Source organism: Anthonomus grandis, chromosome 4 (genome assembly GCF_022605725.1).
Source record: "Anthonomus grandis grandis chromosome 4, icAntGran1.3, whole genome shotgun sequence".
Taxonomy (NCBI): Eukaryota; Metazoa; Arthropoda; class Insecta; order Coleoptera; family Curculionidae; genus Anthonomus; species Anthonomus grandis.
The window spans coordinates 36,182,418-36,395,913 of NC_065549.1; the positions used below are offsets into that span (position 1 = coordinate 36,182,418).

At 33.3% G+C, this 213,496-nt stretch overlaps 2 protein-coding genes and 1 long non-coding RNA gene across 3 annotated transcripts; all 3 read right to left on the minus strand.

Annotated features, from left to right (window-relative positions):
- Positions 1-23,778: 23,778 nt before the first annotated feature.
- On the minus strand, positions 23,779-144,079 carry LOC126735789 (mitogen-activated protein kinase kinase kinase 7). The gene is made up of 8 exons (XM_050439895.1): positions 143,830-144,079; positions 128,055-128,351; positions 126,806-126,985; positions 114,953-115,192; positions 109,809-110,015; positions 102,272-102,359; positions 41,468-41,652; positions 23,779-24,413 (listed from the first exon to the last, which is right to left on the minus strand). The coding sequence occupies exons 1-8, from the start codon at positions 143,908-143,910 to the stop codon at positions 24,177-24,179; spliced, it is 1,515 nt and encodes a 504-aa protein (XP_050295852.1). The 5' UTR covers positions 143,911-144,079; the 3' UTR covers positions 23,779-24,176.
- Positions 144,080-159,297: 15,218 nt separating this feature from the next.
- On the minus strand, positions 159,298-188,498 carry LOC126735589 (uncharacterized). The gene is made up of 5 exons (XM_050439626.1): positions 188,331-188,498; positions 183,596-183,697; positions 168,001-168,223; positions 163,793-163,984; positions 159,298-159,586 (listed from the first exon to the last, which is right to left on the minus strand). The coding sequence occupies exons 1-5, from the start codon at positions 188,446-188,448 to the stop codon at positions 159,454-159,456; spliced, it is 768 nt and encodes a 255-aa protein (XP_050295583.1). The 5' UTR covers positions 188,449-188,498; the 3' UTR covers positions 159,298-159,453.
- A 7,705-nt stretch (positions 188,499-196,203) lies between these two features.
- Positions 196,204-197,785, minus strand: LOC126735520 (uncharacterized). Its single transcript, XR_007660426.1, has 3 exons — positions 197,637-197,785; positions 196,436-196,653; positions 196,204-196,354 (listed from the first exon to the last, which is right to left on the minus strand). It is a non-coding gene; the product is annotated as an uncharacterized LOC126735520 (long non-coding RNA).
- Between the last annotated feature and the right edge of the window lie 15,711 nt (positions 197,786-213,496).

Sequence of the window (213,496 nt, forward strand, 5' to 3'; positions counted from 1 at the left end):
TGCATAAATTTGAAGCTATCGGATCTGTGCAAGATATCAAAACAAAAGCTCGCTCGATTGAGAATATTTCAGCTGTTCGTGAATGTGTAGCTGAAAATTCACAAATGTCTGTTGAAAGGCATTCGCAAAATTTGGGTATTAGGAGAACTTCAACGTGGTGAATTTCGAAAAAAGACTAAGGTCTACATCTTTACAAGATTGAACTTACGCAGGAGCTAAAGCCAGCTTGAAGGGTGGATTACCTCAAGGAATGGGAAAGTAAACTGGCCAGAAAATCAAAGGATTTGACACCACTGGATTATTTTTTGTGAGGCTATATAAAAAGCAAAGCTTACGAAAACAATCCACAAACGGTTCAGCAAGTGAAGGAAGAAATGAGACAAGAATGGGCTATGATAAAACAAAGCTCCAGCAAAAACAGTTTAACGCTGTTCTATCTGAAGTACGTGGCAGAGAACAAGAAGGAGAGACTGATTTAATTATTAAATTCATAAATGGTTCTCCATCAATTACCAAAAAGCGACTACCAAGAAACCAAACACATTAACCTCCATATCTATTTATTTTCAGAATCAGGGTGGTATTGGTACTAAATTTAATCAACTTCGTGGTGCAATATTGCAATGTGAATATGATGTCATTATTTTGATTGAGACTTGGCTAAATCAACATTACTTAGACAATAAATTAGCTAATTCTGAATATCAGATTTTTAGGCTAGATCGCAATTCCTTAACTAGTACTAAACAACGGGGTGGCGGAGTATTAATATTAGTACACAATAAATTTAAAGCCAAACAACTCAAGACTGATATCTTAAATATGGAGCACATTTTTGTTTAAGTGGATTATAGTGAGCTATCTAATATTTTGGGTTGTGTTTACATTCCTCCAAATTCTTCAGAAGAAATCTACCGTGCTCATTGCTCAGCAGTTGAAAGTATTAAGGACAATTTTCCCAATATACCTGTATTTACATTTGGAGATTACAATTTACCCTTAGCCACTTGGAATAACTCAATTAAAGAGGGTCTGTTAGTTCAGTGAGCACTGACCTATCCAGCCAAAATAGTTTGTGAATCATTTTCTTATCTAAATATGTGACACTCTAGCATTATTCCAAACAATCATGGTGTATTTCTGGATCTGATTTTTAACAGTATTAACGAGTGCCATAAAATATCTGTTCAACAAGCTTTAGACAATCTTCTTCCAAACAACTTTCACCACTTAGCAACAATTTGTGATATTAGGGTTAGTGATATGATTAAAAGGTTGGATTATAGTACAACTTATTTTGATTTTAAAAATGCTGATTTTGTCAAAAATTCTGATCCGGACTGGATCAGAATTTTTGATGATTCAGACATTGATAATCCAGTGAATAACATTTATGAAGTAGTTTTATATGCAATCTCACTCTATGTACCCCAAAAAATATATAAACCTTCCAGGTTTCCTCGCTGGTTTTCCCCAGAATTAAGAAATCTCATTTTATTAAAAAAGACTGCTTATGCTAAATTCAAAAGTACTAACTTAGCTAAAGATTATATCATGTTTGCTAACCTACGTACTCAATATAAAGTTCATACTGAGCAGTGCTATAGATCTTACATTGCTACCTTAAATAAGTCAATTCAATCTGACGTCACACAATTTTGGAATCCTATTAACTCCCTTAATAAAAGTCATGGTATCCCAAATGCTATGCATTTAAATAATATTTCAGCAAATTCGGGGGAGGATATTGCAAACTTATTTTCTACCTATTTTTCTAGTGTTTATGACTCTGATGAAGTTGATCTCACTAACTTTAATTTTCCAGGAGCAAATTCTGTCAACATGCCTTTTATCCAGTTCACCCTGTCTGAGGTTTTTAAATCTATATTTTGTCTTAAGGACAAACTGAGTTATGGTCCTGATAATGTTCCTACCTATTTCCTAAAAAGATGTGTTTATAGTTTGTCTAGACCTTTGTGAACATTATTTAATTTGTCTTTAAAATTACAAACTTTCCCTGAGAAATGGCGTGACAGCTTTATAACTCCTGTATTCAAAAATGGTGACAGGGATGAAACGAAAAATTACAGGCCCATTGTTATGTTATCTGCTATCCCTAAGCTTTTTGAGCTTATCTTGAACAAATATCTTACTTGGCATTGTAGAGGTCTCTTGATCAGCGAGCAACATGGGTTTAGGCAGGGTAAATCTACTTCTACAACCTTGTATTATATCATGACTTCATTGTCAGGGTTTTCGAGAAGAGTCATCAGGTCGACTCCATCTATACTGATTTTTCAAAGGCCTTTGACACAGTCATCCACTCATTGCTCATTTTTAAATTAAGATGCTATGGTTTCCCTAAGTGGTTTCTTTCTTGGCTAAATAGTTACCTACATAAAAGGATACAATTTGTTAATGTAAGGGGTTCTTTTTCAGTTCCTATTTTGGTTTCTTCAGGGGTGCCTCAGGAGTCACATTTGGGGCCTCTACTCTTTAATTTATTTATTAACGATATTTTTAGTATTCTCAAATTTTGCCAATTCCTATTATTTGCAGATGATCTGAACCTATTTTTACATATTTTAAACTTGTCTGATTGCCTGATGATACAATCAGACATAGATTCTGTATATAATTGTTCTCTCTCTAATGGCTTACATCTTAATAAGGATAAGTGTTTTATCATTTCTTTTACTAAATCTAGAAAAGTTGTCCCATTTGACTACCACATAAATGGTAATATACTTTCAAGAGTATCGCTAATTAAAGATTTGGGGGTGTTGTTTGACAGTTCCCTGACTTTCATACCCCATATAGATAGTTTGTCTAGTAAAGCCCTTCGTACTCTTGGTTTTATAACTAGAAATACTCAAAACTTTTCAGTAGCTGCCTTCAGAGTTTTATATGATACACTTATTCGTAGTGTCATATCTTATTCTTCCATAGTCTGGTCCTCTTATTATGCTAACCATATTTACGGTCTTGATAAGGTCCAAAGTAAATTTCTCAGGACTTGTGCCTGGAGATTAAATGTACGAGATGAGTCTTTATTGGAACTTAAGTCAAGGGTAAATATAACTTCTCTTGAGGACTATCGAACTAGGTGTGATATGATATTTCTTCACAAGTTAATTAATAATGCTATTGATTGTCCTGAATTGTTATCGCGGATAAACTTTAGGTGCAATACCAGAGTCCTTAGAGGAGCCCTTTTTCTAGTTGAATGTCACCATATAAACAATGGTAAATTTTCTCCAATTAATCGACTCCACATGTTGGGAAATAGATTTAATCAGGCTTTTGACTTAGTGGATTTAAAGCCTTCAAAACTTAAAAGGTGTCTGAGTGAGTTTACTCGTTGAGTACTATATGTTAAGTATCAAATAAATTTGATTACTTTTACTTTTCTTATTTAGATTATTTTAATGGTATGTTTTTACTTGCTTTATATATATATATATATTTTTTACTCAACTGGGGAAAACTATAAATTGTCGTATTCATTTTTTTTGGCCAAGGTTAGTTTGTGCTTAAATTTTTCTGGAAGTTTTATCTTATTTGTATATCTTGGGCTGCTACATATTAATATACATTTAGATAGATATATTGTTGATTTATAGAAAATTTGGATATTTAATAGATTAGGTTCATTATATATCTTATTAATATATTTGTTGATGGCAGAATAATTATATACATTTAGGGTTAGGATATAATTTATTTTTTAATTTTGTTAGAATGGGGACATCCCGTAAATAAATAAATAAATAAATAATTCGTGACATAACTCCCGAAATGACTTTAGAAGTAATGGAAAATTTCAAGAAATAAAATTGTGCGCTGCCGAAGAAATCGTGGTGGCTATTTGGCAGATATTGTGTTCTATCTATTATCCACTATCCAGCTAGACACTGCCCTAAATATCTTGCAGGTATAACTTGAAGGCGTTATAAAACATTTATTTTATTCGTTATCAACATCCAAAATCAGAACTCCCTTTATTATATTATTTCGTTTTTTTTTTCATTATTCTTTTTAGGTTTAAAAACCCTTCGATTTGTTTTGTTTATAGCTAGTTAAGTAGAATAGCATTTATTTTCTAGACTTTGCTAGCCTTGAATATTTAGAATAATTGAATACTTTTTTCTTTCATTAATATTAAATGTTTGTGTTGTATGAATAAAGACCTTATTATTCTTTTAATTTTTAATATAAGCAAACCAATATCCTCATAAATAAAGTTTCGGTGTTTGTTTACTCCGCTACATAAAACAAAATAATAAAATCCGCCTACGGCACTGTGTAGATTCTTTATAGAGCCTCCGGGGTGCATTTGTGCCCCTTGTTAACTCCGGTTTGTTACACTGGAAAATTTCAGGACTTTGTAACTTACACTGACTCCTACGTGATTAGGATTTAAAGGACTTTGGGACATATGTGTTAAAATGGGTGTCGGGCGGCTTTCCTTTGAGGGGAAATAAGAACATATTTTCTCTTTGTTACGCATTTAATTCGAGTTTATCGATTACCAAAATCTCTTAAGCCTTGAGAGTAAATATTATTTATTAAATATTACCAAAGTCTATATATTTCAAAATATTCATATCTATATCTCTATATCTTTATATCTATATATCTTTCAATATCTCAACTTTTGAAATAAATAGACTTTAATATTACTATAAGAGACAACCTATTGTGATGAATGATTATATTTATTTAAAAAAATTATTGACCTGGACGAGGCGGAAATAGAGATTACTTCTATTAGTTTCTGGGGAAACTGCTCAGAGGAAACTATCTTAGAGAAAGGCTTTAGACGACCAAAAATAACAACAGAGCGAGAAAAGCTGCGCCTCAGATTATACGCATTTATAGTTTTACTTCAAGATCAATAGGAAAGGTTTTTTTGTACGACTATTACGAAAAATATGAATTTCGAAACTTTTTTCATACAGTAATAGTTTTATTCCTAAATCAGTGCGAAGCTGAATATTCTCCTACTTATTTTGGCATGAGTACTGGTGGTGCCATTTACGCTTTACGCCTCAAAACATTAATTAGAATCACTGAATTAAAAAAGCGAAACCATTCATATAAATAATGTGTCCGGCTTTTGCTGTTATACCTTAAAATAAGGTATCTGAACCCCATAAAGGTAAACTATTGACATAAATATTAATGAATACAAATCCAAGTTGATAGTAACGAAATATATGCAAACCAATGTTTTCAATAAAGAATTATCTTTATTCGTAAACAGTTTGAGAATGTTTACTCTTTTATTCATTTTAGAAACCTGGAGATATCTAAAAAACATGATTTAAATTATGTCTAATAAACCCAATTTGATGAACTTGGTTTCGTTTAAGAAAAGAAGGCTTCATAGATAAAAGGACATACTCGCTACATCACATTGATTTCCGTAGTCTTTTCTTGAGGCTGTTTGAAAATTTTACTTTTGGGTAGTACCTGGAGTCTGTCTCCTAAGATTCTTTACTAGACCTACTCATCTATTGCTATTAACTTCCGCTCATATACAATTTGGAAAAATGAATGACATTTTTTTACATGAGAACTGTGTACAAGCATGATCTTGATAAACTACGAGCGGGTGGGACTGGCCATCCTATAATGTGGTTCCAAGCCATACAGAAATTCTTTTAAGAAGGAAGTTTCTATATGGCATCTCCGATAGTATATAAGGTTAAGGTGACCCATATAATAGACAGAAAAGATAAAACAAAATTCTAATAGGTCTTTACAAATAAAGTCTGGTAGTGCAAAACAGTTTGATATAGCGACTTAAAAGGTGAGCTCTAAGCTTGAACTAAAGTGTGTAAAGGTACTAGAGGAACTGGCGAACAAAAGTTGCAAAGTTTAGTTTGTCTAGGCACTCAGGTCATGATATTAACGGAGCGGTCTCCCTTGTTAGACTGGGAGTCGCAAAACCCTATAATCGGTATAGCCAAAGGGGTGGCTGTCACGTCACTAAAGAATCCGCTCAACATTAAGATACTTCAAAGATGTACGAAAGCACTAGGCATGAGACAGTCTAATGCACAAAAGCTTTCTTCGTGTCTTACCAGATAATTACGACATCAAAAATAAAAAAAAAATGCAAAATCGCGCTGGAGTGTAAGTCTTTTAACTGCACATTGGCACTTGATTTTCCATCTCCACAAGTTACGCGAAATGCATAGACGTTAGGCGTGAGTGCTCAGTATTGTGTATGTTCAAATACTGGGCAATACTTTTACTTTGATAGATCGCTTCATTGGGTTTTCCAAAGCTATTGGCCTTCGGTAACACTCGGTGAGGCACAAGATATCGATCAACAGCACCTATATTCAGCTTCCTTGGCGAGTGTGTCCAAATCTAATTCAACGTAAAAGATTAAATTTTATATATTCATTAGTTTCGTAGGTATAGTGAAATGACATTCGTAGGTATATGAAGTCAGTTTTGCCAGAATTTAGGTTCAGGCTATTGGCATTGCACCAGTTTTGCATTGCACTTGCCACCAGTGTACAGGATTCTAAAAGACTATCAAGAGATGGCAGCATATGTCTCATCTGCATACTGACACACATCACCCCCCGGAAGGGTATCGGAAAGTCCATTAACATACAGTAGGAACAGCAGTGGTCCTAAGATGGAGCCCTAAGGAGAAATGTGATTTTCCTTTATATGCCACACAGACCACCATAAAGACAGGTTGTGTTACCTCTAATCCCAAATAAGAGCAGCCTCTCAATATTCAGCTGATGATCTATGGTGTCGAAAGCCTTTGACATATCGAAGTACAAACCAGAAACCTTTTGCTTATTGTCAATCTGCTCTGTTATGTATCTCACTGCATTAAAACTAGCCAGCTCAGTTGACTTCTTGGGTACAAAACCATATTGATGGGTGGCTAAAACATTATGTGTACCTATGAAATTCATTACCCGAATGTAAATTGCCTTCTCATTTACTATTTATACATTATTAACCGTTAACAAAAGCAATTGTTTTCCACGATCAAGCAGGCCCTATAAAATAAAAAACAATATTACATTTTTCTAAAATAGTTGCATGGTTTATTTACTGTTTTATATTTATTTTTTTTAAAATTGTAAATACTAGAACGATATTGTAAACACCGAGAAATTAGCTAATTCCCCGTTATTCCGGAATGACACAATTGGCATACCGCACGTCGTCTCGAAGGTTAGCGAGAATCTTCCGGAACAGCGTTCTGCCGAATATATAAGGCGCCGCATCGCCGACCGTTGTCAGTTTAGTGAAGTAAAGTTCGAAATATATGTAAGTATGTAAATAAATTAGTTGACTATTTTCGATTGTTTTAGTTTACGCCTAATAAACAAAAAAAAAATGGTACCTGTGGTACGCTACAAACAGTGGCTAGAATTGAGGATACGGATCTCATTGAGACAGACATAGTAGATATCCAGGGCTTCAAGTTAAACTTTAAGCAGGAAGTCCCAAAGATAAACGATGAGGAAGTTGTTTTTCATCGTGAGTTGTTTATCATCATTCACAGTGTTCGAGAGCTACTTTCGGAGAAAGGTTTAATACCAAAACGGAGCGAGATTATTCTGGAGCAAGACCATGGAGGGTGAAGTAGAATGTTTGAACCTGTAATGCATGACGAGGCTGTTGGTCGAGGCATAGCAGTCGGAAAGACTATTGTATGTACAGGCTAAAAGGAGTATTCCTGTGAGGGTAATTAATATGAATCATGATCCTGTACTGTTAAAGAAAAGCACGGAGTACACTGCTCTGTAGTTTCAGCAATACTTCGACAAGTTGCGGCTGTAGACATCAACCGAAAAGCCATTCCGACAAAATTAGAAGAGCTGGTAGCGTCGTCGAGCCCGGTCTAAGTCCGGACCAAAGAAGGAGGCTAAGGCATTTGGTCCATAGATATCAAGACGTTTTTGATACTGAAAAGAAAGGAAGGATTAACAAATGACATTCCCAACCCAACCCAACCCAACCCAACCCAACCCAACCCAACCCAACCCAAAATCAACAGGAAATGCTCATCCCATTCGGCAGACAGCTGGAAGACTACCATTAGTCAAGAGAGAGGATCTAGCAGTCTATGGTCTGCATCTTTTCCATGTAAAACTTGAAAAGTGGATACTGGCAAGTTGAGTTGGCTTCTGAGGATAGGTAAAAGACGGATTTCCCGATGGGTGTTGGATTATGGCAACTTAACGTAATGCATTTGGACTGTACAATTCTCCTGTCACTTTCGAACGGCTGATTCAAACGATTTTAAGAGGACGGTTCTGGAAAACTTGCCTGGTTTACCTTGACATTACTGTGATATTATGGAAAATCGTTTAAGGAACACATGAATTTATTTTTCGATTAAAGTTGAGCCCAAAGAAAGTTGGGCTGTTATGTTTCAAAGAGCTATGCAGTATCTGGGTCACGTCGTTTCCACTCAAGGAGTTGCGATTGACAAGGCAAAAGTTCAGACTGTCAAAAATTGGCTAAACAACTGTCAAAAAAAAGCTCTGACTAGCGCACCTATCCTAAGCTATCCCCTACGTGAATGAAAATTTGTACTGGACACTTCCGCTAGCAATGTGGTCATAGGAGCCGTGTTATTCCAAATTCGGGATGGCGGAGAAGAAAAGACATTAAGCATTTTAGTAAGACGCTGTCACTCGCCAGTAGTTGGTAGCTGTTCTTAAAACGATGGAGCACTTTTATAAGTACCTCTATGGGAGGAAGTTTCTGCTGCGAACTGACTATGCAGCTTTAAAATGGCTCTTTCAGTTTAAAAATCCGGAGGGTCAAGTGGCAAGCTGGATGGGACTAAACACCGAGCAGGGAAAATCCATGAAATACAGACGTGAGTGATCGTATTTTCGTAGTTTAAATGTGTAAATAAATTAGTTGACTATTTTCTATTGTTATTAATAATTAACACTTTGTTAATTAATAATTCACACCTAACGAACAAAAAAAACGCTGCAATACTTTTATCTATAGTCTTTACCTTACTCTCTCCTCTGCTCTAATTTGACATTCTATAGCAAAAACTAAAAAAATTATTTTTTTTTTACATTTTCTTGAATTTAGCAATTTTGTCCTCTAGCGACAAAGTTTAGAACTTAAATTATTTCCAGAACTTTATTTTGGATATTTTTAATAACCCATTTTTAGACTAAAGGTCTTGGATTATTTAGTGCCAAAATGAGGTACTTCGTTATTTTTGGAAATATAAAGAAATTTGAAGCTTTTTTTTAAATAATCTCATTTTTATGCAAAAGATTCTTTTTCTTTTGGGTAATTGAGTATGGTTAGTTTATAATTTAATTTGAAAACGGTTAATATAACATAACTGACGAAGAATTTTGTTAAAGTAGATTTCTTATAATTAAATGCATACAGATATTTAGATTTAAAATTCTATTATAATACTAATTTTATAATGTAAACTAAAATTTCTAAATCTAAATTACTTGCATCAAATATATGAGAATATTATACAAAACTCAAAATGAAATTTATTCAACAAAAATATATATACAAAACATTTACTATCTTAGTATACCATAAAGCGTGTATATGGCTACGTTAATTAAAGTAAAATATACATTCCTTTACTTCATCTATAAAGAAATAAATAAAGATAATGTTAAATTAGTGCAAACATTGAAAAACCTTCGACTACTTTATACATATGTTATATTCATAATGATGAGTGGTTTGTTTTTTTTTAATAATAAATATAGTTTAAATATCATATAATCCATATTTGATTCTAATACCACGAAGCAACATTTGTTAGATATAAAAATGCGGAGTGCCTTTAACATGAAGAAATGCCGCGCCGCACCGTGCCTAAAAGAAAAAGTGGCTTCTCATAAAATATTCCGTTTGTTTCCTTACTGCATCCCGGCATATTTATTTTATTTAAAATGTAGAGTCGTGGAGTTAAAATGAAAAATAGTATGGCACTACCAACGACGACTCTTGAATATTTGATGGTGCAGGCGTATGTGCGCACCTTTTTTAAATTTAATAAAATGATAATAAAATGCTAAAAGCCATTAGTAACACCGTAAAAAATAATGCGAGTTTAATGTACTCTTCAGAGCAGTCTCTTTATAATATTTTATATACAAAAAAATACATACGTATCTTAAAGTTAAGTAATTTATTTTAACTCATTAAAAGAAATTAATATACCAATAGTTACTAATATAAGTATTGCATTTTAAACAATAATATAAAGTATTTAAATGTTCTGGAAAATATAACAGTATTTTTGGGTGACATCAATATGCATATACTAAGACAAGATAAAGAAATTACAAAATATTTAAATATTTTACTAACGCATGGTTTAAATAGTCTAATAGATAAACCGACTAGAGTCAAGGAAGGACAGCAACCATCTTGTATTGATCATTTTGTCAAAAATTTATCAAAACAGAGAGGTATTTTCAAAAATTGTTTACAGTGGTATATCTGACCACTATCCTGTTTTGTTAAATATAGCTTTTAATCTTAATGGAAATACTATACCAAAAAAAACGATGTAATAAAAAAAGTCAATTATGCAAAACTAAACATATTTTTAAAAAACGAAAGTTGGCAAGAATTACATCAAATACGCGAGGTGCATACTTGTGCTGAACTTTTTGTCGATACCTTAAAAATAATATACTTACTGATGAAGCCACTGACACAATAAAAATAAAAAGCAAATTTCGTAAATTAAAACCATGGATAGTCCAAGGTTTGGTAGCTTCAATAAGAAAACGAGATCAACTTAAAAAGCCAAGTGTTTTATCTAACTCAGTAGAAAACATCCAAAAGTTTAGAAAGTACCGAAATTGTTTGAGTGAATTAATAAAAGTAGCAAAGAATAAATACTGCTCACAAGAACTTAAAGCCAATCCTAAATAAACCTGGAAAATTCTAAAGCAGGCAACTAATGAAATAGATAGAAAGAAAAATAACATTAATACAATTATTGGTGAAAATGGAACAGAATTAAAATCAGATATTGAAAAGTAATAACATGCTAACAAATTTATTTGAACTTTGATCCCTTGACAAAGTTCAAATAAATTTGTTAAAAAGAGGGATGCATCTCTGAAATATAGCAAATCTAGAAACCAAAATTCCAAATGCGTTTTCTACTATACGTCGTGCACAATTAAGTCGATAATTAAAAATTCGCTGCTCAGCTGTTAATCCGTTTTAAGTGTAAGGTTTCATAAAATTTTCTGTCATTGCAAATGCATCATCCACCACAAAGACAAATGGAATTTACCATTGCCATCAGTACGATACTAAAGAAGTGTTTATAATTATAAAAATATGACCCTGAATTAGGAGGTTTTTTAATCAAAACCACTGCTCCCAAACAGTTTGGAAAATTCCATTGATTAAATCCTTCTGTAATAACTTCCCATTTAGTTTGTGTTTTTGGAATCTGCAAAAGAACCTAACTTTAAAAGTAAGAGCGAAATAAATATCTAATTGTAAAGAGTATATCAGTTTTATGCTATAGAATAATAATATTAATTTTCTAAGGCTTCAGCGGCTGCCAAATGATTACCAAAAAATCTGTTGTGCATGGGCTATTAAGAAACTGCAACTTTTACAACAACTGTTTTAAAAATTGCATTGTGCAAAAAAGCAATAAACGACATTCTATTTGAATGTGCACTACCTCAAAATTTAGTGCAAATTAATGCTTATTTGACTACCTCTCGCACATCTACTCCGATCACACGTACATGCGTACTTCGTTCAGCCCTCAGAATTCCAGTATATGCCAGTACAATCTACCACATCACGACATGCAACCGCCTACAGTCTCTACAGTAATTAATGCCACTCAGCAAGTATATTCTAGCGAATACAATACTGAACAAGCCACTACACTAGCTAATACACAGACATTTATATCACAATTTCAGTAAAAAATAGTAAATAAACATATTATTTAAATAAAAAACTATTATCGTTATTTTACTCTGCTAGATTTATACTCACCTTTATATAATGCTTGAGGCTTTTTATTATAGCTGTCGAAGTTTCCATAACAATTATGCCAATGGACTGTAAAGATATAGATAGCACTTAAAATACTAAGATCCTCAAAAGTGTTTCCCGTAGCTAGATAACACAAGGTAATTGACAAACGCTGACTTGCAGGAATCGCATCTCGCAAATAAGTATTCTTTTTCTCAATAGCAGAAGTTTCAACAGTTAATTATTCAAATTAGTTAAAATTACAGAAATCTTTTGGCTCGGATATTTTTAGATCAGTTAATAAATGTTCATACGTGTACCTATCTCTTTTTTTATACTACTCATTTATCCACCTGCCATTTTTCTTTTTCTGAAAGCATAAAGTTACGAACTTAATAAATATACCTGGACTGCCAATTCAATGAAAAGTAAATGACCACTACTAGGTGGCCGCCATTTTGCGTGATTGTGGCCTTTCGATGTTGGTCACTCTGACAAATTGCAGTTGTGCCAATTGTAAGGAAACAAAACAATTAAAATTTTTGGGAGGTTATATTTACAAAAACAAAATAGAAAGTTACATTTAGTTAAGAATTTAGGATAGTTGCGTTAGATCTGAGTTTTTCTTGTACTTCTTTAAGAATTTCGTTAAAATTTATGAAAGAAAGTAATCCTCAGCTAAAATGAGACAAAGTTTCAATTAACTTAGGATAGATGCATGCACTTTAAAATATTTGTTTTATTATTCTAATAAACTTGAATCTTATAAATCCTAATAACATGAAAATAATTATCTTCATTTAAATTTTTGATTGTGTTTACGTAACAAATTTAGTTAAAAACACTATTTTCTTTATATTTTTACTTTACGACTTTTACTTTTCCTTCTATGTAGACTGTTTCCACATAAACAGGTACAACCATCTATAAAAATCAAAATATGGATGATTTTATGAGGGTTTGTAATTAGCAAGGGTTTATATAGTAAAAATAAACTTCAGAGCCGACCAAGGTCCAATGCACTCAAAAAATACCTAAAAATACTACACCTAAATCTAAGATCTAAAATAGAGGAATTGCAAGGTTTCTTAGAAGTTCCTAAAAGCAAGGAATACAACATCCCGTGTCTGACAGGATGACAACACCTACAGACTTACTCCTCTAACAGAAGGAGAAATAGTGATGCTGAAAATAAATTACTTTAAGTAATTAATTAACTAAGTTCTTTCTATGGTAGAACTTGGTCTCCCCATGGTGGCACCATAATTTTAACAAAGCCATCTTTGAATTGCTCAGGCATGGACCATTTAATTAAATTCTCAATAGATTCTGAGTTTGAATTGTCAGCAATTGCTGACAAAAATAATCAAAGAATAATCAAAGACTGTAAGACTATTCTCTTACCTGTATATAGGTCTCCTAATTCAAATTTTAATGTATTATTTATGTTTTAGAGATAATTGACAGAGATCTAAATAACATTGAGTATGTTATTTTAAATGGTAATAGTCAACGCAAAGTGAACCTTCTCGATTTATTTACGAGCTATAACTTGGAGAGACAGATTTTTGACAGGACTAATAACATCGATTGTGTTGACAATGTTTTTATAAACTTCGGTGGAGTTTTACCTTGCACTGCCACTGTTTTTAACCCCGGACTATCTGACTATTGTGCTGTTGATACTGTAATCTCATTTAAAAATCATGTAGAAAAACCTAAATAGCGTAAAACCTAAATAGAGTGTTCTAAATAGTGACCTGTTACAAGGGTAGGAATATTTAACCTTATTAAAAGATTGGATGATCAGAGCTGGGAGTTTCTGACCTCCCATTTAAACCAGGTAGATACGGCTTTTGGTATGTTTTTAAATAACTTACAATCCAATATAAATATAATAGCTCTGCTCTTAGTAAAAAAACAGGTAGGAATAAACAAAATAAATTGCATCAAATGGTTTGACAAGAAATGTCAAACTATGAGGGAAACTCTAAAATTTCTTTATGAGCTTTATGAGTTAAGACCCTATGTAAATTTGAAACAAGACATTAATAATTTTAAAACATCCTACAAAAAATAACTTTTGTTTTTTAAAAAGGCAGCGCATACAAAGTACATTGTAAATTCGGGTAACATAATTAAATCTTCATGGAATGTCATTAACTCACACCGACCAAGTACTGCCACCTTAAGTGATAGTTCACTTAAAGCTCAAAAACTTAATACCTTTTTTGCAGGAGTGGCCGAGCAGGTACTTTCACTTCTACCAACTGCTGGTGATACTTACCTAGATTTCCTTTCTGGTGTCCATGTAGAGTCAACATTTACCTTTAGGAAGGTGAGCCAGGTACAAGTGAGAGATGTCATAAATATTTTAAAGGACAAAACGAGTCATGATATCTGTGACATGAACATACCACTAATTAAGCAATTCAAAAATCAGCTTGTGTCCCCTTTAACAAAATTCTTAAAAAACACTAGTATTAGAAATGGTATTTTTTCCCTCTGCATTAAAATACGCCAAGGTAGTCCCTATTTTCAAGAAGGCCTCTCACAAAGATCCCGCCAATTACAGGCCTATTTCCCAGATACCTGCTTTGAACTGGTATTAAAAGTAGTGTAAAACCAACTCTATGATTATTTTTAAAAAAATGATCTCCTTTCAGACGATCAATTTGGGTTTAGAGTGAAGAGATCTACCACAGGTGCAGTCATGAGCATGCTCAATTGCCTTGCGGGGGCGTTTGAGGATGGGGAATATATGTGTGCCTTTCTCTGTGACCTCTCTAAGGTTTTCGATTGTGTATCACATGACATTCTCTTACAAAAACTTAAGCACTATGGGGTGGATAGGCTTGGCCTATGTTTATTGTCCAGCTACTTAAGGGGCAGGGGCCAGAAGACTTTTTACAATAGACTTTAATCTGACTTGGTCAAGGTAAAGCATGATATTCCCCAGGGATTCATACTGGGACCACTTCTGTTCCTTATCTATGTCAATGACCTTCATAGGGTGGCTCACCATTTTAAAATGTGGGGTTTTACTGATGACACAACCATAGCCAGGAATGGAAAGAATCTTGAGAGCCTGTTATCGTCTGCTCAGCAGGAATAGGGTCGGCTTCAAGAGTGGTTTGGTGCAAACAGACTATCATTGAATAGTAATGATTAAGACTGATAAGTTATGACTGTTTTGGGTTTTTTTTTGGTCTCAGACGAGTGCCTGAAGCAAATCCAGAGGAAGTTAAATTTCTAGGAGTCCACCTGGACCCAAAGTTGACTTTTGAGGTGGATGTTGATAAAACGGCTGTAAAAACTGTCTAGAAATATATACCTTTTGCGAAATTTAGTAAAAATTCTTCCTCGTCATATATTAGTTCAATTATATCATGCTATATTCCAATCAATAGCAATCAATAGCAACCACATGCTATACTAACATGTGTACACTCCTGCCATGTAGCCCTCATATTTTCTCTACAGAGAAGGGCCGTTAGAGTTATTGCTGGTAAGGGATACCGGGAGAATATTAAACTAAATTTTCGTGACTTAAACATTCTATCGATTCCATCAAGGTATATATATGAATGTCTTATTTATCCGCATAAAAATCAGCAACAACACATCCTGAACAACACATGTCATAGTCATGATACAAGGCGCGGAGGTGGGATTAGAATTGGGTTCCTAAAGCTTCAGAGATCACGATTTTCATTTAACTATTATGCGCCTTTGTTTTATAATAAACTACCTGCGAAAATTAGGGATCTCGCCTCTCCATGTTATGGCTCAAGAGTCAGAAATTTTTTGCTCAGAAATAGCTTCTAATATTAATGAATTTTTAGATTTTAATGTTAGTATAGGACTATTTTAGGTTTAAGATTTAAATTATATCTAAACATTTAATTTATTGAAGTTTATTTTGTGATAAATTTTATATGCATATATTTTAAATGTTTATGTTGTGTGTTAATGATAACTGGTTTTACTGACTTTTATGCTTGATTTTATGTATTATACACTGACTTGAGCAATAATTTGTAAAATTAATTAAGCGTAATATATGTATTTGAATTACAATTGATTAAGAGCTTTATACCCCGCTTAAAATATCAAAAATAAGTTTAAACACGGAAAATAATAATGCGTTAATTTTTAAAGCACACATGCAATATGGAAAAATTATAAGTTTTTTGGTTCATTGACACAGCGAGCTAATGGAAAAGCCCCCACTGCTATTACCATAGTTGGTATTAAGAAAGAAAAAAATTACAGTATATCTCTATTTACTGAATTTATAAAACATTATTAATGACAGATAATAAGTTTCCATAATGTCTTTTTCAGTTTAAACGAGGTACGTATTTATATCGCAGCTATAAGGATTTTTATTAATCTTTCTGAGCGTCACCCGTTTAGCCGCCGTTATCCAAACTAAAAGGGGCGAAACAAGACAGAAGCCTGGGGTGAGATATTATGTGACAAATTGCACATCATTGAAATGACGAAAATTCCCAGTAGACCTTTAGCATAAAAGGGGTGGGAGAGTGGAGATTAAGGGGGTGTCTTTAAGAAAAGAGGTGTAAAACGGCGTATTTAGAGGGAATAAAAGGGGTTTTCAAGTTTTCACTCACTCGAGTGACTTAAACTCATTTGCCTAAAGGGGTGATTGTTTTAGTTGCTCGTTCTTCAGGGTCGATTAAAGGATTGAAATGTGGTAGGGTGGTATACTCGGATGGCGCGAGTTGTCATAATAATTAAATATTTTCGGTGGCAGATTATTAAATAAAATAATGTCAGTCGAGTGCGATATCAACTGGCGAACAGAAAGATATGAAGTAGTTACCTCTAATAGTACAATATATATACAGTGTATATTCCATAAATAGTTACCGAGTATTTCCTTGTAGGAATATTTTAAAATGTCGGTAAACATTCCAGGAATATTTAGAGAGTAACGTGGGTCAGTCCTTAAATGTTCCCATTTGAACATTAATAATTAACATTAGAGCTTCACTAAATGCAATTTTAATGTCAATTCTATATTCGGATCTGATACCCGCCATCCACTCTCTATTAATTTATGAATATAAAAATTTTTCAAATTTCTGATAAGGCTATTAATAAATTAAAAAATGCTTTTTTTCCTTTGCTCTTGTTTTTTCTTATTTAATCTATTTAAACCTTGTGGCTATTTTTGATGGAATTTTTCCGGAACGATAAGTTAGGATGAAAAATAATAATTATTATACATATCATGCAAAACGAATTGAGGGAAACATTCACTTATCACAGATATAGATAGCAAAAGGATTAGGCACCGTGGGGACTCTTTCATTATTAATGGACCTTTCTAAAATATGTATTTTGAACAGATCTAGATACAACTTTACTTAATACTCGTAATAGGATACATATAAACACATCGGAAAAGTCAAGGGATATTTTTATAAATTGACCTTATTTTTTTTCAAATTATTCTGGATAAATAATAGCCAAATTATAGTAATTAAGACTCTTTTACTATACTAAAAAAATAACCAAAATTACAAAAATAAAGAACTGCCTATAACTAAAATTTAAAAAAAAGTCTACAATTTCTTTAAAAATTTATTGTTTTGTATAATGAAAAAAAAATGTTTTTTAAATTAGATACAAAAAAAATCTTTATAAAAAACGCAAATTAGTACAAAGTATGACCTCCACGCTGGTTTATGACGGCTCGACATCTATTGTTCATAGACAAAACGTTATTTTGTCGATGTTTTGTTGGGGTAAGTTTGCCCATTCCGCTATCAGTCGCTCCCGGAAACGAAAGGCAGTGTAAATGTCACCTATCTGTAGAGTCATTCTTCGTTGGAGCATATCCCATACATGCTCAATTGGATTAAGGTCAGGAGATTGTGTTGGCCATGGCAAAACATCAATCCCCTCATTCTCCAACCAGTATCTCATTACGCGTGCGACATGTGGACGCGCATTATCATGCATTAGGTGAAAGTTTCGGCCAACAGCGCCAGCAAACGAACGAACAACAGGTTGAAGAATGGTATCGATGTACTGCTGAGCTGTAAGGAAGCGATCTGGAAAAACGAGGTCGGTTCTACCGCCTATCATTATTCCAGCCCATACCATAATTGTACACCCTCTGTATGTATACACTTCCTGGACATGTCTTAACCGTTCTGCATTTCCAGATCGTCTCCATACTCTCACTCGACGTGAATCTGGATGAAATCCAAATCTGGATTCGTCGGTGAATAAAACTGTAGCCCAATCATGTTCATTCCATTTTGATATTCTTGGCACCATTCTAATCTCGCAGCGCGATTGCCTCTGGAAAGAGGTGGACATCTAAGTGGCCTTCGATTGTTGAGGTTGGCTTCATGGAGACGATTTCTTATAGTATCACGGCCTACGGTAATATTGTGTGCTCTCTGCAAGTTGATAACCAATTCAGGAGCTGTAATGTTAGGTTGCCTTCTAGCAGTTAAAACTAAAAATCTATCTTGAGCAGCTGTCGTAGCGCGGTCACGTCCTGGATGTTGTTCAGCTGGATTTCCAGTTTCACGAAAACGCCGCCACAATCGACCTATAACGCTCTGAGAGACTTCTAGACGCTCAGCTACATCAATTTGCCGCATGCCTCCTTGAAGAAGCCCTACAGCTCTATTCATCTCGTCCAAAGTTAAATGACGTCGTTCTATGATAAAACACAATTTTTCTATTCACTCTGCAAAACAGTAACTCTGTACCATGAACGAAATCGAGACTACCAGAATATTTATTGCAATATAAAAACCATGGTTATTTCTGTTTTGTGAAAAAATTCCTAAAATATTTGTTATCAGTGTTAAGATTCTGTTTGTCTCACAGAAATCTACAGGATCAGCCAATCTTCAAATTTGATTTAAATTGATCACCAAATTTTTTTTTTTTTATTTTATTATTTTATAAAAATATTCTTAGACTTTTCCGATGTGTGTACTTTAACATTAAGCTTAAAGCTAATCAGCTCACATTTGGAGTTATAGATTAAGTTTTTGTTTGAGGAACTAGAATATCGCTCATTGAATGCAAAACTATCTTATGTCGCAAAATCCAATTTTTACAGGAAATGATTTTTTTTATTAATTTTTTAAGTAACCACAAATTGAAAACCAAAACTTGCTTTTTTATTAATTTTAATTATTTTTGTTCAATCTTTCCATGTTGAATTTTTACTTACGATTGGAGTAAGAAATGTGGACTTAAGATATTTATTTATTATAGATTATATACCATGTATTTAGAGGATTGAACTCAGTAAAAAGATAAGTGATTTAGGCTAGTTCTTATTGTCAGAAAATTGATTGAAGAGGTAACATTTAACCAAACTTACATCTGACGCATCTAAATAAAGACATTTAAATACCTGTATTTAATGTCAGATATATATATCATCATTAATTAATGATAGTAAGACATGACGTGGGTATTAGTGTCAAGTATTTCACCAATAAAAATTAAATTAAACAACGATTTCTTAAATTAAACAAAACAAAATATACAGGATGTCCCATAAATAATGATAAACATTTTAACAGCAGATTCTTTTTGGAAAAAAAATTGGGTTAAGTTAAATTTTCCTTGTCCGAAAGTCAAAGTCAAAAGGTGATGTAATTATTGATAGTAATGACGTTGGCCCGCACGAAGTCCAGACTTTAACTCATTGAATTTTTGCATATGGGGATACATAAAATTAATTATTTGCGAGAATACAATAATCACAATTAATGGTGAAAATATTAACTGCTATTGAGTCATTTCGAAATGAGCAATTATTTCTTAAGATTCGGGATCTTTCAGTAAAAGAATTTTTAAATGTATTAAGATAAATGCAGATCATGTCGATCATTTACTGGCAAATAATCATAATTGTTTTTTTCATTTATCTTTTGTAGTTTTATTATTCATTGGAAGTGTATTAAAGCAATTTAAATAGTTCATGAATGTGGTTTTTATTGATTGCATTGGAAACTTTCCATGTAAATATGTCGAAAAGGATTAATCGTAGCGAGATTTTTAAATTATACCTTTTTTAAATAAATAATTAAATTATACCAAGCCAAGAAATGTTTCTGGTGACGCCCTCTATGACATAATTTAAAAAAAGAGGTCAATTTTAAGCTTTGCCATATAAAAAGGAAAGAATATTGCAAATTTTGTTAAAAACGAACAATAAATGCTAAATTTATAGCCAAATTTGAAAATAAAATATATTAAGTTTATCACCCTGTATATTGGTTGTCTTGACTTTTGTACTAGAAAAAATTAACTTAACCTCATTTTCTTTTTAATTTAAAATATTTACCATTATTTATGGAACATTCTGTATATTCCTTAAAGACACAAAAATTAGTGTAACAAAATGTCATTTACAAATCTTGGATTAAGAAACTGTCGTTATTGTAAAAAAAAAATATATATTGATTTATCCTGAAACTTCATCTTCTTCTTGGTGTATATTTGAATATGGTAAACTAAGGTAAAAGTGATGATGACCTGGTAATACTTTATTTTTGCACAGAAACTGTAGCTGCTCATACTTTTTTTAGTAAATGGAAGAGAGTCTTCATAGCGTTGATTCAGGGGTACTTTGGTTAGGTCAACTTTTCACTTTTCTTCTATCCTTTTTGTATTAAATTTATTATTTTGAATAAAAAATAATATAGGCCAGTTCTGCACCTAATTTAGCGTATAGTTTGGGCTTGTAGGTGCAAATTGAACACAAATGGACTTACACTAATTCCGCATTTAATAAGCGATATGCATTCTGTAATGCAGAATAATTACATTGTACAGCGTAAATAGGCAAGTTATTGCCCGATATTTTGATACATCGGATTGCGTCTTAAGTGTTAAGACAAGCTTTTGATAATAAATAAGTGATATCTTCCGTGAAAAACTCTAGCATTTTCGTGAGAGACTCTATCGAAAACTTACAAATCGTAAATCTACAGACCTGGCCCTACACCACCTCATGAGAAATATGGAGGGTGATCTAGGTAATGGTAAGGCCTGTCTGGTTGCGTTCCTCGATATTGAATCTGCCAAGCACTCGAATGGCATGGCTCAGAACCCTGTTTGGTGAGTTGGATAGAGGCCAAGCTCTCGCATTGTTATGTATGTGCTCAGCTCAACAGGGAGGTTGTCAAAACGTCGGCAACTAGGGGCTGCCCGCAGGGAGGAATATTGTCTTCAACTTTGTGGTGCCTAGTGTCGTCACAATGCAGGGCTCGACGATGAGGCCCTTGCATATATGGGGTATATTTTGAGGGGCCTAAAGATCAACCCCAAAATAGCAAAACTTCTACTATACGCGAGGAGCCGTATTTTTGGCACATTATCTGTTGTCTCTGGGTGGCGAGCAATTGCAATACCCCAGTACAGTTTGATTTCTGGGAATGAGATAATATGCGATAAATAATACGATCAAGTAGACATCAGAATTAAGAAGGCTACCTGCGCGCTATGGACTTACCGGTGGCCTTTTGGCAATACCCCTCTCTGCCCTAAGATCCTTCACTGGATCTATATATCTATTGTTGAATCTCTTTTCATATACGGACCTCAACGGATAGGGCCTTGCAACGCCTTGCAGGTCTCAGCATAACGGGTTCCGACCATAATGGATGCGAATGGCGCCAACTAGAGCGCTCGGGACTCACTTGAGCCTTCTGTAACTGATCATGCAAAAATGTGGTGACAGGACCTACAGATATGCCCTCTCGCTCTGATGGACAGTCACTGTCTGGTTCCTGAGATAGTGGATTGCAAAGGTTTTGTAACCCACATCCCAGGTAAAGGGAAGTAGCAGCACTCCAATCAATGAGCCTACATTGCTAAATCAGGGGAACCATCTGGTATACAGATGGCTCCAGAATGAACAATAGAGCTGGTACAAGGCTCTATGGTGAGGTCCCATATATCAGCAAGGTTACTCGCTGGAGGAGCACCTTACTCTCTTTTAGGCCAAAGTTGTTCCTGTATTGAAATGCGGACAGAAAATCCTAAATTATGGACTCTGCAATACAATCGTATCAATCTGCTTGGGTCACAGGGCTCCAATTAAGGTTACTACGGTCGAAAAGGTGAGCTCCAAGCTCGTACTGGAGTGCATAAAGAACCTGGAGGAACTGGTGAGGGTGGGTTGCATGGTTCAGCTTGTCTGGGTACCTGGCCATTCGGGCTATGCTGGAAACGAGGAAATAGACTCTCTTGCTAGACTGGAATCTGCGACACGGCCGGTGTGGCCTGAACTCATAATCGGTATAGCTAAATATGTAGCAATTACATCAATGAAGAGTCTGCTGAACAAGTAAATCCTCTGAAGATGGACAGAAACAGGTGACATAAGAAAGACTAAGGCAGACATAGATGGGCCCTCTGTTTGTCCTACCAGAAATCTACTGCGCATAAAAAACGCGAAATTCGTCTAGGACAATGGCATTTAAGACGCCATCTCCACACTATCAGCATTGCGGATAACCCGTAATGCCAGTGGTATTGGAAAGAGGAGACTACAAGCTATCGCGAAGTGCTCAGCACTCACGCGTGCTAAGTTCAAATACTTTGGTAATACCTACAGTGTACTGAGCGACTTTAAGTTCTTCAAACCAGAGAGTCTCATTGGTTTTTCCAAGACTATGGACCTCTGGTAACCCTTGGTGGAACACGACAGGTCCATTAGAAGACCTATGTGCATAAGAGCCTCCTTGGCTGCCCACTGCACTACAAATTAAACACCGGCACAATTTGCTTATTACATGACCCCTATCAAATAAGAAACTCTGCAGACTCTTTGTAAATTTAAATTTAGTTTTCGTGGCCAATTTATTTTTTCTGATCTTGAAGTTCAACTTCAAATTCATATACAAGACAAATAGTTCTTTAAAATTCTGCAAATGTTCTTTGCTCGAAAAGCGTACATTTATCGAAATTTTGAAAAAGTGTCTTTTTTAGGAAAAATCGTTCCAAACTTTTAACAACAAGCAAAAAATTGTAACAAAAGGTAAGCCGCTCTATACTCTACGCCACTGACAACTTCTTTTTGCGGGGATCAGGTAACTTTTTGCTCTTTAACAAATTGCATGAGTTTGTAATGGTTTGGCAAAAAATCAATTTGCGGGCATCATCTTTTTTATGATCGTCTCTTCCTTAAATAAGGCGCTTTGGGAAAAAATATTTGGCTTAAAAAAAATTAATTTATTTAGGCTCCTGAAATAGCTGCCGAACCCTGTAGGAAGTGTGAGAATTTTTCGCTAATTATTGAATCTTTTTTATTAATTTACAATCAAAATGCAAATTCAAGAAAATTTCGTCAATTAACAATATTTTAACTTTGATCACCCTACTACTAGGTGAGACCTTCCGGAAAAAATTTTTAAATAATTTTGGTATTATTGAAATTTGTTTTTATTACATAAATTGTTATTTTAATTGTAACATGTTTTACCATTCGATCCAAACCGATACCGATCTGAACGACCGACTGGTTAAGTTGGTGCTAGGTTAAGTTAGTTTTGTCTATTGCCGCACCAATCCCTACCCCGACCCCACAAGCTAAATGATTTTAAAAGGCAAAATTTTAATTATATATAAACTATTTTTATGCAAACAGTCTTTTTTATTCTTTTTCTTAAAAATAAAATCTATAAATGGACTTACACTTACAATAATACTATATTAAAATATATCGAAAGTCTTCATAAAAACACATTAAAAAAATAATTTTATAATAAAATCTGAGTCTGTTTTGAAGTGCATAGAGAAATTTTCAAACTGCATCCCAGGATGGTAAAACTTCGATACAAACAGCAAAAATAAATAAATGCCCTTCAAAAACATGTTAATGTTAAAATAGTACTTATATTACAGATTAAGAAAATAGGTTAAAGAAAAAACTTTAAACATATTTCACTCTCAGTTGCACATTGCTACATTAGTATTATCTAGAAGACAAATAATAGAAAGTGGACCCTATTAATCCTACCATAACTTAACGGAATCTCAGTATGTTATCTGGTACAAAGATGAGATTTTTTTGTACTGTACATCGCCTCACCCAGTATATACAATCCAATTATGTCACAAGGTTAAAATACATCATTTCGATATTATTGATTCAGTCTGTCATTCCTAGGCACTATAACCCAGCCATCACCAGAGTTCCTAGCCACGGCGGGTTGTTCCATGTTTTCTTCGCGTTGTTGCTGCAAACAGTCCCTAAGCATACGCATCTCTTCTTTTTCTTCTTGAAGTTTGCGTAAGGTACGCTGCCGCCTTTCATCCTCTGCCTCCTGCTGAAGTAGTTCGGACCTTCGCTGAGTAAGATAAACTAGCTCGGTTTGCATCTGCAATTGATAATACTATAACTAAAAATAAATAGCATACGTAAGAAAATGTATTTACTTTAATTCTTCATAGTATAATTTTTATTTTAATTTAAGAAGCGAATTACAAAAACACAACCCGATCTTCAAATGCAATGCTTAAGTCGTCGAATAAAGCATTTCTTCAAGGTTTCATTATGTATATTGTAATCAAATACAACAGAGTTTTTGATTCACGTAGTATATAACGCTACATCACGAGATATTAAAATAATATAAGATTCCTGGCGCACCAATTCTTAATCATATCAATGTTAGTCTGGACAATAGGCTTCAGTATCATTAATACTAAGGCAAATGGAAATCGATACTATAAGGTCACTGATGTACAAATTGAGAAGTTGGATCAGATTAAACCCATGTGGTACATCAGTGGTGAGGATGAACGCCTTAAATATTGAATACACCAGAATAAAAATTGTCTGCTTTGGATTGAGCGCAACATCTACACAGGGGGCAGAGAAAATATTTGGTTGATAAACATGATTGGTATTCAATGTTGCCAGTAATTACACAATTTTAACAGAAAAAAATAAAGTGATATAGTAAATTATTATAATTAGCAAAAACTGAATTGCATTCTTTATTATAAAGCAAAAGAAAGAGTGAAATTCGTTTATTAACCAAAACTATTTTGTACTATATTTACACTAAACACTAATAATAATTAATATTTTTAATTTGAATTCCTTAAATCACCAAATTTCCACACACAGCGGCAACGCTGTAGAATTCGCCCAGAAGCACAACCTTCTTTATCTCTAGCCACGAAGATCATCACATCGGCAACATAGCGAGTCGATCGACGCCGCCATCTTGGAAACCCCATAACCCCATATATTAGTAGGTAATCGCAGCGGTTTCCGTGGGTATTTACCTCGTTTCTTTCTTAAAATTCCGGATTTTTGTGCTTAAATTTAAATTACTAACGTTAAGACTCAATTTTAAAAACCTACTCTAAGTTCTAGTTATATTGTTTAATGTGGATTTTGCGTAGTTATTTAAATAATCGAACTTAAAAGTCGAACAAAATTTACCGGCCGGCTAGCTAAATGACGTTTTAAAAGTGGGTTTGTTATTATTGTGTGTTTCTTGGCTTTCTTGCTTAAAATGGTTTTGTGACTTGTATTTTGAACTTGTGGTAGTTCATTTATTTGGCTAGTCTGTGGATAATAATATATTGCTTTATAGCTTAATATACATGGGGAGAAAAATGGAAAATTGGTGTAGGTATTTGTCTCCCTACTTGTAAACAATATGTGGTAAGTAAGTAGTTTAAGTCAGGGTTAGGAGTTGTAGTAGCCGGTAGTAGGTAAGTTTATATAATATTTGTACATTTTTAACATGCCAAGTCCATGCTGTGTCCCTGGATGCAAATCCAATTACAAAACTTCATTAGATGCCGGCGAGGAAGCTGAATCGGTGTTTGGTTTTCCTAATACTAAGCATTTTTTCCTTTTACTAAGCATTCTGTTTGTGCTAAGCATTTTGCTCCCACTGACATCATTCGGGAGCATATTTATCTTTTATCAAATGGCACAACAACAAAAATACCTACTAAAACTCGATTAGTTCCTTCAGCAGTTCCTCAAATTTTTCCAAATTTACCTGGATATCTTTCAAAAAAGGTTCCTCTCCCTCGAAAGAGTCCGGAAGAAAGAAATAAACAACATGAACATCGTCTTGAACTCAACAATCTTGAATTTGAACAATCAGATCTTATTACAAATTTTCATATGATAATAAATAATTATCTTAAAAAAATTAATATTTGAGAGTTGTGGAATGTAAAAATAGTTGATAATTTAAAAATATGTTTTTACACCTTAAATTTGACTAATACTTGTTTAAATATCGCTAATCAAGTCATAGTAGAGAGCGACATGAAAGTAAAAGTGTTTATAAATAGGAATGAACTGACCCATATTGATCTGAAATGGATTTTACCTTTTGAATTGACATCAAATAGTTGGTCTCAGGTAGAGAATTTGTTGTCTAGATATAAATCTCCTAGCTGTGAACCGTCAGCTCAAGAATCACTTAGCGATATTCTTAAAAAAAGCGTAAATTGCTTAAAGAGAGGCATTATTTTAATTAATAATAATTGTGATTTGGAATCAGCCTCGGAATTAGCCAATTGTTATAATAATGAGGACTCGAATGAGGACGTATCTGAGAAAACTAATAATCTTTGTAACAGGCTTTTACTTTTAATTGATCAAATAAATCTCCTGTCAAAGCATAAACGTTATTCACCATCAACCATTGTGATTTCTTTTATGTTATATACTTCCTCGCCTTGCACTTATGAGATGTTGAGAGACTTTTTCACAGTCCCCACTAAAAGATACTTGCAGTACCTTTCATCCAGTATTGATGTATCACCAAATACTAATAATGCACAAAAATCCGACAATGTTACCACAAATTATTTAAACATTGTATCTGGCTCTTTGACATCCACAGAAAAAGTAGTTAACCTATTAATTGATGAAATATATATTTCCAAAAGATTGGATTATCGAGGGAAGAGTCTAATTGGTGTAGCTGCAAATGATACTTCATTAGCTCAAACTGTATTAGGTTTCATGATATGTTCTTCTTTTGGAAATTTTTCAGAAATTGTAAAACTTTTGCCAGTTAATAAAATTAAAGGAATAGAGATGGTGCCAATTACCAAAAATGTAATTTCTTTAGTACAGAAAAATGGTTTTGAAGTTTTAGATGTGATTACTGATAACCATAAAATTAACCAATCACTTTTTTCTAATATTAATAATAGCAGTTACTTTTTCTCAAATCCAGAATATCCAGACAAAAAGATTTTTACCAGCTTTGACTTCGTACACATATTTAAGAATATATTTAATAATTGGAGAAATCTAAAGAATTTAAATAAAACATTTGTTTTCCCTGATTTTGATGATTTTACTAAAATTAAATATGCTAAATTTTCAGATATTAGACATGTATATGAAAAGGAAAAAAACTGGTAATAAAAAAAGCATTTAAACTTTCATATAAAACTGTCTTTCCCAATGTTCTAGAAGTCCAAAAAATTTACCTTGCAGATAATATGTGCCATAGTTCAACTATTTCAGCTTTAATACAGTTTGGTTTTAAAGACACTGCAGACTTTTTAGAAATTATTAGGCACTGGTGGGACATAGTAAATAACACTAGTGTGTCAAAAGCCACCATTAAAAGAAATAAATATTGTAAGCCGATTACAGGAACAAATGATGAGTCAGTTCTGTTTTTAAAGAAAATGATTTCCTGGCTAGATTCATGGAAAAAATTGAAAATAACAATGGCCATCTTACAATTGATACCCATTCTGCCATGCGTCATAGTATCACAGTGTTTCTTGAAATAATTGATTATTCTTTTGACAATTTTTCTATTTCTTATATATTGCCAGGAAAATTTACAACCGAGAAATTGGAAAAATGTTTTGGTAAATACAGACTGTTAGGTGGATGCAATTACAACATTAGTTTTGATGACATTGTTAATGCTGAAAAAAAGATTAGGCTTAAACACATATTTAGGAAAGTTTCTGGAAGTCAGTTTTCCCTTTTAGATATTAAGAACAAAGTTGACAGTTCTATTAAAGATTCTGATTTTGACTGGACCCAAATGAGCCCCCAAAATACTGATTGTGACAAATTTTTACCCCTACTTGTTGATAATAAGTATTTAATTGAGTATGAGATTGATGAATCAGCTGAGATATATATTGCAGGGTATGCTGCACATAAGATTTCTCAACAAGTCATATGCAATATTTGTATCTCACTGATGGTTGAAAGTAAGGGTAATTTAACTGATAATGACTATTTTAACTATCTGCAGCGTGGAGGTTTGAGTATTCCAACAGAAATCAATAAAGGAATTTTATTTCATATGTGTGCTATTTTTGAAAAAAATCATTAATAATGTTTCTAATGAAAATGATTTTCTTCGGATGGATAATCAAAAATCTATATTAATTGATTTGACTTTAAAAAGCATTAAACATAATGAAATCTTTAAAGATTTTTTTATCCAATGTGTTTGCGGTAGGGAATATAGAACCCTTTTGATAATGGCATGCTCTATATTTTCTAATATCTTACTAAACGATTATGCTAAAAAGAAAAATAACGAATTTGCTGCAGAAAAAAACGCAGAAAAGACAAAAAATGAAAACAAAAAAAGAAAATTAGATATTTTTCATTTAAATTTAATTTTTCAGCAAAACTCTCTTTTTGCTGAAAAATTATAAAAAGTCTAAAGTGGGTCACATAATATATTGGGAAAAAGGAAATTCAAATCGTTCCTTTCACAGGTGTCCATGGTGTGATCCTTCTAGGTTATAATATTATAAAAGACGACATATTTAAAAAATTATTAAAATTCTTTGGGAATTTTAGATGATACGAGCATTATATCGATGAAATAACGACGGGCGCGGACTATAAATAGGTTCCTGGCAAACGACATATGCTGCGCTCTAAATTTTTGGTTACTTGATATCGATCGGACGCTAGCTTCACACATATGAAAAAATATTTAGAAAAAAAAACACAAAGTAGTAACATCGCATTGTAAACATAGAGGTATTCTACGTTGCCAAGTTTTCGTTTCGTTTAACTTTTTTTTCATCAACTTTTTTGTTACGAATCTTTTTTTTGTTCTGAAAAACTTGTTGATTACTCTCAAAGTATATATTATTAGTCAGCAAATGAACGAAACTTTTAAAGAGTAAATTTTTTACCTGTTACAAAATAGAACACATTAAAAAAAATACAGTGGATTAAGAAAAATATATATTAGATAAAAAATTGAGAAATCGATTTTTCATCATTGTCTGAGAGATGGTGAACTCCTCCTCGCCTATGGTTTGCAGCTAGGCTATTTCTAGGCATTCAATGTTCTAAGATAAAGGCACTTTTATATCTACAACTCGCAACATCAACTTAATTAACGTCGATCGTTAAGGTAATGATCATACCAGGGAAATAAACCAAACTATAATGATAAATTGTTGATTTAACTTTTCTAGAAAAATTTAAAACCTTAAGGCATTGACCAACTAGGTGAAATGCCTCAGTGCAATTCTTATATGCGGTATCTTCCAAACTTTGATAGTTGACAGCGGCCATATTGTTGAAGCAACATAATATTCGGTCGCGACTTGGACCTGCACTCCTACCAAAACCAACTGACCCAGGAGCTGAAGGAAAACCATCATAGATAACGATATATTTGTCACGTTATTAAAAAAAAGTAATTAATAATAAAAAAAATGAAAATACTTAAAAAAATTAAGGTTACCAGGTGTTTGTTGGTAGGTAAGTTGCCCCAGTGGTGACAAATTTATGCCCCAGCCCAGAGGGAGGATAGGGTGGGTAAAGAGCGCCACTGGCTCACAGCGGAATGAGCCAGAGTATCCTGGATAGTCCCAGTACTCATTCACCAACAATAACACAATTTAATAATAATAAAAAAGAGTTAACCTTAGTTCACTGACATTGGTAGAGTCAAACACACACTTAATACAATTTATTGAAAAAAAAAAAACTAAAGACTAGTTGCTACAGTTACCACAGTTGGCTGCAGGGTCTTACAGCAGCTTGTAGGTGCGGTTGGGCGTTGGATAAAACGAAGCAAACAAAACATTGACAAAAAAAGAACAAGGAGAGGAAGTACCAAAAAAAAGTAATCAGAAAAGAACAAAGTGTCCGTACCTATTGGTTACAGAGTTTTTTTCTCTAGTAGTCTGCACTAATGTTTGGCAGCAGTGACTTTAGTGGAACCTTCTCAAGGGACTCCTGACACATTCTGTGAGGGATGACAATAACAATAAAAAAAATTGCAGCTGGTACAAAAAAAAAGGATGATAAAAGCCTAATAAATCTCGCAAGACGGTTATCCACAGAGCTATAAAGGTACATAAAAAGCATAATAAAAGCCGTGTGGAAATGTGGTGAGCCGTGAGCCCCCAAAATCCCTAAAATCGGGTTACGAAAATGTCGAGGCACTCAACCACTGGTAACCAGAAGAAAAGTTAGTGCTTTGCGGTCGAAGAAATGCCAATATCAAACACTGTCAAGGATGCCTGTCATGTCTGTCTTACACACAGAAATGTCAAAATAAAGCGGCATTTACAATGACTCGAGATAAACTGATGCTAAATCAACGGAATATAACACTGCGACAAATGAAACAGAATACAAAGTAAATTAAGTTACAGTCAACCAGCACCTATACTAAGAAATATAAATTAACGAAATAATGAAGTTAAATGACCCAATACATAATATCTATTATGAAGAATTAAAATAATTAACAACCAAAACAATTAAATCAAAATTGACACGTGACATATTTGCTGAATGGGCCCTGGAGCAATTGGAAAAATCATCTTTGGCCATTCCAAATAAGCGCCACATAGCGAAGCTGATTTCAAAGTACAAGTCTAGGATCAATTTGATTTTTCTGTCTAAGAACAGAACAGCAAATTGCAATAAGCAATGTTTTACCTTATGTCTTTCCTATTGTTTTAATGATTATCAGTAGAATGAAAGTCACATTTGAATTCGTATCCTTTCGTGAAGTGCAGTTATCTGATACTTTGGTACATAAAACAACGCTAGCTAGTTTAAGTGGGTCCGTGGCACTAGTGCAACCCAGAGTGTTTCGGCACCTGGGATTATTTTGTAGAGTGTGTAATTGGCCATTACATCAGTACGTTGTTTTGTTGAGTGTTTGCAAGCACTATTAACATGATTCTAATGTTGAACATCAGGTTTTATTCTACCTGGACTGGAAAACAACTCTTTAACAAGGTCTACTGGTATCTATAATGTGAAGAATGTGAGTCTTATTGATAGTTTTCCTATAAATTACAGGTCCCTGTAAGTTACAGGTGCTATAAATCTGAAATGGTCTTGTGTAACCCTATTTTACATTTATTTCACATTCACAATAACTAGGGCAAAACATTTGCTCACAGATACTTTTACTTTCACTTTATTGTATCATCTCATATGAATGATCTCGAATCTTGACGTAAGCAATCCATCTATCATCCTGTTTTCTTACAGTAAACATACACCACAAATTAAATTAAATAGATTTATGGTTTTGCTACTGTTTAAAAGTTTACTACTGTAATACACCCTGACACGATGTTGTACATTTATTAAAATCAAATGGAAATAAATGGAAGTAATATAATAAGAATCAGGAATTTAGGCCCTGGCACAGAATAACAATAAACATAAAAAACAGAATATACTTAAAAAGAGTGGTAAAAAATAATAAATATAGTGTTGCATCATTATATATAAGTTCCAGTAAACAAACAATTTTTTTTAATGATTTCACACGATGACGTCAGTGCCGGTCGTATTTCGAATTCCTCTTCAAAGCAATTGATTATTTTAATATCAGTTTAGAATTTTATTCGATGATTGAATGCGCATATTTCTCGTTTATTGTTCCTTCGCCCGTGATTATTTTTTTACTTAATTGCACGTATGTTTAGACCTAGTTTTCGATGGTCGGCTATTTCATTAAAGCATACATTAATTAAAAGAGGAAATATCTTTTTACAACCTACTTTTTTCTTGGATATAAACAGAGTTTTCTTAAACAAACAACATCATCTGAAATAAGTATATCTCTCGGTATATCAAGGACTGGACATGAGATTACTCATACATCTGGTATATAAAGCAAACTTCCGGTTAGTCGTCACCAGCAGCATTTTCCGGTTGTAAAATTCTTATTTAAATTGTAATATTAGATTCATACTATTACTAATAATTTGCGATTAGCGCTATAACTCTTCTTATATTCTTGTACAATATCAACGAGAAACTTTGTTGCTTACAATAAGATTTATAATCATAAAAATTATTTTTTTGGCACGAGCAAAAATTTGCCTAATTGAATGCACCACATATCACGGTACCATACAAATGTTGATACTACACAAATTCAAATTCTTCCAAAATTTAAAGAAATCATTCATTCCGCCTACAAGATGTTGGTATAAGATTTTAGGAAGTCTACAGCATCAGGGTTTAATTTTCTGGAGACATATGTTTCGCCCTAATAGACCTACAGTTATTGACATTGAAAAATAGACAATTCCAGAAGAAACCAGGAGATCTAGCTTGACCTTAACCCGGACAAGAGAGTTGCCAAAATTATTGTTGGTCTTAAAAGAAGTGCTAATATTAATAGATACCACGACAAAACTTTGTATGTTGTCACTTTCGTTCTTTCAGTGTGTATTAAATTGAAAAATAATTTATATGTGTGGCAGCGTAGCCCGAAGCACGGTTGTTTGTCTTAAGCAGTTCAAAGTAAATAAGATCAGTTTTTAGTGCTTTTAATTTAATTTTTTTGTCGTCTATCAGTAATTGGCAAGAGCATTATCCATCAGTGCTGTTATCGTGACGAAAGAAATACTTATAAAGTAAATTGCTTTGACAACCTTTATAAACAATGGAATTGGACTTTAAACCGAGGTCGTATTTCATGGTATTCTATTGTAACGACTGAGTTGTACTTCCGCAGCGTTGTCAATATGACCTTAAAATCGTGTAAAATGTGCAAGGCCAACATTGGAAAGAAAATGAAACTGCAGTGTGGCCACTGCAAAGGTTATTTTCATATTCAGTGCGGAAACGTTACCGAAGTAGATGCTCGGGTGATGCAAGCAAAGAAATCTCCGTGGTGCTGTACAGAATGTAAACAAGATGAGGATGCGTCAGTAAATAATATTACTAGGAGATCGCTGCTTTTTGTGCAACCCAGTACGTCTAATGAAGATCCGGAGCTTAAGATGCTCCTTAGAAGCCTTCAGGATGAAATTAAGGAAGTTCGTAGACTTTTTAAACGACAAGTACGAAGAAGAAAAGACCCGCTCAAAAGTTTTGACGGACATGTTAAATGAAGTTGTACGAGAGAATGCTGTCCTAAAACAAGAGGTAGAATGTTTGAAATCATCTCAAGCCTCCCAGGAATTAAACAAAATTAGGAATAATATATGCATAACAGGGCTAATTAAGGGGGAAGAGGAGAAAAACCAGACGGCTTCAAAAGCAATCAGGCTTTTTCAATCTTTAAATGTTGATGCTTCTGAGGCTAACATAGAATATATATAACATGTTTCACTAAAAAATGGCGATTTTAAGATTATACTTACTCTACCCACTGAGCTGAAAAGGGCGGTTCTGGAAGCGCGCTCTAAAAAGGGAAAATGACAATGAAGAATTCTGGGCTGAGAGACTCATTGGATCAAATTTTCTTAGATGAAGATATGACCAAAGGCATATACGAACATTTTAAAAAAGCCACGAATTCCAAAGGTTACAAATTTGTATGGCACAAAAATGAACAGATCTTAGCTAGGAAGGATGATGGTGAGCCAGTAATTGCAATAAAAAGTATGGGGTTCTTAGAAAGTTTGCTGGCTTAGTTGGTTTGTTTTTTACTATTTTTTTTTTTTGGTTACTTTAGGTTTATTAAGGTATGATTTATTTGTTTTTTTTTTCTAACTTTTTATGGCATCTAATCTCAAAGTGGGTCAACTATTACCGGCAATTGCAAAACTACGAGCCCTAACAACTATATATTGGGACAAACTAAAATACACATGTAATTTAATTTTTAATATACTTCTATTTTTTAAACTTTTTTTTTAATGTAATATTGTTTAAACAGTTAATTAATAACAAAATCGATTCATTAGGAACGCAAAAACACAAAATATCTATTCTAACACACCAAATTATTCAAAAAATGGTAATATTAGGTGGCAACTAAATAATGGGACAGTATCAAGTCACGAGTTAAAAATGATACCAGATAAGACAAGTTGGCTGCAAAAACAATTAATAAACAATGTTGCCAGGGGCGACAGACACATTTGTTTATTTTGAAATTGCTTCGCTGTCAGTTTGGGTAACTCAAATACTTCTTTATTAATTAAAATGGTGCGTGGTATCTCGACAAATTCAAAAATTCGCGAGTTGGTGGTTAAAAGTTATTCCCGAAACAAAAGAATACGTGAAGTGGCGGATGAACTAAATATTCCTAAAAGTACTGTGTTTATTATTATAAAGCATTATGAGAAAACTGAAGAAATTTTACATAAGAAAAGGACTAGCCCAGGTCGCCCAAAATTAGTTTCTGATAGGGATAAAAGAATGCTTGTTAAATTATGCAAAAAAGATGGAAGAAATATGGTACGGCAGAATGGAATCATGAAACTCGGCATAATTTGTCAAGAAAATGTTGTCGCAAGTGGATTCATAAATGCGGATTGAAGTTTTACAAGGTTATTGCAGATCTTACATTAAACAACAAACTTTTTTAATACATTTTTTCTTATAGGCAAAAGAAAAACCGCTTTTAACAGCAAAACAAAAGAAAGCCAGGCTGATATGGGCAAAATCTAAATTGTCCTGGTCAATAGAAGATTGGTCCCGCGTAATTTTTAGCGATGAATCAAAATTCGACGTATGTGTTGGTGATTACCGAAAACGTGTGATTCGCACAAAAGATGAGGCTTTCCATAAGGACTGTTTAAAACGCACCGTAAAGTTTCCTAAAGGAATAATGATTTGGTGTTGCACGACACTTGGAGGATTAGGGTGTTTTGAGTTTATAGAGGGCACCGTAAATGCTGCAAAATATCAACAAATTCTACAAAATAGCCTACTTCTAAGTATCGCGAAATTAACAGTTAATGAAAATTACATATTTCAGCAGGATGGGGCTGCATGTCATACGGCCAAAACTACAAAAAAGTGGTTTGGGGACCACCACATAAACTGCCTTTCTTGGCCTTCTAACAGCCTAGACCTTAATGTCATTGAAACAGTATGGCATAAAATGAAACAGACATTAAGGAACAACCCTCAAACAACATTGCCAGAACTTAAGGCCAAAATAGAGCAGAATTGGAATGAATTTACCCCCGAACAGTGTAAGGTCTTAGTCCAATCAATGCCCAAAAGAATTCAAGCAGTTATACAATCTAAGGGCGACGTTACTCCATTTTAAAAATTGAAGTTCGCGTTTGTCCCATTATTTAGTTGCCACCCAATATTAGCATTTTTTAAATAATTTGGTGTGTTAGAATAGATATTTTATGTTTTTGCGTTCCTAATGAATCGATTTTGTTATTAATTAACTGTTTAAACAATATTACATTAAAAAAAGCAAGTTTAGAAAATAGAAGTATATTAAAAATTAAATTACATGTGTATTTTAGTTTGTCCCAATATATAGTTGTTAGGGCTTGTATACAAAACATGCTATTCAGCGGAAAAAAAAAACATATTTTAACACACTTTCTACAAAAAAAAATCATGATTTTTGGAAAAATGCTAATAAACTACATCTCACTAAATCAAAGAATACCGATTTTCCTTGTAATTTTAGTAATCCAGAAGCTTGTGTTAACCAAATTAACAATAATATATTACAACAAATCATTAAATCTGTTATCTCCTACATCCCACAGGATAAGATGCATATATCATCCACGTACCTTTTATAATAAAACCAGACAATTGGAAAATTAGCTATTAATCATTTTTCGTTCTAAGTAGTCCATTAAATCCTGTTTTAAAACAATAGACAGCAAGGATCGAAGATAATCTTCTTCTTCTTCCTCAATTATAATGGACTCGCGTCTTATTTCGACGGCCGCCCAATTTTGTTGTTTATTATGGACCTACAGTTTAATGTGGGTTCCGAACCACAAGTGCTTTTGTTTTTATAAGACAAACACAAACAACCATGCCCATGCCAGGATTTGAACCTGAGACCACACGATCACATCGTGAACACTTTGCCCACGGTGCTACCGAGGTCGGCCGAATATAATCTACGACAATGCATTTTATGCACTCATTCGGAGGTATACTTAATAATTGTAGGTCTCTAGGGCGAAACACATATCACTGGAAAGTTAAACTTAGTAAAACTTGCTGTAGATTTTGGGATTTTGTTTAATGCTTTTCATGAAATATTTAAGTTGCGACTAAATGTTTTATCTCTCTTGTGCAAGGAAGTTATGCATTATTGCAATAATTGCTTTATTAAGAAAGAACGTTCCTAACAGTGCAGCGGTGGGATAGTCTACGCTCTATTCAAAGAGACTTATGTTTTGCTTTTGTTTAGGCACTAATTAGGGTTAATCATAGTTAGTAGGATTAAAAATAGCTCCCAGACGATTGTCGAAGTTGCAAGTACCTCGAGTAGGGTCTCTATGGTACACGAAACACAGAACGCACAGGAAAGGATTTAGCTCCTTAATCCTTCTGAATCTTCGCTAAATTAACTTTTAGAAAAACACAGCATAGCTAGGGTATCCATGAGACCCGCTTGCATTCAATTGACGAATTGGCAGAGATAAACAAATAGGATAATAAGACTAGCGGGACAAGATAAGACCTGGTACAACAGTTTGGAGAATCGCATGCATTTTTGGGCAACTTGAAAAAGTATACTATACGGAATTCAAGGCTTTCCAGACCATCAGGATTATCCACTGCCTTGAAAAATCTTATCCGTAGGTTAAAGAAACCCGAAGAGTCAATGCAAAGTTATAGACAAAAGGCCTGTGTCTATGATAATTGAAGGAATACCAGACAGCACAATTCAATCAGAAGCACAAGTTGGTAGATATGCTACTCCAGAAGCTCCAAAGGCAAAGGTTTTAACCGTACACAATTTGGACATATGTTGAAGGATTGTCCGACACCTCGAATGGAGTGTTCGATGTGCAAGAAATTAGGTCATAAGGCGGAAACTTGCTACAAGAATGAAAAATAAACCATCACAAACACATAATGCTACGATATGCCATACAGAGCCCCGACCGGAAACTAATGGATATATTGTGAATTGTAGCATAAATGGACACAATATTTAGGGATTAATCGACTGCGGATGTGGTGTTATACGCCAAGGTGCGTGCTGCCAAAACCATTAAAATCACTTGGGAACAAACTGATGTATAACTTAACGGAGAATCCTTAACGAAAGCCGTGGAAACGTCCCAGGTCAAACTAACAGTAGACTTATATGAAGCTGAGGTTTCCATTTTTTTAGTAAACCTAGAAATAATGCTTTTGTTAATTAGCAGACCTGTGTTTGATAAATCAGAGACTGCCACTTTCATGCGAAATGGGACTGTACATTGTACAACTGTTGAACTTAGAAATTGCTCAGTTTCTTGAAGTAGACGATTTACCTCTAAAAAAATATGTTTAACGGCAAAGGAAAATGTGGAAATACTACCGAACCATGTTGGTGTCATTTGTTGAGGCTCCAGTGACTATTCCAGAGATATCTTTGGAGTGCCGCAAGTGCTTCCATTACTCAACCTGTCTCCTAAGCTCCCTGTACTCAACCTGGTACGAAATCCTGTAGTTGTGAAGCAAGGTCAGATGGGGGCACGTGGTCTTCTAAGTATTCAAGACAACATGGGGGATAAAAAAGTACGTGCAACGTTACATTTTATCTTGTCTGAAATGAGCTTATATTAAAGTACCAGCTGGCAAAAAGGAAAGATTCCTTAATTCAAATGAAAATGTTCCAGTACCAATGGATACTATGCACATCGACTATCTTGGACTTTTTGTGAAAAGCACAAAAGGGAATGTCATACCTGATTGTGAAGCACTTTCACCAAGTTTGTGTGGGTCAAAGCAGTAAATAGTACGAAAACCTACTATGGTGATTACCTTTTTTGGCAAAATGTTTTTGCGGATTTTATGCGTTAAGGGAACTAGCTTTACTAGTGAGGCATTTAATAGGTTTACCAAGGACCTATCCATACGAGTCCTGTATAACACAATGGCTACCCCAAGGCGAAAATGGCCGGGCAAGTGGAAAACATTTCAATAGAGTCATAAAAATGAACGAAAATAGGACCATTCGTTGGGTTCTGTCGTGTTCAATTCTGCAGCCAATGGTACTACGGAAAAAAGTCAATACCAATTACTTCTTGGTTACATGCCTAGAAGGACGAATGAGTTGTTCGTAAGTGTCGCTGTAGCTCAGGATGATGTGGACAATAGCATCACTAAAACCAGAAACGATACTGGGTGAACGACAAGCATAAGAAAAAAAAGACCGTCGAGAATATAATGTAGGTGATTTACTTTTGTAACGAAAAACAAATTTGGTAAACGAGGGTAAAAGCCAGAAGCTAGTGCCAAAATGTAATGGTCCCTACATAGTAAAGGAAGTCCTAAATCTCGACAGATACGTTGTTTAAGATTTGCTGGGTTTAACGCGAGCACGTAAGAAATATGTAGGCGTCAGCAGTGCTGATAAAATGAAATCGTCTATGGCTGCTTATGAAAGGGATAGCAAAACATAATCTGAAGATAGCTTATGCATGATTTGTTTAAAGTGCATTTATTATTATTTCTTTTTGCATACTATATCTAAGAAAAAAAAGTTGATAAAAAAGATGTGTGCGCCGTATCCAAGCTAATATAAGTAGGTTAATTGATTGCTTTAATTCACAGATGAACTTTTCCGGGACGGAAAATTGGTAGCACTATAACCGACCAATATTCAGCCCGACAAAAAAAGGAATAATCTCGGCCTGGGTTTTTATCACCGAAAGTTCAAACCTGTTTCACTATTCGTTTCGTTAAGAGCCCTTTATTGAACTTTGAGAAAAATGGACTTAAAGAGTAGAGGTCTCTAAAAAATTTATCGATGTCAAATCAAGAAGAGCTATCTGCTGATCTATCCTACTTCGAAAAATTTTTAAAAGTATTCCTAGGTCAAGACAGGAAACGAATGTTCGCGAGAGGAATGGCTGAACGTTTTACACATTCCAAGTTTATACTATACTTTTTCTACGCTGATCGTGATTTACCTATTCGACCCTAGATACCTTATTTTTAATTTCGTGTTTCACAATACGACTGTTAGATGGCACCAGCATATAAATGTAAAACGGGACACACATAACTGTTTAAGTGGTTGACCTTTTCAGATCCAATGTCGAATTAAGAAGATGTCATTTCAGATTTCAAAGTCAAGACAGTGAACGAATGTTCGCCAGAGGAACAGCTCTACGAGTAAGAACTCGGAATTCCACACGTGTTTTCGACTACATTTTTTTACGACGGCGACGGTTTACGTTTTTGACTCCAGATACCCTAATTCATGTTTTACAATACGACTGTTAGGTGAGCCCAACATATAAATGTAAAAACGAGAAACATATTGGCTTAAATGGTGTACCTTTTTAAATTCAGTCACCTTAACACAAATATCAAATCATAAATTTTAGATGGCGCCACAGGTACTCATTCCGAAACAAGTAAAGGAATGCATATTGTCTCACTGAATACGGAATGGAAGAATTTAACTTAACAAAAACTATATCTGAATGCTTATATTTTGTAATGTAAATAAAGATTTTTTAATTATAAAACTTGAACTAAAAATATTGTTTGTATGAGTACCATAATATAAAATTTACTATATCCTCCCGAATGAAACACTTTGCACTAATGAGTGGATAGAAATTACAATTGGGTATATAATTATCCAACATCTGCTGCCCAGCGGGTACTATACCTCAAGATAGGATTATCGGAACTCATTAATTCAGGAAGCGCTTTAAGACGAAAATACCAGATCGACAAGATGGAAGTCTGAATCTCCCAGAGCCTTGATATTTAGAGAATGAAAATATGAAACAAAATGATCAAGGGTACAGGATATAGAATCTGTGGACCTAAAAAAGCTATAAGAATTGGCTGTCACTGAAACGGGTGCATGTATTTTAACTGGGTAATGTGGAGAATAGGGTTATAAGAATCTCCAACAACAGCAAAGCATCCAAAAAAGTGTTGAAGTACCCGATTACCACTATCAGATATAGCCAATGAGGGTAAGTTTAGTTTAAATAAACCAGTATTCAGCAATGTGATCCTCATCACGGGTTACAAGGGTAGTAAAAAATCAAATATACTTAACCAAATATACTTAATATTCGTTAACCAAGGAGCAAAATCAATACAACAATCGAAGAGGTTTAAATGAAATACCAATAAGTTGCAGAATTATAGAAGTTAAATCATAGAAGGAAAACCTAGAAAAATTCACTTATAAAAGATGATCTAAAATAAAGGAAGGAAACACCAAAACATTTTCAATGCCAAAAATGCGTCAGATCTTAGATCTCCAACTCTTCAATGAGGTAGACATGAAAAACCCACTAGCGTCCTATAAAGAAAGATAGGGATACAATAGTAAAAGCTAAGTCTCTCTCTGCTATGGAGAGAGAGAGACTGGGTGGTGCGTCGCCGAGCGGAACATAGGAAATCCCATGTAAATTTTAAGGGGGTCAATTATTGGTATATCGTCTGCACTTTTTTGTTGTCTTAAAAAAACATTGAGTTTAAATGAATATTAAATATAAAATGTATAAAAGAAGTTGTTAATCGTATTTATCAGAAAGTGTGTGATTAATATACTTAATGGTATCTAGTTTTGAAAAGCGTCTTTGGATTTTAAATAAGTTTCAGAGAATTGGAAAAGTTTCAGAGATTTCAAACGAACTTTATAGTCTGTGACACCTATCAGTTCCCTTTTAATTTACTTTTTAAGATCTTTACATTACTATATAATCTTTATTAACAGGGTATTATGGAGCAACCATTGGCCAATATGACACGTTCATATGAACATGTATAAAGGACAAATAACCTTTAAGTCTGCAAATGGAATGACATAAAATATTTATAAACTAACTATATCTTTAAAAAATAACCGTTGTAAAATGATGAACAATTATTAATAGATTGATTTCTTGTGAATTCTGTTCACAAGTCTTATGTGAATCGATCAAGGCAATGAGTATTTTAATAAAGGTGATCTTTTTGGATCTGGGAAGGCGTCCAATACTATAACATTTTCGAAAATTGAAAAAGTAATTGAATGATTATCACATTTTTTTCAATTATTACCTTTAAATATTCCTTAGCTAACTTTTTATGTTCCTCATAAACATCCATGGATTTTGGATCATTGGTGTCTGGAGTAGCTGGCCTCAGTTCTGGATCTAGCGTACTAAGCAAAATGTCATCGTTTAAGTCTTGGGTGTTATGTAAAATCTCTGATGTGCTACCTATTGTCACTGTGTTTTGTGAACCTAAAAGATACAGAAAACTATTATGAACTTTTTAAAGAAATGAAATTATATACATTTAGTATTTATAAAGATAGAGTAAATAATACATATAAGTATACAATTATGTCAATTTGGTAACGATATATTAAAATAATCTCAAGTTTAGGACGAAGACTTAATTTAAATTCAAAACTTTGAAAAATTCATTACTATGCTTGGGGTCAAAACATGCATTCTCCGGATATTCAAATTATGCACATCAGTGCCGTAAACTGTTTTACTAGTGAGATATATGGGACATTGGTTCTTAATAATGCTGTAAAAAAAGCAAGCGGAATGCATAATGCAGAATGCATCTTCAATACATTGACAACCAGTTTAGTTCCTTTCTTCTAACATAGTTTATGAGAAACATGTCGCCGCCTAATGCCATATATAAACTTTCTGCACTTTACATATGTTGAATCTAAATCGAGTCCATACAGAGTGTCGGCAAAAGCAACAGTGTCGGCACTTACACAATTCAATTTTTCTTTTTTTTTTACGTATTGTCTATGTGGAATAAACGACTTTAGTGCAGAGTAAGATTCATTAATGCAAGAGGTCATGCTAACGGAATTTAGGCTTAATATCTAACATCACCAACACTGAAACTCAGTTCACTTGATATATTATAATATACCCTTTCATTACAAAATAACATAGCCACGGGCTTCAATTGTAAAAAAAAATTCTGAGATGTCAGACAAAGTGATTCTAGATCTGAATTTATTCTAAAATTTGCCTTAGCAACATCATCCGATCTAAATGAATATATTATTTGCGTATCATCGACATATAAATGCTGATTGCATTCCTGAAGAGAATTAATAAAATTCAGTATAGAGTGTAAAAAGGAGAGGTCCATAAACAGTTCACCGCGGCACACCTAACTCTACAGACATGACTTCTGATAATTTATTCTCAATTGCTATCTTTTGTGATCCATTACGCCCTGGTAACTAAATCCAAAACCAGTATAAGATAAAATACCTAAAAATAGATCATAATCTAATAAATCAAAAGCTCGTGTAGCCCAATAGCTCTCTCGTACCTTGCCCTTGACTAAAAACCATGTTATTTCACCAGTAATATGACTTAAGGCAGTCGCACATCTATGACTACGAAATTGTAATTATTTTTCAAGTAAAATACGAGTATTCATTTTTAAAGCAAGTTTTTAAAATCATTACTTTTTGCAGGATTCTGGACGTATGGCGTAAAACCGAAATTGATCGAAGTTGCCTATAGTTTTCGGGCTGGACCTTTGGAAGAGAAGAAAAAAAGGATTTATTATTAAATGAGTCAGATTAATCCTGCTCTAGAACATATTATACTCAAAGTAAGAAAGGGAGCAAAAATTCCTTTATGTAGTTTTTATTGACCTTCTAATAATGCTAATTTAATTCTAAATTAATGCTGTTTTATTACATGTTGTGAGACCGTGACTTTGTGTTTTTCTTTATTTATCGTCAATTCCGAGTGTTGATGAAGTGATCTGGGGGATTTCAACGTAAGTCTTTTTAATTTAAATAATCCGTTGGCAAAACTTTTTGAAAATTATAATCTCGAACAAATAATCAATGAGCCAACACGAAATTCTGCAACATCTGCTACTTTGATTGATGCTATTTTTGTAAGTAATATAGATTTTGGGATTAATATAGATTAAGTAATATAGATTTTGGGCGAATTTAGTGTCCTCATGGCTAATGAAATTTCTGTATATCCCTAGTATATTCTCTATTTTCGTCTCAATGGGTATAGTAATGCATATTAACTTTCCTACCAGAATAACTAGAAATAGTTCTAGTACCATCGACTATGTCATCTTTTGCTCCTGAATTCGTAGATTGTACGGTTTTTAATTCCGGATTTTCTGATCATAAAGCTGCATTAACTAAATTTTCCATAAATTCTAAAGGCAAAAACGCGTTACGTAAATTAGGCCGTGTTTTTGGCAAAATTAATTTCTTACAATTCAAGAACTTATGCCAAACGGCTGATTGGGATTTTCTTTCTGACGATATAGATAGTGAATTTTCTAGTTTTATAAAGTCTTTATCAAGTATTGCAGATATATCGTTTCCTCTTAGACCTATCAAAATTAAACATCATAAGCCATGGACCACTAAAGGCTTACGTGTTTCTGCAAAAAACATGCGCTCATTATCACACCTGAAAAAAATTACAGACAGCGTATTTTTTCATACCTATGTCAAGCTTTATAGAAAAATGTACCATAAGACTATAAAAGCTGCAAAAGATATTTGTTATAATAAAAGGATGATCGAATCAAGTAATGTTGCCAAAGAAACATGGTCTATTGCAAATGAATTAAGAAATAAGACTTCTTCATCCCTACTTCACCTGAATACCTTAATCACTACTTTGTTAATGTAGCTAAAAATCTAATGGCTACCATAATACCTTCTCACGATCCTCGTTCATATCTCCCAAATGAAAATTTACACAGCTTCTTTTTTACCCCCATTGTATCAACAGAGCTTCAAACTACAATAAATGAAATAAAAAACAAATCATCATCTGGTACAGATGAGCTCACTCTCAAAATATTTTCCAATCTGCCAAATTGCACCTTAATCCATCTAACAAACTTAATTAACAAGTCATTCCAAAATAGAATCTTTCATACCTGCCTTAAGACTGCAATAATTATTCCTTTGCATAAGGGAAGAAATAAACAACAAGCTTCAAACTATCGTACTCCTTCCCACTTTATCAAAGATCATTGAACGATTGGTTAAAAAAAGGCTCTTATCGTTTCTGTTTAAATATAAAATTCTTACTCCTCACCAATTTGGATTCTTGAGTAACAAGTGCACAAATGATGCTATGTTTTCTCTCTTTAATAGTGTTTACACCAGTATAAATAATAATCATTCAACAGCAATAATTTTTTGTGATTTCTCCAAGGCTTTTGATTGTGTAAACCATAACATCTTAATTGATTAATTGAATCACTATGGGTTCAGAGGAACGCCCCTTGAGTGGTTTAAATCGTATCTCAGTTACAGAAATCAGCTTGTAAAGATTGATACGACGAAGTCTTCTTGCAAACCAATAGAATGTGGGGTACCTCAAGGTTCAGTCCTGGGCCCTATTTTGTTTCTGATCTTTATAAATGACATGGCCAATCTTAACATCAGTAGCAAAATCTGTCTTTTTGCTGACGATACTAGCTTTACATGGAGCAATCCGGATGCTAGGGCACTACATGCTACTATTTCTAATGACTTAATTACCATTAAATCGTAGTGCGATTCTAATCTTCTGTGCCTAAATGTCTCAAAAACTAAAGTCTTATCATATAAAACTACTATTCAACCCTTTGTACTTAACAACACCAGTTTGGACGTCGTTAAATCTGTGAAGTTCTTGGGACTTAATGTTGACTACTCCCTAAAATGGGACTTGCATATTGATGCCATATATAAAAAATTAAGTTCAGCATGTTTTGCTTTAAGATCAGTTTCCAGGGAATTAAGTTTTCAAACATCAAGAACAGTTTATTATGCCCTTTTTGAGTCACATCTACGTTACGCCCTTCCTTTCTGGGGCACATGCGGTGTGACTCAATTTGAGCGCATCTTTAAACTCCAAAAGAGAGCAGTTCGGTATCTGCTTAGACTTAATAGCAGAGCTCACTGTCAAGAAATCTTTAAAAAATATAAGATACTTACTCTTCCCTCTTTATTCATATTGGAATCTATTTGCTTAGTACGCAAACATAAGTCAGAAATGCCAAGTAGGCCGTCTCACAATTATTCACTTCGCAACGCAGTGCATGATCTTTATCTGCAAACCCCTCGGTCCGAGTAAAAAGCTCTATTCTATATAAAGATGCATAATCATTTGGCTTTGTAAATTAAATCAATTACTTCTTTTCCTCGATTTCATAATGCTTTGAAGGCATACTTTCTGGAAAAAGCCTTGTACGCAGTGGAGGATTTTTTTCTAGGATAACTTTTTGGGTATCACACACACACTGGCTTTTTTTATATCTTAAAATAGAGAATATATTAGTTTTTTTTTAGTAAATAAATTGCACTTTCATTCTGTATTTAATTAATTTACTGTTATTGACTATTGTGTTTATTTTTATTGACATTTTATACATCATGATATATATTGACCAGGTACATTGTTTTTGTACAGTTTTGCATGTATTTATTTTGTTTGTATATTTATTTTTATTTTTTTATTTTGTGTGTTTTGTTTTGTTTTTTTTTTATTAGCTTTGTCTACAAAATTTTATAATTTTTTGACAATAGGGCATATGATTGATTGATTGATTGAATGAGGATCACTAAATGAAAAAAGTCAAAGTCTTCTAGGCTATTTTTATTAATTAAGTGCGTTTATTTATGTGACTTAGTTTTTTTCTTCTTAAGGGTTTATTTATCAACCGATTTAAAAAATAATCATATCAAATTATTGGGAAAAAGAAACCGCATTTCGAAAGTGGTTGTTCCCAATAATGTGTTATTTAAAAAAATAATGTAAATTCCAAAATTAATGATTAGGACATTTTAAATAGGCGTGTAAAAGATTTAAGTCATAAAATTAAATGAAAACTATTTTTCCGTGATTACTTGATTAAAAATGAAAACTTTCAACGCATAAATTTTAAAATAGGCACCCTATTTTAAAATTTAAAAAAAATATTTTTTTTATGAGTATAAAACAAAAAGTAGAAAATAGAGTACCATTGTTTTCACAATATTATTTTCTATCTAAATACGTAATAATATATAAAGTGTCCCATTTAAAATAAGAAAGTTAGTGTTACTTTCTGTTAAACCGGAAGTGATGGAAAACAATAGAATATGTCAAAAGATACTCTTATAACCATTCTATCGATATAGCAATTTTATTTGTTTATCTTGAAATGTAACAAAGTTATTTAGTGTTCCCTATTTTCTGTGTCACCCGGTATATTATAGAACATATTAACAGCGATGATTATTTTGCTCTATATTTGTAGAAAGTATCCTACGGAAAAAATATTTTACAAGAATTTAATATAACTATCGTAACGTCGAGAGATATTGCTACTGGTGATACTAGTTCTCAAAATATTTTTTTGTTAATTAAATTAATTTAATTATATTATAAGCAATCCAAGATTGTATTGTTATTTATACTTAGTATTCTCGTTCCCATTGTAATTCAATATATTGTACGTTATACAAATAAAGAGTGTTTCAAAAAATTGAGAATATTTGGGATATATTTAAATCAACTTCCAAACTCTCTGAGTAATTTATATCAACTTGCAACAATTGTTGTTTAAATATGGACCAGTTAAAAGAAGGGCAGACTAGGAATTTTAATACTTTTTTTTATCTTTTTGTTTCTTTATTGCACTTTAAATATTTTTTATGAATAATTGTCAGTTACAGTTTTCATAATTCTAGTTTAACAAAAACATGTAACTTTAGTAAGATTAAACAAAGCACTAAAAATTTTTATTGGTGCGTTAATTTTACTGCACATTATATTATGAAGAATCCAAGAATACAATAAATAATACTTTTTTAAAGTACTTTCATCTATGAATTACCAATCATTACGCTACCATCTTGTTATAAATAAATGGAATATTTAACAACAGAATCTTTTTTTTAAATAATAACCAAATTTATCAGATTATATAAAAAGCTCCTCTAATTATTACAAACTAAAAAACCGAAGGAGTTATCTTGAAATGCATTATACGTTTCTTACTTAGCGAATCACGTAGTAAAATTAACAATATCGTGCCGCCAGACATCACCACATCACAAACTTAAGTGTATACTATGAGTCACCCAAAAAATAACAAGATCAAACATAATTTATTTTTATAAATCATATGGATTTTTTATGACCTTTCAACAAGAACCATTATATAATTAAGGATAAGGATAATAACTAAGCATATTTTAATATCTTTAGTCATGAGAATTTCACGAATATATATACTACTCTACTACTTATAACAATTAAATAATGATTTCCCTAAAATGTATAATACTTTTAAATACTCACTACTATTAGTCCTATGTTCACTAAAAAAAATCCAGCTTTTACGACTCCCATGTGAAGCAAAAACTCCTGCCATCGGACTATCCCACATTATCACTCACCAGAAATGGAACAACTCGGTGGAAATTAAATTCTAACAGTTTTTCATAACTTTGATAAATGAAGACACACGACAAATTTCAATGAAAACCGCGGGCTTAAAGATATACGACTTACGAGTAATCCATCAAAATCGGGAGAAAACTATATTATGACTAATAAAAATGTTGCACGCAGCCATACGCGGATCTCGTCTGTTTAACATGGGATTTCTGCAGGCTCAACAATTCCCGTGAGATTTATTTTTAGAATATTTCGGGAGTTCCTCTAAAGATTGCCGAGAGTAAACCAATAATAAATACTTTACTTGATGAAAAAATTATAAAATGTCATAAGCAATTTTTTTATATCATCGGATTAGTTTATTTTTATTTTAAAAAGGGTATTTTTTTAAACCTATCTTTAATTGTAAATTACATGCTTTACAAGAAGGCAGGATTAAAGTTACGCTTCCTTATTGAACCTAGGTATATCTAATAGACTTAGAAATAATTCCTTGGTTCATATTATAAAAATAATAAAAAAATAAAAACATGGATAGATACATTTTTAGACGGTCTTATGACCAATATCTTCTTCTTCTTCTTCTTCTTAGTCGCTAACAGGGGCGTACCACCGTATCTGCCCTATGAATTATATGGGGCCCCCGGACCAAAGGGACACCCAACGTGCGTAAGCCCAAATGAATAAAAACTTTCTAAATTTTTTTTTATTTCAGAAATGACACAAGTCAAAAAAAGGAAATTTCTTGTTTTTTTTTCGCGTAAAGCGTGCGTTCAAGACAATAGTGTTTGTTTATGATTCTTCTTAAGCACATTCTTCATCAGATGTCCATCGGGAAATAGAAGAAACCCAAATCGAAGATTCTGAAATATCTGGAGATTGCCAGATAGCTTTATCAGATAGAGGAAATTTTGGTAACAGTAAAACTGAATGCGAACGAAAAGAATTTTTAAATTTTTAAATTGGATCCATTTAAACCACAAGTACCGTTTCCAAAAGATTCAGGAAGTAACCGAATTTTTTGGCCTATTAGTCTTCATATTTCAATTAGGCGGGCAAGTTCCAAGACCATGGTTATGTCATTGTAATATTTTAAGCAAACCGTATTACCACTGCTGTTGATTATTAGCAGATCGTCAAAGCAAATCGTACCTCTGCATGGGTTAACGCTGTTTCCGTTTGTAGCAATTTTACGCAAACTATACTTGACCGTGAAAAGTCACAGCAGGATATTAATGCATCCCTCTTATAATAATTGGTTACAAGGAAACACCATCGAAACTATATTGCAAAGTGAAATCAATTGTAAAATTACATTTTTTAGAATGTATACCTTAAAGAGGCCATGATTCACATTCTGAAAATTTTATGGCAGCTTTACGTTTGCTCTCTAATTATGATGCAACTTTAAGAACTTCTAAAACTGAAAGGCAAAGGAAATTATTTAAGCCCTACGATTTGCTTGGTACCATACTTAGAAACACAATTATCTCACTAATTAAAAAAACTCCATGCTGACAGTAATTCTAGATACAATATAAGACTTATCAAAAATTGACCAACTTTCTGTATTTTTTCGATACATTTCGATTACAGAAAATTATATTGTGCTTAAAGAATTAAAAATCTGCGAGTCTTTTTCGAGGTCTACAGCAGTATCCGATTACAGCAGTGTGAAGGACTTATAATTGAAATTTTAAATACGATTAAAAAATATGGAATTGATTTGACTAAATGTAGAGGACGAGGTTACGATGGAGCAAATGTTATGTCGAGTGTTTATGGAGGGAGGATAACAAACCCTAATAAAAGAGCATGCTATGGATGCCGATTATGTTCATTGTGCTAAACACGCATTAAATTTTCAAACGATGCTGCGAAACCTTTTCGTGAAGTGGCAACTTTTTTTGATAATTTAGAAAAAATATATAATTTTTTTGGCAATAGTATAACACGGTGGGAAATGTTAAGTAACGATTTAACCGAAAAATATTTAAAAGGATACGTCCTATGTTCTTTAAGGTCTATTTTGTCTTATTTATTAGTCATGAAAACTTTGAACTAACTAAATTAAAATTCGGATAAAAAAGATAAACGTGAATAATTTAAAAATTCAATTAACATTTTAGAGAGTTATCATTTCTTAGTGATTGTCCCATTTTTTTCTTCACTATTTGAAATCCTGTTTCAAAAACTATTAAAGCATGAAAATAATGACTTACAGAAAACTACTATTTTATTAAGTAGTGTTTTGAATAGACCGTGCAAATTCAAAAATCAAAATTTATTTAATAGTTTGCTAAATGTACCCAAAGATTTAGAAAAAGAGTGGAGGATAACAACTGTTTTTAAAAATAAAAGGTGAAAGATAACGAAGCGTTTGTTTGATGAGTGACAAGACGGGAGAATTTCGGACCCGGAATCCTATTTCAAAGTCAATGTATACTATTGCTGTTTAGACATATTAATTTCTATATGTATGTTCGAAATATTACAACTGGAAAAACTCTTCTTCAAACGAAAATATATTAAACGCTTCTTATCTTTATAACCAATTAAAGGCTCTAAAAACATGATTAAAATCTGAAACTCAAAAAATTCATTCCATTAAGGAACTCATTGAATGATTGATGATAAAATGCAATAGTCTTGCATCCAGTTTTCCGAAAGTAATAACAGCATGCTTTTTATTCTTGATCCTTCCAGTTATAATCGAAACTGCTGACAGAACGTTTTCAAAAGTAAAACTGATAAGAACTATGATAGGACATGAACGCTTCTCAGGCCTGTCACTATTGTCCATCAGCATCATAAATGATTTAATAAACTTTAATTTTATGCAAACACTGTTTTTCTTTTGTGAGAAATCTTTACACTTCATAGGGGCCCCCAAACAAATCTTTATACGGGGCTCCACCAAGGCACGCTACGCACCTGGTCGCTAACCTGACACAGGTATAATAGTTATGGTGATATAGTTATGTTTATAGGTATGGTGATAGCATGAATTCGTCTTATTGATAGTGAAATACCAATTATTGAGACGATGTGGTCGGTGTACTTTGTGGGAGATCTTCATCGGCCTCTTTTACCTTCCACGACTCGCTACTTCTTAAGACCGTTTCTTCGAAAGGCATGTCCAAAATAGCCTATTATTTGTTCTATTACCTGCGTTCTCAGTATTTACTTAATATTCAATTGTCCTATTATTGAAGATATCTTGGTGCAACAAGGGGCATAAGCCTTATTTAAACTATTTCAAGAAAATGCAATTTTAATATTTTAGTCAAATCCTGAAATTAGAAATATTACGTTTCGATAATAGTGTTTGGGTATTTTTTGGATCAAAATAAGGATTTCATTGTAAGATAATTTTGGAATTAAAAAAACAAAAATAATCGGAAAAACAAATATTTTGAAAAAAAAATATGCTTATGACCTTTATGTATATAACTTAAAACTAAACATAATTATTCTTAATAAGGGCCAGGTACTAATATAAAAAGACCCTAACCCTAAAAGAGTATTAGATAAAATATTTCGAATGAGAAAGGGAAAATACACTTAGTAGTCCAACAGCCCATCATCTATTAAAAGGTCTTCCAGTTCTCCATCAATATTTTCTAGTTCTAATCTTTTTGTTACTGATACGTCATGATCTCCTATGTTTTCAGTAATATTGAGGTAATACTGCTGATATACGAGAGGTATGTATTCAAGTAGTTTTCTAATATCAGCAATTTTTCCTACGCTCAATTTAAGAAAGTGGCTCATATTTTCTTGGTAGATTATGAAGAATATTAATCACTTCTCTGGTATATATTCGTCGTTTTCCATCATTAACTGTTCAAAAAGATAGTTCATTTAGTAAATGCTTTATAAACATAGCATTGTGAAAATTACAATCAAATTTAAAGCACCTAATTTAAGTACATTTTATGGGGGCTTTATCGTCTGTTATTTTTTTTTTCGAAAATAGGATATTTTTAAGTGAGAAGAAATCTTCCTGTTTTATAGTATTAACTTTAAAAGGTTTTATTCTTCGACTTCTAGAAACAGCTTCGTACCAATGTTCTGGACAATAAACCTGCCTTAAATACTTGTGCTTCTCAATCACAGCGAAATCTTTGGTAGGTATGTATGGCCTGACACCAAAAAGCGATGTTCTATGGTTTTGATTTTTTTCTCGTACCAACTGTAGCATAATAAGCAGCCAATTTTTATTCTGTTCTCCACAGTTGTCTGTATATACTATCAGATCTTCTTGACATAAAGTAAAGGGTTGAGATGTTAAATGTTTTAAAATGCAACTTGCAACTTCCTCACTTTCATGCTTGGCAATGTCCTCAGTTCAGATATATATCGTTGTTTGACCATTACCACAGTTGTGCACACCAAGATTATACGTTCAATCCTTGCGCAAATAAAAGGCTTGACAACCGTAAGAAAAGGAGTGGGTAAAGTGTGCTGCAAATCAAAACAAATGACTAACTTGTTATCGTTTAGTTTTGCATTTTCCGTTTCCCGTTTTAAATCTTCCTGCATTGCAGCGGCGCTTCTCTGATGAAGTTCATGTTGCAACTTTTTGTCTTGCTAAATAGCGTGATTTTTCTTATTTGCTTCAATGACATTATTAAGTTCATCACACGCGGCACAAGTATCTACTTTGGGTAATTTAACTCCAATATTAAACTATGAGCAAAATATGCGCCTGTATCTGTCTTCTTTTACTGATTTTATCTTTCTTTCTTGACACCAAGACACATAAAAATCTCTCCAAAGAATCGAAATAAGTCAAAAAGTCAAAGTCAAAAATAGCTTTATTGTTACGTAACATCATCTGTTGTTAACAAAGCACCACACAAAATCTTTAAGATAGTTGACAACATAATCTTTTACAAAAATATAAAAATTTTAACAATTCTTACATACATAGAATATAGAACACACCCAAAGAAAGGGTAGTAAGAATTCACATTACGCTGCGCAAAACTCTTCACTGTCAAAAAATTGTATTTAAAAACTCGTCTACAGAATAAAATGCTTTAGCAAGCAAGAGTTTCTTTATATTTTTCCTAAAACGTTTTTCACAATTTATTAGCCTTATATAAAGGGGTAGGTGGTTAAAAAGCCTTCTGCCCCCGTACACAAAAGAGGACTTAATCTGCTCACTTTTTGGGATAGGCAGAGGTAAAGAGAAGGTTGTTCGGAGATTGTAACCCGAGGAGGGGCCAAGCTGATGGCGATATTTTTTGTGGATAAGACAAACAGTCTCTAAAATAAAAAGGCATGGCAATGTCAGAACAGAGTGTTTTAAAAATAATGGCCTACAGGGGCTACGAAAGGGAGCTGCACACATATAGCGTATGGCTTTTTTTTGCAAAATAAATAGAGAGCTGAACAAATACTGAGAGCACACACCCCAAAACACAATACCGTATCTCAGATAAGACTCTATAAGAGCATGGTAGGCAATTTTGGCCACATCAAGTCCCAGAGAATGTGTTATTACTCTAATAGCATAACAGTTGGATGATAACTTCCCTAATAAAGAGGAGATATGATTTTAATTGCTTATCAATCGTCAGGCCCAAAAATTTGCATGTTTCAGAAGGACTTATTGTTTCATTTTGCAAAGTGACAGTTCCAAGGTTACATTTAAAAGTTAAAATATTAGTTTTAGAAATATTAAAAGTTAATCTATTAGATTCACACCATGACTTTACAAGAATTAAATCTTCATCAACGATATTCCTTAATCTCTTGGTGTCAGTGTCATGCCAAAGTAATGTTGTATCATCCGCAAAGATAGTAAATTTGCCCCTAATTGGAATTTGAGAGATGTCATTGACATATAGCAGGAACAATATTGGTCCAAGAACAGAACCCTGGGGTACACCAGCGTCTATATCCAGACGGGCTGACATATCATTGTCAAAGAATACCCTTTGTGTTCTTCCAGATAGGTAAGAACGAAACTAGTCGAGAGCAACTCCTCTGAATCCATAGGTTTCTAGCTTCTGTAACAGTATTCTGTGACTTACACAGTCAAGCGCCTAAGATAAGTCACAGAACACCGCCGCCGCACTCTCCCCAGCGTTCAACCCCATGTACACTCTCTCCAAAAAATTGAAAATAGCATCAGATGTACCCAGTTTCGTCCGGAATCCAAATTGCTGATGGTTAAGAACATTATGCCGATTCAGAAATTCCATCATCCTAGTTTTTACCAATCTTTCTTATATTTAAAAATATAAATATAAAGAAATATTTATGTAATGGTTAAGATATACTTTATCAGGATTCTTTTCTCGGCTATAATGGCTCACATACTTTGGAATAGACTCTATGTGCTCAAAGACTGACCGGATTTGCTCCTCCGAAATTTTATTAGAACGGTTGTTGTGTTTTCCTCGTGTATCTGCTTTTGCTGTAGATCGTCCGTCAGATATTTGGGCTGTTATGTTGCGAACTCGCCTTATTGAATTTTGCAGTCCATGCACTGCCATATACATGCCTGACTATGTTTTTTTTCTTATACGAACTTTTTTTTTTTTTGGAACAGATATAATGGAAGCAAATAAATATGTATTTTGTTTTTCATAGGAATCTAATTTCCAAAATAAATGAAAAATCGACTATTCTCGGCCTTGCAATTTGGTCCTACAGTTCTTTTGACACGAACATGGGGCTCCCAAAGTTTTTGGTTCAACGATCTTCCCTCTTGAAGATGTATATGAATATCCCAAATTTCTTTTCATACGTGATTTGTACTTCTTTCGGCAATTTTCGTTAAATTGTCTCCACCTAGAAAAGCCTGCTTTTTCTGGACTTGTGTTGATTAAAACTGATTGTACCCGTTGATTGTACTCCTTGATTGCACGGCTCCTCTTAGAACAAAAAATTTATCCAATTAATTTTATGCAGAAAGAGCACAAACCACCTACAGTTTAAATTTATATTCATCAATATTATATAACTCTGAAAATGCATAAATAAATGTATAAATATTTAAATATATTTATAAAAAAAAATAAAAAAGGCATAAGCCATCATACAAGTGGCTAATAAGGGCGTAAGCCACTAATAATAGTAACTACCTTTAGATTAATTCTCGGATGAACTATTACTCGCCACATAATCCTTATCGATTAAAGAATCATCTGATTCCGAATATTCCTCAGAATCACTAGAATTTGACTCAAATTCACCCAAAACACGCTTACACGTCGTTCGTTGCGTAGGGCCATGATGGTTTTTATGAGGCTTATGACTTTCTTGCTACAAAAATTGATCGCTTGTAAATTTTGTAAACAAGGACACTTTTTCACAGTGTCGCCATCTGCTAGTTAAAATTGGCATCAAATAGTCAACATTTCAATTTTATAGTGTGGGGACGTGAAGTTTTATAGTATGGTGACTTATGTATCTTGTTGCTCCGAGCGATTCTATTGACACATTTGTTCTCCAGGAATTCCGAGGAATTCTGAGCATGGGTCTCCAGCAAAACATCTCGAATGCCTCTATGCTCTTTTTGTCAGTTTCGTTAAAAGTCCAAGACTTCGCCGCATAGAGGAAAATTGGGAAGACTAGGCATCTGACTAGTCTGATTTTGATCGCTACCTTTAATTTCCTCGGTACATCCTCCCGTATTGGTTATTGCACATCCCAGGTACATAAGCTGACCTACAACGGCGATATTATTTATTTCCGTTATTGGCTCTATTACCATGATCCCTGTCTTCATTTTGCTTATTTTGAGACCTGCCTCTATTCGGATGTTTGTTATTATCTCTATAGTTGACACAATTTTCTTAATATATCAGATTAAAACCTTCTTTCTTTTGTATAATCCTTATATTTATTCTTTATTATTATTATTAAACTTATTATACTTAGGAATATACGTAGTTAGATAGTTTCTTGGCTAAGATTTTTTTTTTTATAACCAGAGAACTTCAGCTTTTATTCTATACAGATATATCAATTTATTACAAGTGCATAACTAGTAAGTACCTAAATCTGCAACAACTAAGTATATATTATTCCTAAAAACTTATAACTAATCGCAATATTTTATGTCGTTAAAAATAGCACATATTAACTGTAGATCCCTGCTGGCTCATTTTGAGGATTTTAAGAATGATTATTGTAAAAAGGACTTTTTTTATTGATAGTAGTGCAATACAGATCAGTAATTATCAATTAATAAGAAATGATCGTCAAAATCTTAGGGGTGGTGGTATTGTTGCCTATGTCCGGAATGGTTTATCATATGAAATTATTTTATCTGAAAGTCATGATTTTTTTGAAAGTTTATGGGTAAAAATTTTTATTAGTAAGGAGCCATACATTTTCGGCATAGTCTATAGGCCTCCAAGTGCAAATATTCAGAGTTTTTTTTTTAACTTTAGAGGAAACACTAATTGACATTTTTTCAAATTTTAATAATATAACGTGTCTAGGTGATTTTAACATTGATATATCTAAATTAAATTACAGTCATGCAACTCAGCTTATTTCTTTGTGTGAAACTTTCGATTTGAAGCAACTTATAACCGAGCATACTCGTATGACCAACAACACTAGTTCAATTATAGATCTTATTTTTACAAATCATGTTGGCATTTTGAAATCTGGCATATAGATCCTTAAAAGATATAAACCTAAACAACTTTCAAGAGGATTTGGAGGCTGTTCCATTTCATTTAATATATGAATTCGAATCCATAGATGATAAGATACATTTTTTAAACAATAATTTACTCAAATTATTCGACAAGCATGCTCCTATTAAAACTATAGTTGTTCGAAAAAAAAAAGATTCTCCGTGGCTGACAGATAATATTAAACTATTGCAAACATTAAGAAATAAGGCATTAAAGGATTTTAAAACAACTAAACTGCCAGCTAAATGGAATTATTACAAACAGCTTAGAAACTATACAACAACAGCGATTAGAGCGGAAAAAAGGGCTTTTTATAGTGATAAATTTGAGAATTGTACATACAAGGATAAGTGGCGTGAACTAAGAAAAATATTGCCATCAAAGCAGAAGCAAATTCCTAAATCTTTTGTAAATACCAACAATTTTAATTCATATTTTATAGATAGTACAAGAGTGACAAATATTGATAATTGTGATGAGTTAATTAATTTTTATGATCAGAATGCATTACCAACCTTAAATAAGTTTTCTTTTCATCCCACTGATTATAATACTATTTCTGCAATTATATTACGTATTAAGTCTAAAGCATTCGGGGTGGATAATCTTAATATTACGTTAATTCAACTATGCTGTCCTTTTATTATACCATTTATTTTACATATTGTTAACGAGTGTATTAATAAAAACTACTTTCCCAAATGCTGGAAAGAAGCCTTTGTGTTGCCATTGCCGAAAGTGCATAATCCAACAGATTTTAGTCAATTTAGGTCTATCAGTATTTTACCAACGTTTTCAAAAATTCTCGAACGCATTCTAGACTCTCAAATTCGTAGTTTTCTTAATAATAATGATATTTTACCACCTAAGCAATCTGGATTTAGAACAAATTATAGTTGTACTTCGGCTATGGCGGACGTTATTGATGACGTAATTCGGGCTAGGGATGAGGATAAGATTTCTGCTCTGGTGTTGTTGGATTATACTAAAGCTTTTGATTTCGTTAGCCACTCAATTTTAAAGTCTTTGTTTCATTATATTGGCTTTTCTGATGCTGCTATTAATTTAATTGCCTCTTATTTAAATAATAGGATTCAACGTGTTAAAATAGATAACGACATATCTGATCCTTTGGAAGTTAAAAGTGGTGTGCCTCAGGGTAGTATTTTAGGACCCTTGTTTTTTATCATTTACACGTCTAGATTTTATCTTCAATTAAAGCATTGTGCCCATCATTTTTACGCAGACGACATGCAGTTATATTATTCATTTTTACCATGAGATTTTAAAATGGCTGAGTTTAAAATTAATCAAGATTTACAAGCTATTTGTGATGTTTCTTCAAAGCATTTATTAAAATTAAATCCTTCAAAGTCATCTATAATGTTCATAGGTAATCGAACTAATGTAAATAATATTTTAAATGGTATAAACATTAAATTGGGGGACGAAAGAATTCCAGTTGTTGACAAATGTAAGAGTTTGGGCCTTATAGTAGATAATAATATTCGTTTTAAACATCACGTGTCTAATATTCTTAAAAAGGCATATATTGCTTTGAAATTAATTTATTTGCATAGACACTATTTAAGTAAAGATATTAAGAAGCTTTTATGTGATTCATTGGTCCTTTCACAATGTAATTACTGTGATGTAGTGTATGGCTGGTGTCTTGATTACGAGGATAGGGGTAGACTGCAAAAGCTCCAAAACTCTTGCATTCGACTAATATTTGGCATTCGTAGGAGAAACCGCATTTCCCATAAACTTCACGAACTTGGATGGCTTAATATGCATAATCGAAGAATTGCTCATTCTTTAACATTTTTTTATAAAATTTTAATATATCGTAGTCCGCCCTATCTCTATCAAAAAATAACTTTTAGAAATGATGTACACCATTTAAATTTAAGAAGAAATACTATTCTCATTCCGAGACATAAAACACAGTTATTTAAACGATCATTCTCTTACAATTTTGCTTATCAAATAAATTCTTTAAATTTGGATCCGGACCAATTATTAATTTCTTGTAATACTTTTCGTAGGAGGATGATTGTAAATCTAATGAATCAGCAGGGTATATAATTTAAGTTCTTTTTTTTTTAACTTTTTAAATGGTTGTTTTCTTGAGTAATTTATTACAATTTTTGGTATTGGGATCATTTTATTTATTTATTTATTGTCTGCAATAATTTTTCTATTTTTTGTTATTTAACAAAAAATTTAATCTGTTTTTTGGGTATTTGCAGTGTGTATTGTTTTGCTTGATGTTAAACTGTCAAATTTAGAATTTAGAACTCTTATATGTAGGTTTATTAGGTATATGATTAAGGAAAAAGCTGTATTTAATCAGTTATTAGTTAAGCGTTACTGTTAATGAGCGTTACTGAAATTACCATTTTTTTTTAATGAAGTGTGGGGCCACAATGTTAAAGACCAGAATCTGCCATGGCAGAATTTTGAATTTGTAGGCCTTTTATTTGCGTAAATTTATTGCTAGATTTTGTAAACTTTGTATTTGTTTTATGTTGTATTTTTTTTTGTTTCTTCTATGCAAATAAAAAATATTTATTATTATTATTATTATTATTATTATTATCTATTATTTTAAATCTGATATAGACAAGACTGCTCTTGACAAGGGCAATAGCCGAAACGGGTCAGGCCAATTAAAGCTTTTACTAAACAGTGAACATTTGGATTTTTATTTTTTCTTTTCTTTAATGATTTACTTTGTCAGAGACTTTAAGGTAGTTAAAAAGTATGCCGTAAGTTCACCCCGGTTAGTGGCCGTCAAAATATCGTCTATCAAATCGTAGAGGTTTTAGGTTTTAAAAAAGTTTTATTGTACTAAAACGTACTAAAATTAGGTGAACAAATAATAGGAACCGCAGCAACTTTGAAACTATACTAAATATAGCGAGTTAGGACGGGTGGGAGACTTTTCTCCACAAATCAAAATACCAATTTTTTTGTCAAGGATTATGCATCATCATAAAACTCTTACACTATATAGCTGTGATGTTTACATGAAAAACTATGATTAGGATAATATTTTTTCATGTAAATTTATAAATTGACAAAAAATTTAAAACACTTAATGCGTTAAGTACTAAAGGATTTTTAAAATTGTGTAAAATAAAAAATAAAAATATTATTTATTCAAATTGTTCTTTTAAAAAAATAAATCTATTAGGCATGTTCTATGTCGGTTTCTTAAAAAAAAAATCTAAAAAAATCTTTTTTTTGCACCATATTATAAGATAAGTTATTTTAACAAATAGGCTAGTATAAATTTAAATCGATGGATCCAGCCGTTTTTTCCAGGAAAAAATCCTAAATTCATTTATTCCAGCGTGATTACAGTATAAACAAACTTTACATGCTTAAATTATAAATTGCTTCGAATAAAATCGATTCCGTGAAACATATTTTAATAGTAATCTGGATAATATTAAATGAATAAATAAAAATATTATTGCATAACAAAAGTCATTACATCGGACAATAAGTAGAGGTTAAGTATATTTTAGGTATTTGAGTTTAAATAAAGATTGTCTTTGTACAATTAAATTACTGAGAGCGACTAATAAATAGGTAATGACATTTTAAATAAAATATTTTAAATTTTATAAAAAATTCTAAGAACTAATCAATATCATTCACACATGAAAATCTTGAGATAAACAAAATCATAAATTACAAAATATATTATGATTAATCGATATAACAAACCTGAGTCATCCGGCAAGGGGTCAGGTCGGGTTAGGATTTACTTATACATATTTTTTTAAGAGGATTGATACCTTTTGTGCGACCTTGTTCGTACTTCTTTTTTTTCGCAATATTGTTACAAACTCAAAAATAGTAAAACTCCTGGATGCGACATAATACCAGTAGAATGCCTAAAGTATAGAGGAACACAGCTCCATAATACTAAAAATATGAAAATGGGAAGCCTTGCCAAACAAATGGAAAAGGAGACTGCATAAAATGTACCAACTAAAGGGGAATATCGAGACCAAACGCAGCATACAAGATACTCTCTAATGTGCTATTGATCCGTATATCACCATATGCGGAGAAACAAATTGGCAACTATCAGAGTGGATTCCCACCAAAGAGGTCAACAGTGGACCAGATATTGACAATCCAGTAAGATTTTTGGTAATTTAAGCTTATTATATAACTTTAATCAAAACTCTTTATTTGCTTTTTGAGTGCGTAAAATTTCCTGTCAGTTCTAAGCAGTAATAATATAAAACCTAGGGTGGATAGAGCTGACTAAGTTGAATTTAGTTGAATTTAAACATCACAACAACAGTTATGATGTATAATTCATATTGATATTGCTACTTAGCAAATATTCTTAAGTGTATTTAAGATATAATAATCTTATTTAAAAATCAGAATACAGCTGGGTAGATGAACATATGTGAACTTAATCAGTTTATCCCTATATGAAGTAAAATTTTGCTTACTGACCGGTCTTGTTTTGTTAACACTTTGACTACTGAGCATTCCGGTGCTAAATAACTTGCAGAAACTAACACATTTTTTTTTCAATTATATTTTATTTCATTTAAATATACAAGAGAAATAAAAACACGTTTAAAAAAAAAAGTTTTTTTGAGTGTGCATGAATACGGTACACACAGTTTATCTAAAAAAAAAGAACTTTTTAACTTTAAGCTATGTCTACCATATTTGACCACGCTTCTTATTTGCGTAAATTACAGTTATGGAGTTCAAAGAAGCACTTCATACATAAATATTTATGTTCACACCCTTGGCAATGCATCTTTCTCCGAGAAGTGTTTGCCATTTCATAGCACTGACCATTTCTTTCACTGTTAGATTTGTAGCATCTAGTACATCTACCCATTGACTCTATATCGACTAATTTGTGATTTGTGACAAGCTCTTCAAAAGTCATATTTTGTATTTACACTATGCCTCTCGTCAAAAATTTTGTTTGTAACCTCCTCCCTAAACTTGGTTATATTTATAGTTTTTCTAGTAATATGACAGTAGTAAATATGCTACATGAGCATTTACTACTGCAGTATTTGTAAGTAATTCTATGGCAACCTTTCGATACCATTTTATGCCGCGTTGTACAGTAGTCGAATAGGAAGGTTTTTGATCCGATACATTTATAAATGACTTGATACTGTTATACTTTGCAATAGTGGAAGGTTTTTTCACAACATTTCTTTTTGTTTGGACATCTATAATTTTAGGAACTGCTTCAGTTGTCAAAAATAAAACCTCTCTTTTGTCTTTCCATTTTCCTACTACTATGTGAGTATTACTTTCACGTGTAGTCATGGCTCCTTTTTCAAGTTTTACTTCCGTAACTGCCTTAGGGTTAAATCTTCTATTTGTTCTCAGAGTCCCAATAAGGTGTGCCTTTCGAATTAGAAGATTATGTGCGAGCCTCACGCTGGTATAAAAGTTGGCTCTACATAGTATACATCCGCCATCTAAGAGAGGCTGCATAAGCTCAAGAACTATGCGACTGGCCACTGACTGCTCTTCATTTGAATTGTTCTCCTTACCAGAATAGATTTTAAGGTTATATGTATACCCTTTCTCCGAACATAATTTGAAAATTTTGACTCCATATTTGTGCTGCCCAGAATGTATTGGCGAAAACTAAGCCGGCCTCTAATAGGAATCAATGTCTCATCTATATAAACTTCTTTCTTAGGAATACATGCTGCCTGAAAGTAATCAGCAAGAAGCAATTAGACCATCTACTAGGGGTTGAATCTTGCATAAACGATTGGTTGGATCTGCTGCTTCATTATTTGAGAAGTGAAAATGGGATAAGAGTAATTCAAATCGTATTCTGGACATGCCAATATATTTTCCCACTTCATTCTTATACAATATATTACGCGAAAAATATTGAACAACAAAACGAACGAACAAAATGGATAAGACAAAGAGCAACGATATTATACACAGCGTGAGTCTTTATTCGAAAAAAACTAATCATGTGAGGGAAAAATGACATAAAGAAGATAAAGGGTCAAATGTAGATTAGAAGAGCACAAAACAGGTACGAGTGGTAACAGATAAGAGAAGCCTATATACCCTATGCTGAGCGCAAAAAGGCTTAAATTAAGAAGAAAATACAGGACAAGAGAACAAGAAGTTGATAAATTAAGATGCAGAGTTGCGTACTCCAAACCTTACTATGGAACAGGCTTCTATTTGCAATATGTTACCAATAAGCGGAGAGACTGGGCTTTTGACGGAAGGTAAATACTGTGGGGTAAGAGCGGAGCTCAAGTTAAGCTCGAATCAACATTTAAGTAGACTAATTAAGCGCTTAAAAAATTAGACAAATAGGAACTAAAAATACAAAGTAGCTTGTCTGCCAACAAATGATTACGGCATCCGTCAGGCTCTTCTGAATCTCCCATCGCTACATTTAGTAATTCAGGGAAATACAAATTTGATAGCATATCAAAGAATTTAGGATAACTGTGATGACAAAACATATAGATGATATCGGCTCATATGATTCTCAAACATTTCTTTTTGGATCGTTGAATATCATTCACAACTAGTTTTAAAACCCAATCACTATGGTCTTGGAGGTCTAAAGGTTGAATTACATAACTCAACGATAGTTAGTCCCTGTTGTTGTCACGCTTTAGTGACCTGAGAGTAATAAGTATTTTGCCCGTTTTATCAAAAGTTTTTGAAAGGGTGTTATATCGCCAGTTGATGACATATTATAATATAAATAAAATTATTCCAGAAAATCTTTAGAAAAGACTTAAGTACTGCTACTGGGGTTTCCCCTGGCCATCATCACTGATGACATACTGGCCTCAATAGATAAGAAATTGTCAATAGCACTTGTTCTTTTAGACTTTTCATTCATTTAAATCATGACCTATTATTAGCAAAACTTAAATATTATGGATTTCTCAGTCGGTATTAGATCATATTTGAGAGATCTTAACTGAAGTGCCTCAAGGTTCAATTTTCAGGCCCTTGTTGTTTATTATCTACACTTCTGATATACTTAAGTCTTTAAAATATTGCAAATTACAAGCTTTTTCAGATAACACTAAAGTTTTAATTTATCTTCAGCATCGGAACTATTTAAATGCATCTTATTTATTGAATCAGGATATAAGTCGACTTAAGCAACTCTCCTTTGGTGTTGTTCTGGATAGTGAATTGAGATTTTGTGAATATGTAGGATTATTAATTCAAAATTAATTTTTTTCATTGAAAATTTTATACAATAATCGCCGTATTCTTAATTTTCATGTTCGCAGGATGCTTTGTGAATCTTTGGTCCTGTCCAATTTCAATTATTGTGATTTTATTTATGGTCTGTGCTTAGACGTCAATCACAAAAATCGAATACAAAAAATACAAATTACCTGCTCACGGATAGTATTTAGATTACAAAAATATAATCACATTTCTCATACATTTAAAGAACTTAACTGGTTGAGGATGGACAAGCGTAGGGAGTTGCATATGGGTAACTTTTTGTTCATTCTATTAAACCCGTCGTTTCCACTAGCCTCTAAATCTAAATTTATAACACGCTTCAATATTCACACCAGAGTTATCAGATGCTCTAGTAGGATAACAATGCCTCATCATCGGATTGCTATGTTTTAGCGCTCATTTACTTTTAATGCCATTAAGCTATACAACTCATTGCCTATTGAATTAACAATAGGGTAGACCGGGGATAAAAGTGCCACGGGGAGGAAGTGCCACTTGCCGCCATTTCTGTAAATTAACCGAAATGCGCTCGACACTAACATTCTAAGATCAGTCCTATACCGCCGCCAGACGAGCCCTCATGCATCATTTTGTGTTTTGTGCCCTACTACGTAAAAATTTGCCATAGTATATTTTTTGTTCGGAAGAAGCTATTTTTCATCGAATTTAAACCAGGTAAGTTTGCTCTGATACCTTATTGATTCTATTTTCATACAGTGCTGTCAAATCTTCAAATTTCAAATAGTTTTTTTTGGTTATAATCAATAGTTTTGGAAAAAAACAAGTTGGGGTCTAAAGTGCCACACACGTTCTGTGTGGCACTTTTTACCCCACTATGCAGAATAATTAATTAAATATTTTTTTTTTCAAAATGCGAACTTACTGGGAGGGGGCAAACTTCTTTAGAAGAAATGCATCGCGCCGCTGATCTTGTTACACAAAATGGACAGTCCATAAGGTCGGTAGCTAAAGATCTTGGGATATGTAGAGTCTCTTTGAATAGATTTATTCAGCGACGCAACACCGATCCAGACACAACCTTTGGATATAGATCAGCACGTAGGATTTTTAATGATGAGGAAGAGACAGCACTTAGTAAATATTTAACACAGTCTGCACAAATATACTTCGGTTTAACTCCAAAAGAAGTGCGTCGACTAGCATACGAGTGTGCAGTCCAATTTAATAAAGATATGCCAGACTCATGGCGACAAAACAAACAAGCGGGAGCTGACTGGTTTGCAGCGTTTCTAAAAAGAAACCCACGACCTTCTATTCGAACACCTGAGGCCACTAGTTTGGAAAGGGCAACATCTTTTAACAAGAAAAATGTAACCGATTTTTTCGACAAATTAATAATGTTTTGGAGCGCTACTCATTCACTGCTTCCTCCATATGGAATACAGACGAAACTGAAGTTTCAACAGTCTTGAAACCTCCAAAGATTGTAGGAGTGAAGGGGTCAAGGCAAGCCGGTGCTCTTACTTCAGGCGAAAGGGGTACAAATGTAACACTTACAACAGCAGTTTCTGCAAGTGGGCTTTGTATACCACCTATGTTTTTATTTCCCCGAAAGAATTATAAAGATTATTTTATTCGGGGTGGACCACCCGACTGTATTGAGACAGCAAATTCATCCGGATGGATGACAGAAGATAGCTTTCTTTTGTTCATGAGGCATTTCATTAAACATGTGAAACCAACAGTCCTTCTGTTGTTATATAACCATATTTTGCATTTAGCTATATCAGTGTTAAATTTATTATTATCGTTTCCGCCCCACTGCTCGCATCGGCTGCAGCCATTAGATGTGGGTGTATACGGCCCGTTCAAGAAATACCTATCTTCTGCCCAAGATGCCTGGATGAGAAGTAATGCTGGAGAGAATATTACAATTTATGGCATTCCATCGATTGTTAATTCAGCTTACCCCCTAGCGATGTGTCCTAACAATATTATAAATTCTTTTAAAAAGAGTGGCATTTTTCCTTATAATCGGGACGTATTCTCAGGCATTGATTTTGCTTCAGCATATGTCACAGATCGACCAGTTCCCCCTAACGGAAATGACAATCAGGACAACCAACTTCTTGAGAATGAACCACAAGTCGTCAATGAAAATCTTCAAGAACTCATTTTTGATGAATCTTCTCAACAACCCAATGAAAATAGTCAATATCCTGCCCTTAATGAAAATGACCAACCGCAAAATAAAGAATGTAAAAAAAATATAAACAATGCCGAAAATCCAATTGCTGGACTATCTAACATTGATAATCTGCCAGGAAAGAAAACATTTTCTCCACACATAGTAAAACCCCTTCCCAAAGCAGGACCTCGAACAGGATCGACAAAGGGCAGAAAACGTAGATATACCGCTGTGCTCACAGACACTCCCGAGAAGGACGCCCTAGAGCAGGAACAGGCAACAATAAGTCAGAAAAAGATGAAACAAGTTAAACAAAAGGAAAATCAAGTTAAAAGAAGGGTTTACTCAAACAAGAAGAATCAAGACTCGTATTCCTCAACCGATTCGGAAGATGACTGCGTTTGCCTAATATGTTGCGATTCATATTCGCAGAGCTTACCTTCAGAAGAATGGGTGCAATGTAGAACCTGCAAAGAGTGGGCTCACGACAAATGTATTACGGGTGATTCAAAATGGTTTATCTGCCTTAACTGTGACAGTGATATGGACTAACTAAGTTTTTCGTTCTTTAACAGTTCCTTGTTCAGTTGTTTAACTTTTAAAAATGTAGTTCACTTCTTACTTTTACTTAAACGTATTAAAAGCAGCCTTACTTACGTAGTTTCTATTCGATTCTATCACGGCACAACTTACCCCATGGGCGTCACTTTCTTTTCTGCCATTTACCAGAATCCATAAAAACTGATAATACCAGTGTTTTTCTTCACGTTAGATTTTTGTGGCAAGCCAGTTTATTAACTTAAGGTTACAGTTACCACAGGAACCAAAAATGAAAAAAAAGTGACCTGTCAAAGTTTTTTAAAACCAATTTTTATTAGAAATGGCACTTTTATCCCCGGTCTACCCTACTTAATAAAAAATCGTTTAAACTGAAGTTTAAGCAATATCTATTAAACCTGTAATATAGATTCTTGTGGAATATGCATTTTCTTTGTTAATTTTTTGTTTTTTTCTTTCTTTTTGTTAATAGTTACTTTGAGTCAGTCGGACAAGTGGGGTTCAATAGAGTAGCTGCCTTTAGCTAGACTGCCCTTATTTTTCTAGTAATTACTTTGATAATGATTAAATTTGAACAAAATATTATAAATTTACGAAATATAAGACATTATTATTATTATTATCATTGTCATCATTTAGCCACCTGTAACACATTTTATTTAAATTACCCCGTAGCTTTTTTTGGAAAGGTCATATAATTCTAAAGAATGTTAACGGTTCTTGGAAATATCCCGACGTAAAAACAAGTCAGATTTAAATATTTTTTTAAAGTCAACCCTCCACCATCAACAGACTCATTATAGTCGTCCATCACTCGTCATACTTCTTTCGGCATCACATACTCAATTTACATAAATGTATGTAATAAATCTTTGGCGCCAACTAATCGGCTGTGTAATTCCGAATTTCACGAACCGAGTTTATATAAAACGTTCTTTACGAGACTTGTGTCCCCATAAAATGAACAAAACTGCTATAATGTTTGGATTTGGATGGAAATTTAGAGTTCTACGCTTTTCAGAAGGGTAAAAATAGCATTTCGGTTGTTATAAATAAGTAGATCTAAAGAGATAATAAGGATTAAGAATGTTAAACGTGAAAACATATGGTATGTAATAATTGTTATTTAAAAAACAAAATTATAAAAATAACCAAGGTAATTTTAAAACATAAAAAAGACAAAATCACCTGCAAGTTGAATAAATTCCAGAATGCGAAACTTACGTCATACGACAGTGAAGACATAGAAGGAGTAACAAAGTTTAACTATTTGGGGACTTAAATATGTGAAGACTGGTCTTTAGACGTACAAATCAAATGCCAGATAAAAAAAAGCGAGGATCTCATTAATAAAATTCAAAAACGTCTTTACAAACTCTAACGTATGGTCTATCATACTGTTGTATGGTATAGAAAGCTGGTAATTGAAGGTTAGCACCATGAATAGGTTGGAAGCATTTGAAATGTGGATCTATCGAAGAATCTTAAAAGTCCAGTGGACAGCAAGAAAAATCAACGAGGAAATTTTGAGGATGAAAATTTGGGAAGGGAACGCGAATTGCTGGGCACGATAAAACGCAGGAAAACAGCGTTCGTGGGACTTGTATTACGCAAAGAAAAGTACCATTTACTCCAACTGTTAATAAAAGAGAAAATAGAGGGAAGAACATCAATAGAGGGAAGAACACGATATCCTCTTTCTGCTTTAAGATCCAGAAAGAGGATGTCGTGGGTCCGAATTATCAAACATTGGACACGAAACATTGGATAGGAAAGATGGTCACAGACATCCATTAATAAATAGCAGCGGAAAAAGAAGAATCCTAAACGTTTAGTCGTAAACTTTCCCTAAAGAATTCTTTTGAGGTCTGGGTATAGCCAGCAGATACTGGAGACTAGATCTGGTGAATAGTCTGGATGGTTCAGACTATGTATATAGTGCAACTGAAAGTGAAATTCATCCAATTTAACCATCGTTTTCATTCAATCGATCCAATATATCAAATATCTTATAAATGACTAATTCTCTAAAAATGCTTAATACATTAATGCATGTAATGTACACCTCAATGGATAACTTAATGAATAACAAGGTGATACTAATTAATTATAAAAAATTCATAGCCAATCATTCAATCAAAACGGAAAATTTATTTTAATATGTATCTATATGAAAATAAGTCTAGTGTCTCTTAGAAGATAATTATTAATATTGAGGTATTTTATTCAGTGTACCGAGTGACTTTAAGTCCTTCAGACCCGAGAGCCTTATCGGTTTCTCTAAGGCCGTTGGGCTCTGGTAAACCCCGGTGGGGCATGACGGGCAGGGCCGTTCCTAGGGGTGAGGGCGCCTTCGTGCAAGATAATTATTGGCGCCCCTCGCCACCACTAAAATAATGACAACATTTTTTTTCGTATAACAGTTTACTGCACACAGCATATATAGTGTTTATTTTAATAAGCGCACATTAACATAGCATAAACAAAAAAACAATATTCAGTCATAATACATTAACATAAAATATTACAAAACTAAATACAAAAAAATTTCTAGGAATACTTAATAATAAATGCAGTAAAAAAAATAACAAGTCCCTATAACATAAAAGAAAATAATGAAACATATGCAAACATATAGGTTTTAAAAAATATTAAAAATACTAATTAAAATGTTGCCTTTCTTGCCTTTTTCCATGCAAAATCCGATATTAATTCACAATAGCTAATTTTTTCGCCTATGTCTTGTTCAATTGCAATTGTTGCAAGACCACTCAATCTTTCCTGTGGCATAGTTGAGCGCAAATAGTTTTTTACTAATTTTAACCTTGAAAAGCTACGCTCTCCTGATGCCACAGTTAAAGGTAAAGTCAGAAATAATCTTATAACAATTGCAATATTGGGAAATAATGAAACAAGATTATTCTTGCAAATATAAATAGTTTTAAAGCTATAATTTCGTTATATAATTTAACACCATCAAAATCACAAGATTGATCTGTCGCATTAACGTATAATGCATATAGATCATTTACATAGGCTTGCAGAATATTGTCATCTAGTGATTGTATATTAAATAAAAAAGAAAGTTGCTGTACTGTTCTCTTAACCTTACAAATCGCTTATCTACAGAATTTACACAAACATCTAGTACAGAGTAATAAAAATTAATTTTAAATTGTTCCTTATGGTCGATAATTGCTTCATCATTATGTTCATACGAGAACTGTTTTTTTACTTTTCTTTGACGAACTTGGGGAAATGCTATATTAATGCTTTGAAGGGAATGCATGAAGGTCGTTTGATAAGTTGGCCGCAATGCTATAAAACCTATTAAAATTTTCTTCGTCGCGTAAGTCTTTTAAAAAACTAAGCAACTTCTCTAAAGCGTCAATATCCGAATTTAAGTCCACATTTGAAGTTTGTAAGACTTTACTTACAACATTGACTTTAGAAAGAATATCATACCAGATGACAGTAGAAATAATAAAATGAAAAGTTTGAATTTTACCAAGTAAAGCAGCAGCTTGATGTTTTGTGCTTAAATCTCTTGAGTTATCATTTTGTAGAAAAGAGAGGGACTCTAATATTTCCTTAACCGGAATACGCCAAAACGCCAACTAACTTCTGCAGTCTTACCGGACAGTAATCGGGAGGGAGAAGGTGCGCCGCGCGCTATTTTGGCTAATCCGTTATCAATTTATACCAAAGACAATAGACAGCAAGGATCGCTGTCGCTGTGCTAGTCTCACTGTCGCCTTGTCGGAACGCTAGCGCCCAAATAGGAAAAGTCATTGTCAGCAAAACACATGGCATACGTTATAATCCCAATAGCAATTACAAATTAATCATGCTTAGACATTTTTTCTAAAACTGTATAGTGTATAAAAAGCAAAATAATTTTTAAACTTAATTTATAGTTACCAATATTGGAATAATTGTTTTGCGAACGATTTGCTTGGATTTTGGATAATATATGTATTCGCAAATGTTATGTTGCTTGTGTCGTTTTTTTTTTTGTTTTTTTTTATAATTTTTTATTTTTCATTCTTCATTTTGGCGCCCCTGTCGCATGGCGTCTTCGTGCGGGGCACGAACCAGCCACCCCCTAGGCACGGCCCTGATGACGGGTCCATCAGGAGACCTATATGCACAACTGCCTTGGCAGCCCACTGTTTCGACAATTCACAATTCAATAGTGAGGTAAAAAGTAGACAGTCTAAAGAGCAGCCTAAAAACTTTATTGATGTTAATGGTAAAATTTTGTTAATTCTGTCAACAAACTGTTACTTAATTCTAATAATTCTAGGGGCATTGTTGCCCCACTAACTTAGAGTGAGATAGTTATATAGATAGATAAAGAGTGAGGGGGTTGCTTAGGTGCATGTCTAATAATCATACAAGACCTTATCCCTCTATGCCGAAGTAGCGGAGGAGCTGGCTCCTACATTTACTATACATACTTATATGTAGTGCTTCAGATTGTTCAGATTTTGCGCTCAGTAGTAGAAGATTTTCTGGAAAATTTAACGCTTGAAGAATATCGCATTTGCAATTGGATGGGACACCCGCTTATTGCACTGAGGAGATGACACGTGAGTTATTTGAGAAATTCGAAGATTGCTGGTTTAGGCGTTTGGGACCATGGGATTGGCCTGCGAGATTACCTGATCTTACACCACTTGATTTTTACTTTTGGGGTCATTTGAAGCAAATGGTATACAAAACACCGGTAAACAGTAAACAGGAACTACGTCAACGGCTTATCAATTGCATTGCCAACAAGATCCTTCTGAAATACAAGCAGCGACAACACATGCTGTACAGCGCAGGATTTTGAAGTGCTTAGAAGTCAATGGCAATCAGTTTGAAAATTTATTGTAAATTACTTATAATCTTTGTTTTAGTTAAGTTAGTTAAGTTAGCTTAAGTTATTTTGTATTCGCACAAATTTTCTTTTATTAATTTTTTGTAAATTAGGGTACATTTCGTTGAACTTTCGGCTTGCTACAATTTTGTCACATTGTCCATGAATAAATTATATGAAATTTTGATAAATAGATTCATCAAAATTTCATTTGAATAACTATTTCTTTCCATTTCAATTAATTTTTAGGTAACTATTTTAAAGAAACACCCACGTGTATTACTTTTATTGATCAACTAAATGTAACTGTATTTGGAAGCTTTCCTAACCGGATCCAGTGGTTGACACAGTCGAATGCCTTGTTAAGATCGCAAAATAAGAGTGTAACATAGCGACATCCATTGAAAGCAAGAACGACTTCAACTATCATATGTAGTAAACAGTGTTGTTCTTTTGTTGTCAATCTAGTTTACTATTGCTCTATAGCTCTTATTGGTTGCGCATCAAAATTTTCACCAAAATATTTTCGAATAGATTAGAGCTACAAACTCTCAGATTATTACCTACAAAAAAAAAACTTTTTTGCTACTTTAATGGTGTTAATGATAAGTACCCGCATATCTACCTAGTTGGCAGGTAATAGTGTGGAACATAAACGTTTTGTCCTAAATACATATTTTTTTATTTTGTTGAATATAGATTAAACGTACGTTATAAACGACACATATATGTCATCGATGACATATTATCGCCTAAATATCCTACTCTCTGAATGTTGACAATAAGTGTTAAAATTGCAAAGATTGCAGGGGAAGATTTTCTTTTTTAATAGAAACTTGATTGCTTTACAAAAAAAAAAAAGTTCTGGCTCTTTTCCATATCAGAATAAATACTTCGACAATAAAATATAATTTAATATTTCGAAATCATGACGACGTTATATTCAGGAAATTCGGCTCGAAGCCAGGAACATAAAATAAAACAAAGATCAACAGTAAAGAGCGCGCTATGCTAAATACATCGCCGTGAATCATTCGACCTAAAAACCGGGAGATTTAACCGCACGACACGCAGTTCCTCGTCCTACTATATAGTGGAAATGTTTGTGGCGATATTTTTTTTCATTGACATCTTATTTTCTTGAAAATTTTGTTAAATTACTTTAACTGTTATTAATAGTAACGTGAGAATAGATGGAAATATATATGCAAAAAAATTATTGGAGATCACATTAACCCATAACTGCTACTGACAAATAGTTTTCCCGCAACTGCTATCGACGGGTCAGAGTGACCCGTTTTAAAATATTAAAATTAAAGAAAAAATCATTAACCAAAACTTTTATTTGATATCAAAAACATTATTTATATAATATAGAACTTGGGTAGTACAAAAAAAAACTTTTTATTTACAATTTGGGCACACTTTCAAAGCACATTGCAAACAGATAGGTAATTTGCACACAATGCAACATGTATTTGTTTTCCTATCTTTTTTTACAGGACAAATTGAGCACCTCTTTCTTTTTTATAATTTTTTGATAATTTTGGGTTGGCGGTTGTGCAGGTGTATCCTCTTGGAGTATATCTACTCCAAAAATATCGGCGGCGAGGCAACGAAGTTTCCGGGGAACTTTTTGGTTGTAAAGTTGCTTCATAATATGTGGGGTATATAGTGCAATACCTAGTTGTTTCAGAAAGTTGTAGCGAGTTATTTCTTCTCCACGTGAAAACTGATATATTATACGACTCTTTACAACAGACACATTCAAAATACAGTGAAAAATTGCCATTGACGGGTTCGCCGAGAAGTGGAATACGTTGCACATTTTTCATCTAAAGCATCTACACCTGCTTTAGTGCTATTATAGAACATACTTATTTCGGGTTTCTCAGTACTTCCATCAATAGTGCTGTCGTGATGCATTGACGATATTAAGACAAGAGATTTTCCTTTCTTCGGGACGAAAGATACTATGGTTTTGTCCGATGTAAATCCGAAGTTTGAAGATTTAACAGGCCTTTTTCTGTCCGGTAAAAATTCTTTAATTTTTTTCACTGTACCTACATAGGTAATCCCTTATTTTGTTTAACTCATTAGTCAACTCCATTGATGTGTACCAATTATCTCCAGTGACATTTCGGTTGGATTTCTCAATTGGTTTGATCATCCGAAGAACGACATCAGTTGGATGTGAAAATGGCGATTTTTTTTCATGTTGGATATTTTTTCCAGTATAGACCTCAGCGTTATACATATAGTGTGTTTGGGAATCGGCCAAGATCTGCACTTTTAGCCCGTATTTTGCAGGCTTATTAAGTATGTACATTATAAATGCACATCTTCCCCAGAATGGAACCAGCATTTCATCTATAGTTACGTGAGGTCCTGGAATATAGTTCTGCTGAGAGTTTTTCACAAAAGCTTCAAAAAGATCGGATATTGCAGCTAACTTATTAGTTTTTACTCTCTCGGGCCTTGTAAGATGATTGTCAAACCTTAAACAGCTTAACAAAAAGAGGAATCGTGCAAGGGACATTGTACATCTAAATAAATCTCTCCCAGTTCCATCCGTTGCCCATAATGATTTTAAATACTCATGGCCTGACTTAAATATACCCTGCATGAATTAAAGACCGATGAAAGCTTCTATCTCAATTTTATCTGTCGTACCAATGAAAGTTGAAGCAAATTTTTGGCGAGAGTTTTTACGTCGTTTGAAGGTGGCGTATTTTGATGCTATTATGTCAATTCATGTATTTGTGTGCTCAACTATAATTTTCAACATTTCATCAGTTATTAACAATTTCCAAGCTTTTAAGGGGCTCAATGGTTCCTTCTGTCGAACAGGACCTTTCAGTCCGGATAAAACCCTAATAATGTTATGGGATTTTACCTTAGATCTTTGTGGAGGTTCTTTGGCCCATTTTGTGGAATCTTTTCCGTACCAAGCTGACTTTGACATGTTACAAGTGGCTGTTTGGTTTCTCGAAGCATTTTCAATTTCGATGTCACTAGACGAGGTATTTTCTTGCACAGATTCAGTCTCAAATTCACTATCCGTATCGTGTTTAATGTAAATTTCGTCGTCAACTTCGTCGTAATCACTTTCGCCTGCATTATCAATTAATGTTTGTGCGGATCCATTTTCTACTTCTTGAAGAGTTTCTGCCGCCTCATTTACATCTTTTAACTCTTCCCAAAACTCTTCGCTATTTAGAATGTCTTCCAGCTCCGCTGAAGTTAGCTGCTTGCTTGTAGAAGCCATTTTATCTAGAAAAAAAAGTATATCAGTAAAATAACATATTTAAATTTAAATCTAAAAATTGCCTAAACAATTAACAAAAGTTTACACAAAAAATAATAGCAAAAATGAGTACATACCTGTGTAATGAGATAACACTTTGTTTACGTAAGTACTACAGACGGGTCACGGAGACCCAACTACGTAATTATTTCGAATTTGGCAAAATCAACAAAACCAACTGCCACGTCTCCGAGAGAAGCACTAACTAATAGAAGAATAGCTGGACGTACAGCTTCCCTACCACCAAGGTTACATAGGAAGTGCGTATTAAAACTAACGCCGGGTCACACAGACCCCGTCGGTAGCAGTTAGGGGTTAAAAATACTTTTTGCATATAACAAGCGTCAGACATGTCCAACCAAGTGCCTAAGCTTAATTTTTCTAGACCTTTAAAAACAATAATAAGATGATAAACAGAAAACTATTTTCGGTCAAACCTCTCCGAAACCTGTCAAAAATCTTTTAAATTTTAAATGGTAATTTTTGTTTAGCATCAATTTTATTTAAATTTCTTCCAGTTTTCAAGACCCCAATAGTGAATTCTTTAACTGTGATTAAACTCTGTATGTTATTAGTTGATAAGGCAAGACGGAAGAAGAAGAAATAAAGCGGATCGTTACGTCAAATCTAATAATGGAGAGCCAGTATACCAACTGGAAATAAAGTTAGGCATCTTGATAGTGAATTAAAACCTAAATGGTTCCGATTGGATTAGAAATTTAAACTCCAACGATTAGTCCTTGGACCACTAAGTTTTATTTTAACCTTAAGTACCTTAAACGAGAATCTAGAAAAGACCTGGAACTTAAGTAAAAAATGTATTCATGACGCGATCTACGAATCATTGGGAAACTAATTTATGTAAATGGTTAACTAATTCGTCAAATAAAATCATATTATACGGTTCAATTTTTAAGTGGAAGCTAGGCGAAGAACAAAAAGTTAAAAAATTACTTACAATACAACAGTATATCGACAGGCGAAATAAATTGCATTAAATAACTATAGAGGAACAAGGAGTAAAGTCATTTCTATAATTAGATCATCAAAAGAAAATACCTGAAAAAATTCAACAGCCACCTGAAAAATGATCTTCATGAAGCCTAAAGAAAGGTATTTTAATTTCCCTTTGCACACAAAGGACCAGCGAGCACCTGACACAAAAAAATATGTTCTTAACAACTGATTTTCATGATATTGTCAATTTCAATAGTTGCTCAAATGCATGCCTCAATAATATGTTTACCAATTTTCAGTGGGCAATAACTTCTTGGTTACCTGCGATAAGCTAACTAAAAGTTCCAGTAAATACAGAATAAAAACCTATCTTAGGCCATGGTATTATAAAAAATCGTAATAAAATTATGTCTCTCGTCTTTAGAGGTTATAATTACGTATGAAAAGTAATATTTCAACTAGATCAAGGAAGTAATTGAAACGTGAGATGAAGTAGAAACTCAAAAAATCCAGTTTTGTCTCCACCAAATCTCTCTTGAAGGCATATCACAGATGATTCAGTGCGGTCATGATATTGCCAAAATCTTAAAATAGGGTCATTCTCCTTGTGGCCTTAAGATATTTAAAGTAATTTCGTATAAGACTTAGGATATTAACATTTCTAAATGTTTACGTCCTACATGCAGAATTTGCAGTCAAGCAGAATCTGCAGCTTTTTAAAACTCATTAGGATGTACACAACTAACCCTACTAGGCACAAAAACAACTTAGTTGTCAACTGTCTTCGCCTTACAAGATCCAGAGATCGCACAATTTTTTTGTGGGTTAAAGACTTTTAATTCTCTGCCTCAGCATGTTAGAAAGTTTGACGAAATAAAAAACAAATAACGAACTTCCTACTGAACTTTGCTGCTTATGCCTTTAATTTGTATGATACTTAGCAAGAAACTTCTATACTATGGAATATGCTCAAAATAGAAAGAAACCCTTAAACCAGTACATTCAGACCAAAAGGGTACCACTCAATAAATGAGAAAAATTATTTAAACATCTATTTAACAGAACTAAAAGAGAGAACTGACCTGGTTATCTCACAGACAGGAAGCGAAGGAAGAAAAGAACTAGAACAATAAAAAAGAAGACTTTTTTTGTAGATAAAATCTTAAAAAACAGAGAAGCCCCAGGACTAAATAAACAATTGCTCAACAACATATAATAACCATCCCAAGCACATCGACCGAATCTCACAAAAGTTTAATATACCTATAATTATACAATTTTCAAAAAAGGGATGATGAGTGAACCATAAAAAATAAAAATAAACAACAAGAATTCGGAAAGAACTTTCGTCGACTTTTTTTATTCTAAGACATGAAAGAATTCAGCGTTTGCGTGTTAGGTTATTAAATAACCTAACAAAAGTGTTTAATTTAATACAGCTGCCTGATATTTCGGATTATCAAGCAGAGACCTGACTAAACATAACACAACAATTAAAGTAGACCATCAAACAACAAAAGACATACCATTGATAAGAATAAGACAGGATAATATTCTCGGTCCGTTCCTTTTTAAGCTTTTAATGAACGAAATCATACATAAAGTGCAGTGGCGAAGCGTGAACTTTTTTTTCGGTTGGACAATCAATAAAAATTGTTAATTAGAAAAAAATGTGTATTCAATAATATTCACTTTAATGAAATAGAGAATGAAAGCGCATTAAATATTAACTCAAAGAGAAAAATTATGTAGTGATATAAAAAAGAAAAAAATATTTACTACTAGCATAAAGAGATAGATGGATAAAAATAAATACTACTTTCAAAAAAACACAACATAGGTATAACCATTACCTATAAATCCATAATATTCATTATTTTAAAATTAATTAAAGACAAATAAAAACACAACTAAAATACAATTGCCAATATCGAACAGTCATTCATAAATAACCACTAAAATATCCACTAAAAAAACCTTTTCTTATACACCCAAAAATAAATAAATAAATAATAATAAAAAATAAAAAAATAAATTATTATAGCACGCGCCCGCACCAAATGCCAAATGCAGATTCATCAAAACAAAAGAAGTCTAAAAACTGAAGATGTATTGCGGCCGACCAGATCAAGCGTGTCCATAAACAATAACCCTCAACAGCATAATAAAATAGCTGGTCGACTTCGATAGACAAAAGCTCGAATGTCTTTCCCGCGAGTTAAATTTCGCAGCCACTGATGCGACCGGACCTCTGTCACCTGCTTGATGCGTATTTGGTTCGATTAGATGCTCCAAATTTCGGAAGACAAATATCAATGTGTCTTTCTGGGTCTCGTATACATTAATTGGGTGTCAGTCCTGCATTTTTATTTTAATTGGTGCGTCAGGCCAGGATTAATCATGTTTAGATGCTATATAATATTAGTAAGGAGAGCGACTACGTTCTGTGTTAATTTTTTTTTTAATTTTAATTGAACAATTATATGAAATAATTACGTGATAAATTAATGACAAATAACTGAATAATTTTGGGTAGACCTTGTCTACTCGTACGCTTCGCCACTGATAAAGTGGCAAGGGGTACAGAATGAATAACAAGCGAATTCGCAAATTTACAAAAGCAAACGCATAAAGTTTTACCAGATATGCAAAAAATGCTGTATTTTCAATATCAGCCGATAAAGCAAGTGTATGATCTTTTCCAAAGAACCCATAGGACCTGAATTGTTAATAGACAACAAGCCAATTGAATAAGCGATAAGTTTATTTCACTAGGACCGGATATATAACAGTCTGATAACATAAATGACATCAAACCCCAAGTCGATATGACTGCAATAATTTCAAATTATTTAAGAGATATCATTTGTAAACACATTCATATTGATAGTAATGTTCGGATAAATAAAGCCTGTGTTAGACTGGTGCTAAACCATGGCATAGAAACTCAGGTAATTCAAATAAGATAAAGAACATGTTAAGAATAAAAGAGACGAAAACCTTAAAAAGAATTGCTAGAAAGACACTTAGAGATAATAATAAGAATTGAATTTAATGTGGAAAAATTGGTCAGGTCCCTAAACAGGCCCATCGAGCCTAAGACCATTGGGAATACAACTGAAAATTCCTACCAAATTATTAATAATAAGTAACGTACATTATTAATATACAGTAAAACCACATTAGTCTTTCCAAATCAAAAACATAGACGAAACTATAAAATGACTGCTCTTCTACAAATTCTCTTTTTTAAATGAAAATGACATCTTCAGGAAGAGATTGGTTAGTTACTTTAGATGCTATATAATAAGGTCTCTTCTAAAGGTTGATATGTTGTAAGTTATAAGATCAAACCTCTCTATTGTTATAACTAATATGACAGAAATTCTAGTCGGATTATTAAAGAAATAAAAGTGCTTATTGAATGGACCTAAGCAAAATAAAATAATTTCACACTATACAGTGTTAAGAAATTACTGTACATCCTACATAACATAACAGATGACTCAAAACGTATTCCTTAAGACTCTCCTTAATGCGTAAACCAAGAAGGTTTAAAAAGTCTGTCATAGAAACGGATTTATTATTAGGCCTTCTCTACTCTAGCCCTTAACCCTTAATCATTAATCATATCTCAAGTTAAATGGAAGTGGCCGGGGGAACGAACGCCGACGTCTTATTAGTTTCAAGACGCGGCAAGTCAGTTCACGTGCGACAATTGACATTGGCACACGGTTTTTTCTTTTCGAGATTTGTGATATTTGGGGTTAGCGCGTACCCCAGTGTAGCAGTTTAGGTTAAATATACTCTGTGATTATTTCGCTTCTCAGTAGATTTTGGTGATTATTATTATATGAGTAAGTATCTTTTTTTTGAAAAATATTTCTAAAATATGTCTATAATACTTTGAAAATATTTTAGTTTTTTTTTTAAGTTATTATATTTTTCTTTGATTTTTAAGTTATTATTGATTTTCTTTGTTAGGCTGCACGAATAATGGCTGGGCAGAAAAAGTTCTTCGACCTAACAAAGCCTGAAGATGTCGGAGAATTTCATCGCATTCTCTATGAATCTGATTCAGACAGTTTTTCGGATGACAGCGAGGAGGAAGATGCTGTTATACCTGATTTGAGAGAGGAGCCAGAAGAGGATCAAATACGCGGCAATCAAATCAATCTTAATTCTTTTATTGCACCAGAACAGACTCAGGATGCCTTTCCATCTGATACAGATTCGGAAGATGACAATATACCATTGGCAGAAATATAGGCGATCAACAGAGATATGGTGGAAATTTTACCAGTGCCTACCAAATTAAGGGGTAAAAATGGGTTGATGTGGTCAGGTAAGAAAGGCGCAATTCATCGTACACCAAAACGAAATCTGGTTTTGCATTTACCTGGAAACAAAAACGAAGCAAAACATATAACATCGGGAACTGAAGCTTGGAAATTATGTTTCACTCAAGAAAATCTCGATAAAATTACCCAATATACTAATAACGAGATCCAAGTTCAACGATTGAAATATTCAAATAAGAACGATGACCAAGATACTGATGCACCTGTTATTACGCCAATAGATAAGAGACCCTCTTGGACTACGGATACAAACAGCATTGAACTCCAAGCACTTTTCGGGCTATTTTATTATGCCGGTGTTATGAAAATGGCCGGAGTTTTGACCAAGGAACTATTTGATAAAGACACAGGAATTCCAATATTCCGTGCTACCATGCCCGAGGCACGTTTCAGGTTTTTGATAAACTGTCTTCGCTTTGATGATAAGCAGTCCAGAGCTGAAAGAAAAGAAACTGATAAGCTTGCAGCTTTTCGAAAGGTATTTGAGAGGTCAATCGTTAAAATGAAAAACTATATGCTCCTTCAGAATATATTACAATTGATGAACAATTGGTTGGTTTTAGAGGGTGATGTTCTTTTAAAATGTACATCCCTTCAAAGCCCAATAAATACGGAATCAAAATTGTGTTGTCCTGTGATGCCAAAACAGCTTTTGCACTTGATGCTGAAATTTATATAGGAAAAGGTTCCACACCAACTGATGTTCCTGTAGCTCATTATTACTGTAATAAGCTAACCAGTTCTGTCCAAGGAACAAATAGGAACTTGACCATGGATAACTGGTTTACTTCTATTGAGACCGCGAAACATCTTTTGGAGAGGAAAATTAAATAAAATTAAAGTACTGTGAGAAGAAATTAAAAAAAAGAAATTCCTGAGTCGTTTTTGGAACTCAAAGAAAGTAATCAAAATTCTGCCATGTTTTGCTACAGTGGACATCTGACACTGTTATCATACTGTCCACCCAAGAGTGCTAAAAAAGCAGTAATTATGCTTTCGACATTGCACGAAAAAGGTGATGAGCCATTTACGACCAAGTTACCATAAATTATTCAATTTTATAATTCTACAAAAGGAGGAGTGGATACTTTAGACCAGTTGTGCCACACTTATTCTACTGGTAGAAAAACACGTCGCTGGCCATTATGTCTGTTCTATAATTTGTTGGGTATTCTGGGATATAATTCAATGATTCTTTTGAATGGCTCTGGTGAAGTGAATAAAGAAATTGTAAAGCACAGGAGAGAATACCTCAAGAAGCTTGCCGTTGACCTGGTCAGACCGCACATGATGAGTCGTTTAAAAGCTCCAACTTTGCGCGAACTCCGTGAAACTATATGTAGGGTCCTCAAGATAACCACTTCAGAAGAAGTGCCTACTAGGCTTACAACAACAGTGGGTAGGTGTCTGCTTTGTCCCAGAAGAGAGGATCGAAAATCGAGAGTAAGCTGCGCTGTATGCAAAAAGTTCGTGTTTTTGCAACATCAAAAAAAAAATATGCCCAGTGTGTGCCGCATGAACATTTTATTATGGATGTGCGTTAAAAGTGTTCTTAGAGACTCGGTTTAAGTTATTATTTTTCTATAAGTGAATAAATTTTTCGTTTTTCTAAAATACGACGTGTTTTATTTGGGGTACGGTTGTACCCCTGTGTAGCAGATGCAGAGTCGGAAATAAGTGTAGCATTCCAGGGTTAATTAAATCTCTCACCAGTTTCTCACTCTTCTACTCTATATGAATAAGATGTCTGATATTGAAGTCTCATCAGTGTACTGACTAGCCCTACCACCCACCTTGAAGGCCCATCAGCAGATCACTCACTGATTATAGGAATATTAGTGTAGCCAAAAAAGTTTGCGACAAACTCTGTTCTCCAGCACTCAACCAGACTCTGAGTTGTTTCATTCTGATTTATAATCAAGAGTATGCATATTATAACCATAACTAAACTATAACTTTTCAGATTTGTAAAATTTTTTCTGATCTGTAAAATTATTTCATACCTCATATATCATTGGTTTTATTTTTTGATAAGGATAACCAAGTTTTCCGTTATAAAGACATTTTCAATATTTTGCTAAATAATATCGCTTTAATTGTCTCTGATATAAGTGTTTGGGACATTTACAGATCATATCACATCAAAGCTTCGTGTGGTGCTCGTAAAATTTTGTGTGACTCTTTAGTACCAAGCCATTTCAACCATTGTAAAAATGTGTACTACTCCTGCCTTACCAGTTTCGATCAATACAGAGTAAAAAAAGCGCTAAACTCATATCTGAAACCTATATATGACCTAAAAAGGACAAATTAAATTACACTTATATCTCTGAAAAAAAATCATTCAAACCATTATAATCGGTTGAGTGAAAGTCTCTATAGTGTCTCTCACAAATGAGTCACTATATTTAATTTCAGCAGGTACCTTAACTTTAAATGTTAGAGGCGGATGATAGACATCTGGAAGAAGCAGTGAATTATCAGACCCCCGGAATACCCGGACACTTGGATTATTACACAGTATTAAGTCGAGAATTGAATTTCTCATTTTTTGTTTATGTAACACTGGTATAAATTATGAAAGAACAGATATTGGATTAAAAAATTGGTGAATTAATTTCTATCACTAATGCTGATTAAGTAACAATGGGAATCTATGCAATATCTCTGGTAATACAGTTTGGGCAATTTCGAAAACCCCTAAATACCAGAAAAGGGGCACTGTATACGCACTATAAAGCACTGTATACCTACAATTAATTTTACTTTTCTGGGTGCTGGTCAAGTAATACTGCGCCATTAATTAGACTAACAATATCTATTTGTTTTTCCTCATAAATGGTAACTACGTACGGAGGATTTTTATGAATATGAATAGGAGTTTACTGTTCGAATCTTTTAGAAATCAAATATTTCTTAAAATTACACAGTGTCCTTTCGAAAAATACGGTAAGTACATTTTTACCTACGATGCCCTGTAAAAGCTAAACAACTTATTTAACATATGCCCTGTTTTATATTTATACGCTGAACTGAAAATGAGTCACTATTGTGACATATAAAACGACAATAACAGCTGAACGTGTAAAAAGCAAATTTTGCCAAGATCTTCGGAATTAGAATGTCATACGTTTCAACCAGATGGCACAATAAAATTTGTATAAACTTAGTCATCAGAGGTGCATTTTTAGAAAATAATGTTGCGTCTACTTAATTTAATTTAAATTTAATTTTTTTTTAGGAAGCTTTAGTAAAGTGAAATGGGATTATTAGGAAGCTTTTTAATAAGCATTATGTTACGGAATATAATAAAAAAGAACAAGGTTTTTTGAATAAAGGATAGTAAAGTATGTACAAAAAGTCTGTTTCTCAGACATCATATAGAGGTCAATATATTTTTGTTTCAACGTTCTTGATGTACCTACTCGGAGAATATGGAAGCCAAACCAAATTAATGCATTGACTGATTTGTGGTATTTATTACATATAGTTACCGTATATACAACACAAAACCGATTAATATTTGTTAGGCATAAGGTTCAGAAAACATTTAAGTTTCTCAATTTTACCCACACCTACGCGGTTATTACAAAACTTCTAAACATACAAGTATAAATATATAATTTTTCAAACGTTTTAGTTTTGAATTAGCAAAAAATCTTGTAATAAAATGTTAAAGTTTAACAAATACTGGGATTTTTATGTTACTATAGCCTATGAATATTTTCAATTTTTTCTTCATGCAATGATTTATTTTAAAGAATATTTTTATATAATGATTTCTGGCAGCATAAATAAAATTCTGACAGGAACTGTGAAAGAATTATCAAATTTCTTAGTAGAAGATAGTTATAGACATAGAACATCAAAAGTCAAACCGTGTGAGAAATTTTATCTGAAAAATGTTGCAAAAAGAATAATTAAAATGCATATAAAAAGTTAATAAATAAAGAAATAGTTGGATATGGTTTATGGGATGAAGAATAGATATTGATCATCTGAGAAACTTACACTGAGTAAGTTTTAACTAACCTAAGTAGCTAGCTGAAGTGCAAGATGGCTCAACTGACTTATCTTCGAAGTAGGTTCAATAAAAAAAAAATCTTCAATATATTATTTTTTTAAAGTTTGGAGCCCGATATTTCCGAAACGGTTTAATGAAACATAGTTTATCTATATATATTTAAAATCAGAAAGTTCGACTCTTTTTAACTATGAAGTCATATACAGGGTGTTCCATAAGAAAAAACTGATCATCTGTCAAAATTTGACGTTTCTAAACGAAAAAAAAAATTTGACATCGGATTCAAAAATTTAAAGTAAAACCCCAAAAGTTTTGTATTACATTTTTTTTTAACTTTTCGCATTACCCCTGTAGGGGGGGGGGTCAATATATGGGGAAAGACCCCGTACATGTGGCATGAAGGTGAAGGGTCGAAAGATTCTCAAGAAGTCATGTCATGTTTGCTGAAGTATATTGAAAGTTTGCCAAAAACAGTGACCTGTGGTGATAACTGTGGTGGTCAAAACAAGAACAAGAACATAATAAAATTTTGGATGTATATTGTGCAATTTACACATATCGAAAGTGTTGACCACCGTTTTTTGGTTTCGGGACATTCCTTTATGGAATGCGATCAAGATTTCGCCATTATTGAAAAAGCTAAGAGACGGCTAACTCACGTTTTTACTCCCGATGATTGGGTTAATTTTATAGCAGGAGTCAGTAGAAAATTTATTGTAGTAAAAATGCAGCCTGAGGATTTTAAATCTATATCTCCCATGGACAACATCATAAATCAAATCTTACAGGAATAAGTAAAATGCGATGGCTACATTTCAAAAAAAAAGTATCCAATGAAACTTTTTTATAAAGAAGTTTATAATAATGATTTTCCTTTTGAAGAAATGGATCTTTCTAAAAAAACTGCCTTGCGTGGTAGACCTTCAAAAATTCTTCTACCTGCTCTATATGATAGTCCTCCAAAAATAAAATTAGCAAAATTCAATAACTTGATGCAGCTTCTACCATATGTACCACCAATACACCATGATTTCTATAAGTCGTTGAATCCAGGACAGACGTTGAATGCAGGCCATCAAACAAATGGGAGAAACGATAAAGATTATACTCTCGGTGACATGGTTGAATCGGATGATGATTAATATTAATACAAAACCTTCTGTAACTATTTTTTATTAAAGTCTATTCTATTATTTGAGAATTTTTATTACCTATCGAGTTACCTATCTACAAAAATAAATGATTATGTGGCATTTTTTTCAAAATTGTTACAACACCCGTGTACTATAGTACGGCCCTGTGAATAAAATACAGCCCAAACATTTTCAAAATCCTTCCTAAATTATAAGTATAAGCAAAACAAAAAATTTGCAATACATAACTCATGCAGTTTAGGGTTCTAGATTTTTTAATAAGTAAAAATATTTAAAATTGAAATTTCTTAATATTTACGTTTCGGTACTTGGACCCCTTGGCTTCTGACCCCCTCAATTGTACTATTTTGAAAAGACGCGAAGTCCAGATGTAGAAAACCTATACAAATAGGTTTATCTACCCTGCTTTACTTAACCTTAGATATCCATAGTACCTTAATTCAAGAGAAAAATCTTACAAAACATAGCTAAATATACAGGGTGTTTCAAAATTCACTACATATATTTTAAGGGCGTATTCCTGAGGTCAAAATATGACTTTTTTTTCCTATAAACATGGGTCCTAAAATGCACCCCCTTCAAGCTACAGCCATCGCAAGAAGTGTAAAAAAAAACGATTTTTTAAAACTGTGTCTACAGTTTTGCATCAAATTTAACGAAATTTGGAATACCCCCGTTATTTTAGGCGGTCTATTTACTTTTTATTTTTGAAAAGGCGTAAAACTAATTTTAAGGGGTAAACTGAGGGGGTGCACACTTTTGATGGACAAAATTTTATGTACGCATACATTTTTTTAAAAATTAAGCTACACCAGAATATGGGCCATACAAAAATTTAAATTTTATATCTCTTGCATTTTTTTGATAATACGAATAGTTTTTGAGAAAATCAGCGATTAATAAAAGGCTACCAATAACGTAATAATTAAAATTTAAACAGATTTTTTGTTTTAGGACATTTTTTAAGCGGCACGACATTTAACAGTAAATAGGTAGACTGGTTTTGCTATTGTTGAAACTTTGTTATTGAGGTTTTTTCAATAAATTGATGAACAATTATTTACATTAAAGAAGGACGGTTTATAAAAATATAAAAATTGGTTAAAAAATTATTTAACATTTATTAACATAATAATTTATTTTTTTGTAAATAAACAATAAACTGAGAAACAAATATTTCTTTTTATAAAAAGTGCTCGAAATGCGCACCCCCGGCTGCAATACAAGCGTCCATTCATCTTCTCATAGATTGTCTTACTCGCTCTAAAATTCCGGGAGTATTTCTTATTGTTTCAAAGGCATCAATAATTCTTTGCCTTAGGACCTCGAGCGAAGGTACTTGACCAGGATTATAGACGAGGCTTTTTACAAATCCCCAGAAAAAAAAATCCAGAGGATTGCAGTCCGGGAAGCGTGGAGGCCATGGTATTGGGCCTGCTCTACCAATCCATCTCTCAGGAAACACAAAGTTCAAATAGTCACGCAAATGAGGGGGGGCACCGTCATGCATAAACCACATGTTCGCTCGCACATTTAAAGGTACATTGTCTAGTAAACCATTTAAATGGTGCTGTAGAAAGTCCAGCCTAATTTCGTGCGGATTCTCTGCTGCCCAAACATGCACATTGTGAAAATTCACCACCCCTTCCCGCGAAAAATGAGCTTCGTCTGTGAATAGAATACTTGATAAAAAATTATTATCTCTCGCGCATCTCTGAAGTAACCACCTTGCAAACTGTAAGCCCCTTGGGAAATCTTAAGGTAGCAAAGCTTGAACTCTTTGAATATGGTATGGATACAAGCTATTTTCGTGCAAAACCCGCCAGACAGTTGCATGAGAAACATCCAAATTCCGAGCTATTTGTCGGCTGCTTAGGCCAGGATCGTCGTCGATGGCATTCAAAATTTGCTCCTCTGTCACTGGGTTTCGTGCTTGTTGCGGTCTGCCTGCATTGTTTCTGGGGGTCCGAAAACTACCGTATTCCCTAAGATGCCGAAGTGACTCTGAAAATGTTCGTACATTCGGGAGTCAGCGATTAGGAAACCTCAACTGATACAATCTTTGAGCTTCATACGCGTTACCATCAGCAAGACCATAAACAAAATGGATGTCTGCAAGATGTTCGAATGAATAACGTTCATTTTCCATTTTAGCAATGTAAGCGTTTAGAAATAAAACATGGGAATAAAAACACTTTAAATCTAAAACGGGAAGTAAACTACTGGAATTAAACAAAGTCAACAATGACAGTAAATTTATTTTACATCAAATGTCAATGATTGAAATGTCTTTGATTTTTAATTTACGATATTGCTATCCTTTTATTCACCGGCGATTTTCTCAAAAACTAATAGTCGTATGAAAAAAATGCAAGAGACCAAAAATTTAAATTTTTGTATGGTCTATTTTTTGGTGTAGCTTAATTTAAAGAAAAATGTATGTACACATAAAATTTTGGCCATCAAAAGTGTGCACCCCCTCAGTTTACCCCTTAAAATTAGTTTTACGCCTTTTCTAAAATAAAAAGTAAATAGACCGCCTAAAAAAACGGAGGTATTCCAAATTTCGTTAAATTTGATGCAAAACTGTAGACACAGTTTTAAAAAATCGATTTTTTTTACACTTCTTGCGATTGCTGTAGCTTGAAGGGGGTGCATTTTAGGACCCATGTTTATAGGAAAAAAAAAGTCTTATTTTGACCTCAGGAATACGTCCTTAAAATATATGTAGTGAATTTTGAAACACCCTGTATAGTATTAATTATCAATAGGGCATACATTTTAAAATAGCAAATAGAAAGAAGACAGATTTAAAAAGTTTGAAGTTTTATTATAGGTATATTTTTTTACTCAACTCTCCTACTGAAAATAATAATTAAAGATTTTATGTTTAAAGATTCGTGGTTCCAAAATCTTGAAACAATCGGAAAAAGGAGTTGTAAAGCTTTGAAATATTATAGAAAAAACTCCGTTCATAAATAGATGTTCGATGAAGAGGAGGTGTTATCAAACCTTTAAATCTAATATTTATATTATGTACATGCGATCTATAGATAATTTTATTGTAAAGATATATAGGTGAAAAATCTTGAATGATTATGTTGAATGATTATCTTGAAAGTTATTATTATATAATGTCTTATATAATAATAACCTATTATAAAAAGATGCACAGTACAATGTACGCCTGGTTTCCGTTTTAAGAGCCCGCGCAGACTGAGAGCGGTCAGGCGTTCCGAGGTCGGCGTTCAGAGTTCGAGAAAGACGTTTGTTATATGATTTAAGCAATAATGATTATAAAAATCGTGAGAAGAAATCAGAAGCTTGGGCTGAAATCGCAAGAGAGATGGGAACTGAGGATAGTAAGTAAGAATATATGGTTTTTATTTGTTTTTTTTATGTACATGTATCAGTTCTGTGTCATACATTATTCATTAAAATATAAAATAAACTGTTCTCTAACTGCATACGCCGTCAAGTTACTTCTGTGATTTGTTTGTTGAAAACTTCTAAAGGCACGTGCGTGTCGATACAACTCGACTATATCTTCTTCTTCGTTTATCTGGAATTCTCCTTTGACTCTAAGAAAGTTATGCAAACAACAAGCAGCCTTAACGACATCAACAGTGTTAACATTTAGTTGAAATGATTTTAAAAAACACCTCCATTTTTGAACCAAAATTCCGAAAGAACTCTCTACAATACGTCTTGCACAACTAAATCTCTTATTGTACTTCAGCTTTCTTTCATCTTGACTCCAATTTGAAACCACTATCTCCAATAAAAACGTGAGGCGTTTGTTGTTCTCTCCCTAGTAATGGCGTTGGTCCGGGAAGCGTATTTACAAACTATACTACAGCACAGACCACCATAAAACTCGGCGGCTCTGTACCGCAGTATAATATGTAGTTGAGAAATGCGCTTATTTATCACTACATACTATACTACGCTACAGAGCATTAGAAAGAAAAATGTTTTTATGTGATTTGTTTGGTAAAATTGGTAGTAACAGAGTAAATAAATGTGTAATTATTTATGTTATTATAATTGGTTATTTATGTTGTTATTATTATTATTATTATTGGTTAAATTTTTGTTGATAATTTTAATATACAAGATGAGGCGTGTTAAAATAATTTAATGAATACAATGGTACTTTAAAATTTAAAAACAATGTTGTGAAGGTGTGTTGTATTTTGGGTTTTACAATTTCGATAGTGCTTTGTTTCTAGGTTAGGTTTTTTATGTATATGAATACAAAGTATGTATCTAAATAAGTATATATAAATTGTTAGATTTTAATAAGGTGCTACCTATTTAGGTTAGATTTGAAATTTACACGGCCTAATGAATAAAATAAAGCAATTTATTGCTCATTGTCAACTACGTTTACTTACTTTTGCTTAAAACATGAAAGCAAAACCTCCAGATTTTGCGGATTAGAAATGGTAGAATTATAAGCATATTTTTGTATGTTAATGAGACAGAAGGTATAGGAATATACAGTTTATTATTTATTTTCTTTTCACTCATCTACCTAATACTGTCTACCATAGATTGGACATGTTACCTATCTATAGACAATATTACCAAACTTAAGGAGTTTCTACGAACACCACTGTTAATCAGTAAGAAAAAGCTGTAAGCAATTATTCAATATTTTATTAGATCTATTTAATATTTAAAAAAAAATCATAACACCTAGTATTCATTCAACAAAAAGATTAAATTCAATATTACCTATCTTAAAAGAAAAAATTGAAATATTTAGTGATATATTGCGTTTTGACAATTGTAGGCCACATTTTAGTGACCTTGGAGCCTTAACGTCTTTAAAAACATATTATTTATTGTGCTGAGATGATATTTATATTCACTAGTCGATTTATTTCCCACACAGTAAACTTACACGGTAAGTTTACACGGCGAGTACCAATTTAGTCTTCCGACTAAATACTGTGTTAATTTTATTAAATCCTTAGGCTTTTACTCCAACAAAGTCAAGACTATTATTTTAATCTCTTGTTTGGCCCTAGATATCAGCTTTAACTTGTCTAGTCCTTGAATAATGTCCATATACATTATACTTATATGTTTTCCCCGAATTTAGCCTACCCTGTTTGGCATTGACTAAATTCCTTTATTAAATTTTAGTACGCGGTTTTTTACAAGGAAAAATACAAGGTACCTTCTAATCTTCTAATTCTAAACAGTTAGCAAACTTTTCTGAAATTGCAAAAAAATTCAAAGCAAACTTCATACTTACCGTAGTCAAGCTTAATCACTGAAGGAGTTTATAATTTAGTTTTTAATTCATATGAATTGCAGAATAATATAAATCAACTTATGCACTATTACTATTTTGTGGTTCAATGTGTGGCTACTTTGAACATTTTTACCAACATAAGGGCATTTTTCGCTATTTCAGAAAAGTTTACCCCACTGTATTATCCATACAAGCAGATTAATGATAAAAAATATAAATCTGTACATTCTCAAGCGAAACCTATATTTTAAAATTAAACCAAATTTAGGAATGGACTAAAGAAATTACGTTTTACGCGTACGTATTTAAAAGTTGTATTTACGTACCTTTAAAAGCCTACAAGCTACTATTAACATTTTAAAAATATAACACACCTTCACAACAGTAGGTATTTTTTTTCAAATTTTCCAGTCGCAATATATTTATTAAATATTTAAACACCCTTTATCTTGTATATCGAAATCGCAAGCAAAAAAACAAAATTCAAAATAATTACACAATAATTAAATGCGTTACTACCAATTTTAAAAAGCGCATTTCTCAACTACATATTATACTGCAGTGCAGAGCCGCCGAGTTCTATGGCGTAGTTCTATACGCGTCCGGGAATGTTCAATTGGTTTTGAACGAGTTGTTGATAAAATGAAGAATTTTGAAAAATTGTGCTGTCGCTGTCTTTTCCATAACTTCCAGCATCAATCATTATAAATTTATAATCTGAATCTACTATGGCAAGCAGAACTATGGAGAATCTTTGTTTATAGCAAAAATGTAATGTCCCACTGTTGGGCGGGCATTTTATATAAACGTGTTTGCCGTCAATACTCCCAATACAATTAAGAAATCCCCACCTCTCTCTAAAGCCACTTTCAGATTGTTTCCATATCGTTTCCGTGGGGAATGGCAAATAAATAGGTTCTAATGCTTGCCAGATCGCTTTACTTACTTTCTTGACTATTGTACCAACCGTTGTAAATCCCATCCAATAGGAATGACCGATTGTTTTATAGTAATCTCCTGTAGCAAGATATCTGAAACGAAAAAAGACAAGATATAGTTACTTGATTTATTTATCTTTATAGTATTGTGTTACCTCACTTTTTTATTTCTATTGGTTTTACATTAAATTGCTGCTGTTAATATCTTTGACGACCTACGTGTATCATTAAGGCAAAGTTAGGTTAACCACTAATATCTTATCTAAGCAGCTTAGGCTCTATGGATTAAAGGAATCCAATGGTGAAAAACTAAAAGAAAAAGTCCAGCAAACCCTTGCTGTTAAATTGAAAATAGATGATTTAGATATAGATGCGTGTCATAGAATAGGACAGAAAAATCCGACTGACAGCAAACCGCGGCCGGTAAGAATGTTTTTTAACTACGTGGCAGCCAGGCAAGAAGTTTTTTTCAAGAAAAAAATACTTAAAGGATCCAATATGGTCGTTGTTGAAGAACTAACAAACCACAAATACCATCTGTTGCAGCTAGCTAAAGAGAAATTCGGAAAAGAAAACCCCTGGTCAAAAAGTGGGAAAATGTATGTAACGAAAGATGGAAAAAGTGAAATAATAAAAACTGAGAAACAATTGGAACAATCATTGTAATTTTTTAGGGGTAAAAAGGTGAAATGCGTTAACTTAGTAAGAATCTTATTTTTTTTTCTTTGTCACTTTTGTTCATATCCTGTTTTTTTTTATATATAAGCTTCTGTTTACCTTTATATACTAGATCCCTAAGTTTTTGATTTCGATTTTGAAATTCGTATCAAGTTAGTATAGTACCTATCCTACGTAGCCACAAATCTGTAACTTATATCAACTTATCGTTTTTTATTTGAGGGAAAACAAGAAAAACACTTTTTTGTATTCTTCTCTCGTTCTTTGCATAAATACGTTACTGAAGTACTCAATTTAATTAACAAATTTAACTATTAACATGATTACATTTGCCATTTTTTGAAGAGTTTCCAAGAGTTAATCGGACTAGACCAGGAAAAAAAATGAAAAAATTCTCATTCGCATTTTATAACATAAGATCATTAGTACCTCACTTGGCTGAATTTAAAACATTTTTGTTGGAAAAAAAATTTGACTTTTGTGGTATACCGGACGATGTTTTAAATGTTGATGGTTATAGATTTTTAAGATTAGATCGCAGTGCAGCAAGAGGCGGAGGTATTGGTATATTTATTTTAAATTCAATTGAATTCGAGCAGCTACATTTAAATTATTCGTCAGTACTAGAGGAGGTATGGCTTAAAATTAAACTTAAAAACAAAAACGTTATAATAGGCACTGTATACAGGCCTCCTTCAGGCTCCGTCTCAGATTTTCTGGATACCCTTGAGAATAGTTTATCACAACTTTATACAAATTGCCATGATATTATATGTGGTGGAGATATACAGTGGCGGCCAGCTAATTAAAAACGACACAAAATTTAATTTTTTTGGAAAACCATTTTATGCAGTTTTACGAATGATATTTATTTATAAGGGTTAGACATATTAAACACATTCTACGATAAATCAATAGTAATCTATTCAAAAATCTAGGAAAAAAAAAGGTTTACAAAATTAATGGACAACAAATTAAAAACGAATTCAATATTTTAATTTTACACCAAAAAAAATCAGTATTTGGTAGGATATCCTTTAGCTTCTTTTATTGCTAGATATCTTCTTTGCATAGATTCTAATAAAGTTTGACAGCGAGTAATTGGGATGGAATACCAAGCTTCTTGAACACCTTTCACTAGTTCGTCCATGTTTTTAAATTGCTTTGGCTGAATTATTCTTTTAAGATCATTCCACAGATTCTCTATCGGGTTGAGGTCTGGACTACACGAGGGCCATTCAATTACATCAACGACGTTTTGTTCAAACCACCTTTTTACTGAACGTGCTGTATGCTTGGGGTCATTATCCTGTTGAAATTTCCAGGTAATAGGTAATTTTTCTTCTGCATATGGAAGCATCACATTTTCTAATATAGATTTGTATTTCTCCTGATCCATAATTCCATCTATTTTATAAATTGCTCCAACTCCATACCATGACATGCAGCCCCACATCATGATTGAACCACCTCCATGTTTAACAGTTAATTTTGTGAATCTTGGATTTAATTCCTCACCAGGTGGTCTTCGTACGTAAGTACGACCATCCGATCCGATGCAATTAAGTTTTGTTTCATCCGACCAAAGTATATTTTTCCATTGGGTAAGGGTCCAACTCAAATGATCGCGTGCGAACTGCAATCGGAGTTTACGATTCTTCTTTGAGACAAGTGGCTTCTTTCGGGAAACTCTTCCAAATAGTTGAAACTCATTAAGTCGGCGGCGAATTGTTCTTACTGATGGCTTCGGATCGTTTTGTGCATACATTTCACGTCTGATATCTACTGCTGCTAAATGGGGCGACTTTTTTGCTAAACGTACCATATTTTTATCCTCTCTTGCGGTTGTTATTCTAGGTCTTTTCTTCCTAGGTACATTTCTAACCGTGCCGTGAGTTTTATAATGTTTAATAGCATTATGAACCATAAATTTGGAACATTTTAGCATTGCTGCAACTTTACTGTATGAATGCCCTTCTTGAATCAAATTATAATTACTTGTCTTTTTTCAGGGTCACAACTCTTTTTTTTACCCATAACGTTTGTTTTATATTGACCTTGTATTACTTAAGTGAGACACCAACTAAATGATAAATAAATGCTACACATTCATATTTGACAAAAATTGATAAAAAAAAAACAAAAGATGAATCGTTTTTATTTAGCTGTCCAAGGTATTTCTAAATTGTTTAAATATTAGATTCCAAACCTGTTTCAAATCCAAATATTTATGCATGTGCAAGCTTAACATGAAGTGATAAAAACATTTATGTGCAAATAGAAAATATACCGTATGATTTTAGCATAAAATATTAAAAATTGTATCGTTTTTAATTTGCTGGCCGCCACTGTAAATATAGACCTGCTAAATATGGAGGACACAAAATCACAGAATTTCAGGAAAACAATAGAACTCTTTGATCTAAAACAAACAATTAATAGTCCAACTAGAATCTCAAATAATAGCTCAACACTAATCGATATTATTTTGGTTTCTACGCAAAAAGGCAGGCAAGATTTTTACGGTACTAATAAAGTAAATAATCTCTCTGATCATTATTTAGTATTTGGTCAGTCTTATTTTAGAAAATGTAGTAAACACCTACAAATCTATAAGGTCAAGATGCTTAAGTAAAATAGATAAACAAAGCGTGCTCGACTGCCTGGCTGTATCTCCTTTAAATAATACTTATTATATAAATAATCATGTGTTGAAAGTTGATTTTTTTACTAATACAATACTTAACTTATTTGATCAATTAGCTCCCTATAAAACAATTAACTATAAACATAGAAACCAGCCATGGTGTACTTATGCTGTTCAATGTTTTATCAAGCGAAAGGATCAGGCTTATAACAAATTTTAAAAAAATAAAACCCCTCTAAATTGGAATTACTATAAATATATTAAAAACGAAACTACTAGTGTGATAAATAGAGAAAAAAGAGCCTACCTAGAACACTTACTAGAGAATAACAATGGCAACGGAAAAATTTTATGGAAAACTCTCAAGAATCTTAATATTTTAAACAAAAAGTCCGGTGATACCATTCCCAACAATCTTAATAACCCGAATGAAATAAACAACTTTTTTCTTCAATTTTCTCAACTTGAACCACCAGATCCGGACTTGATTTTATTATATACTACTAAATTTGACAACGATAGGTCCATGTTAAAAATATTTATTGCTCCCCAATGGACCTGGTTGGGGTGATAATTCGTTTCCCGAATTATCTGTCTCAAAGCTGCGCACAGAATAGTTTCCTCTGCCTCGTTGAGAATAGCCCCTGTGACCTCTATATGTGCTATGGCCACCATGATAATTATTATGGATAGGAACTTCAGGATTTCTATTAAATCCTCCTCTTTTCCATTGTCCTTGCGCCCTAGGATAATGACCTCTATAATTTGGATTTCCTCTATTGTTGAATCGATTTTGTGTAAAAAGGACTGTAGAATTTTTTGATTCAGTTTTGACGCTAACAAACTTTGTCAAGGCGTCTTGAGTTGTGTTGAATGTGCCTGCTTCCATTATCAACCTAGATCTTTCTGAGGTTGCATTCGATTTTAGGGCTTTAACTGCAATATAAGTTGTATAACCTCTGCTACATTTACTGGTACACCTTTATTTATGTACGCTCTTTTTAAGCTTGTTGCTAAAGCTTCTATGTCAGATGCATATTTTGATGTATCGCTGGATCCTTGTTTAAGAGCTAATAATTTTGTCGAAACTAACTGCGAACTTTCACCCTTAATATTAATTGTTAGTTTTTGAATTATAATTGGTATGGTATCATTATCGCCAATAAGGTCTCTTGCTTTACCAACTAATTTAGTTTTAATAAGAGCCACGGCATTTGCTTCGTGCCCTTCGCAATTTTCTTGGATTAAAGTTAGTGCGTCAATAAAAGATCGAAGTTAGTCATCTTAGTCATTTTAGTCATCGCCATTTTGCCAGTTTCAATTTTAATTTCAGTGTTTGTATTTTGTTCGTCTGAACCCTCTGAAGAGTTTTCACTGTCAATAATATCCTCCTCAATCGCGTTTCGATCAATTAGTTCAGTGCACGATGTAGGTATTTTATACGAAACATTTAATACTTGATATACCCTGACTACTTTATCTCTTGAGACGGAAAAAAGTTTTTTAATTGCAAAATACTGTTCTTGACTTAAATTTTTGTAATCATGTAATATAAGTTGCGCAAAGGTATTATAGTATTTAAGTAAATTATCCCTAACTTCTTTTTTAATTTCCTCTGATTTAGGTATTTTTTTTAAGACTCTTTTTGATTCGTTAGTAATTAATATTTTTAAATTTGATAACTTGGTATAAAGTTCTTCCCAAGCCGATGATGAAAAATAACTAAATTTAGCCTAAATTACGGTAAAAAAAATCTAACATAATAGTAGTACATGAAAAATGTAAACAAAAATCCAACATAAAAATTATTATTCAGCTATATATATGTAATATGTAACTTTATAATATATTATTTAATATATTATAATATTATAACTTTCGATTACTTTATGAACTAATAAAAAAAATAGTTTTACCCCCAAAAATATTTTAAAACTGCTAAATAGCCAAAAAAATCTTATTCTAAATATACACAAATAAATAAAATTACATACCAACTATAATATAACATTTGTGTGGTCCATGTCCTGGGACGGATGCAAAATCTCCATTACATCTCCTTCTTCCATCTTCCAATAAACAGGTGGCGTTTAATCGCTCGTCCTTAATGTCACTGCTTTCAGGTTTTACTAAAATGTTTTTCTACACCAACACATTGCTTCTTCTTTCACTAACACGGACTCACAAACACAAACCACTATGTAATAGTCTTACTTAGACATCACCAACTGGAGCTTTCAGCATAAGACTTCTTGACAAGTCTCTTTTCATGTTTCTGCGGTAAGCCTTCCTAATTTTTAGTAACACCAAGGTTACAACAGCCACAGTGATTATATACAGCAGAATACGGATATCCATAGGGACATTTATAGCTTGTTCTTCCCATATTGACTCACACTGTATGTTACTGTACATTAGCACACTTTACAGCAACTAGCTCCCATACTTTTACCACGGTTTTACTATAAACATTTTTCTTTTTGTACTATGTACATATAGAACAATTACTACTCTTACTGAAAAATGCACTAAAAAATGGTGTTTGGCACTGGCAGGATCGCCATGTGAAGGTTCGATTTAGGAATTATAAATAAGAATGCCAAATGCGCTTACACCATTGTATATTACTCTCTTCGATGATATCTGGTATATTAGTAGTTATTTCAAAAAACAGTGTTCTACATAATTGTCGTGCATACGTATGCAGTAGTATTGCATAAATATTTAACAATAATAATTCATTGTATAACAAATTAATATACAGTATGATACTTGAAAATAAATAACATATATCACTATTATATTATTGTACCACAAGGGCAAAAAACTTTATTGAGCTTTTTTCTTTTAGATTGACGGATGAACAGGAAGTTTACACTGCCTTATCTTGGATGGTCTAAACAGTGAAGTGCTAAAATTATGCTGCCCCTCAGATTCTAAATATTTTAGTTATTATTTATAACTCGTGTATTCTCGTATCTAAATTTCCAGACTCCTGGAAAATTACTAGGGTTTTTCCGTTGCCAAAAACTAAAACCGAGCCCACAAACCTTTCAGAATTAAGACCCATATCCATTTTATCACCCTGCTCGAAAATATTTGAAAAAATCTTAACCGCTAGAATAATAGAACACCTGGAAAAACACAATATCCTTCCCTTGAGACAATCGGGATTTAGAAAAGGCTACAGTTGCTGTACAGCATTGTTGGACGTGGTTGAGTCAATAATGTCAAATATAGACTCTGGAAACTCATGTGTTTTGATATTGTTAGACTACACAAGAGCGTTTGATAAAGTAAACCACCAGGTCCTGTTCGCTTTGCTATTGCATGTTGGATTTTCACAGAGTGCTGTCGATCTAATTAAAAGCTATTTATCTAATAGGGTTCAATATGTAGAAACTGATAAGGGATGTTCGGACAGAGGGTCGCTTCACGGTGGTGTTCCACAGGGCTCCGGCCTATCCTCGTTACTATTCTGCATATACACTTGTTATCTCACACATGCCTTTGAACACTGTATTGATTATAGTTTTGCTGATGATAAACAATTATTATACTCTGTCACACCTAATAGCATAGCACAAACTCAACTTAACATAAATAAAGATTTGAATCAACTAGTTCGAAACTCAGAAAAACACCACTTAAAATTAAACCCTTTAAAAACTAATAAAATACTTGCTTTTGGAAAACAAAAAATTGACTTAGAAAACCAACTTAAAATTAATTTAAATAACTCAGAGCTTACCTTTAAAAAAAAATTAGGAATTTGGGTGTAATTTTAGATACAGATTTAAGATTCAGCGAACATGTATCTGCATGTGTACAGAGGGCGTATGCAAATTTAAAGTTGTTATATCCACATAGGCGTGCACTAAGTCAAAAACTAAAATTAACATTGTCAGATGCTCTTGTGTTAAGTCACTTTAATTATTGTGATGCATTGTATGGTCCATGCCTAACCAAACAGGATAGGGACAGGATACAGAGAGTTCAGAGGTCGTGTTTGCGGTTTGCATTTGGCATGAGGAAGTTTGAGCCAGTAATTCACAAACTCAAAACTTGCAATTGGTTGGATATGGAAAATCGCCGTACATTTCACTCCGCTGTCTTATTCCACAGAATAATATTTAATAAAAGTCCACCATATTTGTACAACAAAATAAAGTTTAGAATAGATGTTCACAACTTAAACCTAAGGTATAGGGGCTTAATATCTCCTCCTTTCCATAAGACTGCCTTGTTTGCAAGATCTTTCTCTTATAATGTTTACCTATTATACAATCATATTCCTCTCGAAATGAAAATACTCACGCCAACAAAATTCAAATATCTATATAAAAATAACTTGCTAACACACCACTAAGTCTTGTTGTTTTTTATTTATCTTTTTTTTCATACGATATAGTGTACTTGTGTTTTGGGTAGGTACAAACGTCTACTATAAGTATAAGAACTAGGAACTATTAGAATTTTTTAGGTAAAAACAGTGTTGTAATTTACTCGTGTTGAAATTATAAAACTACATACTACTTATGATTTGCTATTGTGCTAACATTGAATCTATACATTAATTTAATATTCTTTGTTGTTAGTTACAGTTACAACATTTTTACGGAGTTTATTCAATATCAGTTTTACTGCCTTAAACTCCATTTTGCAGTAATACATTTATCATGTATGAAGAATGTATACCAATAATGCATTGTAAACTTGTACTATTACTGGCAAATAAATTTATTTATTATTATTATTATTATTATTATTATTATTAAATACCACTTGTCAGAGTGAAGAAACGAATCGTGACGATTCTCAATCGTTAATCATAGAAGACTTAAATTCCATACATAGCGAATCGGAAGTTCGCGAGGTTCCGCCGGAAACTAATACCCCTCGCACCGCAAATAAAAAAAGAAAAGCGAAGAATACTACCCCAGACTCCAGTGATAAGGTACTGGAATACCTAAATATGAAAAACGGCCAAAAGCAACATAGAACAGTGGATGAGGTAGATCATTTCTTTCTTAGCTACGCTCGAAGCTTTAAAAAGTTTTCACTGCTCGGTATGAGTTGCAAGCTGCCGACGATATTATGCCTAAAATGACGCAGCAGGAAAGACCGCAGTCGCCACTGTCAAATTTGTCTGCTTCTAGGAATTCTGCTATTCCGCTTGGAGAAGATTCTAATTATTCTTCATTAACAATTACATCACAACCAGTTGAAAAAGAATTGACTCGCTATTATGAGACCGCAGCAAATACATTTTCGGATTCATATGATTACACTATTCACTCACCTACTTACGAAAATTTATAACAGCTAAAATGCAAACATTATTTTTTAGTAATTAAAAATTGTTTCATTTCTTTGTGTAAAACCTGTAAATAAATATTACCTACCTTAAAAATACTGCTAGCCTCTCTTTTGCAGGAATGCCCATCCTCCAGTATTTTTTTTTCTATGTCATGTTTTATTAAACTATATAATTCATTAAAGCTATTTATTGACATTCGAAAATAAATAAAAAATCGTTCTTCATCTTTAAGCAATTCAGCAAAAAGAGTATTAAATTATCCTTGATCTTCTCGCTTTCTGTTAATTGGATGCACCCAGTGTTTTCTTTTTCTTTTTCTCTTATCTGCTTCCAAGCTCAACAAAAGCAGTGGTTCTTCTTCGTCAGAAAATTATGTATCTGAGAACATGATTGTTTCGCGCACAATACTTGGAATAAAACTGGAACTTTGGCATTTGACCGCCGCGCCGCATGTGTTCCCCAGAACTCGAAAAATAGAACACAGAACTCTGAACGCCGAACTCGGAACGCCTAACCGCTCTCAGTCTGCGCGGGCTCTAAGCCAGTGATAAAATATATATGGCATTAAATAATTTAAAATGACGATTAAAATAGGTAATACATTATAATTCTGGGCCTTGGTTCTAAAAGGGCCAAAGTCATTTTTTTTAGATTTGGACTCAAGTGCATTTTTGAAATCGTCAAAGACCAGATAATTATGTATAATAAGGGCCAAAGTCTATCTATCACAGGAATAAAATTACAAATCCGCTAAAGGCCAATGTCAACATTTCAATTTCAACTCTTTTTTCAATAAAAGGGCCAATGTGAACATAGGCCCCGGGAATCCAATATTATGTAACTTCTCATAAGGCCAATATCGATATAAATAATTATGTACAGTGATTGTTGTCCTGGACAAAACAAAAACCATGTAATTTCTGCTATGCTGCTAACGATTATTGAAGAATATTTTAAACGAGAAGGAAGGCATGTCAGCATATATCACAAATTTCTTATTCCGGGACATACTCATATGAAAGCCGACCAAATTCATGCAGCCATTGAAAAGGCTAGAAAAAATACCACAGTAAAACTAGAAATTCCTACAGACTGGGCCAATTTAATTCGTTTAGTGCCTAGGAAACCCCCAATTTTTGTGCATGAGATGGCTCAGGAAGAATTCTTGAATTTTAAGTCACTCCTTTCGGGAAAGTTTCAGCACAAAAAAGTTAATACTTTGGGAAACCCTGTTGTTTGGGCTAAAATAAGAGTCATTCACTATTCTACCGAAAATCCTGGTCTGCTGAAATACAAAACCACTTTTGCTGAAGACGAGCCATATCAAACTTTAAATTTATTAAGAAAATCAACCCGTAATTCCGAAAATGCAATAAAACTTTTCCCTATTAATAAAAAACCGTTAGGCATTCCAAAAAATAAAGTACAACATTTGAGGGACTTATTACCATTTATTGATAAAAACAGTCAGCCATACTATCTGCAGTTTCTTAATGGACTAACTTCTTCTGAGACTGCAATTGATAATCTTGGTGAAAGTGAAGATGATGAAGATTCGCTCTAGGTGCCTATATTTTTATCAAAATGTATGTGCAAGTACTTTTACGAAGTTTTTTCTTGTGTTTTTAGTTTCATTTTGATTTTTTTAAGTTGGGCCAAAGTGTTATTAGTTTAATTTATTATTTATTAAAAAAATGCCAATGTCATTTTTTTTTGAAAAATAAATTTATTTCATACATTTTTAAGATTTTTTTTTTAAACCAATATCCTCTATACCCAAATCAAGCTTAAGAAAAATATAGAAACCTATCTATGTTGTAAAAACCAAACCTAATGCGACCTCATTACCTTTAAAGTCAATTTGTCAAAAATTTCGATTTATGACTTTGGCCCTTTTAGAACCAAGCCCCAGAATTATACGACAAATAAAATTAGAAGGTCTTATCTTTAAGGTACATTTGTATCCTATACAAATGAAATTAAGCTAATACTGACATCTAGAAATTCAAACTCTCCAAAATTTGAAGTTACAACCGACTGGATTGTTCAAGTAATACCTCTTGAAATAATTAAGCAGGATTTCAAATATTCTCCGGTCGAATATTTGTCTCCACTATCTGTTAATAATTATTCTCACAGAAACATGAATGACTGGACTTATTCTGTAACCCAAAAATCAATCCCAAACCATTATATTTCCACTGAAAATTCCTAAATATTTTTTTTTAAATAATTTGCTCAATAATAATGAACAGGTTTCTGAAACCATCAAAATGTTCTTACTTACGTTCTTTCCTTACACATTCATCCAGACCTGGCCTTGTCTGAATTTCATAACCAATCAGATCATCACTGTTTTCTAGCTCCCAAGAATTCTGCAACAAAATACCATAAAGTTAGTTAACATTTTCAGCATAATTTGCTGTGAATCTTAGAATATTAAAAGACTAGAATTAGCATTGCCGTGAACTATAGGCAGTTATCACCATTAACTTTAACACAACGATTTGCGATCGACGTAACCACTGTTCCGTAACGGCACGCAATAGAGAAATCGGTTTTTGTCTAACTGTTGCCGCAGCCTGCTCAATACGTGCTATTAGTTCTTCTTATGTGTCGATAGGCGTCTTGAAAACTAAACTTTTAATATACCCCTACAAAAAAAAGTCACATGGATTTAGTTCTGGCGACCTTGGTGGCCATGCAACTGGTCCATTTCGGCCAATACACCGATTTGGGTAACTTATATCCAAAAATTCGCTCACTTCTCGTCTAAAATGGGCAGGTGCTCCATCCTGCAGGAGCCACATAGTTTGCCTGATATTCAGTGGCACGTCTTCTAACAAAACAGGCAGATTATTTTGCAAAAAGAAATTTTGCAAAATCTATTATTTTCACCACAATATACAAACCACCATCTGCAAACATTAATAACTTTTTAGACAGCTTTGAGGACATTTTAAGTCTTACCGTACCCTTTTGTGACTATCCAATTTTTGTCGGAGACTATAACATTAATTTTCTAAACCAAACTACACCAAAAAATGATTTTGTCAAATTGCTTCAAAATTATGATTTGGAGCAATATGTTAAAAACCCTACTCGGTTTAGTCACACTGGAGATAACTCGAGTTTATTAGATCTAATTATAACAAGTAAAACATTCATCCCTGAAAGTTGTGAGGTGGTACCTATTTCAGAAAGTGTATCTGATCACTGTTTAACTTTTGCATGCTTTAATTTGATTTCAAACAAGCCATTTCAAAAATTTGTTTCTTTTAGAAATTATAACGATATTACAGTGGGTGACTTTGAGAGGGACGCTCGAGCACTAAATTGGGATATTATTTATTATATAACTAATATTAATAATAAATTAAACATGTTTAATTCGTTTATCATGTTTTTACTTAACAAGCATGCTCCCTTGAAACAAAAAAGAATCCAGGATAGGCCATATACACCATGGATTACGAATAACATTAAGTTGCTAATGAAATTAAGAGATAAGGCCCACAAGAAATATCTACAGCATGGAACCGACGCCAAACTGCAATACTATAGGGAACTTCGAAATACAACTAAACATGCCATAGCCCGTGAGAAAATAGCTTACTTTCAATCTCTTTCTACAAAGTCTGGAAGGGATTTTTGGAAATCTGCTGAAAAGTTAAATCTGACCAAAACTAGAAATACCAATGACATTTTTCAGCTATTTCCAGATCCATCTGCAATAAATAATTATTTTGTAAATTCTAATTCAAGTACATATACTACCTCAGATGAAAAGGTTAATTTTTATAAACAAAATAGGCATCAATCATTTACCGAGGAGTTAAGGTTTGGTCTGATAGACGAAGAAGCATTAATCCAAATTTTAAATTCTATTAGCACTAATGCCACAGGCGAAGACGAGATATCAATAAGAGATATTAAATTATGCTTTCCTTATTGTAAATATGCTTTAATAAATATTATTAATACTTGTATTCTAGAAAATAGTTATCCGGACTTATGGAAAAAGTCTATTATTTTACCATTACCAAAAGTTTCAAATCCAGGAGACTTTAAAGATCTTCGACCCATAAGTATTTTGCCGGCTATATCAAAAATTTTGGAGAAGCACATTTATCAACAGATTGTTTCATTTGTCGAATCTAAAAAAATAATTCCGCCTAGCCAATCTGGATTTAGAAAAAATTTTAGCACTAGTACCTGCCTAATTAACTTGGTGAATGATGTAAGGCTTGATCAGGATCGGAAAGAAATCACGTGCCTCTGCCTATTAGACTTCAGTAAGGCCTTTGACACACTGTGTCACCGGATGTTGTTGGCTAAGCTTCACCATTTTGGTTTTTCTCAGGAAGCTGTAAAATTCTTTGAATCTTATCTAGTCGGGCGTGTTCAGAGTACACTTCTTTATAATGGGCCCAACAAAATTAAATCTGATTACATACCGGTGACAACGGGCGTCCCACAGGGGTCGATATTAGGGCCATTATTGTTTTCATTATACGTTGCAGATATGAACAAAGAGGTTATAAATTCCAAAATGCAACAGTTTGCTGATGATTCCCAACTGAACATTTCATTTAATCAAGATCTATTGCAGCATTTTCAGAAAAATCTTAATGATGACCTAAAAAAAATTCGAAGTTTTGCAAATAATCATAATCTTAAGCTAAATGCTGCAAAATCATGTGTAATATTGTTGGGAGAGAACAAAGCCAGAATAGCAAATATTAATCAACATTTAAATATTATGATAGATAATGAAAGGTTGCCTGTTGTCACAGAAGTCAAGAATTTAGGTGTTTACCTTGACACAAGATTAACTTTCGAAACGCATATAAAAAAGAAACTTTGCATTGCCTATTTAAGATTGAAGAAAATATATCAAGTAAACAGATTTTTGCCCTCAACAACAAAATACTATTTATGTAACTCTCTTGTTTTATCTTTGTTGGATTATGGTGACATCATTTATCACAGCTCTTTGACTAACAGAATTTCTAAATCTATTCAGAAGTTGCAAAATGCGTGTTTGCGATTTTCATATAATATTTTGTATAGAGATCATATTACTCCACACTTAAATAAACACTCAATATTATCTATGGCTAATCGACGTACGCTACATTTAACCAATTTATAGAGTTTTAAAATCCAAGCAACCGCCATATTTATATCAACTTTTCATATCTAGAGATCACTATCACCAAACTCGCTATACTGGCAATTTTCTTGTACCGCAACACCGTTCTGCAAATTTCCAAAAATCCTTTGCTTTTGTTGCACCTCAAATATGGAACAATATTCCAATTGAAAAAAAAACTTTAGCAATATCTACATTTTCAAAACACATTAAAAATAAACTTTTGCAAGAGCAACGTACAATTTAATGAAAATGTGAGAAAATGTTGAAATTATCTGACTATTTGTGGCTAGATCTGTGCGTTCTCTGTCAGTCCAATTTATAAATAATAATGAATTATTCGTGCTATTCTCCTAGTGACCTATGGGGGGTTCTTGTGCTTGACCGGATACCAAAATTATTGTCATAAACTGAAAATTATTAACTTTATTGTTAAGTATAAATAGTGATTTTTTTTTCTTTAGGTTTTAGTTTTTTATAGGTTTTAGTTTTTGGGGCGCTCTACACATTTCTGAAAATAAGTTCCAGACTTGTGAATCGGTTTATTAATCGCAGGGTAGTCCTTTATTTATCATCAACCGAGATTATTGTTATATTTAAAAATGAAGTGTAATTTATTTTGGGATAAATAAAAAGCTTTTGAATTTGAATTTGAATTTGAATTTGAATTTGAAAAAGTTCAAATAAACATCGCCTGTCAAACGGTCTGGTAAGATAAATGGTCCAAGAAGTATCCCATTCACAATTCCTGCCCACACATTAGCAGAAAAGCGGTGTTGAAAATTGGTTCTACGAATTGCATGGGGATTATCAACAGACCAAACATGCGTATTTCGAAAATTGTTAATTCCGTTTCGGGTGAATGTTGCCTCGTCCATGGCTAAAATTTTGTTCGAAAAATGTTGATAATTTTCATGTTGTTGTAGGACCATTCACAAAACTGAACTCTGCGGGGGAAGTCTTCAGGCAGTAGCGCTTGGACACGTTGAACGTAAAAAGGGATTAAATTGATTCTCGCGCAATGTTGTCCATACTTTTGTTTCACTTAATCCGACCTGTCCTGCAACAACTCGAGTACTCGTTGTTGGATCTTCTTCGATGAAATTTAAAATTTGTTCTTCCCTATGAACATATTCAGGTCTACTTCCTCTTGCTGCATGCCCTCCACGATGTTCCCGTAAATCACCAGTATCCCTAGCCCGTTGAATAAGATTTATGAAACTTCTGGGTGTAGGATGATTCCGCAAAGGAAAGCGGTCTGCGTATAATACCGAAGCAGCAGCAGCACTTTGAAGACACTCTCCATAAATAAGCAACATATCCACAAGTTCATTGTTTTCATGACGATGTGCCATTTTTAGGATTTGCAAATTTAAAATTAACAACAATAAACCAAAAGTGTCTAAGACTAACTGATCGGTACAATGCGTGATCGATAATACAAAAATTCGAGCAAAAACTAAACATAAACAGACGATGAAAAACAAACCCATATTCACTTTTTTTATTCTGTATGTCCCTTGTTTTTGAGTGTATCGAAAAAAGTTATTTGAAAAAAATGTATATTTTACCGAGTTCTATACACAGTTAAAAAAAAAAGTATCAACTTAAAAGCACCCTGTATATTTATTTGATAAATATTTATTATTAATAGATTTTATGCTTTAACCCTTTCGACACGACTTTGGGCTGGTAATTTATTTCTGGTTTTAATCACTTAAATATATTGTTGGGCGTGCCAAGAACACACTTTTGATATTTTTTATTTATTTTAAGTTTCGTGTTTGTGACCCAATATCTTCAATATTGCGGAGGGTTATTGGGTGGGGTCAGAAATAAAACAGAAACCTGTTTACCTAAATGTCGACGTTTCGACTTATATTACGTCATCCTCAGGACACTAAGTCTAGGTTTCTTTAGTTATAATTAAAACACATTTATAAAAGGAGCGTAGAATTATTTTTAACATGGGTTAAATTGTAGGTGTTATTGTGGGCAAACTAGTATTATTGTTGATTCTAGTTTGCCCACTTGTGTGTTTTAATTATAACTAAAGAAACCTAGACTTAGTGTCCTGAGGATGACTTAATATAAGTCGAAACGTCGACATTTAGATAAACAGGTTTCTGTTTTATTTCTGACAACACCCAACAACCCTCCGCAATACTTTTTATTTATTTTTTTACAAAAACAGTTGCTTGGGACAAATATGCCCCTGCAGTAATATAATGTGAGACAAATTTATACCAGAATCGTCACAGCCGTAATAAAAGTAGGTATACTTGAAAAATAACGTTCATTTTTATTTGGCATCAGATGATAATATAAAAAAAAACAAAGATTAAACTCAAAAATATAATTATTATGTATGATGGGGCGTGAAGCATCCAAGACACAACGGAACCTGACATTATTAGCAAACTATTGTTAGTTCTTTTTTCGATTTTTCTCAATTTGCATCTGACGCACCTATTTCTACCACCTTTTTCAACCGGTAGGTGATCTCCTACATTTGAAATTTATTTATCTATTTATTTATTAACGGTATCCACCAATTTTACAAAAATATTACAAAAGATACTAATATTAATACAACTTAAGCTATATAATAGTAAGACATAAATCAATGTTATAAATTAATTTAAAGAAACATGTTAAAGTCACAAGTCACTAATTAATTTGAGAGAATTCCTAAAACTGCTAAAGAACGTTGCATTCTAGTTATAGGATTGTGCTGTCCATAAGAACTACTATCAAAATCTACATAGAAGAGTTTTTTAAGTCTAGTCACTTTTTGCGCCCGAAAATTTAGCCTATTTAAAAGATAATCACAATCAGTCATGCCAGATATTAATTTAAAAATAAAACACAAGTATGAATTATTACGCCTTAACTCAAGTGGGTCCAAAGAGAGAACTGATATGACGGACTTGTAATCAGTATGGCCATTAGCTAATGAAACCTTAAGTTTAAAAGAATAATTTCTTAAGAATTTATTTTGGACTTTCTCAATATTTTCAATATGCGATTTATAAAATGGAGACCATACGGAACTAGAATGGTCTAACGAACAGTACAGAACTTTATAGACAGAGCATGAGAAGTCTTGACTGCATCTAGTTATAAATCCTAGATTTCTATATTTCTATTGAAATTGTCTTGACTTGTTTGGAAACGCGCCCTTGCTTACGAGATCTCCTTTGAAGTGCCTCGGACCTCCCTTCACTAAGAGTTTCCGCCAATGAAATCAAAAAAGTAATGAAAGGTATTTTTTTATTGTTCATTACTCTTTCTTTGTAAATAATAAAGGCATTAAAAACTGCAGTCATTAAATAAAACCTTCTTCCACCATTTATTGCTCCTTCTGTCCAGATCATACAAAGAAATAACCTGATCGGTATGATCAACGCCGCCCATAATTTATTATAAAAAATTTTAGACTTCTTTTAGATTACCGTCCTTTTTGCGCTGTATCATACCTATTGAGCTATCATGGCAATTGGTCATTAACAGTACGTCTTTCGTATCCTTCCACCTGGTAGCTAGAATTCCTTCTCGACACACGGCCATTTCACATTCTCCTCTTTCCAATTTTCCTGCAAATGTTGGTGTATTTTTTCTATTGGCCCTGTATGTTCCCACGCAAGCATATTCTATTTAGTGTTGCAGCAAAGTGGACGTGAAAAAGCGATCGAAACAAATTACTACATTTGGGTTTGTTATGAATTTTGCTAATTTCAAGACCACGCGTTCCTCAAGTGTCCCATCTGTTGATTCATTTTAATGTTCCAACTAAATATGGGCAAATTTAAATTCATAATTTGGAAATACGTAGAAGAAATCTTAATACATGTTTTCTCTTCAATATTTTTATCTTCATTATTTTTTTTAAATTTGGTCACTGTGTACTGTATGTCACATTTGTAAAGTAATGAAACATTGCTTTTATAAGTTTTAAGTCCTGTTAGATTTTGTTTAATTTTTGTTAAACTTAAACCGTATTGTATCTAATTTATTGTTAATTTTATAATGACTCTTAATGATTGTTCGTAAATGAAGAATTTGAATTGTTTTTTTTTTTAATTGGAATTTGCATAATTTTCTCATTTTTTGTCACCACGTATCTTAGCTATCTGTTAATGCATTATTAATTTCAAATTTTACTCTATTTCGCGCGGAATATGTACCACATTTTTCTCCCATTATTTGGGCATGATGTGCAAGGTCGAAGCACTTGTACAAGAGCAACGACGATGAAAACAAGTAAATTTTTGGTGTCGGTACTAAGTCAATGATTCAAAATTAAATTAATTTTCGGTTTAAAAACCATTGTGTGATGGTGGTGAGCCTGAACTGCAACTAAGGGGGTCCCCGTTAAAAAGACCACAACTGTCTTATTCGGTAAGTGCCCATTTGAGTAGTGTGGTACATTCGTTTTTTTTTTACAATTTTCTTACTTGCGTTCGAAATTACTTACAATTTTCAAATACAGTCCACAACCTTTTTCAATTTTCTATTTATGCGTTGACACTATCTAAGAAAACTTCACTGAACCTTATTTGTTTTTGTAAAAAATCAGCTACGAAATTTTTACTTGTAAAAAATATATCACCGGTTTCACTGTATACTACTTTTCATAAATAAAGAAAAAATTGCTTCCTCTACTTACTGGTATGTCAATTTTTAAAGATTGATCCCCAACAGGTTGTGGTAATGTCTTCACGACGTTCTCACTTGTGGAGTGCGCGTCATTGAAAATTTCTTCTATTTCTTCTTCCTCTTCTTCAAATTCGTCTTCGTAGCAATACTCTGTTGCCTGAATTGGTTGGTCGGCTCCTGGCAAAAGTCGGCAGATATTTTCCATTTTGCAAACAATCTATGTAAAAAAATTAAAATCGTATTAGTAACATTAGTTGCTAAAAAGTGGGACATATAATTGAATATAAAGGATTATACAGGGTGGCGCATAGAAGAAGAAACAGAGGCTCTCTTTTTAAAGAACGCTCGGACCTGTCCATTTTATGTACGAGGACACTTAATAAACAAAATCTCCTACATACTTATGTACTTATTATAATATTTGAAGTAAATTTTATTTAAGCTTGAAATTGGGAATTTATTATTAATAGCAATAGATTTTATGATGTTAAATTCTTTTTGAAATGCTGCATTAGATAGAGGCAATTTAAATAATCTGCATAGCAAAGAATTAAATCCAGCAAATGTATGTTGTCCAGGAGAAAGAGAGTCAAATTGAATGATGTCGTCCGTTGCGGTTGGTTTTCTATAGACTTCAAAGGAAATGCTATTATCCTTTCTTTGCAAAAGCGTTCTAAGAGGGGGTGAGTGTAAAGGTGATTTTTTGAAACCCTAAAATCTTAAATAAAAAGGGGAGCCGAGTCATATGCCGTTAGAAAGGTCCTTAGTACGGTATAGTTTACACAGATACCTTTTTAAGATTTTCGCATTTAAACTTTAAAAGGGAATTTAAAATATTTATTTTATGACATATTATTACGGGTTCATTTAAGAAGAAAAAAATCGAGATAGTAGCGTAAAAATATCGAGTATTACTAAGTCTGAGACCAAAAATAAGATAATGCCTTAACATCAATACTCAAAACGTTCTGTCTTACTTCAGGCGTGATTTAAAGTAACTCAGTTTCTGTACAAAATATTCTAATGAAGTGAGTTCAGTCCACGAACTTAATAAATATACCTGGACTGCTAATGCATATGGCCACAATAATAGCCAAAAATGACCACTGTCTGGTGACCGCCATTTTTATAGTGGTTGTGTCCTTTTGATGTTCCTCTGAACATTTTTGGTGTTGCCAACAAAAAATACTTATATTAAATAACGGTAATGAAGTTGGCGACGCTGGCGTTTGATGTGTGAGTATAGCGGATTGCTTAGTTTTTGGCAATTTGTAAAGGACGCTTGGGTATATCGTCTGCACTCCTTCCTTATTTAAACGTATTTGGTTCACTGCTTCTTAAAACCGAATTATTGTGAATTGTCTGTGTTAATGATAGTATTAATGATCTGTAATAGTAACCAATTCAACTAAACCCATTTTGTTCATCTCATTTGATGTTAGATTTGACACCTCTCAATAATCGGAAGGCCTAATAATTATTATTTAAGTTGCCTTTTAAAGTTTAAATGCGATAATCTTAAAAAATACTTTAACCTTATCTATTCTCACTCAATCTATTTAAGTATCACCTAAGATAAAATATCTAAAATAGGCGCTATTTTTGACAGATATTATATCGCTATTTTTCAAGTTAACGAAACAAAAAAAAATGCTCCCTGTCGGTTCATGACTGTATCCAAGTTTATCTTGAGGCAGTAAAAGCATCACAGGTCATCTCCCAGAATTTTAAGTGTCAATACCACTCGGCTAGTTGAGTTCGATGAAAGATAAACGATGTTAGGTGAACGGTTCAAAATTAAATATATCGTTCGCACAAACCAAAACTAGTGATTTCCATTCTTTCTAGGAGGTCAAGTTTAACGCCCTTCTTTCACTGATGCAACAAGGTTGTATCCTTAAGTTGAAGTGACAAGATGGTTTGTGAATGCTGACTTGGTTCCAACTATATCTGGGTTTTTCAATTTGTCTACTAAACTGAGATATTCACGAACCCTAGTCGAAATCATTCTTCCGGATTACTTACGTAAATCGGAATTGCTTGACTGTTGCTATTAAAAAAATGTTATGTGACACTTTGATCCTGTCTCAGTTCGGTTCTTGTGCATCTGTTTACGGCCATTGCCTTGATGCAGAGAAAAAAAACAGAATTCAAAGGGTACAAAATTCTTGTATCAGATTTATTTATTGAATCAGGAAATATGGACATGTTTCACATACACTGGTGGCTAAAAGTAGATTGACAACTACTTATTTTTCAAATTTGTTTATTCACGGTTTAGGAAATGATAAATTAGGTGGGACAGTACCTGATTAAAAAACAACGGAGCCTATTTGTAATGTTTAATTATATTTAAACTATTTATTCGTAATACCCAATTTTATAAAAAAAAAATTAAAAAACTAAACAATTTTTAAGTGACCAAAATTAAATTGACAAATTCAAAGCTTACTAAAATAAAAATAAGTATAAAAATTTTAAATGGTTTTATTCAGTAATGCGTTGCATAGCCTCTATTTCTTCTCACTTTCACCAACCTTTTGGGCATTGACCTAATTAAATTTTCAATATAGGACGTGTCAATGGATATCCAGCATGCCTTCAAAGCTTCAAAAAGTTCTTGTTATTTTTGAAATTTTTACATCGGATGTGACGATCAATGTAATCCCAAATGTTCTCGATCGGATTTAGGTCCGGTGACTTTTTTCTTGGGTCAACCATTGCTTAACGACCTTGGATGCGTGTTTCGAATCGTTATCACTTTGAAAGTTGTGGTTGAGTGGCATAACTTCATCAGCGTAAGGTACCATAACATCCTGCAGTATGTCTTTATACATGAAACGATCCATCGTGCCTTCTATCAAGTGTAGTGGACCCATCCCATAACCCGAAAAACACCCCCACACCATCACGGAACCACCTCCATGCTTGACTGTGGACACCGTATATTTGGGATCATACCTTTGGTTCACAGGACGCTTAACATATCTTTTGCCATCCGAATTAATCAAATTGAACTTTGATTCATCACTAAAAATAACCTTTTTCCATTCGGAGACTGTCCAGTGACTATGTTCTCGAGCAAAGCTCAATCGCGCCCAACGTTTTTTAAACTTAGCAGTGGTTTCTTTGCAGGGCATCTTGTTTTTAAATCACTATATTGAAGTCTCCTTCTAATGGTACGACAACTAACTGAACCCACATCTTCTTCTTCCAAATGCAGCTTGATTTCTTTTGAAGTTGTGAATGGGTCAAGTTTTGCTTTTTTCAAAATTAATTTGTCAACACGACTAGTGGTATTCTTTGGTCGGCCAGTTTTTTTTAGAGGAACAACACTACCACGGAGATTTAATTTTTTTATTATTTGACTTACTGTTGCCCTCAAAAGAGAAAATTTTCGAGCAATATCCGCCTGTTTAACCCCTTTCCGGTAATCGTCGATTATTCGCATCTTAATAACAATCGATAAAGTTATACCACGTGGCATTGTGAATATTTTTCAAAACTAATAGTAAGGAAAGTCAAATCAACAGAAACCAACGCATAAAACTCAGAGACTGAATAAATATGTTGTTTGTCAATCCAATTTTGGCCACCTAGCAGTCAAATAAATTTCGGCTAGCGTATACACCATTTTATTAACTTACTGTTTTAACTAAAATTGAAAAATTGCACGTGTCAAACTGACAGTTTTAACAATAATAAATCGCCTGCTTTTTAAACGCCTTAAAAATGTAAGGTATTGCAGTGTTTTTTTGTACCTATTGGGTAGGTTTCGCAAAAAATATAAGTGAAATAAATACACATACAAAGTTATAAGACTGCAAAGATTTTTGCAAAAAATTTGAAGACACTCTTTTTTCTCGCAAATAACGGTACACATTCTTTACTTAAAAAAATAAATAATTTGCTTGAACCAAATCTACTGTTTGTTACCACACATTTTAACTTCTAAATGGCTTGTATTTTTTTTTGGTGATCCATTATAAAAAATGTATGAATTTTAAAATGATGTTGGTACCACACTAAAAGTATTCATTTAAAATACCAAAGTTTGGCGAAAATAAAATATCCATTATTTCTAGACATTTTCGCTAACTATTTGCTTACACATTTACCGATTTCATTTTTTTTGGTACCGTTGAATAGAGAATTTTACGCTGCTTATTATGATGTATCACACGATGGGGGTTCCCATTTGACATATTAAAGTGAGGTTAGCCGGAGGTGAGGAGGTGATTGACAGAACTTCAGTAAATGCATAATTAAACGTCCCCCTGTATATCTAATTTGACGTGTTTTTTTTTTTTTTTTTTTTTTTTTTTTTTTTTTTTTTTTTTTTTTTTTTTTAAGAAAGTTATTAAGGTTGGATAGTTTTGAAATGAAAGCACTGTATATATTATGTTATTTAAAAGGTCTTTTATTTTTTCTACCAAAATGACTGATAAACATGATTTTGATTTAAAAAAAATTAAAAAAATTGCCATTTATGCCAAATAATTTATCTAATTTTTATATATTTTATGACATTTAAAAGGTCTTATCAAGTAGACGAGAATGTATTTTATTTAATTTTTTATTCGCAAATATCATATATTTTGTAAACAAAAATATATGACATTTACAACTATCAATTTTACACAAAAATTAGTCAAAAATTAAAAATTCAATTGATAGTCACAACGACGGCTGGGATGCATTCGACTTTTACCATACAATGCAAAATAAAACACAACGCAATATTTGTACGTTTTTTCATTCATTTTGAGCTTTATTTTGTTGTGACTTAAAACATGTAACATTTTTCGATTTTTTGCGCAACATGGCAATGTTTAAAGGCACCAAAACCTTCGTTTTGACAGTCCATTAGATTGCCTAATTTACTCATATAATAGTTAAAAATCACTACAATTGGTGAGTATAACGTACAAATACACCTTAAAAATATTTTTTACAATCCTTCTGTGGCACGCCTATGCTTAACAAAGAAGATACCGCTAATGGCCCGAGTTTTAGTTTTTCTGCTGTTCGGATTGAGTTCATATGGACTATACTAATTTTATCAATATTATTTTTAACTAGTTCTTGGTGATTTATTCCAAATCATATTTTCTTTGTTAAATTTTAAACCAAAAGCTAAGTAAAATGTCCTACCTGTTCCATACTCGGCCTATTATCAGGAATATGATGCCAGCTCTCCACCATCAGTTTTTCAATACAAGGTGGACAATTCCTTATCAATGGAGGTCTCTTGCCTTTGTGTACTGCCCACATTATACTGAAAGCAGAGCTGCTCTGGTTATAAAAAGGTTTCCTCCTTGCTATCACCTCCCATAAAATAATGCCCCAACTAAATACATCACATTTCTCTGTATATCGAGAAGTTGAGAAAACCTACAAATTCAATAAATTAAATCCACCATTTAAATGATCATTTACATACAATTTTTTTAAATAAAACTCATGGTAATCTTTTATAAATCGACCCAATCAAACTTTTCTGAAATTAGTTGCCATGAACTGAAAGATATTTGGTAAAAACAAACATGATCACCAAAAATAAATGGCATATTGCAATTAAGAAGCTATTTATAGCGGGTTATCCAATTCGAGGTTGGCTAAGTACAACCCTGCCGTTTGACACCTGTCAGAAATAAACGTCATGTGAAGCGTTTTTTTTTTTAGTTGCCGGTTTGCCGTTTATAAATCATCGTTCAGGATCGTTTAACAGTCGAACAACGTACTAAAATTATTAAATTGGGCAATTCTGCAGTTTAGCGGCTTCTGTCAAAACTAACGAAAAATGGTCGGGTTTTTTGCAAAGTAGGTAGATTTCGATATATATTTTTCACTAAGAGTGGCGGAAAGCCCAATTTTATCACGAAGAGGGTGTTATCACGCACTAAATCACTCACTATAGGACGCGATTAATCATTAGAATAACCTTGTATACCATTAGTTTGTATCTGTATTTTTTACACTCTGTATTTTTTTAGTCATTCATTATCATAACATATAAAAAATGATGAATGAAACTAGTGTATAATAACATTATACACTAGTTTCATTACATATCACTTAAAATGTCAATTACATGTAATAAACACAAATTTGATTGAATTGAAAATTTATTTTTAGGAGTACATCATTTTTAAAATTTCTTTTTTTTTAAGTTCTATCAAAATTCACATACTCGCGGCGAATTATATCGTATCATTCCGCCACTTTTAATTTTTTAATTTAATTTTACTTAATATTTCCGAAACAGTCAAAGATAGGTATAGGACATTATATACAAAATATGTCTAAAATGATCTGAGGAATCTAAAAATTAATTAACATACAGGGTGTTATGTTTAAACTGAGCAAGTTGGTATTGGCCACCGTTATCTGATACTCCCTCTATAAAAAGTTTTTATGAAAAAAAATGCGCTATAACTATAAAAACCAATCGACGTGTTCGAGCGTTTTTTCCAACACGCTCCCGTCTATTTATTAGCTAATTTATTTCATTTGGCTGACACACACTGTATAATGCTAATAAAGTGTACTGTGAAATAGAAAAATTAATAAAAAATGCCCATTAGAGGTATTTTTACTAGGTAATAATTTAATCCAAATTAATTAAAAATATTTATGAGTTAATTTAAATTATCTGAAACTGAGTAATGCTTCTTTTCCGTTAATAGAGGGTTATCCATTTTATGCTTGGGAAAGTAAAGTTAAATAAAACACACAAGATATTCAGATGGAGACGAAATTTTTATTTTGTTTTAAAGATTGAATCATTCCATTATATGTGAAACACAATATCATTTAAATGTCCACCGCGGGACCTCTGACAAACTTCAATCCTTTTAAGAAAATTTTCAATCACTTTTCGGCACATTTCAGGTGATATCTCGGCTAGAACTTCACGAATGTTGGCTTTAAGTTGTTGAAGAGTTTGAGGGTTATTGGCGTAGACACGATCTTTCGCATAGCCCCACAGAAAAAAATCCAAAGGTGTGAGATCACAGGATCTCGGGGGCCAGTAGATATCACCTAATCTTGAAATTAAACGTCCTGGAAGCTTCTCTTGCAAAAGAGCTCGGTTGGCCTGTGTTGTGTGACTTGTGGCCCCGTCCTGTTGGAACCACATATCTTCCAGATCTTCTTCTTCGATTTCTCTCCAAAAATAATTGGTCAACATGCTTCCATACCGCTCAGAGTTTACTGCTAAGGCTCTCCCATGATTTTTTTCAAAAAACTACGGACCAATGACACCACCAGACCATAATGCACACATCATACAGTCACTTTTTCGGGATGCAAAGGCCTTTCTACGATCACCTGAGGATTTTCAGAACCCCATATGCGGCAATTCTGTTTATTTACGTAGCCAGACAGCGTAAAATGAGCCTCATCACTGAAGAAAATTCTGCTCGATGAGCACCAGCAGGTTGTTGTTCAAGCACCCAATTTGCGAATGTCCTGCGTTGTCCATGGTCTGTAGGCTTCAGTTCTTGAGTGAGTTGGACTTTGTACGGATGGAGCTGTAAGTCCAAATGCAAAACTCGCCACAGTGAGCCGTAAGACAAACCCAAATTCTGAGCACGCCGAGGAATTGACAAATTTGGGTCTTCCTCCACACTTTGAGCCACAGCAGCAATATTTTTAGCTGAACAAACGTTAGGGTAATGCACGTGCCTTACAATATCAGTAACCGATCCAGTCTCTTCAAATTTTTTTACTGTGTTCGAAATTGTTTGTCTGTAGGACGATTATGTCGACCGTAATCAGCTCGTAAAGCTCTAAACGTTGACACAGGAGAATCAACATTTTTATAGAACAATTTAAGGTAATTCTGCAGTTTAGCGGCTTTTGTTAAAACTAACGAAAAATGGTCGGGTTTTTTGCAAAATGGGTAGATTTGGATATATATTTTTCACTGATAAAATTTGACTTTCCAAGAGTGGCGGAAAGTCAAATTTTATCACGAAGAGGGTGTTATCACGCACTAAATCACTCACTATGGGACATGAATAGAATAACGTCATTAGAATAACCCTGTATTCGATTAGTTTTGACAACAAATAGGTTACAACTAAGGTGAGGTTAGGTGTGGTGTTGCCAGTTCTGTCGTCTACTGCGTTTTGTATTATGCGTAAAACAAAAACTGTTTTTACCTTTTCTTGTAACTAAATCTATTATTTTCGTGCAACAAACATACCGAAGACACCCATAATGTATTATTATTTTGGTAACTTTTAGATTTTGGTCCAAATTAAAAATAATATGATTCCGCAGTTTAGCGGCTTTTGTCAAATTTGGCGTATTTTCACCGGTTTTCTTTTTTAAATAGCTTAATTTTATCTGGAAAAAATTAATAAAGTGGCGGAAGGTGTATTTTGCAAATAGTTTCTTTATAAACAATGTGAAGTAGTCACAAATAAAGGTAAACTGATTTATTTAAATTTTTTGCTGTTTTTTTTGCATAAATTAAATCACAGTCGCTATCTGTCAAATGGGTTGTCGACTCTGGGAGTATGTGTGCAGTATTTTGGTTTGTTCCGTTTCTCTATCCAATTAATACTCATCCCAACCTATAATAACCCAACCCAAGCCGAACCAAACCAAACCAAACCAACCCAACGGGGAGCGTAAGCTGATGGAATGGGAGGGGATGGGATGGGATGGGATGGGTTGGGTTGGGTTGGATTCGTTCTTAAATTGTTCAAGCACCGCTCATCAAATTTTGCTTATTTTTACAATTTTTTTTGGGTAAAATTAGGCCATTTAAAAAAAATTGTAAAAATAAGCAAAATTTGATGAGCGGTGCTTGAACAATTTAAGAACGAATCCAACCCAACCCAACCCATCCCATCCCATCCCATCCCCTCCCATTCCATCAGCTTACGCTCCCCGTTGGGTTGGTTTGGTTTGGTTTGGTTCGGCTTGGGTTGGGTTTGGGTTGGGTTGGGTTGGGTTGGGTTGGGTTATTATAGGTTGGGATGAGTATTAATTGGATAGAGAAACGGAACAAACCAAAATACTGCACACATACTCCCAGAGTCGACAACCCATTTGACAGATAGCGACTGTGATTTAATTTATGCAAAAAAAACAGCAAAAAATTTAAATAAATCAGTTTACCTTTATTTGTGACTACTTCACATTGTTTATAAAGAAACTATTTGCAAAATACACCTTCCGCCACTTTATTAATTTTTTCCAGATAAAATTAAGCTATTTAAAAAAGAAAACCGGTGAAAATACGCCAAATTTGACAAAAGCCGCTAAACTGCGGAATCATATTATTTTTAATTTGGACCAAAATCTAAAAATTACCAAAATAATAATACATTATGGGTGTCTTCGGTATGTTTGTTGCACGAAAATAATAGATTTAGTTACAAGAAAAGGTAAAAACAGTTTTTGTTTTACGCATAATACAAAACGCAGTAGACGACAGAACTGGCAACACCACACCTAACCTCACCTTAGTTGTAACCTATTTGTTGTCAAAACTAATCGAATACAGGGTTATTCTAATGACGTTATTCTATTCATGTCCCATAGTGAGTGATTTAGTGCGTGATAACACCCTCTTCGTGATAAAATTTGACTTTCCGCCACTCTTGGAAAGTCAAATTTTATCAGTGAAAAATATATATCCAAATCCACCCATTTTGCAAAAAACCCGACCATTTTTCGTTAGTTTTAACAAAAGCCGCTAAACTGCAGAATTACCTTAAATTTTTCTATAAAAATGTTGATTCTCCTGTGTCAACGTTTAGAGCTATACGAGCTGATTACGGTCGACATAATCGGCCTACAGAGCAAACAATTTCGAACACAGTAAGAAAAATTGAAGAGACTGGATCGGTTACTGATATTGTAAGGCACGTGCATCACCGTAAAGTTCGTTCAGCTGAAAATATCGCTGCTGTGGCTCAAAGTGTGCCCAAATTTGTCAATTCCTCGGCGTGCTCAAAATTTGGGTTTGTCTTACGGCTCACTGTGGCGAATTTTGCATTTGGACTTACAGCTCCATTCGTACAAAGTCCAACTCACTCAAGAACTTAAGCCTACAGACCATGGACAACGCAGAACATTCGCAAATTGGGTGCTTGAACAACAAGCTGCTGATGCTCATCGAGCAGAATTTTCTTCAGTGATGAGACTCGTTTTACGCTCTCTGGCTACGTAAATAAACAGAATTGCCGCATATGGGGTTCTGAAAATCCTCAGGTGATCGTAGAAAGGCCTTTGCATCCCGAAAAAGTGACTGTATGGTGTGTGCATTATGGCCTGGTGGTGTCACTGGTCCGTATTTTTTTGAAAAAAATCATGGGAGAGCCTTAACAGTAAACTCTGAGCGGTATGGAAGCATGTTGACCAATTATTTTTTGAGAGAAATCGAAGAAGATCTGGAAGACATGTGGTTCCACAGGTCGGGGCCACAAGTCACCCAACACAGGCCAACCGAGCTCTTTTGCAAGAGAAGTTTCCAGGCATTTAATTTCAAGATTAGGTGATATCTATTGGCCCCCAAGATCCTGTGATCTCGCACCTTTGGATTTTTTTCTGTGGGCTATGCGCAATATCGTGTCTACGCCAATAACCCTCAATCTCTTCAACAACTTAAAGCCAACATTCGTGAACTTCTAGCAGAGATATCACCTGAAATGTGCCGAAAAGTGATTGAAAATTTTCTTAAAAGGATTGAAGTTTGTCAGAGGTCCCGCGGTGGACATTTAAATGATATTGTGTTTCACATATAATGGAATGATTCAATCTTTAAAACAAAATAAAAATTTCGTCTCCATCTGAATATCTTGTGTGTTTTATTTAACTTTACTTTCCCAAGCATAAAATGGATAACCCTCTATTAACGGAAAAGAAGCATTACTCAGTTTCAGATAATTTAAATTAACTCATAAATATTTTTAATTAATTTGGATTAAATTCTTACCTAGTAAAAATACCTCTAATGGGCATTTTTTAGTAATTTTTCTATTTCACAGTACACTTTATCAGCATTATACAGTGTGTGTCAGCCAAATGGAATAAATTAGCTAATAAATAGACGGGAGCGTGTTGGAAAAAACCCTCGAACACGTCGATTGGTTTTTATAGTTGCGTATTTTTTTTCATAAAAACTTTTTATAGAGGGAGTATCAGATAACGGTGGCCAATACCAACTTGCTCAGTTTAAACATAACACCCTGTATGTTAATTAATTTTTAGATTCCTCAGATCATTTTATACATATTTTCTATACAATGTCCTATACCTATATCGGATGTTAAGAAATTTAAAAGAGAATTAAAGTCGCTTTTATTGGCTAAGGCATATTATAACCTGGATGACTTTTTTAATGATAGGTTTTAACCTTGGACATGTTGGAAAGTTTTCTTTTTTTCCTTTTTTCTTCTCTAGTTTTGTCAACAAGTTTACATTTATTTAGTAATTGATTGTTTTATTTAGTTATCTTTAATTCAAGTATGTTCAAAAAGTTTTGTCTTCTTGTGTTTAATTTTGTTCATTGTTTTGTCAATTTTTGAAATTGTATTTGTGTTTTGTTTTTTTAGCTTGTAGGATGCTTGTACACAAGATTATTCTTACGTAATATAGCACATTTTCTTTCTTTCTTTCTATCTTTGACTGTTTCGGAAATATTAAGTAAAATTCAAAAAATAACATTTAGAAAAGAAAATTATTTATTTGCTGAAAATTGTTACAACATATTCAAAAACTAATACATAATATAAATCTAAACAATAATGTCAATGTAGGAGATGTTCAAAATGCTTGCCACGAACATCTTGGCAACACCCTACCCGTAAATAGAAATTTCTTCTAACGTTACTCAACATCTCAGGTGTGATCGATCTAATTGCCAGGATTATTCGTCTTCATAAGTCAGTTAAGTCAGTGGGTTTAGTCCATCTTGTTGAACCCATATCATATTCGCTGGAACTTGTGGGTTTTCTGGATCAGGATACAAGTTGGCCAATGTTGGCACTACATTAATTGGAAGCAATTTTATTGGAAGCAATGTGGCCCAGCTCGCGGAATTGCTTTTCCATTTTACTAATTGTCCCTTGGGTTAAAGGCGGCAAATTTGGAAATTTTCTGTGAAATAAGCGAGCTACTTCTATTTGCGTCCGTGTATTATCTCCATAGCCAATCATCTGTAGAATTGTTATTTTGTGCATTTCTGTTAAATGAACCATTTTTCTGGCTTGTAGTTAATGAAATTCAAACGACTATAGCACTAACGACTACTTCTGTCATGCAACATGAGTCAACATTAAATCTGGCATTTTAAACCAAAGTAAACAACAATTTTTAGTTTTTTTTATTCTCATATCAATAAAAAGGAATGATGAAATAGTTTTCGCTTGCTTTATCATTACCAAGGCCTAAATGGGCAAGAAGTATTAAGTGAGTTGTAGAGAACCTTGAAAAATAAATAATTTTCTTTTCTAAATGTTATTTTTTGAATTTTACTTAATATTTCCGAAACAGTCAAAGATAGGTATAGGACATTGTATACAAAATATGTCTGAGGAATCTAAAAATTAATTAACATACAGGGTGTTATGTTTAAACTAAGCAAGTTGGTATTGGCCACCGTTATCTGATACTCCCTGTATAAAAAGTTTTTATGAGAAAAAATGCGCAACTATAAAAACCAATCAACGTGTTCGAGCGTTTGTTCCAACACGCTCCCATCTATTTATTAGCTAATTTATTCCATTTGGCTGACACACACTGTATACACCTTGTGGTAATTTTCTATGCGCCTCAAGTCGCCTCAATTTGATGGTACTACATAATGGAATATTTATCAGCGTCAGTTTGAAGCGGCTGCAAAAGCAAAGGGTTGTTCACCCAGGGAGAAGGCAACTGCCGTTACTTTGGCGTTAAGAGGAAATGCTGCTCATGCAAAGAATGTCTCTGAAGAAAAAGAAGTCTACGTCTAAGAAGTTGAGGTATTTGGAGATGCGTTATGGCCAGTCACATCTGAAACATGTCTACCGGAAATCTGGAGATTTGTCGGAAAAGATCTAAAAAATCCAGGAAACGATTATGGAACGTTTGACAGTTCAAGGATGGACTCCTTGTTCCTGGATGATCTCCGCGATGGTGAATGAGGCAGGCCTTACTACTAGCACATCCACCTAAGCTAGTGGATGGATTTACATGACCTCTTGAATTCGAAAATGCCAAGAACATAAATAAAGGCCAGGCACGAGTCCGGACAGTGATTCCAAGGAAGGACGACTTTGAAGAATCGGGCATAGCCGCCAAGACAAGAAATTGGTGTGTTGGAAATGTGGCAAACCAGGTCACATAAAAAAACAATGTCCAGAAGAGGCTAATTCCACTTCCGTCAATGCGGAAAACTAAAGAAGGTCGATGAGAAGGGGCAATCGTCGATCTATATTGAGCAAGCTCCTCGCTGCAGCACCATAGCAATAGTGTTTTCGTCTACGTGTGGGTAGATGAATCCTCCGCACTGTGATGCTAGATATAGATGTGACAAAAACAAACATAAGACCAGACATTGAGGCATTTTTAACATTTTTTTAAAAGAAGAACATAGTAAATCCGTCGATGTTGATGCTGTTTCTCTGGAAAAATGGTTTACTAACTTGAATGTGTTGGTGGATAGTTTTTATGTTGCAAAAAAATTGAAAAACAAATTAACTGCAGGTATTGAGTCCATTCCAAGCTTTGTTGTAAAGGATTGTGTACATGTTTTTTCCAAGCCACTTCTTTTTATATTCAACAAATCTATTGAAATTGGTATATTTTTCCAAGTTGTTGGAAAACCGTCAGAGCCACACCTGTGTTGAGAAAAAGGCGATGCGTAATTACAGGCCTATTTCAATTTTGTGCAACTTTTCTAAGCTTTTTGAATCGTACATTTTCTATCAAATCTACTTACAAATTAAAAGCTTTATATCATCAGATCAGCATGGATTTATGCAGATGTGATACAAACTTAACTTGACTTTCTCAGAGTATCTGTACTACGCTGGATCAGTTTGGCCAGGTTGATGTACTGGATGTATGGACTTTCAGAAGGCATTTGATCAAATAGGCAATAAAACCTTTATTTTTAAAAGTAATGCCTTGGGATTTTCGGATAAGTTGCTTGCTTTTGTACAATCTTATTTAACTGGCCGCCATCAATCCATCGAAATTAAGGGGTTTTCGTTCTCACAGTTACGAGGTTTCTTAAGTTGTCATAGAGGAATCTAATTTAGGTCCCCTTTATTTCTGATATTTATTGATGACCTTACTAAACTTATTAAATGCTTGAGGCTCAAGTTTGCGGACAACCTTAAACTTTTTATAAATATTATTACTATCCACGATTGTATTGATTTGCAAGATCAAATAAATAAAATTGATATATGGCGTAAAACAAACAAGTTGAACTTAAATAAGTCTAAATGCTGCATTTTAATCTATTGTTGAAAACAGAATCCAATAATAGTCGATTATGCAATTGATAATAATATTTTAACAAGATATAGTGAGATTAGGGACTTAGGGATTACTTTTGATCGTAACTTTAACTTCAAGACTCCTCTAAATAATGTCGTTTCAGTTGCCTCTAAGTCCCATTAAAAATTCTGTACTTTAGTTTTGTTAAATCCAAATTGGAGTATGGTTGGCTCATTTGACATCCAATTTAGCGGGTTGATATTATAAAGCTTGAGTGTGTGTAGCGCAAATTTTTGAAATATTTAGCTTTCAAAGAGGATAGTTTCATCCTGCTAGAGGACTAGACAATGATTTTTTATTAGATAGGTATGGAATGGTATCAAGTTAGGTACATAATTCCCTGATTAAACGCAAGATGTTTCTTAACTTTTTATTGTCAACGTCCTAGAACTCATATGCTAACTAGAGCGCCAATAAATTATATCCGTTATTTGTTTAAAACTTACTGTACACATTGTGGTTCTTTGACAGCTATAATTAGCAAGGTTAATTGATCTATTGCTGTCTTTCTATTGTTTACTTATTTTATAGTTTAGGTTGTATAGTAAGGTGTATTATGTAATTTTTGTTAAACTATTTTTTGTTTCTTTTTCCTCTTTGCTTTTTTTGTAATTTTTTTTATGAACTTAATCAATATTTATTTTTGTGTTTCCTGCCACTGAATTATCCTGATTAATCATTTATTATATTATTATTTATTTAGACACAGTAAAATCTGCAGCTAAGGTTCGACAATCACAACGGCGTCTACGAACAGCGACGGGAGATCAAGCAAATGTCCATAGTAAAACAAACGTCACGTTCACCATAGGAAAAGCCACATTTGGACATCCTGTGATAGTGGCTGAGATTAAGGATGAGGTGGTCATCAAGACAGACATAATGAAAACCAAGGGCTTCGAGTTAGGCTTTAAGCAGGGAGTGCTAAAGATAGACGATCAGGAAGTTGTTTTACATCTTGAGAAGAATTACACCGTTGCAGTCCTACTTCTGGCGGAAACTTTGATACCAGAATGAAGCGAGATCTTGCATTGATCGCGGATGATAAAACCGTCATGTTCGAACCTGCAATGCATAATGAGGCTGTTGGTCGAGGAGTAGCAGTCGGAAAAAGTCTTGTACGTCCTAAAGGGAGTATTTCTGTGAAAGTAATCAATGTCAATCATTATCCGGTGCTATTAAAGAAGGACATGGAGTTAGGACACTGCTCTACAGTTTCAGCAATACTTCCAGAAGTTGCGTACGTGAAAACCAACCGGAGAGCCATTCCAAAAGGATTAGAAGATCTCGTATCGTAGACCAGTGCCTGTCTAAGACCAGACCAAAAAGAAGGCTAAAGCATTAGTTCACAGATATCGAGATACTGGGAAGAAAGGAAGGGCCAACATATTCCAGCATAAAATCAATAAACGAAATGCTCGTCCCATTCCGCAAATAGCTCGAAAACTGCCACTGGCCAAGAGACAGGAGGCTGACAAGATTATTGAGAGACCACCAGATCCTACGTAGATTAACGGCATTTCATAATGTGAATAAAAAAGACAGCTGTCCTCTTCCTCGTATTGATGACACTCTGGCTGTAGCAAAGATATTTTCCACACATGCCCTGAAATGTGAATACTGGCAAGTAGAATTGACATCTAAAGATCAGGAAAAGAAGGCTTTCACGGTGGGTGCTAGATTATGGAAATATAACGTAATACCATTTGGACTGTGCAAAGTTCTTGCTACTTTTTAACGGTAGATGGAAAGGAATTTAAGAGGATTGTCCTGGAAAACTTGTCCGAATTACCTTGATAGCATTATTGTGGTAGGAAGGTAGGTAGGAAATTCTGGTAGGAAAGTCGTCAAAAATTAGCCAGTTCCCAAAGACAACCATGAGCTACGCAGCTTCTTGAGACTATACACTTACTACTGACGCTATGAGGAAAAATTTTCCAACATCACAACCACTGATGAGAATAACAGAAGAAAAATTCCAATGGTCACAAGATTATCAGAAAGCTTTCGAACACTTAAAAAAGGGGCTTTGACAAGCACACCTGAGCTATCCGTTACCTGAAGGAAACGGCCACCGACGCGACGCTAGTAATGTGGGCATAGGAGCCGTGCCTAAGCCCACATGGAAGGCGAATATTCCAGAACTATAGTCTAACGAGTATATAAGCAGTGCTCGCCACCAGAAGTTCAGTTCAAGTCGGACTATTAGCGCGATTTTTAAATAGAAATAAATAGTAGAAAATAAATATTTCTAGTCTTAAGTGATCCTGGTTAGTGTGTACATGTAAAATAAATCAATTGACTATTTGTGTGTATTAATCTGTTAATTTACACCTAAGGAATGGTAAAACCACTACAGGATAATATATAAGTAAAATCTTTACAAAGAAAGTCGTCTACACCATCGAAAAGTAAATCATTGATAACAGTTATTATTAATGGTCCACATTTAGGTAATTAATGAGTTTTAAAAAGAAGAACCAAAATCAGTATACTTACTTCAGGTGCCATCCAAGCAGCAGACCCCTTATTATTTGTCATATAAGTATTTTTATCTGCTGCAGTACCAAAATCACATATTTTTAAATGTACGCCTCCACTTATTAAAAGAAGATTAGGGGGCTTTAAATCTCTATGTATCAGAGGCTTTGGTTTCATTCCGTGAAGATATGCAACTCCCTTTAAGAATAAAATTAAGAATTAAAGATGATTTATTTGACAATATATACAGGGTGTCCCCTTTCAAATTGTCAAAAATGCTACAGTATGCACGGGAACCAAAAAAAGTAGTTTGAAATAGGACATCGATGGTCGGAAGTGCCTGGTTTCCGAAATACAGGGTGTTGAAATTTTTTAAAAACGTCGTTTTTTTTTCCCTAAAAAAAAGTCTGAAATATTTAGACAAAAAAATGTCTAAATATTTCATTTATTATTAACAAAATACTTGCATTTTTGTGCTCCGACATTCCGACCGTTTTGGTATAAAAAAATACAAGCCCTACGGGTTCTTTATTTTATTATTTTTATTTTATTAGTTTTTTTTTTCCGAAAATTTTAGACAGTTTTTTCCATGGTAATCTCCATAAAATAAATAATAATATTAATACAATACCCAATTGCAAATAATGTCAAGGCGATAACAAGAACAAGAGAAAAATGACTGACAGTAATCAAACAAAAATCACTTTTATTATTACCACTAATTTAGTAGTAATTAAATTAATTAATAGTTTTTGCTTGGGTATGAGCATCTTGGGTCAACAGGTGCAGAAAATGTGTGGAAATGCACAGAGGATACTTTGAGGATTTGGTTTGAATTGTTTATTGTTTAGTTAAATCGTTTATTTTTTATTGTAATGATAAATCTTATACTTTTCGTTGTGACAGAAGTTTTAAAGCATCCTTGTGTGGATTTTATCTTTTTTTTGGCGTTTTTTTTTTTTTTTTATAAAAAAATTAACTTACATGTGTTGCGAGTTCGTCCCTGGATACGTCAAATCCCTTGCAATTGCTCAAAAAGTTGCCTCACCACCTATCACTTAAAACCTAAAAATTTAATTTAAATCGCTACAAGTATTTTTAATACAGAGGAAAAAAATCGATTTATTTGAAAAGTATCAACACTCTGTATTTTGGAAACGGTGCACTTCCTATCTCAAACTACTTCTTTATGGCTCCTGTATATACTCTAGAATTTTTGACCTTTTGAAAGGGGACACCCTGTGTAACCAAAATAATCAATTCTTACCCTAGCACATTGACAAGCCCAGGACATAGCGTGAGCCATGGTATAGCCTAAAGCAGATTTATGAAGCACATTAAATAGTGAGCCTCCCTCTGCATATTCCATAACAAGAAAAAAGTGTTGTCCTCTTGTACAAGCACCATAAAGCTTTACTATGTTTTCATGTTCTACTCTAGACAACTGTCGAACTTCAATTAGAAAGGCTTTCTTCTCGGCATCTCTTGTTATATTTTTTATGGCTACATGGGTGTTGTTCCATATACCCCGATGTACAACTCCAAAACTACCTTCACCCACAACCTGAAAGAGATTATTAGTATAAATATTCACCAACTAAATCCAGAAATACATAGGGTTGCATAAAGATAAATTACAATTGTACATGAATAGCTTGCCTATTCTATGTAATATAATAAACCATTTATCTCAAAATAGACTTATAGTATGGGCTAGTAGTATACAATGCATATATTGTATATGAAATAATTCGAGCCTTAATGTGAAAGTCAATGTACTTAAAGACTATTAGATCTACAATGTACTAAACATTTAAATCTTAATAGTTTCTCTCTGAGTACAGCATGATATGAAGCCACTTAAAGAGTGATGTGGTGTAATATAACTGTGGTCCCCTTACTATCAGAACCAATTAAGTAAGGTATAGGGATATAACAGTTCCTGTTATCGAATCTATTTTTCTTTTTATTTCTTGATAATTATCTTCTTTTCTAGTTTTATATGTGCAATTTGTACATTGTCTGTGATGACTTTGAGTTTCTATTCTTCTATACTTATCTTTTTACAAGATTTGTAATATACCCTTGGCAGCATTATTTGCTTTAGGTGCATTTGACATTTCTATCTAAAAGTTTTAAAACTATAACACTGTCCTTCATCAGAACATTTTGTTATTTAACATAACTTGTATGATATACAGTAACTCCAAAATAATGTCTCATCTAATCTGTTAGAATCTTGTAATAAACAAGAGAAGAATAAACCTAATATCAAATCATATGTTAAATCCAATGCCCTGACTTAATCATGTTAAGTTTTATGTTCAACAATGGACACTAAGCTCTTTTAATATTTTTCATGACACAAACTATGCATGTAATAATGGCTTTGATCTGGTCTTTAGATTGCTGAATAATCATAACGATTAGATAATTAGACTGTACTCATACTATATAATAAGATATCTTTAATAGGGATATATAAAGCTGCTGATATGGCGGTAACAATGGCGGTAACAGTGTCCCTGGTATGTCAGGCACTGTCAGGATCATGTTCCCTGAAGGAAGTCTGATTCATTGCAACTGAACCATTAAACACATCAAAATCACTGCAAAGGAGATTATGTGTTTTGCACATGATATAAACAGGAGAAAATTGTGGTTTATTAGTTCTAACTCTCGGCAAAGACAGAGATAAGCTTCAACATGAACCTGTACAGGGAAGATGAAAGGTAATTCTACCACTACTTATATTTATGATGTTTGCCTTTTTATTGAAAAGATTACATTTTGCTAGCTTTAATATCTTCTTTTTGTATTTTATTCGTATTTACTGCGTATTATTACTTTTTAGGTTTAGGTATTTTTTAATAATTATTTAGTTACTTTTTATTTGCTGAATGTTTTATTGAGTAGAAAGCTTTGTCCGCAAATACTTTGTATTTTATTATAATGAAGCATGTTTTGATTTAATAGAGCTTACTATGTTCAATGCCTTAAAAAAAAAACAATTAGATGCAGATTTTTTTTAAATGTTCTGTGTGTTTGGCTAACTTTTTTTTTTAGATTATTGTAGATAGTAGAATTTTTGAAGAAAAGTACTTTTATTTTATATAAGATGGTTTTGTTGGATAGGACCAATATAATTAAAACACTGAAATCTATCTAGTGTTTATATTGACATTCCGACAAATTTAATTGTCATCCTCAGGATACTAAAAAACTGTACATATTTTCATATTATAAGGAGAGAGGCAGTCATTAAAGCTTAAAAGATTCTAAAATACACAATGGTACAAAATACATTAATGTTTAAAATAATGAGATGATAAAAACAACTTTACAGAAAACACATTATGGTAATATTATACAATAAAAGAGTAATTAAAAAATTAGACAATACAAAAATTAATCACTTTAAAAAAATAACAATATTTTCTTGATTAAAAAAAGGCTAAAAACATTTTCTATATAAGAAACATAAATAATTAAGAAAGGAGAAAACCATGTATATAATCTCATAACCAATACTTTTGGAATTCATTGCTGATTATGACAAATATTACAAAAATGATTCTGTGGGTACTCTTTATGTTACCAGAACTACAGTAGTCATATATTAACATTAATAAATGCCCTAACACATACAATTGGATATTATATTTTACTTACATATAATATTTTGTCTTTAAATAGATCATGTTCTAAGACAACCAGCAGCAGATTGGTTTAAAATGTTAAAATTAAAGGAAAGATATTCATTTATTATCTGTGAGATTTGTAATTATAATTAAATATCAACTGAGAGAGAAGAGTGTTATTATTTTTACAAGTACAAGATTTTGTATATTAAAGTTATAGAACTGTCATATTATTTCTGTTAAACTTAATAAGTTGCTTATTTAAGTGGGATTTTGTCAATTAGGCTGAAGTATAACATATCTAAACCCTCAGTTTTTTGTTTCTTATTAACTGAAATGAATTTTGGTATTTTTAATTGTTATATATTCTTGCAAAAGTCTTTTTTTTATTTATGCTTTGTAGATCTAATCTCTCTTCATAATTAAATTGGTGATCAAATTTTATTGCATGATCTACCAGAGCCATTTTTCCATTTGATGATGCTAAGTTATGTGAGTAAAGTGCTTGTTTGGTGTTTTGATGTTCTAGTTTTAATTTAATATGCTCCTTACAAATAGCAACAAAATCACCTTATAAATATTTTCTGCGTCACAAATACACATTTATTTTTGTCTTTATTCTTAATGTATTTGTTTTCTGTTTTCCATGTTATTTTTTACTTCATCTCATATTTATTTTTATTCTTTAAAATTTGTGATCAGACAGATTTAAGACTGTTATAATTATTAAGTTTTTTTATTATCTGTTATAAGTAACCAATATTATTAGAATTCCAGTAAAAATCATTATTTCTTATTGGGAAACTAACTAATAAATCTATCAATCAGCAAAAAACTTTAAGCAAAAAACCTTATGTTTATTACTAACTTTTTCAATAATATTATACAGTTCTAATATGAATATTTTTCTTCCTCCCTCCCCTCACGTTTTGTACTAAGAGGGTGCCTATATTGCCTAGACTTATATACAGTATCGGACAAAATTAGAGAGACTTCTCTATTTGCCAACTCCAATTTTTTGTACTTGAAATAATATTAATATTTGTTAAGCAGTGTATACCGGAGTTGACAAGAATTCTATTATCAACAATTCATTTTTGTAGCTCATGTTTACATTTATTTAAAGAATGTTTTTAACATTGATAAAAAATTACTGCGACAGAATTAAAGAGACTCATTTTGTATTTAGTTTCGCTGAAGTCGCGATTAGTTTAATTTCTGTTTATTAGTTTGAGAATATCATTAGCAATGCCTCGTGGTAAACATTATTCCATAGACCTAAAAGAAAAAATTATAGAAGCCTATAACTCAGGTCGCTCACAAAAATTAATAAAAGAGCAATTCAACGTCAGTAAACAAATGGTTTCCAGAACAATAAAAAATTATCAGCTCCGTGGAAGAGTGACAAACCTTAAAAGAGGTGGCCGCAAGAGAAAAACCTCAGTACTGCTGAACAGGAGAATTAAACGACTAAGTCAGAATAATCCGCGTCTATCTTCAATACAGATTTTGGCTGAATTGGAGGCGCCTGGGGTTTCATCCAGGACTGTGCAGCGGCGATTAGTGGAGGAGGGGCTTCCTGGAAGGAGACCAGCAAAAAAACCCCATCTATCAAAAAAAAATGTAGCTGCTAGAATGTTATTTGCAACACGTCACCGTTACTGGACAGCTAAGGACTGGAATAAGGTTTTGTTTAGTGACGAGTCTAAATATAATATTTTTGGAAGTGATGGAGCGCAGTTCGTACATCGCCCAGCAAACAAAAGGCTTGATCCAAAATATGTTTCTGGTACTGTGAAGCACGGAGGTGGCAATTTAATGGTTTGGGGTTGTTTTTCGGGTTATGGAATGGGTCCTATCCACAAAATTGAGGGCACTATGGATAGATTTATGTATCGAACTATACTGGAAGATGTAATGTTGCCTTACGCCGAATGGGAAATGCCGCTAAGATTCACGTTCCAACACGATAACGACCCCAAACATACGGCCAAACTTGTGAAGGAATGGCTTTTGGCTAACAAAATTCAAGTTTTAAAATGGCCACCGCAGTCGCCGGACTTGAACCCAATTGAAAATCTTTGGGAGATTATAGAGAAGAAGATTCGCACTAAAAACATCGGGAATCGTGCTCAATTATTTGAAGAAATCGAGAATGCCTGGAAATCAATGGATCCGGCTGTAATTTCGAATCTCATTGGATCGATGCCGAATAGATGTGAAAAAGTTATCCAGAATAAAGGGTACTGGACAAAGTATTAGGTTAGTTTCATTAGTATAGGGTACAAATGTACTTTAAGGATAAGTCTCTCTAATTTTGTCGCACAGAATTTTTTGCATTTTTTTATTTTTCCTAATAAATCTTGAGAAATGTTTTTTTTTTTTAAATTTATTTTAGTGCCTTTTTAAACTACTTCAAAACATAACATCCTTCAGCACAAAAAGAGGAATTTAATCATTTTTATCTTACATAAAAGACGTAAGTAGTCGAGTCTCTCTAATTTTGTCCGATACTGTATGTATTTTAATTTTTTTTCAAAATTATAATTTTTCTTTTCTTTAGATTATTGTATTGTATATATACAATACCCTTTTTAAAAAGACCAGCTCACAATAATTTTGGCGTGACGTCATCATATGTAGGCCTAACAAATTGGATCACATAGTAGCCGACCGACTAGTGACAGTCGGCTACAGCCCTACAGGTTGTTTATCTTCCCGCTTTCACTGCCGGGTCCGTTCGTTTTTTCATTTTTACACATTAAAATCTATAATAACCTAATCTGACTATGCTGTATAAGTGTTGTGCACCTGGATGTCGGGGAAACTACTCTGAAAACGGGCCTAAAGTTCATGTATTTAGTTTTAAAAAAGAGAGTGATTTGCAATACAAATGGTTACGAGTAATGTCGCGATTAGTGCCTGGCAAATACTCTAAATTGTGTGAATTATATATTCCTAAAGGTAATATACATATTCTCGCATTTGATTATTAAGACTACGTTCTAAAGTTTTAGCCAAAGCATTCTCCCTACTCTGTCTAAAACTTTAGAACATATTCTTAATAATCAAATGCGAGAATATGTTCAACAGTACAATTTATTACCAGCCACCCAGTCTGGATTTCGACCAGGATATAGTTGTTCAACAGCGCTTTTGAAAGTAACAGATGATATATTTGAAGCTATCGAGAATAACGAATTAACTATTTTAGTCCTTTTAGACTATTCAAAAGCGTTTGACAGAATAAATCATAATCTTCTTTTGGCGATTTTAAAATATCTGGGATTCGACACTACCGCTTGCAATCTAGTTACCAGTTATTTACAGGGTAGAAGTCAGAGGGTTAAAGTCAATGGCGAAGTATCAGAATTTCAATTAGTTTTTACGTAATAGAGATGAGAAGAAATAACAATAGTGACCGTCGTAAATTATCAATAGTAAGAATTTAAGTTCAATTGTGTTATCAGCAGGTGAACTTTTTTTTTTTTTTTGTTCGTGGTTCCTCCGTATGGTTATCGTGTTTGTCGCATTCCCGTGGATTTTAAACTGTAGAGAGCTCCTGAAATTTAGCGTTAGCGATGGCGTAAGACGTGAAGACGTCCACCATGGTTTTTTATCTGTGTTGCTGTTTGGTGAATTAGTTTCTTTGATAATGATGATTGATAATCTTGTAATGGATCCCAAAAGTAAATTTCGATGCTGTGCAAATAAAACCTTCAATAATTACTTATGCATTCAGTGCTTGGGTTTTTTTCACCCCAGCTGCCTGGAAAGAGATTTTCGGACCCATGAAAAACTCGAACAAGCAAAGATATACTGCTCTGACACATGTAAGGCATCAGCTTCCACATCCAGCTGGATATCTACAACAGAACATGATAGGACCCTTAAACAGGTTGCTAGGCTGCAAACCATAGTAAATGACAAGAGTATTCTTATTGAGCAGCTAGAAACATCACACAACCAAGAAATTTTGTCTCTGGAAAAAAAAATGGATAATCTTTATACTGAATTGAAATCTAAGGAAAATGCCTTCAAAAAGCAGCGCAAAAAAACTCAAGAATTTGAGGAAGACATATTGGGCATGGAAAGAAAAATGGTTGTGGAATTAAACTGCAAGAGAGAAGAAGTTTTAAAGTTGAGATCTGATATCGACAGGATGTCCCAGACTGAGAAGGATTTTGACAGGCTAATTTCAGAACAGAAGGAAAAAATAAATCAACTTCAAAAAGACCTGGAGGAAACACATGCTCTTAGCAGAAATATGATCACTTCTATTAGACTTCTTGAGGCTGAAAATCACTCTTACTCTTGTGAAATAGCTTCCCTTAGAAATGATTTACTGTCTTAAAATCTCAAAGACTCCAATGGTAATCCAAGACTCTGATGACGTTGAACCACATACCAACTCTATGTATATGGTGGAACCAACAAATAATTCTGTCAAGTCAAAAGAACCATCTTCATATAAACATAGCTACTCCTATACAAATAAAACACGCCTCTCTTTACCTAAGAAATCCAGAGTTTTTATTTATGGAGACTCTAGTGCCAGACGTCTATCATCTATTCTCAGGGAATTGTCAGGTGCTTGCTATGATATATCAGGAAAAGTAATGACTGGCGCCCCTTTTCACAGACTAAGTAAGGACCTTTTTGGCAATGTCATTAATTATAATAGTAAAGATAATGTAGTTGTATGTCTTAACTTAAGTTTTACGCAGGTCACACTGTCTAGTCTAAGTAATCTGTTGTTTATAGGAAAGAGTACTAATCTTATCTTGTGTATTACATATAATTTCAGTCACAGTCGCTTCTACTTTAAGACTCTTAAATACATCAATTCATTCATAAGAAATAAAAACCTATCTGTGAGAGTTATCAAATAATAAATGTTATTAATAGCAATAATTCCATAATAGTTGTTTGTGTCTACAGATCACCTAGTGGTAACAGCCAATTTTTTCTCCACAATCTTGCTAACCTACTTGATGAGATGTATAATAACAAAATTCCTTTTATTATTTCAGGAGACTTTAACTTTAACTTTAGTAATCCTGATGACCATGGCGTGATGGCCTTGCTTGGACTAATGCAGACCTTTGGTCTAATACCTTACATTAACTCCAAAACTAGAATCACTGCTCACTGTGCCTCTCAGTTGGATAACATCTTTACAAATATGAACTCAAGTCTTGTCATATCTTCTGAAGTCCTTGTTTCTAATCTGTCTGATCATTATCCTCAAATTTTTGTTTTTAAGAGACAGATGGAGGTTCCCCAATGTGGTATGGTTGTGAAGCGACGAAAATTCTCAACACACAACATGAATCGATTTTACAATATGCTGATGTCGGAGGCATGGGAGGAGGTCTATTCTGCTGAAGGAGTTGAAGGAAAATATAATACTTTCTTTCGTATTCTCTTCTATTATTTTGATTTGGCTTTTCCAATATGTACGACTAGGTTGAAAAATAAGAAGCCAACCTGGATTACACCAGAGATAAAAAGATATTCAAACTACATAAAAGATCTCTATGTTTGGTACAAATATACTAATTCTAGGGAACACTACGTTACATACAAACATGAAAGAAAACAATATCGACGTTACATCTCCTCTTATAAAAAGTCTATAAATGATAACAAAATCCAAAATTCAAAAAACAAGATAAAATCAGCATGGTCAATCCTAAAATCTGAGTCAGGTAAAAATAAAACTAACAACAATATTGTTTTAAGGGAAGATGGTCAGTCCATTGAGAACCCAGCTTTAATCACCGAATTATTTGCTAAACATTTTACTCTTGACCATCAACAAAGCTGTAACTCCAATATACATGACTTGCATAATGATTATCCAACCATATTTCTCAATCCTGTTAATTCTCAGGATATCTTTAAGATATTGATGAACCTTCCAAATAAATTTTCCTCTGGCTTGGATGAAATTCCGGTTTTCGTCTTAAAGTTTGTTGGAATTCACTTAGCCGGACCCATTTCCAATGTGATCAATGAGAGTCTTTCTACCCAAATTTTTCCTTCTGCTCTTAAGCGGGCAAAAATAGTGCCTGTTTTTAAGAAGGGAGAAAAAACGAATATTGCCAACTATCGGCCAGTATCCGTATTACCATCCATATCGAAGGTATTTGAAAGGGTTATCTATCAAATAGTTATGAATTATTTAACTCACCATCAAATAATAAATAAACACCAATACGGATTTGTTCCCAAAAGATCGACGGAAATGGCCATTTATAGTGCAATACAATATATTATGGAGAATCTTGAGAGAAAGGCCAGTGTGGCTGGACTGTATTTCGATTTGTCTAAGGCGTTTGACACGGTTGACCATTCTTTACTGCTGGACATCCTGGAACGGTATGGCATCAGGGGTGCAGCATCTAAATTACTCAGTTCATATCTAGAGCAAAGAGAACAAATAGTTTGTGTGACACATTCCGGCTCACCAACGTTTTCCCGCCCCCAAATTATAGGAAGAGGTGTGCCTCAGGGCTCAATCTTGGGACCTGTGCTCTTCCTATTATATGTCAATGGCTTGCCTGAGCTGTTCCCTTCTGATATGATTTGTCAATTCGCCGACGACACATCAGTTATAGTTGCCAGGAAGACAGTGGCAGATCTTTCACGGGGCTGCTCATCCGCAGTGGAGCGCATGAGGACCTGGTGTCTGGACAGTAAGTTGTCTTTGAACTCTGGTAAAACGGGGTTGATTAATTTTTCGAAGGCCAATATTGTCTCAGAATCTCTACTTGTGTGGTCTGGTGGGCAGTCAATCCCTGTGGCCAATAGTATTAAATTCTTAGGAATACACATTGACCCCAATTTAAATTGGGAGAAACATATTAAAAACCTTTATTCCAGATTAGCTAGCTTGTGCGGATTGATTAGAAGATTAAGGGATGTAGTGTCTGAGGTATCTCTTCGCCTATTTTATTTCGGACAGGTACAGTCGATCTTACAATATGGTATCTGTTTCTGGGGATCTGCAAGAGGAGCTCTAGATATATTTAGAATGCAAAAGCGTATCATTCGTTGTTTATTGGGCATGACCTACAGAACTTCCTGTAGGCCTTACTTCTGCAAACTAAAAATACTCACCCTTCCCTCCCTATACTTTTCTTCCTTGGTGTTATTTGTGAAGAGACACAATCATTTGTTTGTTGAGAATAGGGAAATGTACGCTGAGGATGTGACTATGATTACACGACATAGAAGCGATCTCCGTATTCCATTGCATAATTCAGCTTACTATGAAAGAGGTTCTCATTATATGGCCATCAGGGCTTATAGAATGCTACCTGCTGATATTAGAAGCATTGAATCTACAGTCCAATTTAAAAAAGCTGTTTACCACTGGTTGCAGATTAAATGTTTTTATAATTTTACTTTTGAATAATAATTTTAACTTGTGTTAGATATTTAGAATATTTATTTTAAATTTTGTTATTTTGTTTATATAAGTATATTGCCTCTATGAATTCTAGATAAGAAAAATTAATGTACCCCATGGGAGCTAGATCCTCCTTTGTATGACGTTGCTTTGTCGTCCTGTATACGATTTTGTTGGCAAATAAAGGATATTATTATTATTATTATTATTATCACTAATGCTTTTGAAGGGCCATCACATCGGCTATCACCGAAATCACTTTGTGATATTTTATCATTATATATATCTACCACTCACTCTGCCTTAAAAATAGTATCAAAAACTATACCTTGTATGGATATAACATGGAATACTGGACCTCTGGAACACAACAAAACTTTTTTAGGCCAAACTCAGTCGGAGTCCATTTTGCTTTAGCCCTTTTAAATATTCAGTCAGTCAGAAATAAATCTGATGAACTCTCTTTATTTTTAGCATATGAAGATAACCCTGTCATTGTTGTTTTGACTGAACATTGGCTCAAACAGGGTGAACCTTTTTTCATAGAAAGTTATGCTCTTGCATCCATCTATTCCCGTACTCAGTATAATCATGGTGGAACTTTGATATTAATAGAGAATAAGTTTTTAGAAAGATATAACTTTGTTGATATAACCAAGTTTGAGTATCTCCTGGAAGAAAAAACTTTTGAATTTTGCATTGTTTATTCTAAAGAATTAAATTTGTACATTTTAGGCCTTTACAGGTCACCCTCGAGTAAATTTAGTAGTTTTATTGATAAATTATATAACATTTTAAGCCAAATATCGGTAAATGCATCAGTAATATTGACAGGTGACATTAATGTAAATTTTTTAGACTGCAATAACTCTAACAATCATTTGTCGATACATAGAGTGCTGAAATCTTTTAATTTAAGTTTGCATGTTGACCAACCTACTCGCATCACTGCTAATTCAGCATCACTTTTAGATTATGTTTGCTCTACTCTCTGTGAAACGCAGGTTGCATGTAGAATTGTAAATGCCGGGTTGTCTGATCATGAGGCCGTATTATGTTCCTTTCTTCTAAGTGAAAAAAAGTGTACCTCAAGAAAAAAAAAGTGCGGAAGGTTGTTCACTAAAAAAAATTTCTGTAAGTTTAAAGAATGTTGTAATTCAATAGACTGGAATGGAATCATACTTAACAACGGTGATCCTTTTGAGAGTTTCCATTCAACTTTAGTGGATGTTTTCGAGGCAACTTTTCCCATGGTGACAATTAGGGAAAAAAGGAGAAGACCCTGGTATAGCAGGGGTCTATTAGTTTCAGGTAAAAATCTTCGGTGTTTGCACTCCATAAGAAAGTTTGCCTTGGACAACTCGAAATTCATATCCTACTTTAATAGATATCGCAAAATTTACCGTGATACAGTGAAATTGGCAAAAAACTTATACTACTCAAGTAAAATAAACCAATCAAGAAATAAGTCTAGAGAGTCTTGGAAAATTGTTAATGACTTACGTGGCGAACATGGGAACCCTTCTGTTTCTAATAGCACGGTGTCGGCCGAAACACTCAATCATTTTTTCCAGGGTGTTGCTTTGGGTCTATCAATATTATTGCCTCAGTCTGTTGGAGATCCGCGCTCATACTTACACAACATTAAGGTGCCTGAAACATTTTTCTTTAGACCAACAGATTCTAGTGAAATAATGGAAGCTCTATCCTCAATGAAAAATAAGAACTCCTCTGGATGGGATGGGCTGTCACTAAAGGTCCTAACAGCGCTACCGCTACCAACCCTTGATTCTTTGGCTGAGGTGTTAAATGTTTCACTTTCAAGTGGGTCCTTTCCACATTTACTCAAGGATGCCTTGATTATACCATTATTTAAGGGTGGAAACTATGATGACCCATCAAATTTCAGACCCATAGCCCTGCTTCCCACGCTTGGCAAGCTTGTAGAAAGATTGGTAAAAACTAGGATGATGGAATTTCTGAAACGGCATAATGTTCTTAACCATCAGCAATTTGGATTCCGGACGAAACTGGGTACATCTGATGCTATTTTCAATTTTTTAGAGAGTCTGTACATGGGGTTGAACGCTGGGGAGAGTGCGGCGGCGGTGTTCTGTGACTTATCTAAGGCGTTTGACTGTGTAAGTCACACAATACTGCTACAGAAGCTAGAAACCTATGGATTCAGAGGAATTGCTCTCGACTGGTTTCGTTCTTACCTATCTGGAAGAACACAAAGGGTATTCTTTGACAATGATATGTCATCCCGTCTGAATATGGACGCTGGTGTACCCCAGGGTTCTGTTCTTGGACCAATATTGTTCCTGCTATATGTCAATGATATCTCTCAACTTCCAATTAGGGGCAAATTTACTATCTTTGCGGATGATACAACATTACTTTGGCATGACACTGACACCAAGAGATTAAGGAATATTGTTGATGAAGATTTAATTCTTGTAAAGTCATGGTGTGAATCTAATAGATTAACTTTTAATATTTCTAAAACTAATATTTTAACTTTTAAATGTAACCTTGGAACTGTCACTTTGCAAAATGAAACAATAAGTTCTTCTGAAACATGCAAATTTTTGGGCCTGACGATTGATAAGCAATTAAAATTTGAAAATCATATCTCCTCTTTATTAGGGAAGTTATCATCCAACTGTTATGCTATTAGAGTAATAACACATTCTCTGGGACGTGATGTGGCCAAAATTGCCTACCATGCTCTTATAGAGTCTTATCTGAGATACGGTATTGTGTTTTGGGGTGTGTGCTCTCAGTATTTGTTCAGTTCTCTATTTATTTTGCAAAAAAGAGCCATACGCTATATGTGTGCAGCTCCCTTTCGTAACCCCTGTAGGCCATTGTTTTTAAAACACTCTGTCCTGACATTGCCATGCCTTTTTATTTTAGAGACTGTTTGTCTTATCCACAAAAAATATCGCCATCAACTTGGCCCCCCCCTCCTCGGGTTACAATCTCCGAACAACCTTCTCTTTACCTCTACCTATCCCAAAAAGTGAGCAGATTAAGTCCTCTTTTGTATATGGGGGCAGAAGGCTTTTTAACCACCTACCCCTTTATATAAGGCTAATAAATTGTGAAAAACGTTTTAGGAAAAATATAAAGAAACTCTTGCTTGCTAAAGCATTTTATTCTGTAGACGAGTTTTTAAATACAATCTTTTGACAGTGAAGAATTTTGCGCAGCGTAATGTGAATTCTTACTACCCTTTCTTTGGGTGTGTTCTATATTCTATGTATGTAAGAATTGTTAAAATTTTTATATTTTTGTAAAAGATTATGTTGTCAACTATCTTTAAGATTTTATATAATGCTTTGTTAACAACAGATGATGTTGTGTAACAATAAAGCTATTTTTGACTTTGACTTTGACTTTATCTGAATCGGAGCCATTATGTTTTGGGGTTCCACAAAGTTCAATTTTGGGGCCTCTTCTTTTTACCTTATATACTTCCCAAATGGCAAAATACATTGAATCTTGTAATGTACATTTTTATGCAGATCATACTCAGGTCTACAAATCTTTTAATCCGGGTCGTGTTCTCGAGTGCATAAATGAAATAAATAAAGATTTGGAGTCACTGCTCTTAATTTCTCATAAGCACTGCATCACTCTTAACCCCTCCAAGTCTCAGGTGTGGCTCTTTGGCAGAACTCAATTACGACAGTTGCATAAGGATAGCATTCAAATAAATTTAAATAATAATAATAATAAACTTGCACTTGTTGACCACACTAAGAATCTAGGGCTGGTTCTGGACAGTGATTTGAGGTTTACTGAGCATGTCAGCATGTGTATTAAGAGAGCATTCCTAAATCTAAAGCTTATATTTAAACAAAGGCATCTATTGACAGAGTCATTAAAGAAAATGCTTTGTGACTCTTTAGTGTTTTCGCACTTCAATTATGCCGATGTAGTTTATGGCCCATGTTTGCTGGAAAGGGATAAATATCGCATTCAGTTAATACAAAACCACTCTGTAAGACTAATTGGGGGTATACGGGGTAGAGAGCGGGGAGTGTCGGCTAAGTTGAGAGATGTGCATTGGCTTAGAATGGATGAGAGGCCCGTCTTCCATTCAGTTGTGTTATTTTATAAAATAAAAGCAAGAAAGTGTCCCTACTACTTATCCAGGAAAATGAAGTTTCGCTCAGAAATCCATAATCTAGATCTTCACAATATGAGCTGTGTAACTATACCTCTTCACTCAACTTCTATTTTTGAAGGGTCTTTTAGTTACAATATAGCGAGACTTTATAATAGAGTTCCTCTGCACATAAAATCTCTCACACTAGTTTCTTTCAAAAAATTTATTAGATCTAATATTGATCAGTTATTCATGTAGAAGACTTTATATTACAATAGTTATTTCTTTATGAAAATGGTTGCTGTAATTGTTCATACTGTGAGTAGGGGCATTTAAATTTGGATGTACATGAAATGATGATTTTCCTATGTTTATTTATTAACTTATACATATTGCTATTTTTTATTGATATTCTTCCGATAGGTGAATGCTTTTTGGGGTTATATGCTAATTATTATGACAGATCTGTGTTATTATTTAGGTTTAGACCAATATCAAATGGTTCAGTAGACTAGCTTCTAAGTTAGACTGTGCCATATTATATCATGTCGTAATAGCTCTTTACAGTATTTGTTATTGTATATTTTCAAATAAAAGCCATTATTATTATTATTATTATTATTATATAATTTGCAATAGATTTCTGAGTAGGATCGCTAAACAGGAAAAATTAATTTTAAAAAAACCCTGATTAAAGGAAAATTCTATTCCAACTATTTTTCCAAATTGCACCTATTATTTTTCGAAAAATTTAGTTGTACAGAAAAGTAAGGAAGAAAAGACAAGGAACTTGACAAGTTACATATTTTGCAAGCTTTAGAGCAAAGTAAAAATTGTAAATGTAAAAAAAACATTTACCAGATAAGTACCAAGAACCTTTCACCAAAATAATATTAGAAGCATATTTAAGAAAAAACTAGTACTCATTGTAAGAAAAATTCAACAAATACATTAAGGGATTTTTTATTTGAAATTTTGTTTTGCCAAAAAAAAATCAAATGAGGTGCCACAAAGGATTCTGTTCACATCCTGGCAGCTCTGTTTAAACCAGAAATCCTTAGACTGTCACTGATTTATTGACACTTTTCCTCACGTCAGTGACAATATTCATTTTACTGGTGCCCGTTTTTACCTGAACCGAAAATTTGCTAATTTTGCAATTACATTTAATTTAATTATTCAAGATTGGCTTATTAAATTTTTTTGAAACTGTGCACGAGGGTTTGCCAGATTGGTCTCTTCAAAAAGTTATCTTAAATTTTTTCTATAAAATGTACAGGGAACCCAATAATTGACCCCCTTAAAATTTACATGGGTTTTCCATGTTCCGCTCCGCGACGCACCACCCGGTATATCCTAAGGAGTCTTTTCAAGGATGCATCACACGTAATTCCTTACTAAAATGTTACTGTGAAGGGGTTTTCTCATAATTATTGAGATGCACTCCTTTTGGCCGCTTTTATTAAATTAAAAGTTGATTATTGTAATCTGTTATTTTTTTCTGCCAAATATATTTTTTCTTTATTTCTATTATAAAAGTATGAATAACTACAAAATTCAAATGTTTTTAATCTTGTTACTTAAAAAAAAAAAAAAAACATTTAAAACCAAACATTAAATTTAATTAATTAACTGAAAACTTTTGACTATATTAACCTAGGAGTCTGCTTAAAGTGCCAGTAACTTCTCCTTTTACCCTATACCTATAGAATAAGAAAACATTGTGGGATTTGCTGTTCTGAGTAGGTAGGCATCTAATGTTATTATTAACAAACATGCTATTAATATCTCCATGTTAGATGAGACCATGGAGCATTTTGTTACAATATCTTAGAAAATAGTAAATAGGGGGTGCAAGTGCATTTACCTCTAGCAATTCAACCTCACTGGGATCGATTTCACGGGCACAAGAATGGGGTTCATTTTCAAAAGAGTCAGATGTCGCCATTGGAAGTTCGAAGATCACATATTATTCTTCAATTTATGGACTAATTGAAATTGGAGAATAATATTGTAAATATTTATAATTGCAACTTTTGTCAAATTTTGGTATGGTTAGATTAAATATTTGATGTTAGATCATAACAGACTAGAGTAGAGTAGACATTAGACAATCGCACTATGTGTCAAATAAAATACCCATATGAATTGGATAAACATAACCTATATTACTTTGAATAAATCAATATTTAAACGCTTGGAAAATAATTATCGGCATGAAAACAGTGTTTGAGCCTCAGCACAATATACTATAATTCCAAACCAAGGCATACGACAAAAAATAAACAATCAAGCAAAACCCAAAGGCCAATTTGAATTTGGTTTCTCCAGTTGCCCCCACTGTCTTTCCGGTTTGTCAGCTGATTTATATTATGACAGAAAAAGTGGCAGATTATGCCGGAGTTGCCAGCTTTTATCATTTTTTATTTTAAGCCGGTTTCTAACATAATTGCGATTTATCGCATCGATTTTGTCGTTCCAACAAAGATCGATTGCGGCTTAGCAAAGAATGTAATTTTATGCGTAATTGTGATTAACTCGTACAGTAAAGTGAGGTAACTTCGGACAGTTTTTCAGGTTTTTCTTTAATAGCTGCGTTAATAAATTTAATGAAATTTTGCGAGAAATCGTACAGATACATGTATTATAACCCTAAATACCTGTAAATGTGCACTATTATTTTTATTCTACCACCTTTTGGGAATTTTATTTTTTTTGTTTTCTTCTGTCTGAAGTCACCTCCACTTTCGAGGTGACTATGGACAGTATTTAAAAAGCTTATTTAAACGAATTTAAACCCAATATTCCTTGCCATTGTTTTTTTTTTGTTTAAGTGTTTTTAAACCTTAGTGGTGTAATTAAAACACTTATTTTCAATATCGATGCTTTAACATAAAATGTTAAAGCATCAGAATAATGCTGCCTGTCTTCAAAAATTAGAGATATTAAACTGGACACTGATAGCATTGTAGTCCATGTAATATATAATTACAAAAAATATTAACTTCAGCTCTACAGGGTGATTCAAAAGTAAGCGGCATCCTTTCAGGGGCCTAATCCTTGTATAAAAATAAGACAAAAAGTTCATATTAATATAAGTCCGAAATTGCTTCCTAAGGGAGCTACGCCCCTTTGAATAGGACCCCTTGAAGATAATTTTTTCTCTATAACTTTAAAACCCTCTAGAATTAAATTTTGAAAATTGGTGTACTGCATAAACATTTCGTTGTGAATAAGATTCTAAATTCAAATTTTTTAAATTTTATTCAGGTGCGTGTTATATTTTTTTTTCTAAAGTGCAATAAAATGGAATGATGGTGGTGAAGCTATGAATGCCAAGTTAATCAAAGAAAAGAAGTACTAAAAATAGTGAAAGGTTTATGGCCTTAAGAGGGTCTCCAAAAGTTGTTTGATGCCCGGAGGAACTTAACCCCTCTTACCTGAAACGCCCAGAGAAGGAATCCTTCACAATGCTGCTAGCTCAAGCCGAAGTGGGTTCTAGCTTCTTTCTCAACCAAATGAACCAAAATTTCTTAGGTAGTAACTACCCAAGAGTTACCCAACTAAATGTCAAAATCAGTATGGCGCCACCAAGTTTTGGATTTTATATAATCCCAAAGGACGCCCAATGTTTATCAAAATTTATTTAGGCAAGTTCAAAACGAAACTTGGAAAACAAAATCAAAGTCAAATCAGTATACACTATTGTTTCCAAATTACCTATGATATTCCAACCTACTCAACTCAAGTGAAAAACAAATTAACAACAGAAAATAACAATTTATTTAAGTCTTGATTATCACAGAGAATTATGTTATGTTATTTATCGTTAAGAGGAATAATTATTTAAGTTGGTAATAAGGAACCACAACATCACACAAAAAATACACAATCAAAGTGTGGTTGTCGAAATAAAACAAATTATGTTACACCCAAACTTTGGGGAATGAAGCTTCAATTCAATTAAACTAATAACTTACATGGCCCGGTATATCCCGCCACGGACATTGACCTAAGCAAAAAAAAATAACAACCCTAACTGTTGAAGCTTCCCCACTTAAAATTACCCTTTTATTAGTTTACTCTAATATTTACTAGCTAATCTGAGAAAATTTGACATCTTAGGAGTAGTCTGAAAATAAATAATATAACCCAAGTATATACTCGTAGTACTACGAAGCCGGCTGCGTCTTACCTCACAGGAGTCACTTGTCACATATATATGTACTCTTATCAGTAATATTCAATAATAAAATAGCATCGATTACATAATGTCAATAAAATTTTAAATAAGCTTATGTATGTATCTCAACTCAAAAGATAAAAGTTGTGATAATAAAAATAAAATAAGTGAATAAAAAAATGTTATGTTGTGTCACCTAGCTCCATACACAGCAGACTACTTCATATTCGAGACTCTCCCAGACATCCAATTCCCAGTCAAGGAAAACTGCAGGCTTCCAAGCTTCACCTCTTCCACTTCACAAGCTCTGGTAGTGGTCTAGGTTAGACGTTAGCTCACAGTTGCTTAAAATCTCCTTCTAGATTAGAGCCAGTAGAGTACATAACCCCAAAACGAAAGCACCATGTGGCCTTAAGAAATCAGGTCCTTGCTAATTAAATTGTCCCCTGCCAATGCCAATCAGAACCGCTATTTTGCCGATGTTCGAGGGCACGTGAAAAATTATTAGGTTTTAAATCGCCATAAAGGCCAGTAAATTCAACAAAACAACAAATTATAGCATTACGCCCAAAAAGTTGATTTACTATCACCACATTTAGTCAATTATATCCCCATATGGGTAAAATTCACACGAATTTCAAAAGAAGAACTAAAGCACTCTTCACTTCATGACGGCGGTCTGGGAAAAGGAACGACCGCAGAGGTCAAACCCGTATTTAAGCAATCACGCACAAGGTGTATTGCCAATCGAAATATATAACAAAATAACTTAACTTTTTTTATAAGTACCATAAAACCTTTTATAAAAAATAAATAACAAAATTTGTGGCCCAAGGAAGTTGGCAATGAAAATATGTGTCACTATGACAATCAATTTCGATTTTGCCTAGACCAGCAACTTCTTGCTATCTTCCAAGAAAACTAATATTTACATTAGATAAAAAGAGACAAAAATTAGATAGGTCAGTCCGAGTAAAATCAACCAGCATATCTGGTATGGTCAAGCCAAAATCAGATATTGTACTATAAACAGTACAACATACACAATAATTGTACATGCCCAATTAATCATTATTCGTTATAAAATAATTAAATAAAGTATGGAATAAGCAATATGGGATATAATTTAAATTCTAAAATATTTCTTTAGTCCAGAACCGGGTTTTATAAGAGTATAAATAAAATTTCATTAACAACCAGTACAATATGAAGCTGAAATGTACAAAACTAAATGTGTCCTTAAAAATAAAGAATACTGTAATTTGAAATGGCTAGAGAACAGAACTATGGGTTACTTGGGAGGCTATTACAGAGAGGGCATTACTAGTATCAATCATTAATATTTGTAAAATATCTATTTTGAAAATATAACTGTAATCAGTGCTTTTAATAAAGAGTATAAAATGCCAATTTTAACCTGTAACATGCGTCACATGCGGGGGTTGGTAAGGGTAAAAACATCCCTTTTTCTTTTACTCTTCAGGTTATTGTGATTTTGTTTGAAAATTATAAAATTTTAGAGTCTTATACGTAAAAAGGGTACTCTTAGTTCAATTCGATAGAGCGTACCATTTACGAGAAAAGCGACTTTGAAAATGTTCTGATGCGTATTGATGAAAATTAATTCGCATTACGATCGACAAAAAAGACACTTTTTACTCACATTTTATTTAACAATTTAATAATAATAATAATAATAATAATAATAATAATAATAATAATAATAATAATAATAAATGTCTTTTATTCAAAATTTACAGATATAGTTGACAATAATAATATTCTATAATTAAGTACCCGAGAAGCAGGGCGCAGTCTAGCTAAGACAGCTACTCTACTGAACCCTACTTAACGGTCATAAACTTAAGCTACAATATAAAGATTAACTCTATTAAATTCATTAAATACCCAAATAAAGGACAATATATATATATATATATATATATATATATATATATATATATATATATATAATTTAAATAAATAATAAATAGCTAAATATAAAAGATTGACAAAAATAAAATAAATAATTAAAGGCCTAAATTACGGGTTGAAGGTTAAATGTAAAAGATATTTCTTAAACTTTGATTTAAATGACTTCTGATCTAAAGTTGACAATTCAGTTGGTAGGTTATTGTAGAGTTTAATGGCATTGTACGTAAAAGAACGTTGAAACATTGCAGTCGAATGACGAGGAAGTGTCATCCTCTCCGGAAATCGGATCACTCTTGTGTGAACGTTTAAACGAGGAACAAATTTATTCCGTAAAGTGGAGGGAAGGGAGGGGTTTAATAAAAATTTAAACAAAAAATTACCTAAGTGTAACTCTCTGCGCCTGTCCATCCTTAACCAGTTAAGCTCTTTAAATGTGTGTGAAATGTGATCGTATTTTCGTAATCCAAATATTAGCCGTGAGCAAGCATTTTGAACTTTCTGAATACGATTTTTATCTGCAATGTCTAAGCAAGGACCATAAATAAAATCACAGTAGCTGAAGTTGGACAGGACCAGAGACTCACCAAGCATTTTTCTCAAATGAAAACTAAGAACCTGACGACTATTATATAAAATTTTCAATGATAAAAATGACTTCTGAATTAACAATTTAACATATTCACGAAACCTCAATTCAGTATCCAGGACAATGCCTAAATTTTTTGCACGATCCATCTTGGGAAGAGGAACATCATTTCATAAGATATTTAAATTATTTTTAAGAAAATCTTTATTAGGTCCAAAAATCATAACATTTGATTTAAGAGGGTTAAGTTTTAGATTATGGCAAGAAGAAAGCTGGTTAAGTAAATTCAGGTCATGGTTTATTAAAAAAGATGCATGCAAATAATCCTGATGATTGAAGTGAAGATAAACCTGGGTATCATCGGCAAAAGCTCTCAGTTTACAGTACTTTAATGATGTAAGTATATCTGAGGTGTAGATTATGAATAATAATGTTCCTAGGATTGACCCTTGAGGTACGCCTGATAAAATTCTAGCTTCTTCGGAAAAGAATTATTTGAAAATATTTTTTGAAATCTGTTATGAAGATATGATTTAATCAACATTACCGAACCATCGAGAAGTCCATAAAATTTCAGTTTCGCCAATAAAAGTTCGTGATTGATCGTGTCAAACGCTTTCGAAAAGTCTAACAGAATCAAAGCAGTAGACAACTTTTTATCTATTGACGTTATTATGTCATCAGTAACGCCAATTAGGGCAACATCAGTACTCAAATCCTTTTTAAAGCCACACTGAGTCTCCGGGATAATTTTATTCACACCGCAGTACTCAATCAACTGATTATACAGAACCCTTTCGAAAACCTTTGACAAAGCCGGTAATATACTAATTATTCTCAGATCACCATAGTTAGTTGGATTTTTTACTTTCGGAAGTGGCTTACCTATTGATAATTTCCACTGATCAGGAAAATAACTTTGTTCTATACAATAATTGATTATGTGTGTAATGTAAACATCTAAGAAGGGACTGTAATATTTAAGTAATTTGGCACTAATTCCATTCATTCCATTCTAATTCCATTCCGAAGCATTTGTTTTTATACCATTTAGTATTTTATTAATTTGAGAAACACTAGCTAAATTAAAATTAAACTGAATATTGTCGTTGAAAATAATTTGATTGTAAAAATTAATTTTAGAAGAACAGTCTGACGTATTCTGCAAAAATTCACTGAAAAATGAGTTTATATCTTCAGGATTAAGTAAATAATCCGGAATATTCAAATCATTATTTGAACAAACATTAAAAGATTTAAGAGTCCTCGTCGTACCATAGACAACGTATGATTTCGCAACCTTTTATAGTTTTCCCAGTCGTGTACATTTCGGGACCTCTTGAATTCTCGAAGCGCTGCGTCTCTTTGTCGCATAAAAACCTTAATATTTGGTGAGAGCCAGGGTTTAGTAATCCTTGCTGTTTTAAAGGGGGCATGCCTATCGAAGATATAAAGAAGGTATTCATTAAATAAGGAAATTTTGTTGTCAATATTTTGCTCGTAAATTATATTATGCCAGTTAATTGCTTGAAGTTCATTATAAAATTCACGAGCATTAAAATTATTAAAATTTCTGTAAGTTATAAGTTTTGGCTTAATAGACACCTTTTCTATTTTTAAATAACAATAAACCAAGACGTGATCAGATACCCCCTCCAACGACACAACCCCCGAATCACTGACCAAAGACTCATCCGTTACAAATATTGGATCTAGAAGTGATACACTATTCCGACTAATTCTAGTAGGTTGATTTATAATTTGGATTAAATTAAAATTGTCAAACAAGGATATTAAAGGGTTTGTTTCATTCAGTAGATTAATATTAAAATCTCCCAGACATATTACCTGCTCAAAAAAAGGATAAATAGATGAAAAAATATTCTCAAAGTCATTAACTAATAAATTAAAATTAGAATTGGGAGGTCGATAGAAGACGCAAAAACAGTAATATTTATTTCTGATTTTTAATTTAAGAATCAAATATTCTTAAAAATGTGTAACAGTAAACTGCAATGAAACAATTTCTGGCGAATAAGTGCTCTTAAAATAGACTGCAACACCTCCACCTCTACCTACCCTATCCTTACGAACAAACCGGTAACCAGGAACAGAAAAAACCTCAACATCATCACCATCAGACAGCCATGTCTCTGTAAGAAATACCATATCAAAGTCATATTTAAGTATTAAATTTTTAAACTCTAGAAAACCCGTAAATAAAGACCTTACATTAAAATTCGCAACTTTAAACAATAAATCGCTCATGAAAAAAAAGAACTAAACACTACTCATATCTCAAAAACCTATATAGACTTCGAAGATATAAGTGTTCCTGCCGCTTAAGATTTTACCCTGATTGTACGTTACTTAAAACGTGGTAGTAGAAAAAAACATTAATTGAGTAAAAAATAATGAAAAAAAAACTCAATGCTTGATAAATCATAAAAGATAAGAAACATACATATATAAATATAATGAAAATATATGAATTTTACCTAACTCGAGAAGGAAAAACAGAATGCTGCGATATAATACAATATCGTATAATTAATTAAAATGCCTACTACCTATAACGCAATAATCTTTTGCATGTACCATACAAAAATATTTATTATATTCCCAAGTAAATAAAATATGAATATTCACGGGCTGCAAAAATAAGAAATGTGTATCGCAATGTTTAGGAAAAAACCGCACATTCCTGCAATCGAAATACCCAAGTACATATTATAAGTTACCGCTTTAACATAGATTCAGTGGTTTCCAAACAAACTATACGAGTTCCAATTAGGATATTTTATTATTAAATTAAACAGTATACGTGTACGTAATTATTGACGATGGTTATCATCAATAACCTGAACCTTTGTCTTTTTGAAAAAATTTTTCCATCCCATGTCCAAGTATTCTTACCATATTTTCGTTTTGCAGCCACAAGCATCGAGTACTTCCTTCTTGTCAGATCTTCAAAAATTGCAACTCCTGAGTCTTTAAGAAGTTTCTTTGCGGCCATAACATTTTTCTTCCTTATGTTAGATACAAACCGAACTAGAATTGTAGGTCGATCGGTTTTTGTATTGTTCATAGGAAAGGCAAAGTCCAAGTCTTGTAATGAACACGGTATCTTTAGCCTATTTTCTATAAATGAAGAAACGACAACCGGAATGTTGTTCTTCTCCTGAATCTCCATGCCACAAATTCTGACACAATTGTTCTTTATTGATGTTTGTTCAATGTTTTCAAGCAGATCTTCCAGGGCCGCCATTGACTCCGTTTTTTTTTTTATGGCGGCTTCACAATTCTCGACACGCTGACAAAATGAAGATACCATTTTTTTCAAACTGCTAAGTTTAGAAACAATTCTTTCCTCCATTTGGCTAATGAGTTTGGTACACACTTTTGTAATTAATTTTTCCAAATCATCGGAATCCGATATTGAACATGTTATAGGCATTTTGATGGTCACTGGTTTAGTGTGTGCGCGGCTATGGCGTTCCAATTATCGTTTAAAAAGAAAGCCAATTAACACACTATAGCACACTTTACAGAAAGAATTTTTCTCTGGATGAATTTACAGCGTCAAGATGACCGACCCTACAAAATTTCACTAACTTTAATGCAGAAAATACCACAATTATTGAATAAATTAACGGAGCACTTGGGTACGTGACTGTCTAGTTAGTCGCCATAGACCATATCTCTTTTCAATTTTCAATTTATAGAAATTGTTCAAAATTATTACCATTCGCAACCGAGCTTACCACGGCAAGCTCTTAATCTTTTTATTAGATTATGGTGCACACGTGGTAGAATTCTTGGATTGTTTTTAATTGTCTGAAATCCTTCCTCTATTCTTTGCCTGAGAACATCAATATTGGGTATAGGGCGGGAATAAACTAGTTGTTTTAGGTGTCCCCATAAATAAAAATCAAGGGGGTTTAGGTCAGGAGACTGTGGTGGCCATGGCACTGGACCCCCACGACCTATCCAGCGGTTTTGATAGGCATTATTTAAATGTTCTCTAGCGAGAATGCTAAAATGTGGGGAAGCACCATCGTGCATTATTGTGCAATTGAAGTGGTAGATTTTCTAATATTTGTGGTAATTCATTCTGTAAAAAAATTGTGTAAATTTGTCCATTAAGTCGTTGCGGCATAAATACAGGTCCTTTTAAATGCCCATCGATTATTCCCGCCCACACATTTAAACTAAACTGCTGCTGATGTGCCTTCTGTACCGTAGCATGGGGATTCTCATCCGTCCATAGGTGGTTGTTGTGGAAATTGAAAATTTCGTTTCTTGTGAAGCCGGCCTCGTCAGTAAATAAAATTTTCTTCTCGAAATTTTCAAAAGCAACGCGGTTTTCTTCTAGCCAATTACAGAAGTGTACACGAGGAAGGAAATCTCGGTCTTCCAAAACCTGAACCCGTTGAATATGATAAGGGTAGAGTAACATATCGTGCAAAATTCTCCATACGGTTGACTGAGAGGACCCTTCTTGATTTGCGATGATGCGAGTGCTCAAAGATGGATCTTCTTCGATACGATCTAGCACGCGTTCTTCTAATGCTAGGGTTCTGGCATTTCTTGGTCGCCCAACAACTTCCTGTCTTTGAAATGTTCCTTAAGCAAAATTTAAGTAGATATTATGTGATATTACTCACATTTTTGAATTTACCTGTTCCCTTAAATTACGATCTACTCTTGCGAAAACCGTACGGTGTGGCACTCGTCGATTAGGAAATGCCTCATGATACAATCGTCTTGCTTCAACACAATTACCAAATGCTCTTCCAAATATAATGTGAATATCAGCTTGTTCTTGATACGTAAAATCCATGTTTGCTTTTTAAACTTAGAAACACAAAGTACCAAACTCAACAAAGGCAATACCCTTCTTATTAATAATAAATATTAATTTGTAAAACACTCTATGAAACTAATTTTACTTTGACAAAGTAAATTGTATTTTACAATGACATTTATCAGTCATTTAAATGCCAAAAACCAAAAAACAACCGCCAACTTCGTTTTAAATGCGTATCCAGTAATTTTATTATGTATTAAGCAATCAGAAAATTTTCAAAGTCGATTTTCTCGTAAATGGTACGCTCTATCGAATTGAACTAAGAGTACTTTTTTTACGTATAAGACTCTAAAATTTTATAATTTTCAAACAAAATCATAATAACCTAAAGAGTAAAAGAAAAAGGGATGTTTTACCTTTACCAACCCCCGCATGTGACGCACCTGAATAAAATTTAAAAAATTTGAATTTAGAATCTTATTTACAACGAAATGTTTATGCAGTACACCAATTTTCAAAATTTGATTCTAAAGGGTTTTAAAGTTATAGAGAAAAAATTGTCTTCAAGGGGTCCTATTCAAAGGGGCGTAGCTCCCTTAGGAAGCAATTTCGAACCCATATTAATATGAACTTTTTACGCCCCTGAAAGGATGCCGCTTACTTTTGAATCACCCTGTATAAACAAGGGATCTTAGGAATTTTCTCTATATAGCCTCATGGGGTTTAATATGAAAATCATAATAAGGAGACCAAACTACAGACGCATACTCAAGCAAGGAACGAACCAAAGAGCAATAAAGTAATTTAAAACATGTAAAATGTAATAGGTACACTATTTCTAGTAAAAACCAAGACTACGCATACTCCTGTTAATAATTTTCAAAATGTGCGGTAAAAAGTTAGCTTGGTATCGAAAAGAACACCTAAATCTTTCACTGTATTAACTAAGTTCATTATTGTTATTGATTGTATATTGACCAAACTAAATCCGTACACAATTCTTTAGATTCAGTTAGTTATAGTGAAGTAGTTCAGTATCAAGATATGAGTCAATTAGAATAATAATTATTTATTCTGACTGTGTCCGACCAGTAAAAAAATTATGACAGAAATCGACCAAAAGCATACTAAGGACCATAATCCCAAACTTTTTAATTAGATGATTATGATCAGCCCTATTAAAGGTCGTATATACACTATCAACCTGTAGAGACCTGTTAAAGGCACCAATCAAATCATCCTGGTTAGATCTGCCCTGAAAAAAACGTAATCTACCGATGTACTACGTAATTTATTGATGTTTTATTAAAATGAAGAAGTATCATGAGAAATTTTAATGTTTAGTCTTCAATATGTGACCCAAAACATTTATCACAAAGAGTTTTACATTGATTGCTCAAAGTTGAAAAATTAACATAATCCATGCGATCCTTACTATTTTAGAATTTTGTGTCAGCAATGTTTTTTTTCAATATTAAAATTTTCTCTTAATCCAATGTATGCTAGGCAAGGTTATTAATGGCAATAAAGTCACAGTTTACATATTCATAATAATAAACTTCATACTTAACATCTAAACCCCAAATAACAAGAATACTTATTTCATAAGCAGAATATGAAGCCAGTGATAAATTGCCAGTGGCATATAGGACTTCAACATCAAACGAACTTGAGAAAAAACAGATCAAGAAATGTACCAAATAAATTTGGCAAGCTATTCACCTGCTTAAGATTAAGATAGCTACAACAACTACACAGCACATGGCAGATGATATAGACTCAGCTGTCTCATTAGACAGTCTGTTCACAGAGTTATCCATACCGCATGTGACAGGTTAAAATCACCACACATTAAAATTTGGCAACTGGTATGAACACTCGCAAAAGGCAGATTCCTCATAAACTGATGAAGGACAAGCAGGAGAGATGTAAACAGCACCAAAATTGCATGATAATTCTCGTCAATGCATGATACAAACACAAAGACGTATTCTAGGGTTATCAATCTAGAGAAATTTCTGTGGTGTGACAAGGGTGACACCGTAGTCACATCACACCACCGTTTTTCATTATTTTTACCACCGTTCTTCATTTCTTTTTGCTGATCCCTTCAAGATGTATACCTGAAAGTAAAATCGCCTGATGATTGTGCTCGGCTGCAAGGTGAACAGACTAGCTGCTTGGTGCAATAATAATTCTATTGAGTTAAATGGAAAAAAATGTTACTCAATATGCTTTAGTAGAAGTCGGTGCATTATTAATTATTTTAAATCAATATCCTTGAAACTGTTTCACACCTAAGAGACCTGGGTATCACACTTCAAATGTTAGACTTTATCAAGAAATGTTGTAGAGATTTTCAGAGCACTGACTCGGTTCGGCTGCATCACAATAAAAATATAAACATATCACTCATCATAAAAACTCGATATCATATCACAAAAAATCACAGTAAGCAAAGAATATTTTACACAGCCACAAAATACCAACAAAGAACAATTTAGAACATTTGTTTTAGTATTTGTTTAAGAAGTACTAAATTTAGAGTCAGAACAGGTTTATTTGTCCTAGCAGGTCATAAGCACTACAAGTCGTGTAGTTGGTTTTATCCAGATAGTTCTAACCTGAATAAAGGATGGGAAGATGCGACCTTGACGTGTATTCTCCCACTGTCAAGTCTATTGGGTACAATGGAACTTTTTTGACGATGATTTTGGACGACGGACTCTTGCGGCGAAAAATTGTTGACCAGGCTGGCAAAGAGGAAAGAAGGTAATTTGTTGTGCCTTAATGTCAGATTTGTGAATTGCTAGAGAAAATCCATGCCGGTATATCAGGAGAACACCTTGGAGTAACAAAGACCCTGAGAAAAGTGAGGAAAATGTTTTACTGGATCAATAGCAAGGCAGACGTAAGGGACTGGTGCTTGAAACGCATTGTATGTGCGGTAAGTAATGGGCCGCAGAGAAAGCAGAAGGCCTTGATACGTCAGTATGGCGTGGAAAGTCCCTTTGAAAGAATTGCTATTGACTTTGCTGGTTCGTTTCCCAAATCAGAAGCAGAGAAGTATATCGTGGTCGTGATGGACTACTTCAGCAAATGGATTGAGGCATACCGTCTGCGAAACCAGAAGGCCACTACTATCGCCGACGTCTTAATAAAAGAATGGATCTGCCGATTTCGTGTACTTTTGGAGCTTCATCTAGACCAAGGATAAAATTTTGCATCCAGCTTGTTCAGAACAACTGTAAGACGCTTGAAATCAAGAAAACGAGAACTACCGCATCACATCCATTATTAGCGTTCCACCATGTCAGATGGCATGGTGGAACGCATGAATAAAAACAATAATCAGTATTTGGCCAAAGTAATTGCACCAAAAAGACTGGGATAGGTTTCTTAAATTGTTTCTGCTGGCTTATCGACTGGCCATACATCAAAGCAGAGGCAATAGTCTCTGGCTCCAATAGTGATGGGAAGAGAACTTTGTCTCCCATGCGATATTGTCGTGGTTCAATCGATGTTGTCGTGGAGGATTACGTCAGTGAACTGCGTTGGAGAATCATCATTCATAATCAAATACGCATTTCCATTAAAAATGCCAGCAATCGATTGAAAGATGCATATGATGTCAATGACAAACACTGACTCAATTTGGTTCTAGGGAAGAGACAGAAAGGTTTATCACCACAACTTCAAACATCCTGGGATTGACCATACAAAAGTGTTGGAAGCCATCAGCGATGTTCGTTAAAGAATACACAAGACGCCGAACAGTAAAGCTCGGATCGATGAAGACGCTGAGCTGCGTCAAATCTAGCCAGAGTAGGTTTTGACATTCAATAAATTCAAAGCCCATCATTCTAATGGCCGAAAGAGTCAGTACGGCATAACCTGTGAAGTTCAGTAAGACTTGTTTACTGCTCCAGCTGAGTATGCTCTGGCACAGTGCGTAGCTAAAGATTTACAAATGTCTGAAGGAATTGCTGAACTTTTCCTTAGAAAGTTTGGAAAAATTCAAGAGCTGCGTCTATCTAATTCCAAAGTCAGGTAAGCATTTAAGATAACCGATGCAGAGACTAGTAGAAAGATCTTCTACCTGGTTACCAAATAGGCAATCATACCAGAAGCCAACCTATACGGACGTTTGGGACGCTTTGCGTGTTCTAAAGGAGGAGTTGCTTGCCGAGGATTTGAGAAGCCTGTCAATTCACAAAATCGCATGCGGACTCGATAACCTGGACTGGAGGATGATTCGCGGCATGTTAGAAATAGTCTTCAGGTGTGCAAGTTATGGTGTGCTCTTATACTCACCGTTGTCGTTTTGGAGAAAAATGTTGATTGCTATTTCTACAAGAGGTCCAAGAGGGCAACCGTCAGTGATATTCACATCCACGATCTTTGGAATCATTTTGTGACAAAATAAGCTTAAGGAGAGTGCAGTATAACGATATTTAAAAGACCGAGAAACCAGCTGATTCTCCGTGGTGTAGAATGACACAAGTGGTACATTGCACAAGATCTCGAATCTCGAATGCCGAGTATATAAGGAGCCGCATCGCCGATAGTTGTCAGTTCAGTGAAGTAAAGACCGGAGTATTGGTGTAAGATTTATAGTTGTAAATAAATACAGTAAAAATAAATATTTCTAGTAGTCGTGAGTGATCGTGTTTATACACACTTATACTAAAGTGTGCAAATAAATTAGTTTCCAAATAAACTATTTTTGATTGTTTTAATTCACACCTAACGAACGGGAAAAGATGCTATACTAAGTTACTTTTCTGCATCTTTCTGCGTTATGTTATAGTAGGATGGAACTGCTGCATCGATCAGGCGGCATTATTTCTTATTTATGTTTTTAATTACTAGGTCTGGTTTGTTAATAAATCTTGGTTAGTATTTTAGTAATAGGTAAAGCTTCTGTATCCCGCTGCTAATTGTAAAATTCTTGTTTTTTATTTTATGTCTATCTGCACTCTCTTTTCTATTAATGTTTCTATATCTTTTCTTGTCATTTCCCTATCTCCTACATAGACTCATATATAAACTACATCTATGTAGACTTTTGCGTTTTGATTGAAATATTCTAATTTATCTAGGTATAAATAAAAAAAGTTCTAATTTATATGTGGTTTGTCTTTTGTTCTTATTTTACTTTCTTCTATGTCTTTTAAGCTCGCTTTATAGAAATTGCAATTCTTGACATGCAGTGATGAGTTATTCTGGGTCTACTTTTAGTCCTATAAACTTAAGGCACATTGTTACAATAAATCACTATAGTTATTTAGTTTCTTTTAGGATTTGATAGTGCATCCTTTTTCCTTTTCATCTGCTTATTGTTTCCTGAATCTCCTTTATTTAATTCCAGCTTTTTCAGATCATTTTTATTTTCATCGTTGATCAGATGATCTAGCAGTGTTTGGCGTTCTTGATGAGTCAGATGGATTACTCATGACGGTTGTATTTTCTTTATTTCTGTTGCTATAAACTTTCAATATATTCGTTTTGTTGATTAAGTTCATGCCAGTCGCTTTGTTGTGACTAGTTTCAATATTGGTGAGTCCTCTACCGCCATCTTGCCTTGGAACGTAAAGTCTGTCTATATCTAATTTTAGATATAGTGCACCACATTCAAAATTTATTGCACAGTAGAACAGTCATTTGCTTTCTGATTTTCCTCTCTGTTGATCTAATTTCTGCTACGGTTCATGTTATTATTCCAAAACTGTATTGAACTGCTGATACTGATTAAAATATAATTAATTTATATTAATTATATTAGCCAATATTTTTCATGGTATTTCGGGTAAAAAGGAAAAACATGTAATTATTTATTAAGTAATTGAACAACACTTAGATATATTATAAGTATATTATAACATTTAGATTCTTATTTTCATTTAAACAAAATAAGAATATTAACATACATTTTACAACACATAAATATTATAATTTAGAACAATGTTTCTTCGTTCTAGTACTTCTCATCATAATTCGCCCAGTGAGGTTTAATGTCGGAGTTCTGCATGTTTAGTTCGTAATCGTACAGATGATCTGATATTTGAGGTTGGTTTATATAGGCGTGTGGATTAACCGGAGACGTTAACCTAAAATTCAACGAACAAATGTACTTATTGCATATTTTTTTATTAACACCAAGAAATCAAATTTCTTTTACCTTTCTTTTATACATGTAATGTCGGATTATGTTAAACCCTCTCTGACTTTGCAGCTTAAGATGAAATACATAGCATACATAGCCATAATGTTTTGATAACTTAAACCGAAATTAACGTTTATTTGTTGGTATAAACAATACAAAAGTTTAACATTTACATAATTTGCATGCCAATGTTGGATACCAACTAACATTATTCCGACGACATTAAATAACTAATTCATTTAAATGTAAACTAAGACAATTCGACTAAAGCTATTCTACAGGCTTATATACAATGTGGTGGGAGCAATGGTGCAAGTCACGTCAAGCGTCAATATTTTAGGTAAAAAACTTAGCTTAGCCATATCATAAAAACCTTCCATTAAAGCAGTAATTTCTATCGAAGTCCTGCCATTAATTGAAGCTGACAAACTTTAATAAGAACTTAGAAGTACTCTGTATCAACTTGAGGAGCAACAATCTAATAGAAGCAATATCTACATAGAAAAGTGCATTAAAACATCTTAGACGAAGTAATGACTCCATGAAATTGATTGAAATCTATATTTAAGAAGTATGGGACAAAGGAAAATACAGACTATTCCAAATATTCGACAAGCATAGAGGAAAGGGTATACAGAGCTTTCAAGAAACGAAACGAAATACGAAAACTGATTCAATCCTAATTATTATCGTGAAGTTGTTAACCAATTAGTTATTGTGTTATATTAAAGAAGTATTAAACATAGGAAATACAGGCTTTTATCCAAATATTCAACAAACATAGAGGAAGAGGTATAGAAAGCACTCAAAAAAAAAATTATGTTCATAAACTATCGCCTTATGAAGCCTAATTCCCGCCTCGCACTGTTTTCTTGAAGAACGTCATTGGGAATAAGAGAATCGGTCTTCAGGAGTACTGCTTATATTGGATAGTATCTCCACTATGAGTCCAAGCGCATTTACTAAACTGGCAAAAGAATTCTATCAGAAAGTTCAAAAATATTCAATAGCCATGTTAATCTAAATATCACACTAGAAAATACGAAAACGTATATACGTTTTTCAAAAAAGTTAATCAAAAACATTATCTTAAAGATTAGGTTTAAACGTAATGACGATAACTCACTGGCACGAAAAACATCAGAACTTAAAAAACAACTTAATTTCTTTTAAATCTGGAAAGACAATCGTAAGCGCAGTATCAGGACTGGCAAATCAAAATGACTGTGATCTGCTAAAGGATCTAAAAACACAACTAAGGCACTCATACCATAAAAGTCTAAAGAAAGCAAAATAAAATGCCATGATAACTACCTCGAAACTCAAAATTACAATCGAAAGGCTGTCTGGGTACATATATGTACATATATGTAAAATATTGAAGATTTTAATCCTTTTTTTACTGAAATTGCATTCAACATTATAAATATCCTACCCCCGTCTCAGAAAACTGCTGAAGAGTATTGTGTTCAATATTTATCATCATCATCATCATCATCATCTGATAAATCTGCCTGATACACATTTTATGTTTAAGGAAATAACTATTGTTGAACTATGAAACCTCATTAAATCTTTAAAGAACAAAAATAGTTGGAACTTTTATGGTAAGAATGCCCCACTAATTAAACATATTGTGAGTTTTATTGGGTACCTTTAAACTTCTTAATGTCTATTAAAGAATCAATTTATCCCAATGTGTCATACAAAATCTCTAGAGTTGTTGCTGTATACAAGAAAGGTCCTTGCAATAAACTAATTATCAACCCAAATCAATTGTGCCTATTTTCTCGAAAATATTTGAAAAACTTTTAAAATCTAGAATAACGGTTTATTTTAACTTTAATAGTGCTAAGCAGTTTAGGTTAATAAATGCAAAATTTACTATACGGGCAATTAATCAACTGATAGATCTAATCAATGAAGGAATAAAACATTGTAAGTTCACTGGGGTCACTTTTTGTGATTTAACCAAAGCTTTCGACTGTGTCTCTTTCAGAACTCTTGCTATGAAACTAAAGTACTATAAATTTTCAGACTCTGGCGTTAAATTAGTAGAATCATATCTCTCTGGTAGATCTTAAGTAGTTGCAATGGTCTAAAATCAGGTTTCAATCACTTGGATTATGGGTCCCGCAAGGATCAGTGCTAGGACCATTGCTCTTTCTGATCTACATCAATGATCTTGAGAGTAGTGATCCAGGTACTAATTTTATCTTATTCGTGGATGATATGACTTTGGGGAAGAAGGCTGGTGCACTTGCTGATCTGCATATGAGTCTGGAGGAGACACAGTTGAGGGTTGCTGATTAGTTTTACGCTAATAAATTAAGCATGAATCCTAATAAAAATCAAAAACTGTTTGTGACTACTCGGAATTTAAATTTGCAGGATTTTGCTAAGGAACCAGTTACTCTTCTTTTTTTCTCATTAAAATTGATTCCAAACTTATCTGGGATGCATATGTTGATTGGCACATGTCTAAAGGTGGCTTCTGGTGTCTTTGCTCCTCGAAACTTAGTCCATAGGGTATCTACTAAGGTTGCTTTGTCAATCTATTTTGCATGTGTTCAATTAAGAATGTCATATGGAATTCTTGTTTGGGATCATGCAACCGAGGAGAGTCGCATTTTCTCGCACTCAAAGAAAGGCAATAAGAATTCTTTTAAATCTAAATTATAGGGCAGACTGTAGAGCACATTTCTCTAAGCTTAACATATTGACTGTTTCTAGCCTATATATACGTCACTGTTTCCTGCATGTTAAATTTCATATAACTATGAAACTTTCCAAGACATACATGCACAATTCACGCGCTTTTAACACACAGCATTAAATAGAATACATGGCATTAAAACTGGTTCTTAAACTTTTTATGGACCACTGTTTTACAATATATTTCCACCTCACAAACCACAGGTTTATGGATCTTGTGAATTAATGGATAATATTGATCGTTTAAGGCTATAATATTGACTTGTGTATTAACACCAATAAACATCTTATCTTATCTTATAAAAGACCAAACCTGAGGGTCTGTTAGACAACAAAAACTGCATCGCCCAAGGGAGATTCACATCTTTTACTTGAGTCTCTCATGTGAAGGCAAGAGACCTTAGTAGATATGATCGCTCGAGTCTTCCGTAAGTTGACCTGTAATCTCTGTCAATCCATCCATGTGGTTATCCGGAGGGGAGAACCTGATCTAGACGGATTTGATGATTCCTAATCGTTGTTTTAGTTATTTAATTCCACTTTTGTGCAACAATAAATAACTTTCAAATGTTCCTTGGATTGTAACGATATTTATAATTTTACCATATTGTGGACATTTTCCATTGTAGAAGTAATTTCCATGGAAGCCCTGGCACGAACTGAAGCTAATAAACTCTGATATGAACTAAGAAGTACTTTGTACAAACTTATGGTGTAACAATCCTCTTAAAAAGTGCTGTTACCGAACCAGGGTGTTCCCGTGACTATACCATGTTTTCGACAGCCTTAAATCTTGTAAAGTGTGCATGGCACAAAAAGCACAGACATAAGTAAGGATTGGCATTCGATACATCCTCTATATCCTGAGTATAGTTCTTAGTTGGTTGTTGGTGTGAAGAAGCCCATAGGGGTGAGAAAGTTACGCATTTGCCTTTGATGCTGTGAGTGTGCATGTCTTGCCCAGGTCTGGTGGAGTTGGCAGACGTCCAGATACTTTACGTGTATCACCCAAAGGAGATTTACATCTTTTCATAATCTCTCGTCTGGAGGTCAAGAGACCTCCACAGTCGCAAAAGGGGCTCTTACTAGATATAATCGCTCGAGTCTTCTGGATTGGACTGTAATCTCTATCGATCAATCCATGTGAATATCTGAAGGGAAAAATCTATCTACCTGGATTTGATGAGTGTCGCATAAATTAATTGGTCGTATTTTAGTTATTTAATTCGACTTTAGTGCAATAATAAATAACTTCCAAATGTTCCTTAGATTGTCAATATTTAAAACCTTTAATTAACTTTTTTAACATATGTTTATTTGGTTTATGTTTAACATTTTCAAAACAAATAGAGTGCTTTTAGTTAGAAATAAGATGCAAAAGGTTAGATAATACAATAGACTTATAAAATATTATAGAATTTTTTTTAAAGATTACCATCTCTCGTTGTCACTCTCATCTAAGTCATATCCGGAGTCTGAGGTAGGCCTTTTAAAATTCATGTAGTTATTGGCGTATTCGGCTAAAGCTTCTCGATAATCTTTATTAGCTTCTTTATTTTTGTTGAATTCATATAGAGTTAGTAATGCAAGTACCTCTTCAGGCCTTAACTTTGCATTACGCTTGGGTCTAAAAGGTTGAAAAGAAAATTAGCCAAATATGAAGAATAGACATTTCTTTAACTAAAGGCAATCGTTATGGCTCCCAATTTAAACAAAAAAAAAATGAAAAATTTCCCTTATATGTACAGGGTGTCAGATTTCGGAAACCGTAAGAAATACAGGGTCGGTTGAATGTCGTTTAAAGTTGTGTTCTAAAAAATTCCGAATACGTCCGAAGATATTCGAAAAAAACCGGAATTTTTAACTTTGGTTTTTATTTTTTCCTGACTTTGTTGCTTAAGATAACTCAAAATGAAAAACACATTTTTATGGCCACTTTTTCTGTTCTATAACTCAGTATGATTAAATATTGAATCTGACGTTTCGGTTTCTGGCGACCATCATCAACTTAATTTTTTTAAATACGAATCTGCCTCATTGCATTTTCTTGCTTTGCTTTGTATTTTTAATACAGCTCGATGAATTGTTCTCGCAGGAATGGCAGCGACTTACCTTATCAAATTATTGTCGTAATACTTGGTGGTCGTGAGGTGCATTTTTAAATAAACGGTTTTTAGATAGAAGATATCCCCAAAGAAAATAATCTAGGGGACTAAGATCTGGCCTCCTAGCGAGCCATATCACAAAACCACTATTTCTTATCCATCTGTTAGGAAATAAATGGTTAAGGAACTGAGTTACTTGCCTTCCATTGTAGGCAGGAGCTCCGTCTTACTGACACCATATTTCTTGCAATAATGCTAAAGGTTGATTGCCTGGAACGTCTAAGACATCATTTCTAATTAAATCTAGAAATCGTTCGGAAGTTAAGGTTAAATTTCTTTACATACCAATCCATATATAGAATGAAGTTCTACCTTGAATTCGTACCTGCTGGTTTATTATCAATATAACAATAATGTTCATTGTTTCTATTGAAAAATCCGCTACTTGAAAAGCTGCATTTGTCTGTCCATATTATATTATTAAAGAAATCTACATATTCATCTATTTTTTGAACTAGCCAGTTAGTTACAAAACGCCAGTCATCTTTCATTATCTCCTGGCCTGAGTTTCTGGGTTTGTTGAGTTTATGAGCAAACTGTCTAGTTGATTTCCTGGGATTGTTCTCAACTTTAAATAGAAATATATTGTAGAAAAAATTAGAAGAATAAAAAATAAATTTCATTATTGATCTGTTGCTCTTCTTCAGCAGTTACTTGGGATCTATATTTTCTTCTTGGTTTATGATAACAACCATATAGAGACAAATTATTGACTAAAATAGCGGAGCGGCTATAATAAGGCTGCAGTCTTTCCAGAGACAATTCCATATACTATTGACTTGCTACTCGAGAGTTTCGGTTACAACTATAATAGATTTTTACCATATCGCGCCTTTCGAAAGAAGAAAATACCATTTTGCTATTAACAAGAATCAAGAATATTATTAATCCTGTCAAAAACTTTGGCAATAAAACAAATACGACGAGGCACATTATTACAGCCACCTTATAAAATACAAAGCAAAGCAAGAAAATGCATCGAGGCAGAAGATTATCTTTTTGAACACTTGAAACACAAGATTAAATTATGTTTATTTTTAATATAGGAATCAAAATAGTATATAAGTACTATACAAATTGTTTATGGAAGCTGAGTTGTTGTCTACTTTTTTGTATCGTATGTCTAATATTCATATAAGTTTCTGTTAATAAAGTAATTTCCGCTGTTAGATATCAATGAGTTGCAATAAAAACATCACAAAAATATATAAAGTTTCTTCTTTTTTTTAACCTTCTCACCTAAAAATGTAGTTCAGGGCCGTATTATGGTTAAATAAATATGAAATATTCTGGTGATTGAATTTTCTGTACGAAACCTCGGCAAATATCAAAGTGACGATATACAGGGTGTTTCAGAACTATGGGATCAAACTTCTGGGGGTTGTTGAACCCATGTCCGGAAATGCGTCACTACGCCACTACGGCCCTAAGACGTGTTAAAATGTATAAAAAAACATTAATTACCTAAATAGGATCTGCTGCATTTATTTTTACCTTTTGTACATGATACCATAACAACAATTGTTTAAAATCAACGCTTATCAATGTCAGTTCTCAATGTCATGTTTAAAAATTTTATAGCTTACAATTTTTAAACATTTATTGCTAATGGAAAACTTTACCAATCAAGAATTGGCGGATATGCATTTGGCATACGGAGCAACAAACTGCAATGCACGAGCAGCATCGCGGTTGTATCATGAACGATGTCCCGAACGACAGCATCCTGGATAGAAAAAGTTCATTGCGGTTCATCGACGGCTCGCGTGTTGCTCGAACCGTAAGAATGGTCGAATTTGAAGAAGAGGTGCTTTAGCGAGTTGGCGATGAACCATCAAATAGCACACGTGACGTCGCTAAGAATATGAATACTAGTAACGCTTCTGTCTGGCGGGTACTACACGAGCAACAACTCCATCCCTACCACTTCCAGAAAGTTCAAGGTATGACTGCAGCCGATTATCATCCTAGAGTTCAATTTTGTCGATGGCTTCTGGATCACATCATTGCACAACCAAATTTTTTACGATATGTTTTGTGGACCGATGAAGCTTCTTTCACAAGAGACGGTATTTTTAATAGTAGGAATAGCCATGTTTGGGACGAAGAAAATCTTTATGCAATTTTTCCAAGAAAACATCAGAATCGTTGGTCTGTCAACGTATGGGCAGGCATTGTTGATGATTATTTAATTGGGCCATACCTTCTACCGGAACAGTTAACAGGACCTATTTATCTGCGTTTCTTGGAGGAAGTTCTCTCAGAACTCCTTGAAAATGTTCCACTAAACGTTAGACAGCAAATGTGGTTTCAGCTTGATAGAGCGCCGGCTCACTTTGCTGTACAAGTACGCGAGTATTTGGCTCAGTGGTTTGGGCACCGTTGGATTGCCAGAGGTGGAGCAGTTTCTTGGCCTCCTAGGTTACCCGATTTAACGTCGCTCGATTTTTTCTTGTGGGGACATGTAAAGTCTTTAGTCTACGAAACTCCAGTAGAATCAGAGCTAGACTTAATTGGACGAATAATAGCAGCATTTGAAATCATTCAAAACGAGGATCAAATTTTTAGTGTAGTCCGCCGAAATCATGTGCGGCGTTTAAATCGGTGTAGTGAGGTTGGAGGAAGACATTTTGAACAAATGTTGTGATGGTATCAAATACAAAAGGTAAAAATAAATGCATCAGATCCTATTTAGGTAATTAATATTTTTTCTAAATTTAAACGCGTCTTAGGGCCGTAGTGGCGTAGTGACTTATTTGCGGACATGGGTTCCTATACTTAAATGGATTCTGCTATTGCACTGAACAACCCCTAGAAATTTGATCCCATAGTTCTGAAACACCCTGTATAGTGTTTGATGAAAGAATTTATTATGATGACCGCCAGAAGCCGAAACGTCGGATTCAATATTCAATCATACTGACTCATAGAGTAGACAGTGAGAAAAAGTGGCCATGAAATTTGACAATTCCGTTTTTTTTCGAATATATTCGGAAGTAATTGCAATTTTTTAAAACGCAAAACGGCATTTTATTGAGCATCAAATTGCGCAACTTTGCCTCCATTTAACCGACCCTGTATCTCTTACAGTTTCCGAAATCCCAATAATGCGCGAGCCACTCTGTACATATTAAATAGTGATAATTAACATTATAACTATATTTAAATATATCTGTAAGTAGAAGTCCATTCTTGAAGTGGAGTGGCTATAATATAGCGGGTTGGAAAGAGCGGAAAGGCTTTTCTTCACAAATAAAAAGGCCAATCTTTTGTCAGGAATTATGCATTTCGATGAGTTCACTCATGTTTACATTAAATAAACATCACAGATATATAGTGTTAGAGTCTGATGATCATGAGTGAACTCATCAAAATGCATAACTCTTGACAAAATATTTGCATTCTCATTTGTGGAAAACTCTTCCTGCTCTTCCAAACCCGCTATATTAAATATATCTATTTAATTAGAATAGAGTACCTGTACTGTCGATAATGATCCAAATTTGGATTTCCATAAAGCTCTGCTTTCATCATTTCTAAAGCGCCATTACGAGCTTTGCTGTTGCCATCCTTAAAATTCATAAGTTTATTGTACTGAGCAAGAGAGTTTTCAGTCTCGGGCTTGTAATTGTACCAAAATAACGGAGTGTTCAAATGACCTTGTGTAGATTTATAAAAATCTTCACTTATCGGCTTAATTCCTGAAAAAGAGAGATTTTAGTTAGCATGCTGTACAGACTAAACTAATGTATTATTTCATAAAAAACGCCAAACAAAAAGTTTGATATTTACATTTTAAAATGATTATTTTAACTGTCTACTACAAATCAGTAAATAATATTTGTAAATTAAAAAAAAAAAGTTACAACCGGAGAGTTGATAGTACTTGCCAACACGAATTTCTGGTAAATGGCTTCTTCAGGTCAAGGCGATCAGAAAACTGGATAATAAATTAGATTATTTTTCTGATAAGGGATCACGACCAGGAGAGAACAACCCATTGTTGTATTCAGATCTAATACCGCCAGTTTAAAAACAAAAATGAAGCATCTACACTAAGGAAGCTATTAGAGCTGAATGCTCTCAACTAGAAGCCTGAAAGAAATAAATAATCTTCCAATAGACTGGAACTAAAACTCCTGGATTCTTAGATCCAAAATGACAAAATTTGTCACTTTACGACCTTTATAATTGAGTTTTTTAAGATTTTTTTCAAATATGTGTTATTTTTCTCAGTTTTCATATTTAATTTTCTTAATATGTTAATAATTTTAGTCATTTCGATCAAGATGAGGGGCCTTGGAGACCTCATGTTTGTGTTGAATACTACACAATATATTTTTTTATAATGACAGTCAGAAACCAATGTCTACTACCAATAGGAAAAAATTAATTCCATTTGCAGACTACACTACTTTGCTACAATATCATTAATCAAGAAAACCATTTTTTTTTCAATTTAAAAAATAGTTTATTCAATAATTGCTGAAAATACAACTAAGTAAAAAACAAATTATTAAATGAATAAACAGTTCGAGCATATTCACAGTCTTGCAACATCGCTTAAGTATGGAGAAGAAGTCATCTACTAACATGGTTGAACAGATTTATTAAGACTAGGGACCACTCAGGTAAATAAAGACAATAAAGAATTGATAATAATTTATTAAAATTGAAAAATAATTTCTTTGTTTGAAGCGTGACACTGCATAGATTTACAATCTTTTTTACATTTGGCTCAAATTTACTTGTAGCAACACGTAAAATTGCTTCCAAGCTTTCATTTGCAAGGCGTTTTCGATTTTTTGTTTTATTATTATTTAGTACTGAAAAAATTTGTTCACATATATAGGTAGAACCAAATAAGCTGGCACATTTCAGAGCGTTTATGCGCAACTCTCTGTACATATTTTTATCAATGCAGCGGTAAAAGTTCAGCAAGTCTCCTTCGTTGAATTTGTTGCGTAAATCTTGGTCGTTTTGAATGTCGATAATTTCTAACTGCATTGACTCTGGCGCATTTTCAACTGGAATTGTGAAAGGATTGCTGAATATGTCCAACGGAGGTTTCACTTTTTTAAACTCCGAAAATCTGTTTTGAAAATATTGAATCAAAATATCTAGCTTTTCCACATAACTGAAATTAATCGCAGTTTTGTTGAATTTTTCAGCCATTTTCTTATAATTCGGAAAATGATTGTAATTTCCAGAATTCAATTGTAATCTGAAAAGTGTCAGCTTGCATTGAAAGGATGATACATAAGCGTAGAGCTGGGATATCAGTTGATTTTTGCCTTGAAGCCGTGTGTTCAAGATATTCAAATGATTTGTAATGTCAACTAAAAAAGCCAAATCACACTACCAATCAGGATTTTTAAGTTCCGGAACATCCCTTTGCTTTTCCGCCAGAAATATTCCAATTTCTTCCATTAAATTTAGAAATCGTTCCAATGTCAATCCACGACTTAGCCACCTTACTTCTGTATAATACAGTAAATCTCCGTATTCGCTTTCGATGTCATCAAGGAATTATTTGAATTGTCTATGATTGAGTCCTCGTGATTTTATGAAATTTACAGTCGAAACTACCACTTTCATGACATTTTGAAATTCAATTTTTTTAGAACAGAGGGTTTCTTGATGTATGAGTGAAACTGCATGAGATGTTCGGCGTTTATGTTTTTTTCTTGCAAATGCTTTTTCAGCAAAGTAACTAGCCCGGAATTATCACCAATCATCGAAGAAGCACCGTCAGTCGCAACTCCCGATAATTTTAATAAGTCCAAATCAGTTTTTGAACACTCATCCAAAAGTACATTGGGTATATCAACTCCTTTGGTTTGACCTTTCAATGAACACCTAATAACTCTTCTAAGACTTCAAAATCTTAAGTAACAACTGAGATATGAGATACAATATGAGAAGTTGAGCTGTAGAACTAATATCAGTGGATTCGTCGTGTGCTAATGAAAAAAATTCAAAGATCTTAGTTTTTTTAATTAATTGTTCCGCAATATTACCTGACAAAGACATAATTCGTCTTTGGATAGTCATACGATTCAGTTGAATTTTCTTTCTGCTTCTGGACACATTTTCTTAGCGGCAATTTCTAAGCATTCTTTTCTTTGCTTTGCTATTATTCGAGAAATTTCATAACTAACTTCTGTAGCTGTTTCTGAATCTTGAATGGGTTTTGTAAGCATAGCTTGCTAACCAATAAGCTCCGGTTTTAAAAACAAAATTTTTTGCTTTCTTAATTCGCCTGTAAACTTGGTAAAAGAAGGATGCTGCGTTTCATAATGCCTTTTTACATTATATTCCTTTGCAATCGCAACAGAATTCTTACAAATGCAGAATTTTACAAAGAAATTCTGAAAAAAAAATAGTAATTTATTTGTTTTATTTTAATATTGGCCAACATTAAAGCTAAATTTCATTAAAATCGATTAAATAAGTAGAGAAACACTTATTATTAACAAATTTTTACGTACTTTGAAATATAGCATAAAAGTCTGGTCGCATAAAGTTGCCTTACCCCAAGACCACTAAACTCTTGAAATAATAAATCTGTTGGGTTCTTGCGGTTTAATCGTATAAACTTGAATGAGAACAAAATAAACAAAATAGTTTTTCCCTTAGAGATTATAGTCAAGGTCAACAGACTCTGGAGGAAGCTTTAATTTTCCTTGGTATTACTCTGGATTGACCTACCGGTCGTATGTTGAGGAACTCTAGTCCAAGTTATCGAGATCTACATATATATTTGTCGACCTTAGTTTCAGCTTACACGCTCAGACGTGCATATATTGGATACTCCCACTTTGTAATGACTGTCAGTTTAACCAGTGTCATTCTGCCGATATGTTGAAACATTTGTCTTAGAACGCAGATATATAAGAGAGATTACCAATCTGCTTTATAGAGAATGTTGCAGTATACATTTCAAAAAAATGAGAGTTCTTCCCTGTCGTATACATACTCTGGATACTCCTATGCCTCCTATTTTTCAGAAAAATCTTGGGAGGTTTATGAATTAAGCTGATATACATTATATCAGAAAGAATGGCTCCTTGGTACCGCAGCATCAGATACTTTACAGATACCGTAATGGCATATCTTATTATTGAGTACAGTTTTTCAATTTGCTTTCAATCTGCCTCTTACTGTATTAAAGGCCAAGATTAAGAAGTACCTAGTTAAAAATACCTTTAAATTTTTAACTAGGATGAGTACATCCTGAATTAAACACAGAATGTGTGCTTTTCTTTGTAAATGGTTCGACTGAGTTAAGTTACACCAGTTGTTTCACAGTGATGAGTGTATGAGATTCTGGGTGTCTTGCTTGATAAGCATTGGTTGCAAGGAAAGAAAATTTTACTCAGTTAGCTTCAAAACTCTCCAAATTAAAATATCAAACAAGAAATCTACTAAGAAGTATCCAAAAAAATCCTCATAATTGCAATATCATGGCTATTTCTGCTCAATTATATTTGATACACATCTCATCTGAGGCGAATTTGCTTGGGTACAACGAAATAGAACAGATTGTTAGAGTAACTTAATATTTTGACTGCAGAAAAAATGTATTCCTATCATTCTAGGTACTGGATAGCAAAACTGTTTCCGCCATAGTTTCTTTAAACTTAATGTTCTGACTTTGCCATGTATCTTCAACATTCTTCAATTTCTTATTTACGTCAAGGGTCCACGATACACACAACAGATCATCATTATCTATTTCTTAGACGTGAGAGAACCCGTAGAGGAATTGACTATCATGACATCAAATTTTATAATATTTTGGCAATTAATGTTAAAGAATAAAAGGCACGACCTTTCATAACTGGACTATAAAATCTGAATGTTAATTGGTATTTAAATCTACATAATTATAACATAAAACCTTTTTATCCATAAACTAAGTGTTTTATTGGATTTAAATTACAACTGTATATGAACTTTCTCCATAAAACAGCCATTAATTTTGTGGAAAAATTGTGATAAAACAATAAAACGACGCTTTAATAATTCATTTTTTCTGTAAGCGGCATAGTAATAAATATACAGATCGTTTAGTCTCTATTAAAGTGAGTTATTCTTTTTTTGGAAATACTATAACCTTAGAAATATCTATATTCTTAGAAATATCATAGAAATATCATAACTTAGTTAAAATTTTGTGGGTCAATTGTTTGTGACAAAGGAGTTTTTCTACATAGAAGTCTTTCTACATCTCTTTTCGAGGGTTGTTATTTTCTTTTTAGCAGTTTTTCACATTCTACGGAAAGCAATTAACATTTTTTTAGAAGAAGTTACTATATTAATATTAAAATTCCATAATTTTTGTTACTTGATCTGCTCGATGTTAACCTGATTGTCATGGTAACGATATTCAGTTCATTCTTTTCAAAAGAATCCAAACTGATAGCCCAAAACAAGGCCCGAAGCATACTATTTAGCGCTCTATAATTTTTCCTAAATTTTTTCTCTGGATCAAGGGAAACTGGCCGCAAAGCCACCCTCCTAATTAAATTTTTCTGGCAAAAGAATTATTCAGCGATAACCACGAACTCATTAAAGACCATGCCACACAGATCTTTTCTAATGCTCCATAGCCTTGTAGTAGTAATCTGTATCTGTAACTGCAGAGAGTGGTGCTGACACCACTACATTTAGATCTCATGGTGGTCTCCATTGTGCGTAGTAGTACGTAAGTACATAGTAAGTAGTAAGTAGTAAATAAATAAAATAAATAAATAAATAAATAAATAATCTTTTTATTTAGCACTTGGCTACTTATATCTACTTAACAGAAAACAAGAAATCAATTTTGATTGCGTAAATAAACAAATAGTCCCCAATTAAACATATGTACACTTGGTACATTCTCTACCTCCTCAGGCAACTTATTAAACATGCACAGTCCCTCGTAAAACAAAGTTTTTTGTAACGCGGATGTCGTTACCTGCCTAATGTTAAAGTTTTGCTTAGATCTAATGTTATAGTTATGGAATTGTACTCTTCTTTTTAAATAAACGTTGAGATACCCTGGCAATAAGTTATTTTCAATTTTATATACAATAGAAAGATTTGCCTTTTTTATGTTTTGCTCAACATTTAACCAATTTAAAGAATTGAACATGTCTTTAGTCGGCACATATTTGCTACAATTCAATAATATACGCATTATTTTATTTTGCTGTATTTGTAATTTTTGTATCTCTTCTTTGTTGCAAGAAATCAATAATGAACTACAATACGTAAAGTGAGGTAAAATTATAGTTTTGTAAATTAATATTTTTGACCATTTAGAAACAACATACGATATTCTATTAAAAAACCCTACTTTTTTTCTTATTTTCTTACATAAATAATTTACATGACTTGAAAAATTTAATTGCGGATCAAGGATTACACCTAAATATTTAATTTCAGTTACAAACTCTATAGGTGAACCATTTATGAACAAAGACAATCCTAAATCGAAAAAATATTTACATTTTGTTACTATCCTACTACCATACATTTAGTCTTTAAAGAATTCAGTTTTAATCTATTTTTACATAACCAATCATACAACACATTAAGCTCATTATTTAATATATTTACAATTTCTAAATAATCTTTTCCAGAGACGGATATGAAAGTATCGTCTGCAAATAAGTGTATAAAACATCTATTTAATATCCTATTCAGGTCATTTATATAAAGAATAAACAATAAGGGCCCCAAAACACTTCCTTGGGGTACACCCAGTACACTTTCCTTTTTTTGAGATACCCTATGTCCTATTTTTGTCCTTTGAAACCTGTCCTTTAGATAATTATCAATCCAACTTAGAGCATAATCATCAATACCATAAAGCCTCATTTTCTTTAAAAGAATTCTACGATCATTGGTTTCGAACGCACGCTTAAGATCTACGAATACACCAAGAACTATTTCACCATTGTTCATTTTCTCTCTCCAATTTGTACATACATACTGGATTGCAGATTCGCAGGAATGTTGACTTCTGAATCCTGATTGTCCCTCAAACAACAAATGATTTTTCTCAAGATAATCCCTCAATTGATTACAAATTATAGTCTCTAAGATCTTATCTACAGTTGGTAAAAGATTTACAGGTCTAACCTCCGAAGTAACAGTTGGTTTATTCACTTTGGGGATTGGACTTACAACGCTAGTTTTTAGGTCATAAGGTACCTTCCCAGTGACTATTGAAGTGTTAATTAAATATAGTAGAGGATATCCAATCACGTCAAAGAGTTGTTTTACCAATTTAACATTTAAACAATCATCACTTGAGCCTTTGTTTTTAAAACCATATACAATTTTTTTCAACTGTGAAATATTAATTGTTTTAAATTGAGAGAGTTTTGATTTAATATTTAGGTCTGGCGCCTCCCAGTCTCTATCCTCTATACTTTCAGAAACTTCATTCAAAGAGTCCAAATAAAAGTTGTTAAAGTTTTCCTCTAATAAGCCGTTGTAATTTTCAAAATTTAGCTCAGTAAACCGCTCACTGCCCTGCTTTTTTGTTCCGACTAAGTCCTTTAAAACTCTCCACATTTTCTTACTGTTCCCTTTGCAGTTGTCAATATTTTGTTCGTAGTACCGTTTTTTATTTTTTCTTATCACAGATACAACCTCATTTCTATATTTCTTAAAGTTTTCCCAATCTGGTAGTAGTAGGAGATCTCTTCCTCAGCTGGTCATCCAGCCCAACGAATCAACTAAAGCGACAACGTCATCAAGGGACTCCCAGATCTCTTTAAGGGATGGGTGGGATATGGTATAATTCTATTGCGTATTGACGAGAGAGTCCTCGTCTTATAGTTGCATACTTTACATAATGGACTTCTGCTTAGTATCTTTAAGAAAAGGTGGCTATTTAATTGACAGTGACCAGCAAGGGATACCTGTTATAAGACGTAGTTTCCCTTAGTAAAAGACAATTTGCAGAATATCCTCCAGTCCGGGTAGCTGAAAAGCTTTTTAGAGAAATGGCAGCCTTAAGTATCATTCCACCGCTTTTCAAAAAGCATGCAAAAGTATGATTTTATTATTTGAAGGGCTTGCTGTGATTTTCCCCTTGAACCAGCTAACTACCACACTGTTTTTGGAAGGAGCTTTCACGAGGATGATATGGCATTGTTGCACTAGTTCTGATCTGAGGCGCGGTCTTGACATCACGAGAACTGCCTATCTGTAGTCTGTGTCGATAATCACCGTTTTAGCAGTAACGTTACTATTTATTAGTAGTTCCTCCGCCAGGGTTATCCCATATATGTTGGTATGAAAGACACTTGGCATATAACCTAATGCTAACATGCGTGTTTAACTGGAAATTTTTGAAGTATATGCCGCTGCCCGAAACTGTTTTAGTTTTTTAACCGTGCAAACAGATATTTGTAATACCCGTAATTTATTTGGTACCAATGCCTTTTATGTTAATTGCGTAGGGTTTGTTGAATGCAAAGATTGGCGTGGCAAGCTGAAGTCGAGCATCCAGTAGAGGAAGCGAGTTTGTTCTTGCCAGAGGCGAGCTCTTTGCTCTCTCCACTTACTTGGTATTATTGTAAACTATAACTATATCTGTATATCAGTTTAACCTAGTCATAATTATAGTTCATTTTATGTATGCATACCACATACCACGCGTGTATTCCCATTACACATATTGTTTATCAATATATATATATAACGTGTGGTCAGCATATTTTGATTGTCCCCGTATTAATTGTACTGATAAGTAAGATCCAGTATAAATAAACCAATGATGTACGTTTGGCATATTTATTGACTAGTAAAACAAACCTTTTACACTAATGTTCATTCCAGTAGAACGGAATCGCATCATTGTGAGTAGGATGACCCCCTTGATATGTCCAGGAGCATTAGACACAGAATGACCTCAAAAGTCCTGCTTGGTGTGGTTCTCATTACTCCTGTTATAGTGAGACAAGCCATTTTTTGAACATGGTCATAACGAGTTACTTTACTTCCGAAGCATAACTTAGTGAGGTGTCTGATAGTTTGGGTGGCAGAAGGAATGCTATTTTTCTCTTTTTGGGGAATAGCACCATCTCAGTCTTTTTGGGCTTAATGTATAGAGAATATTCCACACACCATTTCTCTCATAATTTGTAGAAGCGCTTACATTCATTCACAAAGCGATTGCTTAAATGTACGCGATGACTAAGTCATCTGCAAAGGCTATTGTATTGTTTTGAGGCGATTATTCAAAAGCAATATTGACTAGATTGATCTGTGAACTTATTATTAACCAGGATCCAACACAAAGCCACCACTAAATATCTTGCACAATTTCGCAAAAGTGTACTTTGAAAGCTATTGCTGACTTTCGCGTTGAAAAATTTTGTTGATATTATTTATAGGCAAAAGTAGATGGATATAGTTTTTTGTTTTCCTATTCGCAACAATATCACAAAACCATCACTTGATTTAAAGGGATGCTAGAAGAAACAATAAGAAGAAAACGGTAATTACGACATTTCCCAGAATAAAAAAACTAGGCGGGTTCAGAGATTAAAGCTCTCAAAGGTAAAACTGTATTATTTACGAGGAAAACAAAACCTCTTGGGAAAACCATTAAGCGACTAAAAATGGTACTTTTAAGTTGTCGAAGAAAATGTAGCCTGGGGAATAAATTCAAAACAGATGCTTTGCTTACATCTTTGATCGACAGACTATTCCTAACCCTAAAAATAACCTAAGCAAAATCTTGTGGCTGAGTATATACAGTCTTCAATATACAATTGTGGTTCAGACTTCAGAATTTTGCCTTCTGTTTTGCTTGAGTTCACTCAGTCATTTATACGATACCTCAATTTATGTTTTATTCTTTATCAGAAATGTATAATAATAATGTGTTTATTTTGTAAATCATATTGTGACGACAGGCCACCTATTTGAGAGACCACCCTGCACGAGCTAGACATCCAAAGCGCGCGTGGGCTGGGAAACAACGACTCAGCATAGACACCAGAATTATAACATCTAGGCAACTCAATATACCATCTGTTCATTAAAGCCCAACACAGTAGTATTAATTAAGCTACAACCCCCAAAGAAAGTACTGGTGTCACAATATAAAACAATCCGAAATATAAATATATATAATATTAATTTTGTCATTGATTCACAAAAGGGAGCCTAAAACAATTAAAACAAAGATCAAGTCTGACTCCAAAAACAAAAAAAAAAGAATTCAAAAACAAATGTACAATTGAAAAATATTATATACTACCACTATTGCCCGCAGAAAACTAAGCAAAATGTACAAAAAGAAATACATACATATTATAAACCTTGATCAAAGCATCACATAAGCCGTAACCAAACACCATGCTACTAAAGCAGTAAATTAACCTTTTTTTTAAAAGAGGCCTCCGATAAAGCATTTAGATCTATAGGAATGTCATTATAAAGCTGATAAAAATTATAAGAGAAAGATCGCTAAAAAAAACTGGTCTTGTGAGGTGGTGGGGTAATTAACCCTTTAAATCTTAAATTTAAGTTATGAACCTCTGTTCGGTATTTAATCTTCTCTAGCAAGTAAGGAGGACACTTTTTAAGTATAATTTTTTGAAATAAAACCAAAGAATGTAATCCATTCGCCATATTTAACCAGTTACAGTCTTTTAGTTTATGAGAGAAAGGCTCATACTTTCTAATTCCATAGATGTACCTTAAACGAGATTTTTGTACCCGTTGAATCTTTTGTATTTCAGTGAAATCTAGACAAGGTGAGTAAACCACATCACAAAAGTTAAAATGGCTCAAAACTAAAGTGTCAGTCAGCTTAATTTTTAAAGATTGCGATAGTGAATGCCTGTGAGGATAAAGTAACTTTAGCGCGGTATATGCCTTTTGTAGACAGATTTTAATATGGAATTTAAAGCGCAACTCGACATCCAGATACAACTCTAAACTTTTTAAAACTTTCTCACAAGATAAAGAATCATCACCTATACTTATGGTTATAAAAGATTCAACACTCTCCTTGTTTCTATCAAAAATCATAAGTTTTGACTTAGATGGGCTAATAAGAAGACTATGACGATTTGAAAATGATAACAAAGTATTTAGATCTTCGTTTATGACTTTCTCTGCATTAATATATTCAGATGGAAGAAAAGAAAAATAAATTTGTTTATCATCAGCATATTGGTGTACCTTGCAGAATTTTAGGCAATTAGTGAGGTTATTAGTATAAATATTAAAGAGTAAAGGGCTGAAAATTGAGCCTTGTGGAACACCACAACTCACCCTGCCATATTCTGATCTGCCATCCAATGTTTCAACAAACTGAAATCTATTTGAAAGGTAATCCATTAAAAGTACAATTGGGTGCTCTGAAAACCCAACAAAATTTAAGATTGAAGAAAAGATTTTATGGTTTATAGTGTCAAATGCATTAGAGAAGTCTAATAAAATTAAAGCTGTGCATTTGCTGTCATCTGCAGCCCTAATTATATCATCAGTTATGTTTAATAATGCGGTTGCACAACCAAAACCAGAGCGAAAACCAGATTGGTACGGAGGGAGAACGACATTGCCAAATTTAGACACCCTCTAAAGTACAGGGAAATGTCCTTTGTTGCTTTTGAAGAAAACTGTAATAACTCTAGATTCTTTTATGCTCTTCCCTGAAAAATTTTCTTGTATGTATAGAGGAACTCTAAAGCGATAGATAGTAGACATCGTAACTAGTGGCCCTGAAGTCGACGCTTCAGTAAGTTTTCCAAACGTCATGACCATTTGTACGGCAAAGATTTTTCTAATTTACAAAGCCCTGGATCCTGCTGACCCCACAGTATGCTAAACACGATGACTTTTTTATACAGCCCTAGTGCGCTGTACAGGATTCTCTAAGGCTACAGATTGCCATAAAAGCGAAAGTCTGGAATCTTGCGAGTCGAAATCTCTACTTAGTTTTTTACTTGGATCCCTAGTCGTACCATATTGGCCGAAACAAAAAAACTGACCGCCTTACTAATCCTGGGAGCAAATGAGAAGACGTGGAGGATTTAAGGCCGAACTATGGAGATCTCCTACCTTTGATAAAACAATAACTACAGATCTTTAAAGAACAGGATTAAAAACCTATCAAGTACTAAGAGCCAGAGACCGGCTAGTGCATAAGAGCTGCAGAGCTGCAGAACCCCCAACATTTTCATACAGATTAACTATTTTTGAAATTATTTAATATTTTTCTAAATAAAATAAAATTAAAACCTATTTTAACAAAATAATAACGCCATATAGTAGGTCTCAATGCCTTCAATCCGCGTTCCAACGCGCCCCGAACGAACACCTGATTATTACAGTCGGCCAAGTAAAGACTATTGGCGTGCCAATCACTACAGTTACAATGCCATTAACGCAACCTAGCTGGACCACATTCGAGTTCTGTGCTCCGCGTTGAGCCCTTTTCCTCGCCCCGCACCGCACTTCGCCATAAGTTTAGATAGCGAATTTTAAGTCGGAACGGAGCTGCAAACATTTGCAGTAATTCTGCTGACTATTGACGGTTTTGCATTTAGTTGTTGGTTGTTTTTTTTGCGTTGTGTGTTGTGTTGTGTCAGCTGATCTCTATACTCTAAAAATGAATGTGGTGTATAATTTGATTAATATAAAACAATTCTCCCAATTTACGTACGAAGAAAAAATAAAACTAAAAAACGAAGAGCGGCCGTTGCCCGATATTTTAATAGAAAAGTGTGGTTCAAGCCGTGGAAAATCATATAAAAGAATTTTTACTCCAGATATTTATGCTAGAAATAACTGGATATGCGGATGTAATAAAAAAATGCTCTTTTTTTGTTTTTCGTGTCTTTTATTTGGTGGGGACAAATCTTGGACTGTAGTTGGTGTAACTGACCTGGTGCATCTAAGTGAAAAAATTAAACGCCACGAAACATCGAGAAATCATTTAAACAATGTAATGAATCTGGGTTTGTTGGGTAGTGTTAATATTCGTGAAAAGTTGGACAAATATTCGATTATATAACGAGAACGTAACAAAAAACAGGTATGTGTTATCTAAAATTATTGACTGCATAAAATTTTGTCGATTATTCGAGCTTGCGCTTAGGGGCCACGATGAAACTTTGACATCGGAAAACCCAGGTATTTTTCGTGGTCTGATAAATTTTACAGCTGAACTTGATAAAACAGTGGCGGAACATTTAAAAGACTCGAGTGTATTTAAAGGTACATCAAAAGATATTCAAAATGACATTTTGGATTGTATATTCGAAGTTTGCCACGAAAAAATTTTAGACGAGATTCGCACAGCTCCATATATTTCCGTTATAGCAGATGAAACAACGGATGTGTCAGCCAAATCTCAAATGGTTGTAATTTTTAGATATATCCAAAATGGGGATCCGGTTGAACGGTTCTGGACTTATTTGGAGCCACAAAATTTAAATGCAGAAAGTTTGACTGCTGATATTCGCAGTGTCTTAGACCCGATTTTAGAAAATTCTAAGTTGATAGCTCAAAGCTACGATGGAGCAGCAGTAATGAGTGGCAGAAATACTGGTGTTCAGGCGCGAATTAAAGATCAGTACAAATTTGTTCATTTTGTACACTGCTATGCGCACCAGTTGAATTTAATAATGTCTAAGGCAGCATCTGAGAGCTCCCAAGTTCGAGTTTTTTTTTGGCAATCTTCAGGAAATTCCTTTATTTTTTAAAAATTCTCCGCAGCGCGTAGCTGTGCGTAATAGAATTGTTGGGAAAAGAATTCCCCACGGAGCACCAACACGTTGGAATTTTAATATTAGAACAGTTAACATCGTATTTGAACATCGGGAATCTATGCTTGAATGCATGGAAGAAATAGAAAATCTATTTATTAACTCAATGGCATGTAACGCAGCTTCCTCAATAAGAAGAATGTTACAGGATTCAAAGTTTATTCTCTGGCTAACATTTTTTCACCGTATTATGCCACACACCGATATCTTGTACAACGAATTACAAAAACGAAAAATTGATCCTGTAGAAATCAACCACAAAATACAAGTTTTTGAGCAGAGCATTACGACAGTAAGAAATTCAATTGACGAAATTATTAAATTATAAGTAGGACCTCCTAAAAGAAAAAGAAAATATGACAGTCAATTCGATCACGTATTGCTGCGTTAGAAGTTTGTGACATAATTATTAATTGCGCTAAGGATAGATTTCATTTTAAAAATCATTTATTAGCTGCTTCATTGCTGTATTCTAACCAGTTCGCTAATTATATTAATTATTTTCCTGATGAAAAATTAAAAGTAACTTGCGATTCATACCCCAATTTTTATAAGGAGCGTTTAAAAACAGAGCTTTCAGTGATTTACTCCAGGCCAGACTGCAGGAAGATGCAAGGAGCAATACCTTTTTTAAAATTACTCATAGAAAATAATTTGACCGATTCATTTCCAGAAACTAAAAAGCTCTTGGAAATACTCATAACTATTCCGATGTCGACAGCTGAAGCCGAACGTTCTTTCTCCACTTTAAAGCGCATCAAAACATTTTTACGTAATTCTATGGTGAAAGAACGTCTGGTAGCACTATCGATGCTTTCAATGGAAAAGCAAATCGTCACGCAAACTGTAAACTTCAACGAGATGGTTATAGACAAATTTGCAGCAAAAAAAAAATCGAAGAATAAACTTAATCTTCAAAAAATAACTATTATATGTTACAATGTAATTATAAATATAAATTAAAAAAATATATATATATGTATATATTTATTATAATGTATAAGTTTAAAATAGTATATGTGTATGCAGTTCATTTCACATTTAAGTACCGAAATCTAGGTGAACAAGGTCATAAGAGTACGCTCCAGTTTTGTTTAAATTCTAAACAGTCGGGAAAATACAAGGCAAAATTTTGGTTGGCAAAAGTTCGCAAGTTGCATGTTCTTTTTATGTTAATTTGATATATTTTGGAAGGTAAAATGTCAAAAAGGGGCTGTTTTCAGACACATATCTGGACTTAATACAAGTTTTTTTTAAATAAGAATACCTATATAAACACCATTTAATGAAAGCTATAAGGAAAAGTTTAATTTTTCTAGTTTAAAAAAACATCTTTGATTTCTCCGCGTTTCTCCCCTTTTTTGCAATCTTTTATATTTTATCGATGAATGTGCAGAACGCATCTCTCACCTAACCACGAGCCGCTACTGCTAAGAGCAGGGAATATGGTGTAAACATCAAGGTGCCCTACAAAGAACCATGTTTCTCACACAACAAGAACTTACATAGGAAAAAATCACAACATTGGAGGAAGAAAAGACTCAAACTGTGAATGCGGAGAAAATATCCTTTTTGCATGCCCGACTCGTGCTTCCAATATGCTATATCTCAAAATATAACAAACTTTGATTTTCTCTTAGATATAATTTTTTCATATGACAGTTGCGTCTGCCCTATAAGAGTGAGAGCATTAGAGTTTAGTCATTGCTACATTTTCATGTCTTCATCTCCACATTCCACTTGTCATTATCATTTCATACTCATTATTATTTTTGGTTAGCATAGTAAAAGGATCATGGGTCTCACCTAGATTTACATAATTATTGTGGGCTGTTATCTGAGTAGGATCTTGGACTGATTATGGGAATTCGGTCAACTAGACCTAGCATATAAAGGCCGTTATATCGAAAAGAAAAAGGAGAAGAAGGAAGTAAAATTCTCAGTGAGTATGTTATAAAACAGTTTGTTTTTTGTAGATAGTTCCCCTATTATGACAAGTACAGCACTCTTATATTTTTTAAATGCAGTAAATGGTTATATTTCAATGTTTTAATAAGGATCAAAGAGAGCCACAATAATAAATTAAGAGTGACATTTTCATAAAAAAAAATTTTAAAGGGTAAAACGGTTCAAATGACATAAAACGTAAAACGGAAGATGCTGGTCCGCGGAGAGATCTGTTACAATTTTACTCTTTTAGGAGGGTCGGATTAATGATAACTTAATTTACATTAATAAATCTTTTAAGAACAGATATTAGAATAAGCTAATCATACTTACCTCGCTTAATAGCCACTGCAGGTTTTTGATTAAAATATGCAGTTTCGCCCACACTCTCCTTAGCTCCACGTGGCTCTGCTGGTAACCCGGAGTCACGTTTTACTGAAAACAATGAGTTTTTTTATTTAGGTTCTCGGAAATGAAATAAATGGAAATATTTGTAGTAAATGTATAAATTTGATTTGAAAAGGCTATAAAGGACCATAATTAAGAAGAGAAGAAATATACATAATTGGCTCCACCAATTATCTAAGGTGCAGCTGAAAGGTTAAAAAGTTTTGATGATTAAAGAAACCTCAAAATAGATTATCTTTGAAGGAAACTATACAGTGAGTGTGGTGATATTTATATATGACAAAATATCCCTTGGAAGCAAAAAACACCGGAGGTTAACCCTATCAGGAGAGGTTTCCAGATAAGGGGTAGCAAAATATCTCACAGATCCAAGAAATCTTCATCCAACTGTGTGTCAACATAACCAATTAAATTCCCTGGAGACCTTCAGTATATTTTACAAGAGAATTTTTTCAGCTTCTATTCCAGAACAACTACTCCTGATACACTTATAAACTGGAAATGTCTACTTATTACCTCAAAACTTTCAGTTTATTATTTTACTATTTTGTTTTTTTTTAATATCTAGTCAAATTCGTTTGTACGATTTTTTTAAATTTAATATTGCATAAGATTAATATTGGCTCTAATCCATTTGCATCGCGCTTATAAGTTGGAATAGCGCACAGAAATGTGTATTTGATCGAATCACGATGTTGTCTGTCAAGGGCCCAGAATTGTCGGTGAAAAATGAATTTCGACCGATACAAATTTTGGCTTAAAATGTTCGAAATTAGGTCAGCTATCATCTCCTTAAAGTATTGCACCTACCTTCCGGACACCCTTTATATGAACAAAGATTATCTTAGAACCGATACTAGACTGCATCTTTGCAACTAATTATTATTATTTCTTATTAGTTATGCAAATATACTCATCTGTCGACAAAAAATTCGAAATACATGCTTAAATTTTGTTCTAATTTAAACCAAAGGTCAAAGAAGCTATTGATGTTAACCAACATGGCTTTTTCCAAAAAGATCGGTAATAACCAACTTAATACCATTTATTCAGAGTATAAACGAAAGTATGAAAAGCTGTCTGGAAACTTGTGCCGTGTACACCCACTTTTCCAAAGCTTTTGATAAGGTACATCATCCTACACTTTTCGTAAAGTTGGCGAATTCACGTAACCCCGGTACGAGATGGGTCAAAATGGCTATCCTTGGATGAGAGGGCTTAAATTACAGTTGTCTAAACTTATAAGGTACATAAGTTCAAATCATTTCATCAAACTTAGTGTTCATTGTAGAGATACTTGAAACACTTCGAAAATATTCATAAGCACAGATCGACAATATTTTAAGGCTCTTTTAGCTATAATGGGCTGAAAGTGTACACATTTTTACCACCTGCAGTAAAGTCACTCTCCTCCGTAGCAACCTTTAATTACAAAGGTTGAAGCATAATTGGACGTAGTTATGCATAACGCGACCAAGCGCCAGAATAACAATTGTGGGAAAACACAATTAAGTTTCGAATGCCCTTAAAAATCGATAAAATCTAATATAGATCTAATTTTTGCAAGCTATATCCAAGACACTATTTCATATTATACTATGTAAGCTTTTAGCAAAAAATAATAAATTTTAGAAGTTATGATAAAAAATGTCACCTAGTCCTTTACTTATTATTAGTTTTTTTTTTACAAAATTAAACCACACGCCAAACTTGTCGCATAGCGCGTTTATGCCATGCCATGTATTTTCTTTTTAGACTATATATTTCGACTGACAGCCCTATTTTTCATTAAGGTAGTTTATGAACAGCTGAAAATTTTGTTAGAAACACCAACTTAAAATGAAAAGTGACTATTTAAAACCCTTACAGATCTTTTAGAAAATCCTGTAAAATCATTTTTTATTTTAAAGTAACAAAATTACAGTAAAACTAAACCACGTTATTTACTAACATAATAAGCTAAGCAAATTATAACTGCATAGCTATAGCATACCTTGAAAAACTTCAAATAAAACTAGAGTTTCTTTGTAACAACTAACGATTATCTAAAAAGTTCTATTACTGCCCCATTTCATAGTAGCACTAGATAGTTTGGTATCTACTTACCTCGAAATTTATTTCATATACGCGATTTAGTAAAATAGCAGTCAGCATTTTTTTTTAATTTAAATTAAATCACTCAAGAAATGTCTGTTGATATTTCCTAGCTGTAAGTTCGGTAAATGCATCAAAATTTGACAAATATCACGTGATATATTACCTATTTTTCGGTGCCAGATCACGTGACCGAACTTAACTGCTATTTGCATTACTAAGCCAAGCGCCCATTATCAAGGCGTTTAATTGACCTATGCAATTTCGTGGCATTTAGTTGTTTTATGCAAAATTCAAATAGTGTTATCAACCGTTTGGCGCTTAGTTTAATTTAAAATACTTAACTATAGATTTCTAACGCTCGAGATCTTTTTCGTAGATAAACATGGTATTTGGCCGTCAGATGACACAATAATACCAAAAAAACGAATTTGGCGCTTGGTCGCGTTATGCATAACTATGTCCAATTTTAAGTAGAGGGTAGAGAAAATATTTAATAGGATCAGCCCTAGGATAGATCTCGTCATTACTTTGATAAATGTTTATATTGTATTTATTTTGAAGATAAATAAAAAGACAGTTAATATTATTATTATTATTATTATTAATATTCGATCAATGACTAATTTTTTGTTTAAAAGAATGTGTAGAAAAAAATAAATTTTACACCCTGTATCTTTAGGATACAATAAGCCAACGAATGAATGACCTTCAGTGTTAACATAACGTTTAAGAACACACTGTGTAGGTGTTTGGACACATTACATTTTTTTTCCTTCGGTAACATTAAAATAATATAAAATCGAATTTGACGCATTAGCTTATGCTTTTTTGTGTTCCTTTGTCGATAAAATTATTGTACCTTTATTTAGAGATAACCAAAGCAATGTTTATAAAAAAAATTATATATTTTATTTAACTTGAATTCAATGTCTCATTTTATAATAATGAATTGAAAATTAAAGAAGTTCGCCAGAAATGTTTATATTTAAATTTGCCATTAAAATTATTTTTAATTCAGTACAGTAAGGGTGATAACAATTCTCAGATAAACCTAATTTAGAGAAAAAATGAAAACTCCAACGTCTTTACTAGGTTCTTTCTTAGTTGGATAAAAGTGATCCTCTATCTAAATCGGGTGTATATTGTCTTAATTGCAAGGATTGCCCTGCCGTTTATGTAGGACAATCAGGAAGGAGAGTATCCCCAAGGGTACAGGAACACCTAAGCCTCGTTAATAAGTTCAGGGACACCAACACCACAGAAACTAAGTCAGCATTTGCTAACCATTTATTATCAACGGGTCATAGTTTTTCCGTCCCTAAAAATGTTTCCATTGTTCACGAGTGCCCTAAGAGTAGAAAGTTGGATCTCTTGGAGAAAATGGAAATCACCAAAGCCAAAAAGAGTCCAAATTTGACATGCGTTAATGATGTTTTAACCTTTGAGCCAGGACTTATCTTTAATAATCTTATCTAACCTCTTGTTTCTGCTCACGATACGCATATATACCTTTGACTCCAATATTCGTAGGCAGGGCCGGCCGATTGGTTAACGGTCTGATGTTTCACTAAGATCGACTTTAGAGCGTGGGTTCAAATCCTACACCTGTCACGTTTTTCCCTTTTTTATATTTTTTGTTGAATTTTTGTGCCGTGTTATTGTTTTTTATTACAAAATATGTGAGTATTCTCATATTTAAATTATATTTGTCAGTACTTAGCAGGTCACCTAGCTATAAGGTAATTTTATCTAATTTTTAATATTTGATTTTGTTTTAGTGTAAGGTTTTATTGTAGTTACGTGTGTTTTTCTGTTTATTATAGGTCTGATGATGCTTCATTAGCGAAACATGTCACCTGAATAATTAAAAAGACATTTTGAGACTGAGACTTGGAGTTTTAATTTTTTCTCTAGTTACGTAAGTCTCTTTGAGATAATGGACGAGTTCTTTCAATTTAAACCTAATTTGACAAATGATTTGTCATGGTGCTGAAAATTTAATTTTTGTACAGTAGCATTTTGAGAAACATCTGGCTGACAAGTTTAATTATTTTAATTGGAATTCTCTAGTGAAAGATTCTGGAATTGCATTAAGCATCTGGAAAGTCAAGGAACTAACTGAAAAGCACCATGAAAAAACTGATATTTCCAAATAATAAAAGAACATCGATAAAATATTAAGTATGTGTTTTCAGATATCTGGAAATTATTATCTTAAATCGTTAATAAAATAGCCATCTGGTGCTCTTCAGATTTGAAATTTATCTAATAATCAATATATAGTTTATTCTCATAGTATTATTTTTAAAAAAAGCAAGTATATAACATATTCATATAAATTTGTTCACAAACAAAAACTAAAAGACAAATCGAAATAATTATACTATTAGCTATTTTAAAATTCTATAGCGGAATAGCAAATGACGCATTAGCTTTCTATTGTCAACAAGTAGGAAAACACCCTTCATGCAACAGTTAATCGATATTATATGTACCCGGCTTTGCCACTTGTTGATGTAACGCATAAGTCGAAAACGGCTATACGATTTAAAATAAAATTTACCTTTTTTATTCTGAACTTCATTTTTCTCAATTTCCTTAACCAGTGACGAGGGCAGTGCATTAGCTGAGATAAAAACGTAAGCACTGAAGAAAAAGTATACGCACAATTTAGTTCTCATCTTGGACTCTCGTTGCGGAACTGAATGAAAATCCAGGGTCTGGACGCCGATGATTGTCGCGTGTCGCTTTTCCTACTACGCATATGCTGAAGTAAAAAGATGTGTTTAGCGTCTTGTTTCTAAATGCTTTGATGGTCGATAAAATATGTCTTGGATAATAATGCCTCATGGAAAAAAAATACATATGTAGGTCCTATATACTTTGTAAAAGGAAAATAAGTGTTTTATTTAAATTCCTTGTGATAACTAAAAATTTAGTTACTATTTATTTGGAAATTATGCCACCATATTTAAGTAAATTTGAACTCAATTTATTCATGTAAATTCTTCATTTTATTATTTATTTTATCATGTTAAAATTAAATTAAAAAATAAATAAAGGTCAGTAAGCATGTATTAGATCCTTCTTCAGCATTATTGTGTCATGGTCCTTATGTGCGAGGAAGCAAACAATATTGTCAACCAAATTTATTACACTATAAAACAAATAATTTCCACTGATATAATTTCTAAACAATTAATAATTACTAATCAATTTTACAACCGAATTTGCGAAGCACAAAATGCAACCTCAGCAATTGTGCGTATTTCATCTTCATTTTACTATGGGTCATTGACATAATTTTTAGGTATAAATACAAGCTCGAAATGTAGGGAAATCATCAGTTATTCTATAACCACTTCGTGCTGATCCTCTACCCTCGGGTAGGAACCGGTTGGACCATAAATTGCTGGTCTCCGCCTAAGAGTGGAATACCCTTGTAAGGGGGTAACTCTGCCCTTTGGGGAACCGACAAATTATCTGCAGTTTCGGTTAGGTGAGGGAAGAGTTGGCTCGGTTAGCTAGGTTCCGGGGAATAGTTATCCAAAAGGTTGGATTTAAAACTAATTCTTAATTTAGGTATTTTTATTGTTGATAACGCCCCTTAGCTGAAAACTAATGGTCAAAGTCACACCCTGTACTACCCTTGGCCTTTTGTAGTAAGGCCCTTTGTACAGCCTAAGGCGACACAATACATTTGTCAACCAAACTAAATCGTTTTCCTTGAGCTATCTGTCCCCCATCCTCGTACGCCGCGCATAATCAAGGAGCCAGAAAAGCCTACTGGCCCTTTAATCAACGCAGCTGCGCAGAAACTACTTTATCTGAGAGGAGTTGGAGGTCCGCCGGACCAAGTCGACTGGACGGCCTGACAATATGATATGCCACTTAAAAAAAGTACAACCTCAAACATGTATTGCGATGGGAAGATCATAATACCGATTAATTTGTAGGCTCGCCTGTCCCTCAAACCAAATTTGTAGTGCAATACAAAAACAACATTTACCAAGTAGGAGTTTTCTGAAAAATATGTAGTACGATACACGTCTATGAATACGGAAACTTAAGATATACAAGGTGTTCCATAACTTAGAGAATATAGAGCCAAAGCATATTCTTCACTCAAAAATAAAGGGTTTTCTATTTTGAACGCTCGATGTTTGACAACACCGCATGACCAAGGGAAGAGTGATACAGCCGTTAAATTTCGGCAGAGTACTACCTTTTTCTATGGAACACTACAACGCGTAGAAAACATTAAAAGTTTTTATCAAAATCAACGTTAAGTTCGCCAAACGTTCCGTGCACTGCGTTTAATGATGTTTCTTAAATAAATAAAATTCTTTTTTTAAGAACATTATCTTCTGATTGTGACAAATGTTTTGTCATAGTAATTTATTATTTTTTGAGCCCATACATTTTTAATGATATTGTATTTAGGAAATGAAGATTGAAGACGATATTACTACTTAGGTACAGCCTGGTACAGTACCGCTCTTTCCAAAAATAGACTGCCAACCTTGAGATTATAGGTATAACATTGCTTTCATATTCATATAATTTTATTATTACATATAATTTTTTTAAATAAATTGTCTAATTATGCCTTTTGTTACAGAAAAAAGAACCTACGAGAGAAGTATGTGGTCTATGCCCACCTCCGCGACACCCTGCCCTTATCTGACGACTACGTACTATAATAGCAGAGGCCGCCGCAGAAGAAATGACCAATACTAGTGTTTCTGAGGAGAAAAATAAAATGTGATAAAACATTGCATAATTCTAGATAATTTTATAGTTACGTTTGTCATTGTTGTCATGATAATCATCTTCTTCCATTGAAGATCAGTTTTATTATTAGATTTTATTTTTACTTTTTGTTCACTCAGATATATTACAGAACAACTTACAGAAAAACTTCTATGGGACTCTTTGTTAAAAAATAAAAACTATTCAATCAATCAAACAGTTCAAATTGTGCCAGTATTTAAGTTTGGAGAAAAAACTTCTGTATGGGATTACAGGACTATTTCCCTACTTAGTCACTTTGGTAAACTATTTAAATCTTTGCTGTTAAGACAATTATTCTTTAAGGTCAAAGAAGCAAACAACCAACATTTTCCAAAAAAGATCGGTAATAACCAACTTAATACCATTTATTCAGAGTATAAACGAAAATATGGAAAGAGGTCTGGAAACTTGTGTCGTGTACACCGACTTTTCCAAGGCTTTTGATAAGTTACATCATCCTAACTGTTCGTAAAGTTGGAGAATTACGGTGTGGACGGGGCCCTACTCAAACTTATTAAAAGTTATCTAACGAATCGCTCTCAGTACGTTGTCATAAATGGAGTAAAGTCTTCTTGTACAAGCGTAACTTCAGGAGTACCGCAAGGTTCTCATTTGGGATCGATTTTGTTCTCAATCTTTTTAAGCGACATTGGTCAATGTTTCTCTATCTGTAAATATCTTCCATATGCAGATGACTTAAGAATCTTTACAACAATTAACAAGGTATCAGATTTTCGTGCCTTGCAAATTTTGACAGGTAGGTACTGTACCTTAAATAAATTATTTATTAATCCAGAAAAATGTCATTCTATACTTTTTAGCAGAAACCCATCTGATACAAAACAAATGTGATGCCTGTCTCGGGGGCACTATCTTGAAGTATGTAGAGTTTAATAAGGATTTAGGTGTGACGTTGGATTCTAGACTGCTCTTCGACGTTCATACAGAAAACATTGTTCAGAAAGCTCTATAAAATGTCGGTTTTATATATCGAATTACAAAGAGTTTAAGTAATCAAACAGCATTAATCTTATTATAGAATGCATTCGTTAAACCTACTATAGAATATGCGACAGTATCTTGGAATCCGATATATCACAAATATATTGACCAAATTGAAAGAGTGCAACGCAAGTTTGTAAATTTCCGCTTTAATAGACAAAGACTTTTTTTACTTACTATGATAACTTAAAGTTTTATGGTATGAAGCCCTTAGAGAGTCGGAGAAGCAATTTTAATTTATAAAATTATTGATAATTTAATAGACTGTCCTTTCTGTCTGTAAAATTTACATATCAACGTTAATCCTTATATTTTGCGTAATAGATCGACGTCTAGCATCTTAAGATATACTTCAAACTATTTGTCTAACTCTCCATTGTTCAGATGCGCCCGTAGTTATAATAATTTTCAAGAAACTAATTTGAATAACGATATATTTTTCTCCAGTATGGCTTCATTTAAGCGATACTTAAGAAGTTCCACCTAATTTCGCAAGGAACCATAAATATTGTCCTATTTTTCCTATTGTTATTATTCATATGTATATATACTTCTTTATTGTTTATCAGAGATACTAATAAATAAGGTAGTTAGGTTTATGTTACTTGGTATATTTGTTAGGTTTGGTGAAAATGTAATATTTGGCAAAGCGCTTACTTGTATTTAAATTAATAAGATATTTTGTGCTTTCCTGTTATTAATGGATTGCTTAATCTATCTGTAGAAGAGCCTTGTACTTAAATAAATAAATTATCAACACATGTCTTACCAGTAGTAAGTATGAGTTAAAATTATCTATAGAAACGCTCCATTTCCTTACTACAAAAAAAATAAATTTTAATGGATCTTTTATTTATTTGCTAATGAGAAATTCGACAATTCGACAAACATCAATCATGAGTTGATGTGTGCCAAGTTATCATATTATGGTTTTGGGGAGGTTGAAATACTGTTCTTTAGGTCATATTTAACAGGTCGAAGGCAGGTAGTTAGGATAGGTGGTGAGACATTGCAGGGTAGAAACATTATTTCAGGAGTGCCACAAGATGTTTTCTATTGTATTAACGCACATGCAAGCATATGCGGATAATACACAATTATTATTTCAGTTTAATCCAGACTGTCCTGATGATGCCGCTGAGATTTTAAATTCAGATTTATCTGATATTTTGCAATACTCAACAGAACATAATTTGACAATTAATCCTGCAAAATGTATGACATGTATGACAGTTTTTGCAAGTTACAGTTTTGTTCTGAAAAGAAACAGGGCATACTCATGAATCAACTTAATATTCAGATTGAAAATACTCGGTTGACTTTTGCTAACTGCGGTAGAAATTTGGGTTTGTGTATAGATGTACAGCTTAATTTTGAACAACATTTAAAATCTTTAGTAAAAAAAAAGTTATGTGAGAATGAAGCTTTTATATGCACACCTTTTGAATTTCAAAACCAGAAAAAAATTGTGTGAGTCACTTATGTCTATTTATTCATATTGTTTCATAGTATATTATCCTTTCTTACATGTTGTAAATAAAAAACGGATACAAAACGTTCAGAATACATGCTGTAGAATTGTTTATAAATTAAGAAAATTTGATCATGTCTCAGAAAATATAAAAGAGTTGGATTGGCTTAAGTGTGATAACTGATATAATTTTAACTTGACTCTATTTTCTAGAAAACTAAATACGTTTCAACAACCAGTATATTTGTTTAAAAAACTAATTTACAGGGAAGCTGTGCATAATCGCTCTTTATGAGATAAAAATTATTTAACAATGCCACAAGATAGAACTTCTTTTTTTAAAAAAAGCTAAGTTATAATTGTGTTAACTTACATAATAATTTACCTCTTCAATTTAAGGTATGCAATACTGGTCATTTAAGGTACAAGAGGTATTTATTAGATGTGCAGTAGATTTTAGGGCTTTTTTAGTGACAGATATATTGTATGTATACAGTGTGGTGACTTTAACTGGAATAAATTCAGTTAAAACTAATCAAATTTCATCTCGCAAAATTCCTGAGACCAGTCGATTTTTGTTTTTGTTTTTCACATTTCAAGATAGTTTTTGTATTTTTTCACCTACAGGGGGGGTCCAAATTAACCCAAACTTTTTTTTGCAAATGGAAAGCCACTTTTTTTAAACTCTCATTGAAAAGAGCCCTTTTTCCTGATTAAATTGCCCTATTTACTTTTGTGATTTTCTAAAGGAGAAATACGAAAAAAAACCATTAAATTATTAAAAGTCTCGAAATATTTTGTGTTGGTAAATTTTTGACGTGTTTGTTTATTTTATTGGTATCGAGACATTTCCTGACATTATTGTAATGTCACTGTTAAAGTGAATTTCAACCAGTTGTTTAATAAGTTAACTTATATTGAAAAAATGCCTTATTTATCCGAATCCCACAAGATTGAAATCTTAATGATGATTGATTATGGGGACAGAAGTCGTACTCAGCTAGAGGTTGTCCACTTATTCAGGCAGAAATATCCAGATTTGCCACCTATTAACCAAGGTACGGTTAGTAAAATCGAAAACAGATTTCGAGAAGTTGGGCACGTGAGGGATGTTTCAAGACAAAGGTCTTCTAAAATCGATGAAAACACCCAATTAAATGTATTGTTAGCGATGGAAGAAAATCCGGTAACTGCAGCCAGAAGAGTAGCTCGCGAAAACTTTATTCATCATAAATCTGTGCTAAAAATTGTAAAAAGTGCAAACAAATGACCTTATAAAATGCAACCCGTTGAAGAGTTATTGGAAGACGATCCAGATCGCAGAGTTCAGTTCTGTGAATTAATGATGAACGCCATTGACGAAAATCGCATATCTTCGGAGTGGAGCCTTTTTTCTGATGAGGCTATATTCACCCTAAATGGCCATGTTAATAAGCAGAACTGTCGCTACTGGTCTGACGAGAACCCACACTGGGTAAGGGAAACTAATACACAATATTCCCAAAAAACTAATGTTTGGGCTGGCATAATTGGCAGGCAAGTTATAGGGCCTATATTCTTCAATGATACTTTAATTGGGGAAAGATATCTAGAATTTCTTGAACATGAACTAGTTCCAGTCTTACGTGCCTTATATCCGAGTCAGTTCGATCCAGATTTGTATGATGAAAGAATCTGGATGCAACAAGATGGTGCTCCCCCACATTATGCCCGTAATGTACGTCAGTATTTAGAATATTTAGATGACAAATTTCCAAACAGATGGATTGGTAGAAGGGGTGAAATCGAGTAGCCGGCACGTTCTCCCGATCTCACCCCACTTGATTTTTTTCTGTGGGGACATTTGAAAAGTTAAATTTATATGAGCAAACCAGGAAACCTAGGCGAATTCAAAGAACGGATTAGGCAAGAAATCCGACAAATATCTCCAGAAGTTTTAGAAAATGTCAGAAGCGAATTTTATTATCGTCGTGGGCTTTGCCAACAAGTAAATGGTGCTCATTTTTAGCATCTTATACATTAAACGCAACTTTTAATAATTTAATGGTTTTTTTTTTTCGTATTTCTCTTTTAGATAATCACAAAAATAAATAGGGCAATTTAATCAAGAAAAAGGGCTCTTTTCAATGAGAGTTTAAAAAAACTGGCTTTCCATTTGAAAAAAAAAAGTTGGGGTTAATTTGGACCCTCCCTGTAGGTGAAAAAATACAAGAACTATCTTGAAATGTGAAAAAAATAAACAAAAATCGACGGGTCTCAGGAATTTTGAGAGATAAATTTTGATTAGTTTTAACTGAATTTATTCCAGTTAAAGTCACCACACTGTATATGTACTGCATTGTTATGTTTGGTTAAAACTGTTTTACCTATGTGTTATCTCTTAAAAGGATTCTATTGGACTTTCGCTGTAAACATTTAAAGATGATGAATTTAATATCCGCCGAATTGGTTGAGCGGATGAATGTCCAGGAGGCTAAACTTCGCCAGTTGCGCTATTCTTGTGCATATGATGTGAGTGTACATTTTAATATGTTTTTGCGTTGTATGTACAAAGATATACTTGAATAAAGGCGTTATTTACTTATTTATTTTATTTTCTCTTTTTATATTATTATAACAGTAAATCCAAGATTTTTTACTTTTTGCCAACAGACATATATGGACATAAACGTCATTACGTTGGTAATGTATGTTTATGCTGAATTTCAGGTGTAAGGTGGCCCTAGACTGCCGTATATGTGTTCCATACATGTATGACGTATAAGCGTCTTCATTGCAGTAAGCTAAATGTGCAATGCAGGAACATATAATTTTTCTGTGATTAGTTTAATTCAAAAAGCATTATACATGTATAACACAGATATAGTCCAGTGTATAGCCATCCTTGAGGATATTATTAAAATAAAAAAGAAGTAAAGTAAAACCCTTTCACACTTTTCTAAAAAGACTTTCAATTTTAGTATTATACAGGCAATCCAGTACCAATCATAAACTATACATTGATATTATGATTATTTGATATTTTTTTATAATCAAAACAGAACATTCTAACTCTATAACTTATTCCCTTATTCTATTAACTATCCCCCCCCCCCCTTCCCTGCCTCGACCACGTCATCCGTCACTACTGACAATAAGGTTTCTAAAAGAAAAATAATATATAACAAACTTTAAACTACATATTATATATTTAAAAAGAAAATCAATATAAAAAAGTTATATATTACTCTGTTTATGTAGAACAGAATGTTCACGGTGCCGTTGGATATTTTTCCTTCCCCCATTCTTTCCCCTCTACTTCCCCCTATTGTAATTTTCCTCTGTAACAAAATAAAATATTTTAATGTTTTCTGTGGGAAAAGAAAGTTAAGTATCAGTATTCCAGTGGATTTTATACTTACAATTATTGGGTTGGGTTGCTTCGGGTTGGGTTGTGTTGGGTTAGCTTGGGTTGGGTTGGGTTGGTTGCCGGGTTGTGGCTGGCTCCTCAGCCTCTCCTGAGGTTCCAGCTTGATATCCAATAAAATATAGCAATTCACTTATTCAAAATATAGTCTAACACACAGTACACACTTCATACCAGCCTCTAAGCTTTCTGCCATTTTGTAACATCCATTTTCTACGGAACAAAATAAAACTCAAACAATGGTTGTTAGGGGTTGCTAATATCGTTCAACTATTGTTATTGTTTGTATTGTATTGTTTCTAAGAGAACATTAAATCAAATAATCGCGATATCATACTACAGGGGCGATCAAAACTTCGTTTTGGTTAAAATATAAGAATCGAGTTCAATTCCCTTATTTATGCAGCTTCTTTCCTTATTTTGATTTATTTAATTTCATGTTAAGTTTCAATGGTATATTTTTATTTAAATAAAACTATTTCTAAAAATTAACCGGGAAATTTCAGAGAAAGTGGCATGAATAGGCACTTTTTATTCATTAAAAAATATAATTTATAGTCTGTGAATATATGGGTGGATCTTATTGATCTATTGAAATTAAAATATAGGTTTAGGTAATAAGTAAATTTTATTACCTTGAAAAAAAATTAAATATTAAAATTTTGCATTAAACAAATTACAAACTTCTTCTTGAGTTCTTTGTTTACCTCTGTATCCAATAAAAATGTAAATTTAAATTTATTAAGTTTCATTTAAAAGAACCATATTTTCTTTAAATATGCACTGGCACAAGCTATATTTGACAATTTACTTACCCTGACAATATACCTTTTATACCTTAAGTAATGTTTGTTTTTTTATTAGATAAAAAAATTCATTTTTTTAAATTCATAAAAACAGCAATTTTCAAAACCGGGTATCTTAAAAACAGTTAAATAAAAGTATGGCATGAGATATCTACATCAAAATTGTATCACATTGTATACAAATTTTGTGTTAAAAAAAAATGCGCAACCAACAATACTAATCCTCCTGTGCAAGTGTTGTTTCCCCTCATTTATTTTTTATTGAATTTGATCCATATTTTTGCCGTTTACTGTATATTTAAAATTAGAAATAAAAAATATCCAAATAACGAAATACTTATATGCACGAAGGCACAATTATTCAAAAAATAAAAATGTGTAAATACATACTATCTGATATATGGCATTCATCTATAACATTTCTCCAGGCCTCTTCCTTAATTATCCAACTTTTATAATCCTCCAAATCCTTTTTCCACAAACTCGGATATTTTCTCACACTCCCAACGAAATGTTCCATTTTAATCGCAAAAATATATGTTCATCACAAAAAATAACCTTCAGGTTATTTTTGTGATGTTCATTTACGAGAATCAAAATATTCAAAATACTTGTCCATAAAGCAAGTAGCAACTTCTAATAGTGTCTAAAGCCGCGTATCCCCTGGCAGTAACATTTGTAGCAACATTTGTAAACGTTTGCGAATATTGACAAACGCTTGCAAAACGAAGTACCCACCGATCAGCACATGTTGTTTGAAATTGTTCACAAAACGTCTTTTTTTATTTTGAGGAAAACCGAGAATAGAAAAATTGTAAAAATGGCCCCGTTAAGAAGAAAGAAACTTGCCGCCTGTGCTGCATTAGTATTTTGTGCACTAATAGAAAAAGAAAAGAAGAAAAAAAGAAGGAAACATAGATTTTGGGTGTCTCATTTTTTAAAAACTAGAGTTTCTATGCAGCTGATTTCTGATATCAAAACTGACAGGAGAAGCTTCTTCAAAAATTTTACTCGAGTTTCGCCAAGAGATTTTGATTATCTGCTCTCAAGAATTTCTCCAGAAATATCTAAAATTGACACGAACTATCGAGAGTGCGTCTCTGCCGAAATAAGACTGGCCATCACGCTTTTTAGCGACAGGAGATTCCTATGCCAGTCTTATGTACCTCTTCAGAGTTTCGAAACAGCTCATTTCTAGAATAATGCCTGAAGTATGTGCCGCCATCATGAAAGCATTAGCGAGCTATGTAAGGGTAAGTAAATAACCGTATAATAAATTATAAATTTGACCTTTATTGAGAAAACTAGTTACTTAGCTAAACATAGGGATGTACGATCTAAATCGATTTTATTCAAAGATCGATCTATTCCCCCAAAAAATCGATTAAAATCGATCGATTTCTTTCCAGGCGATCTTTTCGAGAATCGATCTAGTGTTTCAATTCTCTCAAAAAATCGAAGATCGATTCCTAAATTATCTTACAAGTTTATTAGTAAAAATAATAGAAACACAGTCATAGGAAAAATAAAGGAAAGGAAGCTCCAACTAACCGTGCAAAATTTAGTTTTAATATTACTATCCACCGATAGATGGCGCTTTCAATTTTAAGGGAATTGAAAGCGGGGAATTTTTGCCTGGGAGACACAAAATTGCAAATCTGCTTGAAGACAAGTATACTGCTTTATCCAATATCATTAAAAATGAACTTAAAAATGTGGAATTTCTATGTATGACATGCGATGTTTGGACCGAGACTATGTCAACAACTAGCTTCTTGGGAGTCACTGTTCATTATTTAGATAAAGAAAATAGTAAGTCTATTGGTATTGGTGTAAAAGAACTTAGTTCTAATCATACTGCACAATATTTAAGCGAATGTTTGCAATCTGTTTGTCTAGAGTGGGAAATTGACTCGTTAAAAGTAAGTGCTATTATCACTGATAATGGGGCGAATATTACCAAATATGTTACTGATACTTTTGGTAAAAATAAACACTTACCCTGCTTTGCACATACAGTAAATTTAGTTGCAACAAAAATTACAGAAGATCCTGCTATAAAACAAATTATTGACAAAATAAAGTCTATAGTTACTTATTTTAAACAAAGTGTATCTGCTGCAGATCAACTAAGAGCAGCACAAAACTTTAAAAAAAATCCAAAATCTCCATCTATATGTTCAGCTGCAGAAATACAAGTACGTAGAGAACTTGTTTTTATTTTAAAGCCTATTGAACAGGTATCCAAAGAAATTAGCGGAGAAAAATATTTAACATGCAGCAAAATTATCTCAATTGTAAACTGTTTAAAAAATAATATTTTAAATTTAGACCTCCTAACTCCAGAGACTGAAAAGTTAAAACAAACTGTGCTAGCAGAGCTTTCGAAACGTTTTGGTGCTATTGAAGAAAACAGCATTTTAAGTCTATCCACCCTTTTAGATTCAAGGTTTAAGAAAATCCACTTTGGTAATCCAAATGCTTATGCAAGAGCAATAAATTTAGTAGATAAATTATTAAAATATAATACCCAAAATAGCTCTCAACAAGGGGTGGATTCTCAAAAGCAAGTTACTGTCCCTGCCAATAATGAAAACTCTAATAGTATATGGTCTTATCACAAAAAATTGGTCACTTCCGAAAAAAGTTGTTTAGTAACTAATCAAAATGAAATGTCAGTTGATCTTAAAGCATATTTAAACCTTCCAACAATACCATTGGAAAATAATCCAATTAGCTTTTGGTTAAATCATAATTCGAGTGAATTAGCTAGTCTTGGAAAAATATATATATCCATTGTTGGGTCTTCGGTACCATCAGAAAGGGTTTTTTCCCAAGCAGGAAATATTCTAACTCAGACTAGGAATAGGTTAAGTGGAACACATTTATCTCAACTGCTCTTTCTTCATTCCTTAGATAGTTCCTACTGGTAAGACTCTAAATTAGATTAATGATTGACTTTGTTTGTGATTTTTTTTGCATATTTTATTACTGTGTTAATCCTATAATGTTTATTTTTGTTATGACTATATGTATATTATACGTTTTTTGTATTTGTATTTTCTTTTTTTTTTGTTTGTTTTGGTTAATATACTTTATATAATCATACATGTATTTTTATTTTAAAAAAAGTGCACATAAACAATTATCAGAATCAAATATCGATTTTTAATGAGATCGATCTTTTGTTGCCGATTTATTTCTGGATCGATCTTGATATGTACGATCTTGAATCGATTCAAAATATCGATTTATTTTGTTTTTCGGACATCCCTAGCTAAACATGAGTAGGTATGGTCTGTACGCTGAACACAACCGCGCTTGACGTATGTCAAAAATCAATGGCTGGGTTCATCAGAGGGTATGTACCGTTATCAACTGTCAGTACTGAATTTACTGGACGTCGTTCCGATATTTGTTTCAGTTTACTGATTCAGTACTGAATGACGTCATAAATGCGTCAGTGACGTCATTAATCTTCACTGGATTGGCTGAGGATAAAAGCTACTGTGGGTACAGTAAAATAGTGGGGGAATGTCAAAACTGTCAGAAGTGTTGTTGATGTTGATTTCTTGAATCTTCTTGTTTACGTTGTGGGAATTATTTTCCAAGTTCAAAACATAATTTGTTGAAAATTTACCACTTAAAAAGCTCTCATACACCGCACTAACCTGTTTGGGCTCTTTCGTATTCTTCCGGTGTAACTTCAATGTGGTATTCAAAATTATTTTCTGCGTCTATTATTCTTACCATCTTGCTTTTTTCAGTCATATTTATTTTATTAAAAAATGTGGTCTGGTTTTAATAAATCAAAACACCGTACCGGAAAACAAAACAGAAACAGGTAATTTGGTTTTATAGGTTATGTTGTAGTTGTGAAAACGGTGCTGAAAACTGTTCCTTTTTTGGAGCAAAACAGCACGCTGTATAAAATCGGAACGACAAATTACAGTAAAATCAGTCACTCAGACAGTTGAAAACGGTACATACCCAGAATAAAGCGCTCGAAACTTAACCTAGCAACATCCAATCAAAATGCTTATACCTTAGATACCAGGTAAAAAGTTTCGAGCGATCAGTGAATGCTTTTTTCTGATGAACCCGGCCAACGTTTTATTTCATTGAAATGACATTTTTGAGATACGTCCAGTGCGGTTTTACTCAACGTATAGATCATACCTATCTATGCGATAATATAATGGTATTTTTATGAGTAATTAGTATTTGTCTGTGATTAAGATGGATTGAAGTTTGCTAAATAGTTTCCTGCATTCATGGATGCAGATTCTAGGTCAAGATTTTCATCTGGAAAGTTTGTTTCCCAATGATCATTTTCTTGTGGCTGCTAACAACTGGTGGTATATGTTGCGTTGTTACTTGCATTTCGATGGGCTTCGAGCTGTTGAAGGATTCCTGAAGTTGGCAGAACATTAGTGAGTAAAGTTAAGTTTCGTTGTGGTTGCTGCGAGGGTTGCTGATAGCTGGCGAACGATGCGCTAGTGTTAGCATTTTTATGGATACGGAGCATTAGAGGGATTTCTGAGGTCGGCAGAACATTAGTGAGTGTGGTTAAGTTTTGTTGCCGTTGCTGAGAGCCAACGAAAGATGCGCCGGCACTTGTATTTTCATGGGTACGGAACTGTGAAGCATGATCGGAATAAAGCGGAGAACATATATACGCGATCACGACCACGATCGCGATCACGATCGCGTTGGCGATCCTTGCGTTCAGAAGGGGTGAACACATATCCGCGATCGCGATTAGGCTCAGTCGAAGTGCACGCATACATAAACAGCTTATTTTAAATCTGAGGGCGGGTTAAAAGTGTCAATGGAGGATTTTGAGGAAGAGGCACTACTTCGTGCAATATTATTGGATGAAGATGAAAATTGCAATAATGATAGGCGAAGGTAATCTCAGATTGTCTAAAAACTTCTCGTCCATTAGACAAGAATCCACTTAGGTTATTCTGTTTTTTTAGGATAAAAAGACGGAACGTTTGGGTACACGAGATTAATAAGAAACGTAAGGACGAAGGCGAATTTCATAGGATATATCCTGAGCTCCGTAGAGACGAAAATCGATTCTATACTTACTTTAGAATGAATTTTGAATGTTTTGATGAAATAATAAATCTTATCAAGGACGATATTACAAAACAAGAAACTACATTTAGAGAACCGATTGGCGCAACAGAACGATTAGCTGTCACATTAAGGTAAGTCATAAACATTTTGTAAGCAAGTTTATTATTCCAAAGTAATATAAAGAAATTAAAGAAAAAAACACATTTTATGGAGTTAGATGGTGGTTTTACACAGATCCTCATACCAAGTTGCACCGGAAGAATTCAGGTCATTAGAACTTCCAGGTAGATTGCTTGGGTTTGATAATTCGTGATAGGAAGATTCATTGTCAAATGGAGATCGCAAATCCATTTCGTAAGATGAAGAAGCGGAAGCCCTTGAATAACTTGTCCCTGGCCGGCTTTGCTCCTGAGCTTCCGCCTCCTATGCGAGTTCTTCTTCCATAATTAATTTAGCAATTTTAAATTTAATTACAGTCTGCCGTCGATTCGATAGTCTCTTCACGCTTGCAGCATATCCTTGAAATGTTAGATCTATGCTGTTGCAGTTACTTTTGATGTCAGAGTGCCTTTCATTTAAGTACTTAATAACTTTATCAGCAGATGATGAATTGTTGGGTGCTGGAAGTTCCATCGATTTTCTTTTTTTCTCTGGTCTTCGATTATGACATGAAATTTGCTGTGAAATGTTGCATGAAATGTTTCTTGGTCAGTACTTGCTTCGCTTAGTATGTTTTCAGTCATTTGTGTAGCTTCATTTTGAACGTCAGATGCTTCAATTTCTTCACTTACTCCTATGTTGGTATCAGCAATATTAGAATCTGTTACAGCAAATTGTAAGAAAGGTCGAAAACTTTCCATATGCTGTGCCCAAGGCCAGGCTTTATAGCGAGAGATCGACTTAGCTGCTTGTCCAGTTCGGGTTTTCTCGGAGCGTAAGTGTTTTGAGAAACAATCCTTCAAATTTTTCCAGCGCTTCTTCAAATCGTCGCCTGCAAATAAAAATAGTACACCATTAAAACATCCCCGTTTAAATAAATCTAAATTAACAATGAAATATTTTTTATGTCCTACTCGTATAATATTATTTCATAACATCATAGTTACCAGACATATTAAATGCTATATAATTCCCTAGGGCATTAACAGAAATAACTAATTAATAAATCATTCTAAAACCTCTTAAATTCTTTATTGTATAAGTCTTTTGACTGCTTGGGAATGAGATTTGCCACAGCTTTGGCAGCATTTAGGGAGGTTTTATTCGATATTTATGAAAAATTTATGATTTTATATGAAATTAATTAAGTTTTGACTTTGACACTTAACAATAATGAACACACTTTGTTTATTTAGCAACTATGTAGGTAAAAATTTCGTAATTTTAATTTTTCTTTTAATTTAACTTAGAATTTTATGAAGTAGGACATAATATATGGTATGTACCACGGGCATTACTTGATGTCTATATCCTCGGGCAACTCACAAATCGGGCCAAAGGCCCTCTGCTTTGTAAGATTGTTGCCTTCGGGGGCATAAACATCTTCATAATACCCTTACAACATAAATAACTATTGGTATCAGAAAGAGAGATTTAAGACACCATATTTTTTCTAGATTTTTGGCAACCGGCGACTCTTACAAAACAATCGGTCACAGTTTTCGATTGGGATTTTCAACAGTTGCTATAATTGTTGAAGAGGTTTGCACTGTTATATGGAGTAAACTGCAGCCAATTTATATGCCAGAGCCCACACAAGAGCTATGGGAAAAATCAGTTTTGGGCTATGAAAACTTATGGCAGTTTCCCAACTGTTTAGGAAGCATAGACGGGAAGGACGTGACAATCAGGTGTCCCCAAAATAGTGGATCAAATTATTTTTCCTACTTAACAAAATTTTCAATTGTTCTCATGGCGATTGTTGACCCTAATTATAAATTTATTTGTGTAGATGTTGGTGCCTATGTGATGGAGGTATCTTCGAGCAATCTGCTATGGGAAGAAGATTTGAAAATGGCACATTTAATATTCCTCCTAACAGGCCATTTGCCAGTAAAGATGATGAGGTTCCATGTGTTTTGATAGGCGATGAAGCTTTTACCTTAAGTACTTACTTAATGAGACTATTTCCCTACAGACAAGCGAGATATGACCGTAATAAAGAAAAATTCAATTACCATCTATGTAAAGCTCGTCGCGTTGTGGAAAACGCTTTTGGCATACTGGCACACAAATGGAGATTTTTTTTAGACCCTTAGAAGTAAAAGTTAGCATGGCTACAAAGCTTGTAAAAACAGCCTGTGTATTACACAACTTTTTACGGGAAAAAAATATTGACCAAAAATATCTTAATCTACAAGAACACAATGATATACCAGTACAGGTATTCCATCCCTTGCCAGTTGATAGAAGAAAAGCGGTAAACCTAGCGTTTGGGATACGTGAAAAATTTGTTTCCCATTTCAGTAATTTGTAAAAGTATGTCACTCATAATAAACTTACACATATTATGTCCAAAAGTATGGAATTGTTAAGTATTTTTCTTGATATTTAAGATTTTACTTCTTGGTTTATTTAAACATACTTTAATTACTTTACAACACGACTTGAACAGTGTACAGGGTGTCTCCAATTCGTGCCTCAACATGGGGAACTCCGTAACTATGGGTGATCTCCATAACAGGGTTGGTTAAATTAGACAAAAGTTGCGCATTTTTAGGCCTAACTATCGTTAAGCATATTGCCATTGCCGGCATATTTGCCATTTAAAAGATTAATAAAACCCGAACGGTCTCGAAGATAAAAAGAAAAAAAACAAAATGTTGAAAATTTGATTTAATGTTTTTCTAAGCTTCTTTGTGATCTAATTTTAAAATACGACAATAGTTTTTTCAATTATCTTCGGAACCGTTCGAGTTTTATTAATTTTTTAAATGTCATATTATTAGGCTCAAAATTTCGCAACTTTTCTATAATTTAACCAACCTCCCATAGTTCCCCATGTTGAGCCACGAATTTGAGACACCCTGTACAATAAATTAATTTATTTATTTATATGTGTAGCTAAGTATAAATTAACAAATATATTATGTGTATACAAAACAATAGTTTTATTACTTACCAGTATGATGATTTCCCATATCCTTGGCAATGTCGTCCCATACTTTATTTTTAGTACGAACATTCTTATAATCACGATGTGCCATATCGAATAAAACATCATGTTTCTTTACATGTTCAATAAATTCTTCTGTGAAATCGGCCATTTTTTAACTTACGATCCGCGATCAACGTAACCTGCTGCGTTTGATCGCCGCTGCTCGCTTTCTGGCGAGGAACGCGCGATCGAACGCTGCAGAACGCCACCGAATCGCTAACAGGTCGCGACAAGTATGTGCGGCTACATTTCTTTACTTTGGACGCGTCTGATCGCCATCGTGATCGTGATCGCGTATATGTGTTCTCCGCTTAATAAGAGCTTGAACCAGTAGGTGAAGGAGCAGGGGTAGTGCATGTGCTAGCAGAAGTAACGCTTCCAGAAGATGACAAATGACCAGAGGTGTTCTTAGGCACCACATCGTCGTAACGTGCCATATCAGCATTAAAGAGGATATTACTAAACATGTGTTGTGTTGTTTCTAAACATTGTTGTCCTCGTTTGGAACGTTTGAATTTTCCTTATTCCGTTTCGCTCGTTTTGCTTTTTGCAATTGTGAATTTGGTAATTCGTTTGTAGACGTTACAGAAATAGATGGTAATGGTTCCTGTTCTAAGGCTCTTTTTGGATAAAGTTCTAGTTCTCTTCCTCCACCAAATGGTTCACTGTTTTAATTATATACTGCTTCAGCAACTACTTCATTATCAGCAATAACCAGAAAAAAAATGCAAAAATAAAAAATGTTTAATAACAAAAATAATTAAAATATGCATATTCTAAATTAACGTTGAGGTGAAACACATATTTTGAATTGACGCAAACAAACGCATACAAATAAAAAACAATTCTTTCTTTGCAGATACCAGAAATCGAAGCGGAATGGTTGCAGACATGTGAAGAATTTGAAACGTTATGGAATTTTCCACAATGCATTGGCTCGATTGATGGGAAGCATGTAGTTTTACAGTGCCCTAAAAAAACCGGAAGTGACTTTTTTAATTATAAGTCGTTTTTCAGCATCATTCTCTTTGCCCTAGTTGATGCTAATTATAATTTTCTATTTGTTGATGTTGGTGTTCAAGGAAGAATCTTAGACGGAGGAATTTTTAAAAACACAGAGTTGTATGAACGTCTTCAAAATAATGCGTTAAATTTGCCATTACCAAAATCGTTGCCTGGTCGCGAGAAAGCTATTCCCTACGTAATTTTAGGAGACGAAGCGTTTGCCCTGGCTGATAATTTAATGAAACCTTATTCAGCAATTTATGAAAAAGGTTCAATACAAAGAATTTTCAATTACAGGTTGAGTCGAGCACGCAGAGTAGTGGAAAATGCTTTTGGTATCCTAGCATCTGTCTTTAGAGTTTTAATAAAACCAATGCTTCTAGAGCCACATAAAGCAGAATTAGTTGTGATGACTTGCATATATTTGCACAACTTCTTACGCAAAAGTAACTCTTCAGCAAATATTTATTGTCCACAAGGAGCCCTGGATAGTGAACTAAAAGGGAAAGTTAGTCCTGGTGCTTGGAGAGATGATACTGAAATGTTGTCCCTGACTAATATTAAAAAAGTTCCTCGAAAGTCTGCAAAAATTCCTCAGGAAATTCGTGAAGAATTTGCAGCATATTTTTCCAGCAATCGAGCTATTCCATGGCAAAATGAACATGCTTAGCTAAACGTACAGTGTTAGTGTTTTTGTAAAGAATGAGTTTTCGCTTGTAAAATTAAAGTAAAATAAAAAATATTTCTCACCTCTGAATCTTCTATTTGGGAATGAGTCATCTTTTTTGTACTTCTGACAGATTTCCTGCATTTATTCTTATCCATAAGAAATCCAAATGCCTCATAGGCAAACCAGTGGCTTGTGAGTACCTCCTCCCGCCCTGCAAATTTTCAGTTTTATTGTTGGCCATCCTTATTAATAGTAAGCCTGGATCCACATTGTTACCTGATCACGGATCCGTTGCGATCACGTGATTGATATCAACCAATGGCAATTCCATAACAAACCCTTATTGGTCGAGAGCAGTCACGTGGTTGCAACGGATCCGTGATCACGTACCCATGTGGGTCCAGGCTAACGGTTAAAAACACAAAAAACTGCACTCTAAAGCGATAATGCTGGAAACTCCTCCAACTTTGATGATAAAAAAAAAATAAAAAAAAAACAGGTTCCCTAAATATACAGACCTTTTCCTGTTCCTAAACTTTGAGTTTCTTTGTTTCTTTCTCTTCTAAATGAAGTTGTCAACGAGCCTATTTTAGCCTTTACAATATCGATGGTTGCATTCATATTTTTGGCTATATCGGCCCAGGCGTCTTGTTTCTTAATTTTATTATAATAAAAACCATGTCTGGCATTCCATAGTTCCGGTTTTTGTCTATATAAATATATTAAGTAAATACACTGCTCGTGGTCTCATTCCGTAGTAATATTCATCGTAAATAAACAAATTAAATAAAAAAATAATGATTATTATTCGAGTTATTGATCAATCACTTCAACCACAACTTTTATAAACACTAAATACAAGTAAACAAACACTAATCGGTTATATCTATTTATCTACAAACGTAGAATATTGCGTCTCCACTGAAATCAGGCAGAAATCCACAAACAAGTCAAATCCTTGAAGTTACCGACTTTTCGCGGAACAGTGACAAACGCCTGCAAACGTTTGCAAATGTGAGTGACCGACGTATCCACCGGATAAACATCGTGTTTGTAAACGATTGCAAATGTTTCTAAACGTTCCGTTTGTCAGGTGGATACGCGGCTTAATAGAGTATAGAGAAATTTCCTTTACGGAGCCTACGGAGCTGTCAAACAATTGTTAGGGTCCGGATGTGTGTGAAGCTATTGTAGGGATCGATATCCAGCAATCAAAATCGATGACGCAGCATATGTCGGTTGCCACTTGCCAGCGACCAATTTATAGTCCGCGCTCCCTGTTATGTAATCAAAATAATGCTCGTATCTCCTGAAATTCCCAAGAGATTTTAATAATTGTTTGTCCAGATCTAAACAATGAATACCTAAATCGAATTACGGTGGTCTCAAATCTCTACAAACTAGGTTTCGTTGTCAAAATTATCAATCAATCAATCAAATATGCTTTATTGTCAAAAAATTTAAAAAAAATTGTAGACAAAGCTATACATAAAAAAGCAAAACACACAAATATAGAAATCAAAATAAAAGAACTAAATAAATATATACAAAACTGGGTACAAAAGACATAAATGTACCTGGTTAAATTTTTTATACTAAATGTAAAAAGTAAGAAAATAGGAAAGTAAATAAAAATAGTAACAAGAAAGTAAAATAAAAAAAGTAACAAAAACAGTCAAAAACATTAATATAATGTTTAAAAAATCATTACAAAAATTTTATAGAAATTTAGCAATACAAAATATTGCTATTCTACATCATAAAAAATTTAATAATTAGTCAGTGCGTGCATGATACTCAAAAATTAATATTAAAAAAAAAAAAATCCACTGCATATAAAGCTCTCTCCACTAAATATGATTTCAAAGCATTGCGAAATCAAGGAAAAGATGTCAATGATTTAATTTCCAAAGGCAGATGACTGTGCATTTTTTTGGCTCCGTAAAGAATAGAGCTTTTTATTAATTCTGACCTTGGGACTGGCACATTAAAGATTATGCTCTGCGTTTCGAAGTGGATAATTGTGAGATGGTCTATTAGGAATTTCTGATATATGCTTGCGAACCAAGCAAATAGATTCAAGACTGAATAAAGATGGAAGAGTTAATATTTTAAATCTTTTAAACATTTCTTGGCAGTGAGCTCGACTATCAAGTCCTAGTAAATAGCGAAACGCCCACTTTTGAATTTTAAAAATGCGCTCAAACTGAGTCGCACAGCATGTGCCTCAGAATGAAAGGGCGTAACGAAGATGGGACTCAAAAAAGGCATAATACACTGTTCTTGATGACGAAAGATTTAATTCCCTGGAAACTGATCTTATGGCAAAACAAGCTGAACTTAATTTTTTAGATAAAACATCGATATTTTTCTAAGGAAAGATGATAGATCAAAAGTGATACCAGTCGATTCGGAAATTGCGCTGGAAAACTAATTAGGCCTCTTAAACAATTGAGTGTTTCTTATATGAATATTCAGAGTATTCGTAACAAAGTTGATGATGTGAAGTGTTTTTTACTAGCAAATTCATGTGATGTTCTAGCACTATCTAAGACAGGTTAAATAAGGACGAGGTGTTCTTGTATGACATAGACAATTACACGGCTATACACTCATGCAGAGATGGCGGAACATCACTGTATATAAAAAAAACTATAAAGTGCCAGGAAGTAGATAGGTTTAGTACAGAAAAGACTACAAACTGGATCTGTGTAAATATCGGTGAGTCTGACTTAAAATTAAGTGTTGTATATAAACCACCCTCATATAGTAACATCGAGTTTCTAAGAGACTTGGAAACTATCCTTACGAAATATCCTAGAAAACATATTATTGTAGGTGACATTAATATTAATTTATTGGAAAACTGCACACTAGTTAATAACTATAAAAACCTATTAACTATAAATAACTTTAAAATACGTAACACAATTAATAATGAAAATGCAACAAGAGTAACAGTAAATAGTAAGAGCATAATTGATCATGTTTTATCGGACCTGGGTTCAAAGATATTAACTGAAGGTGTTGACATTTACTACACCTCTCTTACTGATCATAATCGCCTCTTGTTTAAAATAAGTTATAATAGTAAAATATATAAATCAAAAGTAAACCATCAAATCAATTGGATAAACTACAAAAAATTTGTATATAAATTTAGTCAAATTAGTAGGTCTGTTATTGTATCATCATTTCGGGACTTGACTGAACTGATCCAGGTAGCTAAAAGAGAGTCACAAAATATAAAAACAGTAAAAATAAAAGAAAATAATACATGGATAAATAGCGAAATTCTTGAAATGATGAGGCAAAGGGATGATGCTTATAAAAAAAAAATTCAAAATCCGGGTAATCTATTGTATAATGATGAATTTCGAAAAATTAAAAATAAAGTTAATAATAAAATTAAAACACTGAAAAATCAATTTTTTCGTAAGGAGTGGGATCGTGCAGGAACTGATCAAAAAAGGCAGTGGAAATTTGTCAATAGTTTTTTTAATAGCAAACGTAACAATACTTAAATAGACTTTTTAAATATAAGCGGCAAAATAATCAAAGAGCAAAAGGATAATGCTGATAACTTAAACTTATATTTTTCGCAGGTTGGTGAGAATATTGTCAAGGAGTTAAACAATGAAATTTAAATTTTAAATAATGATAACATAGGTTTTGAAGAAGTAGTAGTGACACTCTTATTAATACTGAACCAACCAACCCAAATGAGGTCTGTGGGATTTTGTTGGAGTTAAAACGTAACTCTTCTCCGGGTGAAGATGGAGTGACGGTCTTAGACTTAATTAATTTAAAGGATCATGTTATAGGTATTATTTCAAATTTAATAAATAAAGCGTTTACTACTTGCGTGTTTCCTCAAGAATTAAAAAAAATAAAATTTTTCCAATTTTTAAATCTGGTAAAAAGGAACAAATGAACAACTACCGACCTATTACTGTTATAAACACTTTATCTAAAGTCCTGGAAAAAGTTACTAAGAAAAGGTTAATGAATTTTGTTGATAAAAATTCACTGCTTGATCAGTATCAATATGGTTTTGTTAAAAATAGTAGCACCCTTGCTGCTACTGTTGATTTTATTAGTACTATTTCAAAGGCATTAGATCAGGGAAAAACTGTGGTGGTAATATTTATTGATTTGAAAAATGCTTTTGACGTGGTTAGTCACGATTTGTTGATGAGAAAACTGCAGGATTTGGGTCTGGGGGCACTTTTCTTAAATCTTATGAATGTATTAAATGTTTTAAACCTAAAATCTACAAAACTAAATGCACGATATTTTACATTTGCTGACGATACGGCTCAATTATACATAGGGGAGAATGAGCAAGAACTTGTAGAAATAATTAATAACGATTTAAGTTTGTATTATAAATGGTTAATTTCTAATAGGTTAAAAATAAACATCGATAAGACACAATTTATGTTGTTCAAGCAAAAAAATAAATATATAGGTAATATAAACATTAAAATAAATAATTTTAATTTAGAAAAGACATCCTGTGTAAAATATCTCGGTTTACAAATAGATGAATCTCTTAACTGGCAAATGCATATAAATAAAATTACACAAAAAATTCTCTCACTCATACCATGCATATATATAAGTAGGAGCTATTTAACACATAAAACCAAAATGATAAATGAAAAATATAATGCCTTTTTCTTATCACATATAAGATATCTTTTACCTATATGGGGTACATGTTGTAAAACAAAATTTAGTGATGTTCAAATAACACAAAATGAGGTACTTAGGAAACTAATGATAACTGAGGAAAATAATGTTTAATTATGAGATAAGTACACATACAGAAACCCTGTATAGTGAACTAGGCATTTTTAATTTGGAAAAACTGTTGATTCTTGAACAATGTAAATTAATGTATAAAATCTTAAATAAACAATTAAAATGCAATTCCAGTATAACATTCTCCAACGAAATTCACAGCTACAACACCAGATCTCAATCCAACTTATATGTAGTATATGGTAGAACTAATATAGGAATGAACAACCCAATTGACCGCGCATCTAAGACATATAATGAATTGCCTAATAATTTAAAAAAAATAAAAATAAATAAATTATTTGTAAACAAATTACAATATTTCCTTTCTACATAGTATATTATAGTTTTATATAGTTTATTAGAAATAGGATTAATATCGTATAATAATGGTAATAATGGTAAAAGTGATAGTGGTAGTAATGGTAATATAATGTACATTATTTATCTTGGGAATAACACTAATTTTTGTTGAATATTCTACAGTTCTTAAGGCCAAAGCTATATGCACTGTTTAGAGTTGTTAAGTTTGTAAAATTGAATTGTAAACTTTATTTTCAGAAATATATGCTTGTTTTCAAAAAATATGTAATTTCCACTTCAAAGAGCTGTCAACAATAAGTCCCAAAAATTTCACAGATTCAACAACGTCCAAGCTGGTGTTGCTAAGTACAAAGGATTGGATAGTACCTTTATAAGATAAGACTTTAGTTTTTGAGATGTTTAAGCAGAGAAGATTCGAATCGAACCACGATTTAATGTTGATAAGGTCTTTAGCAATAGTTGCATGAAGTGCCGCAACATCCGGATTACTTCATGTAAAGCTAGTATCATCGGCAAAGAGACAGATTTTGACGCTAATGTTAAGATGAGCCATATTATTAATAAGCAGCAGAAACAGAATTGGGCCCAGAACTGAACCTTGAGGTACCTTAATTAAAAAGTCAAATGTAAATAAATGAAAAAGGCTCTAACTCCCAAAGGATTTGGAAAACACTTCTTTCTATAATAGATAATAAATATCTAAACTGATTTTAGATGTTTGCAAACCTCTACAAACGAATTTTTTAAATTTACAAATAAAAATATAAAATGTATAAATATATAAATATAATCTATGGGAGTTTTGGAAGCCGTTTATCTTTTTCAACATCTAACAATTCAATATTTTTTTACCAAAAAACTCGTTTGTAGAGATTTGCAACCATCTGAAATCGGTTTAGGTATTTATTATTTATTACAGACATTTTATTAAGAAACACGTAGTTTAATTTTTTTATACAATTTCGTTAAGGTGCCTTTCTAAGAATCACACTGCATTTTTAAAAACATGTAATTTTTCAGATTAAGCAACTTAAAATGGAACACTGTTGTTTAAATAACTGTCGCATCGCTGAAAAAAAGAACATATCATGGTTCTTTTTATTTAAAATAAAATAGTGAATCCTTAATTTTTTTTTCTCCAAAACGGTTCATTTTATCGACAATGAATGTTCACTCTTGGATTTTCTTTAGTTTAGGGTT

What these genes read in the sequence shown, in the direction of transcription:
- LOC126735589 (XM_050439626.1), bottom strand. Translation starts at nt 188,448, where the DNA reads ATGAGAACTAAATTGTGCGTATACTTTTTCTTCAGTGCTTACGTTTTT. An exon ending in TGAAGTTCAGAATAAAAAAG is followed by an intron (nt 183,698 to 188,330) that starts GTAAATTTTATT and finishes CATTGTTTTCAG; the next exon opens with TAAAACGTGACTCCGGGTTA. An exon ending in TGCAGTGGCTATTAAGCGAG is followed by an intron (nt 168,224 to 183,595) that starts GTAAGTATGATT and finishes TCTCTTTTTCAG; the next exon opens with GAATTAAGCCGATAAGTGAA.
- LOC126735789 (XM_050439895.1), bottom strand. Translation starts at nt 143,910, where the DNA reads ATGGCGACATCTGACTCTTTTGAAAATGAACCCCATTCTTGTGCCCGT. An exon ending in GTGAGGTTGAATTGCTAGAG is followed by an intron (nt 128,352 to 143,829) that starts GTAAATGCACTT and finishes AATCTCTTTCAG; the next exon opens with GTTGTGGGTGAAGGTAGTTT. An exon ending in CTGCTTGGATGGCACCTGAA is followed by an intron (nt 115,193 to 126,805) that starts GTAAGTATACTG and finishes TTGAATTTGTAG; the next exon opens with GTTTTCTCAACTTCTCGATA.